The 288358-nt window shown below is 40.3% G+C and overlaps 2 protein-coding genes, 1 long non-coding RNA gene and 2 pseudogenes across 29 annotated transcripts; 2 read left to right on the forward strand and 3 right to left on the reverse strand.

The window, feature by feature from the left end:
* Positions 1 to 19442: 19442 nt before the first annotated feature.
* Positions 19443 to 224988, forward strand: EPB41L2 (erythrocyte membrane protein band 4.1 like 2). 25 transcript variants are annotated; one of them, XM_027601141.2, is made up of 24 exons: positions 40973 to 41133; positions 42337 to 42521; positions 116752 to 117233; positions 117948 to 118157; positions 145867 to 145971; positions 155215 to 155257; positions 160049 to 160124; positions 163328 to 163546; positions 165096 to 165183; positions 169185 to 169337; positions 169891 to 169988; positions 177189 to 177361; positions 182324 to 182496; positions 187190 to 187252; positions 189169 to 189315; positions 190654 to 190755; positions 194439 to 194606; positions 196629 to 196682; positions 196908 to 197468; positions 199314 to 199436; positions 201230 to 201328; positions 202924 to 203004; positions 207508 to 207617; positions 223729 to 224988. In XM_027601141.2, the coding sequence occupies exons 3-23, from the start codon at positions 116766 to 116768 to the stop codon at positions 207610 to 207612; spliced, it is 3309 nt and encodes a 1102-aa protein (XP_027456942.1). In that variant the 5' UTR covers positions 40973 to 41133; positions 42337 to 42521; positions 116752 to 116765; the 3' UTR covers positions 207613 to 207617; positions 223729 to 224988. The 25 variants fall into 25 exon arrangements, with proteins under 25 accessions (XP_027456939.1, XP_027456954.1, XP_027456950.1 ...); XM_027601138.2 differs by lacking the exons at positions 40973 to 41133; positions 42337 to 42521 and adding an exon at positions 19443 to 19567; XM_027601153.2 differs by lacking the exons at positions 40973 to 41133; positions 42337 to 42521 and adding an exon at positions 19443 to 19567 and having other exon boundaries at positions 196908 to 197219.
* On the reverse strand, positions 70443 to 70568 carry LOC113928083 (annotated as a pseudogene).
* LOC113926377 lies at positions 155394 to 156101 on the reverse strand (annotated as a pseudogene). Its single transcript, XR_003521297.1, has 2 exons — positions 155988 to 156101; positions 155394 to 155914 (listed from the first exon to the last, which is right to left on the reverse strand). The product of XR_003521297.1 is annotated as a signal recognition particle 19 kDa protein-like (transcript).
* A 5325-nt stretch (positions 224989 to 230313) lies between the features above and the next one.
* Positions 230314 to 254573, reverse strand: SMLR1 (small leucine rich protein 1). The gene is given in 4 exon segments (XM_027604032.1): positions 230314 to 230931; positions 237875 to 238026; positions 238028 to 238139; positions 254543 to 254573. Coding segments are annotated over 4 exon segments (381 nt in total). The 3' UTR covers positions 230314 to 230845.
* Positions 232620 to 234447, forward strand: LOC113927366. 2 transcript variants are annotated; one of them, XR_003521602.1, is made up of 4 exons: positions 232620 to 232785; positions 232869 to 233059; positions 233142 to 233218; positions 234329 to 234447. It is a non-coding gene; the product is annotated as an uncharacterized LOC113927366 (long non-coding RNA). The 2 variants fall into 2 exon arrangements; XR_003521601.1 differs by lacking the exon at positions 232620 to 232785 and having other exon boundaries at positions 232793 to 233059.
* Positions 254574 to 288358: the final 33785 nt, after the last annotated feature.

Below are 288358 nucleotides of genomic sequence, written 5' to 3' on the forward strand. Positions count from 1 at the left end.
TAAAGAACAGAGACTTGGCCGGGAGCTGACTGTAAGTAGGAGAATGTTGCCTTTTAGCCCCATTTGTCCAGCTTGATTGATGGTCTTGAAGGAGTTCTCCCCAGTTCGGGAAGGCTCCACGGTATTCTGGGGGTTTAAATCATGAGTTACCTGACATCATGCATCCCACACCCTGTTATCTGATATATATACATTTTTTTTAGAGATTTTATTTATTTATTTGACAGAGAGAGAGAGAGACAGCAAGAGAGGGAACACAAGCAGGGGGAGTGGGAGAGGGAGAAGCGAAGCAGGCTTCCCGCTAAGCAGGGAGCCCGATGCAGGGCTCCATCCCAGGAGCTGAAGGCAGTCGCTTAAGGACTGAGCCACCCAGGCGCCCCTGTTCTTTGATATATTTTCAACTTCCTTTCAGTGCATCCTCCACTTACAGCTCAGCCTAAGCTGATTGCGTTTGCCTTGAATTTGGTACATACTGGCCTCAGGCCTTGCTCTGATTCTCAACTATTATTTTCATCAACCTTTCCACGGTTCAGGGAATCAGTGAACAGTTGTTCAGGCAACACTGCTCTTGATTTATTTTTATGCCTTCGGTTTTCCCCTTTCGGTTTTTGTTTTTAAATAGCCCCCTGCTCAGATCTGTCCTGGCCTTCTGCATCCATTTGCTAAGTCAGCGGTTTAAAAACGCCACGTGAATTTTCCTCCTACCACTGGACCAGAATCTACCACCTACCAGAATCTACCAGTTGTCCCTTAGGCACATGTATAAAAGCAAGTGAAGGCATTTTGGAGCAAAAAAACACATGCTTTAGAGTCAGGCCGACCTGAGTAGTAGGATAAAAATGAGCCAGTATTATAAATCTAAGGTATTGTAAGGCTCAGAATAGGGCTCAGTAGAAAACGAGTTTTCTGCCTTTATCCATGACCTACTGTCAAACAAAATACACTCTTACAGCTTTTTTCCTACACTCCTGTCCCTGAAATAAACACATAGTCCTCTCAAGGATTTCCAGTGTTTAAGCAGTTGGTAACAATGGAAAAATATAAAGAATAAGGGAATTTCTAAAAAAACCCTTAGGCACCATCCCCTTAGACCCTGAAGGGAAAAGCCAGTGTCCCATATTGACACCAGTGGTAAAAGGAAGGAGGAAGCAAAATGGAAGGGAAGGGAAAGAAGGGGGAAAAATTTACTGAGCATACTCAATGCTAGGTGCTGTGCTAGGTATTTCCAGGTATTACATTATTTAATCATCTTGTGTTGAAAGGGTATCTCTATGCCATACAGAGGAGAATATCACGGCTCTGAGTTGATAAACCTTGCCTGGGGGCGCCTGGGTGGCTTAGTCATTAAGCGTCTGCCTTTGACTCAGGTCATGATCCCCGGGTCTTGGGATCGAGCCCCGCATTGGGCTCCCCGCTCAGCGGGAAGCCTGCTTCTCCCTCTCCCACTCCCCCTGCTTGTGTTCCCTCTCTCGCTGTGTCCCTCTCTGTCAAATAAATAAAAATCTTAAAACAAAACAAAACAAAACAAACCTTGCCTGAGTTCATGCAACTAGTAAGCGAGGAGCTGGAATTTAAAGCTAATTCTGCTGACTTCTAAGTCTGTAATATTTTAATATTGTTAGCGTGCAAATGTATATAAATGGTATCTTACATTATTGTTAAAGTCAAAATTTATATATATATATCACAGGGTAAGTTCTAAGTCATTGTTCTCCCAAAGAGTAAACTTATATTTCAATCATAATATTTTTAAATGTCTAGGCCTAATTAATATGAGAAATTTGAGTAAAGTGGTAATGGTAACTTAGTTTTATTTTTCACAGACTTACTTTATAAGGAATTTATAATAAAAATACCTTCCTAAATGTAACTATGGCATAACTTCTTCAGTTCTTTAATAGCTTCCAGATGTTTAGATAATTTTGTTTAGAAACTTTGTAAATTATCAAAGTTCTTTGCTGATTAAATAAGACTTATAATAAAGTAAGTCTTCTCTGCCCTGTTAGACCTCATGATGTTGAAAACCTTTTTGAAGTCATAACTTCAAAGTAGTTTACATGGTTATAGTCTCATAATAAATACAGGATTTTAGACTTTTCTGTAAGATTATAAAGGAAATGAAATAGAAATAATGACAAACTGATTTCCCATGTTCCTATCTCTTCCTTTAAATGTTTACCAATTCTCCAGCAAACTTGGTATACTGAAAAGTCTTATTGACATCAAAGGATACTTTCTCTAGTACAAAGGGTCAAGCAGAGTGCTTTGTCAACTCACAGACCACTGGTAACAAGAGTTAGGCAATTTATTGGACTTGAGATAATGTCAAAGGGAATGACAATCTGTGTGGTGGGAAGTAAAAAGTCTAGATTTGCAGATTGGAGACATGAATAGTAAAGAGTTAGCGACAGGTAACAAACTGGGAAAAGGGTGGAGAAATATTCATGAGATGCTCAGATACAGTGGTTACACTCCAAATCCTAAGGAGTCTGAGATTCAGAGAAAGGAATTTGACTTAAAAATAAAAAACAAAAAACAAACCAAAAAGGGTTTAGGACTGTAGGTGAGGGGAAAATTTAATTTTTTTTTTTATTTTTGGGGGGCACCTGGGCGGCACAGTCGGTTAAGCCTCCAACTCTTGGTTTCGGCTCAGGGCAAGATCTCAGGGTCCTGAGATCAAGCCCCATGTCAGACTCCGCACTCAGCATGGAGTCAGCTTAAGACTCTCTCTCCCTCTCCTTCTGCCCCTCCCTTCTGCACTTTTTCTCTCTAAAATAAATAAGTCTTTTTAAAAAGTTTGATTTTTTTTGTTTTAAAGATAGACAATATCAGAAAGCTGCAGAAAATAACAAGAACAAAAAGGAAAACCTGAAATTTAAATGAGTAATAATACAGCAGAAAGCGTCACTTGTAGCCATTGTCTTTTTGCACATACGGTGAACTTGCACTCCTCCCGCACTTTTGGATGGAACTCTATTGGCCCAGCTTGTCTTTACTTTGTTGACCATCACCACCCTTTCCATCTGAATTGGTGGGAGTACAAAAACATGCATTTCTTTTCCAGAAGGACTTAGAAGATAGCACTCAGCCAGTAAGAATGGTTGAGAACTAAGACTTCAATCCTCTTCTAGTAAAACTGGCTTTTAGAATGTAGCTTAAAGAATTTAAAGGAGGCATATATTATTAAATATATAAATATAATCATAGCAGAAGATTCCACCTGCTTAGAACGAACCCCATTAAATTCCAAACAATTGGTTAAACACTTATTTAGAAGTGTTTTTCAGTTCCCTGTTTTACATTGTTTCCTGGGTCTTGTTTCTCATCCTTTCCTCTGGCAATTCTCTTTACTAAAATTGTTCTGGGATCTAAAGAAGGGATCATGCTACCAAACTGGAAAAAAATAACTTGTTCATTTAGCCTATTGTTTTTGGTCTTAATTTGTTTTCTATCCTTTCTTGTTTTTTTTTTTTTCATTTTGGCTTTGGCTTTGGTTTTTTGATGGATAACAAGGACAATAATATCAGGGCAAGCCCTCCTTTAACTAGATAAATTCTCCCACAAGCTATGGATCCCATACCCTATGATTTTTTTTTAAAAACACTTCTCATTTTAGAATCTATATGTGATGAATGATATATTTCTTTAGATGTGCACACGTACACAAACATAATTATGTCACTATCCTAATTTCTTGATTACTCACAAGAATAATCATACCCAATTCATGTTGTTATGTTGCTCCAAAATAAAGAATACAGAGCTTGGGAATCAAGGCCATATAGATAGAAATGCACTTCCACCACACATTTATTTTAAAGTCAGTAATTGATCTTCCTGAATACAAGACAAAAGTGTTGAGAAATATTAAATGTATTTATTCAAATATGAAAATTAAAAGTATCTATAATTTTGAGGGACAAAAGCATATTTAATTTTGACAACCGTGCTCCTTTTAAAAAATTTTTTCAGAAATAAAAATAAAAGCTATTACTTAGCAGTAATTAACAGGTTGGAATTAAGAAGACAAATCAATCCTATTAAACCAAATGTTAAAGGTACAATCTATGCTATTTTTAAACTGGTGTTAATACTTTTAAGACAATTTGAAATAGATTCACAGTGTGAGGAGTTATTTCTTTCTGCTGTGAAGGACTAAGATAAATGCAGAGAGACACCGCCCCTTAGAGATCAAAAGATCTATATTTTTTTCCTTAGCACTTTTTTTAAGATTTTATGTATTTATTTGAGAAGAGAGTGAGTGAGAGATAAAGCATGAGCTAGGGGGGAGAGGCAGAGGGAGAGAGAGAAACAGACTCCCTCCTCAGCAGGGAGCCAGATGTGGGCTCCATCCCAGGATCCCAGGTCATGACCTGAGCCGAAGGCAGATGCTTAACCAACTAAGCCACCCAGGTGCCTGTCAGCATTTGTTTTTTAATTAAACTTTTCTTTTTTTATTGAGGTATAACAGTCATTCAGAAAAGTGCACAAATCATAAGTTTACTACTCAATGGATTTTAGCAAAGTTAACACACCTGTATAACCCCTTCCCATCTCAGGAAATAGATCATTGCCAGCACCCCAGAAACCCCCTCAGTCACTACTTCATTGGCAAAATTAACCATCATCTTTGATTGCTATCACCATAGAGTTATTGCCTGTTTTGAACTCCATATAGATAGAATTGCACGGTATATATTCTTTTGTCTGGCTTTTTTCATTCAGCGTTATATTGTTGAGGTACATCCATGTTTGTTTATTGCCATAATTACTTCGTTTTCATTATTGTACTATCACTAATTATATGGGTATTCTATAATCCTATTGTTTGTGGATATTCTGTTATTTGGACTGTTACAAAAAATGCTGCTATGCGCATTTGCATCTATGTCCTGGTGCGTTTATGTACACATTTCTTTAGAATATATTCTCTGGAGTAGAATTATGGAGCCATAAGATGTGCATATGTTCAGTTTTCATGTATACTGCCAAGTAGTTTTCTAAAGTGGTTTTACCAATTTCTTCTCTCATCATCCTTAACATTCGGTGTATCATTCTTTTCAGTTTTAGCCATTCTGATGGGTATATAGTGGCATAACACTGTAATTTTAACTTGCAATCCTCTGGTGACTAGTGAAGTCAAGCACAATTTCATGTATTTGTTGACCATTTGAGTATTCTGTTTTAATGAAGTTTCTGTGTCTTTTGCCAATTTTTCATTGAGTTTTTGGCTTTTTTTTTTTGTAAGTGATCTTTATGAATTCCAGGTAAGAATACTTTGTCATATGCATGAATTCCAAACATTCACTTCCACCTCAGGTTGCCTTTCACTTTCTCTATGGTATCTTCTGATGAACAAGCATTCTTAATGTTAATGAAGGGCAATTGATTAATTTGCTTTTTTATGGTTAGTGTTGTATGTGTGTGTGTGTACATGCATGTGTTAATTCTAAGATATTGTCATCATGAAGACATTCTTTTATATGATCTCATAGATAGCAGCTTTATTGTTTTACTACTTACACAGGTCAACAATCCAGCTACAACTGATTTTTATGTATGGAAGGAAGTATGGGTCAAGATTCATTTCTTTTCCTGTTTAGTCCCCCAATGGACTCAATATTATTCATTGACAGGACATCTTTTCTCCATTTCTTTGCGGTGGCACATTTCTCATCAATCAAGGGACCAGGAAGGATGTATGGGTTTGTTTTGGGGCAATCTATTCTGTTTCAGTGGTCTATTTGTTTATATTTCTAGCAATATCACATATCCTGGAGCTTTACAGTAAGTCTTGATGTCAAATACTGTAAAACACACCTAGATTTTGAATTAAAAATATTTTTAACTGAATAAAACCAAAAGTATAACATCAAAATGTCTGGAATGTCTTGAGAGAATTTTATAGTCATAAAAGTATATGTTAGATAAGAAGTATTGAAAATCAATTATCTATGTATCTTTTTCAAAATTTTAGAAGAATAACAGCTAATGAAAGAAATAATAAAGATAAGAACAAATACTAATTAGTATACTACTAATTTCTACTAATTAGGTAGAAAACACTTGTATAATGGAGAAAAATCAATAAAGTCAAAGGTTTTTCTTTTTTTTAAGTTTATTATTATTATTTATTTATTATTTATTTGAGAGAGAGAGAGTGCGTACCTACTTGGGGGGTGGTGACAGAGGGAGAGGGAGAGGGAGAGAGAGAGGATCTCAAGCAGACTCCCTGCTGAGCACAGAGCCTGACCCAGGGCTCCATCTCATGACTCAGATCATGACCTGAGCCAAGATCAAAAGAATTGGAGGCTCAACCAACTGAGCCACCCAGGCACCCCTTCTTTAAAATAGCTAATAAGGGGCACCTGGGTGGCTCAGTTGGTTAAGCAACTGCCTTCGGCTCAGGTCATGATCCTGGAGTCCCAGGATCAAGTCCCGCATCGGGGTCCCTGCTGAGCAGGGAGTCTGCTTCTCCCTCTGACCCTCCCCCCTCTCATGCTCTCTCTCTCTCTCTCATTCTCTCTCTCAAATAAATAAATAAAATCTTTGAAAAAAAATTATAAAAAAATAAAATAAAATAGCTAATAAAATTGATAAGTCTCTGGGAAGATGGATCAAGAAAAAAGAGAAAAGGCACAAGGACCTAGGTCAGGAATGAAGTAAGGGACATCGCTACAGATCCTGTTGACATAAAAAAGATAATAACATTATGAACAATTAATGTCTATAAATTTGAAAATTCAAAAATAAAGAATTCCTTGAAAAAATGCAACTTACTGAGACTTTAATAAAAATAAAAATATAAACCCATAATTAAAACTTTCCACAAAGAAAACTATAAGCCCAGATGGCTTTATTAGTGAATGATTTATACACTAAGGAAAAATAACTCCAACCTTACAGAAACTTCCAGAAAATAGAAAATGAGTAAATTTACTAGCTTGTTCTATTAAGGCCAACATAATCTTGATATCAAAACCTGATAAGGATACTATTAAAAAGGAAATGTTATAGTCCATTTACTCTTATGAATGAAAATGCAAAAAACCTAAATACAATACTAGCAAATCTAATATAGCAGTATGTACAAAGATAACGCACCACAATCAAGTTGAATTTATAATAGGAGTGCAAATCTGGGTTAACATTCTAAAATCAATTAATATAATTCACCTCATAACCAGATAAAGGAAATAAATTATATATGATTATATTAATTAAATTCAACACCTATTCTTGATTTAAAAAAAGAAAAAGTAGGGGCACCTGGGTGGCTCAGTCGGTTAAAGGTCCAGCTCTTGATTTCAGCTCAGGTCATGATCTCAGGGTCATGAGATCGAGCCCCTTGCCAGCTCTGTGTGGGGCTTACAGCCAGCTTAGGCTTCTTTCTCTCTCTCTCTCTCTCTCTCTCTCTGCCCCTCCTCTTCCACTAATACATTCTAGTGTGCACACTCTCTCTCTAAAAAAATAAATAAAAAGTAAACTCTTAGCAATTTAGAATAGAAAGGAGTATTGTTACCTTGATGAAGGATATTTACCAAATAAGCCTATCATAACCATCAAACAATGATAAATACATGAAATCTCTTTGAAACGAGGAACAGGATATGGAGACACACCATCATCACTTCTACTCATACCCTGGTGACCCTACCTAGCATACTAAGGCAAGGAATAAAATAATAAAAGGATGGAGAAGAGAGAAATAAAACTATTATTGGCAAATAAAGCATAATAGTGTATATTTTAGTAATCTATTTCTACATAAAAAATTACCCCAAACTTAGCAGCTTAAAGCAACAAGTTTTATTATCTCATGGGTTTTGTGGGCCAGGAACTGAGGAGTGTCTTCACTGGTTGATTTTGGTGTAAGGTAGTGCATGACATCAGGTAGGGTTGCAGTCATCCAAAGGCTCGCCTGGGAGTTTGAGAGCATCCACTTCCAAGATTGCTCCTGCACATGGCTGTTGGCAGAAGCCTTCAGTTTCTTGCTGGCTGTTGACAGGAAGCCTCACTCAGTTCTTTCCACGTGGGTCTTTCCATAGAGTTGTTTGGTGGTCTTCGTGATCTGGCAGCTTGCTTCCCAGAACAAATGATCTAAAAGAGGACAAGATTGAAACCACAACGCCTTTTCTAACTTTGCCTTAGATGTCACACTCTGGCATTTCTATGACATTTTATTTTATGAAAAGCAGGTAACCAAGTACTGTCAACACTCAATGGAAGGGAATTAGGCTCTTCCAAAGAAAGATGTCTCAGAGAATTTATGGGAAGATTTTTTAAAACAACCACAGTGTACATAGAAAATCCAAAAGAATTTACAGAAAAACAGAAAAAAATTTACCCAAAAAATGAGTTTATTAAGATCACTAGATTTGGGTGCCTGGGTGGCTCAGATGGTTAAGCGTCTGCCTTCGGCTCAGGTCATGGTCCCGGGGTCCTGGGATCGAGTCCCACATCGGGCTCCCTGCTCCTTGGGAGCCTGCTTCTCCCTCTGCTTCTCTCTCTCTCTCTCTCTCTCCCCCCTCTCATGAATAAATAAATAAAATCTTTAAAAAAAAAAAAGATCACTGGATTTGAGCAAACATACTAAAACCATTTGCATTTCCATTCAACAATAAAAAATAGTTAGAAAATGAAATACTTTAAGATTATGCCATTTATAATAGCATGAAAAAAAAATCAAATACCTAGGAATAAATCTAACTAAAGTGATGTGAGGCTTCTACATAGAAAACTGTGAAACATTATTTAGAGAAATTTTAGATCCCCACCTAACCGAATGTATAAAATTAAATAATTAACTATTTTTTTTTCCTAAATACTCTCCAATTAAAGATCATCAGTTGCAAAATAAATTGTATCCTCTGCTGAAAGTTTAAGAAAGTTTGACGTGAGAGGAACAGATCCCAATTTTCTCTCTTCAGCCTAAAATATTTAACTCACCACTATACCAACCAGTCAATATCACGAAGTGTTCCGAATCTCCCAAAGTTTTGCTTCTGCCACCACTGTTAAGTCTGGACACAATCAGCTTTCCATTTCCTTGGCCTGTTGCCTAGCTTTGCACAAAATCTTTCCTTATCTTCTCTTCTTTCACTATATTTCCGGCAGATTGGACATTTTAAAAATATAGCTGTAAAAATCAACACACGGATAAATTCAAGACCATAAAAATAAACAAGTTGAGAAAATACAACTTTCCAAATATAAAAAAATCAAAGTTGACTACACACACAGTTCTCTGCTCTTTTTCTGACCCTGCCTAAGAAAATTTCACCTTGAAGTAGTTTTAAGTTGGCACAGTAACTATGCCTGGAATAACCTCATTCCTTCAAAGAATCTGTTTTCTGGTTTTCTCTACATATGTTCTAGGCTATTCAAGACTGGACCTAACTTCCCCTGCACCTAAAATATCATTGAATGATTCAAACACAGTACCTGTGGTATCCAGAGTACCTGCAGAGAAGATGGGTCCCAGGACCTTCCTTGAATAGGGATGTTGTTATTGTCAACCACTCAAACTCACCACCCCCATACACGCACCCCCACATTGCATCTCCAGCCATCCCAAGCACAGTCATTATGATGGTTAATTTTACATATATCAACCTGACTGGGCTAAGGATAGACCAGATTATTCTTGAATGTGTCTGTGAGGATGTTTTAGGAAGAGACTAGCATTTGAATCTATAGATGAGGAAAGAAGATCTGCCTTCACCACTGTGGGCAGACATCATCCAATCCACTGAGGGCCCAAATAGAACAAAAAGCTGATGTAAGGGTGAATTTTATTTCTGTTTTCTTGAGCTGGGACATTCATTTTCTTCTGCCTGTAGATATGAGAGCTCCTAGTTTTGGGGGCTTTTGGACTCTGGGACTTACACTAACAGCCCCCCTTTCCCCTTCTCAGACCTCCAGCCTTCAGACCTGGACTGAATTATACCACCAGCTTTCCTGGTTATCCAATATGCAAGTAGCAAATGGTGGGGCTTCTTCTCCATAACCATATGAGCCAATTCCTATATTAAATCTCCTCTTATATATATTTCTATATATTGTATTGGTTATGTTTCTCTCCAGAACCCTGACTAATACGGTCATCAATTTTTTACCCAGTCAATCCATAGTCTGGCCAGTGACAGGTGAAGTAATTTGCCATGAAAAATACTATCATATGGCAACATATATAAAAATTTTATTTTATTTTTTTTTTAAAAACTTCAGTTTTTTTTTAAAGATTTTATTTATTTATTCATGAGAGACAGAGAGAGAGAGAGAGAAAGAGAGAAGCAGAGGGAGAAGCAGGCTCCCAAGGAGCAGGGAGCCCGATGCGGGACTCGATCCCAGGACCCTGGGATCATGACCTGAGCCGAAGGCAGACGCTTAACCATCTGAGCCACCCAGGCGCCCCATATATAAAAATTTTAAATGCAAATACTCTTTCATCCAATCGCTCCATTTCTAGAAATTAATTCTATATACTTGCACATGTACTTATAGACATATGTAGAAGAAAATTAATTTTATTATAAGCATTACTTGTAGAAGCAAAAAATTTTAACTACATACATGTCCATTGGTAAAGGAACAAGTTAAATACATTATAACCTAACAATTCAGCTATTTTTTTAAAGGATTTTACTTATTTATTTTTGAGAGAGAGAGCATGAGAGCACAAACAGGAATGGGGGAGGGGCAGAGGGAGAAGCCGACTCCCTCCTGAGTGGGGAGTCTGATGCAGGACTTGATCCCAGGATTCTGGGATCATGACCTGAATGAGCTGAAGGCAGATGCTTAACCAATTTGAGCCACCCAGGTGCCCACCAGTTCAGCTATTAAAAAAGAATTACCGAGGCCCCTGGGTGGCTCAGTTTGTTAAACATCTGCCTTCAGCTCAGGTCATGATCCCAGGGTTCTGGGATTGAGCCCCAAATTGGGCTCCCCACTCAGCAGGGAGTCTGCTTCTCTCTCTCCCTCTGCCCTTCCACCACATGGGAGCACTCTCTATCACGCACGCATGCTCTCTCTCTCAAATAAATAAAATCTTTAAAAAAAAAGAATTACATATTACTATGTTTCTTTCACTCTTTCTTATTTGCATGCATGTTATAGATGACTTTTACCCTTGGGGAAGTTTTGAGTTCTATACTGTGGATTTTGTCATCCATCCCCCCCAACCCCAACTAGCTTCTGGACAATATTATTAATTTTTTTTGTGGAATGAGAATTAGACACTACTCTTATATTGGGGAGTCTATCCTTGTCTGTTAGCCTTTTCCAAGACAGACCAAAAAAATTTTTTTATATTAAAGTTATAACTAAAACCAACTGGGAAAGCTATTCTCTGAGGTCAGAGTTTCTGGAGATCTAAACAGGTATTAGTGAGGCAGCAAGGGAAGCTGTCTGACCAGGTAGATAAGATTAATCAGGGCTGAAACTGTGGAAAGAGCCAAGATGTCCAACGACAGACAAATGGATAAAGAAGATGTGGTATATATACACAATGGAATATTATGCAGCCATAAAAAGGAATGAGATCTCACCATTTGCAATGACATGGATGGAACTGGAGGGTGTTATGCTGAGTGAAATAAGTCAATCAGAGAAAGACATGTATCATATGACCTCGCTGATATGAAGAATTTTTAACTTCAGGAAACAAACTGAGGGTTGCTGGAGTGGTGGGGGGTGGGAGGGATGGGGTGGCTGGGTGATAGACATTGGGGAGGGTATGTGCTATGGTGATCGCTGTGAATTGTGCAAGACTGTTGAATCACAGATCTGTACTTCTGAAACAAATAATGCAATATATGTTAAGGAAAAAAAAAAGAAGAAGATAGCAGGAGGGGAAGAATGAAGGGGAGTAAGTCGGAGGGGGAGACGAACCATGAGAGATGATGGACTCTGAAAAACAAACTGAGGTTTCTAGAGGGGAGGGGGGTGGGGGGATGGGTTAGCCTGGTGATGGGTATTAAAGAGGGCACGTTCTGCGTGGAGCACTGGGTGTTATGCACAAACAATGAATCATGGAACACTACATCAAAAACTAATGATGTAATGTATGGTGATTAACATAACAATAAAAAAATTTAAAAAAAGATAAAAAAAGATTAATCAGGGCTGGTGGTTAATTCAGTTGATAGATACCATAATCAGACTATCCTCACATCTTAAACTTTTCTTCTCTGAAAACTCCCATATATCCTGGAATTCTGGCCACTGGTTTCCTCCTCTGGTTGGTGGAATGTTCAGTGTTATTAACTTGGAGAGAGCACAAGCACAGGGAGGGGCAAAGGGAGGGGAGAGAGAGAATCCGAAGCAGACTCCCTGCTGAGCACAGAGCCCATCTCCGGGCTCTATCCTATAACCCCAAGATTACAACCTGAGCCAAAACCAGCAGTCGGATGCTCAACTGACTGAGCTACCCATGCACCCTGGGAACAGACACTTTAGAATATTAGATACTGGGGGTGCCTGGGTAGCTCAGTTGGTTAAGCGTCTGCCTTAGGCTCAGGTCATGATCCCAGGGTCCTGGGATGGAGCCCCGCATCGGGTTCCCTGCTCAGCGGGAAGCCTGCTTGTCCCTCTGCCTGCCGCTCCCCCTGCTCATTCTTTTGCTCTCTCTCACTCTCTCTCAAATAAATAAATAAAAATTTTAAAAAATCTTTAAAAAAAGAATGTTAGATATTAGATACAAGAAACACATTATTCTCTCACAAGAGATACATGAGACTCTCAGATGAAGAGTGCATTGCTTTTTAGATGTAAAAATTTCACTAAGCCACTATTTACTTAGGAGCCAATGAGTTAAACAGTTATAAGCCAAGCACTAATTTTTTTTTAAGATTTTATTTATTTATTTGACAGAGAGAGAGAGAGCAGGAGCAGGGGGAGTGGCAAAGGGAGAAGCAGGCTTCCCACTGAGCAAGGAGCCCGATGCAGGGCTTGATCCCAGGACCCTGGGACCATGACCTGAGCCAAAGGCAGATGCTTAACCAACTGAGCCACACAGGCCCCCAAGCACAATTTTTTTAAAGGGTAAAGTTAGGTGGCTTGCCAGTCTACTTAGTTCATGGTGTATCACAAAGAGTATTTGCTCAATTTATTAAGTTTAGATTTAAGTGAATTGAATTATTGTGCTTTGAGGTTTTTGCTTAACTAAGACTTGATGGGAAGTTTATATTTAATATAATAGATGGATAAGACATTTAATCATACGACGATCTTATGGAAATCTGTACTGAATCCTGATTGCCTATAGAACAAACTCTAAACTCAAGCTCCTCTTTGAAGCCTCCATACCTTTACTCATGTAGTCCCTCTCAAAAACCATCTTCCCATTCTCAAATTTCCATGATACCCTTAATCAGAATTTATCATTCCTTTCTAGGAGTTAATAGTGTCTACGGTTAGGACTTGAACTATTCTGCCTGTTGTTGAGATTGACCTCAAGATTTTCCCTATTGTACTGTTCTTGTTGTGTTTTGATATCACAGAATGACTTGAAATATGTTTCCTCTTTTCTCATTTTTTGGATGGTTTGGTTTAGCATTGCTGTAGTTTCAGGATAGGCCAATAGCTATGGAAAAAAAAAAACCCTTAAAATCTTAATGACTCAACGCTACAAAAGCTTATTTCTTACTTATTTCTTGCTCATAGTCCAGTATGGGTTATAAGTGGGGGTGAGGGAAGACTTTGTTCCTCACAGTCATTCAGGGACCCAGGCTTCTGACATTCTAGAAGCTCTATCATCCCCTAGGACCTCGGAGTTATCCGGGTCCTCCGCACCTGGCAAACAAAGGAAGAGAGAGAGTGAAGGATGATGTAGGAGATTTTTTTAATAGGTACCATGCCTGAAGACCATTTACATCAACTCCACCCATATTCCATTGGCCAGAACCCACTCACATGGCCACATTTAGCTCCAAAGGAGGCTTCAAGATGTGGATAGTTTCGTGCCTCAGAGGAAAAGAAAATATAGTTTGGTGACCACGTAGCCTTGCCTCTGCCATAATCTGTTCTTCTCGTCAGCAAGTATCTGTTTTACCACACAAAGAACATACATACACTGACCCTCCCCAAGGGAAACAACCCAAAGTCCCACCTTGTCAGGGAATCCAGTTCAATATATAGATCTCTGGGTGATGCACGATCTTCTTTTCATAGGTTCTGGCCTCTTACAATTACTTCACCTTTTCTACCAGGTTCAGCCATGTATTTAAAAAATAGTTTAAAAAATATTGTATCCATCATTTTAAGGTATATGCCCTGAGAATTTCCGACTAAACACTAGATCTGTCAAAATGTGGGAAGTAGTGTACCTCATCCATTTTCAATTAGGTTCATGCTTTCATTCCTTCAACAATTTACTGAAGAAGGCCTACATGAGCCACTGTTCTTGAACTGAAATCCAATGGTGCACAAAGCAGACACAGTCCCTGCCCTCATAAAACATATAGTCCAGTGGTTCTTGAGTATTTCTTCCCAGCGACTGTATTCTCCAGGAAGATATTCCTCTGGAGAGCATGGTGTCCCAGGAAGCAATAGGAATAAGAAGCCATACACATAACCTTAACATCCCTATCTTTTTAAGTGTTTTCTAATAAGTAGAGTACATTTGTGTGCCTCAGGGAGCCACACAAAACCAAACTGAAGGACAGTATCTTGCTAAAACCGACCTTCTACCGTACATCTGTTTTGAATAATCTAAGGACCTCTAGGATGGTCCATTTTCCAAGTGGAGGAATATATTTGCTGAGAAACTGTAATATTCCATTTCCAAACCTGCTGTTTCCACTATCTCCAGGGACTCTTCTACACACTATCCAATCAGGTCTGGGCTATGTAGATATCCTAGGCCAAGCCCAATATCATCCAGAAGACTGCTCTTCTGACGTTTTTCTCCCGATGCTTTTACTCAACACTCTCTTCTACTGTTATAACTGTTGATGGGTTTTTACCACTACTTGTGGAGGCCACTTACAAATTACGCTCTACAAGCAGGATTCCTTACAGTGAAGCCAGAGTATTGGGCCACATCAGAAGTTTTCTATGGTATTGTATGGTAGCTCTGCCTGTCTAGCAAAGTCCAGTGATGCTGATTCACTTTGCCTCCCTAATCCCCATAGCTAAGTAAGTGGGTACTGGAATTACAGTATTTCTCTTTCACTTGACCAAGCAAGCCCTCCCTCTAGTCGCTGTCTGGGAGAGTTCAGCAATTGTAGATCTGTTGACCATGGGGCTGTGGGATGAGTCACATGCCAATCCATTTTCATTAAACTTTGATGTCTGTCTCAGACATTTCCCATGGAAGGACATTTGTCTGTTCCCTGCAAAATGGGGAATCCATGCTCATAAGGTTCTTTCCACTGACTCTTCCTTTCCTTATGCTCTAGGTTTATGTCTGTGAATAAGCCTGGAACTTTTACTTCTGGCCTCTCAGCCCCTTCCCACTGGAGATCAGGCACACATGGAAGGCTCTATAACCTTTCTTTACTTGTTACTGAGAATCAAAGTAAAATACAAACTTTTACAAACTTGCTTGGTGTCACTGCCTGAATTGAATTGGTATAAAATGGGACTCAATGATGCATTGATATAAAAAAAAAAAACCAATGTTTCATCTTTGTATTTCATGGATATTCTAAATAAAATGACAGAGAGTCATTGGGCAGAGTAAATGTTGTCTGTGTTAGGTAGTGAGAAAAATTTGAGGGCACAGATAGAAACCAGAATTCCTGATTCCTTTTTACCAGCTTTATTATTTACCCGACTCAACTTCACCACAGCAGAGATGTTGTATTACTCATTTTTGTATGTCCAGAGCATGGCATGAGGCCTGGTACATGATGACACTCAGATTGTTAAGCTGAAATAATACATCTTTGTTTCACTCTTTCCAAATGTAGCTTTTGGGGAGATTTTTTATTGGCCCTATTCTGTTTCTGCTTTCAGTTCTAGGGAGCAATTGACCATGAAATCCCATGGAGAGCAACTGTGGAGATTCTGTTCCAGCCTAAGGAAATCAGCATGTCCAGGCCTCTTTCCTTGTCATTGAGACAAATGAAGCAGGAGTGTGTATGTGGCACAACTCCAACTACAATTGAGGGAATACCTCAGTTTGGCAGGCTTGAGAAATTTATACTTGTTATTAGCAAGAGTTGGGAATGGTCTTTCAAAAAGAGATCACCACCACTCAGTGTGACTTAGATAAAAAAGGGGATTTGTGTTTCTTTTGAGGAAAAACCTGGGGAAAACTTTACTGCAGATGGAAAGGAGAAGGGTAGCTTGAGGGCAGATTCTAATACTAGACTAGAAAAACATGGCTTCTGTGGTGAAATGTTTACCAAGATGGCTGCCCACAATTCTTCTCATCCCTGTACACACATTCCACTCCTATCAAGTGCTGAAGCCTATGATACCACTCTTTGAATTGGGGCTAGCTCTTTGACCAATAGAATGCAGCATAAATGATGCTGTGTGACTTCTGGGCCTAGGTCTTAAAGACCTTGTAAGCTTTTTTTTTTTTTTACCTCTTAGAAGCCAGGTGTCATTTAAAGAAGTCTGGCCTATCCTGCTAAAAGACCACATGGAGAGAGAGCTGTAAAAGGACAGCTTCTGTAGAGGAGAAATTAGGCTCCTCAGTTGACAGGCAGCACCAACTGCCAGACACGTGAGTGAAGCCATCTTGGATCCTTCATCCACAGTTGATCCTCCCAATTGACACCACACAGAGCAGAGATGAACCATCTTGTTGAGCCCTGCTTCAATGTCCAAAGAATCACAGCAATCAAATGGTTGTCATTAATTTTGGGGGTCATGCAGCCACAGATAACTGAAATAGCTCCAAGAATTGGCCAGGTGATAGAGTGACTCCTATTGACATCTACGTGGTGTCTTTATTACTTATGGGAGTGGAACTGGGAATGCATGCATTTCTGAGATTGCCTCTATCAGACAGGACACGAGTGCATTGTCAGGTCTCCCTGCCTGTGGACCATGTTAAGGAAGGGCAGGTTCTCAGTTCAGAGCCAGTCCAGTACTTCCACCTGGTTGGGCTTGGCACCCAGAGGCACAAAGATAAAAGAGCAAATCACCGGTGTAGTGGGATCAAGATTTCTTAGGAGCATGCCTGTGTGAATGAGTTGGTAAGGAAGGGCTTACGGAGATCCTGGGTAAACTTCTAGTTATATTGCCAGACAGGCTTTGCTTGCAGATGGTGCCTAACATTGAGGCTGTGATGCTAAATTTGAATGTGGTGACTCTCAGGTCTGGTATCCAGATCCCTATGCTGTTCTATGTGTCAGTCCCTTGCCTGTTAACTCTATAGTCTGTGTAATGGGCCTTGCTTTTATCAGTCTGTTTTCCTGGAGATTAATATTCTGGCTTGAACTACAGCCTGGTGGTCCTGCCCTATGCTGCTTGCCTGCATCTCTGAGTATCACCTGTTCAGGACTTTGTCCTGCCTGTCTGTGCAAACTTTGTTTCTCTCCCTGTTAAGAACTCCCGGTTTGCCTGGAATACCACCTGTTGTTTGCTGACATCTGTATTGTACCATGTTCCATCTGTTTTCTTCCCTTCCTTATAGCTCCTGGAATTTGATTTTTCTACCTTCATTTCCTCCCAGGTCATCACAGAATCTGCTCCATTCCACTGAAATGTTGTAAGTCTGTATCCAAAACACAAAGTCTAATTCTTCCACACAATAGCCTTTAGATATTTGGTAACAACCTTCCCATGAACTTTGATCATCTCTTTAGCCTAAATCTTGCTGGCTCCCACGTTATCAAGGCTACCCATCAATGGATATAATTTAGCTTCTCAATATCCTTCTTAAAAGGTAGGTTACCGAAGTGATTCACGTGCTTCAGCAGAGGACATAGGAGGGGTATCATTTCCTATGATAAGAGCATTATATTTGATCAATTATGCCTATATTTATGTTATTATTTTGCATGAGCATTTTTAAAGGGTTCCGTCAGGTCTAGACCGGGGTTTTATGGGCTCTAGAGCTTACATAACTTTAGGGACTCTTTTTAATAAAAAAAATTTACAAATATACAGTTAGTTTCAGGCCTGTGAAAATGAGGGATCCTGAAGCTTCAGTTTTGTTAGTTTCTTTGGAAATCTGCCTCAACATTCCTAATGGTATCGTCTCATAAAATTCCTGTTTTTTTTTTCATCAGAGCTGCTATCTTACCAGGTTTCTTCTCCCTCCATATTAGTGCCCATATTAGATTAAGTCTAATGTGGGTACTTAGCACATGCAGGATTAAGTAGGTTCACATACATCAGGGACTTAGAACAACATCTAGTGCATAAAGCATGCAATTGATGTTAGCTATTATTATTTTTATTGCTTACTTGCAGGACCTTAGCAAACTGTTTGTCTTCCCATCTTCATTTTCTCTTTGATGTATTGGAGATAATACTCGCCCTGTCTTTTCCATAAAGTTATTGTATCAAATGGTAAAAAATGTGAAGGGGCTTTGTCAGCTGAAAAGCACCGTGCACACGGAAGATATTGTAACAAAGGTTCCATTCGATGTTGTTCATTCTAGAAAAGGTTATGTTTAGCAAAGAAAAGAAGACTTTGGCCTAGGTAGAGTCACTAAAGCCCTCATTAAAGCAGGGAGGAAGTAAAGAACAAGAGGTGCATTAGTGGCAAATGCCCGAGGCAATGACCTGCGCATCCCTGTTGATATGCCCACGTTCAGAAAAGATGCAATAAGCAGAATCTGAGAAAAAGTCGTGTTATTATATAAAAGCAAAGCCCTGGGAGGTATCGTGTGCGTGCGTGCGTGTGTGTGTGTGTGTGTGTGTGTGCGCGCGCGCGCGCAGCCTCTTCAGCCTTGTCCTGCTCTGCAATCCAGGCTCCCAGGCCGCTGCCTGGAAAATTCCTGCTCAGACTTTGGGTTCAGCTTAAAAGTCCCTCCTCTCTGGGATTTCCCCAATCCCTCCAGCCCTTCCCACAGGAAGAATCAATGGTTCCTTTTCAATGCCTTCGCTGCGAAACCACTTCTTCCAGTCTCAACTGAGGGGGACGCACTTTTCTTATTTCCGTGTTTCCAGGGTCTAGCCTTGTGTCTGCTACCGAAGAGGTGTTCAATAAAGGATTAGTCAGTGAATGCACTTTGAAGAAATAACTTTTAAGAAGTTGGTAAAAAGGACTTAAGGGCGGGATGTGGCGGATAAAAAGGCCTTGCACACGGGCATTAGCAGTCATTAACCAGGGCAGTTCTGACCGCCAGACGCATCTTTCCAGCCCTGGGTACCCGGCGACCGCGACCGCGAATCCCGCGGGAAGGGCTGCCCCAGGGGCGTGGCTTGAGAGCGGGGGGCGTGGTGCGGCCCGCGGGGGTTTCCGCGCCGGAGGCGCAGGAGGGGCTTCCGCCGCGAGGGGGCGGGGCTGGCGCGCCGAGTCCTCCCTCTGACGGCCCCAGCCAGGGAATTTCAATTTGAAACCTAGCGGAGGGAGGAGGCGGGCTCCGCGGCCCGGCTGCTGGGGCTGGAGCGGGACCAGTCCCCGCGGCGAGCGAGCCCCTGGAGGTGCAGTGTCCGGGTAAGGAGGCTTGCGGGCTTGCGGAATGGAGGGCCTGGGTCGGGGGAGCCCGGGCCGAGCGGCCAGTCCCTGCTGAGCTGCCGGAGCGGCTCGGATTTTTCCTCTGGCTGCAGCTGGGAAGCTGATCCCTGGCAGGAAGCGGTGGCGGGACGGTCCCACCGTGGGGGAGGGCGACCGGCTTTGGGATTTTCTGCCGCTCCCTCTCTCCTCTCCTCCCCCTCTCCACCGGACCCCATTCCCGCCCGGAGGTCCGGGTCCTGTTGCTCCAGGCCGGATTCCCGCTTCCCCGCTCCACTGCCGTCCCCCCTATCTCCCTTCCCGGGAGTCGTGGCCACGTCTGGTCCGAGCCGGCAGAGTTGGGGGCATGGTGAGGGCTGCGCCCGCCCTGCCGAGGTGCCCGTGGGCTCGGGTCGCGCGTCCGGGGCCCCGCGGAGAGGCTGGAGGAGGAATCCGGCTCCATCCCGGGCGCGGGCCGCGGCGCGCGAGCCGATCCCAGTGTGGAGCACAACTCGGGGGCTCCCGGGAGGCGGCGGCGGCGGCGGCGGCGGCGGCGGCGTTCGTCAGGAGGATCGTTTGGGGAGAGGAAACGCGGACGAGGACGCCGCACCTCCCCGGGCCGGCAGCGCGCGTGGGCTCTGCAGGGAGCTGGGCTAGGGGGGCGCGTCGGCTCCACGCGCCCCGCCGAGCCGTTCCGCCCGGCGTCCGCCCGCGCGCGCCGGGGTAGCCGTCCGGGAGGACGCCTGCGGCCCGGGCCGCTGCGGAGAGCGGTGCAGTCTTGCGCTCTGTTCCCTACAACTGCGACTCCTAGGCCATCTCTGCCCCGGTGGCTCATTTGCCTCCTCTGGTGCTGGGGACAGAGGGTTGGGAACGGTTTTAGGTGAGCTGCAGGGGGAGAGAAGAGAAGAACGGAACCAAACGAGACGCTGCCCCCCCCCCCCCGCCCCAGCCGCCGGGGTGTCTGCGGGGTCGGTCCTTACACTTCCCAAAATCGCTCACCTCCTCCGAGGTCAGGGTTTTTTGGTGAGATTAGAACAGCTCTCGCCTACAGTCTGTTATTTTTAAGGAGGGTCTCCTGAGAAGCCCTCCCTATTAATTGAGGATGCCTTGAATTGAATTCTGATCACTACAACCGCTGCCGCTGTGATTAAGAGGGAGGGAAGGTGGAACCTAGAGCAGTGGATTTCTTTTTTTTTTGAATCACATCTTTTCCTCAGTTTCTTGAACTTCTTGCCTCCGAAATGTTGTCTTTGGGGTGTCGTGCCAGAGATTTGTTCTTCTTACTGTTATGTAAGCTTTTTTTTTTTTTAAGGATTCTTACAGTTTTGCCATTATTCGTCCATATTCTTCTCTCCTCCCCCCCTTTTTCTTCTCCCACCGGAATGCATTATTTCTATATTCTCTATAATACTGTGTGAGAATTAGCAGTTTAGTTTAGCTTTCTATCACATTTCACCTTGGGTTTATAACACTTGAGGAAACCTGAGTCAATTTCTTGGCCGCAGGAGCTGGGATGTAGGATTTTCAGGCTTTGAATAGTTTTTACTGGGAAACCAATAGTACTTAACTCCTGTTCAGTTTCCGTTTGCAGCCTCATTGCTGTGAGAAATCACTGGACTGCTGTTGCAGTCACTGATGGGGCTGCATTGCCACGCAATCTTGGATTATGATAAGGGCCAAACGACTGCCATACATCAGGCTGACACAATTTTTAAAGAGCCAGCCAGTGTCACCTGTTAGAGCTCGCGTGATCAGTTCTGTAATTCAGTTTGAGAACCACCATCAAACCTCAGATATCTACCCTTTGGAGGTTATTGGAGAACTGTACAAGTGATAATGACTTGGAACAATGGCGTGGATTTAGGGCTCATTTAATCCTCTCCTGTCTTCCTCACTTCTTGGGCAGAATTCCCACTGAAGTCAGTAGTGGTCTTGTGTGCAGAAGGACTGCTGAGAACAAGAGACTGCTCATTTAGAGTAAGGGGAGGGGACAGTTTCTTTCCTTTTAAAACACCCTGCTTTAAGAAAGACCTAGTCATAACAGTTCTTTAATCTTTTACCTCCAGTCCCAGTAGTTAGAGCACTGTGCAAAGACCTTCCAGAGAAAATAGGTGGGTGACTTGAGCCCCCAACTTCAAATTCTTAGTGTCTGAATCAGATGGGGATTGCTTAAAACGATTAAAAGTGATAATTTAACAAAGTTAGAATTTTAGTAAAATTATTACTGACTTCTTTAAAAAATGTAAGCTGTTATGGAATATTTTCAACTGGGTATGTATTATTAAATTGGGTATGTGTGCAACTGGGTATATACGTTAAAATCAGAAATTTAATCCCAAATAGAAGCAAATTTGCAGATTTAGGGGATGAATCTGAAGGGAAAATAACTGCAAAAAATAACTGTGCAAATGTAAAATGAGGAAATTCAGGTAGCTCTTACTGTATTTGGAGAGGTAGCTTTTAGTACACATACAGGCATTACTGACTCTCCGGGCCCGTCATTGTTAGATTTGTGAGCACTCGACGCTTTCGAGATTAGCTTTGTGCTGATCTGAGTTGGTGAGCTTGTTCGGTCCTTTGCCTCTTAACGTAACGTTTCTGTGGCTTACCCTTTCCAAATTACCAGTTATAAAGAATCGAGTTTAGAAGGCCTATCCAGTCACCAGATTTTAAGAACAGATTTTTAAAAATCATAACCATGTCCATGTGTACTACCCAACCATTTGCTTTCAACTAAAAATACTTGCAAAGATGACAAAGCAGTTCTCAACCAAAATATTTATTGGTAAAATTACTCTGTAATTAGTAATATTGTATAGTTATGTTTAACATCAGGTTTTGCTCTGAATCACCACTCTCATATTACTGTGGCTAGAAAACTGTAAGGGTTTTTATCTTTGCCATTTTATTTAGGAATGTGGGGTTTATATTTTATATAGTAGAATGCTAAATATTTTTAAAGATTTGACTTTGTTTCTGTTTCCACAGGAAAGTATGGGCCTTTTGTCTTTGTTTTTTAAACCGAAGTAGTCTTTTTGAAAGCTATGTGTCGCCTTTTTGGAAAAGTATGCCTTGCTAATATTTTTGTAAGGCAATATAGTAGCTTATAGGGATCTATACTGCTAAGAGTCAAATTTTGCATTTCTAAAATCTCTGTTCTTACTTGGAGAAAACAAAGGAAATGTGCCTACCTCCCCCGCCCCACCTTTATTTAGAAACATTTCCAGTGGCCTTGTTTGCTTTCTCAGATTCAGAATTACTGTACCTAACCACTGGGTACCCTTACAGATTTAAAAGCTGTAAGTAAATGTTTATGCTGGCTTCAGTAGTCTAGCAAATACTAGCCAAACCCTAATTTACTGCCCTTTTATAGAATCTTGGAATCTCGGGTCTGGACCTTTAGGAGTCAGCAAATCCACTCTCAGCCCTTGTCCTCTTTCCCCAACACACAAACATTTCCAGACTCTTTGGAAGGCCTGAGTTAATAGAAGATTTGTATATAAATCCCCCACAGATTCCAGACAGAGCATCCTTTGGAAATGCCACGTTTTGGCACAAATCAGCAGCTCAATATTGGTAAGATATCTATCATTCATCTGGGCAGTGCCCCAGACTAAAATCTAACATGGAGTCATGGCTAGTATCATTAGCTATAGGGGAATGGCCTCCCGAGTAAAAATACTATAGTTATATAGAAGTTATAGGTAAGCCAAAAAGGAAAGAGAGGAATCATCTCTAATAGCTAGAAATAACTGATAGTGATAACCAGTGCTTTATAAAGCTTTTCTGTAAAGTGTGTATGGGTGTGCATTTTGTATGAGAGAGGGAATATATTCATGTATATATGTATATATATTTGTTATGTGGAGTATCTATAACATTGTACTTAATATGTTTGACAAATCTATTCATTGAACCTTTGTAGAATATTTTGGAGGTGCTTTTAGTGAAGATTCTTTGAAAGCTGGAGTTGATGTAGAACCTGGTACTATTTCATGTAGAAATGTCATGTAGGCAATATTTCATATAGGGGATTTGCTCTTCTCACTTTGTGGTTGGGTTGAGATCTGTGTGGGTTTCTTAGATGTGTGTTTTTCATGTCTAGAAGTATAACTTCTCTCAATACCCAGTGTTTGGGATAGTATTTATTTTAATGAGAATTTCAGTGGTTTTCTCAATTTTCTCATTTTTAAAAAAAGAGTTTATTTATTTGAGAGAGAGAGAATGAGAGCATGAGTTGGGGAGAGGGAGAAGCAGGCTCCCTGTTGAGCAGGGAGCTGGACGCAGGGTCGATCCCAGGACCTTGAGATTATGACCTGAGCCTAAGGCAGACCTTTAACTGAGTAAGCTGCCCAGGCTCCCCTCAATTTTCTCATTTTTAAAGTGACGTCACTTACCTGTTAGTATAGGAACAATACTACATTTTATACTGCTTCTGGATTTTTTTCCTGAAGGTTGAAATTGTGCTAATTTCATATTCTCAATTACTTATAATATGGAAATATGTTTTCATTTCATGGATATTGCTCTGCCTATTAATATTTTTTCACTTTAGCAAATTAGAGCCATAAAGGTCTAGATGTATGTAGATTGCCTCCTAAATAATCCTTACAGTAATATGGAATATATGTGAGGAATAAGAATTATCTGTTTATTCACTCCAACAAATATCTTCAGTAAGGTTTTGTTTTAGGTAGCCAAGTTAACATTTGGCATATGTTTCTAACTTCAGTGTAATGGGGATGGTGTTTGTTCTTTCTAGGTTAAGAACTAGAGTACATGGAAAGGGCTCCAAAGTGATTTGTCTGTTCATCTGTAGACACCTTATTGTCTAGATCAGGTAGGGAAGTTCATTGTATCTAAACGAAAGCTTGCATTCTGTAACTGAAAAGCCAGTTTCCTCTTGCTTTGCTCTTGTTATGGCCTCACTATTAACCTCTTTGAAAAAAATGTTCAGCTACATAAAGACTTATGTTACCTTCTGATTGCCTCATTCCAAGATAACTGTGATTTTTTTTTTTAAGATTTAATTTATTTTGACAGGGAGAGAGGGGGGAGCAGGGGAAGGGGCAGAGGCAGAAGAAGATAGAGAATCTCAAGCACATTCCACCCTGAGCATGGAGCCTGATAAGGGGCTCCATCTCATGACCCTGCAATCATGACCTGAGCCGAAACCAAGAGTGGGACGCTCAACCAACTGAGCCACCCAGGCACCCCAAGAGAACTGTGATTTTGGAAACTTTTCGTATAGTTCTGATTATCTCCTCTCTAATCATCTTTTCTAAGCCCTGAATTCAGGTTTCTAGATCTGTTGAGGTGGAACCACCACCATGATAACAACAGTGCTGAGTTTAATCATATTTTTGAGTTTCCTATATATTCTACCAGTATAAATACACATCCCACTATCTTAAAGACATTAAATTAGAATGTAATTTACACTTTGCCATAATTCTTAGGTCTTTTTCTTTTCGTCCAGACAGGCTATCCCTTAGGTTCATTCACCTTAGGGGCCAGAAAGGAGCATGGAGAGTATTTAGTTTAGACACACTTGATGTGGAGTGGGGTTAGTGGGGAAGGTACTGGCCAGTGTGGTTTATGAACTGCCTGAGACTTTAGTAAAGTGTGTGTTTATGTGCGCGCGTGTGCATGTTGTGTGTGTGTATGTGTGTCTGAGTGTCAGAGAGAGATTTTTGGGAGTAGTTTTTGAAAGCATTTTGGGAAACAAGATCAAAAACTGCTCTTTTAGTTCAGTTCTTATTTTTGAGATTAGGAAACCTCCATCTTGCTGGACTGGTTTATTTCTGGAGCTACTGTGCAGCTGTATTATGGGAATTCCCTTTGCCTTTCTTACTGGGCTCCCGGGTTACTGGGCTCTATGTCTCTTTCTTAACTCTTACTTTGTATGACTATATCCTCCAGTAGTTTCCAAGAAAGTGCAAGTGGAAAGTGAATTTTTTGAAACCTTGCATCTCTTAAAGCAGCTTTTTTCCACTCTTAAAATGCCTTTTTTTTTTTTTTTTTAAAGTAGGCTCCATGACCACTGTGGGGCTTGAACTCACAACCCTGAGATCAAGAGTCACATGCTCTACTGACTGAGCCATCCAGGTGCCCCTAAAATGCCTGTTTGTACTCTTAAGGTGAATGCTTTTATAGTTTGGCTGGGTATAGAATTCTAAGTTAGTGATTACTTAACCTTTGAATTTTTTCAAAGGTTTTTTTCAACAGGCATTATTCTGTTGTATTCTGGCATACCGGTGCTGTTGAGAAGGAGCGACACAATTCTAATTTCTGCTTCTGTGTTTGTGGCTGGTTTGTTCTCCTTAGAAGTTTTTAGGATTTTCTCTTTGAACTTGGTGTTTTGAAATTTCACGATGGTGTGCTTTGGGTGTGGGAGGTTTTTTGCTCATTGTGCTGGACACTCACTCAGTGGGCTCTTTCAGGTTGGAAACTCTTATCTTTTAGAAATATTCCTCTATGATAATTTCTCCCTCTATGTTCTCTGATCTTTCTGAAACTTCTGTTATTTGGATGTTGAATTTTCTAGATTGACTTTCCAATTTTATTAGTATTTTTTTGTTTTTTTGTTTTTTGTTTCTGTTTTATACCATCTCTTTGTCTTTTTGTTTGGCTGTTGGCTTTCTTCAGTGTTTTCTTCTAACCTCTCTGCTGAGATTTTTTGTTTTCCTATTTTCCAAGCTGCTCCTTGGTCACTGAATTTCCTTTTTGGTAATGTCCTTTTTTCCCCCTGTCTATAGTATCTCCAGTCTAACCCTACTTGATGGCCCTTTGCACTTGTTTTCCCTTTGGAATGTTCTTCCCTCAGATACCTGCATTGCTTACTCCCTTAACTCCTTCAGATCTATGTGTTCTGTGATCATTTATTTGAAACTACAGCTCCACTCCCACACCTAGCCTAGTATGCCTTAAATCTCTTCCTTTCCTTTCTTTCTTCTATAGCATGTATTATTATCATCTGAGTGTAAACTGCAAGAAGGCAAATATTTTGTCTGTTTTGCACTTTGTGAATATGTGTTGACTGAGTCATCAGGCCTCCGTGTTTTCTGTGTGCCCCTCACATCTGCTCTCTGGCTCTGGATTCCAGAGACCTCCTTCAACTGATCTATAGAGTGAACGTCTTGTCTTTTGGCTGCAAAGGCTGGGGGAGAGAGGGAAAGAGGAAGGGGGCTTTCAGTGTTCCACGAGCTGTTTTCAGCTCTTTCTCTCATCTCAGCCCTCAGTGGCATCTGTAATCTCCACTTCCTAGGCTCTCAGGGCCTCTCCCAGCATGCAGATTGCTTCTTGTGGGCCTCCACCAGAATGGGGATTCAGCTTTGGCTTCCTCTGCTTTGCTAAGTCAGTTACTTTGTACATCTGTTTCCCATCTTCTCAAATTCTGTTGATATATCGCATCTGCTGGCCTATCCCCTCCCTTTTTTTGTCCCTCCCCTTTAAAAAAAAATTTCCTTACTGTCATTTTAGTGTGGTTTTGGGAGGGAACAGAAATTAACTCATGTTCAATCCACTGATTTAGGGTTTTAAATTGATAAAAATAAAATTCCCAAGATGACTGTGGTACTCACAGTTTGGTAGGGACTGCAGCCATAATAAAATTGTCCTTTTTTTCATGCCAGATACTGAGTTGAACTTCAGTTATATATTATATATATATAATATACATATGTATATATATTCATATTCATATATATGAAGAGAGAGAGAAAGAGAAAGTCGGATGATTGAGCTAACATCTAGGGTGGATGGGAGTGGATGACTTATATATCTTTGAACAAGGAGGTGCTTCCTAGGAAGACTTCAGCAAATGTATTATTTATTTTTTTTCTTGTGATAATTTCAAGGATTAGTTCAGTACAAATGCTTACAAATCTTACAGTATGTACTTGAATTAGATTTAAAAATACACAGTAGGGACACCTGGGTGGCACAGTCGGTTAAGCATCTGCCTTCAACTTGGGTCATGATCTTGGGGTCCTGGGATCGAGCCCCACTTTGGGCTCCTTGCTTAGCGGGGAGCTTCTCCATCTCCCTCTGCTCCTCCCCACTGCTCATGCTCTCTCTCTCCCTTTTTACACAGTAAAAAGTTTGGCGGATATGTTTCAGAAATAGTAACCTTGGGGTACCTGGGTGACTCAGTCAGTTAAGCATCTGCCTTCGGCTCATCGAGCCCCACAGTAGGCTCCCTGCTCAGCGAGGAGCCTACTTCTCCTCCCTCTGCAGCTCCTTCTGCTTGTGCTCTCTCTCACAAATAAATAAAATCTTTGGAAAAAAAAAAAAGAAATGGCAACCTAATTTTATAGTGTTCTGAATACCTTAGTTTAGACTGTTACATGGTTTGCATACATGTATTTAAATATTCTTTGAATATTGATTCAGGGATTAGAGGAAACTTTGAACTCCTGTGGATTCTGTTAAATACTTTCAGGGCAAAAATTTCATTACTAGGGCATGAAGAGGAAGTGGGAATTACACTCATGTGAAGATACACATATGAGGGATTTTTGTTTATGGAGTTTGGGGCAACAGAAATGGAGTTCTGAATAAGGTAGTGGCTGGAAGGTGTGAGGAAGCCCCGGAAGACCCAAAGACTCATATGTGTGTGTGGTTAGTGTAGGTTAAATTGTTTGGTGGGTTTTACAGATTCATAAATTCAAGTACTCCGTTCCTTCATGTAGAAGGCGTTGCAGACAGTAGATCAGGATAGTATTTCCCCGAAGTGTGTTGGTATGTTAAAATGAGTTAAGTACACAGATGAATCTTTTTCTTTTACTGGTTAAATATATATGTCAGTGTACGTCAGAAAAACAGACAAGTGCTTCAAACCTATGATTTCATTGATATTAACTTAGCATAAGGCTAAATTAAAGTAGGTATTTTTTAAGTAACTTGATTTAAAGATAACTATCTTTATCTTTAAGTGTTTGGATTTGGCAAAAACTATAAAGTTGGTATGTGAGTGAAGTTTGAGAAACATTGGGTGTGTTCAAAATATCATTTTCTTCATCAAGGTCATTGATAGATTTTTTTCTTTCTCCTAATCGGTAACAGCATAAAACTGTATGTGGTGGTCGTGGCAGAGACTTCTAATGGTTTTCTTTTCTTTTCTTTTCTTTTCTTTTCTTTTTTTAAAAATTGTTTTAATTTGTAAAGCTTTTTTTTTTCTTTTCAAAGTGAATCATTAGAACATTTTTCTCACTTGATGCTTTTTTTTTAAAGATTTTATTTATTTATTTGACAGAGAGAGACACAGTGAGAGAGAGAACAGAAGCAGGGGGAGTGGGAGAGGGAGAAGCAGGCTTCCCGCCGAGCAGGGAGCCCGATGCAGGGCTCTGCAGGGCTCGATCCCAGGACCCTGGTATCATGACCCGAGCCAAGGCAGACATTTAATGACTGAGCCACCCAGGCGCCCCTCTCACTTGATTCTTAAAACGATTTCATACTCTGTGTCTGACAGAGAAGAAAAGTGAGTCAGGAAGAGGTTAAACTTACCCAGAGTCATTCAGTTTCATAATGGGGTTTCAGGCACAGCCAAGGCCTCCTTGTGTCCAGAGTTGTTGCCTTTGCTCTGTCCTCTTCTGCTGCTAATGGAGTTGCCAATTGAATTTTTCTTGGAGAACTCAGGAAGCCTGCCAAGTTTTGTAGCTAGAGGTCTGTCCTGTAGCTCTCATCTATTTGTATCTTGAACCCTGAAGGTAGACAGAGCTAGGTCTTCCAAAAATAGTTCAATAAGTGTGTCAACATTTTGAGATACTGTTGAAAAAACAAGGAAGTAGAAGTCCTATGGGATTATTAGAAAATGGTGCCAAAGGTCTTCACTAGGTTTTGAAAAGCAAATTTGGCAGGGTCATATGCTAGACAATGGTGCATATTCACCCTTTGTTTGGGGAGCCCACTCTCACTGTGATAATCTTTCACTTTTCCCCGGGATGCTCTGTTTAATTGCTTTTGGACTCTGCTAGAAAAGCTGCTAAATGAACATCTTCCTTGAAAAATTTTCTTTAAATCTACTTCTCTTAAGGAGAAAAAGGGAAACTCGTTTTTTCTAATAAAATGAATACAGATTGTGTATGGGAAAGGTTAAAGTGTCAAGAATGAGTTGGGTCTGTCTACTGACAAAGGAATCAAGAGTTTATCCATGAGTTTGTAACCAGAACTGTTTTTGGATCTTAGCCATTAAAATCAACATCAGTAAAGCCTGCATCTTAATTTCTTTAATGCCAAGATTGTCTGTTTTAAATTGCACACATATGGGAATATGAATACATTTGTTTCCCCCCCCCACTTCCCCCACCTGCAACAGAAAAATAAAGGTATGTGGAAGATATTCTTAACTTTTGCAGCTCTGCAGTGAAGAGCTGTGGATGTGGGGAGCATGGTAGTGCAGATGTGGCTCGAGCTTTTCTCCTCATTGAGGCCAGTTCACTTTCGTCCCCAGTGCTGCAAGCTTAAATGGGAAGAACTGCGGGTAGGTTTTAGAGCATTCCGTGGATCTGTGATGTATGTGTTTGTTACTTGCTCCGTGCAGCACACATGATAGCAGTGAAGGACAATGTGGCACTTTTCTCACGACCCGTTTGTGGTTGGTGGAATTTTTTAAAGTCGTGTTTTTACTGTATCTGATTATTTATTGACGTGGTTTTTGGCAGAAGGAATGTACCATTGTTTAGTTACAGAAAAGTCTCTTTCTTTTTAAACTTTTTATTATGGAGAGTTTAAGATACATTCAGAAGTAGAGAGAACACTAACATAGTGAACCCCAGGTACCCTCACCCAGCTTTGATAATTACCAGGCCATAGCCAGTCACATCTCATCTATATTTTTCTTTCCACTCTCGATACTACCCTCCTCCCAGGATTATTTTGAAGCAAATTCTAGACATCATATAATTTCATTTGTAGTTAGGTAAGATATTTCCTCCTGCCCCTTCTTCCTGGCATGTGCTTTCTAGTCTCCAAAGTAAAGTTGATGTTCATTATTGCTTTTTTAGAATTATAGAAATTAGTTCCTTTGCAACATGGTCAGTTGCCATGTTTTTGGAATAAATATCTGACTCTTGTTTTGATCAGTGAAAGCAGTTTCATCTAAATGTAGCATTGTGGACATAGGAAATGCTTCAGCCAGTGCTAAAAACCCCAGTACTTTCTAAACCAAATCAGAGCTGATCTTCAAACTCCAGTATATTCTCAAGGTGGTGTTGCTGTTCCATACATTTTTCCCCTTCACGGTTCCTATATTTACACCAGCCTTGAATGATTTTAGATTTTCCTTTTTTCTCCTTTCCTCTCTCCCACGCTCCCTCTCTTTCTCTTTCATTCTTCTTTTGCTTAGCATGGTTTAGTTGGCAATATGTTAGAAGTAGACCAAGTGAAACATTTTTTTTCAGCTGACTGAATTTTAATGGGACTACACAGTTATTGTAAAATCAGATCAACCTGCCATGTGTTGGTCTGGCAGTATAAAGGGAAAGTGCATGATTCAAACATGGATCATATATTAGTTTATACATCCTATTTGTAAATCAAAAGGTTGGCATTATAGCTGAAGCTGACACTTAGTAGTTGAAATGCGTTTCCTAATTAATAAAGGCAGGATTTTTATGTGAGAGGTAGTTTATTTTATATTTTAATTTTTACTTTTAATTAATTAATTAATTTTTTAGAGAGAGAGTGCGTGAGCAGGGAGGGCCAGAGGGGGAGAGAGAGAATCTTAAGCAGGCTCCACGCCCAGCATGGAGCCCAATGTGTGGCTAGATTTCACGACCCTGAGATCATGACCTGAGCTGAAATCGAGAGTCAGACACTTGACTGAGCCATGTGGGCGCCCCTAATTTTTACTTTTAATTAAAATACAGTTTAGTATGTTTCCTTTGTAAAGTCATTACATGCTGAATTATTTTAATATGTACTCCATTGAAATATATTTTAATGTCTAGTTTATTTTCTTTTTAAAGACATTATGTGTTGAATTAGAAGATATTGATAACATTTCTTGAATACTTAATATGTGCCAGATACTGTTTTATGAGCACTTTTGCTTAGTGTTTTTGTTGAATCCTTGCTGTGTAACCCAGGGTAGGTACTGTTGTTCTAGATTTACCTGTAAGAAACCGGAGGCCCCACAAGGTTAAATAACTTGCTCAGGGTCACTCAGCTAATTAATGGCAGAGGAGGGATTAGAACCTGGGTGGTCTGGTTCCAGAGTATGCAGTTGTAACTGCTGTCCTCTATTATCCCTAAGATACATGTAAATTCCTTCTTCATACCCTATTCCTACTTGCATTCTCCTCCCCAGTGGTAACTATTTTGAACCATGGCCAATCCCACACTATTGGATTAGTGTGTAATTTTAATTTGATCACTGGAGGTAGTTTTCATTCAGAAACTGGAAAGCAGTTAATGAGATTCTACTCTTGTTCCTTTACTGTCTATAGTTATAAAGGAGAAAAGGGGAGAGGTAGAAGCATACAGATCCTAGAAAGGTGGTAAGTACTGATGTTTGTCTTACTTTTCCCCCACTGTTTTTTTAAATGGAATGTTGAGTCCAGCTGGAATGTTGACAAGGTCACAAAGGAGGTGCTGAAGTCAGTAGTTCAAAGTACCATTGAACGATCAAAACTTTTGCTTTTACTTGAGTACCTTGAAGTGTCAGGTGTATTGGAACTTCGGCTATCATTGATCTGTCCTGAAAGAGTAGACTTTTGTGGGAGTTTGTCCTGGGTCTTTAGTGACTGGAATTTTAACAAACCAGGTACCTGATATTTTTTTTTCTTCCCTTTTTTCCTGGGAGCAGAGGGTAGAAAGAAAATTGTTCTAGCCCCAAGTCCCAGCTCAACCAGTTACTGAGTGTGATGTTGGGGGAAGTGATGTTGCTTCTTGTGCCTTTCTTTTAAATGGTTCAGGTGCCCTGAATTAAGTCCTAATCCATATAAGATGTATGTGCCTCATTCATTCGTCTCTATGGAGAAAGTCATTTAAAGTGTCCTTCCTTAGAGGAAAAACATAGACATAGGATTTTGGCAAAACATTTGATAAAGCTTTCATGGTATCTTTTTTAAAAAAATATTTATTTAATAGAGAAGAGAGAGGAGAGCATAAATGGAGGGGGGAGGGGCAGATGGAGAGGGAGAAGCAGACTCCCCATTGAGCAGGGAGCCCGATGTGGGACTTGATCCCAGGACCCTGAGATCACAACCTGAGCCAAAGGCAGACTCCTAACTGACTGAGCCACCCAGGCACCCCAATGGTATCTTTATAGCAATTTTGAGAAAATGCTGTTCGGTTGTGGGAAGTCTGTGGCAGTGATTGTTACTGAAATTTTAATCTTGGCTATCTCTTATCTAAAATATTTTTTTTGCCAGTGAGTTTTATGATGACAGACAAGGACTGCCGATCAGATTTACAGATGTCATGGACGTTTGTAGGGAAACCTAATAAGCTGTATGCAGATTGTCTTGTTAGTTGCAACGGTTGAAATAAATAAGATGAATTTTTTTTTGAAATGAACGTTAAGTCTGCTTGATTATAAGCTCCTTCAAAGAGTTCTAAGTGCAGTGTTGGCCTTCTTTTCAATGTGAAGATTTATTGAAAAGTAGTAGATGCCTTTGTATACCTCAATACGAAGCAAGTTGACTTGTGACTTGTGGTCTCACCAGTGTGCTGACATTAATCTAGGTAATAGATGGTCCTGTGGTCAAATCTATTGAATGATTTCTTCCCCTGTGTTATTTTTGACATTCTTGACTTAGCATTGTCTTCGAAATTCTCTTTTGACATGTTGCAATGCTTTGTTCTACTTCTTTTCTTTGGAGATTTCTATTCCTCTCACTATCTCTTCAGCTTTTCCCCGTTTCCTGGAATTCTGTCCGCAGCCTTTGACTCTTAGCTCTTGACTAATTTTGTGTCACCCAAGATTTCACCTGCCATCATAATCTGTTAACAGTCTTTCCAGGCTAAGTCTTTCTCACTTCGAGGAGTCTCTGCCAGTATCTCAAAGGAAGTTTTTAAATGAATATGTGAAATATTTAGGGTGGAATGTGGGCTGTCATTGATTATTCTGTTTTGACTTGGAATATTTTGTTGGTTTTTAGGTACTGCATTTTAAGGGCTATGTAGTATGTACTACATAGTACATGATACTATGTTCTATAAAAACCAGTGGAAGATTAGACTAAAGCCTTGTCCCTGAAGGGGGCCTGGGGTGTTGAGGTTAGGAGAAACCATAGCAACAGGAGGAACTAGCTATTGAGATGACTGAAGGGGCGAGCAACTTGTTGTGGTGTTTTGAGAGCTATCTTTTGAGCACTGGCTTTTTTTTTAAAATTTATTTATTTGAGAGAGAGCGAGCGAGCATGAGTGGGGGGAGGGGCAGAGGGAGAGGGAGAAGAGAGAGAATCTAAAGCAGACTCCTCGCTGAGCACAGCCCGATGCAGGGCTCAATCCCAGGACCCTGAGATCCTGACCTGAGCTGAAACCAAGAATCAGACACTCAACCAACTGAGCCACCCAGGCGCCCATTGAGTGCTGGGTTTCTAACTTTTTTTTTTTTTTTGATAAAACCCACCATAAGACATAGATTTTATATCTTGGCTCTTTATCAGTATGGAAGTCTGTGTGTATATGTGTATAATATGTGTGTGTGTGTGTGTGTGTGTGTGTATCTATGTAAAGAACAGAAACAAGCTTCATAAGTTTGGTCTTAGCTTTACTATGTGCAATTCACTCTGAGATTTTCTTTTCTGCATAATAATAATAATAAAAATAGCAGTCAACAATTTACTAACTTGATTTCACAACTCATGAATGGACTGTGATCTGTGTTTGAAAAACCCTTTTTTTCATGGATAAAACAGATCTGGAGAAAGTTTCCTTTTTGGTGTAAGAGGAGTTTTTTGACAGTTGGAGCAGGCATAGACTGGAGTGGGCTGTCTTGGGAGAAAGTGACTTTCCTAGGGTTTGAAGGACCTCTGCCACAGGCTGGTAATTGCCTGTTGGGAGGTGGGAGGGGGAGTCACTGGGTGGGAGGTGGGACTTTGAGGCCACCAAGTCTTAAGATTTTACCATTCTCGGGCGCCTGGGTGGCTCAGATGGTTAAGCGTCTGCCTTCGGCTCAGGTCATGATCCCGGGGTCCTGGGATCGAGTCCCGCATCGGGCTCCCTGCTCCTTGGGAGCCTGCTTCTCCCTCTGCCTCTGTCTCTCTCTCTCCCTCTCTCTGTCTCTCATAAATAAATAAATAAAATCTTTAAAAAAAAAGATTTTATGATTCTCATTTTCTGACTTGCTAAAATTTTAATAAGGCGATTAAAGTTATTTCAAGATGAAAAATACTAATTCTAAATTATTTGTTAATATTCTACTTTAGGTAAAAAATGTCTCACTGTTCTCTTAGATATTAAAATTTTTTTTAAGTTAAAAAATTCATAAGCTAACTTTGTTATTCCTTTTTTTATTTTTTTAAGATTTTATTTATTTGAGAGAGAGAATGAGATAGAGCACGAGAGGGGGGAGGGTCAGAGGGAGAAGCAGACTCCCCGCTGAGCAGGGAGCCCGATGTGGGACTCGATCCTGGGACTCCAGGATCATGACCTGAGCCCAAGGCAGTCGCTTAACCAACTGAGCCACCCAGGCGCGCCCCGTTATTCCTTTTTTTAATGAAACAGCTTTATTTGGAAAGTTTTAAATATGTACCAAAGGAAATTGAATAGTTTGATGGCTCTCCCCACCCAGTGCATCCCCATCACCCAGCTTTAACGGCGATCAGCTGGTAGCTAGCCTTGCTTTATCTATATCCCTAGTCACTTTACCTGCAACAGGATTATTTTGAAGCAAATCCTAGGCATCTTTTCATTCCATCTACATATATTTCAATATATCTTAATTTTTTTAAAAAAAATTTATTTTAAGTTATCTCTATACCCAGCATGAGTCAAGAGTCAAGAGTCCCATGCTCCTCTGACTGAGCCAACCAGGTGCCCCTCAATATATGTTTCATTTTTTTTTTTAAAGATTTTATTTATTTATTTGACAGAGAGAGAACACAATCAGGGGGAGCAGGAGAGGGAGAAGCAGGCTCCCCTCAGAGCAGAGAGGCTGATGGGGGGCTTGATCTCAGGACCCTGGGATCATGACCTGAGCCAAAGACAGACACTTAACCAACTGAGCCGCACAATATCATTATTACATCTAAAAAAATTAATGGTTAATTTTTAATATCATCAAATATTCACTTTGTTCAGATTTCTAATTTGTTTTTGTTTTCTTTCAGTTTTTTGTTTGAAAGAGGATCCAAATTAGGTGAATACATTGTGGAATAGTGAGTCTCTTTATAGGTTCTGTCTCTTTTTCTCTTTTATATTTTCTTGTAATTTGTTTTTTTCTGAAGAACTTGGATTGTTTGTCCTATGTCATTCCTACAGTTTTTATTTTGCTGATTTTATTCCTTTGGCATAGTTTTAACCTGTTCCTCTGTTTTGTAAATTGATAGTTACATAGACGCTTTTTATCAGCTTCAGGTTCAGTTAATTTTTTTTTTTTTTTGCTATGAGTATGTCTTTGGTTCTGTTACTTCTTAAAACCACTCAAAGAGTATACCAAGACTAATTGTAAAGGCGATTGGATTTCTTAGTTCTTCATTTTCTCAAATCATTCTAAGCCAGATTTCCCATAAAAACAGATGGAACCACTTAGAAATTTTGGAAGATAATAATCCTCTGCAAACACCACATCCAAATACAAATTACACAAGAGTTTCTAGTCCAGCTTCCTTTCCAAAAAAGAAAGGGAGAAAGCAGATGCCTTAGTAATTTCTACAGACCACAAACCAGGTTTTCAGTTAAAGTGAGACATTTTACAGTAAAATCAGTCTTGATTTTTCTAGCACGATATGGAAACATTCAGTTTTGCTAGTGAGAGAGAGACAGATCCAGGGACTCCAGGATCATGACCTGAGCCGAAGGCAGTCGCTTAACCAACTGAGCCACCCAGGTGCCCTGTGGTGATCACTTTTTATCATGAAAAACTTCAGATGTACAAATAGAGAAGATAGTGTAATGTACATCCATATGCCCCCACTTAGTTTCCCCCTCATGTTTAGTACACTTTGTAAAAGTTGAGTATGGGTTCACACTGCTATTCACCAGGCTCTTCCCTTTTTTCATTTGTGGTGAGGCTTGTGGCATAGGCCTTACAAACTTTTTCCTTCTCTTGTCAGTGTTGGTAAATCTTTTGCTAGATTTTATTTTACCTTAGTTGGTATTTATTATGTTAGGTAGTAGGTGAAGAAAATTCTGTGATTAGGTAAAGGTGCTTTGATGAGGCTTCATTCCCTGCTTTCTTTTTTTTTTTTTAAACTTTTTATTATGGAACCTATAAAACATGGAGTAATGAATCTCCATGAACCCATCTTCTAGCTAATTATTAACATATGGTCAATTTTGTCTCATCTACATGCCACCAAACGCCTGTCTCCCTACTCTGGCCTTGCTGGATGGTTTATTTTTATTTTTATTTTTTTAAAAGATTTTTTATTTATTTGAGAGTGAGAGCGAGTGCATGAGCAGCAGGGGGAGGGGCAGAAAGAGAGGGAGAAGCAGACTCCCTGCTCATCAAGGAGCCAAATGTGGGGCTCAATTCCAGGACCCTGAGATCATGACCTGAGCTGAAGGCAGATGCTTGACTGACTGAGCCACCAGGTGCCCCTTGCTGGATAGTTTTAAAGCAAGTCCTAGATATTATATCACTTTACTCATAAATACTTTTTTATATGTCTGTAGTAGATAAGCATTTATAAAAAAAACAAAACCACAAATCCATTGTCACATCTAAAAATTTAACATTTCCTTAATAGTAAATATTTGTGAGTGTTCATGTGTTCCCATTTGTTTCATAAATATTTTTATGGTTGGCTTGTTCAAGTCAGAACCCAAATGAGGTCTACATTTCATTTGGTTGATATGTCTCTTACGTATCTTTATATGTGGTTGTTTTCTCCTCTTTTTCTTTCAGTTTCTTTGCTGAAGAAACTGTGTTGTTTCTTTAGAATTTCCCACATTTTGGATTTTGTTGATTGCATCGCTTTGGTGGTGGTTAATATGTTTCTCTTTTGTGAATATCCTCTTAAATTGGTAGGTAGATCTGGGGCTTAATTGATTCTGATGGTGGTGGTGGTTTGGAGAATTCTTCATACAAATTGTGTTTCTTACTGCATTTCTTCAAGACATGTAGTGTATGGTTGGCTGTCTTCTTGGGGTGAAGGTTGATCAGTGGATTCAGGTATTGTCAGTCAGCTTGATCCGTCCATTGTAAATTTCCCATCAAGCTTTTGCCTGGTGGATTTTTAGCAGCCATTGATGATCATTGCCTAGATATTTTTTTTCATTGCATTGACTTTTTACCATATATATTTTGCTCTGAAGTAATTTAATATAAATTATGGAATGCATTACATTTCACCCTAATTTCTTTATTATGTATTTGTAAAAAGAATATGGACATTTTCCCATTTAACCAGAACACTATTCTTACATATAACAACCGGTTGACAGTAGTTCTCTCATATTATGTAATATCCAGTCTATACTAAAATCTCTTTAATCACCCCTGTGACATCCTATATGGCTTATTTATCAAACCAGGACCCTTTCAAGGAGCCCATCCTACGTTTGGTTATTGGTTTTGTTACTCAAATTGTCCTCTTCCCATCCCTTTTCACTGTCTTTTCAGGACAGTGACCTGTTGGAGAGATATAAGCAGAGGCCCAGTGTTTGGTAGACTATTTCTTTTTGACTCTTTCTTCAGACTCTTTGTCTGATTATTGCCATGTGGTGGTATTCACAGTCGTCTTCCATATTCTTTATTTAACACAAAGTACAGTTTAGAGCTTTAGGCTCAGTTAATTGAGAATAAACATTTTTGGTAAGAGTATTTAATGGTCAAGTTGTATGTTTCATATTATATCTTATCAGGGGCCATATCATGTTTTTTCACTATTATTGTAGCTAAGACTGATTAAGATAAAGATTGATCTCATTATAAAATTATATTTTCCCCTTTGAGATTTTTATATGTTTTATATGTTTTATATTGAGATTTTTATATTTCCCCCATATAATCTGGGAGGAGTGAGATGAGACTTTGGCACCATGCAAACATCGACTTCCTTATCAGTCTTTCATCTAAATAATGTTATTATCCATTGGTGGCTCTCACCCGAATCAGTTATCTCATTGGGGGTGGCAACGTGATCATAAAATGGGATTTAAAGAAGAGTGGTGATCAAATATACATAACATTAAAATTTAACATCTTAACCATTTTCAGGGGTACAGTGACATTGTTGTGCAGCTAATCTCCATAACTCTTCATTTGTAAGAGTGAAACTCTGTACGCTAAAATGGGATTTTTAAGTTTCATCATTCCCTCAACTTGATAAACTTGCAATTTTCTGTGCAAAATAGCTTTCCTTCTTCAATGCACGCTATTTGATTTCTGTGAAATGCAATTTTTGTTTGAAGTGCAGGATAAAATTTTTTCCCTTTACCACATTTCAGAATAAACCATTAGTGTAAGAGTTAGTTCATGTTTTTTGTCTTTCTCTTTTTTGAGTGTCATTATTGGCTTACGGGTTTTTAAATATTCATTGTATTTCAATCAGGTAAAGTCAATTAAATCATTCTTCTATTTTTTTTAAGATTATTTATTTATTTATTTGACAGAGAGAGACACAGCGAGAGAGGGAACACAAGCGGGGGGAGTGGGAGAGGGAGAAGCAGGCTTCCCACCGAGCAGGGATCCTGATGCGGGACTCCATCCCAGGAGCCTGGGATCATGACCTGAGCCGAAGGCAGACGCTTAACGACTGAGCCACCCAGGCGCCCCCAATCATTCTTTTAATGTTGAAATTGTCCCAATTTTGGCCAATGGGGGCCCCTTTGAGTTGGTGCCTAAGTCCTTTTGACATGATCCTATCAGACTCTGAAAGCAAGGAATATGTTTCTTTAAATGTGGTAAAGTTTCCTTTGGAGAGCAGGGTCAAATCTTTATTAGCCGTAGCACAAAAAAAGCATCCGTGTTACAGAAAAGTGCTGTAGAGCAGAATAAAACCTTGCTACCAAAGTCTTAATTCATCAACAGATAGGAAAGCAAGGTGAAGTTAGTGGTCTCGAAAGTCTTTTCTCATTTTATGTTCTGTGATTTTTTTTTTTTTTTTTTTACCATCTATACAGTTGTCTTACTATTTGGTTTTTATTGGAACAGATATGTTTTTTTTAAGTTTAAGTTATCTCTACACCCAGTGTGGGGCTCAAACCAATAACCCTGAGATCAAGAGTTGCATTCTCTTCTGACTAAGCCCTCCAGGTGCCCAAGAACAAAATATTTCAAGAGTGAATGTTGTCAGATTTTGTTTTGAATAACATCTTTATTACTTTCTTCCTATTCTGATGGTCTGCTTCCTGAGCCATGGGTTAAAGGACTGTGAATTTGGAAAAGCAAGGGTTTCAACATATTTCAGAGTTATAAAGTCCATCCTCAGGAAACGAGAAGGGGTTTGTATCTTAACCTTTGCCATTTATTCCAATGTAATGTGGCTAAACATTCCACATGGAGATGGTCAGCCTCGTAATGCTGGATCGATAAGCTGCTGCCTGTTTCCTACAGACACCTTTATTTCCTCTGATTTGGGTAAACAGATGAAGTTTCATCAGAAGCTTAAATGTATAACTGAATTTGTGAAGATCTGTTTTGTACATCATAAGACTTATGTCATGTTTCTAAACCTCTGGGAAGTTACTCTCTGACATTTTAAAAAGCATGTTACTTTTCTAAATTGACTTTTTCCCATACACAGTTTAATGTGGAGAATGTTATCCCATAAGCAATCATTCTTTTTAGTTTAGTAGATTTTCTTTTCCAGAATAGATGTGGCTCAGTTTTATTGTTATGCTCTCAGTAGTCACTATCATGCTTCTTTTGTTAAGTATTAAATACGAGTTGCCAGTTTTTAAATACTTTGAACATTTACTGAATGTTGGGCAGAAGTACAGATAATACAGCTGCGTACTATACTAATAAAAACAAAATATTGTGTGTTGAAAAGCCATTTCTTCTCTGAGAATAGAAAGAAGTACTATGGAATTCTGTATTTATTCATCATTGATTTAAGTCTGGGAGTAAATAAAAGATTATACTGTGTTTTAGTTAGAAGTATTCCTTTTCAGTGTTAGGCATGTTTGGTTTGTAAGATAACCTCATAAGATCATTTTTATATCATATGACCATCAATTTTTTTTTTTACAAAAACCAACACTTTAAAAAATTTGTGAAGTTGGTTTAACTGCAGAAACTATGAATATCATCATGTGTAGTAAATAAAGTTTCTTCTGTAAATTTTCCAGATGGTGACAGCAACTGGAAGAATTTGATTTATTTCTCTCCCATTCATGATATTAATGAATTGTGAATTAGTGCAGTTGAAATCTGTACTGGATTGTCCATATAACACCATACAGGCTTCGCGTCTCTTGTGGGAGAAATACCAGTCTGTGTATTTAGAGAGGTACTTATTTTCTCCATTACTGTAACAAAGGATTTGAGGCATCATCTAGGCAATATGTATGGTAAAATTGCTTGAGTAAAAACAAATGGAGGTCAGGTAAATTAGAAATAAAAAGAAAATATCAAAATGAAGATCTGCCCTCAACACACCTTCGATTCCTGAACATGTAACTGTAGCCTATCATACATTTTTATTGATATCTGTTTTTGTGTATCGTTGTGTATATATTTGTGTGTGTTTTATTTTTACACAAGAAATATTTTTAAGGAAATAGAATGCTTGATAAAGCCATTGCTCTTCTCTGAAATGTCTGTTGGAAATGATTGAAGGGGTGTCTGGGTGGTTCAGTCAGTTAAGCATCCAACTCTTGATTTCAGCTCAAGTCGTGATCTCAGGGTTGTGAGACCGAGCCCCTCGCGGGCTCCATGCTCAGTAGGCTCTGTGCCCAACAGCTTTGTGCTCAGCACGGAAGTCCGCTTGTCCCACTCCCTCCACTCTGCACTCTGCTCCTGCACTCTCTTTCTCTCAAATAAATAAATAAATCTTAAAAAAAATTATTGAAGATTGTTTTCTGTGAATTAAGATCCTTAGGTGTTTTGGCTTTTTTTGTTTTTAAAGATTTTATTTATGTATTTGACAGAGAGACACAGCGAGAGGGAACACAAGCAGGGGGAGTGGGAGAGGGAGAAGCAGGCTTCCCGCCGAGCAGGGAGCCCGATGCGGGTCTCGATCCCAGGACCCTGGGATCATGACCTGAGCCCAAGGCAGACGCTCAATGACTGAGCCACCCAGGCGCCCTGATGTTTTGGCCTTTTAAAGATAGATGACATTTTTGAAGAAAAGAAATTAAAGGCACAGCTCACATGTCAGCTTTTTTTGTAAAGTCTTCTCTGATTTCCACAAGTAGAGTTAATATATCTGTGTTTTCTGTGTCTACCAAGAAATGTGACACTTACCAGGTTGGATTTTAAAATCCTGAAAAGATCAGTTTTTCTTACTATAGAAATTTGTGTGTTCTTACTTCCTCTATATTGTCTGTCTATTCCCAGTGACTGACGGCAAGCAATATACAGATGTTTGTGGGGTGAATGAAAACCAGTCAACGAAATAGAAGTTTTAATAGAGTCAGACTATTAAAATATTTAGCTTGTTTTGAAATAAATGAATATATTGACTGACTTTGATAATCTTTTTATTGTACAGAAATTTCTGAGGTACTGATAGTACTGTGAATTGACTTAATAATTGGTATTTGAAACCGATTCTTGACATGGAGAAGAGGGAGATGACCAGCTGACAACAACTGGTTTTCTACCCAACACTGACTTACCCGTCCTTACCTCCTTCCTGCTCCTCCGTGGGAAAGGTGGCCTCCTTCCAGTCTGGGGGTAAGTCAGCTCCTAGCAGTTGAACCCGAGAATTCTGTCCCCATCACTTTTGGCCTACCCAGAGATGTCCTGTGAAGTAATTGCCACCTGTTCCCTGTCCTCTTTCTCTTCCAGGAGACAATGATTCTCAACCCTGGTTGTACGTTAAAATCATGCAGGGACCTTTGGGGGAAAAAGCCCAGGCCCCAAACCAGATTAGTTGTATCAGAATCTTAGAATCCTAGAATTTTAGAATTGGAAGAAATAAAAATTTGATTCTGTAAGGGAACCTAGAGACGTTAAGGGGCTTTTCTAAAAGCGATGTTTCAAATTAATCTAAAGACTTGGGGCACGAATTTGGGGATTTGTAAGTCTTCTCCATGGCTAGTTCCCATTTGTTTCCCATCCACCACCCCAGAATTCCATCCGTTCGGTGTCCTGATCATTTATCACCACCGTAATCTTCGTATCTCAGTTTATTCTGCTCTCTATGCTGTTTTATCACATCCTTCTTCTTTTGGTTAGATGCTCTTTCATTATGCTACTCTCCTGCTCGGGAACCTCTAGTAGCCCCCTTGTACTGGAAGGCGAGTCAAAATGAGCAGTCTCATCCCCTGGCACCCCGCAGTTGGATCCTATGCTCTAGCAAAAAGATTCTTCCCTGTCTTTTGTACAGCTGTATATTTTTCTGAATTTTTGTAAGCCATTCCATTATCTATATCTAGGATTCTTTCCCTTCACTTTGCCTACCAGGCTCCTACACCAAATCACAGAATGTTGACTCCAGAAGATTTTAGCAGTCATTTAATTCAGCCTTTTTCAAGTTATAGATGAAGAAACCGAGACCCTAAAGTGTTAGATATTCCCCCACTGCCCAGGCCACAAAACAAATTAGCTAGCTTCAGACCCAGGTTATAACTAAGGTCTCTTTGTTCTCTTTCCACAAGACCTTTCTCTTAAGATGCAGCTTGGATGCGAGCATTTCTCTCTCGGACTTGCTCAGTCCCCTCAGTAAGAGAGTCTATTCTGGTCTCCACACTTTGATGCCATTTAATGCATTGTGGCAGCATTTGTGTTTCTGTTGTAATAATAACGAACAAGGATATTGCTGACTTCTGAGTGCTTACTTTGCACTAGTCACTGTGTTAATAAGCATGTTGCTTGTTTCATTTTTACCTCACAGTCACACTACAGGATAGGTATTGTCCGCATCATCCATAAGGTAACTGAGGTGTAGAGAGCTAAAGTCTTAAAAGGTCAAAGCTTAGGTTTGGTCTGATGCCAGAGCCAAGCTCATCTACACGTTTGAAGTTTTTTTTTTTATGTGTAAACATCTTTTATTTTCCACTGGATTATAAGGCTCTTGATAACAGTGAACAGGTCACTAATGACTTTGTAGCTGCGGTAGCATCTTTCACAGAAGAGCTCAGTAAATATTTGGTGACTGCGCTTGGAAGAAGTATCACTTGGTGACCACATTTCGAAGATTAAGGCATTGGTATTGAGTGGGGGTGTGGAAGGTGATATGTGCAGTTTTTCTCAAATTTTTAGGCCCTAGATCTTGGAGGGGGACAGAGGTGTGTGTTCGATTGAAGTTTCTGTGGAATGTGGGCAGGAGAGTTCCGTGACTTTCCTTGTTTAGTGGCTGTAATGAGAGTTTATGTATTTATTTACCTGTGAGAGTTTGCGATAGCATTTTAGTCGCTCATTGTCTTTTCTGGCTTTGCTCGTTGTATTGTGTGTTGCCTTCTTTAAATAGTCCTGAATCTCTTTATAAACTAGAAGATTAGCAAATAACTTCCCATATAAGATTGGTCTTTTTACCCAAGTGAGCTCTTGGACGCTTTTTCTCAAATAGCGTCTTGAATTTTGTCGACTTAACTGAGAGCTTCCAAGCTGGTGGGATGCTTAAGCAGTACAGGTACATTTGATTATGGATGTGGGTGACACCAGTGATTGTCCTTTTGTAGTCAGGCATTTAGGTATGAAGACTCTTTTGTCCCTTCTACCTGTTAGCAAAGTGAAACCCTTAAGCTGTTCGGGTATATTGATTTTCCATTTTTCTAGGATTTGAGTTTAGTCCTTGTTCTTTTGAAATTACCTCCATCGGATATTGTGTCAGCCTATTAATTCTTTAGTGATCCAGGGGTATGAGAATGAGCCCTCCCCACCTCCCCCCGCAAGGGAAGTTGATTCAAGAGTTGTAGGGTGATCTTTGAAATACAGCTTTCAGGACATTTGAATAAGCTTTTTAAAAATGAATGCTGTCTATATCTTGAGAGGGAGGATAAGTAATGTGGGCAGACTAAACTGCATATGGAAAAGCATTGGTTTAGGAGAAAGAAGAGCCCTGAGTTGTTCTAGTCATTATTTTATCATTAACTGATTGTATGGTCGTGGAAAGGTAACTCTGAGCTTCATTTTCTTCATTTCTAACTTCTCATGAGTTGGATTATATCATCTCTGTCTACCATCTCTCTATATCAGGTATGTTGGTCTTAGGTATCAAATTCATAGTTTGTTTCTGGCAGATCTGAAACCATTGGTAATATTCTCACTTGCTTGGGAAAACAGGTCTCTGGTGTCAGTTGGCAACAGTATTAAACCTGATTTATATTAGAAGCCGGCATGCTGACTTTATGGTTCACTGTATTCATTAGGGGATGTTTTAACACTTAGTACTTTCTTTGCTTATGTCTTCAGTTTTTGGCAACTGTAGATTTAGCCCTTGAGTTTTATTTTTATTGTGGTAAAATGTACATAAAAAATTAAAAATGCATTGAACTTACCCTTTTCTCCATTTTGTGATGTACAGATCAGTGGAATTAAGGAAATTCACAATGTTGTACAGCTATCACTACTAATCCCAAACATAGACTCTGTACCCACTAAACAGTAACTCCTCCTTTATTCCTCCTCTCCAGCCCCAGGTAACCTTTATTTTGCTTTGTCTCTGAATTTGCCTATTCTAAGTACTGCGTGTAAAAGGAATCATATAATATTTGTCCTTTTGTGGCTGGCTTATTTCACTAAGCATAGTGTTTTCAAGGTTCATCCGTGGTATAACAAGTGACAATTTCATTCCTTTTTAAGACTGAGTAAAATTCCATTGTATGTGATACCACATTTTGTTTATGGACATTTGTGTTTCTACCTCTTGGCTATTGAGAGTAATACATACTGCTATGAATATTGATGTATGAGTATTTGTTTTGTTCCTCCTTTGAGTTTTTTTAGGTGTATATCTAGGAGAGGAATTTCTGGGTATATAGTAATTCTTAATTTTTTTTTAATATTTTATTTATTTGAGAGAGAGAGTGAGAGTGAGAAGCAGCATGAGAGGGGAGAGGGTCAGAGGGAGAAGCAACCTACCCAATGAGCCAGGAGCCCGATGTGGGACTCGATCCCAGGACCCCAGGATCATGACCTGAGCCGAAGGCAGTCACTTAACCAACTGAGCCACCCAGGCGCCCCAGTAATTCTTAAATTTTTGAGGAATTTCTGGGTCATAGAGTAATTCTTAAATTTTTGAGGATTGCTTGAACTCTCTTCCACAGTGGCTATACCATTTTAAATTCCCACCAGCAATTCCTAAGGGTTCTAATTGCACCACATCTTTGCCTACACTTAATTTCCTTAAAAAAATTGTAATAGCCACCCTAGTAGGTGTGAAGATAGTTTTGATTTGCAGTTCCCTAATGTTGAGCATCTTTTCGGGTGCTTATTGGCTATTTGTATATCCCCCTTTGGAGAAATGTCTATTTAAGACCTTTGCCTGTTTTTGATTTCGGTTGTTTTTTGTTATTATTGAGTTGTTAGCCCCTGATTTTTAAAGGTAACGCAAATGAGGAGGTACCATTATGAGGTAAGTTTACCTTTTTATTATTTTGTTATTATTATTTTGGCAGGGCTGGTGGATAAGAAACATCTTCTTTTGTATAGTTTCTCACAAATATAAGTTTTCTGTGATTTGGGACATTAAGTGGTGTAGTAGATAGAACTTAGGTTTTAAAGTTCAAGACCTGAGACCTTGCCTTGGGCTAGTAAACCTGGCGGGTGGGCCTAACCTATAATATTCTGAGGTGAGGTCATCCTGCCCCATTGTTCTTGAGACTAAAGTATGAATCTGAAAATACTCTATAGAGGGATAGTGCCATTTATGATTTTTTACTTTGGTCTGTTGAGATTCTGTTACCTGTGCAAGCTAGTCTTTGATTTGTGAGAAAAAAAAAAGGTTTATATAAGCAACTTTGTTCAAAGGGACCAAAATTGTTACTTCATTTATTCCCCTTACGTTCTCAGGAGCTGAAAAGAGATAGGAGATAAATGCCACTGTATTTTACGGATGAAAGAAAATGAAGGAAAGATGAAGCCCTTTTTCTGTTCCATAGCTTTCTAAAGTACTCTGCTAAACCTTTATTTATTTATTTTTAAAGATTTTATTTATTTATTTGACAGAGAGAGAGACACAGCAAGAGAGGGAACACAAGCAGGGGGAGTGGGAGAGGGAGAGGCAGGCTTCCCGCTGAGCAGAGAGCCCAATGCGGGGCTCAATCCCAGGACCCTGGGATCATGACCTGAACCGAAGGCAGACGCTTAACGACTGAGCCACCCAGGCGCCTCTTCTCTACCATTCTTTATAAACTTTTGAATTAGTTAGAGCCTTTGGCACCGCTAGGTGAAGGTTGTCATTTAATTTATTAGCAGCTGTTGCTGTATACATATAATTATATTTGACTACAAGTGCATTTTTACAAGATGAGTCTGGTGGAGTCATTATATAAATGATTCAGATTAAGGAAATTATTACTGAGGTAAGTGCTTGAGAAATTGCCTATTTAGAAATGCAGTGCATTTTAAAGAGGTACTATTTGAGGATCTAAAATATACCGGGGAGGCTGCATATTTTACTTTGACCTTATTACCATACAAAGGAAAGCTTACATAAAAATGACTTGTCAGTAACCTTAGGTTTTTTGAAGATATAACAGACAGTTTACAAGTAAGTTCTGGCTATTAGGCAATGGAGAAATACTTTCAGTAGAAGTCTGCTGATGTAGTTCTAGCAATTTATGGAGCACCTGCTGCGATAGAGGCTTATAAATGCTTTAGAACCAAGGATTGGAAGGGCAGTGGTGAGAACAGGAGGTTCGCGCAGCAGGGAGGGTCCGTGAACCCCGCCATGCTGGGAGAGGCAGCATGGCCCAGTGGAAGGCCACAGGCCCTGCAGTCGCTCAGTGCTTGCAGTCCACCTTTGCCCCTTGTTGGCTTTGCTCTTCAGGATATCCCTTCTCCCAGCCTCTAGTCTGGAGCCCCTGATAGTTGAGTCCTTACTCTTCTTAGCCTTCTGAGCTAAGAAAACCTTCAGAAAGCCTTCTGAGCCTTTTGTTAAAGTAGTTGAAGAACTGCCAACAGTGGTTCTGAATAGGGGTGTGTGTGTGTGTGTGTGTGTGTGTGTGTGTGTGTGTGTGTGTGTGAGAGAGAGAGAGAGAGAGAGAGAGAGAGAGAGAGAGAGAGAGAGAGAGAGAGAGAGACTGTGAGCATACATGTGATTGTGGATGGCCGCAATCCACCTGTTATCCTCATTGGGTTGGGGGTTGCTGCATGGATAAAACAAAACAGAACAAATCCTCCCCTGAGGATTTCATTGTTGGGTAAAAGGGCTCAGAACAATCAAATCTTGGTTCAGACTGAGGTAGTGTGACACTAACAGCTGTGTCCTATTAAAGATCAACATTTAGCGGTTTGGTAGCAGTTAAATGTCACTGGAATGTTTGTGCAGTTGGTTTGTAATTTGACAGGCGTCTCAAAGTTTCCAAAGTAAATGTATAAAATCTAAGTCATTCTTCGACATGTGAATCAGGATTCCATGGAGGGAAATGCACTTTTAATTTCTGGAATTAACTTGGCTATTTAAAAATAGAGTTGTGATAGCTCTAATCCTTTCTGCGTGTTTTTAAAAATTTATTTCCATAGCAAGAAATTGTAGAATGTAAATTTAGCTTTTGAAAGGACAGTGATTAATGTACTGTTTACCCAGGTCATTCTTCAGAATTTGACTAGTGGAATGTACTAACAATGTCTTTTCATCAGTGCTCAAGTGGGGAGAAGGGTGGAGTGATACATTCAGATTTTTGCAAAATAACACTAAACTGTTCAGCTTTTCAGTACTAAGCAAATAGAGAAGGCCACAGCATTCACTTGATGCTTTTCCCAAGTATAGCACCCCCAAAGGGGGAAATAAGTCATAAGGAGATAAAGTCTTGTATTTCCTTACCTGAATTTTGGAAAGGAGAGAGAGACACCAGGGAGGAAAATACCCATGTAAATATGGAATGTTTAAGATTTTCTTTTTCCCTCCAATATTCTCTCTCCAGTATTATCACCAATGAGTTATAGTGATGAGAAGGAAGGTTGAATTGTTTGCCCTTTGATAAAAGCAACTGATCAAAACTTGAGAGAGAATTGTGCTGCCTTAAGGGTAGATCCTTTTTTGTTTTATAGCACTCCAGCTGAGTTGAGCAGTCATTCTGGGGTACCCTCAGTAGTATGACCATTCACAAGTGCAACAAGACTTTCTTTCAAAGGACGTGTGGAGTATTGGAGACACAAGGAATAAAGATACGACAAGTTCAGATTATTTCAGAGTGAGAAATGTTGCTTTAAGTAATTATAACATTTGTGTCCCCTGATTACTTAAATATGTTTGGAGAGTAATGAAGAGAAAAATATGTGTATAAATATGTATTTACCTATAGTAGATAATATACTCTGGAGAATGTTCCATGAAACTGGTATAACTTAGTATATGATTTAGATCATCTGGTGTATGATTTAGATGTTACATAACCTTTTCTTCTGATTATGGAGACATAAAAAGTTCTGTTGTCTGAGGAGTACATCGGTGACACATACTTAGTATAGTGTTTTAGTGTTCAAGGTACTGGATCAGATTTAACAATTTCATCATACATTTTTAGTTAACATTTTCTCTTTTAAAATAATAAACCAATTAGAGTCAACTTTTTGTATAGTCTAGTATGTCCCGAGCATCAGACAATGGAATATTTTTATTTCATTCTTTTATTTTCTGGAGAGCAAAATCGTCACACTGAGGAATGATCCAGTCTGTTAGTGACAAACAGCACATGACTAGGCAGTCTCAGAAGGGGAAATGGGTTCTGTACACAGAACAAAAAACCGCTTTGCCTGTGTCATGAAGGACTTGTTTAGCTTATACTTTTCTAAGGGGCCTAATAATTGCTTTTCCCTCTGTGGAAATAGTCTTTCAAATAGGTATTAATTCTTAGACGGCATCCGTAATTCTGATATTCTAGAGTTCTTGGTAATGTGAGTTGGTGATTTGCTATCACCTCTTTGTTTAATAGTAATGGAGGACAAATCTACCTCATGAATTATAACTGCTAACTTTTAAACTTTGATATGTAATTTATAAACACATGTTGAAATACTGATTTTCTGTTACCCGTTACCATTTTTTGGTCAGATCTTTTGAAAATATCTTTGCAGTCATCAAATAATTACACTATATGGGGGATGTTTTGAATTTTGCTTAGGTGCTTATGATAGAAGTTATGGTGCAGAATTTTCACTTTGCCTTCCTTGAAAATATTCCAAGCACTGGCAGTTTGAATAAACTATTTAAAATTGGGTATCAGCAGAAACTTGAATTGACCTTGGAATATTGCAAGACTCTTGGAAACATGAATAAATACTTTCTAGAGCATTCTTTTTAAATTTTTTGGGGGGGAACTCAAACTCATGGTCATTATTAAATCTCTAATTCCTAGCTTAGGAACTCAGTACATTTTTGTTGCATTAATGGATTTTTTGGGGGTGGGAGAGCCTAATAAGTTGAAGTTTTCCCAATTGGGGAACTATCTTCAGGCAGTGCTTTTTTTTTTTTTATAAAGATTTATTTATTTATTTGAGAGAGAGATAGAGTGAGAGAATGAGCAGGAGGTGCAGAGCGAGAATCTCAAGCAGACTCCACGCTGAGCATGGAGCCCGGCTCGGGGCTTGATCTCAGAACCCTGAGATCACGACCTGAACCAAAACAGAGTCAAATGCTTAACCCACTGCACCACCCAGGTGCTCCTACGGAGCACCTGTTTTAAATGCATATTTACCTAGGAAGCTACATGCACACTCAGCTTTGTAAACTATTATAATGAAAAATCATCACAGTTTCTTTACATGCTTTGCTGGTGTGATGCAGAAAGGGTTGATCGTTATAGGGCATGAAAACTGAGGAAAGATTAAAGGTCCCTAGAAATTATCCATTATTTTAAAAAGATGAACAAGCTGCTATCCTTTAGCGAAGCGTTGTCTTGTGATAAACATTGGGATAAGAGCTTAAACCGCACAAGTATTTTCATTTTTGCTGATGTAATGTCCTTATAAACTCTTCGGAGTGATGCCAGTCCCATTGCTGTGACGTTTGGCTCATGGAGGCACTATTAAATAATTATTGGCTATATTCACCATTGACCCTGTATCTTTTTGGCAAACATTTGCGTGTCTGCAGGTTTGTGAGGTAATGGGTAATAACTGTTTGACTTGCTAGGCTGCCGCCTGCCGAGCCCAATCTGCTGTGTCCCAGGGGGAGCGTAACAGTTATGTTGGGGCCTAGCCCTGGGGAAAGGAAGCTTATTTGCTTTATTGTCAGTTTTTGCTGTATTAAAATACATACTTGGATGGGAGTCTCGATTATAGGCCTTGCCGTTTTGATTAAGTGCATTTCAGATTTAAAGGACTCCATTACACCTAATGGTGTGGGCTTGCAGAAAGAAGAGAAAAAAATTTCACACCCAACGCTGATGTAGACAGGAAGTTTAACTTTTTAGTATTTGGTTTTCATTTATTAGGAAAACTTGTATTTTTCCCCGTGTATTTTGTTTAGCCCCATACCCGGCATGTACTTGGAACAAGGGATATAAAAGTGGTAAGTATTGTGGTATTTGAGCTTATGTATAATGTTAGACAATGAGCTGAATAGGTGTAACAGAGACAGAGTAATTTGAAGACCAGTGATGTGTATTATTGAAGTACCTAGAGGACTTTATAGTAAGGGGAGAACTTTGGGAAGAACTGATGGGTTAGATTGGAAGAGCAGGGGGGTGGGGTAGAAGAACGATGGTGGGAGAGCCATCCGTGCTAAGACTGGGGTGACTGCAGAGGGGCCCTCCCTACCAACTAGAGGAGCTGAAATCTGACCTGAAAGACAGACAACAGGGGGCCGTTGTAGCTGCTAAGTGGTGGAAAGATGAAAATAACATTTAAAAAGATAAATAGGCTTTGGCAGAGTTGTGCAGGGTGGTGTGTGGGAGAGACCTGAATTGGTGGTGTACACCAATAGAGACAAGGTCGTGATGCACACTGGCTTCCCTTACCGTGTGACATTTATGTTGTTCAGTGCACTTGAGCCCATAGTGTGAACCTTTCTGCCTTACAGACACAGATTCGATTTGTCAGTCAGTATCCTGTTAATCATGGGGCTTGAGGAAGCCAAGTCATGCCCTTTTTCCTCCCCCACCAAGCAAGAAGACCAAAAGTCAAAAACTCAACTCTCCTAGACAAATAACGAACCTTTAAGAGATACGGGCACGTCTAAATGATTAGGATGCAATTTATTAACTTAGAGTGGGAAATATTATGGGTGAGAGGAATATGCACATCATCCTGTCTAGTTCTGCTTGTTGGCCACATGACCCATTGGCAGGAGGTGAGTTGTGAGGGCAGATTCTGAACTGGAAGGTTGGTTATAATGCTTAAGAGAACGCTTATGAGTAATTCATTGCTATTTTTTGAATCTGTTATCTGCCTGTTCGTGGGCTTGGTGCTTTGTCCTGTTCATATAGCATCAACAAAATGGACCCAGTCCCTGCCCTCTTGCATCCTCACAATAAGGCTGTTCTTGCTACAGGAGACTAGTATGTGGGTCAGTCTGACCGCGTACTCTATCCCTCTGAATTTATCTCCTGTTTCCGCACTGCTGGCCACTCTTCAAATTGACAAACTTTTCTTAAGTCATTTTATTAACTTCAGTCATCGTGCCTCAAATCTTAGTGGCCCCGGGGGCCATCTGGCACCTTTTAGGTGATTTTGCACAGCATTGCTTTGATCTATTTTGTGATGGATAATCTTATATTTAGGTTTCCTTTTGCTTCCATGAACTGTGTACAGTTTGAAATAGACCCAGACTGCTAGCAGGGAGGTAGACCAGGAGGCCAGCTCATGGGTTCAGCTTCTACTTGCAATGATATTCCGGCTCTGAGCTTGCCTTGCTGCTTGTACAGTATTTCCATACCTTAAGGGGCTCGGAGTGGAGGGTTTGCTGTGGAAATAAAGACAAAGGGATGAATCTACCAACCTTTGGAAAGAACAGGTGACAGAGTCTAGTTAAGACAAACATGGGTGAAGGGGAAGATGGAATTAGAGGCAACTCAGAAGTGAAAGCCTAATGGGAAGTTGGTTTTGTGGGGAGATGATTGATTTTTTTTTTCGAAGATTTTATTTATCTATTTGAGAGAGAGAGCGTGCTAGCACACATGAGCAGCAGGGAGGGGCAAAAGGAGAGGGGGAAGCAGAATCCCTGCTCAGCAGGGAGCCTGACGAGGGGCTCGATCCCTGGATCATGGCTGAAGGCAGTTGCTTAGCCAACTGACCCATCTAGGTGCCCCAAGATGATTGATTTTTGATAGAGCCCCCAGTAGACTATCTAAGCGGAGATGAATATGGGCCAGTGATTTGATACTGTGACTCTGGCGATTGATTAAGGCCAGAAATGTACATTTGGATAGACTGTATTAGGATTAATGACTGTCTGATCTTGAACAAGTGTGTTTAAAAGGTAATAATTCATTCCTTAAGGTATTGAAGATGTTGGTTTAATGATTCATAATAAAATAGCTAACACTGTGGTCTTATCCTAAGTACTTTGGTATGTACTATCTCATTTAATCTTCAAAACAAGTTAGGAATTGGATCCCCCTATCCCTATAGGGGAAACAGACTGAGAGCGGCCCCTAAGATCCCATGCTTACCAGGGTTGGAGTTGGGACTTGTGGGCATTTGAGTGCTGAGCTTACACTGTTCACCACTGCATGGCATTGCCTCTCAATTAGATAATTTATAAGCAAGCAATAAAAGGCATATGGCTTAAAAAAACCAAAACGAACTTGAAATAAGCAGAGTAGTAGAATGAGGCCTCCAGTGGGGAAGGAAATGGGCTAGACTGAGTTTTGGGATGATACCCCTAGAGAATGAGGACTATAGGGGAAGCGGATTAGGAAACAGATAAAGAAGGATGGCTTTGACTCCAAATAGAGGCGTGTTAAGGAGGAGGTTTGTTATTGTTAAACATCAGCAGAGAATGTAAGTAGATGATAGGAACTGAGAATCCTACAGGCTGGCTTTTTCCTCTTCCTCAGAGAGGCTCTGAAATTAGTTGGGCTGGGATAGTATAAATTCATGAATATCCCGTGCTAAGTTTGATTTCTAGTGCATAGTAGACCCTTTACATCTACTAAATAAAAGAAGTGTGGCAGGAGTCCTTCGGGATATAAATAAGTCCTGGTCCCGGCCCTCAGAGACTGCTCGTTCTCGTTGGGGAACTCGATTGTTTCAAACATCAGTGAGTTGTCCTGTGCTAGTGAGTAGCTGTCATCATTGCCCTGAGTGCTTGGCTCGTGGTCCTCCTTATTCATCGTCTGTCACATGTCATCTGAGGACAGAAATGGGAACCTCTGGAGAAGGGGAGGTTTCGTAGTGCCTTGGCCTGGATGTGAGACCCTTTGGAGCGCACACCCTCCTTCCTGGCTGCCCTGCCGTTGTTGCAATCGCTACCATAAACCCTCCGCTTCAGTGTTACGAGCTTACCAATTACTCATTCTCCTCGTGAAATGCCGCATTGTTCTATGGCTGGGGCTTATGTTATCTGTTACTCCCTCTGCCTGTTTTTCCTCTTCCTCATCTGTCAAACTTGTACTGACCTTCCAAGTTGAATTGGAAAGGCGGTCATCCTGGTGAGGTTTGCTGGCACTGCCCGCCTGCCTGGAGCAGTTCCTTCCTTCGTCTGTGATTCTGTCCATGCCCTAGATCTTTCGTATTGCTTCACAGTTCTGTGTTGGCATTAAGCGCCAACAGTGACGGGGCGTGCTTCGGGAACGTGGGCCATGTTCTGCCGTCCCTCCTTTCTCAGCTTAGCCCCGTGCCTGAGTCATAGGGAGGCTTCCATAAATAGATCCTGAGGGAGTTAAATAATAATGGCTCCGTGCCACTTATAAACTGGCAGGTTTCTCCAATATTTGTTTTTAAAAAAGTTTATTTATTTGATATGAAAAGGAAGTGAAATACTCCTGTAGACGTAGAGTTCTTTTCAGGAAAGGGAAATTTGTATTTGTAACCACTGAAAACTTTGGCTCACTGAAGATTAGATGGAACTAATTTTAGAGGGACAACAGGAAAAGAAATACATAGTAAAGTTGTTTACATCCTTCAAATGATTTTTGGGTCATTGTGATTGTGTAATAAACTTTTAGGGTAGCAGGTTAAATAATGAACTCTTTCCAGGTGTTTGATTTACTACTCAATAATTATATATGCATATTAAGGTGGCAGTATATCATGTATTAATAGGGAAGGATTGCTTTTGTCATTCTTTCATTTTATGAAACTTTTTGTATAAAGCTTTTTAAAGATTTTATTTATTTGACAGAGAGAAAGAGCACAGGCAAGGGGAGCGGCAGAGAGAGGGAGAAGCAGGCTCCCCGCTGAGCAGGGATCCTGATGCAGGACTCAATCCCAGGACCCTGGGATCGTGACCTGAGCCAAAAGCAGATGATTAACCGACTGAGTCACCCAGACACCCCTGTATAAAACTTTTATCTAATACAGTTTTCTAGGACATGACCTTTTTCATTTCCTTCTAACTTGTTTGAGATTAAGCACTTTTTTACTCATTTATTCAACAAATATGTGTCAGTGCCAAACAACGTTGTAGGTAATGGGAATAGAATGATTTATAAAAAATCCTCTTTTCATGCAAATCATGTTCTAGAGTTGAGTAAGATATGATGTCACAAGAATTTTATCCATAGACATATTTGATTACTTAATTATTATCTGTGACATCCATAAGAGGTTAGCCTTATAGAATCCGATTTTTAACATTTTTTAAAGGCTTATAAATGATGTTATTTATTTATTATTTTTTAAAAAGATTTATTTATTTGTTTTAGAGAGAGCATGAGCAGGAGGGACAGGGGGAGAGGGAGAGAGAATCTCAAGCAGACTCCCCTGCTGAGTGTGGATCCAGATGTGGGGCTCAATCTCATGACCCGAGATTATGACTTGAGCTCGATCTCATGACCCGAGATTATGACTTGAGCCAAAACTAAGCCAAAACTTCTGCGCCACCTGGGTGCCCCTATAGGATATTATTTATAATTGGAAGGAAATACCCCCTAAGAACAATGGCTGAAAATGATGATTACACTATTCTTAAAATGGCAGCTAACGCAGCATGCTCACCGTGTACAGGTATTGTAATACAACTAGAACATTTCTTTAAACGTTTATTTAAACCACACACTCAATTTATGAGATTGGCGCTATCAGTAATTGCCATTTTGAAGCTGAGGAAATGGAGGAAAGGAGATTAAATCACTTGCATGGCAGCTAATTGGTTGAGCCAGGCTTTGAACACAAGCATGTTAGTAATTTATTAAAAACAAAATAAAACAATGAAAAGACTGTTCCCTTTGATGGGAGGCACAAAGATTGGAATATAAAGCAGATGGAGAATTATCTATAGGATTAGTAAAAAGCATGGAGTATTTAGGTGGTATATAGTGTAGTAATTAGGATCACTACTGGAGCCAGAATATCTGGGTTTAGCCGTTGCCTTGCTTTCATCGTCCATGAAACGGGAACCAGAGTAATGCCTATTTTATGGGGTTTTTGTAAGGATTAACTTAGTTAATATATGCAAGAACTCTTAGCAGAATGCATAGGAAGTATTCAGGAAGTGTTAGCTGATGCTCTTACTATTTTTGTTATTATTGCCATTTTTTAAAGATTTTATTTGAGAGAGAGAGGGAGAGAGAGAGCACAAGTAGGGAGAGCAGCAGGCAAAGGGAGAGGGAGAAGCAGACTCCTCGCTGAGCGGAGAGCCCTATGCGGGGCTCGATCCCAGGACCCTGGGATCATGACCTGAGCTGAAGGCAGACACTTAACCGACTGAGCCACCCAGGTGCCCCACCATTTCTTTCTTTCTTTTTTTTAAAGGATTCCCTCTTTCCAGAGGTTTTGCTTGTTTTTTCTTTTTTAGAAAAACATGTTGCCATGTATTTGGGTGTACACCTTCCTTGCTTTCCTAATTGAGTTTTCTGTTTTGTGTCACTTTGGTGTTTTTGGCCAGGGTTTTGCTCAGGAGGGTATCGGAATGTGGTTCTTTGAGTCTATGCAGGGTGTTTAGGTATTTTTCAGTAATTCTTATTAGCTGTAGTTTTTAACAGATAGCCACAACCACCAGCATATTACATAGGAAGTCCTCCACGATCTTGAGATGATGCTTGCTGAAATGATATTCTTCTGGGTGAGTCATTGTGGCAGGATTCCAGCACTCACTAACCCCTGTGAGGCGATGAGAAAGGGAGGTGTAAGAGTGAGCTTAAGAATTTTTCCAGGAGCATGAGCAGCACCGTGAGTGAAGTGCTGAGTGTCATGGGAAAGCCCGTCAGTAAACTGAACAACTTTGATTCTAATCATCAGTGATGGGCTTTCTGATTTGGAGCCTAAATTGTTGATATGCATCTCTCACCAAATACACCATGGATATTTAGCATGGAAAATCAATTCATTGGTCTTGTTACTGTCATTTCATTCAGTTGTGGATAACTCCAGTGTTGGTAGCATTTTGGAATGTGTGTAATAGAAAGGGAGAGGAGACCACTTGGGGTCAAGGAGAATATGGAAGCTAGAACTACAGATTATTTAGAACACAGTAACAACGAGAACACTACATAGCAAAAGTTGAGAGAGGCTGTAGGAACTGTAACCAGACATTCCTAGCTTTATTTTATTTATTTATTTATTTTTTTTTAAAGATTTTATTTATTTGAGAGAGAGAGAATGAGAGATAGAGAGCATGAGAGGGAAGAGGGTCAGAGGGAGAAGCAGACTCCCTGCTGAGCAGGGAGCCTGATGCGGGACTCGATCCCGGGACTCCAGGATCATGACCTGAGCCGAAGGCAGTTGCTTAACCAACTGAGCCACCCAGGCGCCCTTTATTTATTTTTTTAAAGTAAACTCTACCTTCACTGTGGGGCTCTCGAACTCACAACCCTGAGATCAAGAGTACCATGCTCTACCAGTTGAGCCAACCAGGTGCCCTGACATTCATAGCTTTAAATTACTGTCAAATGAAAAAAAAATGTAAATTAACATTACATTTACAACAATAGAGAACCAAGAATAAGCCCCAGTAAATAAGGAAGAGGGAGTCAATGACTTGAACAAAAATTGGAAGAGGAAAAAAAAATGTAAATGATATCTAAGAGCTAATTTTGTGTTGGGAGGAGGAGGGATGGGAAGTCACCTGATAAAGGACAAACCTGTAGCTATTTTAGCTGGGGAAAAAAAATGAGAAAAAATTTTATAGCCTTAGACCAGGAGACATTGTAAAGATACACCTCTGGTAATAATTTAGAAATTAATCAGCGAAATAGAAACATTGCCAGGAAAATATAAATGTTTTCCTTCAAAAGACATAGAAAAGGGGCGCCTGGGTGGCTCAGTCGTTAAGCGTCTGCCTTCAGCTCAGGTCATGATCCCAGGGTCCTTGGATCGAGCCCTGCATCGGGCTCCCTGCTTAGTGGGAAGCCTGCTTTGCTTCTCCCTCCCCCATTCCCCCTGTTTGTGTTTCTTCTCTTGCTGTGTCTCTCTCTGTCAAATAAATAAATAAAATCTTAAAAAAAAAAGACATAGAAAATCTTGGAAGTTAATAATCATAGAAAAGGGGCGGCACCTGGGTGGCTCAGATGGTTAAGCGTCTGCCTTCAGCTCAGGTCATGATCCCAGGGTCCTGGGATGGAGCCCCGCGTCCAGGTCCTTGCTCAGTGGGGAGTCTGCCTTTTTCTCTCCCTCTGCTGCTTCCCCTTGCTTGTGCCTCTCTCTCTCAAGCTCTCTCTCTTGCAAAAATGAATAAATAAAATCTTAAAAAAAATAATCATAGAAAAGATGAAAAAATATGAGTTACTGGGCCTCAATTATAGGAAAGTGTTTTTATACTACCATGGAACAGAATACTCCTTTACTGTTGCAGAATATAGAACTGTATTAAAGCATTCTTTTTAAAATTTGAAGGCCAACATAACCCTGATAACAAATACTGATCAGAATAGTGGGAAAAAAAATAGGCTAATGTCACTTATAAATATATGTTAGGACCCAGTAAACCTGTCTCCCCCCAAAGTCTATTATAACCAAATGGAACTCATTTCAAGAATGTAGGAGTAAGGGGTGCCTGGGTGGCTCAGTCAGTTAAGCGTCTGCCTTCGGCTCAGGTCATGATCCCGGGGTCCTGGGATCGAGTCCCGAGTCCGGCTCCCTGCTCAGCAGGGAGTCTGTTTCTCCCTCTACTCTTCCCCGCCAGCTTGTGCTCTCTCTCTCTCAAATAAATAAATAAAGTTAAGAAAAAAGAATGTAGGAATAATATACCATTTCAGATTCCTTTAATAGATTTTATCATTGCTAGATGAGCAATTTAATGAAAATTTAATATTCATGAAAATGCTAACTAAATTAGGAATGCATATAATTATTTAATATGCTAAATAATGTGTTTTCAAAATAATGTCTAATGTTATACTTAACAGTATGATAATAGCATATCCTTAAAGTCAAGATAAAAAATACTACTTTTTGTCATTTTTATGTGGTTCTTTAAATTTGTTAATACAATCTAACAAGAAATGAACATTAAGTATTGGAAAGGAGGAATGAAAATTATTTTTTCACAAGTTATAGAATATTCTGAGTGCAAAACCCGAGTGAATCATGGGATAGCCAATTAAAAATGCTATGTAAAAATCTTATTTCTAATTCCTGATGGTGTAGAAATTCTGTTTCCTAGGAACAAATCTAATAAGATTGAAATCTTTGTGGATAAATTATGGAACATCGAAAGATGTAAAAGAAGGGCTGAATAAGTGGAGAGCTGTTCATTGTTGGCAATGCTTGATACTGTAAGGATACCAGTTTTCCTCAGATACATCTATAATTTCAGTGAAAATCCACTCAAAATCCAAAGCAGTTTTCATCCTAAAATTCATATGTAAATGAGCATGTGTTCAAGAATATCCAAAATAATTTTGAAGAACAAGTTGGAAAGACTTGCCCTACCACACATATCCAAGTTACTAAAATGTTGTGGCAAGGATAGGTAATTAGACCAGTGAACCTGTTATAAACCAATATAAGCCCAGAAACTGTTATAAACCAAAATAAGGAAACTTGTTATATTATAAAGGTGGTGGTCTAAATCGGTAGGGAAAGGTGAACTATTAAAGAAGTGGGGTCAGTACATCCATTGATTGTCCATATGGGGAAAAAAATGAAATTTCATTCCACACTTCATACTATGTGCAAAAATTCATGATAGATGCATAATAGAGTTAAGGGCAGAAAGCCAGTCTTTAAAATTTTTAAATGAAAATATGAACATTGTTGGGGAGTAGGGAACACAGATAATACAAATGATAAAGAAAAAGATTGAGAAATTTGACTCTTGAACTTCCATACAAGAAAATATACTACATTGGAAAGAAAAGTCTTAGATTGGTGGAAGATGTAAGACATTGTTAGTTGCCTTCCTTTCTTTACAAACACAACCCTATTTTGTGCCCACTTAAGAATGGGTGGCTGTCTCCTTTGATGTCCTTCAGAGGTTGTGTGCAATAAGAGGTAAGCTAAGAATTTCTGGAAAAGCTTTGCTTTCTGAATATGGGGTCTTGTCTTTGTCTTTCCTGTTTCCGCTCTTGCCTGGAATGTGGGTATCAAGTTTAGAGTTGGAACAGCTTTGTTGCAATGAAGAAGTTGAAGCTACATGTTCAAGATGGCAGGGCAGGAGGATAAAAGGCTAGTTCCATGATGATGTTCTTGACTAGATGCATCAGCCATGAATCACCTACTCCCATACTGTAGTCAAACGAGAAAAATGACTTTGGTCTATTCTAGCCATTGTAGGTGGCTTTTCAAGGGAGGATTACTATAGCCCATAAAATATAAGGATTAAAGTCTAGGTTATATGAACAACTATTATAAATCAATAAGAAAGGCAACCTAATAGAAAAATTGAGGATAATTGTAGGCCGTTCACAGAACCGGAAACCCAAATGGCCAGTAAATAAGCATATGACTCTCATTAATAGTTAGGAAATGCAAGTTAAAAGAGACTTTTCCATAACCATCATAATATGAGTGTAAAACTATCAAGCGTTGAGGAAGATGTAGAGAAGTTGTGATTTGTATTCACTTTTGGTGAGAATAGAAATTGTTACAAGCATCTTGCAAGAACATTTTGGCAGTATCAGGTAAAATTGACCATACCTCACTAGCCAGCATTCCACTAGATACGTACTCTAGAGACTCTTATACCTCTGCAAGGAGACATGGAAGCAGTGGTCATTGAGATATCTTAATAGCAAAGTAGTGGAAACGCTCTGTCCCAGTTGGGAAGAAGAAAGTTTATTTTATGATGGAGTACTATATAGGAGTTAAAAAGAATGACCTACATGTATGAACTACATAGAGCTACATATATGAGCATACATAAATCTGAAAAAAATTAATCTTGAACTAAAAATGCAGAAGACTATGAATTTGGGGATTAATACTTATGTAAGATATGAAAGCAACATTGAAACTATGCAAAACAATGTCATCAGCTACAGCCACTGAGAGAGGTACACACCTAAATAAGCAAATATTTCTACTCATCAGTGAATTTTCTGGAATCCTAAAAACTGACTTTTTAAAAATCCGGCTAATGTTAGTTCATTGCCTATTTTATTCCTGACAGTGTCTTATTTACTGGGGATGTTAAAACCAGAGTTGCTCCTTGAGCAAGTGGTATTATGTTAAATTTTTTTTTTAAAGATTTTATTTGTCAGAGAGCACAAGCAGGGGAAACAGCAGGCAGAGGGAGAGGGAGAAGCAGGCTCCCCACTGAGCAGGGAGCCCAATGCGGGACTCGATCCCAGGACCCTGGGATCATGACCTGAGCTGAAGGCAGACACTTAACTGACGCAGCCACCCAGGTGCCCCTATGATGTTAAATTTTTAAAGCACTTTGTAAAAATACTCATGTATAGCTTCATTTAATTATTCTAATTACTTTCTGAGATAATACACGTGCAGGATTTTTATTCTTATTCAAATTAAGTGGCAGTAATTTGACTTAACTTTCTGATTTCTAGTTCTTTTTGTAATGGTTTTATAGTTTTTTTCCAGCAAACAATTTAATGTGTAGGTATACTTCATTTATGCAGTGGAACAAGTTATATTTTAAATAGAATTGCAGTGGCTGTCTAATTGGAGTGATCCAACGGTGAGTCTTTTCTGTTTGTTTTTCAAGTAGACGACTTTCTGATTTATTGCCTTTTTTGGTTTTCAGAGGCGGGGGGGTGGAGAGGATGGGGGGTGTTGAGTGAACACAGTCCTTCATTCTTGGTGTGCACAAGAATCATCCAGTGAATTTACAACAACACACATTCTCTTCTTTCCCCCCGCCCATTATTCTGCCCTTTCTCTTTCTCTTCATTACTAGACTGGTTTATTAAGGGCTGTGAGCTTGTTCATTTTGGTGTTCTCCAGAGTGAACAAGCAGTCTGGTGGTGGTGTGTGTGTATGAAGAGCTTTCTGGAAGTGAATACCTGGACACAATTAGTACTATATTGTGGCTAGAGAAGACTAGGAAGGATTTAATTTAATTCATTTATTTATGTTTTAGGGAAGATTTTAATATTCCACAGTTAGCCGTGTGCTGAATTGGTTTTCCATTAAACTCTCAATAAGCATCATTTTCAAACATTCTTTTCACTAGCCAGATCATTTAAAGACACGATTCTAAAATTCCAGGGAAGGATTTCACTGGAAAAGACGTAGCAGAAAATAAGAGTAAATAGAGAAGAATCTCATTATCTCACACAAGTATGCTAAAACAACTGGGAAGTGAACAGTTTTCCTCATAGAGAAGTTCTTCTCCAGCCCAAGCTACTGGGAATCGTTCGGGCCATTGGCAGCAACACAGAAAACTGCTCTTCTCACCCTTTCCAGCACAGGGATGTAGACGATTTGGAGCTGGAACCTATCCTCCAGCAACTGCTGGCTTGATTGAAGCCACATGTGTAGAGGTTTTCCCATGAATGGCCTTCAGTGCCCTTGCCATCCATAAAGTAAACCACACAGAGATACTTCAAAAACAAAAACACACAAACAAGCAAACAAAACACCCTCGACACATTTATTGTGTAAATACAGATGCAAACATAACCCATTGGGTAACAAATACATCTGAGTCTTGTGCGTTCTTTATCCCTCTCACTGTCAGCCCTGTGCTTTTTTTTAAATACAGTAACTGCACAATAAATACTAATTGAATATGGGGTGGAAGTGGGATGAGAACTGACAGAAATCAGTGCTTCTGTCTCTTCTGCAGGTTATATTTTAAGATGGGTTTTCTAATGTGTGAGCAATTGAAACATGGAACAGTAGTAAAGAGAGTCCTTGGTTGCCTATTTAGCTCAAATCTGAAGTAAATTTTCCCAAGCTGATTTTTTTCTAACATGGGCCAGAAAACCCATGTGTTTGAACTTGAGTGCTTTGAGTTCTCATGCCAGACCTCTGGATAACCTTGGGGTAACTCTTCTTCTGTTGCTGTTTACTTAGTCGAAAGTAAGCCGTGTGAGGATGGGGACAGCTAACTCGGGAAGGGCTTTCTCTGTTCCTTTGGTGATAGTCTCACAGTCTGTTTCATGCTGGTGTTCAGCAGCACACAACACTACCTCCTACCTACACAGTAAGTCTCCAACAAGGAGGCCATTTCTTCCCGATCCTTCCGTAGACACTTTCTCATAAATATTAACAATTCTGTGTCCTTTGAAGATGCTGATAAGCTGAAATCGCTTTGATATTCTGTTTTGCTTGTGGAGATGAAAGATGGTTTGGTTTATTATCAGTTAATGCAAGCAGTGAATGAAAGTGTGCTTGAAATTAGCACTTGCCCCATGTGCCGTTAATCTATTTAAATTGGGAAGATTACCTAAAATAACAAAGCGTGCCTCTTGTACTTAGATACAGGCAAGCCAGGTCTCTACCTACCAGACAGGTAAGAATTTTCCTTTGAATTTTAAATTTGGATTCTTTGGTTGGCCTTTCTGGGTTTTTTCCCTGGTATAATCTATAGGATCTATTTTGCTACAATAATTCAGTGTATCTTTGAAAAGGAGTTCTGAACTTGACCATATTTTAAATTACTGTTAATGTTGGACTCTGAAAAATATTCTTTGGATTATCCTTTATTAAATCAAAGTAATGGTATTTGAATTCAAAGTAATTGAATCCAGGTTCCTTTGCTTATCATTTTGGTCTCCGTGGTTTCTGGACAGTTTCGGATATTGTACCCTTCTGGAGAAGTTGCCTTTGTGTCATACTGGAACTTGTTCCGAGGTTACAAGTCATTTTTGGAGACAGTAACCATTCCCTGGAAAATACTGGGCTGATTTTCTTTTTCAGTCTGTGAATTGTGAGCTTGATTCATCAGATTGCCTTTTGGCATCTGATTTGCCCTGGGCAGGATAGTGTCCAGCTTTATTTGGTGAGTGACTGCAGATGCTTCTTGCCATTCAGGCTTCTTTATTTGTTGTTGTTGTTGTTTTTAATAAATGCCCCGTCTGTGAAATTTTAAACCAAATGGGATAAAAGGAATCCTGGTTTTCAAGGGTTCTTTAATTTTGCATTCAAAGGGCAATTTCAGCTTTACTCTTTCAAATTGAATGTTCCAGTTGTTGAGTAACTTAGCACCTCCTACCCTCACCTCCGCTTACGTATTTGAGGGAGAAAAATATAGATTGATTTGTACGCCCGAATAAAAAGTGGAGAGAAACTTCCACTTCATCTGTGTGGCTTGCCCAGATACCTTTATGCGATCCTTAAGATTATGGAAAAAGCCCAGGTTCAAAGGGAACATTTGAGGTTATTATTTTATTTAAATCGAAAGGCAGATGTACCTTTTTTTACCTACTTACTTGAAACATGGCGAGTTGAGAATAGTGGGAAGCCAAGGACAGTTAAGTGCCGGAAATGGCTTCACGTGTTGCCTATTGCATCCTGGACGAGCTGGATAAAATAGAAACAGCTGGAATGCCAAATGCCCTATAAATTTCAGAGGCCGGTGTAAAGTCTGGTGGAGCACACTTTATGAGCTGATTTCGTGCGGAGCTTTGTCCACAGGTCTTCGGTGACTTGCGCTCAGTTTTCTTCACAAAAATGCAAAATATTTGGGGCCCGTTTGAATTGCTAAATAAAAAATGGCGTGCATTTGGCTCCATCAAGCCAGTAGCCTTGAGAGATGGGCCTGCCTAGAAATTGACTACATTTTTGTGGGAGAACGGGTGAAAAGGGCAGTTTCCTGTGTTGCTGCCAAAAGGTCTGAACAATTTGTAGTAGCTTGTGGCTAGAAAACAACTTCTGTGAGGCAAAAACAGCAACTTCAGACTGGCTCCGGGTATGTGTGAGAAAATGCTCTTTCCCTAGGCTTCGTAGAAAATGTATAGAGTGAAGTTTTAAACTCAGCTGCTTTAAGTGGTGTTATTTTGGTTGATTTGGATAAAACTTGGGGAAATATACTTGGGAGTTAGCACAAGTGGTGCATAATGTGGTACCTAAAAACAAACAACAAACAAACCCCCAGCATTTATATTTTTTATTTACTTTTCTCCTGCCTTAAAAAAGTATTGGTAAATCTTGGCATGTAGGGTGTGCATTTTTACAGGAATTTTTTTTTCCTAGTTGACTTAATAGAAGTGTTTTCTTCATTTTGGCAGTGTGAGAAGTATGTTTATAAGATATGTATATGAAACTATTGGTAATTGCCGTAGAGGTAGTACTTACTTAATTACTTACTGGGCACCGTGCTAATATCCTCATACTGGTTAAGTCGTTTACTTCTCTGGATGAGAGAAATAGCTTAGGCAGGGCTGTCATGTAGCTAGAAAATGGTTGGGGGCTGTTGGATTTGGAGTCTGGTCTGTGTGTTCCTAATTATTTCAAGATAGGTACGGTTTCAGATATCAGATACTCATTTTGTAGATTTAAAGTCTGTTAAAAGTTGTGTTGTTTTTCTTTTTTTCCCTCGTAGAATGGGCTTGGATATGTGGAATGAGGATAGATTTGACTCGTTTTTAATGTTTTCACTCATCTTTTTCCCAACTGCAGCTTCCACCACACCTGTACTAACCGTGGCTTAAATGTTCCAGACTGCTTTACTTTTTTGGCCTTGGTTTTGATCTTTCTCTTCTGTTGGGGATATCTCTTGGCTTTTCATTGAGATGCAGACAATAACTGGTCAAGACCTAACCTTTTTCTTAATATTTTGCCCTGTTTGTTAATCTCATTTTCCTCTTTATTGTATATTTAATAACCTGATGCTCAAAATCTAGCGCACTTGTTTTCAACTGGGGAGGAAGTGGGTGTGTCTGTGTTTTTGTTTTTGTCCCATGAGGGACATTTGGTGCTGTTTGGGGACGACTGTGATGGCCATGACTTGAGGGTGCACTGCTAGCCTCTATTGCCTAGAGACTAGGGTTGCTGCTAAACATCTTACAATACACAGGACAGCGCCTCACAGCAAAGAATTACGGGCCAAAGTGTCCATCGTGCAGAAGTTGAAAACCTTGATGTAGCTATCCTAGGACACGGATCAAATGTAATTAATTAGAAGTGGTTTCTGTCTTCAAGAGATTTTTTTTCATAGCAAAACAACTCCATGGTAACTAGGTGAGTTTTTATTTTCTGTTTGAGAGGTGGAGGAAGAGGCTCTCCATCTGTCTGCTCACCCAGCCCTAAGCCAAATAACACAAGTTGACCTTACCTTGGAGTGTCTTTCTGCTGCTTCCTACTCTACCTTCAGCCCCCATCCTGACTTAGAAGAGATCACAGCTTTGAAGTATTATTTGCCATTATCTTATTACAATAAATGGACTGCCTATTACCAATGGTACATGAACTACCTGGGTTTGGGGTGAGAGGGAAGCAAAAGAATAAAAGGGTTGCCCACCCAAGTTTTGACTGGACTGAAGGTCCGAGTGTGCCTCTCATATTGAGTAGCAGAGTATGCAGTTGTGAATGCTCTGCGTAGGTCCACACATATCTACAGGGTCAAGCATTGATTAGCTTTGTAAACTGAAAACTAAAATACAGTGGATAAGTGGAATTTTTAGGTGAGCTTAAAAAGAAGAAATCTCTAGGTCCAATGTTTAGCAAATAACTACCACGTTAGGGAAATTGACTTTTTTGTATTTGATTACCTTGTGAGTTGTTGGGTCTCATCTTTGTGATTTGGTTTGAATGTTAAAAGTTGAAAGGAACAACTCCTAGTGGTATCTTGATGCTGTGGCAAGTGTGTGGGATTCTCCACCTTTCTTAGCTCCTTGATCTTTCAGAGATGGCTCCACTTTACCTTACTCTGCTCTCTGCTTGTAGGCTTTTTTTTTTTTCTTACCAGCTTGCTTTATGTAGGTATTTCCTACAATGAATTTGTAATCGGTGGCTTTCTCCGTGTGTCACTTACTAGGTTATGATGTCCTAGCACGGTGCTGGGTGCATAGTGACCCTTTATTCCCTAAATGTCGAATGACTGAATGGTGGAGGAAGAGGAGAAGCAAATAATTTAGCAACCTTAAAACCAAAGGAGAAAACCGTAGGTGTTTGAAAGTCAAAGTGTGCTGGGGAAGGAGTGTAAGTAAGGAAGGTAGGAATTGTTACATTAGTTGGACCGTTGTGCACTTTTTCTTTTTCATTCTGCTTGACTGAGGCTGGTAGGCTAGCTCATGGCCTTGGCCGCCTGTGGATGGCAGGTCCGAGTGGGGTTTGTCTCCTCTTCCTGAGGTTCCTTCGAGCTTAATTATCTTCTTGTGTTCTCTGCCTGTGCTGAAATATAATCTGCCGATTTTCTGGCAGTGTGACTTCAGTCTAGATTTCTCAACTGCGTGAGTCGTGTGTGTTCCCTCCCTCCGGGGAAGAACTGTGTTTTAATGTGATAGAAATGACCCTTGGAGTCCTGCGGTGATTTCCCTGTAGCAGTGCTCCTATCTAGTACATTAAATTCTGGGCTTGACCTTTTTAGGGCCTCCTCAGGCACATTATGTTTTCTTAGCTTTCCTTCTCTTGGCCCTTGAATTCAAGAGACGCAGACTCCTTTTACTCTGGGGTTTTTCTTATGTGCATTGGTGTCCCCATTAGTGACCTGGGTTAGAATAAATAGCAACTCTATAATGTATGTGTCTTGTTTTTCTGTTGAATTACGTGAAAGCACTTATTTGACATTTTGATTCAAAATAGAGATAATTATGGGAAAAACTTTCTTTCAGCAAAAGGCCCCCTAGTAGGGCATCCATTCTTATCACTGTGGCCATGCCATTGGACTTGTCCCTTGCAAATTGAACATGCTTGATCTCACAGGTGTTTGCATGGTTGAACAAATTATATTTGGACAATACACTGTTATGCCTGTCTGATTAGAGAGGCAGGGCGGAGTTGCAAAAGGACTACTTGGTAAGAGAATTAAGGAGAATATTGGCAAACATTTTCTAAAAAAAGAAAACAAAAACACTCTGAAAGTAAATATACTTTTTCTTTTGTTCTTTAGTGGCAAAATGCTCTTATTGGAAGTCAGCCTTGTACTGCAAAGTCTTTTTTTTTAATCTAGTACCTTTCATAACTATGAGATCGTTAAGCAATATCTGGTTTTCCTTATTGGAGGACAGCTGTAGTTAGATTGTGGCTGAACCCATAGGAAGATCCAATATCCAGTGGCCTATATTTTTAGTCTATAGTTTTTTTTTTTTTGGTTGTTGTTGTTGTTTTAGCTTTTTGCCTAGATGTGAAATCTGTGTCCAGGAGAGTGGAAGTGTAGGGTGGGTTGATGAGGGAACTGTCCTAGGATTTCTGGAGATCTCTGAGTCCAGTTAAAGTCTGTGGTTGTGATTTTTTTTTTTTTTTTTTTTATTTGACAGAGAGAGATAGCGAGAGCAGGAACACAAGCAGGGGGAGTGGGAGAGGGAGAAGCAGGCTTCCTGCCGAGCAGGGAGCCCAGTGTGGGACTCGATCCTGGTACCCTGGGATAATGACCCGAGCTGAAGGCAGACGCCTAACGACTGAGCCCAGGCGCCCTGTGGTTGTGATTTTTGAGAAAAGTTATTTTAGCTATTTTTGTTTTGCTGCATGGTTGCAAGTAAGGCCAGAGTTAGGTGGAACATTCGAACATGCTGGAGGAGAGAGGAGCTGGGGGTTAAGGCTATCATGGTGGCCCATGGGATCCAAGGTGCTGAAGGAGGGTAACGAAGACCTGGCATTGGGAAGTGGGAGGGACACAGGCTGCTCAGATCAAAGAATTGGGGTTCGAGAGGGATTGAGCTAGAAAGATGGAAGATAATCAAAGGTCGAGATGCAGGAAATTAAGATAATGGTAGGATTATAGGTCTAGGGCAGGATTTTTCAAGAAATCATTTTAAAAAGCTTCTGCACAGCAAAGGAAACAGCCAACAAAACAAAGAGGCAACCCACAGAATGGGAGAAGATATTTGCAAATGACACTACAGATAAAGGGCTAGTATCCAAGATCTATAAAGAACTTCTCAAACTCAACACCCAAAAAACAATCCCGTCAAAAAATGAGCAGAAGACATGAACAGACGCTTCTCCAAAGAAGACCTATGAATGGCTAACAGACACATGAAAAAATGTTCAACATCATTAGCCATGAGGGAAATTCAAATCAAAACAACATTGAGATACCACCTTAAAACCAGTTAGAATGGCAAAAATTAACAAGGCAGAAAACAACAGATGTTGGAGAGGTTGTGGACAAAGGGGAACCCTCTTACACTGTTGGTGGAAATGCAAGTTGGCACAGCCACTTTGGAAGACAGTGTGGAGGTTCCTCAAAAAGTTAAAAATAGGGCTACCCTATGACCCAGCAATTGCACTCCTGGGTATTTACCCCAAAGACCCAGATGTGAAAAGAAGGGCCACATGCACCCCAATGTTCATAGCAGCAATGTCCACAACAGCCAAACTTGGAAAAAGCCGAGGTGCCCTTCAACAGACTAATAGATAAAGAAGTTGTGGTCCAAAATACAATGGAATATTACTCAGCCATCAAAAAGGATGAATGCCCATCATTTGCATCCACACGGATGGCACTGGAGGAGATGATGCTAAGTGAAATAAGTCAAGCAGAGAAAGTCAATTATCATATGGTTTCACTTATTTGTGGAACATAAGGAACAGTACGGAGGACATCAGGAGAAGGAAGGGAAAAATGAAGGGGGGGGAATTGGAGGGGGAGACGAACCATGAGAGACGATGGACTCTGAGAAACAAACTGAGGGTTCTAGAGGGGAGAGGGTGGGGGGATGAGTTAGCCTGGTGATGGGTATTAAAGAGGCACGTACTGAATGGAGCACTGGGTGTTATACGCAAACAATGAATCATGGAACACTACATCAAAAAACTAATGGAAGTACTGTATGATGACCAACATAACATAACAAAATAAATGCAAACAGCCAAAAAAAAAAGGCTAGGACTGGCATTTAGAATATGAGAAAGAATAAACAGCATGGGAGTCAGGGTCTTATCTAGCCTATGCGGAGTTATTACATGAATTAAAAGAAGATTCCCTCTTTGGGAAAAGTTTTCAAGCAGCAATAATCATGCTTTGGATCAGCCTCATGGGCCGTGATCCTGCCCCTGCACAAAGCTTCCCTTTTGGGAGAGGGAAGGAGATGGGCAGTGGGAGGAAAGAGGTGCCCTTTTTTTCTGGCTGAGGAAATCCATTGGCAGAAGGTTTACTGAACCCAGGGCTGGATTTAGCACAGTCTGCCTAAGTTTAGGCATTAGTCTGGATCAGAGTGGATCACACATAGTCTTTTGAAAACTTTGTTTCTGTTAAAACTGGGTGTGTTTACATTGTATTTGCAAACTGGGTTGGAGGGAAGGAAATATTTTACTCTGGGTCACATGTGGAAAAGTTTGAAAGCCAGTGCTTGGGGTATGACCGTGGGAATGGGTAACTAAAATGGTGAGGAGGGCAGGCTCTCTCTCTCTCTCTCTCTCACACACACACACACACACACACGGCCTTATAAAAAGGAGTAGGAGTATGATAATAAAAATGATTTCAATTTGGAATGCATTATTCATGTGAAGGTTTGGGATTCTGCTCCCTTCCTTCCTAGTAACTTGGAACATTGTAAGGTGGTGGAGAGAAATGTGGTTCAGATATAGGGTGAGCTCTGACTCAACCCTGGGTCTCTGCAGCTTCACTGTCCGATTTAGGGAAGTACCAGAGTCTAGGTCATTGCTAAGATCTTTTAAAAGCTAGGCAGTGAGGAGAGGAGACTTTTGGTGTGCTTTGGGTCAGAGGGAGAGAGCTTTCTGCGATTTTCAGTGATGGGTTGACTGTAGAACACATAGTCAGCAATAGATAGTTGAAAATTTTAGAGGATTAGGAGATCAGCTCTATAAAAAATCAAGTAGACGCAGTCTTGGGATTTGTAAGATATAAGTCCTAGCGTCTTCCTCCTGCTATGTTCAGGATTTTTTAAAAAATGAAGAAATATTAGCATTAGCATCCAAGTGTGAATTTTGGCTTTGGCCTTAGAATGCAAGTGAAAACAGACATGCACACTTAGCCTTTCCTCGGCCACTTCCCCGTTGTTAGGAGTAGTAAAATCGTGGTAGTAAGTTGCAAGGCCTGGGTTGCTTTCTAGACTGAACCTGGGAGGTGGAGAGTCTAGTTTCCCTTTATACTGGATCATCTTGGTCAGGCGTTGGCAGTGGGAAAGAAGCAGGAGGCTACGTTCTGTGGCTCTAAAAAGGGAGGGAAAGGTGACCAGGCCATGGTGGGTTGGGGAGTTAGGAGATTGGGTGGAGGTCCAGGTTCCTGTAGCACTTCAGCTCCTGTTACCCCAAGTTCTTACCCCAAGCTCGTGTCAGGTGCCTCATCTCTGGGTGGGCCCCTCGCTAGAGGAGTGGCCAGATAGGGATTCTTCCGTGGGTGTTTTCTATTATGACTAGAGGGTGGCGGAAAGGGTCATCTCCTACCCATTCTTCCTGGGGAGCAAATATGTTGTAGTTAAAACTCCTTGTGTATTTTCCTTAGAAGTGTTAAAGTTTGCCATTAATTTTTCAAGTAATTTGAGCCACATTATAGATTGATTGGATCTTAAATAGACTCGAGGAGTTAGTATTCCCTTTAATGACCGTTACTGTGGGGCAAGAAAATAATAGCTAACATGAACTTAGTGTTTATGTTAAAAACTGTCATTCTACCAACAGTATTTTATTTTTATCTGTATGAATAGCCATGCATTGTATTTTCTTAGCCTCATTTTACAGAATGAGGATTGAGGCTCACCTCTCAATTTTACTTTTTTTTTTTTATGATTACTTACTTACTTAAAAGTAAGTCCTCTGCACCCAAGGTGGGGCTCAAACTCCCAACCCTGAGATTGAATCATGTGCTCCACTCACCGAGCCAGCGAGGTGCCCCAGGATTTCGCTTTTTGACACCTGGCCTCATTTCCCGCTGTGCCCACCCCTTTCGCAACCAAGTCAGTCACTTCGTTTGGAGCTGGGGGTGTATGTGTCGTTCTTCTTTTTTTTTTTTTTTTTTTTCAGTCAGGCCTGTCATGAGTCGGGAGACCCTATATCCTGCCTGTGGACAGGAGTGCAGAGTTAGTCCTTTTCAGGCCTGCCAGATACTAAATACAATTGAGAGCAGCTAAGCGTAGCTCTCCAAAGATGGTCCAGACGGTATTTGATGCTGTGCTCTACAAAATGTTTAAAGCTGAAAAGTTGCAAGTATAGGGCTTCCTGAGCAGAGCAGTCAAGTGTGAGTGAGGTTTTCTAGGGCCAGGAAGGACTGTGTTTTTGTTAGTGTGAGGTGGGCTTGAGGATCCTAGCCACAGCTTGTTTTCTAGAGCCACGGATGGTGATGACATCACCCCCACAGGTGCCACATCCTTTATTCCTAGTAGCCTGCCCTGCCCGCCCCACTCCTCCCTTTTTACAAAGAATACTTAAGGACTACTGTGAGGTTTTGTTGCGAAAATAAGTATGAAATTCAGTTCTGTGTGTGTAGAGGTAGTGAAATGAAAATACAGTACTTTTTGAGAAGCAGACAGTCCCAGAAATTCCAGTTTCAGTTTACTTGCGTTCAATCACTCCCAAGAGATTTTTAAGGGGAAGGGTGGGGACAGAGGAGGGGTTTCAGACTAGATGAGAAAAATAGCTGTGGAAGAACCAAGTTGAGTGTTTACACCCCTCTGCTGCCCCCCCTAATTGAAGACTGGACTGTAGTGTTTCTAAGGGAACTCTGATTTCCGGCCTATTTCATAGAGGCTGAAGAGCTCTGATTCCTAATGGTAAGCTTGGAGTCAAGGGATTGGATCTTTTTAATGATAAACTTAGATGTCTGTTGAATATTGGAATACAGAGAACCATAAATGGTAAAAGCTTGATTCTCACTTTCAAACACAATCACTATTAGTCGTCTGTGTCTCTCCTTGTACCCTACTCCTAGCTTGTAGAATAAAGACTTCGGGGCTCATACTGTATTTTTGGATTTGATGTCCATTTTCATCCAACTTCATTTTGTGTGCAGTCTACCATGCCAAGTATTTTTTTTTAAATGTAGAATTTTAGAACTGTAAGGCACGTTCAGAGAGAATTTGTCTTTCCTCTATTTTCTAGAAGAGGAAATTCAGAAAAGTGGGGTTAAGTGACTTGCTCAAAATTGTTTCGGAGCTGGAATTGGAACTGGTTCCACTGATTCCCATTTACTTCTCACTGTACCATGCTGCCCATTTCACTTTATTTACTGGGGAGAATTTGTGAGGTATTATCCTCTAGGATACATTAGAGATCATTGCCTTACAGCGTTAAATCCATCTAACTTTAACTTTGAGTACGAAAAGAAGTAAAACCTTGAAACTACCCAAACACACCTGTGTAGCTAATTTGTCCCAGGTACTTTGGAGAAGTTTGAAAACCATTGTGATATGGCTGAATTGCTGCTACCTTAGGGTTATTTGAGGTGAACCCGAGAGGAGTGGAAGTTAAAAATGTAGGCTTTACATTTAGAATAAACATCCGTAGATTTGAAGCCTTTCATTTCCTCCATGTTAAAGCCAATAAGTCTCTTAAAACTTTTTAGTGCTTTTGCCAAACTGTTATTTCCTATGCCACATTTCTTCTGCTCTGGAATAGATTTGCTTTCTTCGGTTGCATTCCCATAGGAATACTTAGTGGCATCATTCCTTTGGCATATTGCTTGCTCCCCCCGTCTTATGGCTTGACATTTTGAGTATTTGATGAATGGTAACTTTCCCTGGGGTTGCATGTGTTAGTGTCTAGTTTATCAGCTCCTCGAGGCTGGGGAGGTTGTCCTATCGTTTCCTTTCCTGCCTGCCTCTCTCTTTCCCCTCCTTTTGCTGTGTCTTCACAGTTCTAGCAGAGCACCTCCTAGGTTCGAACTGTTATTACTCTGACTTGTTAAGAAGGTGCTGAGCACAGTTAGGGCAAATTAGGGCACATGGCCTCTTCTTTCACCTCTGGGAGCTGTTAGTCATGCTGGCACTGTCGATCGCAGGATTATCTCTGCAGAAGAAACAAGTCTAGCATGATTTGCACATCTGTTTTGGTCAACAGGTAGTTAGATGTCCTTTTTGAGGCAGTTACGGATTCAGATGATGTACTGGCGCACGCATTCTCAGACTCGCCCTCACCTCTGTTTGACCCTTGGTCAATGGAGAACAAACCAAAACAGCTGAAGTGACTTTAGTGAGCTGGGAAGGATGTCTAAAAACTAGGTGATGGAGAATCCTCCGTTTTTGTTTTTCGTGGAAAAATTCCTCCACAGGAAGTCTCCAGCATATTAAATTCTGCATCTTGAAGACTTAATAATTTTGTACGTCTTGGCTTGCTGCATCTTGAGGGAAGAATTGAAGACAGAACGAAGGGAATGAAGAAATCTAGTGTAGAAAATCTGAGGAGTAGGGAGTGGAGAAGAAAGGAAATAATTACTGGGATATATTTGTAGGTGGGGGTAGGAGGACACCGGAGAAAGAATGGAAAGAGATCAAGAAATAGGATAAACAGCCAAATATTAGGGTGGGGACAGAATCTGAATGTCATTTGGCAAAGTTGATTATACTTTTGGTGCTTTCCCAGAAGTGTTTCCAGTGATTGGGGTGGGTGGGGAACTTGACTAGAGATGACAGCTAGGTGCTGGAGAAATAGGATGGACATAGCCTGAGCAGCTAGAGTAGGAAGACACAGAATTAAAAAAAAAAAAAATTCTTGTTTTCCTGATGGTGCTCTGCGTTTCTTATGATACTGTACTTAATTTATTCTCTAGTGTTGTACCAAAAAGTTTGTTTAATTTAGTATAATATAAAGAATCAAATACTTTTGGATCAGTGGCTTGCTTGTCTCCTGACTTGTTCACTGTAGAAAAGTGTCAGGACACAGAAGATGTGTTGCAAAAGGAGACCAACTTCAGGAGCTGCCCGGGAAAGCAGCCGCATCCCTTTATGGACAGGGGACCCCATGTGCGATGTGTGCTCACGAGCCCATGTCTGCTCTTTTCCCTTAAAAGTGTAGTTGCAACGTACTTGTGCAGACAGTTTCACGTGTTGCTGGAGTGTGAGCTTATTTCTCTTGGAGTCTTTTTTTGTTTGTTATAGTTCGGCAGTGATGGTTCTGCATGCCCTCTAGGCCTTTTGGAATTATTTTCCACCTGTTTGGTTCTGCAAAAGGAGTAAAATAACTTGGGAATTTTATGATTGGAAAAGGAATTCTGCTTCCTGAAAATACTTCTGTTTACTGCTGGGTTCTAGTATCTGTCGAATTATTGCCTGCCCCGGGCTGGGCCCCCTCTGACATAAGCGTTAGGAGCTGAATTGTGTCAGCACTGCGACTTAAGGCGTTTATGCTAATCCAGGTGTCCTTGGACTGTGCGGTGCCACTGAGCCAGGGTGCTACACTGATCGCAGACCTGGGCTGCAGGTGTGAGTTCCGAAGAGCTCTGTGATTACCCAGTGTGAAAGCATTACTGGTAAACGTGAGTTGGTGTTTTTCTTTGGATGCTCTGTTTTGACCACATGAAGGTAGTGGTATTTGTGTTAGTTACAATGCCATTCTCCCAGAACAGAATGAATATCCGTGAATTCTATCTGCTAAGGGTGCTGTCCTGCAGCAGAAGTCGGTAGAGAGAGATGACCAGTGAGAAACCCGCACAGATCTGGTCCAGATTTGGGTGTGCGGTAGGTATTTGGGTTGGCCGGGTTTCCTGAAAGACAGGCTTCCATTGTATTTATATAGCTATGTTCCAAACGTTCTGTAACTGTTACACAATTGTGTGTGTTCCAGAAGCATAAAGTAGTGAATTTCTTGTCTGAGGTCTCAGTTCTGATAGCCACAGCTGCTGCTTTTCTGGACAGGTGCCCCTTCTCTTTTCCAGCCGTTCCTCGTCCAGCTTTCTGCTGTGATTTCTGTACCCACTCGAGCGGTGAAAGATCCTCCGTGCAGGAAGGAGAGATTAGAGTATTGCCCGTGGCTATTGTGTTTTAACTACTACTCGACAATTTCATACTGTTTTTACACCTGTAGAGAACTGGAAGCTCAGCAGTGTGGGGTGCATTGAGAGAAGATACAAGAGGAAAGTGTGTTTGGGAAAAGTAAGCTTTTCAGAAAGTGCTCAGAGGCAAATTCATTCAGAAACGTGAGCTCATCATCTGGTTGATTTAACAGATTAATACAAATGAGAAATGCCTGGCCGATATCCTTTGCCAGGAGGTTAGGTTTCTGCCTCTGCTCAGAACATTCTAAAAAGATCTCTGTCACTTTGGTCCCTTTAAAATTTCTTAGATTCTCGAGTATCTGTGATGTAAAGGATTGGCTAAATTCCTTCAGGTCCCTCTCGTACCTGAAATTATATGGTTCAGGGGGACTGTGTATCCCAGAACACATTGTCGTAGGACTTACTTTGGAACCACTTTTTTTTTTTTTCCCTTGCTTTTCTGGGAATTTAATACCTTTTTGAAGATATTTGAAGCCCTTTAGGTGAGTCTTAATCCATGAGAACCAATCATGCAGACTGAAGGTAGTAAATTCCACACACCTCACACTTCACTAATATGAATCTTAAAAGATGGTCTGAGATTTCTCATTATAAGTGTGCCAAAATAATATTCCATTAGAGTGCTGTTTAATATTAGGCCTTCTTTATTGACTCGTTAAGGTGATTATGTTGGATAATAGAAAAACAAGCTTATGGTGCCTGGAATTGTTTGAAAAAATAGGTGCTTAAGTTTCTTAAAGATGTTTTCTTACAACCTCATTTCTTTCTATGCAAACATACTAAGTATAACTTGGTGCATAGGGGTGTGTTTTTTGCTCTGAAGGGTCCAGAGAGGATTAATAGACGTATTTAGTAGGTGAGATGTGGGCATAGGGCCTGGCCTGTGGACAAGTGCGGAGGGAAGAGGGGGATGGAGGGGTGGCATTGAGCTGGGAGTGGTGGGGAGGTCTTTGGCAAGGTCCTAGCCTGGGAGCTGGACTGGCCCCGTGGTAGGGGAGATGATGGGCATCCTCCAGCCAGCTGACTTTTGAGAAGAGGCCAGCGGAGTGAGCCTGCAGATTGGAGTACATTTCCTTCAACAGTAGAATTCTTCGTGGACAGACCTGAGCAGAGAGGTTGGAAAGAGGAGGGTCCAGCCAGAGCCTGGAGGACTCTGCGTTTTGTGTGGAAGAATTTGGGTTTTCTTTCTGCAGTTACTGAGGTTGTCCAAACACACACACATGCATGGTGTGATCATAACTGGAGTTGAGGAAGATTAGTTGGGTAGAGATTCCAAGTAGGGCTAACAATTGATGAGAAAGAAATCGTTATGGGAAAAATGTCCCCGTTGGTAACATATTTACTGGTTATACTTATTTTAATCAGAGTCTGCTTTTTATCATTAAAACTGTTTTTTCCACAACATAAAAGTCTTCAAATTGTTGTCTAGGATACTATCTACTGCAGATAAAGTACACAGACTTCAAGTAAAAGAGGAACAATCAGTGTAAGGTCCTGATTCTGATCTTTCGTCATCCAGCATGTTCAGATATTCACTTTTTGTAATGAATCCTGGTCCTTGGCATTCTGGCCCCCCGCCCACCCCCCGTCCCTGAAGATGTTTCTTAAACCCTTCTCTTAATAGTGTTTTGAAAATGTTACTTGGTTGATTAAAAGTGGGTATATCCCGATATCCCCACCCCCAGTTTATTAAGCTTCTAGTTCCATTGTAGTATGCTATTTTAGGAAAGTTCTTGGACAGTAGTTTGTCTTTAATCCTTGTGAATATTATTTGACATTGATAGTCCCAAAATTTAAAGTAAAAATGTCTTGGAAAGAAAGTCAAAGTCCTAGCTAATAAGGGAGAGAGTTGGAATTGATTAGATCTGCGTGATACTGAGTCACTTTCCTTATCTGTAAAATGGAGGCATTGATCCTACATTTCTGAGTGGTCATGAGAAATGATCTGTGTAGATTGTTCAGCATAACGATGGCATAGCTTGTTTATAAGCTACCTGTTGTACAACATGAATCATAGAAGCACAGTGTTTATGAACCTAAAAATCTTAGTCGATTTGGTTGCTGAGATAAGTAATTTTATGTTCTCAGTTTTGGAGTTGTAATTTTTCTTTTCAAATTTAATATTAGAAATTGCCCAGTTTTTAAAGAACAGTAAGGACTCTTAGTTTTGTGTGCTCCGAGTGAAACTTGCATCCTCAATACTTTCTTTTAATTCTTCCCTACAGACTGTCATTCTACTGGTTCAGTTCTGTTTTGTGTTAATTTTTATTGCCTTCCCCCCAACCCCCCTTGAAATGCAATAGCCCTGTAGTGTCCTAGTGGAAACATTGTTCTCTTTGTTGGGGCCAAAGAAGTGCCTTTGTCATTCCTTTGAGACATTCTGCAGATGCCATTTTGCGGTTCTGAAAAATATGTCCCTGTCCTCCTTGTGCTGTGTTAAATTGTGCGTGTGTATGGCTTGGTATTTTAATGAAGTTGTAGTGAAAACTTGACAGTGATACTTGTCATATGAGCACAAAACAAAGAAAGGCTCTTTCTTGATCGAATGTAGATATGCGTTCCCCGTCTCTCCATAGTGTTGTGTGGTCCGAAAGTCGATCCCTCCTGCACTCAGGCCCTCAGATGTTTGCTGCTTTTTGACTGACTTTATAGGACACTGTTCATGCAACTAATTCTGAGCCGGAGTTCTAAGCCTTTTGTTGATGTGTATTGCTTCTCAAAGATCTCTTAATTTATATGTTCTTAATAGCATTTTAAGTGGCAAGAATGAGCTCTAATTTGCTAAGTGGCTTTAATCCTTGTATTAAGAAGTGGGGGCAAAAATCTGTTGGGAAATTGCCCTGATAAAATCCAGGAAATTCCTTTCATTCTTTTAAATCCAGTTAAAATCTAACTTTTAAAAAAAGGCTTCTGATGTAACAGTGTCTGAAAGTGTGTGCTTATTAGAGTCCAGTAATTTCTTGTACACAGTGCCAAGCTCAAAGAGGGATAGTATGAATGTACCTCTGTGTTTCAGGTAAATCTATACCACATGGCATGGTACCAGTTTATTATAATTTTACTGGGATTTACTCATCCCGTTTTGCGCTGCCTTTAAAACTGCTAAAGCTGGGAATACAGAACTAACGAGAGAAAACTTCATATACTTTGTTTTAATGGACCTTAATCTATTTAAATTTTTTTCTTAATCATAGTAACCTAGTCAGAGAAGAAAACTCGGTAATATAAAGAAATACAAATAAAGCCAAAAAATTTCTCATTGTCTGCATTTAGGAACAACCACTGTTATCATTTGGACTGAGCATTTCCTGTCTTTTATCTGCGAATATGTACACATGGGTTAAAACAACAGCATTATCCTTTTAAACCTGCTTATTTTCCCTTGGCAAAGTATGGCGAATGTGTCTCTGTAAATTCTTAAGCTGGTAGTACTTAATTTTGGAAAGGTGAATCCATAGGGCACTCATTTCATTTATATGGACTCACTTGGAAGTTCTCCATCAGTAGGAAGCGTGTACATTTATTGCCTGAAGATACATGTGTCAAAAAAGGATAGGCTGATCATTTTGGATGTTTTCCAGGACCATGAAAGCATAACAAGTCTCTATGAGAACTGTTAAGAAGCCTTATGAAACAAGTAAAGATCTGATCACATAAGCCTTGGCTCCTCCTGGACAGCTGGCCCACTGATTTCCAACAAGAGCTGATTCTGCTGTAGCCCAACTCCTGTCATCTGGGGCAGAGGTACACAGGGATCACAGTGTTTGTATATGTCTAGCCATCAGCCGGACTTGTTTTATATAATGATAGCAAGCCCTGTGTCATGCCATTCCATCTGTTTTGTTTTGTTTTGTTTTTTAAAGATAAATACACAACTGGTACAGGACCGGTCCTGTTACAATAAACTCAGTGGCAGAAATAAACTCTTTCTGAGTATGGATATTCCTATAGAGTTTAGGGGTAGAAGTAGAAGGAAACTCTCCCAGGGAATTGGTGGGTACTGGGACCCATTCTTATCCAGGAGAGAAAAACGATCCTCCTCCCCCATTCTCATTACTCTGGGGTTCAATGGGGGAGGATATTTACTTTTGATCTATAGATAATACAGCAGAAACAAATCTTATTATAACCGTGTTGTTTTTCCGGTTCATTGAGTATTTATTGAATTCTGATGTTCCAGTATGGTTAGCAAATGGAATTATAGGGGATAATGAGGTTGAGAAGGAGGATAGGAGATAGCCAAATTATGGCTGAACCCAGATGGTTTGAATAGAACTAGTTAAAGTCCTTAGACTGGGGTTGACGCTGGTGGGAGGAAAAGGTCAGGGAGATGGTGACAAAGGGGAGGTTGAGTGTGAATGCTGAGTGGTTAATAGTGCTGCTACATGGCATCCCTCTTGTCTGTAGATACGTATGTATGTACACACACCTTTCTGTACCTCTGAGGACAAGATAGAAACATGTGTGTGTCCTTTCAGCGTAGCTTCTATAGGCATAATTGCAAATGTCCCTCCCTCACCAAGGGCAGACTGTATGAAGTCCTGTTGATCTACTGCATCTATAGGCAATGTCTTTGTCTCAGAACACAGTCTGCTGATGATTGTTCTGACTCTGGTTCCAATTCCATTCAGCCTGTTTGTCAGTGGTCAGTCCCATTGTTCAGGTGTCCCCCAGGACCATGCTTTGCCCTGTCTTTTCCCTTTGAATAGCTGTAAATCACATTCTATAGGTCATCAGTTGTGTGGATCATGGGGGAGATGATTAGATAAGTTAATAACAGTGACTGCTCTAGGCATAACTTGTCTTTGAAATGTGATTCCTGATCAGATCCTACTGCCCCTGGTTCTGTCCACTGGGAGGATTGCCTCGGTGATCTACCATGTATATGTCAGGGCTGTCTCAGAGGAGGGACCACACTACTCTTCACCCATTTGAGTCTGACTTCACTGTTCTTGGTATCCTGGTTACTCTTGGTGGGTATTGTTGGACTAGTAGAGGGTCCCTGCTGGGTTAGTTTGCCATCTACTGGACTTCTCTTTCATGGCCTTGTGATTGGTGAGTGTGTGTGTGTGTGTGTGTGTGTGTGCACCATAAACTACCAAATAACTTGATTGGGCTCCCCCTGACCCCACATTTTATTCTGTGCATCCTCTGGCTTAAAAATCAGTAGAAGAGTTATTGTTAGGTTTGATCACAAACTGCTTATTTTTAACCTCATACCTGGAAACTTGGGTTGGATTTTTTTTTTTTCTTCCAAGGATAGACACAGGAAGTAGACGGTCTAGACAGAGGAGAGAGTCAGCATTAATGAGGACACGGAAGCATGAAAATTTATTTTGTGTTGAGGAGGCTGGTATGGCTGGAGGTCAGGGGAGGGGAAGCAGAAGACAAGCTGAAGAGCTGGATCGGAGCCAGCAAGTGCTAAACCTAGTAGCTTATACTGAGGCATTTGGTCTTTATTCTCCCTGCAGAGCCACTGGAAGCCTTTAAAAAATTATTATTATTATTATTATTATTATTATTATTATTATTATTTGAAGAAAGAGGCCTAATTACAGATATCTGTGTTTTAGAAATAATACATGCCGGGTTTTATGGAGAATACCTGTTTCCCCTGGGCATCTGTTCTGGTGACTTTTTTTTTTTTTTTAAGATTTTAATTGTTTATTTGACAGAGAAAGATAGAGCAGGAACACAAGCAGGGGGAGTGGGAGAGGGAGAACCAGGCCTCCCGCCGAGCACAGAGCCCGATGCGGGGCTCGATCCCAGGACCCTGGGACCATGACCTGAGCCGAAGGCAGAAGCTTAACGACTGAGCCACCAAGGCGCCCCTGTTCTGGTGACTTTTACTGTTCGTTAAAGGAGCCTGCCCAAGGAAGCCTCATTTTGTATTTCTAGTGCTATGAATTTCCCTTTGTGGGTACTATTTATTATACAGGGGACCACACTTATTTGTAAATATTTAACTTAATTGTGATAGTAAATCTTGTTACCAATTAAGTACATTGTATTTACTATAGAATAATAATCTGAAGCTTGGGAATATGACTTCAGCAGGTATCTTTGGAATTTGTTGCACTTTATTATGAGACAAATTAGAGCCCACTCTTACTGTGTTCTAGGCTGGGGATTCAAAGATGAATAAGCCTGAGCTGCTGATAAGTTCACAGTAAGACCAACTGATACTAAAAATTCAAAAATGATCATTTCAGCCTTAGAAGTACATACAGAAAGAGGACAACTGAGTGAGCTTGGATGAAGAGCGAGGAAAGGATCTGGTGATTCCTGTACTGAGTCTTTTTCAGTGTGTTACTGGGATTTTGTTTGTAGCTGCGTACTAAAGGAATATGATCCGATTACTCATTCATCATCAAATGTTTCTTTGGCTACCTTACTATATGCCAAGTACTGTGTTAAGCTGTGGGGATATGGGTGTAAGATTGCAGTCTTTGCTTCTAAGAATCTGATTGTTTACATGGAGAGGCAACCAGTCAGTAGCAAAGAGAAGGGAGAGACATTTTGGGGACTACGAATGACCTTGCAAAACTGTGGGTAAATAAATTTTTCTTACTGAGCCATTTTGCTAATATTCAGTGGAATCTTATTGTGTATCAAGTGTGTGAGAGGGGGAATAGTTTCATAAATCTTAATAGTTTTTCTAGAACTATTCGTTGAATGAATGAATGTATCTTTTGTGCAAGAATAGGTTTTTGTAGATTAGCATTAATTTAAAAGAAGGTTTGCATTATTTGCTACTGGTTTTCCCTTTACGGAAAGGATACTTTTTCTTTTTTTTTTTCTTTCAATTGAAATTCCAGGAAGTATCACTGTCTCAGGTTTCTGTCCAAGCACTTTTCTGAAGCCAATGGGTGGGTGTATGTTTAGATCCAAGAGAAACAAATTACAACCATGGATGTGAACTTTTCAGTCTTCCCAAAATAAAAGCTCAAAAGAATATTTTTTACGCTTTTCTTTTGCAAAGACCATCTTTTTCTAAAGAGGGATGAAACAAAGATAACGTGCTAAGCATATTGGGTCTTCATCATACTGTTCCCACCTTTCCTAGTAATTAGCACCACTCACAATGTTCGTTGAGAATTTTATTTCAAAGTTTAAAAAATGGTAGAAAGAAGTGCTTATGTGGTAAAGTTCAAACAACCTTTGTTGTGCATCGCTATTTTAAAGAAGGTAGGCATTTTGGGAGTCAAAGAACAAAAATAGCATTAGATTTACAAAGGGAGGCAAAATGGGTATTCAAGAGCTTTCTATTTTATGAGACATAAATTAGACATTTGAAAGAATCTTAGCTTAAATTTATTAAATAGGAGTGCAATGGGGAAGAGGTGGAGAAGGCTTTGTTAATTGTTAAGGCCCTGTAAATGCATACTTCGTGTAGCACACAGATTTCCTAAGGCCCCACCCCCACCATGTGACTGTCATTGTGTTTTGTGTGGGTGTGGAAAAGGACACAGCCATGGAGGTGCACGTGACTAACCTGGTAGAAGAGGAAAGAGGAAATAAGGGTAGGAAAGCAGTATTACAACCATAAAGTTGACATATTTTAGACAGTTTAGTAATTGAAATTTGTGTGATTAGGTTGTAAGAACCTTCAGGACATTTACTTATATACCCTAAGCATTGTATATGGACCACACTTATTTGTAATATTATGAGTTTTTTTCCTAGACTTTTTCCCCCTCACTCTTCCAGTAATCAGAGATCCTCATTTCTGTGGTCTAGGGCCATCTCTTTGCTTTGCTGTTACAATTCTGTATATCACAATTTGCTTTGTCATACCATTTCTCTTGTTCCTAGTCCCAACATTTAAAGTGAATTTCTTATACACAGAACAGAATTGGGTCCTAACTTTTTTCAATCTGATGATCTCTGTCTTTTAATTGATGTGTTTAGATCATTTATATTTAATCTAATTATTGGTGTTTGTGGGACCATATTGCTATTTGTTTTCTATTTGTCTTGCCCTTTTTCCATCTTCCTCTGAATAATATTTTTCTGATTCCATTTTATCTAATGGCTTATTCTGTTCTATATACCTCTTTTTTCTGTTACTCAATTTAAATTGAATTTATTAACTTGTCTCCAAACCTTTTACTCCTCCTTTAACTATTTCAGTGAATGGCTTTGCTATCTAATTAACTGCTCTTTATCTTTGTTTTCTTTCTCTCAACCTTAACTCTAATGTGTCACCAGAGTCTTAACATTGCCTAATTGAATATTTCTTGAATTTATCCACCTCATTTCACTGACACCTTCCGTATTCAGATATGGTAATTTGCATAAAGCTTAGCTCTCTCGTGGTCCATTTTTAACCTTGGTAGCCAAAGAAATGTAAGTCTCAACTTTGACAAAAAGTTGACAAACTATTTATTTTTACTGTGCTCTCTTGAAAAACAAGTGATTTCACAAGAACAGCAAACAAATTCTCTTTATCGGTTTATAAATTTTTCTGATACCTTCTCATCACAGTATAAAGCAGCCTTCAGACTCTTCCTTAAACCAACCTCCTCCCAAACAATAAACACCAACTCTGTCAGTTTTAGCTTGAGTCTCTCCTGTGTTCTTTATGGATCTATTCTTTAGTAACTCAGTAACCATTCCATAATAAATCAGTCAAATTGCTTTCGAAATTGAAATTACAGTGGCAGAATTCACTTTGGAAGAGAGGGAGGCGGTGACTATGCATTTGTTAATATTTTATTTAAAAACAATACAGTTACCATCTCTTGTCTGGATAAATATGTCATGATCTGTCTGGTTTTCCTGCTTTTTTCTGGTTTTTATTTAACCTGTTGTTTAAAACTGCTACCCTGACTACAGTGTAAAGTTTTTTAGTTTTGTGCATAAAATCCTTTTATAAATACCACTTTTCAGAAGACGCCCAAGCTTTTTTTTTTTTTTTATTTGAGAGCACACACATGGGAGGGAGAGGGAGAGAGAATCTAAAGCAGACTCCACGCTGAGCTCAGAGCCCGACGTGGGACTAGAGCCCGACAAGGGACTCAGTCCCATGACTGCGAGATCATGACCTGAACCCAAACCAAGAGTCAGACGCTTAACCCACTGAGCCACCCAGGCACCCGCCCAAACTTTTTAGTGTAGCTTTTACCTTATAAGGTTCGTGCTGTTGTAGATTTCAGCATGCTAATCAGGTTTCCCTGCTCACCTGTCCAGTTTCTCTCCTCTCTAGACTTACGTATGTGTTACCACTCATATTCTACTCTTGGGTCTCAATGTAGATATAATTTCCTATGGGTAGCCATTCTTCTATGGTTCTTTCTTCTACTGGGCCTCGTCCTCCCTGTTTAATGTACCTACTGAATAACCTCTCTTCTCTCCAGTTGACTCTTTATTTGCCTTTCTCCACCATCAGGTTCTAAGCTCCACAAAGGCAGTTATCACATCTGTGTTCACAGTTGTCTGGCATCTAATGGTCTCTCAATAAGTATTTGCTGAATGAACAAATGATTACTGAATGATCTGATATTGGCTTCCTGTCCTTCATCCTTAGCACTTATCTCGTCCTGCAGAGCTAGTTCGCAGCCAATGTTCCTGTGGTGCATTCGCCTGACACTGAGGCTTTACGTAGGTGACTCTGTACCTCTCTGAGTGGGTAGATTCCATCTACCACGTTTTAGTTTTTATAGTACCTGAACTCTGTTCTTGTCATGCAGACTTTTATCTAGTTCTAGCCCCTTTTGATGCCTTGCCAAATAGTCTTTTTTTTTTTTTTAAGATTTTATTTATTTATTTGACAGAGACATAGCGAGAGAGGGAACACAAGCAGGGGGAGTGGGAGAGGGAGAAGCAGGCTTCCCGCTGAGCAGGGAGCCCGATGTGGGGCTCGATCCCAGGACCCTGGGATCATGACCTGAGTTGAAGGCAGATGCTTAACGACTGAGCCACCCAGGTGCCCTCAAATGGTCCTTTAAAAAAATTTTTTTTGAGGAAATTCTGGCTCCTAAGATGCTCTTTTTTTTTTTTTTCTCTCTCTCTCTTATGTTACCTGAACTTTCAAGAATAGTCCCTTCTTGGAAATACAGTAAAAAGTTAATAGTAACAAATGCTAGAATTAGGATAATTTTCTCTCCGTTCTGGTGTGATTCCCTAATCATCATTCCTTTCCTTGATTTCTGTAATCTTCTCCAAGAACTTTGGTATCCTGTCATCACGTCAAACTCTCCGTGTCTGAAAGATCCAAAATCTTGCAGCCTTTCCTAGTCTTCTGGGCTTGAAAGTTTGGTATTATTTTTTAGTTATGCCTCTTCTTTACTATCTATTTAGATATCAACTTCTCTGGATTTTTTTTTCTCTGAAATTTAATATCAGTCCTTTATTTGTCTTTACTATTACTGCTTGCACACCAGCCTATTCTCCTCTCCCCAGCTTTATTGAGGTGCAGTGACAAAATTGTAATATATTTAAAACGTACAGCATGATTTGGTATACAGATATGTTGTGAGAGGATTCTCACAATGAAGATTAAACATCCATCACCTCGCAATTGCTCTTTGTACGGAGGTGGGGGACAGGAGAATGCTTAAGATGTACTCTCAGCCAATTTCAAGCATCCAATACAGTCTTACTAACTTTAATCATCATTCAAGTATACATCAGATCCTCAGAACGTACTCACGACAAAGTTTGTACCATGTGACCAACATCTCCCCCATTTCTCCCACCCACAGGAGCTTTTTGTCCCTTAAAGATTTTACTTATTTTTTGAGCGCGTGCGCCCGTGAGCAGTGGGAGGAGCAGAGGGAGAAGGACCTGCAGACTCTGCCCTGAGCACGAGCCCGATGTGGGGCCGGATTGCCAGACCCTGAGACCAGGGCCTGAGCGGGAATCAAGAGGCCGATGCTTAATCTACAGAGCCACCCCGGTGCCCCCCACAGGAGCCTTTTTATACAGCCTTCCATTTGGACCATCCCTGCTTTTACTGTCTCTCCTTTCCAATTCAGGGTCCTCAAATTTATCTTTTTTTTTTTTTTTTTTTTAAGATTTGATTTATTCATTTGAGAGAGAGCGCACAAGCAGGGGGAGAGGCAGAGGCAGAAGGAGAGGGAGAAGCAGGCTCCTCACTGAGGCAGCCAGGGCCCGACACGGGGCTCGATCCGAGGACCCGGAGATCATGATCTGAGCCGAAGGCAGATGCCTAACCATCTGAGCCACCCAGGCATCTCTCAGATTTATCTTTCTTGAGCAACATTTAGTTGTCATCACCGTGCTTTGCCACAGTCAGATGTTCAGGGGTTTGAAACCTGTGCATGCTGCTGGTGGGAATGTCAAATAGTGCAGCCACTTTGGAGAGCAGTTTGGCAGTTTCCAAAAACTTTAACATAGAACTTGCATTTGTCTGGCTATTCTAAGGTATGCATTGCCCAAGAGAAGTGAAAACCTATGTCCACATGGAAGTGGTGCACAGATGTTCACAGCAGCATTATTTGTAGTAGCCAGGAAGTAGCAACAACACAAATGCCCATCAACTGATGAATGGATAAACAAAACGTGGTCTAGCCATAAGATGTAATATTACTTGGGCATGTGAAGGAATGAAGTACTAATACATGCTACAACATGAATGAACCTTGAAAATAATACGCCAAGTAAAAAACCAGACACTAAAGGCCAGATATGGCAGGATTCCTTTTATGTAAAATGTCCAGAATAGTGAAATCTAGAGAGACAGAAAGTCTCTGGGAGTTTTAGGGAATGATAGCTAAAGGGTTGTTTTTTTTTGTTTTTTTTAATACACTCAGCCTAAAAGTCACCATTTGAAAATATACAGTTCAGTGGTTTTTATTATATTCAAAATGTTCTGCAATGTCCTCATCATCTCAGAATGATTTATTCTCCCCAAAAGAAACCCTGTATACCTTAAGCAGTTACTGCCCATTCCCCCTTCCTCACATCACCTTCTGAACCTGCTGTTCCATTTTACGTTCCTGACAGCAGCAGTGTATGAAGGTTCTGATTTCTCCAATTCCATGCCAACACTTGGCTGTGGGTTTTGTTTTGTTTTTTTCCCCACTACTATTCTTAGTGGATTTGAAGAGGTATCTCCCTGTGGTCTTATTCCCAGTTTCTAATGACTAATGTTGTTGAGCATCTTTCCTGTGATGATTGGCCATTTTTACATCTTCTTTGGAGAAATATATATTCAAGTCCTTTGCCCCTTTTAAAATTGGGTTGTTTGTCATTTTGTTGAAATGTAAGCTTGCTTTATATATTCTGCATTCTAGGTACCCTTATTGGGTGTGCAGGGTACAAGCACTTTCTCCCATTCTATGGGTTGTTTTGTTTCCTTGATGGTGTCCTTTGACTCACAAATGTTCTTAATCTTGGTGAAGTCTAATTCATATGTTCTTTTGTTGCTTGTATTTTACGTGTTCTGTTTTGGAATGTGTTGCCAAACCCAAAGTCAGGAAGATTCATACTCCCTTCCTTCAAAGAATTTTATAGTTTTAGCTATATATTTTAAATCTTTGGTCCATTTTGGGGCGCCTGGGTGGCTCAGTTGGTTGGGCGACTGCCTTCGGCTCAGGTCGTGATCCCGGAGTCCCAGGATCGAGTCCCGCATCGGGCTCCCTGCTCGGCGGGGAGTCTGCTTCTCCCTCTGACCCTATCCCCTCTCATGTGCTCTCTCTCTCTCTCTCAATCTCTCTCTCAAATAAATAAATAAAATCTTTAAAAAAAAATCATTGGTCCATTTTGAGTTGTTTTATATGGTGTGACATAGGGGTTCAGAGTCATTCTTTTGTATGTGGATAGCCAGTTGTCCCAGTACCATTTGTTGAAAAAGTCTTTTCCTTCCCGTGGACATGGCACCTTTGTTGAAATCAATTGGTTATAAATATATGGGCTTGTTTCTGGACTCTCAGGTCTGTTCTGATCTGTATGTCTGTCCTTATGCCAGTACCACTATGTTTTGATTACTCTAGCTTTATAATAAATTTTGAAACCAGGAAGGGTGAATCCTTCCGCTTTGTTCTTCTGTGTCGTGATTAGTTCAGTTATCTGTGGTCCCTTGCAAATCCATATGAATTTTAGGATTAGCCTGTCCATTTCTGCAAAAAAAAAAAAAAAAAAAAAAGGGCAGTTGGAATTTTAATAGGGATTGCTTTGAATCTGTCAATCAATTTGGGGATTATTGCCATCTTAACACTATTAAATCTTTGAATGCATGAACATGGATTTATTTATGTTGTCTTTTTTTTTTTTAGGAACAATGTTTTATATTTTTCAGTATACAAGTCTTGTACTCCCTTGGTTAAATTTATTCCTTTGTATTCTTTTTGATGCTAAGTAGAATTATTTTTTGGATTGTTTACATATAGAAATACAACTGAATATGTATATTGATCTTCCATCCTGCAATTTTACTAAACTTTTTTAGCCTTTAAGATTTTTAATCTAACAATCATGCCATCTGCAAATAGAAATCATTTACTTTTTCCTTACCCTATTTGGATGCTTTTTATTTATTTTTCTTGCTTAATTGCACTGGCTTTAAGTACAGTGTTGAATAGAGGTGGTGAGGGGGGATAGGGGATATCTGTCTTGTTTCTGATCCTACAGGCAAAGCTTTCAGTCTTTTACCATTAAGTGTGAGGTGCATTTTTATAGATGCCCTTTATCACATGGAGAAAGTTCCCTTTTATTCCTAGGTTGTTGAATGTTTTATCATGAAAGGATGTTGGATTTTTGTCAAATGCTTTTTTGATTGAGATACTTATATTTTTCTCTCAAGAACATGATTAATGATTGAATTTTGTGTGTTGAATCACCCTTGTATTCCTGGAACAATTTCCACTTGGTCTTGGTGTAAGTTCCTTTTAATATCTTGCTGAATTTAGCGTACCAGTATTTTGTGGAGGACTTTTGCTTCTATATTCATTAGGGTTATTGGCTTGTAGTTCCCTTTTTTTTGTGATGTCTTTGGTATCTGGCCTCACAGAATAAGTTAGGAAGTTTGGGGTTTCTTTTTGGGTTGATTATGTCCTAAGATTGCTTGTGGTGATGGTTGCACAACTGGCTATACTAAGAGTCACAGAATTGTACACTTAAAGTGGGCGACTTGTATGGAGCTAAATAAAGCTATTAGTAATAGCATTTGTAAACATTCTGCAGAGTGCTTGCTCACAAAATAGGCAGATCTATTGCTATTAGTAAAATATTTTGTTTACTTCAAAACAATGGCGCTAACAAAGGATTTTGAAAGCATGTCTGAAACTTATGCAGAGAAATTTGCTTATCTCCTGGCATCTGAATATTGAATTCTTTACATTTTGGCACAAAGTTTTTAGTGTTTTATTTCTCTAGAATTTAGATAATTTAGATAAATTTCCAAGTAAGTAATTGGTTAGTAATCACTTTCTTTTGCTCTGTTGTTTCTTTTTGTTGTTCAGAATGAGTTATTGTCAGAGTAGTAACAGAATTATACCTTCTTTGTCATTAACTTCCGTGTGTGAAGAATTTGAGAGTATCTGCAGTATCTGCAGTTGGTATATTTAAACCTTAGGTTTTCAAGTTTCTGGAATGAAGTTTAGGAAGGCTGCCTTTTTTTTTTTTTCTTTTTTTTTTAAGTAGGCTCCATGCCCAGCGTGGAGCCCTACGTGGGGCTTGAACTCATGACCCTGAGATCAAGACCTGAGATGAGATCAAGAGTTGGACACTTAATGGACTGAGCCACCCAGGCGCCCTGGAAGGCTGATATTTTTTGTTGGAAACCATAATAGAAATGAATTAGAGAAGTGGTTATTGGTTTTTATCTTGGCTGCAGAAATATTTGTATAAGAGTATTTGTTGGTGTTGCTATAGAAACAATCAAAACTACAGCAGAGAAAGCATAGGAAGTAAACCATTGATTTACTTACCTGAATTGTTGTAGGTTATTCCTAATTGATTTCAGAATGTCTTTGACTTTTTCATTCTTAGCTGTCATAAATAATCCAGATATCATAAGTTCAAAATACATCAGCATTGAGAATACTAATACTAATCATCTGAGTTTTTTTGATCACTAACTTCTTAGAGGGTCAGGGGAAAAAAATCCTGCTAATACATCCAAATTTCCTGTTTGTGATGGTGATGAACTGTAATTTAGAAAATATGTATCTCCATGTATTCTTAGGGTAGTTTTGGTTCACTTGGGGATTTTTCTTAATGAAAACCATAGAGTAGTTACTATTTTCAAGTTTTATTTATAAATTCTTTTACAAATCTATTGTGAAGTTTTACTGTCCATGCTGTCCATTTTAGGTTTTTAATAAAGCTATGGTTTGGATCAGGAGAAAGTAGTTCCACGAAGCAGTTAGTAGGGGAAAATAGCTCTGCTTCTGGCTTTTATAGACTCCCTTGCTCAAAGGAAGGACTGCTATTGAGCCCCTTACAACTTCAGGGGAAGATGTCTTGCAGCTGTGTCTTTTTGGTTTTGCTCCAGAGATAGTATTTGTGTGCACTGTTAGAATGTCTTAAAGGCTCACCCTGGAAAGGATTCAACTCTATAAAAGGAGTTTTGTTTTATAACCGTTCACATATTCTTATGGGGTTCTGGTGGTGACGGTGGTCTTTATTGTCTTGTCTTTTAAACTGGCATTTTATTGAGACACAGGCTTCACAGTGTGAGAATAGGAATTACAGTTACAGTTTTTGTATCCTGTAAAATACATTTAGCCAAATCCTTGGCACACGCTGCAATTAAAACAGCCCTCTCCAAACCTTGTGATTTCAGTGAGTTATTTATCTTCTTTTCTGCTGCTAAACTGACATGAAGATGGCACTTATTTGATTTTTGATTTACAAATCAAGTTAATGTATTAGAAGATTATTCAGGGAATCCCAAACAAAGTTTTTAAAACACCAATAACTTCATATTGAAAATAGTTCCATTGAACCTGTTTTGAATCGTATATTGACATGAATGCTAAAAGAATTCTCATTGAATATATTCTAGGGAATTGACCATATTTTCTCCAAAATTTTCCCTTTCTCCTCAGTTTTTCTTTTCTTCCTTTAAATTCTCCAAAGGCGTCTGGGCGCCCGGATGGCTCAGTCGGTTAAGTATCCCGCTCTTGATCTTGACTCAGGTCTTGATCTCAGGGTCATGAGTTTCTTTCTTTCTTTCTTTTTTTTTTATAAAGATTTTATTTATTTGTCAGAGAGAGAGGGCACAAGCAGGGGGAGCTGCAGGCAGAACAGGCAGAGGGAGAAGCAGGCTCCCTGCTGAGTGAGGGGCCCGACTCAGGACTCGATCCCAGGACCCTGGGATCATGACCTGAGCCGAAGGCAGACACTTAACTGACTGAGCCACCCAGGTATCCCAAGGGTCGTGAGTTTCAAGCCCCACACAGCGCTCCACATTGGGCATGGAGCCTACTTTAAAAAAAAAAAAAAAAAGCTCCAAAGAAGGTATCAAAGCTATTTGGGATGGAGAACAGGGCTTTAGATGTATTCCTATCTCTCTAACTAACTTCCTCAAGCTGCTTCCGCTCTTGGTGTATTTCCAGTTACCTTCCCTGTAGTCCCCGGAGTGGGGGTGTCCCTCCTTCTGTCCAAGATGAATTTGTGTGTGTGTGTGTGTGTATGTATGTATGTGTGCACTTTTTTAAAGTAACCTCTACCCCTGGCCTGGGGCTCAAACTCCTGACCCCGAGATTGAGAGTCACATGCTATACCAACTGAGCCAGCCAGGCACCACTTCTTTTGTGGTTTTGAGCCTTTTTTTCTTCTACTTCTTTTGAACTACCTGCCATCCATTTTCCATTTTCTCCTTCGTGTCTTGAATCTCTCCCTACTTGGTCTCTCCCACCGAAAGCCTGCAGCAAATAGAACTACCCAAATGTCTCCTGTGCATAAATATCTTCCCGCAACCTTGTACTTCCTGTAGTTATTCCTTCCCTATCCATAGCCTCTCCTCCATCGCTAAACTTGCGGTGACTCTACACTTAACTCTTACCCTCCCCTCTCCAGTGCTCCTTAGCCAGTTGGCTTTTTCTACCGCTGTCCATTGAACTCGCTCTTTGAGGTTACCAGCAATCTTCTCACAAAAATTTAAAAACTTCCTTGGTACCTGAAGCAATGTGCCCTTGGCCCTGTTGTGCACTCCTCCCAGCCTGACTCTTCCCTTCTGGCAATATGTTCATGGTTTTCTGTCTTTCTCTTTGGCTGATCTTTCTGGCCTCCCTGATAGCTTCCTTTCTGTCTGCCTGGCTTTATCATGAGCATTTCTTTTACTCTTTTGCCTGGGGTTTCATCTACTTCCATAGCTTCACCTAACACCGAAGGACCAGCGAGTTCCACGTCTTAGCATGGAAACCCAAACTCTTGTTCAGACACACATCTTCAACCATCCTGATTTCCCACCTGGCTGTAAACCGTCCCTTCAGTCCAAATGCATTAAAATGGAAGCTTGGGCTTCTTTCATCCCCATTTCCTACACTTTCTGGAAATCCCGGTCTATGTTAGTGGCACCACACTGTCTGGCCTTTGGCTGCCAGGAACCTGGGAAATTTGTTCTCCATTATTCCCACGATAGGATTCAGTATCAGGTCCTATCCATTTTACCTCCTAAATATGTACTGACGCCCACCCCTTCATCTGCATCTTTGTAGCCTCTGTCTTACTTTAGAAGCTGTTTCCTGGATCACTGGAGCATCATCTTAACCAGTTTCCTTTCATTGTGTCCCTTGTTCTCCCATGACTGCCAAAATATCCTCCAGAAATGCAAAAGTAACATTTTCCATCACCTGCAGGGTAAAGTTAAAGCATCTGAACTTAGCATACCGATCACTCATGACCTGGCAGCTACCTCCCTTGTCCATCTCCTCCGCTCCCACCCCGTGTTCCAGGCGGACGAGGTACTTGCCGTTCTCCTCGGGGCTTTTATCTTTCCTGATTTTGTGCCCTTCACTTACTGTTCCCACAGGGAGGGCTGTGCTTCTACCCGCTTCCAGTCGGCCCAGTCAGCTCCCTCTTATCCTTCAAGGTCAGCTCAGATGTCACTGTGGGAAGCGTTCTTGCCTCATCCAGTCTGTTACTATCGAATCGTTGATGCCTGTGTTCAAGCTCTTCTTCTGTTTGCACTATAGTTCTTTATTTAAATACCCTTCTCTTGCACTGCTGGAGCCAAGTTTTACCCAGGTTTATAACCTCAACAGCTATCCATAAACATAGAGCAATCCTCACCGAATGAATGGATCTTAGCAAAACCCAAGAGTACAGAACTGAAATCAAGATCTCCTAGGCAACGTGTAATTAATGGTGAGTACTCTGGCTTGATGCTGGCTCAGCTTTATTGTTTGGGTGGGCAGGGCCTGTGGACTGTGGACAGAAGACACATTAGCACCTGTGCTTGGGGTTTTCTTTCATCATTCGACCTGGGAGAGTTAAGTCGTGAAGGCGAAGCTCCAGAATGGAGCTACAGTTTCAAATGACAGAACCAAGTTATAAGGTTTTGGAAGTACCCTGGGTGCCCAGACAAGCTCCCAAGCCATGCATAAGGCCTGTGTCAGGCGGAAGGAGGACTGATGCAGGCAATGTGAGGAGAGGCTCGCTCTGGCATTGTACCTCCTCAGGACATAGTCCATAGCTGCACACTGCTTATTCCATACACTGTAACATTTCCCCGGCTTGCCCTGGTAGGAGCCATGTTCGACTGTATACCACAGGATTCTTGGTAGGAGGCTTGTATTGACCTGTTTGCAATTTATATTGTTCTAGTGAGGTCTCTTGGAAATTGTGGTGCCATTTTAAAGGAAAGGAAAGAAAAGAAGGGAAGTTACAGAGGGTGGATTAAGGTGGAGAAACACTTTTCCTTCCACATGTTGAGGGGGAGACATATAGGTAAACGGAATTGGTAAGAGATCACTGTATGTTCATGTTTGATTTTTAAAAATAAATGTAATGATACATTCAGCCATTTTTAGGAGAAAGCCTGGAATTTTTTGACCTTGGCATTCTGTGTTTAATAGTAACTTGCATTCGTTTAGCATTTTGCACTTTACCAGGAGCTGTTGTGATGATTCTCCTGTGATCCTCACGACAGTCCCATTCTATAGGTGGGTGTTCTGCTGGGACCTTTCATTTTACTGATTTAGTTGCCAGCTAAGTGGCAAGATGCCATAGCAACATACATCAGACTCTGAATATGAATGTAATGTTCTTTCAGATTGGGAAGAGGACACAATTTCTTGGCAGTGACCTCTATTTTTTGAAACCTACTTTTTTGGGGAATGGGAGGGTATAGGATTTTTCTTGGGTGCAGGGAGTGGGGGCAGAGCTGGGGAGGATTGAGGTCTACCAGATGCCTTGTCTGGGGGGCTCTTAATTCCTTCTGGCCATTGGAGAGCCAGCCATAAGGGGCCTCTACACCCTGCTTTCTCCATACTAGTATCTCTGCTCTTTCCTTCTCATCCCAGTCAGGGTAACCTGCTACAGGGAAAGACAGTGGGATTATTTATTAGTAAGAATGTGACCTCCAGTCTGGGCTCTGCTGCAGACTTACCGCATAACCTGAACAAGTCGTCTAACTTCTGGGCTTCAGCTTCCCCATCTGTGAAAGGCAAGGGCTAGAAGTACATGGATGCCAAGATCCCTTTTGGCTCTAAATTCTTTATTCTATAAAAACCCCATTTTACTTGGTTGTATGTAGGGTGTTTCACAGGTGCTAGCAAGGTCTTTGTTTCTGCTTTTTCTGTGATGGGCTTTGTGATGGGTGCTTTTATTTTCTTTAACATCTCAGGCCAAGTGGGTGTCGTTGCCACATTATTAACGGTAGTATTTGTTCATTTAAAACGATACAAATGAGCCTAAACACTGTAAGTCTGTAAGGCCTTCCTTGGCCTCAAGAGAGTTGTCCACTTGGCTGTGCCCTTCCTGTCCCTTTGCTTTAGCCCTTATCACCCGTGGTGTAATTATTTACATATCTGGCCTTCCTGCCAGACTGGTGAATTTCTCTGAGGGCTGGAATGGGGAAGAAGCTTTGAGTCCTAAGGCTTTAGTGTCTGATGCAAAGGAGGAACTCAGCAAATGATCCTTAGACATAATTGAGTGAAAATAATACATTTTCAAGTAAATGCTGTGTTACTGTACTTGTGTGAAAGTATAATTCTAATAGTGATGCTTTTGACTTTTGAGTTAAAGCTCTTAACAAATCCTTTTAACACTTTTTAGATGGTTTCAGAGCATTAACTTTTTGATTAGGGATTACCAACCACCACCTCTTTATGATTTGTCTTCCACCATACCTGTTCCTATTCTTTATCTACAAGCCCTTTGTTAAAAAAAAAAAAAAAAAGATCTGGGGCCATATAGCATATTTTTTCTCCCAAAGTCTCATAAATCTATAGTACTTTCTAATGTTACATTTTTAAAAATGTGGTAGGGATAAGACTTTGCAAGTGACTCATACACAGTTGTGGAAATCATTCTGGATTTAGAACCTGACAGAAGCTAGACTGTGGGTGGTATGTGGTCAAAGGAGAACTTATGCATAGAAGCCATGGAACTAGTGCAGTGGGGTTGGTTTGTTTTTCTTTTTGCTGACATTAGATATCAGATAACAGTGATGAAATGTGGGCTGTTAGAACATTTTATAGACCAGTTGAAGCTCATCTAGATAGAAAAGAGTGATAAAACTTTTCTCCATGTTTGTTCAGGAAGTATGGTCTTGCATGCTGAGCGGTAAGTAGGAAGAATGGATTCTCTGTAAAATCAGTAGAATCAAAAATAGTGAGTTTTGGGGAGTACTTCTTAGGTTATTTTAGAGTTATGCCAGAAAAATATTTGCTTTTTTTTTCTGGTGTGACAGATGATGATAATTTATGCTTCTCAGGCAGAAGCTAGATGAATAAAGGTGGGAGGATTGAAAGGAATGGTCTTCATTGTCTTTCTGCAACACTGGTAAGTTTATTTTCTGCATAGAGTTTGTGTCTCTTATGGTTTGGGAGCTATGAGTGACCAGTTAGATTATTGGGTCCTCTACATCCTAATCAATTACATTTTTTGTTTTCATAAAGTAGAAGGTAGGACAGTTTTAAAAGTCAAGAAATTGTGATACTGGATTTAACATAAAATTCTATTTATATACAAACCCACATACACAAATATAGGAAAAATGTCTCATACTCTAACCCCAACCAACTCCGTTGAATACTTAAAAAGTAGCATTCTAAAAGAACAAAAAGTATTCTGAGGATAAACTTCTAATTCTCCACCCCCCCCATGCCTTTTTTAAAGTTTTATTTAAGTAATCTCTACTCTCAAGAGCTGTATGTTCCCCTGACCAAGCCAGCCAAGAGTGTAGGGGGTCCAGGGACGATATGAGAAGCGTGGGATGGATTGTAGAGATCTACCATTTATTCCCTTTAATGGAATAATGAGACTGTGTCAGAACATGACTATTTAGGATCTTCCCAAGAGAGATTTAATAGGTACAAATTTGTGTTAACAGTTTTTTTTTTGGGAAGACATTTGTGGGTGTTCACCTTATGTATTTTGTGTACTTCAGTGTGTTTAAAATCTTACTGGGCATGAATGTTTTAAATGACCCTGGACTTGGTTTGTGTACTTCTCTGCCAGTAACCCACTGAGTAACCTTGTAGAAGTTATTTCACTTCTTTGGGTTCAGTTTACTCATCTGGAAAACAAAGGTGTTAAAATAGCAGTAACACAGTGTTGGTGGAAAAGTCCATTGGCTTTGGGAAGCAGCCGTGCTTACCATTATACTGCCAACACCACTCACATTGGCTTTGAAGACTGATCAAATCAGTGTGAATGCTGACTCTACCACTTACCGGGTGTATGGATTTGGACACTTGTTTATATTTTCTGGGGTCTCTTTTTATCTTCCCAATGAATGGTTTGTTCTATTTCCAAATTATAGTGCCATAAAACTCACTTTCCTAGTTTCTCTTAATCTTTGCTTAAACAGTGAAATTCAGATGTCTTATGAGCAGGATCTTTTATATTGAAGACAGCTGAGGAGTTTGAGCAGTAGCATTGGGCTCCATTATTAAGAAAGTAGGTGCCTTAACCAGCTTGGGCTGCCATAAGACAGCACCACTGAGTGACTTAAACACATCTCCTCGCATTGCTGGAGGCTGGAAGTCCAAGATCAAGGTGCCGGCATGGTCTGTTTCTGGTGAGGGCTCCCTTCTTGGCGTGTAGACGGCTGCCACATAGTGAAGCAAGAGAGAATAGGAGAGAATGAGAGAATGAGCAAACTCTCTGGCATTGTCTCTTATAAGGGCACTAATTCCATCATGGTGGCCGTACCCTTGTGACCTCATCTAAATTGAATTATCTCCGAAAGGTCCCATCTCCAAATATCATCACATTGGGAGTTAGAGCTTCAACATGTGAATTTTGTGGGGACACAATTCAGTCTATAGCAGTAGGAGAGTTAAGAGTGTAGGGGGTCCAGGGGTGATACAAGATGCCTGGGATGGATTGTAGAGATCTACCATTGTCAGCCTCACTGGATGCGGTGCTACATGTCAGGAGTTTGGAGACTTAGGGATTCCATAGAGTAATACGTTTCAGAAAAGGGTTTGGAACCAGTATTTTTTCAAGTATATTGAAGAAAATCCACCATTGCACAGCAGTATTTAATAAACACATTTAGCATTAAAGGAAGAACATAATCTAAATAAAAGATGATGCTTTGAATTGAATAAGATTGGCTCTACTTAAAAGTTCAATCAAAAAAAAAAAAACCCCAAAACTCACCAAATCTCCCTTTTGGATACTAAAGTTTACTTCCATTATATAGAATGGCCTTTTTTTTTTTTTTTTTTTTTTTTTTAAGTTTTGTGCTTATTTTGGCAGAGATCAGTCTCTTCAGAGATGCTACTGGAACATATTTTCACTAAGTTACCATAAAGCACAGCTTACCTTTTTCTACCTGTGGATACAGATGACAACTTGTTTATTTAAATATCTAAAGTGCTTTGTTGTTGTTGTTGTTGTATTTAAAAAGACTTTTAAGACTGTGTAGGTGAAAAAAAAAAAAAAAAAAAAGACTGTGTAGGTGAAGTGAGCGTGTAATACTCTATGACCTAAGAACTGCTTGTTGGAGAGCAATATGGTAGCAGGGTGAGGTTGTAAAAATGCATACTCGGATCCAGAGTCTATCTTGGTCCTGATTTACTAATGTAAATACCTACATTGGAACACACATATACACCGAAATTTAGACTGTGGAAATGTAAAGGGCAGAGGGTTGGGATTGTAGAATTAAGGAAGATTTAGTCATTCCTCAGATCTCTTTTACCTGAATCTTAAAATTAATGCATTTTCCTTTAGTGACTTTAAATGTATTTTGCTTTCCATTATGTATTTGTATTCATATGACCTATGGATATAGGATTACCTTTTGTAGCCATCATTTCTCATTTAGGATTGACAGTAATAAAGCAGGAATTTATCAGCTTTGTAACTGTATGATGGTACCTATAAATCGAAATTAAAACGAGCCTCTATTTTTAAATACAGTGTGAATAAGCAAATTCTTTTACAAATGAATCAAAATAGTCCAGTTTCCAAGACATAAAAATGAAATACCTTTGCGTCTACCCAGTTTTTCTGTATCTGAAAATGATAATGTTTATAGAGAAAGATAGATTATATGTTGTATACATATACTTTTGATGTCTTATTTGTAGGGTGAATTAAAATGACAAATAAAAACAAATTTGGGGGGGAAGAAAAAGTTGGGTGCAAACCCAAGGCAATGCCAAAATGATACAAAAACGGAGGAAAAATTTTTCAGCAATAGTAGAATTATAAAAACTATAATCATAAAATCAGTCGTTATTAAAACCATTCTTTTTGTAACGTGTTCATCTAGTGGGTAGAACAGGCAGCAGGAAGATGACTTTTTCTTTGACCCGTGTGGATTTTCTAGCTGAGGAATTGAAGGAACTTGGAACCAAGCTGGGCTTTTCTACTGAGCATGCCCTCCACCAGCAGGGTCCAGCCTGGGTGGGGCCAGGCTTGCTCATTAAGCTTTTGGAAGCTGGATTTCCATCAGCTCTCCAGTCTTCAAATGACAGGGAACAGAACACGACGGGCTCAGTGTACTTTTTAAAAAGCTGCGTATGTATTTTAAGGGGGAGATTTTGAGGAAATTTCTGTTGTCGCAGTGGCTTTCGTGGTATATGCTTGTTTGTTTTTGCTTTTGAAGAAAGTTTGCTTTTGAGGCTGTCAATATCCAGGGGACTGAAAATTTGGAAAATACTAATGTACAGAGTACATGGAACCTGGGTACGTATACTGTTTGGCAAGGGAACATGTTCTGTTATATTTGGTTCAAGTCCTATGAAAAGTGTATTTTTTGTGGCCAGAGTTTAGTTTTGGCCCACTTGTTTGCATTTTTCTAGGCAGATGTTGAACTTTGTTAGGTTATTTTTAACATAATTGCTTGTTCAGGTTTGACCTATGAGAATAATGAAGCTAGCTGGTTTATTCTACATACTTGTCCTGTTGTTCAGTCGATTTATTCAGTGTACAATATACTATATGAAAGTTAATTACTCCTAAAGGACAATGAGGGCTATGTAAGGTTAATACTGTAGTTAATTTTAAACTGTAGTTAATTTTAAACATGTTAAAGGATGACAGATGTCAGTTTATAAAATGCTTCATTTTCATGTTAACTCATTTAATGAAAAGAAGTTGTACTGTGACTAGCAGAGTTGAATTCATTTTTTAAAAAATTTTTTTAGCATCTGCACATTATTGGCCATTAACAGTGATGGAGAATTGTATGTTGTTTTGATTTTTTTTTTTTTGATGTTGTCACACCCTGAGTTAAATATGAGTTGAATAAAGGATAGGTATTAACCTCTTTTTTACTGAATATTTAATCTCTGGTCACATTGAAGAAATGGGACAACTCCCCATTGTTGCCCAGGTTCTGATGTCCAGACTTAGAAAAAAAATTGTCTTCCTGCTTTTTCTTGATAGAATTTACCAGTCTCACAACCTTCTTTCAAATAGAGCCTTGTTTCCGTGTTACTTTCTAACAAAACAAGCAAAACCACTGTGATTACCAGATGATCTCTGCGCATTTCTTTATCGCCGACACTGTGGGGAACGAATGCTCTTCTACCCGCTGAAGTCATGAGCCGGTATATCTGCGGGAGGGAGGTACATGCGTACTTGGGAAGTAGAAGTTTTCTGTTTTGGGGCCCAACAAAGAATGGTGTCTTAAAACTATTGGCAGCTTGGGTGTGGGAATAAATAACTGCAGGTGATCCTGGTGATCTGGAGAGCCCGCCCGTCGGAGGCGCCCTGCCCCGTGTTTGAGTCCTGTGCCTGGACACGTGCTGGGATACCTTGATGACCTTCAGTTCACCATCACACCTGGATCGCAGAGTTGGAAAGGGAAGTTTTTAAACTTTGACATCGAGCTTGCTTGGATTTTTCTGGGACCCAGAAGGTTGAATGCCTGGCATATTCTCCAGCAGAATCGGGTTTACAAATGTTGAATTCTGAGATTCTTACCGCCAAAGAAAGAAATATATTTAGCCGAAGCAAAACCTTGTCCTAGCCAGCCCCACCTAAGAAGTAGTTGTTTGAAGCTCTTCCTAATAAGTGAAATCATCTTTGAACTAAACTAACGCTCAGAGTAGCAATATTTGTGGGGGGGAAAGGTTTTAGGCATTCCAAATGGCATGTCTCTAACTTCATTGTAGTTACAGCTTTTCCCTCCTGGGGTTGGAGGGTCCATATGCTAACAGTCTACGGCACCTTCTGCTGACCCACCAGACTAGTGTCAACATTGGGATCTGCTTACCTAGGCTAGAAATGACATGCAGTTTAGTCTCCTCTTTTAAGAATAGATGCTGTGCATTGGCATAACTCTTTGGTGGTGCTGTAAATATTTAAAATGGCAGAAGTGCTAAAGATCAAAATTTTAAAAGTGAATGATATTTTTTGGCTAGGTTTAGATATTTATGCCTGTTGACTGCAGTGTTTCAAAGCTTATGGAGAAGAGGATTTGAAAGTGTGAGATCAGTGTAGGCTCCAGCTTGGTGGCCTTGTCATAGTGTGGCGAGTTGATTGATTTTGACAAGACTTTGTCTTATGACCTATTAAAATGCAGCGTCTGCAGCCTGTGCATTTATCCTGTTCAGTTAACCTTGGTGGATTTGTCGTTAGCTTATTTGGGAAAAGCCTACTGAACTAAAGAATTAATTTTTTTAGCTAAAGAATTTGGAGTTTGATTCACACAGAAATAATATTAGGCCGGTTGTAGGTTACCAGTTGATACCAAGTGAGTTTTCTGATGGGGCTGGATAAGGATCCTATTCAGAAGGTAGCTGTGGGATGAGCTTGGAAAAAGCCTACTGCCTGGTGTCTGTTATGATGAGGAGAGATTGCTGGTGTTGGCTTTGCCCTGTTTTGAGCCCGGTTATGGATGACATTGGAAGAAACTGCACATTAGTGTATTTTTCTTTTCTATAAGACGTTATGTGATGGTGGTACAAATGTTTCCCAAATACTAGGAACATCGCAAAAGACACTTATCGAGAAGCCACCAGATTCATAATGCTGCACTAGGACGTGTAGTTACTCATCTGTACAAAAGTTTTACTCTCTTAATGTGAGCTTAGGAGCAGAAGTGGGCAGGGGAGAGGTGTAGACAGGAAACATGACCTTGTGCTTGTCAGGCCAATTTTGTTCATGCTTTTCCCTATAAACGTGGAAGCTGCTGACAGAGATCGAGGATGTTTATGTTTGACCAGCTTAGAAGTTTAATAAGAATCTTCCCATTCTGGTTTATTCCCCTTTAAAAAATTTTTCGACTTTTAGAGAAATCTGTATCCAGGTTCCCTGTTTGTACTCCTCCAGGAGAGAATAGGAATGATTTTTTTGGCCTACCTGCAAATGCACCACTGTTATTGTTAACAAAAGACACCTTTTTGTTTTAACTCTACACCAAAGGGGAAAAGGATAAAAGATGAGCAAGGTTTTCTCAGGAGCCGTGTGTGTGTGTGTGTGTGTGTGTGTGTGTGTGTGTGTGTGTGTGTGTGTATTTTTTTTGCAAAGAAGAATTGATTTACTTAAAAGATGTTGGTCTGCTCTAAAAGCTTAGGTTTTGAGCTTTCCCTGCTGAGGAGAGCAGCCTATATAGGGCAAGGGGCGGGTTTGTGATGCAGACTGAATTGGAGGCTACTGGAAATCCATTTCTTTAGAGGATGTAAAAATGATCTTAAACCTCATATGCCAGAAAATCAGTTTTATTTTAGGCTATCTTCATGCTGCTTTTAAGCTGGAACAGACTGGAAGGCTTTCGCACCCATACAACTCATTTGTGGGTTTTTTTTTTTTTTTTTAAAGATTTTATTTATTTGACAGAGACACAGCGAGAGAGGGAATACAAGCAGGGGGAGTGGGAGAGGGAGAAGCAGGCTTCCCGCGGAGCAGGGAGCCCGATGCGGGGCTCGATCCCAGGAGCCTGGGATCATGACCTGAGCCGAAGGCAGATGCTTGACGACTGAGCCACCCAGGCTCCCCCATACAACTCATTTGTGAGGACAGAGCTAGGTGACGGCGCAAGGTGGCTCCGTAGCTTATGGCAGTTCTGGCATTTGGATTGTCTCCAGGGAAGCAGACCTACCACACTGAGTTCACTTCATGCATTGGATATTGTAATGCAAAATACTGTTCTCTTAATAAAGCTTTTAAGTGCTTCAGTTTGTGCAGACTTTTCACTGAAAAATGTGTCTCCCATATTTATACCTCTATACCTCATCTACCTAATGTCCTCTCACCATTCCCCATAATAATCATTGTCATTTCTCTTTGGTGTCCTTCCCTATTTTTTTTTTGTGCAAATAGATGCAAGTATGTATATGTGTATTCACATATTTATAACCACCACACGCCTGGCTTTCAACCTGTAGGGTTTCATATATCGTGTGTGATCTGAATCTTGCTTTTTGTACTTCACAGTGTAACTCGGAGATATTTCTGTAACTGGGATGACTACCTTCTTTTTATTTCTTTATAGTTGCATGATATTTTGTTGTACTATTGCTTTATAGCTGCATAGTATTCTGTATAATGTCACCTTTTGATGGGCATTGATCTTTTGCTACTGCAATGTTGTTATGAATCATCCAAACATAATTATTTTACATTACATATGTACAGGTGTGTCTATAGGATACATTCCCGCAAGCAGGATAACTGGTTTAGAGTGTATACACATTTGAAATTTTGATAGCTGTTGGCAAATTTCATTGGTTAGTACCCATTTTCTCTTCTGGCAATTATATAAGAATGCCTCTGTTTCCATAGTCTTGTTCAGTGATTACATGATGAAGCTTTTGGATTTTTCCATTCTGAAATTTTAGTTTTCGTTTCTTTTACTATGAGTGCAATGGAACGTCTTTTCATATGTTTGTGTCCTTTGTATTCCTCTTAACTTTGTACTTCTCTAGCCACTTTTTTACCCCCTAGTTGGGGTTGGTCAGCCTTAGCCAGTTCAAAAATCCAAAACAAAGTCGTTTTTTTATGTTGAAGAAATTTATAGCCAGGACTGTTTTATTTGGCTTTTTTATTCAAGTTACTTAAATTTTGCTAGAGAGCAAATAGATCTCCAGCAAACACAACTGAGAATGAGGATTAAGTACTCTTTAAAAAGTGTGATGCATTTTTGTATTTCAAGAGTGTTTTACCAGGAGTTCCCATGTAGGGCCATTGTGTGACTTCCTGAAGATACGACAGTGGTTGTTTCAAAGAAAACTGTTGGCTTCTCAAACTAGTAGTAATTTCTGAGTCTAAATGACCCAAATTTCTGAATCAGTGATGAGTGGTTTGAATATATATTAATGCTAGTCTTGCTACTTTCTGTCCCCCACGAGAGCAGGATTCTTTTCATCTGCTTTGCTGGTATCTGGTACCTATATGTGAAAGGACTCAAGAAACATTCTTTTCGAGAGAAGGGCCTAAAATACACAACCCACATCCTGAAAATAGGTGAAATTTATCAGGGGCTCGGTTAGAATGTATTGCTTAGGACTGTAAACAACAAATGGGTAGTAATAGTTTGATTTTTGCTTTTTCAACAGGTAATGAATTGTCAGGCGTTATGCTAGGTGTTGGTTCTGGGATAGTGAAGCTGTTTGGGATTGGTGTATGGTTTCTGGAGCTGGACAGCCTGGGTCTGAATCCTGGTTCTCCCATGTATTGGTTTATGTAGCTTTGTGGAAATCTTTATCTTGTCTTTCCTCCTTCATCTGTCACATGGAAATAACATTAGTTCCTACTTCAAAGAGTCATGAAGATTAGAGGAATTGCCACAGACAGAGTCACTAGAACAATGCTCAACAAATAGCTAATGTTGTCACTATTATTTCTGTTCTTACTGTTACTATTACTTTTATTTTTAGTGAACAAAGGGACATAGTTCCTTTTTCCCCAGAACCCCTATTTGATGACAGTGGCTCACCATTTATTATGAATTTACGATGTGCCAGGTACTTTAGGTAGAGCGTCTAATTTAATCCTTAGAGCACCCCGGTAAGTATGTATTCTATCCCTGTTTTGCTTACGAGGAAAATGAAATTCAGCAAGGCTAAATAACATCCATGGTTACATGGCTAGTGGGAGACACAGCTGGAATTCTAATTCTGGTCTTTTAGTTCCCAGGCTTGATCTCCAAACCACTATGTTATTTTATCCAAAGATTAGATAGCTTCGCACAGAAAGAATGTAGCTCCAGCTCTGGCTGTTTAAAAAAAAAAAAAAAAAAAATTGGGGCCCCATCTGAAAGAAGGAATTCAATGCAGTTCATCAATAATTTTGACCACACAATGCTTAATTGCTTAATGAAGAGCCAGCAGGGCTCTGGATGTCTCTATCACTTTGATTAGTGTGTGCTGTTGGAGGGTCCAATAATGACAAGGTTTATGTGCATTTTGATGATGAGAATGATGTCCGGTATCGGGATCCTAATGACTTCTGCACAGCATCTGGTTATTGAGCCCCACTCTAGGAAAGGGTACCTATTTTGGGAATAACCCTAGTTGCTTGTGGAGAAGACTTTGCCTGACACATATCTTTCTTGATGTCATGTTTTTAAAAATTTTAATTCTAGTGTAGTTAATATACAGTATTATATTAGTTTCAGGTGTACAAGTATAGTGATTCAACAATTCCATACATCATCCAGTGCTCATCATCTTGATATAATTCTTAATGAGAGCAGCAAGGACTTGGCTTTTAAAAATAAGATTTTTAGCACTTATCTTAGGTGTTACTGAATTGAACGTTATTGAAAATTATGTCTTGATTTTCATTGGGGGGTGGTTCCCCCCAATATATGAAGAAAGGGAATCTTTGAGGAACTCTAAGATTTGTTTCATTCTTATTTACAGTTAGAATAAAGAATCATTTATCTCAGATATTAATTCAGATACTAGGTTTTAAGAATTTGAGCATCAGGGAAAAAATGGAACATCTTGACAACCATGGCTCTTAGGTATGAGGGCCATAAAACCCAGTGGGGCGTAATAATTACCTGAGATAGTTCTGTATGTTTTCTTAGGGCTTGTTTTTTTACCACTTTGTTTTTGTTTTGATTTTGTTTTTTAAAGTAAGCTCCACACCCAACATGGAGCCCAGTGTCGGGCTCGAACTCAAGACCCTGAGATCAAGACCTGAGCTGAAATCAAGAGTCAGATGCTTAACCCACTGAGCCATGCAGGCGCCCCAGAGCTTATTTTTTAATGCTGGCCTCAGACTCTGCAGAGGCTAATAGTGGCTGCAAGTAACTGAAACCCCTGGCTCAGCTGTGTCCCATTGTTCTCTTAGCAGGGACTATGTTCTCTCACAGAAGAGGAAGCTCACATGTAGAACCTGGCTATGTGCAGCGTGCCGGCTCTGCTGTGTGTCACTTTGTCCTCACACGTTCTCCCTTCTTGGATCCTCAAGATGGCAACAGCATTTCTAGGAGTCAGGTGTACAGTGCTCAGAGACAGAAGAGGGGCCTTCTTTACCTTGTGGCTCTTTTTTAGAGGGAGGAATCTTCCCACAAGCCCACTAGCAGACTTTTTCTGCAGTTGTCTTGGCAGGGGGCAGGAGACGACCATGATGGCCTTAGGCCAGTAGATCCTTTTCTTGTGGCCCAGCCTGGAGCCGGCCTCTGCTGCATGCATGTGGAGGAGAGCAAGAAGCCGAGCAAAACTTTAGTTCTGGTAAAAAAGAGGAAATACATGCTCTGAATGTAATCTGATCCTGCCTCGGCTTGAACTAGCCGAGGGCTACAGTTCATATCTTTTATGTATGTGGGTTTAATTTAAGCCAGATGCTAGCTTATATCTTTACAGAAATAGTTCTCTTTTAATAGATTCTTTATTCCTTTAAAAACAAAACAAAACAAAAAGCCATAGAGTGTGTTAAGGTAACTAGGGTGGACAGCATTGGGTTGTTTAAAAATAACTCGTTAATCCTCACCATATAGATAATTTAAATGACAAATCGTCCCTTTGGAATGTAGATATTCGTATTTTAAATATGGAATATAGTATTCTATAGACCTTCTGACACTTAAGAAAAATAAACCTACAAGGGAGAGGAATTACATGCAGTCTGCTCTAATTACATGCGGTTGGCCTGTTTTTGTTGTTCCTTTCCCTCTCCAGATACTTCCTTTTCCTTTTTCTTCCCTTTCCTCTGCCCCCTTTTCCCTTCTCCCCGCTTTTTACTTGTATATATTTGAGAAGCACTACTCTTACTAGTTCCTAAGTAGAGTTCGGTGGCTGTCGAATCATTTCCATATTGGGGTTGCTGTTTCGTTTTTTCCTCACATTCGATGCTTTCAGGGAATGGGGTTGGGTATTAAAAGACCCTTCTCTTGGGCTGTAGGCTGCTGGGGGACATAAACGTAAGCCAGAGATTATAGGTATCAGAAAGTTGCTTTCTGTATATCCTCTGGCCAGTCACATTAGATGAAAACCAGTTTCATCAGACCTAGAAAGTGAGAACGTTGAAATTGTGCACACGTTGCCAGTATTCTAGAAGTTTGATATTTGTTGTGCAGCTTGATTTCTTTCTCTAAGTTCCCAGGAAAGCCTCTCTTGATTCCCTTACCACCATTTTGGAATTTAGAAGTGCGTACTTTTCCCTTTTGTAAATCTGGAGTCCCCTATCTAATGGAATGAGCTTTGTTGGTAGAAATCCAAGAGCTCCTATTGCTCTGATCTCAGCTGAGGATGAGAGTCACTCCGGCAGCAGCACCTGCCCTGTTCACTGGACACAACGAGGGCTCTTAGAGTAGCGCTGGTTCTCTCAAGGTTTTAAGGAAACATCTGGACCCAATCATTAACATGAACCCCTTACTTGAGGTTCTTTGGAGGAGTGTCTAGAGTTGTGTATCTGCTTTGCTTCGCTTGTTGTGGTACTCTGTTTAGGGGCCAGCGTGTTCACTAGCATGATGTTATATGGTAGGTTGTTTAGGTCGGTGATAGAGACGGCACTTTGGAATTTACTTCCCATTTTAAAGGTAAGAAAAAAAGAATGGTTTTGCATAACACAGCTTCTTACCTAACCAGTGCTGATCCACTGTTGATGGTTTTCTGCTTGGTCGCGTGTGAACTGATGCATGCTGTTTCTCATGGAGCCGCTACAATAATGAACACTTCTATCAACCCAGATGGAGTATGCCAACATGGTAATTGTGTCAAAACCACATGCTTGTCTAATGGGCTTGGCTGGTCACAGCAATATTCTTTTTGGTTGCTGATAAGTAGAAAGGTCTTTACTTAGTATGTTATATAACTATATTAATGATGGATTTTAGGTATTTGTAGTTGTATTTGTAATAGGTAATCAGTGGAATGAGCATAGCTGGAGTTTGGGAAACCACAGTACTGAGTTTGGCTTCCCCAGTCTAGCTTTGTGATCTTGGGCAAATCTCCTGTCTTTCTGAGCTTCAGTTCCCTTGTTGATAAGATAAAATGAGTCTATTAGATTAGACGATTTCATAGCACTCTGACTGGTACCTCTACGTGCCAGTCTAGATGCTGGGAACACAGCAGTGAAGAAAAGAAAAATCCCAGCCCTTGTGGGGTTTTCATTTTAGTGGGAGGGCTTGTGTTCCACTGCAGGAGTTTCCATTTTTTAGTGGGTGATGGAGTTTAATGGCTTATCCACATTTGAAACTCTCTGAGAGTCACCGGCATGATAATTACGGTGAATGGATGTGCTATAATCATGTTTTCTTGATGGTGGTAATTTGTTCAAGAAACCATGATGTCAACAAAGAAGGTAGTGTTTAGGTTTGAGCTTTGTTGATCTCTTGAAACTATTTTAAGAATGTACTTATTTACATATAATTATATCCACCCTTATTTTTGAGTATTTACAAAATACAGTTTTATACAATTAGCCAGTTCTATTGTTTATCTTGTTTTTTAAAAAAAAATTTATTTAGGGGGCGCCTGGGTGGCTCAGATGGTTAAGCGTCTGCCTTCAGCTCAGTCCCGCATCGGGCTCCCTGTTCCTTGGGAGCCTGCTTCTTCCTCTGCCCCTCTCTCTCTCTCTCTCTCTCTCTGTCTCTCATGAATAAATAAATAAAATCTTTAAAATAAATTTTATTTAGGGTGCGGTTAACATACGGTGCAGTACTGGTTTCGGGAGTAGAATCAGTGATTCACCACTTGGCATACAACACCCAGTGCTCATCACAGCAAGTGCCCTCTTTAATATCTTTCACGCATGTACCCATCTCCCACCCACCTCCCTCCTGCTTTTTTATCTTGTAGCTTGTATTTGGATGGATGCCACTGATCAGCTCTGAGGTTCTACAACTTAAAAATGTGAATACAGTAGTGATTGAGGAAGACTGCTTTGTGAGGCATAAAGGTGTGGTTGGTATCTGCGCTCCTCGTCTCTGTGTTAGCACCTCGTCTTTAATGTCTGCGCGTCAGCCTGGTTGTGAATGGCCAAGTAGTAACATTCAGACATGATTTTTCTTTGTGATGGGAACTCATGTGTAAATTTCTTGTTGGGGGAGGGCCAGCCCTAATTATAGTGAATCACAGTAGATTCATAATCTGTAGTCATTTTCACAAACTGGTATGGATTTTCTTTGAGGACTGTGCCGAGAGCCCTGGTTGATTCAGTTATTCCAACATTATGAAATACAGGTGAAAACACGTGTACACGGCTGTGTGGACTTCCATTCAGTGGCCTTGGACAAGTCGCTTAACTTTTACTCTCTGTTTATTACGTACAAAATGGGGATAATTCCTCCCCTGTAGGATGCTTTGAAGAGCAGAAATTAATGTGTATGATGTCTGACCCAGTAAGTGATAGCTCTTAAGATTAAAATACAAATATTAATGCTTCTAACATAATAGTGGAAACTTTAGTTTTATATTTCATTGCTTCTAAAATATTTTGACCAAAAGTCAACTTTACTTGATTGGTCTCCAGATTATTTCTCATAGCCAGAGTAATTAGAGAGCTACCAGTTATCTTGATTAGCTTGGACAAGGGTGGGACATTTTTATTTTAATTTTTACCAGGGCACTGGTTCAACTCTCAAAATGTAATTAGAGAGTATATACTAAAAATCAACTTTGGTCATTTCATGATTAATGTAAATAATCTCCACTTAAGTGGTACATGGAAAATGGGAAGGCAAAAGACCTTCTGTGCAATATGGGACCAGTTGAAGAACTCATGTAAAGGTCTTACTGGAATACATGGTTTTGAATTTTAAATACCTAATGGTGATACAGCCGCTAGAGAAAACAGTATGGAGGTTCCTCAGAAAATTAACTACCGTATGATCCAGCAATTCCTTTTCTGGGTATTTATCAGAAGAAAATGAAAGTACGCTAACTCAAAAAGGTATATGCACCCCACATTCACTGTAGCATTATTTACAATAGCCAACATGTGGAAACAACCTAAGTTTCCACTGATGGATGAATGGGTAAAGAAATTGTCACACACACACACACACACACACAGACACACACACACACACACACACACACACACACACACACACACACACGAGTATTACTCATTCATAAACAAGAATGGAATCTTGCCATTTACAATGGCATGGATGGACCTGGAGAGCATTATGCTAAGTGAAATGTCAGAGAAGACCCCTTAAGATCTCTCTTATATGTGGACTTTAAACAACAACAAAAATCAAGCTGATAAAGAGAACGACTGGTTCTCTCATTAAAATTAATTAATTTTAAATAAATTGAGGGTAAAAAATAACTTAGGCTTATGAATAATAACTTCATTCTATTTACCTGAATTTTCATTTCAAATCTTTGGAGAAGAAAGCTCAGTAATAATAGCTTTATAATGATTTAACAAATTATGCCTCTTGTCTTCCTAAATGAAGGGGATGCCTTAATATTTTGCACATTTTAGTTTATGTTGAACTAATATTTTCTACAAAAACTACATAAAACATATAGTTTAATATTGCTCAAATTGCCAGTTTTTGATCTTCAGGAATATTGATGATAAAATTTTTCCACAATATAACAGGCCGAAACTTATGTAGCCCCCCCAGCTTTATTTATGGGGTTTACTTCCCAGTTTGACAAAATACAGTGTTCACGTTTGGTGATCTGATGTCGACACAATAGAAGTTAAACATGTTCCTAACAGACCTACACTTAATACTTTTATACTTTATAGAGATAGTGAACTGATATGTGCAAATATTCAAAGATGGATAGAATTAAAAATAAATGCCTAAGAATGAGAAGTAAGATTGGCCCGTAAATGTTCTAGTTACCTAACGATTCCTCCTTTGTAGCATTGCCCTCAGGGACATCATTTGCACTCAGCTCCTGGTCTCACTGTATATTCCTCCTCTCCCTCATGCCTTTTCTGCCTGACGCTGAAATGTTGGGTGGGGATAAAGTTCTTCTCAGGCCCCTCTAAACTCAAACTACCCTTCTTCTCTAGGCAGTGTCCGTATCATTGCTGCTTTTAGCTGTCCCCATGTGATGGCACCTTGCAAATTTGCATCTCTCGTGCATATCTGGTCTCTGTTCAAGACCCATGTGTCAGGTGGTCAACTTGAGAAACTGGTCAGTTGCAGTCAATTCAAAACCAACTTTGTCTCTGTCAGACCCTTTTTTTGCTTGTGTTCCTTATTCCAGTGGGTGGTTCGGCCATCACCACAGTCTCCCGTGACCTGAGACTTTTCCTCCATGACCTGAGTCCTTTCCTGTCTTTGACTTGCTACATTCATTGTGGGCACCATGTCATGTCGTCTACCTCTTTACCACTGGATTCATTTCTTCTCCTTCACCTCGCTGCTCCGGCCAAAGTGCAGACCATCATCTTCTCATGTGTGGGTTATTGGGACAGCCTTCTGGATGTCTTTCTCTTTCAGGCTCTTCTCTCATCCTGTACTTTCCAGCCAGGTTGGGCTAGCCAAAATGTGGGTCTGATTACATTACTCCTCTCTCTGTAAAATGCTTGTATGACTTTTTATTGCTTTAAATCAACCTCAAGACCTTTCTTAGCATGATACACAAAACCTTTTATGTCCTGGCTTCTGCCTCTTTGTCATTGCTAATTCACCTTCCTTCTTTCTTCCTGTCCCCATAGCAAGCTCCCACTTCACTCGTACAGTGGATTATTGTGCAGTACTTGTGGTTTCCTGTGGGAGGAATATTCTCATGTTGTTACACTTCCCTGTGCTTGGCACATGCCTCCTATCCTGACTCTGTTGACTGAAGGCTCCTCATTTTAAAGCAACTCAGATATCCACTTTTGCAGAAAGGCTTACCTCTTCTCTGAATCTGGGTTAAGTATCTGTCTTGCGCCTTTTAAGCAATGTGCTCTCGACTTAACACCTGTCCACCACCTTTAGCTTCTCAAAGGCGGTCTTTTATTCATGTGCCCAGTATCTGGCACGTTGTAGGGGCCCATTAAATATAGGCAGGCTGACTGAATGTTTTCATGCTCACATATTGGAAATGAATAACATTTTTTTAAAGACTTTGAGAGAGAGTGCAAGCATGAGCAGGGGGAGGAGCAAAGAGAGGGGGATAAGCAGACTCCCCACTGAGCACAGAGCCTGATGGGGCTCTATCTCACGACCCTGAGATCATGACCTGAGCTGAAAGCAAGAGTCGGATGCTTAAAACCCGCTGAGCCACCCAGGCGCCCTGTGAATAGCATTTTAAGTTATTTTTTATTATTGAATTCTCACCCTTTTAAAGTTTATAATTCAGTGGTTTTCAGTGTATTCACAGGGTTGTACAACCATTACCACTGTCTAATTCCAGAACACTTTCATCACCCCCAAAGGAAACCCTGTACCTATTAGCAGTTGCTCCCTATTCTCTCCATCTTCCAGCCCTTTGCAACCACTAATCTACTTTGTCTCTGTGGATTTGCTTATTCTGGAAATTTCATATGAGTGGAATCATTCAGCATGTGACCTTTTGTATTTTTTTTTTAAAGATTTTATTTGTCATAGAGCGCGAGCATAAGCAGGGGGAGCAGCAGACAGAGGGAGAAGCAGGCTCCCTGTTGAGCAATGATCCTGATGTGGGACTCGATCCCAGGACCCTGGGATCATGACCTGAGCCAAAGGCAGCCACTTAACTGACTGAGCCACCCAGGCATCCCAGACCTTTTGTATTTTTTCACTTAGAATAATATCTTCAAGGTTTGTGTGTGGCAGCATATATTGTACTTCAGTCCTTTTTACGACTTAATATTATGGACACACACTTAATATGGACACAACCGTTTTGTTTATGCATTCATCAGTTGGTAGGAATTGGGGTTGTTTCTATTTTTTGACTAGTATGAATAAAGCTGTAATGAACATTTGTTTGCAAGTTTTGCTGGGAACATATGTTTTCATTTCTCTTGGGTGTATACGTAGGAGTGAAATTGCTAGGTCCTATGCTAACTATTTGAGAAACTTTTCCAGAGTGGCTCTACCACCTTACATTCTTGCCATCAAGGTTGAGACTTCTACATTTTCCCCATCCTCATCAGTACTTGTTACTGTCTCTCTCTCTCTCTTTTTTTTAAGATTTTATTTATTTATTCATAAGAGACAGAGGCAGAGGGAGAAGCAGGCTCCCTGCTTGATCCCAGGATGCTGGGATCATGACCTGAGCTGAAGGCGGACACTTAACCATCTGAGCCACCCAGGCGCCCACTGTCTGTCTCTTTGATGATAGTCTTCCTTTAGTGTATATAAAGTGGCATCTCATGGTGGTTTGGGTTCATATCTTCCTAATGACTGATGATGATGAGCGTTGTTTCAAGTGTTTATTGGACATTTGTATATTTTTTTTGGAGAAATGTCTACTCAAAATTCTTTGCCCATAAAAATTTTTTTTTGTCTTTTGATGAGTTATAGGAGTTCTTGATATATTCTAAATACTAGACTTTCATCAGATACATGATTTGCAAAAGATGGTGAAGAATGTTTTAACAAGTTTAATACTGATACATGCTACAACATGGATGAACCTCGAAAGCATTATGCTCAGTGAAAATGCCAAATGTTGCATAATTCCATCTATTTGAAATGTCTAGAATAGGCAAATCCATATGGATTGAAAGTAATTGCCAGGAGCTGGTGGAGGGGAGAATGGAGAATAACTATTAATGGATTACAAAGTTTCTTTTGGGGATGATGAAAATGTTCTAGAATTAGTGGTGATGGTTGCATAATCTTGTGAGTACACTCAAAACCATTAACTATGCAATTAAATGGTGAAGTTTATGGTTTGTGAATTATATCTCGATAAAGGTTTAAAAAAGAACAAGTGTATGTTATGTTGTGAACTATTCAAGATTTGTACCACTTTTGAAGATAGCTGGAAAATTTGCTACTGGCCAGGGTGCCAGGCCTTTTATCATTGTCAAGAGAAGAGAGATTGTACTCTCTCTGCTGTTCTTGTCTCTCTCTCTTTTTTTTTTTTTTTAAAGATTTTATTTATTTATTTGAGAGAGAGAGAGAATGAGAGAGAGCACGAGAGGGAAGAGGGTCAGAGGGAGAAGCAGACTCCCTGCTGAGCAGGGAGCCCGATGCGGGACTCGATCCCGGGACTCCAGGATCATGACCTGAGCCGAAGGCAGTCGCTTAACCAACTGAGCCACCCAGGCGCCCTTGTCTCTCTTTTTTTTTAATGTCATTGGGGGAGCTATACTTTAAAAAGTACCTCTTTGCTTATGCGAAATTGAGACAACCATTTACTTTCAGATTTATTTATTTTTTAAAGATTTATTTTAAAGTATGGGTGGGGGGAGGGGCAGAGGGAGAGAGAGAATCCTCAAGCAGACTCCCCACTGAGCACAGAGCCCACTGTGGGGCTCAATCCCAGAACCCTGAGATCATGACCTGAGCCAAAGTCAAGAGTCGGCTGCTTAACCGACTGGGCCACCCAGGTGCCCCTATTTTCAGATTTAATTTCAGTTTTTTTTCATTAGTTGTGATAGGATCACTTATTAGATGCACTTTTTCCCTACCCCTATAAATGTCTTCATTTGGTTCAGATTAGGGACCCTGAGGTACTTACCTTAAAATCACATCTACAAGGAAAACCATGTTTTAGGTTGAGTGGGATGGAGGGTTAGATTTTTGATTATAGTTTGAGTGGTCTAAGAAGACTAACTGCTGCATTGAAATAATGTTGGTATATTATGGGATTTAAATTGAAAAGAAAAAAAAACAAAAACCTTTTCTCCCCCAGATCTAATTTTCTCACTATTAAGCACTCCACATTTAGAATTCATCTTTATAATGCCTGACCTTTTTTTAATACCTCAGATTTTTGTAGAATTTGATTTCCCTATGTGAAATTGCAGTGAAATGTGTCTCCATACTTTCTAACATTATCAATTAACTTTTTGTATTATAGAATAAAGGATCCTAAGTAGAGAGAAAAGTAACTTTCCTTAAAAAAAATGGGAGTTTTGCGGGGAAAATTACTTATGGCTAGATGAAACGTAATAAATGTAATCACTTTAAGCTGTTAACAGTTTTAAGCTCTACCGGTACAGAATCAGTTAGTTTTATTGTGATGCCACTTCTGGTTCTTTGATTCTGATGGAGAATTCTGAGAGTAGCAATCTCCATTTTGTCTTGTGCTTATGAGCTTTCCTTCTCTACACATTTTCTCCCCATCATGTCTCTGCCCTTTCCCATCCTACCCTTCCTCATCCCCTGTTCCTTACCTCCAAACTAAAACTGAGAGAGTTTGTAAGATAACATTTTGTGATTTTTTTGTTTTGTTTTGTTTACAGCATAAGCTGTAACCATGACCACTGAAGTAGGCTCCGCATCTGAAGTGAGGAAGGAATCTGAGCCATTAGGAGCAGATGCCACCAAGGAGAAACCTAAAGAAGTAGCAGAAAATCAGCAGAATCAGTCCTCCGATCCAGAGGAGGAAAAAGGTTCCCAGTCATCTCCTACAGCTGAAAGCCAAAGTAGTCCACGCCGCCAGAAGAGAGAGAAGGATCCATCTGAGAGCAGGGGCATTTCTCGATTCATACCCCCGTGGCTTAAGAAACAGAAGTCCTATACCTTAGTAGCGGCTAAAGACGGAGGAGATAAAAAAGAGCCCAGTCAAGCTGTTGTGGAAGAGATTTTAGATCAAGAGCAATCTCTTCCTGAAGGAGAAAGGCAGGCCAAGGGCGATGCCGAAGAAACCGCTCAGAGAAAAGAGCCAGAGATGAAAGTTGATGTCAAGGAAGAGAAGCCCTCCGTGATCCGTCCTGAGGCACAGGTATGTTTGAGAAGGAATTGTCTGGAAATGAAAGCTTGGTGTTTGAACCACGTACCAAAAAGGAGTTGTTTCTTTGGAATCCTGTCCAGATTTCTTGTATTCAGATACTACTCTGGCTTACTGTGTCTGGAATATGGGGCCTGGGGTAGTCTGCCACAGCCTTCTCGTTACTCCCTTTTTAAATCTTTGTCAAAATAATAAGGCCAAGAAATTAACTATGCAAACCATAAAAATAAATTCATGTCTCTTCCTTTTAAGGTTAAACAGATACTCTCCGAATCCTACCACCTCTCTTTTTTAAATAGTATGGATTTTTATATCTTTGATTTGATGTAAGTGTTCAGTGAGTAGGAAGAAGTAGATTTGTACGTGTGAACATTTTGGTTTCTTAATGAAGCCTAGGTTTTGCCATGGTGTGAAATTATAATTGGAAATTTTATTATTTGAAATGATATTTAAATTTTAGTTGCCAGGACGTAGTTTCTTTTACTCATGTGATGCTGAAATTACCAAATTGGCAAAATGAGAAAATGGGCGGTGGATTGGGGAAGGGCAATATGGGGAAATACCCTTTTCGGCAAAATCTTGAAGTCTTTAAAAATCTTAGGCTGACAGTGTTTGTAACAATCGCGATTCTTAAAGATTTTCCTTTGAATACTTGGTCTTCTGCAGATTGGTTAGCTTTAGTATGAACTTCCTTTTTTCCGTTAACAGCCCACTGAAAGGGTAAGTAAGGAGAGAGAAGAGAAGGCGAAGGAAATGAAGGAAGACACGTCAGAAGAAGCAGCAAAGAGGGAGACCAAGGAAGTGCAGACCAATGAGCTAAAGGCAGAGAAGGCCTTCCAGAAAGCCAGCAAGAAGACCAAAACGGTCCAGTGCAAAGTGATGCTCCTAGATGGCACCGAGTACAGCTGTGACCTGGAGGTGAGACAGGGCGCCGCTGGAGAGCAGTCCTGATGCATAGAATGCGAGCGGAAGTTGAGGCTGCCCTCCCTGGTGGGGTGGCACAGTTGTGTATATTGTTGTGTTCCTATAAGCTAGCCTGTCAGTTTTGCTTTAAAAAACAAGAAAACCTGGAAGTGGGTCATTTCTATTACAGACAGTATTTCCTGACCGTCCGGGGTGGGTGGTGGGGAAGGGGGGGTTTGGCTAGTTTGCCCGCGTTGTGTGAATTGGCAGGTGTTTGTTCTGAATGGGCATTAAACAGTTGGACTATTACCCTTGTCTGTATGGGATTCACTTGAGGAGAACCAGTAGTGCTTGGTTAATTATTCCAAGAGCCATGCTAATTTCAGCACTTTAACCCTACCTAAGTGTTTTTTTTTTTTTTATCCTGAGTCAGCTACCGACTTAAAATCAAGCTCATTTTTTTAGTTTCATTTAATTAAAAAACACTCATGGTTTACAAGGCATATAATTCATTAGTGTGGATGTGACCAAAACCAATATAATTTTTTAAAGCATCTTGTGCCTTATAATTTTGTCAGTCAGAAGGGCTTGTTGCTTTTCATAGCTAAGTTACTTTATTTACAAGAACATATGCTAATAGTTGATGTTCACTGAAGAACTGTGTCAGCTGCTTCGGATGGATGATTTCACATAACACTTGTGAGACTCTGTATGAGGTAGGTATTTAGGTATGATTGTGGGTATTCCCATTGTTACAGTGGGCAATGTGAGGCTTAGAGAGTTGACGTAACTTGCCCAGACTTTCCCAGCTAGCTAGTGGGTGAGCCAGAATTCCAGACCTTGGCAGTTTGACTCCGGACGTCATGAACCTGACCACCAAACTACCCTGTTTTCATTTGCTACGTGTGAGAGGGACCTCTTTTGTTCACTTAAAATATGGTCTCTAAATAATCTTTTTTGGGGGGAAGGGGGGGGTCTTCTCATCTATTTAAATATTAAAATTACTTTTTCCTCATTCCTTGCATTCTTGCTTATTAAAATTAGAAGTTATACTTTACAATGAAAGCATTCATTCAGCTTGGTGAAATAGACCTATCTAGTTGAACAGTAGTTTATTATGTATTTAAACATGCATTAGAGTACAAGGTTGGAGGGTGCTAAGATGAATGACTCCTAGTCCTTGCCTTTATCTATTTTACTCGTTTTAGTTACAGTTATTCTGATATTTCAGTTATTTTAAGAACAGGAGTGGAGAAAGAGGATTAAAAATCCTTAAAGCTCTGAGAGAGACCAGGAGGGGCGGTGGGGGAGACCGACTGACACTGTGTGTTTGGGGTTGGGGGGACAGCAAGGAAAACAATGGAATGCTGGTCTGAACTTGACTCAGTTACCCTTGACCACATGTCCCGTGTTTCTCCTACCTATCCTAGAAGTTAGGGTGTCTGAATATGAGAACCAGCTTGATGGTAACTTGACCTTGAGCCAGAAGCCAACTTTATCTATAGAATATAAGATTGCTTAGATAATTCAGAAGGTCCCTGTTATCTCTGAATCTCTTTGTATCACCAAACCTCAAGATTCACCAGTGTGCTTTATGGTTTAAATATATTTTTGTGGTCTTTTAAAGTCACAATGTATGTAAAAACTACAAAAATCTAGAAAATAATTGACAGTTGTATATTCACCATAAAAATTTTAATCAGATGTTCCCATGTTGCCATGTGTTTCAGATTTTTTTTTTTTTTTAAAGAACTAAAACCTTCAAGACTTGGCTAAAGTCTCCTTCGCATCCCTCCTCTCTTGCTCTGTATGTCCCTTTTTACAGCGTGCAAATCTACTTTGTTTAGCTGCTGTCTAGCTTACTGTGAATGACTAAACCAGTTTCTCCATTCCTCTCCGGAGGCTCCATTTCTTTATGTAGTGTAACAATCAGTGCTTCAGTGAACATAATCGTACACCTTGTCTTGTTCACTTGTGCAGCAGTTTCTTCAGGGTAGACACTTCATAGTGGGATCTGGACGTTGATAGGATGCAGTTTTACTTCCTCAGATTTCCCTGACACTGCAAAGTGATCCCCAAAGTGGTTGGGCCAATTTAAATTCCAGTGAATAACCAACAAGGTGAATTTTTCCACATTGTCTCTACTTATTCGTGATGATTTGGCATTCATTTTGTTTTTTTTAATCTAGGGTTTTTGCATATCTTACCTTTAATTTTCTTCTATCCACTTTATGAGAGTTCATGACCTATGTTATAAGCCTCATAAAGTTGCATCCCTTTTAATATTCCCTGGAAAATTTGGATAAATGAGGGATTATCTGTTCTTTGGAGATCTGGTAGAACTTGCCTTTAAAACTATCTTGGCCTGGTGGAAAGAGGAGAGTTGGAGAGTAGGTTTTTTGTTGTTGTTGTTGTTTATTTTAAATCACTGATTCAATTTCCTTATACTGACTGTTTTTTCTTGAGTCAGTTTTAGTAATTCAAATTTTTGCTCGTAACTATCCATTTCATCTAATTTGATAAATCTCCTGGCATGAAGTTTTTCAAAGCATTGTCATCTTGTGCATTCAATTTTTATTCCATTTTTTTATTTCTAGTCTTATTTGCCTCCCCCCATCCATTCTTCCTATAGATTTACCATTTTAATTTTTTTTTCAAAGAAACAACTTGGGTTTATTGTTTCTGTATTTTCTTTTCTACTTTGTAGAATTTTTTTTCCCTTTTGCTCTTTATTTTTTCTTTGGGATTACCCTGTTGTTTTTCTAATTTCTTGAGTTGAATATTAAATATACAAGTGCTTGGCTCTAGTCTTCCCTCCAAGTATCTCTTGTTGAAAGCACAAATTTTGAACATAGGGCTTTTCATTGCCACTCAATTCTTAATATTTTTACATCCCGTTATGGGTCTTTTTTTTCTTTTCTTTATTTTTTAAAAATTTAAATTCAATTAATTAACCTATAATGTATTATTAGTTTCAGAGGTAGAGTTCAGTGATTCATCAGTCTTATATAATACCCAGTGCTTATTTCATCATGTGACCTCCTTAATGTCATTTTTGATCACTAAAGTTTTTCTAAATGTGTTTTTAGATTTCTGAAGTATGTGTGTGTGTGAATATATGTGTGTATGTCTTGTGGGAAGAATCTTTTCAGATTTCCTGTTTTATTACAGTTTGGCCTGGTGTTCAGATCTGTCCTCTTGATCAGTCTTATTAATTATGTGGCTCATGTTGTTTATCTCAATTAATTGTTTAACTGCTTAGTTTATCAACTAATATGAGAGGTGTGTTGAGATCTCACCCTATAATTATTGGTTTGATAATTTCTCTTCATATTTCTGTAAGATTATGCTTTATAAAATTTGAGGCTAGATTATTAGATGCCTACATGGACAGATTTTTTTCCCTTTTTACCATCATATAGTACCTTAAAATTTATTTTGACATCAGTATCACTGCTCTGGCTTTATTTTGGTTAGGATTTGCCTGGACTTTTTCAATTTCTTTGGTTTTAGACATTGTGCCCTTGTATTTTGAGGAAACATGTTTTTTTAATTCCCTTTGAGAATTTAGTCTTTTTTTTTTTAAGAATTTATTTGAGAGAGAGAGAGAGCACAAGCAGGGGGAGCAATGGAGGGAGAGAGAGAAGCAGGTTCCCCGCTGAGCAGGGAACCCTATGCACGGCTCAATCCCAGGACCTGAACCCAAATCAGAAGCTTAACTGACTGAGCCACCCAGGCGCCCTGAGAGTTTAGTCTTTTAACTGGTGAGTTTAGGCTAGCTATTTTATATGATAACTGATATGTGGCCATATTCTGCCATCTAATTTTGATTTGTCTGGTATTTTTCTTAGTTTATTGTTACTCTTTCTAGGAATATTTAAGTGTTTGATAGACACAGTTGACTTAGTAAAGTCTGATATTAATCACTGTGCCTGCCCCCTTTTTTCCCATCTGTTTAGTACTCATTTATTAGATGTCGGATCTCATTTTGGAATGGTACAAAATAACATTCTTATCTGTATGACTATTCCCTCTTCTATGACTTTGCTACTCATGGGGAGTGAAGTTGTTGGGTTGCTTGGAGCAGAGTTGAGAAAGAATGCAAAGTTAAACACAGCAGAGTTTGCAATTAACGAAAGTTAAATTCACTGAGACTTAAATTGGTTGTAAAAGCATAGGAATCTTTATTTTTATGATTATATTAATGTACCGTTGTCTTTTCAGTTAAATAATTACTTAAAATATCATTAAAAATGAACTTTTGAGAATGATAAATTTGAAATTAGTGTGTAGCATGTATGTGTTGAGTAAACTTTTTTCTCCTTTTAAGTACAAAGGAAAAACGAAATGGGAGTAGCCTTCAGTGATGTGATCCCACAGCAGATTTCAGGTACCAGCGTTTCACTAGAATTCTAGGCAGTGTGACTTTATATCTGACCATAAGCCATAATTCCTCAGTGTCATAGTAGCTCTTCTAACAATGCACATGTTTTAAGTTGTATTTCCTATTTTGGTTGATTCTCTTTTATCCAGTGCTTCTTCCCATTTTGGTTCTCTGGTTGCTTGCTTAGTATCATTAGTATGAGTCTGATACACATCAGACCTGCTGTTACTTCCTCTTCAGGAGCAGAGCGCAGAGGACAGCCATCACGTGGTTTGAGTGCTCTCGTGTTTCCCGTTCCAGCATTGACCTTAGAGGGTGATGTGCTGATGCTGCTTATCTGTAGTTCTGCAGCTCTACACCGGAAATCAGTGTCTAAGGACTACTTGGGGAAGTATGTTGTGGGAAACCGTAGCTATTGATGAACTTGCAAGTATTCAAGGAAGATGACTACAGTGTGTGAACTAAATACTTTCACTTTATTTGGTTTGGGAGATTAGATTTGTTTCCATCTGTTCATTGTCATTAAAGATTCTATCATGACTTTTTAGATGCTGGTTATTCTTTTCTTTTTGTATGCACATGTATCTCATTTTCATTTAGACCTTTAGATTATAGCATCCCCACTGAAGAGGGCCTGATCGTCTTGACTTCTAGGGCACCTGCAACAGTGGAGGGAAGCATGGTCTGTACAGGAGTCTCAAGGAGTTGGAATGACCTAACTTAGAGACCTTATAGAGTCAGAGGAGGTTCTAGAAGGCATTCAAATGCCAGGATGAGAGGATGCAAGCTGATCTATAGAGCAAAATTTGCTGGGGAGACGGGGAAGAGGTTGTAAAGTCATTGGGACAGAGGATCCAGCAAGGTCAAGAGTGCTGTTTAGATTTTAGATTCTAGAGCACAGTAGGCAGCTGTGTGGCCACAGGAATTGAAGGGGGACTTTTTTTTTTTTTTAAAGATTTTATTTATTTATTTCACAGAGAGACACAGTGAGAGAGGGAACACAAGCAGGGGGAGTGGGAGAGGGAGAAGCAGGCTGTCTGCAGAGCAGGGAGCCCAATGCGGGGCTCAGTCCCAGGACCCTGGGACCATGACCTGAGCCGAAGGCAGATGTTTAACGACTGAGTCACCCAGGCGCCCCAGAAGGGGGACTTTTTTATTCACTACGTTTAAGATGCATATCAGTGGTCTTTATAGATAGGATTTCATCAGTGTGATTCGAGCATTGTGAAAGTTAAGACAGTTTCCTGTTTGTGGTACCTGTCAGTACCTTTAGTCAGCAGAAGTACGCTGTTTAAGGCATTTCATGAAATGTTACTGTACTAACTGAATAATTTTTCAGTTAGTTTTATTATTATTGTTTGGTGTCCTAACATCATCTGTTTCTCCAATTACTTCTTTAAAATAGGTGGCTGAATCTCTATATGTCCATCTGTATCCCTGTATTCCCTGTTTGGTTCATTTTAGGCTTGTTTCCTCATTTTTTTTTCCTGTGGGCCATCTGAGCCTATTCTTTCTTGAACCTCAGGAATTAAATGAATAAGATTGTTCAGGGAACCAAGGCAGCACTATTTCAAAAAGTAATTATCATCTTTCGAGTCTGCATTCTTTTGAGGTAACAGTATATGTTGTTAAGAGTGGATAAAAATGCCTCACAAATACAGTATTTGTGAGCATAAATATTGGATAAGAGGGCATTTTTAGAGAATGATTATAGTTACATGAAAAAACAATATGGAAGTGGCTTGACAGTAATTAATGTTATTTTTGGCTTATGTAACAATAAGCTTATTGCTAAGCCATGCATTAATTTTGACCCAAGGCCTAGTCTGTGTGCATTTGTTCCAAATCTTTGTGTGAAGTATTTTTTCATTGTATTTGGTGAAAATTAAAATTTATATTTTATACTGGTTTATCATCTATTGATAATAAAAGGTCTCAAATATTTTTTTGGAAACTCTTGATGATTATATATATATTTGAAAGATTTTATTTATTTATTTGACAGAGAGAGACACAGCGAGAGAGGGAACACAAGCAGGGGAGAGTGGGAGAGGGAGAAGCTGACTCCTCACTGAGCAAGGAGCCTGATGTGGGGCTCCATCCCAGGACCTTGGGATCATGACCTGAGCCGAAGGCAGACGCTTAACGACTGAGCCACCCAGGCGCCCCTTGAGGATTATATTTTTTAATGAAGAAACTATAATTTCTATTCTTTGATAACATCTGTTTTTATCTTACAGGAATATTTAATGGTATGCAACAAGCTCCTTTAATACTGGAATTTGAATGGAAAGAATTGTAGGGAGTCTCCTGGGCTCTGCATGCCTGTTCCAGAGACTCAGCTATAGGACTCTTGTGATCCTGCTGCTGATCATTTCTGCATTCAGTGTGTTCAAACAGCAGGGCTCTTTCCTCTCAGGAAAAAATACAGTAAGATTTAGTTGAAGCCGTGGATATAAAGTCAGGAGAGCTATGTTTCCTTTACTTTTGACTCTCTGGATGTCTTGGGGGCAGTCACTTCCTCTTTTCTATCCTCAGATTGCAAAGTAAGAATGAAAATACCTGCTTCCTCTGTTTCTATGATTGCGCTGGTTTTACTACAGCTGATAAGTCTATATCTTTTAAGCCTGAAAATAAATGTGAAAGTTCCTACAATACTTTGGGAGCAAAAGTGAATGTGCATTCTGAGCTAGAGTTGCTCACATTTTCCTCTGGCATCTGAAAGTCGTTCCCACGTTTGATTTTAGTCTGAGAATTGAGGGCATTGTTTCTGCCCACACAGGAATGCCAGTACCAGTTTTTCCTTAGCACTGTGAATAAGGCGATCAGAATGTAGGCTCTTCTTGTCAGTGCTCTGATGATAAAAGTATTTATCAGAAAGTAGAATGTGTCAAGGTTGACTTTTCTTGTGTAGAGGACTGGTCTCAGAAGTCCAATTTGAGATCGTTGCTTTTGAGTGGGTGTTATTTATTTACTTGATTGCTTATTCTGCTTTCACTCTCCAAGGTGGTTTTTCAGACCTCTGGCACTGACCCTTACTAGGTTTATTAGTTAAATAGTTTTAACTATCCACATAGTCCTGGAGGATCTAGAAGTTGTCTCACTCTATATACTCCCATAAAATGGTGTTAGATTCAAATATGGATTAGGAACTGGGAACAATTTAATTGGCACATATTATGTGCAATATAAAAGCGCAACAGCATAGGGGCAGGTGGAATGCTGCTGGCTGTCTGTCCAACTATCCCTTTAGCTTAAAAAATTTACGATGATAATTCTGTTCAATAACTTGTATTGACTAAGTGGCAAGAGGCTGCCATACCACGTGAGTGGTTGAATACTTGGTCCAGCTTGAAGAACACTAGGGAGTTAGGACTCTCTCAGGAATGACCTCAGACTGTCTTTTGAACTCTATCACTAGTGGATTTTCCAAGTTTCCCCCTGCCAGCCTAATTGGTCTTCTAATTAGGCACCTCCTCAATTATCTTTACTTCAAGTTTCTGATCAGAACATCTCTGCATTGTGATTGCCTCTCTAGCCACATGATTTCTCTCTGTGGTGTCATGTCCAACTCTGACTTCCTCTGAACTTGTTTGCACCATTAACTTGTTACTCAGTCATTCACTGGCTTCTGAAAGAATCACTTGTATTCTGTTGAAAAACTGGTAAACTCTTATATTGTTGTTTAATTTTTCTCCTGTTATTTCTTCACCTGGATTGTTAGTTCCTTGAGAAAAGGACCTTTCTTCTCTCTCCCCATGGGGCATTAGCACTGGACTTAATACACTACTCATAGAACGTAATTGTTGCTTTATTTTTTTCTCTACTTTCTTGTATACAATTTTCATCCTTCTTATCTAAGCTAAGTGATTACACTTCCTTATTTATGTTCCCAATTTTTCTCTCCACCCTCCAATTAGAAAAGATTTGCTTGTGCGTATGAGTATGTGTATCCTCCCTGCTCCCCGCCACCCCTTATTGCTACTTCTGTCTACCACTGTCCTGCTTTCTAAATACTTAGAAACAGTAGGCTAACGTCTAATAGAAACATTTCAAGGGTTTGAATGAATGAAAACAATTAAGTTCGTGTAAAAGGCTGTGAAACCACTAGGGGAGAGCCGGGCAGAGGCAGGTGAGGTGGGTCTGTAGGAGATCAGGACCTGTCCAGGATGTCACATTGCCAGAGCAGAGGAGCGCTTTCACTTATATGGGAGTGGCCGTGGGACGTTGGCTTGCTGGCCGAGGTAGGCTGGGCTTGGAGGGCATATAATGAATACCTTGTTCCCTGCCTCTCTTTACCAGTGCTGCTCTTAGGCACATGGTTTTCATTTCCAGGCAGGCAAGAATGCTATCACATGCTTTATCCTTTCTTTCTCCCTTACTTTTGGTTTCAAAAGCTGGGGGTTGCCCTTGTGTCAGTGGTATTTTGAAAGCATTAATTGTGACGCTGGAAGGTACCTTCTCACCCTGAGTGACGGTCTTGACATCATTTTGAAGGCAACCTCCTCTTCCTGGCCCTTTCTCACACACGCCGCTGGGCAAAGCTAACTCTTTGGTCATTTACCACTTAATACCAGGTAATACGTTTTCACTCTAACTTGAGGGAGGTGGTAGAACAGGCACGAGGTCATTGAATTATTTTGCTGTTTTGGAAGGAAAATTATTTGAAGGTTTATTAGTAAGATTAGAAATGCTGGGGAAGGTCATTTTCAGAATAAGGTTTGTACTTTAAAATCTGTTCTGATACATTTTTCTCATTCACTAAAATATATGGGCATTAAAAAATTTTAGCTCCTTGGGGCAGCTGGGTGGCTCAGTCAGGTAAGCATCCAATCTTGATTTCGGCTCAGGTCATGATCACAGAGTCGAGAGATTGAACCCCATGTTGGGCTCTGTGCTCAGCAGGAAGTCTACATGAGATCCGCCTCCCCCCCCACCTCCTGACATTCTGTGTCTCTCTCTAAAAAAAAAAAAAAAATTTTTTTTTAGTTCCTTGACAGGATTCATCAAATGAAGAAATGCAATGTTATTTCTCTCACCCAATAAAAAACATAAAATATCTTTTAACGCACTATTCAGAATCCCTCTGTTTTTGTTACTCTTAATTTTAGTCACCTTCCTTTATTCTGAGGAAATTAAAGATGATGTACCGGACTTGTATTTCTCGACTTTAGAAATTTTGCTAAATATTCCCCTCCCTGATCCCATCTCCTTGTTGCCCCTTCCCCTCCAGATTCCTATGGAGGTGTGTGTAGAGCTTGAAGGGGGTCAGGAATTTGGGAATCCCTGTGTTTATTTCACAAATGATGGGGCCATTCATTTCATCTGTCCCTTCTACAGCAGGATGCATACTCTGGTCCAGTAAGAACATGGACAGAATGTATCATTAGTATTAGTATTTACAGTACCATATAATATAGTATACTAACATTTGGATCTTAAAGGGATTGAATTCAACATAACATCATAAAATCTGGTGTGTAGAAAGCACGAGGTTGACTCAGAAAAAATTTCTTCATGCAAGGTAGCTAAATGAGTCAAACATTGATAAAGGATCTGTCAGATTGCTGTTTTTATGATTTGATTCGTTATGTTCTGCAACAGAGTTACACATGGACTCTGACAGAAAAGTTATGAGGAATATTACTTTTAACTTTTTTTTTTTTAACTTTTATTCTCCAGAGGCACCTCCAGACAAAAGCTCTATTCTGCTTATTCACGGCATCTCCCAACTGCATTTCTTTTATGGAATATGCCATTTTAACCTGTTTTGAGGTTGAGTCTGATTTTGTGTATCCCCTAGTTATTTACTTAGGAAAATTCATTCGAATCTTATGATCTGTTTGTCATATTGATCTCTTTTCATATTTCTGTCAGCAGCAATTTAAAGTGAATCAAATAAGAATGCTCTACTAAGCTATTCTTCTGTAGCACAGAAAGCCTATATGAATCAAATGTCAAAATTCATTCTAAGCAAATAGTTTGCAGAGAATGTGCTAGCCTACAGAAGTTGCTGCTTCTGGTTTTTGAAATAAGTCCTAGTGGACATGGTACTGAGCAACATTTAAAAGAAGATACTTAAAAAAATTTTGGTTTGTTCATCTGACTAGAAGTTTGATACCGGCCTCTATTTATCTAACAGTTTTAGTCACTTTTAAAGAGATTATACTTTTTCATAGATTTATGCCAACTCCTGCTGTTCACAGTAAATAATAGAAAAAGTGAGACAAAAAGAAGTTGTATTTTCATTTCTTAGGAATTATTTTAATGCCTGGGTTGCTGATGTCCCTTCATGATGGTATGTCATTTTTAAGAAAAATAGGAAGTTAAGAAAGTCATATTTGCACAGTATTTTGCAAATTTGGTTTTAAAAATCATATTCATTTACATAGATCTTGTGTGTTCAGAAACAATTTTTATCCCCAAATATTGATTTGGTTCCTACTTTTGCTGAGAAGATAAAAATTTAAGATACTATTTTTCCTCTCAAGCTGCTTATGAATTTTACTTTCAAGGATAAACTATACATATGAAGCCAAGAGTATGATATGAACATAATTGATAAAGTACTGTTTAGGGGTTAAATAACAAAGAAGTATCACGTTGTCATGGGCTGAAATTGGCAACTCTTCACTGGGGAGAAAGGAACTCCTCCTAGATTTTGAAGAATGAAATATTTAGGAAAACCCAGCAACACCTAGCCCATTACATTTTTTATTTACAAATGGCTCAATAGTAATATCCAAGCAGAAATAGGGGGTTATAAGGATAGATTTTAATGCCGACTTCCTCCTTGGTCAAGGATAGCTTGATAGTAAACCTTGGTTAGGAGCAAGCCAGTGTTGATAGTTTTGACCCAGGCTTTTCTTGGCTTGGCTCTAACTAGAAATCCTCCTATTTTACAATTCAGTGTATCACTGGGGTCACTTCTGCTAAACATCATGGAAGAGGTGGGCTCCCATCCACAGGAGAGGTTGTGAAGAAAACATGAAACATAAATGCACAGACTTGATCTCCCAGCCTTTTTCAATCTGCTTTCCAAAATTTCACTGGCACAGAATTCTGTTCTTTTTTCCCCCCCTGTCTCAGGGTGGGGAAAAAAATGAATATATGCATGTGTGCTCTTACATCATTTTCTATTCTAACTAGCTTCCAGAGGGAGAAGTACATGGGTTATGTTTAATCTACCGTCTTTAATTGGCGGTCCACTTTCTACTTAGGAAAATTTGAGCAATGAGCACATTTTAACTCTAGGATGAAGTGAGGTAGGCCATCCTCCTCAGTATAGCACATATCCTAGCTGTCAGGAGGCTCTTGGGTTTTCTTGCCATAGAAAGACTTCTACTTGGTTGTGGTAGCTTTAGTAGCATCTGTTTTGATATTTTGTTCATTATTTTCTCACAGATGCCTTTTGTTAGTTTATTTTCTTGTCTCATTATTTCCTGCAGGTGTCTGGATAATCCGTTTTATTCTGCATGTGGAGGTGGGTCATAGGAAATGGAAGGATGGGGAGGCTGTTCTACCAAAAATGTTTTACTGGTTTTTGTAATAGGTGTAATTCATTTCTTAATTCATTTGATTTGGGTCATTATCTGTTACATAAAGTGTATGGTTTTGTTCACCAAACATTTGTGGACCAAGCATTGGTGATCCTGCTGAGGAATAGTGGGTCTCCTGGTTAGAGCCTGTGCAGCAGTGGGTAAAGGCTGCCTACCGGGGTTCAGGCTGGATTTCAGGCTCCTTTCCAATAGTATGAAGCTGTTCTGGATGTGGTGATTTGGGAAAGTATCCAATTTTAACATTTCTATAAAGCTTCCCCCCCCCCCAAGGTTTATTTATTTATTTTAGAGAGGGGAGAGAGGAGCCAAAGGAGAGGGGGAGAGAGAGAATCTCCAGCAGAGTCCCTGCTGAGGGAGGATCCCAAAGCGGGGCTCGATCTCACGATCCTGAGATCAGGATCTGAGCCAAAACCAGGAGTCAGACACTTAACAGACTGAGCCACCCAGGTGCCCCTCTATAAAGCTTTTTAATTTGTGGAATTTTATCTCATTTTCCCCACAGAAATTGATGGAGGGAGGGTGAGGTGTTATAGACCAAGCTCTACGTTGGTACAGTAATTCTCAAATTTAAACTTAAAGTTCACTTCATTTCAACGTTTTGAAATCTGGATATATCTTGCAATATATGTCAAAAGAAACTTAGATTACTGTTTTCCCCCTCCCTTGCTGAAGTCTTTCATCATTTTGTAGAGTTGATAATAGTATTTGAGGTTTGCCGAGTAAGCTCACAGTGTTGACCAGTAGGATGCCGCAGGGGCTGGCGTGCTTCAACAAGACAGGACGTGGGAGATCATTGTGTAGGGTCTGGTTCGGGGCATACATGCACACATTAATTCTTTATTCACTGTGCCCAAGGCAGTCAGGGAGAAGACAGTTGGTCCTTGCTGATCAGTCCTATGAACAGAATCGTTAGAATGTCAGGAAGTGATTTACAGTTAAAGATAGCTGCCAGGAAGAATGAAATGTGTACAGGTGATTGGTCAGCTGATTCTTTTCATCCTTGAATGATGCCAGGTGATAATCCTAAAATATCTTTGTGAGCATGAAATTCAGAGCAAGGGGTATTACATCAGCATGGTAACTGGTGTTTTCAACCCATTTGTAGCTTGATCCAAAGCCACTGTTGGAGGGTGAGTACATCTGCCAAGGTCAAGAATAATTATGCTTTTAGGCCAGGTATCCTTCGTCCAGGTGATACTGATATATTCTCACTTTTTGTTATTCCCACTCCTTCCCCTCCAAGAAGTCCATTTGGGTCTGTAAACTGGGATTACACACACGCACGCACGCACGCACGCGCTTTCCTCTCTCCCTCCTTCCCTCCCTCCCTCCCTCCCTAACATTTTAGACATGCATTCCTGGGTTTCCTGCAGTCAGAACATTCACCCCTCATATGTGTTGATTTTACTTAGCATAACGTTTACTGGGGAACCTATCTCTAAGTTCTGTTGGAAACTGTACCATGGACTTCAGTATTTCTAGCTGGGTGTGTTATTCACCTGATAGGATGGGAGTTCATGTTGGGAAGAATGATTGACCTGAACTTATTTGCCAGGCAAAAATATTATTTCTCTTGGAAAAAATTGTGATTTTCAAATAGATGTCACGTGTCACTTTGCATTTTAGGGAAGAAATAATACAGGACGGCATGGGGTTGACCACTTGGGTATTCAAATACATAGTGCAGAGAGGCACTGTAAAGGAAGTTTCCAGTTTATGAACAGGTTGTCTGGACATGCCATACATCAGCAAACGATTTATTTGGAAAGTGTGCTTTCGTATAGAGACAATGTACAAATGATTACATTTCCAGGTTGATTTGTGAAAGTCCATACCTTATGTTTTTGAACTGAATTCTGGGTGCTCGGAGCAGGTTGGTAAAGACAGGATTTCTACCTCCCTTTTTTAACTCAGGCCAAAAATGTAAACCTCTTTCCCCCCAGATTATTTTCCTATTTCTTGGTACTTTTCTCCCTAAGAATTTCTAATATCATTCTCTGCAAAAGAATGATATTATTCTTTTGCAGTGTGATACAAAAAAATGTTTCCTGCCTACTTTTTCTCCTTATAGAATCTAAATTCCTAATTCCTCAAATGTAGCAGACTTCTCAGCTCAGTAATGAGAAGATTGGTGATTTGAGTGAATGACTTCAATGTGTGAATGATTGATTACCTGTACTGCCTTCTAAGAGATATTTGCATTTTAAAAGAAAGTTCTTCTCTCTAAAGAATCCTAAGTGGTGAAATTTCACTACTGAAGCCAAGGCCTGAGAAAAAATTAAGGCAGTTTGTCTGGGGAGCTAGAAGGCTGGATTTTTGTGGCATCTTTGGGTCAGGTGGACACAGTGGTGGTAAGGTAGCCTTTTTGGGGAAGCATGCCTCAGAGCTGCATTAACCCAAACACTTCCTGACTTTCTTGCTTCTGAATCCCTATGTTTCTCTCTGATAACCTCAGTCTTTCTCCTTATATAGTTGAGTTAATTTATGTGTATGTGTATTTTAAGTCAGGCAAAGTCTTGAAAATTCACCCAGCCCCCCCCCCCCCCCAACTTGGTGAACAAAGACCTTGTTGTCACTTTTTCTTTGGTTTTACTTTAGTTTGTTAGTCACCCATCAGGAATGAAAAACATTTTTTTATTATGTTATGTTAATCACCATACAGTACATCATTAGTTTTTGATGTAGTGTTCCATGATTCATTGTTTGCATATAACACCCAGTGCTCTATGCAGTACGTGCCCTCTTTAATACCCATCACCAGACTAACCCATGTCCCCACTCAGGAATGAAAAACTTTTAATGGGAAAAAATGTCAAGCTGAATGGAAACACTGTTGCCTCAGATCAGTGTTTAAAAACTGTGCTATCTCAAAATGAAACGTATTTTTTTTCTCAGATTGCCCAGAATTGCTTGTCATTGAATTCAAGAATCAGAAATTCAGGTGGTGAGGTATAAAGGAAATTTTTGTTGCTAAGAAACTCAAGACCTCTCTTTTTGCATCAGATCTGTTGCCCTCCGTTTCACAGCTGTCATAAAGTCAATATTTAAGCGATTAAGATTATTCTGCATTATACCTTGATTTCCACTTTGGTCCATTATTAAAAAAAAAAAAAAAAAATACGTTAAGCACTCCTGGCCAGTAGAGGTTAAGAATAGTTTCCTTGGGCCTGGTTTGTGGTGAGATCAGATCTACATATGGTCTGGGGTGAGGTGGGTGTCTTGTGTTTTTCCACCTGGAGATCTTTTTATTTCAAAGGTAGCTTTCAGGTAGAGTTGTCATTAAAGATTGTCAGATAAATTGTATATTACCAGGCTCTCTGAACCAGTCCTTTTTTAAAGGGTTTGAAGTGAAAAGTTGAACAATCGATGCATTATGCTGTGGGTCCTGGCTTTTGTGTCTAAGCCTTTGAAAGAGAGGAAAGGGGGAGTATAGTGCGTTGGATGTTGCCATAAATTGAAAGCTAGTGGTCTTGGGGTGTGAGGCAGACAGTCTTATTCGGGCAGAGGGGATCTCTTGGTGACCTTTGTATCAGCCTTGTCTCATGGTCAAATCCTTGTTTGACCTTTTTACAAAGAGGAGCACAGAGGATTTTTAGGGCAGTGAAATTAGTTTGGATGGTACTGCAATGGCAGAGACATGTCATTATGCATTTGTCCAAATCCATAGAATGCACAACACCAGGAGTGAGCCCTGCTGTTAACCATGGACTTGGGTAATAATGACTATGTGTCAGTGAAGGTTCATCAGTTGTAGCAAATGTACCTGGGGCGGTACAATAATGGGAGAGGGTACACAGGTGTGGGGCTGGAGGATTTATGGGAAATCTCTGTACTTTCTCAATTTCTATGAACCTAAAACTGTTGTAAGAAATAAAATCCTGATACAATCTGATACAAAATTTAAGAAAAAAATTAAAACTACAGATGTCCAGGTGTCACCTTTTGAAGATGCTGATTCAGTGGTTTTGATGCCAGGCTTAAATCTGTGCAGCCCGAGTTAAGAACTGCTTGGAAAGGCTGTACCATCCTGTCTGCCGGGCACTTCGTGCAGAGCATCTGCTCCCCAGGGAGAGGGGCAATTCATAAATTAGCTCTTTGTTGAAATATTATGGCTGGCGAGGTATTTTCGTCTAGTGGCAGGAAAGTGAGTGGAGTAGAGACCCTCCATTGAGACTGCAGGAGGTCTTAAGTGTCTGTCTGGGTTCACTCGATAGCCTTTTCCTCGCTATGATTTGTGGCTGAATTTGTCTGGTTAGGATTTGCTTTGAGCAATGCTCTGCATATAGTAAGGGTTTGATAAGCATTAGCTGCAATTGTTATGTTTTAAAACCCTGCTTGTTTTTTCAGGATCCTACTATTTTTCTTGTTCTTGATGAACATACTAAAATCCCATGCCTTGGATAAATTCCTGATAATATTTTTATATTTTATCAATAATTTAGTGACTTGGAAGGCCCATAAGGGAAATATATACCACTTATATATTCACAATGACTTTGTCATTTAAAGAACTTCCTTAGACTCTAAACTTCAGTTAGTACTTTTACAAGTAAGAAAAAACCCACAAGATTTAAAAAGAATACACTTTATCTTATAATTTTGAATAAACCATTCCCTAGTGTCCAAGGGCTTCTTATTGGAGAGTCAGGAAACATCGTCCATAACCAGTTGGATTAAAAAAAGAGGTCAAAGATGAATTCCTTTGCTTTACCACCAAAATAAACTAGAACTCTAGGAATAGAAATATAGTTGGATTTTGCATAGGAGAAATTGCAGGCTATCTGACAGCTTACTCACTTAGAGCAAATAGAGATTGAGATGATTCTTCCTCATACGCTATAATACCATTTCATTAAACTTCTGTTACAAAAGGAAGGCATTTAAGGGACCATGTTTTATGACCGAATGGCTGAGCAATTGACAGATGTTAGAACTGACAGGAGCGTTTATTATTTTCATCTGGTTAAAGTGAAAAAATAAGTAAAATCCCTTGCATAAAATTTGTGTGCAGATATTTACAGTTCATCAACAAATAGGGTTTGTGTAACAAGCTTCAAGATCCACACCCCCGGGGCTTTTGTGAGGTTTTCTGCATCCCCGTTTCAGGGCGTGGCTTTGGGTTTACCCCCCCCCCCCCCCCCCGCCCACGTGCTGGTGAGAGCAGTGGGCCTGCTCTGCACTGTGGAGGTAGAGATCTTCCGAGGGGGTGCTCTCTGGTCACTGAGCGATTCTTGCATCCTGAAAGCTGATGAAAACCTCTGGGTTGCCGGAAATAAAAACTGCAACCGCCTTAGAGATACAGAATGTGATTGTGGATGAGGGATTAAAGATTCAATGTTTTATCTTCTAAGGCTGAAAATTAAGCATTCATTTGCTTTGGGAGGAAAAAAGGCCAAGTCCATAGACTCGAATTTGTTGTTGATGGTGTGTTTTGTTTGTTTATAATATTGGTAGCAGGATTCTGTTGTTTTTGCTGTTTCCCACACAGTATAAAAATGAATCCTATTTTTCTTTCTCGTCTGTAATCTAAATTTACCTGGTTGCTTATGAGTCGAATTGTATGCTCAGTTAAGAATTCTGAAACGTGCACATGTGCTCTCTCTCAAAAAAAAAAAAAAAAAAAAAAAGGCTGCTACTAAAACAAGAACAAACACTCGGCCAGAATAGGCGGCACAATAGCCTCGAGTAACTACGTCCTGCAGTAATTTCAAAGGAAACCCTAGCCTAGAGGCTCATCTTTTTATTTCTGGCGTCTGAAACTACATTGTTTTACGTTGCTCATGCCCACGTCACGCAGACTTTGCTCTGTGTTTATCCCAATCCCTGAATCCTGTGTAATGGAAAAGAAGCGATTTTTATAGTGGTCTGTGAGAGGTTTTCTTTCTTTCCTTTTGTAGTCTCGTCTTGAAGAAATACTACATAAGAAAAACTTCTTATACTTCATGGTGATTTATAAGAAACCTGCATGCTACGTAATCTTGATAATGCATGTTTCTCTATCTATGGATGTGTGTGTGTGTAGCTTCCCTGTTCACTAATGAAAGAATTGGAAAACTTTTTCATTCTATTCAAAATAAGAAAGATACATATCTGTGTATATAATGTATGTGTATATTTGTACACATTTGATATATACACGCATATAATACACACATCCTTTTGAGTAGTTGGAGAAACTTTTTCAAATTTAATTCTTATTAATTATCAGGGAAACTTAAAAATCTTTTTTTAACTGCAAATGGCTCATTTATTTCTGGAATTTACATTTTCAACACACACACAATAATTGGATATGGTGTCTTCCTTTTTACTGGGGTTTGAATGAACGGACGTGTATCGACAGCTCACTCAGATTGGTAGGAAAAGAGTGATCTGGAAAATGATGGCCTGAGACTATTTGAGAGCTCTCTTTCCTCTTCTGTATGGTTTTCATTGATTAGCCCCCCCCCCATGACAATGTATCAGTTGTTGTGTTTGCTCTTTGCATACCTTTCTTTCCTTGGCCTTTTATATTTGCATAGTGTAGTTTAGAGCTAGTGTACAATACAGAGCTCGAGGGCTGTCATGTATGGATTGCATTGTGCACTTCCCAGCACCGTGTCCTCGGCATACAATAACTACAGTGTGGAGGGGCCTACTCGGAGACAGCGGTGGTGCTTTACACGGTGCCAGTGGGGTGTGCCGGCTGCTGCAATCTGCCGGGTAAGCAGTTGCACAAATTCCTCCAAGTTGAGAGGCCTCCAGAAATGTCATGTTCTGGCCTCCGTAGTGAATGCCACAAATAACAGCACAGGCTTGGGGAACTTTGCTCAGCTTCTTAAATTCCAGCCGGCCTTCCTTCAGCTGGGTCTGCCATAGATTGCTTTGTTTTGTTTTGTTTTGTTTTAAAGGCCCCGAAAGTTAGTCTTCCAACCCTAGAATAATATATTTTAAACCCATCTAAATTGTCTTGTTCTTTTTTCTCTTTCGGATAGCTCTAATATTATTATGCTGTTTTTTAAAGAAGAAAAAAAAACCTGATAACCTGGCAAGTAGACCAAAGGGCTTTTTTTGTTTAACTTTTCAGCCCATTGATTTTCATATTGCTGGTCTGTGCTATAAGTGGGATTAGGGAGAGGCAGATAGGAGAAAAGAGATTGTAAAGCTTGTTGGCATTTAGTGTAGAAAGTAACATTTCTTTTTGAAGTGTACTTGGCAAGTTTTATTAACAGTTGTATGGTTTGGGGGCGCCTGCGTGGCTCAGTTGGTTAAGCGTCTGCCTTTGGCTCAGGTCATGACCTCAGGGTCCTGGGATGGAGTCCCTCATCGGTTGGTCTGGCTCCTTGCTCAGCTGGGAGCCTGCTTCTCCCTCTCCCTCTGCCGCTTCTCCTGCTTGTGTTCTCTCTCTGTCAAATAAATAAGTAAAATCTTAAAAAAGAAAACCGTTGTATGGTTTTAATTGTTTAATTAACTTGGTGCTTTATTAGAGTCGCAATTGACACAGATTGTAGTCTGTAAAGATTCTAGTGTAAGAAGGGATACGAAGCAAAGACATGCTTTCAGTTAGCAAGAGGAAATGACAGTGAAACTGCTGTCTGTCTTAGTGAAGGAATGTAGAGTCTATAAAACCTCACTGTCCCCTTCTGTGTGAAGGTGGGCCATGGCCTGCTCTTAAGAGAAAGGCAGATTCACTTTTCTGCTTTTGTCATTCCTCTAGTTCTCAAGAAGTGTTTGGAAATGTTCTAATTACTAAAGAAGAGTTTAAGTACAATGTGGAATTATGAAGATGAAATGTAGGCCTGTGGCTGTTCTTCTCCCAGAATGTAGTTGGCAGTATGTGTTTGGTTTAGTTCCTTGAATAGCTATGGGTGGTAGTCCATGAGCTAGATCCAGGAGATTGCATAAGACCGCTAGCCAGAGGCTTGAATTCTAGACTCAGCTCTGCCAACTTTTTGGCTGGCATTATGGCACCGAGCCATTCCATCCAATGGATATATTTTGGCCTACCAGTGAGCTAGTTACTCAATGAAATGCTGCCCTAAGAGATGTTAAAGTGAATAAGACATACTTTTTTTGCCTAAAGAATTCAGTCTCCAAACGTAGTATCAAAAAAGGAGTAGAATATAAGTGTAAGTACCATAAATGTGCAATAAAGTGCTTGAAGGAGAAAGATGAATATTGGGAGATTGGAATAATTTTCATAGGGAAGGAGAATTTGGAGATTTGTCTAGAGGTACAGTTTCAACAGTTAGAAATAAATCAAGGTAAAAAAGAAATTTAGAGTATGTCTTGGCCAGTCCACAATCCTCTTTATCTGGGGCAATACCCCAAGGTGCTATGACAACTAGTTGTACTGGTATCTCAGGTGCAGATGGTAAAACAAAATTTCTGTTTTTTGCTTGGTTAACAAATGGTATTTTTAGTCCTTTCATGCAATAGAATCCAAATTGTTGTTTATTTAAAAAGTCAAAACAATGATAATAGGAAAAAATTGCCGGGGTGCCTGGGTGGCTCAGTGGATTGAGCATCTGCCTTCCGCTCAAGTCATGATCTCTCTGTCCTGGAATTGAGCCATGCATTGCCCCCTGTCGGGCTCCCCCTTCAGCAGGGAGTCTGCTTTTCCCTCTGCCTCCCCCCTCCCTTGCTCCTCCTATATGTTCGTTCTCTCTCTCTCTCTCTCTCTCAAATAAATAAATAAAATCTTAAAAAAAAAATTGCCTTCCTGGATAGAAATATAGAGTACTAATATTTATGGATATCACAGATAAGAATTCAGTTCTTCAAAAGAAATTCAGGAAATCAGTCTGAAAAGTAGGTTAAACTCTCTGTAACCTCAGTTTTCTCATTTGTGAAATGAGATTGGATGAAATAAGTGTGAAAGTTCTTTAATCATATTTAAAATCAATTATCTTTAGAGCAACTCAGAAAGGTCCTGTGATTCAGCGGTCTTTTAATGAATCCATATAAGGTGTCAAATATTTTATTAAGCACTTTAAATACACCTCATTTAATTATTGCTATTATACAAGGAGTATTTGTATTTTAAAGAGAAGAAACTGAGGAATGGTGAAGTTAAGTAACTTGCCTCCGGTTACATAACTGTTAAGAAGTAGGGCTGTCATTCAGATCCAGGTCACTGGCATTTTCCTGCAATATCTTTTCTAGTCTGGTTGAGAATCAGTGATTCTCAGGAAAGATGGTACATACAAGAATCTGGAGGGGAGAAGGAATCATTTCAACTGGCATACCCTCACACATCTTTTTATATTACAATTAGGAGTTGTGTGTTGGTTCCTGTCCCCTGAATGATGGGAATTTTCCTTTGTGGAGTGTGTTGTGAACAGAGTGAAGGCAAAGAGAAGTTGTGAGCCCCTGGGTTCATATTGCTGACAGAGCATACTCAGGCAAGTTTGATTGCAGATGAGCACTTATTAAATGTTCCATGTTATTACATTTTATATGTAGTATTTAATATGGGGTAATCTGATATATTTTCTTTATGAGAGAAGAAGAAATGTGCTATTTTGTTTGCCTTTTTGAATTAGCTTCCAAAAGCAGATCAGTTTTGGGTTGCTCAAGAGTAACTTCTCTGGGTTTTCTGTTATAATTTACTTTGGTCAATCCTTATTCTTTAGCTTACATTTCTTTCCCTCTAATCTTAATGGCTTTGCTGTATCGTTTTTAAAAATGTCAAAACCTTTTGAATATTAATGAGTCAGAATAATAAAATAATGAAAGAAAGTGATTGTAGAGTACTGGATTTCATTTTGTGTGGCAAGAGACCCATGGAGTTTCCTTAATTTGAGAGTTGTAGGCATTAATCAGCCATTATCTTTTTAAAAAATTTTTTTAAAGATTTTATTTTTTTTAGAGAGAGTACTCATGTGCACATCAGTGGGGAGGGGCAGAGGGAGGGGGGAGAGAGAGAATCTCAAGCAGACTCCATGCTGAGTGCGGAGCTAGACGTGGGGCTCTATCTCTCGACCCTGAGATTAAGACCTGAGCAGAAATTGAGTCAGATGCTTAACTGACGGAGCCACCCAGGCGCTCCCATTATGTCTTTTAATGTTGCCTCTCACTTATTCTCTGTATTGTTTTCAATTAGAGTTTTTTTTTTAAGATTTTATTTTTAAGTAACCTCTACATCATACGTGGGGCTTAAACCCACAACCCTGAGATCAAGCGTCCCATGCTTCACTGACTGAGCTCCACTGACTGAAGGTGCCCCTTCAGTTAGAATGAGGAGGTCTACATAGACTTCATCAGAATTCTGTCTTCTATGTCTGAAATTCTTTCATATTTTCCATCTTTCTTTGCTGTGTTCTGGGTAGTTTTTTAAGATCCATTTTCCAGGTCACTGGTTTTCTGTCTGTGTCAAACTCTGTCCATTTGGATTACAATTTATTGTTATAGGTTTTACTTATAGATATTCTAGTTGGTTCTTTTCAGAATCTGCTTTTTGATAGTTATTTCTTGATATTATATAATCATTTATTTCTTTAAACAGGTAAAATGTTCTGTACTTGATAATTCCATTATCTACAGTCTCTGAAGATCTAATTTTGATACTGTGTCTAATACTCAATAATAGTAATTGGTTTCCTTGTGTGTGCTTTGATTTTTTGGTTATATTTCTTGGGATTTTATATTTGGGAATCATTTGCTTCAGCCAGATAGCTGGACACATCCAATTCTGAATCAGTTTAAACCAAATTCTCTTTTTGGTATTTTTGAATCGAAAAGATAATGGATAAACTGTGTGTGTGTGTGTGTGTGTGTGTGTGTGTGTGTGTAATACATCATATTAATAAAAAATGTTAATGCCAGTCTCCAAATCTGCTTGCGGGCCAGATCCTGGTAATATTTTTCTCCCTTGTTTCTTGAGATGTGGTCTGTAGAACAGTAATTCTGATGTGGAGTAAGTTAGTAAGCATTGTATTAAAACAAGATAGTGCTTTATTTAGCCAAGTAATTTTGGGAAACATCAGGTTGAATGATGGGAAACAAGTTTTTTTCATCATAGAACTCAGGAGATCTTACATGCAAACAGAAAGTTTGATGCATGGTAGTTAAGCAGAATTTTCCTTTGTCCCACTCTTACTCCCCTTTCGGGGGATGTGGGTATATATATGGAACATCTCATGGGCCTAGCGGTACCAATGGAACATGCTTGCCTACTAGAAGTCGGCCTCCTGATACCCTTGGCTTCTGCTTATTGCCTTCTCACTATCTTCACTGTGTTTATACCACTCTGTGTATGATTGTGTGTGCGTGCGCACGCACACCTTATATTTAAACTTGCTGAGGGAAGATGTGATTGTATGTGGTAACCTTTATTCCCAGAGTAAGATACTGTCTTTGAGTAGAGCTATTGTATGAAGCTATCTCATAGGCCCTTGGTTAGTATTCTTTGGACCAATTGGACCAGGTAGCTAGTTATTTCTAGAGAGGTAGATTCATAGGACTTTGTTTTCCCTTGGGGGACTTCCTTTTTATTTTCTGTCATTTGACTGTAATGTTTCCAGGACTGTCTTTGTCTTATTTATCATTGTTTTCAGGACATCTTAACAGAGGAACTGATACATACTAGATGCTGGATCAGTCTATGTTGAGCCTTTTAGCCTGGCAAGCTCTGGCAGTCATCTGAGAGTGGAACAGTATACTTGGCAGTCATATTGGTTTGACCATTATGGATGGGTTACTTTTTTCATTTTACTATATTCTTCAGTATCTTTTGAAGAGAAATTGGCTCCATCAGATTTTATAAACATCCGAAGTAAAAAAGAAGTTCTTTTGAATATGCTTTTGTCTGCCTTGTGACAAATAATTTCCTTTCAGATTCATTTCAGATGCCACGGTCTTGGTGAAGCTGTGGTTTTTCTCCAACCCCGTTACTCACCTGTTCTTGGTGTTGCCATAGCCCTTGGTACATGCATCTTTCAGTACATGTCCCATGGTTTTTGTGCATTTTTGTCTTCCAGCCAGACTTTGAGTTCGTTGAGGGTGGAGATGCTGAATGGAAGCTTAAGTAATATCTGTGTGCAGTTAAGATCTAATCAAGCATTTAAAATATCTGTTTCCTGGAGAAGGGGAGGAGAGAACAGAGAAGCAATCTGAGCATCTAGAAGATACTTTGGTGTTTGTTAGATGTGGGCTAGTGAAAGAACAGTTGCTAACAGGATTCAGCTGGCTGAGTAAGGCACTTGGTTTGGCACTTTGAATGTATTGTCTCATTGGGTTAATTTGACCCTCACAGTGAGCTGTGAGATACTTGTGATTTCCTTTTACAGTTAAGGAGACTCAGTGGTTTGCTGTCTTCACGCTTGTGTAGTAATAGTAAAGTGCCTACAGGCTGTTGAGTGAAGGAGGGACTGGGTCTGACTCCAGCCCTTGTGTGGCTCCCTGTGTGCTGCCCAGCATACCAAAGTCCAATTGTGGTGGTGAGCTTTTTGCGTGTTTTTCTCTTAATCCTTTAGGGGAGTTCTGTCCATGAGAGCATGTTTCTTTTTTTGAAATGGAAACCAGTGAGAAAGTATGATTTATTAATAAGGTTTTACTCTAAGCCTATGTTGGAATGTTTTCTGTTTGAACTGAGGTATGTGCTCATAGATGTTAGTTGTCTGAAATATCCTTTTTACCCTAATTTCAAATAGTGTTATCACCAAATAGCATGACTCTCCTTTTGATTCTGTTAACATTTCTTCATGATACCTACAGCTAACTGGTTTCAGTAGTTTGCTCATTTGAAAGTAGTTGTCACATAGAGCCAGATGTTTTTAGAAATGATAAGTTTGGGAACTTTATCTGATTAAAGGGCAACTTCTTATATTAGCTTCTGTTGAGTTTTTAGTGTCTCTTTTTTTTAAAATTTTTTTTAAAGATTTTATTTATTTATTTGACAGAGAGAGAGAGTGAGAGCAGGGACACAAGCAGGGGGAGTGGGAGAGGGAGAAGCAGGCTTCCCGCGGAGCCCGGAGCCCGATGTGGGGCTCGATCCCAGGACCCTGGGATCACGACACAAGCCGAAGGCAGACGCTTAACGACTGAGCCACCCAGGCGCCCGAGTTTTTAGTGTCTTTCTAGATAAGAAGATAATCTCTGCTTTATAGTAGATAAAATGTGTCCTGCGAGTCCTTTATAGCTCATTGTAAATGCATAGGGGATGACGTCCGAGTAGATAGATGTGGCAGGAGCTATCGCTGATTGCTCTCTTTGCTCCCTCAGATAAGGAAAGTTCCTAATTACAAAATGGATGCTGAAATTATAGCTCTGGTCAGTCACTAGAAGCCTGAATAGGTTAAATGTCATCTCATTCAAAATAAGGATGTCACATATAGTACACTGTAATGTTTTTTCGGTTGACTCAGTAAGTAGTTTTTGACCACCTATTGTGACGGGCAGTTTTCCACTCACTGGACATTCAGAAGTAAACAATGCTGGAATTAATATCCGAAGATTCACTCATGCTATCTTAAATTATTGATTATCTCTGAAATACTCTTTGGGGCACCTGGGTGGCTTAGTCGTTAGGCGTCCTACTCCTGACCTCCGCTCAGGTCGTGCTCTCAGGGTCGGAGATCGAGCCCTTTGTCGCGTTCCGAGCTGAGTGTGGAGCCTGCTTAAGGCTCTCTCCTTGCCTCTCCCTCTGTACCCTTCCCCCGCCCATGTACACGCACACACTGTCTCTCAAAAAAAATCCTTTGCTATTATTTGCAACTGTCTCTCTTCACATGTACTAAAATCATAGATTTTACTGTACATTAAGGAAAATCAGCTGTCATGCCCTGAGTTCCCTTCTCGTAAGTTAAAGTACCTCTAAACTCAAAGTTTTAATTATATAGGCTAATAATTTCATGCGGATCAAATAATGAAATTTAGAACCATTCATTGTAAATGCTTAAGCCAAAATCTCGTGTAGGCGAAATTAGTCACTTTTCACGTTACAGAACTCTCCAGCTCCTAACATAGGAGCCAATAGTGGTTAAGCACTATGTGCCATACACACTGTTTAAGCTCCCGTATGTATTACAGCTCATTTAGCGCTCAGTACACCCTGTGGTGGCTCCTTTTACCCCATTTCACAGATGGGCAAATTAAGGCAAATAGAAGTAAAGTGTCTTGTCCTTAGTCACATAATTTGCAAATAATGGAAATGTATGTATAACTTTGTCATTTGGAATCCAGAATCCAATACTCTTCCTTACTACTCTATTTTATGTACTTTGAATATGCAGACATATAAACATATCTATTTTAAATGTCCTTAATTTTCTGAATCTCTAGTGATACAGTGAAGGTACAGTGCTGGCTATGTTGAAATAATCTATTGCTTTTTCCTTCTTCCCTCTACTATTTGGTGTAATTCTATTCTTCTTCTTCCTCCTCCTCCTCCTCCTCTTCTTCTTCTTCTTCTTCTTTTTTAAAGAAACATTACTATAAAAGGTTTAATAATGAAAGTCCAGATTCTCCTTTGCACGTCTTTTAGGTATGAGTTTTCCACCTCTGCTTCCTCTTTTCCACAAAGAGGAGGAGGAAGAGATTCGAGGATAGAAACCAGCCCTTGAATTGAGTTTCTCTGAGACTGTCTTTTGCAGTCCCTTATCAGAGTTGTACTTACTTGAAATTGAAATGTCCTTCATATCTTATTGCATTGTTTAAGATACGTCTGTGGGAGACATTAATTTCCACACAGTGGATGAACGAATGAGTGTCCGTTTTTGAGAGTGTAAGGGCATTCATCTGGAGGATGAAAATGTCTGAGGGAGCGTTCAGTTTTCACGTGAGGTCCAGTGGCTGCTTATATCCATGCGGGGGAAGGGAAGGCATATGTCTGACCTGACCTCACAGTTGGGCCTGCCCAGGGTTGTGCATCTTAATTAGGAATGAGTCACCACTTTATGTTTTGCCATTGATTAGACAATGAGCTTTTCTTTTGTAGCTGTTAAAGGCTTTTACATCTCTGTTGATAGCAGTTTCTTAAAGTATTTTTTTTTAAGATTTTATCTATCTGAGAGAGAGCGAGAGCGCAAGAGAGAGCGAGAGCGCGAGCGAGAGCGAGAGCGAGTGAGCGAGGGGGAGCTTAAGCTGAAAGGAGAGGGAGAAGCAGGATCAAAGAGCCTGACGTGGGGCTTGATCCCAGGACCTCAGGACCATGACCAAAGTCAAAGGCTCAACCGACTGAGCCACCCAGGGGCCCCAGCAAAACAAAAACAAAACAAAAAGTATGTAAGGCAAAAGTATGTTACATCTTTGGAGGCAACTCCAATTCCATTACCTTGTATCTTAAAATTTTTTTCTGAAGAGTGAATGTCCCATCATCCTCAAGAAAAAGCTTAGCTTGAATTGAAAACAATTTTTTTTTCCTGTTCTACCGATATCATGGAACAGAAATCAAACCTAAGAACCGATGGGATAAATCATGTTAGGGTACCATGAAGACTTGGGCCAAATGATTTTCCTGGGGGAGTATGCCTTGTAGAAAGGACATAAGCCATCTTGAGGAATTGAGGGAGGCAGTTTGGATATATTTCTGTACTATTTTAAAAATGAACTCCTAGCACCTTACTTTTTGAGTCCATAGCATAGAGCATTTGATCATGCTTTCATTTTAGAATTTATGCTTTGTATATGTGGGGGGAGGGAGGATTCTAAAGTGAAGAAGTTGTTAATCACTCTTGTATTATAAAAGATTGGGAAAGATATATTATGCTAAATAATGTTATCGGATGTGAAGTCCTTTACTTACAGTACTCATGGAATCTTTAGTGCTTGAAAAGTAAAGATACCATTTCTTTTCCCGCAGAAACGTGCGAAGGGACAAGTGTTATTTGACAAAGTGTGTGAACATCTCAATCTCCTGGAGAAGGACTACTTTGGACTTTTATTTCAGGAAAGCCCTGAGCAGAAAGTAAGTGAAATGATTTCAAGTTCATGTGTATCTTCTTAGAGAAATAATGTATTTTTTTTTCTTAAGCAGTATAAAATTTTGCTTTAAAATGATTTATGACATATTTTTATATTAATTGTAGAAATTTGGTAAATATTAAAAACCTGTGCAGAGAGAATCACCTATAACTTTTTTGCCATTGTGTGTACGTTTTTCCACTAATACTGTAAGCAGACAGAATGGAGTGTTCTATTCTGTGTTAATTATTAGAGACTGAAAGAACTGATTTAAACATTTTTTAGGTTGAATTTTTAGTTCTTGAATTCACTTGTATGCTAGGACTTAAGCATGCCTAAAAAGCAGGGAGGGAAGCATATTGGAAGGAATGTCAGGAGGACCAATGCGTACTTACCTGGAGGCTTGGGAGGGCGCCTTTGCCTGGCTGTACACTCCGCGGGGGCTGTGTGGGGTGAATGTGTTCTTTGCCCTGTTGTTGGGTTACGGGGAGGCAAAAAAGGAGGTGGGGCCCAGCCTGACTCAGTTGGTAGATGCAACCAGCCAGGACCCTGGGCAAATCTGCCTGACACCAAGTATGTTGAGATTGTTCGGCTCCAGGAATTTCCCAAGACACTAAGCAGGAGCATCAGAGTACTCTAATGCTTGATACTAAGCATTTGCATTCCAGGGAATGTCAGGGCTTCTCAGTTTCATGTGTAAATTAAAGAGAGAACTATTAATCCAGTCTGGCAATTAAGCAGATAACCTGCAGCCTTCTGTCTTAGTCAACTAGTTTGGGCATTTCTAACAAAGTACCATAGACTGAGTGGTTTATAAACAACACCAGAAGGCTGGGAAGTCCAAGCTCAAGATGCCATCAGGTTCAGTGTCATATAGATAGTGCCTTCTGTGTCATCACAAGTGGAAGGGATGAGGAGCTCTCTGATCCTCTTTTATGAGGGGGCTTACTATTCCCATTCATGAGGGCTCCACCTTCATGATCTTTATCACCTCCCAAAGGCCTCACCTCCAAATATTGTCACATTGGGGAATAGGTTTCAACATATAAATGGCGGGGGGGGGGGGGGCTTCGCACATCCATTCAGTCTCTAGCACTCTCCTCGTTCGTTGTTAAGAAAGGACTGTTCCTCTTCTACTTGACTTTGAGTAATGGGATGTAACTGTGGTGAAGATACTGAGTGTAGGACTGAACGGTAAAGGTTTGGTCCTGTTGCACCCTACAGTGAAGCTCTTTTTAGGTCTGTTTGATTGTGGCTGTGGACAGACTCGCTGAGATGGTGCTGTCTGAGTATGCCATCCCCAGCACTTGGTCACAGGGAAAGAAGTTACTTTCTTCTATCTAACATTTATGTCACAGTCGACAGAACAAAATAGTCAGTAGATGAACATAGGCGGTGAAGTTCATTTGCCCACATGCTGTCATTGTTTATATGTCCTGGTAATGAAATACAGAGTATTAAGGGTGATAATTACATATAAATTAAGTTTTCTCAATTTGCCTAGTCTTAATGCTTTGATACTTAATTGGTGGTTTAATTCCACACTTAAATGAAAGACAATTAAATTGCATGCCTGCCTGCAGAATAGTATGCAAATGTTCTTACTAGAATCCTGTTTAGAATGCTTTTCTCAGAGGTAGTAACATATTAGATATTCGACTAAGTAAACTAGGTGCTCTTTTTAGACCGGAAATTAAAAGGTGGTCTTGATAATATTTCTAACCATGTGTCCTTCTACTGGTCCTCAAAACTGTCAAAGAGAAAGTAATGGGAATTTGGCTATCATTATCCACTTTTTCTGAGATTACATATGGGGAGGGTCATCAGAGCATTTAAGCTTTGTGAAAGAGGGAAACCATCTAGTATGTTGTAAAACATGTAGAAAAACATGTTCTGTTAGTAGAAACAGGATATGCTACATAAAGACACCTGGTATTTCTGCAACCCTAGATTTACATGAGGAAGAGTGGTATTCAGATAGTAGGATTCACTAGTTTTTATCTTTATGACTTCCAATATACATGTCTAATCCGTATCTTCGACTTGAATCTCAGACTCTTAACTGCCTACTGGACACTGTACTCAACTCTCTCAAAGCAAACTGGCATCTTCCCCTTAAACTTCATCTGTCACCTGAAGGGTCGATATTGGTCCCTTCCACTTTTTCCAATTCCTTTCATTGCTTACCAGTCAAAAAGGTCTTTTCTACCCGCTAACACCCCTCTCCCAGTTCTCTGGGTCCACAGTTTGGGCTTTGGTTTACTCCCCTGTCCTTGCTTGCTTTGACTATTTTGTTAGCTTCCTGTGTGGATGAAAGGTCTGGTCCCCGGCCCCTAGGATCATGCTTCACACTGCTGCTAGGCTGAGTTCTCAGGAGTGCCTCTGGGATCCTGTTGGGTTTGAAACCCATGCAGTTTCCACAGTAGGATACTATAGGGTGAAGGAATTTAAGCCGCTTGCTTCATGCCGCATATTCTCTGTGTTTATAGAAGTTTCAGTCACTTATCTCAACATGAATTGAAGGTGAGGTAAAGCCATAGTTATTTGTATGAAAATTTTCCATGGAGAGAAAATCTAAACTTTCCTTTGATTTTAGTGTAGTACTGTGTCTCATGGTTGAGATCTTGAGTTGGAAGCCTTTCAATTTACTCCAAGTATGAAAATCTATCATTATTAGTGTTAGAACTTTTTAATGTCTCTTGAGAAGTTTTATGTAAACTTTACTATGGAAAATGCCGTTAAAAATATGTGGAATCAAGCAACATGTTACTCGTTTATATATGGCATTTCAAGTCCATATAGTTCTTCTATTCCTATCTAACTGGAACCATCATTAAGGGTTTGGGACTCTCTCTAAAGGGAAAAATATTGTCTTGAATTTTTGATGTTAATAGAGTTTGGTGTCTGGCCCAGTGATTATGTTCTTTTGCTTCAAGCCATATTGAAAGAGGAGCTTATTAGAAGTGTAGTTGATATCCACAGCTAACTTTATGAAAATGGATGAAAGTGTTTGTCTGATAGCCTGACCATTTCCCTCCAGAAACTAGAAAAACACAAATATTAGACTCTTTGTCATATATAAACTATTCTTTAATAAAACTCTATATTCAGCCTAGTGGTACCTTCTAATATCATAAGCAGAAGTTTGGATCACGTTCTCCCAAATGCATAGTGAACATTCTGTTGTAACGTAGAAAGCCTGTAACTTTTCTGCTAACGCCAGCACTAGGGTGGTGTTCTGTTAGACCTAATTTAGGCAGAGGTATAATAAAAGGGATCTGCTTCAGTGCTATAAATTCTTAAGGGAAACTGCAGATTTTAGGCAAACTTACTTACACTTTTTTTTTTTTTTAAAGATTTTATTTATTTATTTGAGAGAGCGAATGGGCATGAGAGGGGGTTGGGTCAGAGGGAGAAGCAGACTCCCCGCTGAGCAGGGAGCCTGATGCGGGACTCGATCCGGGGATTCCAGGATCATGACCCGAGCCGAAGGCAGTCGCTTAACCAACTGAGCCACCCAGGCACCCAAACTTACTTATACTTTTAACGTTTGATAATACAGGGTCGGGTGAATTTAATGTCTTTCACCTGGCCAGATTGACAAGCACCAAGCGTGAGTGAGGAAGGCACAGCTAAGCATTTTGAAAAACTTCTAATTCTGGGGTCTTAGCATCCAGCCTGAAAGGGAATCAGGCGAGATGGATGTTCATTGGGGCGGGTTGGGGGGGGCGGGATTTGGATGTAGATGTTGTGAGGGTGTCCTGGGTCCGTATCTAGGTCTGCTCTGCTCAGTGGCCTGCAGCCCACTGAGGACCGCAAATGGGCTGCTGTTGGTTGATGGGCTTGGCTGTTCTTTGTCGGGTGAAAGTGGTTAGCACCTTGGTGGAATAAAGACTGTAGGGCTTGACATTATTTGATACAGCTGTTTAGTGTGATGGGGTGGAGTTCAAAGACACACTTCTATGTAGGAACGTGGAAGGTAGTGTGATGTGCTAGGGCTTTCTGCAGGAGGCTGTCAACAATAGAATATTTAGCCAGTGAAGGCTGGGCATCTACCTGTCAAGCCAGTTAAAGGACTTGAAAAATGTCTCTCTACCTTCGACTTCTGGGAAAAGACATTAAAAGCAATCTGTGGCTATACTGCTGAAAGAGTGATCCAGGGGGCCCCAGCATTGGCACTACCTAGAATTTGTTAGAAAGGAAAATTCCAGGTCCTTACGGTGGACATACTGAGTTGTAATCTGCGTTTTAACCAGATCTTCAGGGGACTCAGATAAACTTTTAAGGTCTGAGAAGCACCGATGTAGGTGATCACTTTGAGGTGACAGAATTGTAGAGGTTTGGAATGTTACAAAAGCCAAGGGAGTAGTGGGCCCTAATAAGCCCAAGTGGCTCATGGTTCCAGAAGTGTGCCAACAGCCATAGCCAATTAGGTAGGCGTTAGGCCATTCCCATTATTCGTGGACATTTAGACCGTGTAGTCTCTGAGGTTTTTCCTAACACCAGCATCCTGTGAATCTAAATATAATGATTTGTAATCAGGGCTTTATCTTTTTGTAGATGTTTTTGTTGTTAGAGGATAATTGAAAATCACCTTTTTTAAACCCTTTTTCTGGTAACAGGTATTAGAAGTGTTGTAGAGAAGACTTGGTTAACCAAGACTGTTTCACCCTCAGATTTGTAGTGATCAGGAGTAGGGTAAAGGAGCTTCTCTAACTGACAGAAGGACTTCAATGTAAAAAGAAATATGTGTATAGGTACTTGCTTTGCTCCTCAGATTTCTGTAACCTTCTAAGGCAGGTTTTTGTTTTGTTTTTAACCTTTTTTGTGTGTCACTTATTCCTTTGGCAGTCTATAGAGTGAATTCTATGACAAAACTATAAAGGTACTGCTGATATTAACCAGGCTTTTTTCTCCTACATTCATAATTGATGGTAATGCTCAATTTCAATTAGAGGTCAGTGAAAGTGAAGACATATCATTTTCCCCCCCAACTGATTCATAGTCTTCCAGTTTCGTGTTCTAAGATGATTCAGTAACACTGGGTTCTAGGACTCCATTTTAATTTTAGTTTACTTCTGTTGGAAGCCTGTGATAGGATTCCTTGTAATTTTTATTTATTCCTTGGTTTACCTGATGTTCATTCAGAAAATAAATATGTATTGAGTTCATACTTTGGGTACAGAGAGGGGGTGAAAAGGGGAAGGAGAGGGATGCCAGACTGAGTAAATGAATGTCCCTGCCCTTAAGTGTAGCTGCCAATATACTTTTATTTCTAAGAAGCCGAGATAAATTTTATTGACATCCGGTGTGGATGTCTTTTTAGTTTTGCATTGTTGCCTGTACCTTAAAGTTTGGGAAACACTGAGAAAAATCCCCCTCTTGCCTGATTATGAATTGCCTGAAACTGTCACTTAAAACAGATTCTCAGGCCCCTTCCCTGGAGAATGTTTCAGGTGGGCCGTGGGTAAATCTGTCTTTTTAACAAATTTACCAGATGGATTCTTATCAGGCAAAACTTAGTAAAGGTTAGCTAGATAATACTTTAACATGTACATAGAAGGCTATGGACTAGTCATACTGGTAATTAGAGAAGGGATTGTGCTGTTTAATGTGCTGCCTTTGTTTCCACGAAGATTCTTCCCTATAGAAGGACAGCTAAAAGGGCTGACATTATCCAGACAGTTTTCTCTAAGGACAAGGGGACTGATTTTTATTTCACCTGGCCCATGAATATAGAGTATCTGATTTATTAATTTTTTAGAAATAATCGTATAACTATTAACTTCTTTAATCTAGGTAACATATCACCTTTGGAAATATAAAACTGTGAAGAAGGGATATCTCTCCAAAGGGGTTAGGTTAATTTATCATTGCAAAAAAGCCCATCTGTTAAAGGCACTGGGTAAAGGACTTTGCGTTTGTACTTAACTCTTCAGGAGGCATTTGAAGGAATGGTTCAAAAGAACTACCCTATGAGGTACATATTGTGATCCTCATCTAGAATTGAGCAAACTGAGGCTTAAGGAAGCCAAAGAATGAGCCCAAGGTCACAGAATTGGTGAAAGCCAGAATTGGACTCCATATAGCTCTCATTCCAGTCTATATATATGGTGGCCAAATCTTTAAAAGAATTGGAATTTTGCACCATAATCTCTCATGGTGGTGTGTGTGTGTGTGTGTGTGTGTGTGTGTGTGTGTGTGTGTGTGTGTGTGTGTGTGTCCGTGCATGCACATTCATATACCCGTGTGCATTTATGCCCTTCTCGGTGTTTTTTTCCCTCCTTCTGTGTCTACTTCTTGATCCATCCAGCACTCTTCAAGTGTCAAAACCAAGAAGTTTATTTTTATTTGTTTTTCTTTGTTATATATTTAGATGTTATATATGTTATTAATTTGTAGTTGATAATGCAGATAATAGACTTGTATTTCTTTTAAAAGTCACATTGTCATTTTTTTTTTGCCTTTTTACTTATGAATTTATGACCCTAGATGACAAAATTCTATCCTACTCAGGATCTTGGTACTCATTGGGGCTAATTATTCAAATAAAAGCAACCCTAAAAAAATACCATAACTTGGGGTTTTTTAAGATGACCCGAGCATGGCAGTGGACAGATTATCAGTCAACAGCTATTAATTTAGTACTTACTGGTTGCCTAAAGCTGCTAAGTACTGTGGAGGATACAAGGAATAGGGTCTACGATTACCCTTACAAAGTTGTGCGAGGGACGGGGAGGCCTCCTTACTCCTCGGTGGGAGCAGAGCTTGCAATGTGGAAGTGAGCGTGGTGAGCAGAGGGAAAACCAGTAGGCGAGTGGCAGGAGTGCCTTCTGCAGCTGCTGTTTGGTCACAGCAGGTAAACTCGGCCCACCTCGTGTGTGGGTAGGGATCTGAAAAAAGGGAAAGAAGCCACTTCAGTCTTTCAATATTCTGGCTGGCCATACGGTGGAAAGTGGCCAGGAGAACGACACCGCGTCTGCATCTGGCTGGCTGGTGGAAGGAAACTTCTCACTCATTCTCCTGGGTCCGTAGAGCTCTTTGACTCTCTCCATGCTGTGCAGAAACCCCGCAGGGAATTTGTGCAAGGTGTTGGGGCTGCAGATGAGAGTGGAAGGTGCTGAGTGACTTGGACACAGGGTTATTTCTTGGGGTCACAGAAGATGATGCTGCTCCCGCCGTTCTCCTCCGCCTTCTTCTGCGGCAGGGCATCTGCAGCAACTGTCACATGGTGAAACCAGAGACCTGGAAGGGTCTGTCTAGTTTAAGACCAGTGAAGTCGTTTCCTTTCTACTCTCTTCTTTCTCTGTGTTCATGTTTTGAGGGGAGCCCCCCCCTTCCAGTTGAGCAGCCGTTGTCTCTGATTCAGTTTCCTTACTGTGGTTGTTGCTTCCCTGGATGAAATGCCATAACACATCCGACCCTCCTTCGCCTCTTCCCCAGCTTCTCCCCTGCCTGGGCTAGAGACTGAATGATGTGTTTTTCTCACTCTTGTGCATGCCTCATAGCTGGCCATTTGTGAGCCAGCTGTTGTGGGGACAGCAGCTGCAGGGCAAGGAAACTGAATGCCAGGCTCTTTCTTAAGGGGAGAATTTGAGCTGCTCCCTAACTTAGCACCGGAGGTACCATTGGAGCATCGCACTGGCCCTCCTCGTCAATGGGGCCATGCAGCTGGGACACCAGTAATATGAAACTCAACCAAGCTCTGGTAGTTCTTTATTGAGACGTTTGAATATCACCAGTGTTAAAACAGAGCATGCACACCTTGGATCCTTGCAGCCCTGAGTGCAAGCTGTGAGCAGTGTAGTAAAACCCAGGGGTCCATGCGGCTTTGTTTCAAAGCCTCCTGTTAACTATTTTTTAGTAGTGGGAGTTAATGTTCTGTTATACTAATTCAATATATTGTTAAGAGAGTGCACTGTTATTTTCTGTCTAACAACAAACGTCTTAATTATTTGCTTTATGTATCTGAAGTGTGTTTAAGCACACATGTTACATTATTTGGGATACTTTTAGAATGAATGAAACTTATTTATTGTAAAGCCAATTACAGTTGACTCTTGAATAACATGGGTTTGAACAGTGTGGGTCCACTTATGCAGAGATTTCTTCCAATAAATACAGGACGGTTCTGTATCTGCTCATGATTTCCTTGACATTTTCTTTTCTCTTGCTTTATTATAAGAATACAGTGTATAATACATATAACATATAAAATATGCATTAATTGACCTGTTTATGTTGTTGGTAAGTCTTCTGGTCAACAGTAGGCTATGGTAGTTAAGTTTTTGGGGAGTCAAAAAAATTATATGTGGATTTTTGACTGTATGTGGGGGTCAGCACCCCTAACCTCCACATTGTTTAAAACTGAACTATTTCAATCAGTATATTGTATCTTAAAAAATGTATTTGTTCTCCTGCATCAATGAAGATAAAGTAGGGTGAACTTTAATTGAAAGGTTTGACTTGAGGAAGGCAGAGGAAGTAAAAAATATATTGACAAAAATATATATATACATAAATTTTTTTGGTTGGGTCTTTTGCTAATAAATGTTTAATGTCCTTAGGTGGTTTGAAACCTAGTAGTTCAAATTTGGTCATTTTTGCTTTAAGATATAGTGGTTTCCTAGAATCTTTTTATATTAACTTTCTCAAAGGGTACAAAGGGGGAAGTGAAAGGGAGTTCCTTATGATTTGATTTCCCACTTGGCGTGAAGTTTAAAAAGGATGTTACATGAAGAGCAGGAAGGACACAATCAGCTGCAATCTGATGGTACTTCTCCATAGCATTGTATAGTTGCAGGGAAAAAGACAGTTTAGAAGTTGGCTTTAGGAGTTGAGATAATTGTGTTGGATTGGGGTGTATATATTTTAAAGAGCCAATTATTGTCCTTGGCTGAGCTGTCATTTCAGTGTCCTCAGGGGCTGATTGCTGGCAGTTCTGTTATAGAATAAAGACTACATGTAGATATATTGTGTCTCATCATTTGGATAGATGTTTGATTTCAGATCCAAGCAAATGAGGCCCAAGAGACCCACCTTAAAAGTGATTTAATGTTTTATTTGTAATACACACACATTTAAAGACAAATCAATCCTTAGCCCACTGGAATGCTAATAGGTGAAAGCTGCTTGAAATAGGAATTTATGTTTACATTTAAATATGTGAACTGTAAACTGTCCCATTTCGGACTCTGGAATATGTTTTATGGCTTAATTAACCTTTTTTTCCCCCCTCCTCCTGTAGAACTGGCTAGATCCTGCAAAAGAAATAAAGAGACAACTGCGAAGTGAGTATTTAAAATAATCATACTTCTTTTTTTTTTTTTTTTGTATTTCAAATCTTTAATTAAACTCATTTATCTGAAACATGTTTACACACAGGACAGATAGAGGATTTCAAGTAACTTATGGTAGAGTCCACTGTCCATTTAAAAATATGCTTCTTTCTTCCACAAAAACTCTGTGTTGAAAGGCAAAAAAAAATTTTCTTTTATACTACATAAAAGCTAGATGCAAACTTCTGATGTATATTTACTTCACTGTCAACTCTGATGCTGAAGCTGGGAGGCAGAGATGTCCATAGTTCGGTTAAATGATGCAAATAATAAGCTTCCATTTCTCTGAGATATAAATTCGAAGCCTTCGCTCACTGTCTATCACAGTAGTACCAGACTTGATTGACTCTCACATCCGATCACTTCTTCTTCTTTCCTTTCCCTTTTTTACTTCCCTCTCCTTGCTGAAGACTTTGGTCACTACCTCCTGTTTTTTGTGTCCTTGTTTTTAGTTTGGGTATCATTTCTGCTATATACAACATTACTGACTTACGTGATGGGAACTGTACGAGACAGAGGCTGCCATCTTCCTGTTTGAGCTGGACCCGGACTCTGCCCCTGTACTGAACATCACGATTCCACTCTCTAGAGTACATTTTATTTTTCTCAAGGAATACATTAAGTCCAACTGCTGAGCACACATCTTGAATCTCAGTAGCTGTAGGATTTTCAACAGCCTTACTTAATGGGGATTCGCCTCCCCTCCGCGATGGTCTTCTTGTTATTTAAATGAGCAGGATAGATACAAATGAACCTGTCCTGATCGGCCGGGGGACGGAGCAGCGGCACAAGCCATCCTCACCCAGGCCCGCACAGAGCCCACCCAAGACCTCCCGGGGAACAACCGGCCGGAATTCAGTTCTGAGATTTTGCGGACGACTCTGGCTTCCGGCCAATAATCATACTTCTAAGTTCATCTTTACATCTATTTCTGTCTTTAATAAAATTCATAGGAATGTAGACTAGAATACTAGTGATAGAGTGCATTTATATCGTAAAGGAAGCTAAGAATACTAACATTATTTTTGTAGAGTCCTGACTTTATTTCATCCATGGCTTAGCGACTCTTCTGGCCAAGAGGTTCTAGACTTCTAGTCCTAGATATTCTGTCACAGTGTCCACCACGAAGAAGGATATCTGACCTTCCCTCTGGGGGAAAGAATGAGGAGCTGCTTTTCTGTAACTTTTGCTGTTGATGTAAGTTTTACTCCAGACAACCAGTTACGATGGCTTTGTCTACTTTGTTTTGGAAGCGTGAAATTGGTTTAATTAATAGGCTTGTCTCTGGCTCCAGAGGCATAGATACACTGCTCCTAGACGTCCTGGAGTGCAGACTAGGGCAGAAGAGCCTGGAGAGCCATCTCTTCAGTCCTCTGTGATGGTCATCTTCCCTCCTCCTTTGTTCCACTGTCCAAGGCCGCTCTGTGTGCTCTTTGCATCTGGGTTTCTAGTCCATTCTACTTCATTTCCCATTTGCTCTCATGGTAGACTCCCGAAGTGACTTGAGCTGTGTCCCCTCACCAGCTACAGCTCCTGCAGTGGTTCTGCCTCTGCAGGTGGCCTTGCCTGTGGCCAGCTTTAGGATATCTGTGCCAGGAAATGTCATCGCCGCAGAAAACCCTCTGCTAGGTTTCTCGATACTTAAGTTACTGTAGGGTGGGTGAATGACCAAAGCAGAAAAAGGAGAGAGCCATGAAGAGCTGAAATTTTTAGACAGGAGAACACAGTTGTCACCAGCCCTTCCAGACTCCCTTCCAGAGCTGTCCAGGGAGAAACCATTGCCCTGAGTGCTGGCCTGCGCAACACCCTTTGTACGGTTGGTTTCATCCCCTACTTGTTTATTATTCCTGACGTCAATGCGCTGGAACGAATCTGTACGCTTCCCTTCTGTCACTTACTGTCTACTTTCTGTCTCGTGTTAGGTTCTCTACGGTTGTTTTCTTCATTTCCTTTTCTTTCTCCCTGAGGTCATTCATGTTTGTGGTAGTTTCCTATCATTTCTTATCTGCTCCCTTTTAAAATTCTGAGCATATACCTTATTTTCCCATTTCTTCTCCTTGTAGACTCTTCTTTTCCTTTTTTAAGAAAATATCTTTGAATAGGATGACCTTCCTGATTCGCCCAGGACAGGGGTTTCTCGGGATGTAGGACTTTTAGTGCTGAAACTCCAGCAATCCCAAGCAGACTGGGATGGTTGGCCACCCTGACTATTATTACCCCTTCTTTCCAGCAGCCCCTCCCCCCCTCCACTTCCCCCCTGCATTTATTATCTTGGTGTTTCATCCATTTATGCTTGGTTCATAATGGGAAAAGGGGAAGAAAAGAAAAGGAGTAATTAGACATGCAAGTGTTATGCTGACATTATGGAAGAAACTGTACAGGAGAGCCTTGGAGTGTTTCCTTTGTCTTTTGTACAGTTGTTCTATGCTCTGCAGAGTATGTGAATTCAAAAAGGTACGGATGCTTGGTTCCTTCACTTTGTCTGAAACCAGACCTGCCAAGTGACCCACACCATAGAGAGAACAGGATAACCTCTGAAACGTGATCGATGTTCCGTTGACTTGTTTCCTATGGTCTTGTTTTGGTGTTTGATTATGTTTGTGTGTCACTCATTTGAGAGTCATGGAGATTCCTAGTTTTTGGAAGTCAAGACTCTTGCGGGTTATGAATCACAGTCTTGTGTTTTGATTATTTGTGAAGTTTTTTTAGAGTTATTTCAAGACTTTTGCCCTTGTGGTTTGGCAAGAGGAACAACAGTAACAAATAGGATTTGGCTTTCTGGACAACTGGAGCTAGTTCTCTAAATGGAGTCCTGTGCTGTCCTGATGGGGAAATTGGCTGAGGAGACGAAGTTTTAGCTATTGCCTTCACCTCTTCCTTTCTGCTCCTGTTAAAATGGACCAAAGAACTGCTAGTTTTATCCTCACCCAGCTACTGCTATACTTTGTTACTTTTCAGTTAATAGGCACTTAGCAAAGGTAAATGTTAATCTTTTTTCAGTTACTTTTGAAAACTGACAGCCTCTTAGTTCCTGTTTAGAATTTGCCTGAAAATCTTCCTCCGATGGACGAGAATGAGACCTGCATGGGATTACTATATAAATGGTCCATAGCTAGATGGACTATTCATATATCGCTAGGAAATTTTGTGATAATATTTAATTCATAGTTAGCATTATTAGTGCTGAAATGTAAGTGTTCTGTTAGAAACTTATCCCTGCATTCCTATCCAGGCAAGCATTTGCTCATGGTAATACCTGGAAAACAGAAAATAAGGATCCATTAAGAACTGATAATCCTGTGTTGACTTTGCTTCATTATGGTCTGGCAGTCACCTTGAAGAGCTCCTCTTCCCACCCAGCATGTGCTATAGGATGAGGAAGTCTTGCTCTTCAGGAAAGTCCTGTGTCCCATTATGGTATTTTAAATGTGACGCAGGACAGAAATGCAGGATTGGCTTTATTAGTGGAATAGTGATGTACCGAACCTAAATGCAATACAAGTGCGTGTGCGTTCCCAGTAGCCATTCAATGAGTATTTGTTGACTTTTGAGTGAGAAAAGTGTTAATGTACTGATGGTGAACAAAGAACAAAATGACACGTTGGAAAAGAGACTGGGATTCAGTAAAATTTTCTTCAAGTCCACAAAGTAAAGCAACCACGAGGCCTTCAAATATGGATGGAATGAAATAACATGCACACATTTTTGTTGATATTTGGAAATACTATAAACTTTGACCACAACCCTAAATTCTGGCCAGTGGAATTATTTGGATTCCTTTAAGAAAATAATACCTGCTCTCTGCCCAGAGTTGTGTTTTTCTTTCTTTTCTTATTTTTAAAGCCATCCAAAGCATGACATATCAACACTAATTAAATGTTAATGTACAGGTAGCAATGTTGTACTTTTTATAATTCGTTTCTGACATGGTTGTTTGCTATATTCATTCTTTTACGGCCAAGCACGTTACATATGATGAGTATACTTATACCCACTCCATAAAAACCTGGGAATAATTCTATTGTCTTAAAGTTTTGTGATGTTTTACTCTTCTTTCCCTTCTTTGGGATTTCTTTTAACACTTTCTTCAGATAGCCCATTAATCATTTCTTGAATGGCTATAGTGATCAATTATTACCTCCCTTCTCCCAACAATGTACAAATCTTAAAATACTTTTTTTTTAAAACAGTAGGGAATATTTGGCATGTAGAGATAATGTGGTTAAAACAAGTCTTAAAACGATTACATGGAAGTTATAGTAGAATTTTTGCATACTATATCACCGTACAAAACATTTGAAGTATTAGTAAATGTTTGTAAAAAAGTGAATATGGGGTCCCTGGGTGGGGCAGTCTGTTAAGCGTCCAACTCTTGATTTCAGCTCAGGTCATGATCTCAGGGTCTTGAGATCCAGCCCCACATCGAGCTCCGCACTCAGTGAGGGGTCTCCTGGAGTCTTTCTCTGTCTTGCCCCCTCCCCGCTCACGTGTGCGCTCTCTCTCTCTCAAATAAATAAATCTTTTAAAAACAAAAGTGAATCTGTTCTCTAATAGTTGGGTCATTTATGTAATTTTTATTTTTCATTGTTTTTGTAAATAGTTTTCTTAAAACTAAAAAATGAAATTCTCCAAACTGATTTACAGTGGGACTAGTGTGTACTGTTTGAACATTAACCTTTAATTTTTATCAAAATAAGTAGTCATTCTGTTGGTTGGATAAATACCCATATTTAATAATTACAGATCTTCCTTGGCTGTTCACCTTTAATGTGAAGTTTTATCCTCCTGATCCTTCTCAATTGACTGAAGATCTCACCAGGTAATTTATACTTATATCTTAAAATACAGCTCTTATATATTTCTGAGCCCTGGGAGAAGAATGGTAATTTCAGGATTAAAACCAAAATATTTTTTCATAAGTTGAGTTCTAGAAGTTTCCTTGGAGATGAGTGTACTTGGAAATACTTGGAAATGTTGCCAGTTTTAAAAATTTTATTCACTTTCCTTTAATATCTCTATTTACAGTTGAATAATGGAACATTAAAAAATATATCGCTGGCACCTTTGTTTCTTATGTTAGACTTTTAAAAATCATTGATATTTAATATTTCAGGTTAATACTAAGATGGTTTTTATTATATCACCCTTGTGTAGCTGTGTACTAGTCTCATATCGATCACAAAAGTGATAGAAGGGTACAAAAAGGAAATTATTTTAAAAAGCCAATTTTGGGGGGTCCCCTACCTCAAAGGGGAAAGAAAACTAATAAGGCAGGCTTTCTTAATAGCTATTTCATTTCCATCTCCTTTGAGATTGTCTGGGCTATACAAACAGATGCTCAAGTTGTAAATAAAAGATTCAGTTGTGGAGCAAGAGAGCATTTACTGATTCTGAAAAGGACTGAGTATTTGAATAGTAACCAAGGAACATTTGAATCCACAAGAGCCTTGACATCTTAGCCCTATTCAGCTTGGTTACCAGCGATAGGACTTATTAGCTTTGGTAAGAATAAGTGCATAGATTACATGGCCAAGGAAAACTGTGTTCAGAATACCCTTTAGAAAACCACAGGGTCTGACTGAAAAAGTCTGCTTTTTTGATTCCTTTGGTTCCTGTGCCCCTGATGCTTTCTGCTAGTTCAGTTTTGTTGTCAGACATCAGGTCCTGTCAGTGCTTAAGAGTGCATGATACCCACGTGAAAGAGGAATAACGGAGATTCCTTTCCAAGACTGGATAAATGACAAGCCTCCCTATCCCCCATTGCTACTTGTTGCTAGATAGGGGTTTTCTGATATTAAGTAAGTTGTGATCGAATTAGCTTCAGCTAGTAAAAAATAAACCATAGCTTTCGTAACTGCACAGTGAGCTGCTTGGGAGCATAAAACTTAACAGGTGGATGTGCTCTGGATACAGAGCCTCACCACAGGAATGCCATTGAGTGCTGCAGTTGGGGCTTTGTGACCCAGCGCCCTCTCTGTACATATACTTCTTGCAGTAATTTGTTTGGGGGATGGTAATCCTCTGGTGATTGCAATTTACAGCATCAGTAAGTGCTTTGGATTTTCTTTGAAATGGGGCTTGAACAGTCTCGCTGTGTGTGGTGAGAGAAATGAGATAGTTTGGTGAGCTACTAACCAAAAGGCTGGGCAGGCAGCCTGAGACCAGCCACCTGCCTGGTAGCCCAAATGTCATGACTGAAATCTTTCCCATGACTTGAGTGAAAATTTAGAAGCTGAGGTGGCTTTTGAGGAGTCTAGGAACACTGTTCAGAATAATGTTTGAAGGATACCAGGTCCTGCTCTGTGAAGAAGAAGCTGGGAGTTTTGGGGCCTTCGATTTCATCTTTGAAAACAGGAAAGGACCAATGTGAAAAGTTGAGACTATTATCTAAAAAGGAGCAACGAGATCTTAGAAATAGATGGAATCTTTGTGTTGAGGTCTTCAAAGTGCCATAAAATATGGAGAACTAACACTGTTCTTGATTAGACTTCGAGAATCGAAGGATACCCTGGAAGCCTAGTTTAAAATTGAGTTTTCTAGAGTTAATGCGGTTGTGCTTGTGGTGTTTCGGGGATCAAGGGAATGTAATCCTCCTTAGAAAGAGAGCTCCTGCATGCAGTGCATAAAAATCCTCAGACTGGAGCGACAGCAAGGGGACTTCCATTCCCTCACAAGACTGTTGAGCACTTGGCAACATGGCAAGTACTTTGCTAACTGCGGCACTAGGCCAACAATATACCAGGTCTCTGTCCCGCCTGACAGCGGACTTGGTGGTAATCTGGGTATAACTGGACTGGCTGGTGGCTGACCGCACGTGCCGGGTTGTGCTGTCCGACCCCACAGCCATGGGGCTGGCCCAGCGGCAGCACTCCAGTTGGAACGTGTGGGACAGAGTGCCGAGTGGTACCGGGCTGTGGACGCCAGCCGGGCAACAAAGGAAGGTGGCCAACGGCTCACAAGAATGACACTCTGTAAAAGACCTTCAAGAACATGGGGCCATTTAGTTTGGAGGGGTCGATGGTAATCTTATTAGCAAGTAGTTAAATTTGAGAGTAGAACTCAGGTTTTAAAATGTCAGCAAAGGAGTTGGTACTGCCCCCCCCCAATCCTCATAGAATGTAAATAACATGGTTCTGTGTGTCATTTAGTGGAAAATAGAATGTTTTATAACTAACTGCATAGTAAAACCACTTGGAACATTAAATAATAACTACTCTTCTAACTTAACATTATTATAAAGATTATTATTATTATGGCTATTAGGTATTGATTCCTAGGTAACATGTGGTGTGTTTTATTTATATTATCTAATTTTTATCCTCACCTTCAAAGGGGGGTAGAATTCTCATTTTGTAGGCGGGGAATTAGCCTCAGGCAAGTGAATGAACTCGCTCCAGGTCGGGCAGCATCAGCTGTGCCTGGCCCTGAAGCTCATGCCTTTTCTATTCTAAACTGAACTAGCTGCCGCTTTAGCTGGAGTAAACGGGCAAGTAAGGGCTTTATAGTAAAGACTGACTTATAATTGTTCAGTTTTCTTTTCCAGGAAAAGAGATTAGTATTAAATGGCTAGGAAGGATAAAGGGTGGGTGACCTTAGCTCTTCAGGCGAATGCTTAAGAACTGCAGGTGTTGTTAAAATTTCCTTAGTCTTTACAACTTTTGAGGGACATGCAAATTTTGATTACAGTTTTAAATCAAAGGAGAACAGTCTAAGTGATTAGAATTTTTACCTTCAGTCACAAAACTCTTTATTATAATAATAATATGCTGTGACCAGAATAGCAGTTCAGATTTCCCCTTCTGTTATGGAACCCATTAGACTCACTTTCTGTAAATAAGCCACAGGTTAGGAGCCCCAGGAGCTGGGTGGACTTCTTATTAGAGAAGACCGTTTTTGCTATGGATGTAAAGAGTTGCCTATATGGTCTGTTTGTTTTCAAAGGAATGTGAAAACTCAAGGATTACTAGTGCTACCGTCCTAACTGATGTTCTTCTCCCCCTTGCTCCTCCTTGCTCCTCACAGATACTTCTTGTGCCTTCAGCTCCGGCAGGACATTGCCTCTGGCCGCCTGCCTTGCTCTTTTGTGACGCACGCCCTCCTGGGATCTTATACCCTGCAGGCTGAGCTTGGGGACTATGATCCAGAAGAACATGGCAATAGTGACCTCAGTGACTTCCAGTTTGCCCCCACACAGACCAAGGAGCTGGAAGAGAAGGTGGCAGAACTGCATAAAACCCACAGGTGTGGTGACTCGCTTCCCGGAGAGAGAATAGCCATGGGAGACTTAACCAGCTTCCCTTCTAACGCTTGCTAGATGTTTGAGCACAGTGTACGGGATTATCCAGTTTTTCCTTCTGGAACCTCACTTAGTACTAATCCAGACAACCTGTAGCCCTTGTGATATCCTTTCATTGTGTTCATGACTCTCCTGTGAAGAACAGTGCTCATGATCCCCAGTGTTTTCATTTATTGGAAAAAGTCACTTCTCCCTTAGGACGTCTCCTTCCACCTCCTCCCAAACCTGTTCCCTAACACACACACACATACCCATGTCCTTGTTTGGCATTTACTATGTATTCTGCCTTTTGTTTTTATTATCCTATTTGCTAAAGCTGGAGAGATAGTGAGCGTTTGGATCAGAAATGTGGGTGGCGATGAACCTGGGAGCAGTAAAATGTTTTCTCTATCCACAAAAGATGACCTTTGCTCTAGCAGCTAGGCTTTACTTACTTACTTAATACCGTAGTAAATATACCGTATTACATTTCAGGAACTTTTATATCTTTGTGAAAACAAATGTGTTTTTTAGCACAAGTTTAAAAAACTCTCACTACAAAATCATAGTTTGTCCCATATTGCAGGGTTGAAATTATGTAAAAATTTGACAAAAATGTTTGGAAAGGAACTTTCAGAGATTAGAAAATTTTTTTTAAAGATTTTATTTATTTATTTGACAGAGAGAGACAGCGAAAGAGGGAACACAAGCAGGGGGAGTGGGAGAGGGAGAAGCAGGCTTCCCGCAGAGCAGGGAGCCCGATGCGGGGCTCGATCCCAGGACCCTAGGATCATGACCTGAGCCGAAGGCACACACTTAACGACTGAGCCATCCAGGCGCCCCCAGAGATTAGAAATTTTTAAACAGACCGCATTCATTGACCTTTCTGTAAAAAAAAAAAGGGGGGGAGCAGTATTTCTTATATTATTAACTTTATTCCAATTCTATTCGATAGGTATTTACTGTATAATTTGAATTTGAAATAGCAGGTCCTGAAATGCCACAGTGAATATGGAGTCCTGCTCTGTGGGAGCTGAAAACTTGTGGAGTTGTGACTAGAGACGGGGATGGAAATAATTTTAGTATGGGCAGGATGTGATCTGTGTTAACTACCGTAGGTGTAAAATCAAATACAAGTACTTGTGGTCTGTATTATGATCAATCCTGGTGAAATAAAATGAAGGAGTAGGAAGCAAGAATTTGCCTTTTTCAGAAAGATGAGATCACTTTTTCACTCTCAGGTAATTCATGTTACACCCATTTCCCCAGTGGGGAAAAAACCTGAAAATAATTTTCTAAGGTAATCTAAATCTCTACCCTTACCCTTTTTATCTTATGAGGAAAAATGCCTAAGGTTCAGAGGTGAGCCTTCTCACCCATTTCCTGCTTGTCTGCAGATTTTGCGGGGTTACCGTCTCCAGCCTGGACGCTCTGAGCTCATATGCTCCTTTCCCGTTTTGGCCACGTTTGCCTTGCACCTGCCAATGAGATAATATTGTTTCTTTTGATTCTCAGGGGCTTATCTCCAGCACAAGCTGATTCTCAGTTCTTAGAAAATGCAAAGAGGCTCTCCATGTATGGTGTTGACCTACATCATGCCAAGGTACTGTCCGTGTCCTGGGAAGTGGCATCTTTCCTAACTGTAACAGAAGTTCTGAGAGGACTCCAGTTTCAGAGTGGCCTAGCTCACTTTTAGGAAAAAGCTCTTCGCCCTCACCCAAGGGTGTCTGTAATATTTCTTCTGTGACTAACGGTGGGGTTTATGCTTGTGGGAAGGACCATTGATTCTCGCCCTACTTCTTTTCTCAGTCTTTTCAATTAATACTCTTTCACACGTACTTACTGTAAGACTCCCCTTGTCAGCCATCTTTACCCCCTGCCCTGGCTTATTCTGCATCCCGCTTTGGCTGTGTCAAGTGCTGCCTCTCTCCCAGCCGCCTCTCCCACCTCAGTCGTGGGAGAAAAGAGCAGTTCCTAGCAACCATGAAAGGGCAAAAGCAGTATGGATGTAACCATTTTTGAAAAAAACTTGGGCCTGTAAAGGAGTCTGAGGGTCGGGTTCTTCTCCGCAGGTCTGTTTTGGTACTTCTTGTAAGATGGAGGAGACTGGCCCGGGCTCCAGGGGATGCAGCACCTGCAGCCTTATTTGAGAGGTGGGGAGAGGATGGAACGATGGGCTAGGTGATAGGAGAAAGGGATTGAGTTGGGAAGATGCCACTAATAAGCATCACGTGCTTCATGACCCTAGTCCAGATGATCACAGAGCTCAGAGAGCCCAGGAGGAGAGCAGGAGGTAAGGTGAAAGGTGAATTTGGTTTTGAAAAATGTGCTTTAAAAGAGCCTGCTAATCCCTACGTGTAGCCTAGGAATCTCTGACTGTGTGATTGGAGAAATCTCTTGGAAAGCCTCCCACCCGAAGATCTCTTCCCTCCCTAGGCCTCAGATTAATCATTCCTGCTCTTGTGTTGATAGTACTTCATGTTTGCAAAGCACTTTTTTTCTCCAGTGGCTTCCTTTATTCTTTAACTGTTTTTCCTGGTTATAAAAGTAAATAGGTGTACATTACAGAAAATAGAAGCAAACAAGGGGAAAAAAAAGAAAAACCACTGAAATCTCTTTATGCAGAAATAAACACTATTGCTATTTTGAAACATTTTCTTGTTTTCTTTAAAAAAACAAAAAACAAAACCATCTCTGAGCACTTGAACTCTGAGGCATTTTTTCAATAGGATCATACTACAGGTATCATTTTGTGAAGGGTTTGTTTTTTGTTGGTTGTTTGTTTTTGCTTGCTCTGTTAAAAGATTTTTTTCCATGTCAGTAAATAGTCTCTGGCATCATCATTTTTAACTGCTAGGTGCTAGATGCCTTTAATTCTTAAAAATCCTTCCACTTACACCACCTCATTTGAGATTTGAGTGTTTTTTTTTCATTTACAACTGCATAAGACAGAGTGCAGAGAATGACTTGCTTAAGCCACATATTGTTAAGCATTCCCATATTTGCCTGATACCTTCTGATAAATTGTAGGAGGTGAAATGGGGCTTCCTACCACTTGTGTGTTTTCCAGCTCCTTTCTCTCTGTGATGGAGACAGGCGGGGTCAGCCGAGAGACCCAGACAGGGGGAGGCAGGAGAGAACAGGTTTGGGACCAAAAAGCCCATGGGTCTCTCTTCTTAAACCCCGTTACTCTGGCCACGTATAAATTTTTTCATTTGTTGATCACTAGTTAAAAACCAGTTCTTAGATGGCAATAACTTGGCAAGATTTCACGATTCTTGTTTTTTAAGGTGTACCTTAGAAAAGCCAAAAAAAGTTGTGGGCTTTTTTTTTTCAGTATAATTTCCATTTTTGCTATGGGGTTGGGACAGATTGCTTTTTTAACAAGTTCAGAGTAACATTCATTTATTCATTCTGTTTGTCATGTGATAGGCTCATAATATTTGATGAGGGAAGATACTTGTAGCTTGTTGAGAAGAAAGTCTGTAGCAATTTAAAAGAACTTTGGGTGGAGTTTGAAGTTTGTGCCTTCATACATCTTTCATTGTCTTGATTATATTTAAATAAAAAAAAATTTTATTAAAAGTTCTTAACGGCACATTCCCATTAGGACAGGCCTGAGAGTGTTGAATGGAAGGACTCTTGACACACAGGTACAGGGAAACCACGAGCCTGGGATACCTCTGGGCTCATGCCAGTAGCCCTCCCAATTCCTCCGAAGGGGTGAGGGCCGAGAGTGGTTGCCAGAACCCAGAAGGAGAGCTGTGTGTGTGGGGAGGACGGTCTTCAGAGGAGCTGCAGTTGTCACAGGGACATGTCCCTGACCTCCCTTCTGTCTGTCCTCTCTCTTATCTGTGAGAACTTTCCATGGGCTGAGCCCATTCAGAGGTCAGAGGGCCTGGGATCCTACTGATATGCATAGGTGACAGCTCCCGGAGGTGTTCCTTTTTTATTAGTTTATTTTTCTGACTTGGTTGCTGAATGATTGGCAGAAGTCAAATATGGAGGACTAAGGCATGCTTTTTTCCCTTTTGCTTGTTACTCTTTTATCTGTAATTCGTATTCACACAAATAGTGATAATTCTGAAGCAGTACATGGAACAACGGAAAATGAACCGATTTACTTGGTTCCAGATTGTGTTTATTCCTAAGTCCGATAAAATAGCTTGTGTCTTGTCTGAAGATTGCTTCAGACTAGAGGTGACTTTGTTCAGTGTTTCAAGTCAGTGTTGCCTCCCTACTTGTGGTGAGAACATGCTGTCTTGGGCAGTCTTCTGGCCTCCTCCCTGTGGCCATGGCCAGTGATGTTTTTGACGAACGCATCATTTGTGGCTGGTGCCAAGTTGCTTGGGCACCTGTGCCTGATCTATCCCAGCTTTTTTCTCTGTTCCTAGAGAGAATTGGGGCTGCCAGATATGGGTGAATAAAGCACCTTATAGATGAGCTTTTTAAACCTGCTTGGATTGTCCAATGTAATTTTATGTGTAAATATGAATTATTCAGGTACGGCAGCAGAGAAAGCAGTTGACTTGCGTTACTTAGTACTGTCCTTTTATTTTTAAAAGAGTAACCTGATTTGTATTAGATGATTCAGTAACAAGGCTGTCAAAATGTTACACTTCCATTGAATTTGAGACTTAGGTTAAATGTGGTGTTTGTTTCAGCAGGCTCAGTAAGAATTTCTGCCATGTTGGAAATGATTTCTGAAAATGTGGATCTCTCTGAATAATAATCTTCAATTTTACATATCTTGAATGAAATCCAGTTCTTCCCTTAAAAGTTAAACAATGACCTGTGTATTTTGAGTGTCGTGCTATTGCATCCTCAATATTACTTGCAATGTGAGGAGACACTATTTCACTTTTATCTGTAAATTTATTTGATTTTTAAAAATCGTTCAGGCTTGTGATTATTCTAGATTGTCATCTATTCCAAGTTAAAATGCTGGGAGTGAAAACCATTTGAATAAATTCAAGACTAGTCTGCAGTCCGTTGAAATATGCCAGCCAAAGCAATGCTATAATGCAGACTGGAGGTCAGCCCTCTGAGTTATTGAGGAGTGGCTCGGAAGAATTAAGAGATTTCAGCAGTTGGCCTCCAAGAGAAATTTTCTCTGAGGGATTGGTGTTTTGCTGAATAGAGGCATAAATTTAACAGCTCTTAGCTAGCATAGTCCATCTGAAATAAATTTGCCTGAAGTAAAATGGCTGACCACACCTGAGGGTGGGCCGACAGACTGTCCCCAAGGGCTGGAATAGCCTCCAGGAAAACCCTGTCTCTTCAGAATGTCTGCATTGAGTTCTCTTTCCCTTCTTCCCCATCAGCTCTTGCAGGCAGGCTTGGGAACATAGAAGTTATGCCTTTTGGAGAATATTGTATCCTGTGGACAGGTGGCTACACCTCTTTGACAAATCAGATTTGATCCCAGAAGATAATAGATTTAAGATGTTCTGTGTCCACTTGTGTACTGTCACTGAGATTTAAATACCAACCTGTAAAGTTGGTGTTCCTGGTCATGGTTTAAGGAGAGGGCGGGATAATGAGCTTCCTGACTTATGTAACTTTGACAGCTTTAACCATGGTCAAATGGCTTATGCTTGGCAGGACTCGGAAGGTGTGGACATCAAGCTGGGTGTGTGCGCTAACGGGCTCCTCATTTACAAAGACAGACTGAGAATCAATCGTTTTGCTTGGCCGAAAATCTTGAAAATTTCCTATAAGCGCAGTAACTTCTACATTAAAGTTAGGCCGGCAGAGGTAAGCAATGTCACGTGCGCCTGGGCATATCTGAACAGCTTTGGTCAGTGTTCTTCTTTATGGCCGTGTGCTAACTGAATTTTTTCCCATTGAGTTTTAATAAAATGAACTATTCTTTATTCTTTCATGGCAAAAAAGGTCAGAGTTCTTAATGATAAACCTGCATGAAATTCCCTGTTGCTAAAAAATAAATAAATAAGCAAGAGCCACCCATACCCTTTAGCAAAAAGGGAAAGTAGTAAGTGCCTGACACATAGTTGGGGGGCCATTATTTTGTTGTTGTCGAAACAACTAAGTGATAGAGATCAATAGGAAGGTGATAGAATGAGTTGTAGTGGACATGGGTTAGAGTCCGTAGTTGTACTTGCTTTTCATAGAAACTAGTATTGCAGTCTACGAAAAATTCATTTTGTGTAATTACACTGGGTATACGAATGTCTCCTTTTTTTGAGAAGAATTAACTTCTTACAGAAACATCTGAATCCATGTTTTTCAGTAGCTTCTAATCAACTTCTAAGGAAATATGCTGATTTAGTTTATTGATTTATTCTAGCTCGAACAATTTGAGAGCACCATTGGATTCAAACTGCCAAACCATCGGGCAGCAAAAAGGCTATGGAAAGTGTGCGTGGAACATCATACTTTCTACAGGTAATTTTAATGCAACAGCTTAAAATTCATTAGAACAGCTATTGGTTACCTGTGTGTATTAAGAGGTGGTCATGGAGAGAAGGACAGATGCAGCCACGCCCTATTTTACGGTTTTTGCCCTCCTCCCTACCAGATCTCCTTGGGCGTGCCTTGTCCTCACTCAGAGCCGACCTGTGTCTACAGTGGTCCCAAACTCCACTGACTACAGCTACCTTTCCTACTGTCACCACTCTCTTCAAACCTGGCTGTCATTTCTCTTGCCACCATCATTCATCACAGGCTTCATTTCGTTGTTCTTACCAGCTCCCTCCTGTTTAACTTCTTTGCCCAACCAGCCCAAACCCTGGGGGTCTGTCCCTTTGCTACTCTGTCAGGATGATCCAACCACGTGCCCTGTGTACACATCAGCCTGCCAGGCTGCTGGTCCTGGGTCAGTCCCGTGTCTCGAACTTACCACTTCTGCATCTGTGTTTGCAGACGCTGCCTTCAGCAGCAGCTCTCCTGGTATACACACTCTGGATTAGTGCTGTTACAGATATGTTATTTCCCGTATCGGCTGGATCCTCAGAGCTACCAGGCAGTCAAACCTTTTACTTCCTTTCCCATTACAATATTCATGATCTTCCTGAGCCCCTAGGAACCTGGCCTCTCTGCTCAGATGCCCCCTTTGCGTGGGTCACAGATTCTAAAAGCTGTGGTCATGAGCATTCTCGGTTTCACATACCCTCTGTTTTCCTTCTTTTGCCCATAATTATGTAGCATTCCCCCCTCTTTTCTATGCATTCTTTCCCTCCATCCTGTCTCAAGGAAAAAACAATCATTCCCTATGGAGTTTTGATTCTTCATTTTATGCCTCACATAGAATCATGCTTTGTACATTATGTACTCTCCAGTGAGTGCCTTTGACTTCTTTGGCCAATAAACACGTCCATGTCTTACTCCTGTAAAAACCAAAATAGACAAATAAGAAAACCGGAAGGTCTCCTTAGACCCTCTAGTTATATTCAGCTTGGGTCCCATCTCTTTTTATCCTTGTCTTCAAGGGCATATTTCTACATTACTCTTCTTACCTGGTCATTTTCCCTATTTCTTCAGTTCATATTACTGGGGTCTATATAGCTGTGTGTCTGGATCCTCCATCTTGAAGCTTTTTGCCTTGGGCTCTTGCTTGCTACTCCTGTCCCACCACACACTGGGTGCGTGACTGTGGGTAAGTTACTCTACCTTTCTGAGTCTCACTTTCTCATCCGTGCGATGGTAATAATAATACCTGCCTTATAGGGTTGCTTTGAAAACTAAGTGAGAAAAAACACAAAACAAATGTAGAACTATTTCTGGTATATGGTATATAATAATGTTTCTTTTCACCATCAGTATCATCATTATTCTTAGTCTGGTACCTCAGTATGCTATTTTTAAGGTGAATTATTAGCTGGTACAGGTGACTCTTTCAAGTTAAATTGACACATAATCTGTTTTCAAGACTGCTCTAATATACTCATTTTAGAGAAATGTAACTCCTAAAATATACTTGAATCCATCTGACATAGTTACACTGAGCAAATAAATCTTTGAAAAGTTTGTAATTTCTCTTGAAGCCATGACAAATTTCTCCTCAAGACAATGTGAGCCTGCCTCAAATAAAGCTAGTAGATAACATTTATGAGTTAAATGACACAGATCAAGGCAGAACAGATAGCAGGCTTTCCTGTCAGGTAATGATAATAGAAACAATAATTATTTTAGAAATGACAGGTGCTACATTTGTTGAGCGTATATTGTTGTCAGAAACATAACCCCTTGCTTTACCTTGCACCGTCTCATTTATTGCTCACCCCCACTGAGCAAGTGGCTCAGAGCTGGGTGCCCATAGAGGGCACAGGGGCCAGGCGCCTGCGCAGAGCTAGGGATCTGGCTCTGTGATTCCAAAGCCCACACTGGTCACCTCTGTGTGGTCCTTCCTCTGGGATTCTTCTAGCAAGCATTTCTGAAATGTCTGTTAGCCCTTCAAAGCCTTAGGTTGTTCCATTTTTGCTGACATGCCACGACTCCCAATTTAAAAGTAGACCAGTTTGCTTCTGCAGACTTGAGATAATGGTTAACAAAAGGATTTTTAGATCTTTAAACCTTGTATAGCTTTTCTTGCAAATGGTAGGAAGCAGTGTATCTAAAGCAAGGCATTCATAATTCATCTGCAGAGTGCTTTGAATCAAATCTGGATTTTGTTCTGTTTCTATCACAAAAGATGCAAAGGATTTCTTCAGAAAATTAAAATGGCTTTCAGATTGAAGCCATTAAAGACACAGATCTTTCTACTGATTGATAGCCACTCAGCCAGACTAATATTAGTGGAACAAGAACATAATAATAAAGCTGTTATTCTTCTTGGAGTGTTTGATAGGGCCTATCACCCTTCTAAGTGCTGTACATGGATCAATTCTTTTAATCTTTACAACATCATTGTAATCTTCACTTTACGTTTGGAAAAACTGCGAAACAGAGAAGTTAAGAGACGTGCCTGTGGTCTTATAGACAGGCATGGGTGGAGATGGAGTTCAGAGCCAGGCCCTGCGGCTCACAGGGCCCACTGTGTACCCGCTGTGCTATACTTCCTGACCTTATTCACAGCGGATGTGCTTTGGTGGTAGTGGTGGTGGCGGCATATAAACAAGATTAACACAAGGTTCCTGTAGGTTGGCATGAAACTGTCATTTAAACTTGGCATTGTAGATCCAGAGTAATTCCAAGTGAATTAGTCTCATCTGCTGCTTCATAGAGAGCTTTATTGTTAAATGTCTGATTGACTTTAGTAACTGAAATGTGGGTTTTTCTTAAAACGTTCCTTTACTTTCCATAGGTAAAAACATTAATATTTTATAAAAATTCTCCCATTATAAATCCTTACTATGCTTCTTAAGCAGTAAAATATGTAAATGTTGATTTCTTTTGTGCTAGTCCTTAGATCATCTTACTCAGAACCATTAAAACTGTAGAGTGATTAGGTCCTTATTTATAGCTTTTAAATTCCCAAAAGTGAAGTGATTGAGGTCTTGTAGTGATTTTGATGTTGTTTTTATGACGGTAGGGTCTCAGTTGGTAAATAAAAGTAACGTCAAGACAAAATAATTGTTCAGTGATCTTGAAACATTTTGTTGCTTAGCCTACATTTTTGTAGGAAATTTATTTGGACTACTGTTGACTTAAGCCACCAAAAATATTCTTTTAGAAAAAACTAATAAATGTCTGTGTTCAGTCCATTTTTGTTTTGGTATTTGCTTCTATTTAATTGCAACTTAATTGAGGATTTCTTTGTTGTCAAAAAATTAATCTGTAAGTTAATATTTTGTGTGTGTGTGTGCACTGGTGCCGTTTGGGCAAGGAAGTATTTTATCTCAAGTTGGAATAAAATAATCCTCTAGTTAATGACTTTCCTAATCTTACATTGTGTTAGATAGATATACGCCTTTAAAATACTTGCCTTCTATTTCTTGGACTTATATTTTTAAAATATCTTTTACAAAATGCGTAAGTGGATAATCTGATATGTATTTCAATGGCAACCAATCGTCTGTTACCTTAAAAACAAATTAGACTAAAGAAGTATGGTTGTATAGAACGCTCCTCACCTGGACTTAGATGTTTAACTGGTTATATACCCTAGTCTATATAAATGAGAGCTTACTTTCATAAGTGGGGGAAAAAATAAAACCAACAACTTCATTTTACAAAGGACTTTTTCTAGCAGTGGGATTGTTTTGTTTACTAAATTAAAGCTGAAATATTCAGCAGTAGTTCTCGCTGTGTATTGGAACTTCTAGAACTTAGAGCCCAACTCCCCTTCTCTAAAATCCCGGCATAAGGGATTTCAAAAGCTGTTCTTCAATGCTGTGACTATGTAATAGTGAGAAAGAGGATTCTGAAGAATGGACAGGTAGACATGTCTTTGGATTTTTCTGGCTACGTAAATTCAAGTGCCCTCTAGGAAAAGGTGACCATGGGATTCTCTCTAGTGATCCAGCCTGTATTTATTGAGCACTTGCTCAATGATAACATATAATAATAACATATGGGACCTAGCACAGATCCATGTGAAGTTATAGAAGATAAGCTAATAACCAGAAAGTCAGAAAGCACTAATGGAGGTTTTCTTAATTTTGTTTAAAATTGTTTTCTGAAGACTGAAGTTTCAGTTTTTTTTTTTTGTGAGTTCAATTAATTTTGTAAAAGAAGGTTAAATCTTTTAAAAGATCTATCCCTTTACCTATGTATCCTTTAAGATTTTTCATAATTCCCACAATCAGGTGTCCTGTTTCTAGTTTAAATTTTTTTTTTAAATTTGAATAGGGTTTCATGAGTAGGATTTGGTAACACCCCTAGGCCTGAAGGGGTGTTGTCACTGCTGGGGGTGGGGAGCAGTTACTAGAACTGGAAATGAGAGCTACCAATAAGTAAATCCTTGTGTGAAGCTGGTCATTCTAGGAGGACCTGGCCTTTGATTGAGAGATGCAGTCAACTGAGGTGACCCTACACATGGATGCCAGATACCCCCAACCTCACTCTTCTCTTTATGTCCCATCTTTTATTTTTGTTTTTGAATAATTACACTTTATTGGGTCAGATAACATGAGATCTATCCTCTTAAACGTCACGTGTATGACATATTGTTGACTGTAGGCGTGTGTCATGCAGTAGATCTCTAGAGCTTATTCATCTTCACTGAAGCTTTATGCCCGGTGACTAATAACTCCCCATTTCCCTCTCCTGCCAGCCCCTGGTACACCATTCCAGTCCTTGAATCTATGAATTTGACTGTTCTAGCTTCCTCATATAAGTGGAATCATGCACTGCCTTTCTGTGTCTGGCTCGTTCCACTCAGCGTGATGTCCTCAAGGTCCATCCATGTTGTCGAGTATTGCAGAATTCTTTTTCTCATAAGGCCGAATAGCACTCTGCCCTGTGCATAGACCACATCATCTTTATCCGTTCCTCTCAGTGAATGTTTATGTTGTTTCCACATCTTAACTATTGCAAATAGTGCTGTAATGAACATAGGAGTGCTACTAATTTCTCTTCAAGATCCCGATTTCAGGGTTTTTTTTTTTTTTTTGATAAATATCCAGAAGTGGGATTTTTTTCGATCATGTGGTAATTCTATGTTTAATGTTTTGAGGAACCTCCATACCGTTTTCCGTAACTTCTGCATCATTGTGCATTCCCACCAATGGTGTGCAAGAGTCCCAATTTCTCCTCATCCTTGCCAACGCTTGTTGTCTTTAGTTTAATAATTTTGGGGGATGGGGTAGTTTCTTTTGGGGTCACCAATGCATATTTTCCCTTTGAGGTATTCTTTAGAAATACTTCTTTTTTCCTCTGGTTGATTTTCCATTAACTATAGAGTATACTTCATGAATAGATGATAAAGATACATGGGATTTAGCTAACTTGTTTTTCAAGAATGAGTATTTCTTGCCTTTTTTTTTTTTTTTTGAAGGGGGGCAAGAGAGATAGAGGGTTAGGAAGGGGAGAGGGAGAGAGAATCTTAAGCAGACTCCACAGCATAGAGTCTGATGTGGGGCTCGACCTCACAACCCTGAAATCACTACCTGAGCTAAAAATCAAGAGTTGGACACTTGACTGAGCCACCCAAGTGCTCCAAGAATGAATATTTCTTTATTATTGCAGTGATGAGCCTGCCAGTGACCCTTTCCTTTCTATAGATCATTGCTCTCTTACAGAGCATTCCTAGATCCTCTTTAACTGGTTGCTAGGTAGGGAAACCTTGTCATTGTCAACGAGAGAGAGAGAGAGAGAGAGAGGGAGAGAAAGGTAATGACCACATTTCTCACCTGCCTCTCTTATTTATGATCAGGATGCTGAGAAAGTTAATCTTTCTGTGCCTTAGTTTCCTCAACTGTTGGAGAAAAATAATTCAGAGCACAAATAAGAGTTCTGTTATGGCCTAAATTTCTAGTATTCCATAATTCTAATTTAAGAATATATAGCTTTTCCCAAAGTACAGTTTGAGGCACTGGCCATCATAAGAGTAGATTTTCTCAGCAGCATCTTCTGTGTCTCCTTTGAAAATCTTTTGCAGATAATGGAAGTTTTCAAGAAAGTCGTCTGCTACCTTACGTGAATAGATTACCACCAAGAGGGCCAGAGAGTATTGGTTCTTCTTTCTTCAGTTTAATCCCAATACATTGTTTTTCTGGGTTAATATCATTGAGAATTGATGGAGGGTTGCCTCTTGTATTATCACCGGTAGATTTACCTCGACTAGAATCTGTTTTTGTTGCTTTTAAGCAGAAGAAGATTTCTAAACAAACAAAAAAAGCTGAGCTGAAAGTCTAAAAATACTTGAAATGGTAACAAACTCTGTAAGAAAGCACTCCTTGGAGAATGAAAGGAAACATTTTGATGAAGCGCATATTCTGGAATTGTCAACTAAAGCTGTCTTGTTTAATAAATGCTGTAAGAGCTCCAAGATTATCTTTTTTTGTTAAGGCGTTTTGCCAACTCGTGATTAGACAATGGAAGTGAGACAATTCCAGTTGTATGCCAGACAAGATTGGCTTTATTTACTAAAAACATAGTTTTGCATAAGTCTGAAAGTATTTGCCATCAAGAAAGTTGGCCTTCATTTATTGTGAGCCCTGGGTGTGAGCAGTGGAGCTGTGCTGGCAGAGAGGATGTTAGTCATCTCTATAGATCTCCTGCGTGCTGTCTCCTCATGGGAAAGCGTCACTTGATGGAATGGAGTCCTGCATTTGGATGTTCTTTCCCAGGAGAAATAGACATAAATATTGAGAATTACTAATGGTAATGGATTGCCACTTGGCACTTAAAATCAGGAGCAAGAATTCAGACATATGTGTTTATATAAATGATTTAAGCTAATACAAATAAATAGCCTTTGATATACGCTGAGAACAGTTGCTCTTTTGCTCAGGTTGAGGGAAACCTATTATTCATGAATTCATGACTGTGGATTTAGTCATCTTATCACTCGCCTAAAGCTCTGTATGTAGGAGGGTTTATAAATAATGTTCTTTTTCATTAGAAAGTTTAGGCAGCCTTTTGCTCTTTAAATTGAGTGATCTTATTAGTAAAGTGGGATATTAAAATACAAAGTTTCAATGTTTTTTTTCTTAAAAAAAATTCATAAAGGCTCCTATTTCGGTTCTTTGTTTCTCCCTACAGGCTTGTGTCTCCAGAGCAGCCACCAAAGGCCAAGTTCCTGACCTTGGGGTCCAAATTCCGCTACAGCGGCCGTACCCAGGCCCAGACCCGTCAGGCAAGCACCCTCATTGACAGGCCCGCACCACACTTTGAGCGTACCTCTAGCAAACGGGTCTCCAGGAGTCTAGATGGAGGTAAACACATTTATGATAGTTTGGATGCCTTTAATCTTTCTCTAATCCAGTGGAATCAGAAAGGGTTGATTATATTATAGTTAATGAGGTCCTCAGAAACATCCTAGAGGGACAGCTATATTTTTCTGCGTAAATGAAATGGTGTTTCTTATACTCACAAGGAAAGTTTTATAGTGTTTTACAGCTGTCATTCTGAGCCTGTTTTCTTTGTACTGTCAGTGTACGCAAATATTGAGAATTCTCGTGGATAAGAGATTGGACAGACATATTGTTACTGATCTGACTTAATTGTGATGTATTTTGTGTGTCTTAATTTCTTGAACTTGTTAATTAATGGCAAAAGTGGAATTCCAAGGGTTTTGGTACGATAAGAATCTTTATTCAAAGGAACTTAAAATGTTCTAATTTTATGAGTTTAAAAACCCTTATTGAAGCTTACCAGACTTTCTAACATATGAGGAACCATCCACAACTTCCAAAGATTAGTTGGAATGAGTGCTTTAACAAAAGGAAAGGAAGGGGCCCCTGGGTGGCTCAGATGGTTAAGTGTCTGCCTTCGGCTCAGGTCATGATCCCAGGGTCCTGGGATCAAGCCCCACATTGGGCTCCTGGCTCAGCGGGGAGCCTGCTTCTCTCTCTCTCTCTCTCTCTCTCTATCTCTGTGTCTCAAATGAATAAATAAAAAAAAAATCAAAAGGAAAGGAAATACAGTGTAATCACTAGTTCTTCAGCCAAGACGGGGTGGGGGGGAGATATGTATAAATTTGTACATAATTTTATTAGAATTAGCTACATAATTGTAGTTTTATATATTTTACGTATGGAAATAAATTGATGTTCTTTCCCTTCATATATGTATCTTATTTTGGGTTAATAGCAGGTTTTCTGTAAAGGAGCCAAAGTTAATTTTATATTACAGTGCTTTATAAGAGACTTCATTTTACTTTCTTCCTGGAAGAAAGTAATTGATGTGGATGACTTTCTCTCAGAAGTAGTTTTCCAACATTTTTTGGTTGATTAATCTCACAACATATACAAAAATAGTAATATTAAATTTAAAAATTTGTTTCACTACTGTTGATCACCGAAAACCTTTCTTGGTTGCTCCTTATTACTGACATTTTTCTGAAATATGAACTAGAATAACTTCTATTTAAGTAGCTGAAACAGATATGCTAATAGGTAAAAATGCACTCATACATACATATATATCTATATACACATATGTGTATATATATGTACATATATAAAAATAAAATTTAAGTTTTTGTGTATAGTTGATGTAACAACGCTACATCAGCTTCAGGTGTACAACATAGTGATTCAACTTCTGTGTAATGCTGTGTTCACCGCATGTGAAGCTACCATCCGTCACCACACAATACGATTACAATGTCATTGACTGTATTTTCTCTTCTGTATCTCTTATCACCATGACTTCTTCATTCTGTAACTGGAAACCTGTATCTCCCATTGCCCTTTGCCCATTTTGCCCATCCCCGGCCCCATTTCTCTCTGCAACCATCAGTTCTCTGTGTTTATAGGTCTGATTCTAAAAATGCTCTCTCATTAATGAAAGATTGACACTCCTCAGCCTTGATCTGTTTTTCCCAGAATAAATTTGGAAAACAGGTCCAGGCAGACACATAGAAATACATCCAGGGATTTGTTGGTGGGCATTTTGTATATATAGTGATTAAATCTTGATTCTGGAGAATCTCCCATATAATTTTGAGATGACGGGTATGCAAGGGGGTCATAAATTATGGTTCAAATAAATGTCCACATTTCCAAAGGTAGTAATTTAAATTTAGTGAATTTTTAATGTATGATAGCTGTCAGTGTATCTTTTAGCTCATCAACTGAGCACTTTTTTCAAGTAAATGTGAAAAATGTATCCACTCATGTAAATATTTCACAAGCCTTGCCCCTTACCACAGAGAATTTATATAAGTGCTGCATAACTGCAGTCGGTGTTGGTTAATGCCCTGAGACGAGTCATTCCTGTTGCTGGAATACTATCTGTTTCAGCCTTTGTTTTAAACTGTGAGGCTTTATAACTCTTATATTGCAAATTCTAGAGTTTAGAAAGAGCAGTAAACCACTGTTTTGACATAGATAAAACACTGCTCAAGGAAACCCACCATCTTGTATGAATGGTGAGTGTAGAGGGTTATAGCAGGTCTGTATCTGGTAACAATGATTTTTACAAGTAAAAGCAACAAGCATAGCACAGTGATCCATTATTTTTCCTTTTGTGTTTTGGACACTGTAATTCATCAGATGGGCAAGTCATCAAAAGGATTATTGTGTTATTGTGAAAAATAGAAGGCTTTTCATGCCAATACATGACCAGACAGCCAGTGAACTATTTGATTAGGGATTCCAGGCTTTTTCCCTCCCAAAGCAAAGTGAGGCTGTAACCTGGTACTAAACTTTATTTTCACCACCACTCCCCATCAATATACTTTTTTTGTTGTTGTTGACGACATGTGATGTATTTTCTTGTCCCAGTTTAGTTTTTAAGTTAGACCAGACTAATTTAGATTCATAAATATTCCTTCCTTTAAGCTTTGACAAATGAAAAGAAATCTTCCAGTGCTTGCATGCAACCTAAAAATGAATGCGGTATCTAAGATGAAGCATTAAAATAAAAATTAGTCTAGAACGGCTTTTTTAGAACAGTGGGATTCCGAGACTGGAAAATCAAACCAAAAAGGACATAAGGCAGTCGCTTAAGAGAACAACCAAGACGCATTGAGAGTGGGGGAGACAGCGATTTCCTGAAAATGGAGAATATAATAAGCAGGGACCTGAGATTGGGTCATGGGAGAAGGAAGGCCCATCTGGGGAAGAACGATTTTGGTTGAGACTTGAAGGATGAGGAGGAGCTAATCATGAGTAGAGCAGGAGATAAAGCATTCCAGGTGGCAGGAGCAGCAGGTCTGAAGGTTATAAGATGAGGGAGAGCTTGATACAGTCCAGGAACAGAACGAAGACTAGTTAGAGCTTTGTAATTGATGGGAAGAGGTAGGCTGGGGGCAGGTCATGCAAGGCCTTGCAGGCCATGTGGAAGAATGTGGTTTTTATTCTAGTGCTATTGAAGTGTGTGTGTGTTGCACATGTGTGCACACTTACACAAGCATGTAAGCGCATAGTATTACCTTTTTAAAAAAAATTACTTGGTGCAATGTTCAGAATGATTGATAGGACAAGACAGGAAGCAGGCAGAATGGTTAAGAATACTCCAGGTGAGAGGAATGGGGGTCTTGCCTTGAATGATTGTAGCCAGTTAGCCATTTGGCACCATAAGCTCAGTGCCTGGGGCCTACAGGCTTCTCAGGGTCCTACAAGTGCTTAAGACCTAAAAAAGGTTATTTGTTTCACAATGCAAAACAAAACAAACAGCCTGCCCCCCTGCACACTGAAATTAATAAGTGTGTAAAGGCATGCAAAATAAATATTTTGTCAACTTCATTATATAACTTTAAATTTGATATTCATTAACATTTTGATATCCTTACATCTAAAACCATTTCTAGGTCAGAGTTTTCCATTTTGCAATAATTTGAGTATGCGTAATGGGTGCTTAGAAATCATAATCATAAATTAAAAGAGTTACTCATAGTCGTAGATTTTCCAAGGGAAAATTACTAACATCCTCTCAAAAGTTAAAAATCCTGGAAAATAATTGTACTTCATGTAAGATGTGAGTTCATTTTGTGATTTTGGTGTGGGTTTTCAAAAGTGGGGGTACTTACGGACTTTCAAAGTCTTAAAATGGCCTGGGGTGGTAAAAATAGAGGAGGAAGAACTGGCCACATTTAGGTTCAGTTGGATTTGATGGTGTTGAGGGATGAAGGCCAGAGGCATCAAGGTTTCTGGCTTGGGTAACTGGTGTAAGTATTAGTGTGGGTGGTATCTGGTGGAAAAGGCAAGGCTGGGGAAGAAGGAAGGTTTGGTCAGGGTACGTGAAGGGTGTGGGCCAAGAGCTTTCTTGTAATACACATATTAGAGGTGCTTGATGCCTCCGCAGTTCAATATGGTGGATCACACACATCCCTGCCCTCCAGGAGCTTGCCGCCTAGAAGCCTTTGTGTTTCCTGCGCTTCTGTGGGGGTGTAGAACCAATGTCAGTCACCCTGTCAGTCAAGCGCTTTTTATACAGGTGAAATAACCTCAGTGATTGGGGGTTTGGGGGAGAAGCTACAGAGGGACAGAGGCTCTGTCGCTGCTTCTCACTTGCATTTGTTGAAATGTGACGCCGTCTTAGGTTGATCTGCTGTATGACCGAAATTTCAACACAATATACGTTTCTGTTCATCTGCAGGAGGGATGAAGGAAATACATGAGGGCCAGGTTTGCTGGGTCGGGAGGGTGTCTCTGTATTAGATTTACTGTAGGTCAAGTTGAGGCATTCAGAGGGGAAGTTAGAAAAATGAAAAATATTAAACAGAATTCTATAATGTCGACCTTGATTGACTGTCTTGTCACAATTTTGAATGGTATTCAAATGAAAGGTTCCTTTATGGAAGAATCCTAAAGACTTATTGAAGCAAGTCATTTTAATCTCTAGATAATTATTTGTGGCAGTAAATAGATTCAGAAATAAGTTCAGGCACGATTAAAGAGACCCTAGAGAACTCAAATATTGCTCATGTTGGGATTCTGACATTATGCCCCATGTCTGTTTCAGCTGGTCTTAGAGCTCCTCCTACTGGCCAGTTCCTTGATCAGACTCAAAACCTTCAAAAATTGGATTTGAGAGCCTGGTGTAGTTTAATGGGTTAAAATTCAGAATATATTTAGAATTTGGTAAAAGTTTAAAAATGGGTTTGATGTGTTCGTATCTTCAGAGCTCAAGCAGTGTTCCTGCTAAATGTCTGCATGCTGCCTGTTTATCTGTGTAAGTTTGACCATTGAAGTGTCTTGAAGTAATCCCAAGTGACCCTTCTTTCCTAGCTCCAGTTGGTGTTGTCGATCAAAGTCTTATGAAGGATTTTCCTGGTCCTGCTGGGGAGGTTTCGGCCTACGGCCCCGGAGTTGTCAGCCCTGCCATGGTACAAGATGGGGATGGCAGAAGGGAGCTCAGAAGCCCAACTAAAGCCCCACATGTGCAATTCATTGAAGGAAAGGTATGGTAAATTAGAAGAAAATGTGATTTTAAATGTGTACTTAGACTACAGGCTGTTACATTTGTTGTTTCAGAACTCAGGTATCATTTAAAATTAGTCAATGTTCTGTGTTGATATAAGTTCCCAATATGTAGGCTCCTACTGGTTTGAACAGGGTCTCTAACCTTTTTCTGATTGTTCAAGGCAAAATATTTCCATGTAAATTATATTAATGCAAGCAAGTAGTTTAGTGGCCTAAAATTTTTGACTGTCTGCAAAATCATCCTTTTTAGTTAAATCCCTATATTATAAGAGCTATGGTGACTTGAAATTTATATTTGTTTGTTACAAGTAAATTTTAAAGTATAGCCTCTCTTGAGTATTTAATTATGTTGACTTGAATTTTTTTTTGAAATGAACAAAGATGATCTTTATGAAGAATGTTATTTTTCATTAACCTCTAACCGATGAAGAAATCCTTAAGCAAAGCGTGGTTGGTTTGTGAATAGTGAACAAGAAGATGGTGTGTTGCTTATCTCCTTACTTGGGGCATACACCCCACTGAATGGAGAAGTAACTTATACTGTGTTTTCAGATTTCACTATTGTTTTATGATGGCTTTTTACCTTGGGCAAGTAAAGTCACTTGGAGGTGGATTTGAAGAGGCTTTGAGTTCATTGGATCTCTCTTCTGTGTCTGCACAAAGCACTTTTTTTATAGATAACATTGGAAGTAAACACAAGAAGGAAATGAAATTCCGCTATAGATTTATAATGTTCTCTAAATGTTAACTTTTGAAAAATGTAAAGACTTGCAACATGAATTTATAAAGAACCTACTAGATGAAGGAGTTGCCAGTGGCTCAGGAATTCCTGCCCTGACAACCTGTCAGCATAGAGGAGAGCTCAGGGACCCTTACACCCCAAGGGCTTGGCCATCACATCCTCCAAATACCTTTGTTAAAGAATTTGTGACTATCACACCAAAAAGAATTATTTGGTTGAAAATCATTCAGTTAAAAATAACAGAAATCGTGGCCAACAAGATATCCTTCAACTATTGAAGAGTCGGAATCTTTTATGATTATGCTAATGAGGCCCCCAGGAGGATGGCTGCTTACATCTGAAACATAGCAGCTCAGCCTCTCAGAGTCTCCCTACCATTTTGCCTAGTTAATTTATTATTAAACTAATAAATAATAACTAGCAGTTATTTTTAAAAAGTTAACCTTAAATTCCAAAGGAAATTCTGCTTATCTTTAGCAAATGACTAGGTGTGCTGGTCATTCTGCTAAAGCTTTGAATGCTTGTCAGCAGCCGGGTTTAAAAGGAAGGATGTTATTTTACGTTTCATTGGATCTATTTGCGACTAGTCAGAAAATAATTAAATCAGTCTATTTTACGTGATAAAAGTAGTCCAGTTTTTCTCTTTAAAAGTGGGTCATTTAATTCATGTTCTAACTGTGCTGTGTTAATAACAATCCCTACTTGCAAGTACAAGTTTTCACTAACTGCCCATTTCTTCTCTTTCTCTCTTGCCTTTGTTTCTCCTTTGAATGTATCTGTTGTGCGATTTCACATTCAATCATGGGTTTGCTTCCGAGAGTAGCTTGTTTCCATGTGCCCACCTTCACCCCTCATTCGCTGTGTTTCATCTCTTTCCCCAAACCTTTTGCCAGTCCCTGAAATGGACTTGCTTTCAGACATTTCGGAGGAAGACCCCTTTGGGGAGGCCGACCAGATCACGCTAGACAGCTTAGAACTCCCTTCCACCGGTGAGCCGTCAGAGCTGGGGGACTGCCAGGTCCCCATCCTTGATTCTCTCTCGGGTCCTGTTGCAGCCCCTCCCCAGCCTGACAGTCCTTCCACCCAGGAGAAGCCTCTAAAAGAGGCTGACCACAAGGATTCTGAATTTGGGTACTTTTCCTTCCGTTTCTGCAGATGCTTCCCACCTAGCTTCCCCTCCCTTCTCGATGAAGATGGGTATCTCGCTTTCCCCAGCCTCCCCAAGGTCTGGGTCTCCTTCCTCCCCGCAGACATCCAGCACTACCTTCCTGTCACCTCCCCTTCATTCCTGCCTTCCCTCGTCCTCGTCTTCGGACTGCTTCTCTCTGCTTCTCAGTCAGTGCCTTTTTCTCTCACCTTTGCCCTTCCTCTGGCTCTATCCCTCTGCTATCTGGAGGCTAAAGCTGCCTCCTTCAGCATTTCTTATGACTGGGACTCGAATGACAAAACCGAGGAAGAGGAAGCAGCCGACACTCCTCCATAAGCTTTAATTTGTGGGCTCAACAAATGTAGAGTGTAAACATGTGCATAAATTTCACCACGAATTACCCTCAAAATAGTAGGATCCGCACATTTTCGCATACATGGTGTTTTAGTGCATGAGAAATACATGTAAATAAGTACTTTCCCTTCATTGATTTCCATGGACCAGGTCCACACATTCGAAGTTGAGAGCGAAGTTATGGATTATTTTGTAAATACCTAGACCATACTAGGTCTTCAGAACAAAACAAAACAAAAAGATAACAGGAAACCTGTGTTGCCCTTAACAATCCGTATTGGGTCTGTTTGTTTTGCAGACAAGTATCAGTGCTATCGATGCCGTTCCTTTAGGACGGAAACTTGTTCCAATATAGAACTTAGGATGCAGTGGATATAACCGTAATTGATGTGTATTAGTAGAATTCCTTAGTATTGTTATTTCTCGTTAGAAAGCCAAGCTCGTTCTTGTAGTTATGAGGATGCATCTGTAACCTTTACTCCTGACATTTATGGGTCTAATCTCCGAAATTCCTTGTCTCCCTGTTACTGTAGCATTTGGGAACCAAATGAATTTCAGGTAGTTTTTTTTTTTTTTTTTTTTAAACCCTAAATCATGTAGTTTTAGGAAGAGTCACTGTCAGGTATTTGTAAGGAAGATACTACTCTTATCTTTAAGAAATACATTTAGAAAAATGAAACATGGCTTTTTGAAAATTTAACACTATTCACCCTAAGGTTGGGCTACTTAGTGTCCTTTTATTTAAGATTAGGTGTCCGGTTTGAGGATTTTTACCCCTGGATAGGGCTACCTCTGCACTACTAGGTTGGTGCTAACATGAGCAGGATGTTTTTGTTTTGCTACATGTGGTCTGGTGACTTAGTGTCTCATATCCTGTGGGTACTGGCCATACATAAGGAAAAGTCACAATTTAGAGCAAACATAAAGAAAAATGTAAAGATGATGCTATGATTAGGCATACTGGGAGAAACCACTATTCCTAAAGGTTAACTGAAGAATGCCAAAGATTGGCATTTTAGAGAATTAAGTATTGACCAAGGAATTGGCACGTGATCCTTAATAGATTTGGATAGCTCTTATTTTCCCTTCTGATAAAAAGATACTCTGAGCTCCCTGCTCACCTCAAAAATACTTGGTTTAAGGAAAAACAAAAAGGCATTTTGAACTCTCAGATTTAACACTATCATTCCAGTAAAGACGAAAAGGAGTATGTATGATCCTGCTATAAATTAACACATGAAGGTTACACTATTGTCTTTTGGTCTCAATCATTATTTTTCTTTCTTGTTCTTCCTTTCCTTGAGTCAGTAGTTATCAGGATTTATGCTTTTTTTTAATTTATTGAAGTATAATTGACATACAGTGTTACATTAGTTTCAGGTGTATAACATAACGATTCGACAATTCTATAATCTATCACCATATGATGTTATTAGAATATTATTGACTATATACCCTATGCTGGGCTTTTCATCTCCATGAGTTAGTTTTAAATTTACAGGTCTTTTTTCTTTTGGGTCGTTAGATACTGAGAATTATCCATCTATGAAAAACTATTCTTATTTAAAGAATTTTATGAAAGAAAAGTGGCTATAAAATATGAGTACTTTTAAATATAATTTTAACACGCAGGTAGCAAAATAAACCAATTTTCCTCCCAAGGAAAGAAATCTATGGTAAAAAACTGAATGAGAGGGTGAATATTTGTCCCTGGTATAAAATTTGGTTTTCACTCCACATCATTCTACTTTGCCCTCATCCCTAGATTGATTTAGACCTTACACATTAGGACACATGGAATTATGCCATTGTTACACTCTCCTATTTCCATTTCTGAGCAAAAACATTCAAAAACAGCACATAATCTAGGGACTGAGAAAGAGTGAAGCTTCCATTCTCCATTCCACCTTTGCAAAGGATTCCTTCCACCATTTGTGCAACACCGTAGGTGAAGAAAAACCAAAGTGGCTTTATGTTCGGCATCTTCTGAGGGCCAAACAGTAAAGGTTGGTAATTCTAGTTCACCATTTCAGTTCAAATACATCTTTGCACCCATGGGTAGAGTTTCTACTACTACTCCCCTTCTTTCTGGCCATTTGCTGTATGACTTTCAGGTGAAAATGGAAGAAGAGAAGACACAGCTGGAGGAGGTGGATATTTATTCCCCCCCCCCCAAATTAAATACCCAGTGACTGCTGCCTGTCATAACTATTGTGTGTGTGCACGTGCGTGCGGGGTGGGGGGGTAATGCGCTTTCGGGGTTGATATGTGAGTTTTGCTTCTTATGGCTTTTAGGTTCTTAAGATTTTTATTCCTCTTGTATTTTAATGTCTTGGACTATCCAACTCGGGGTTGTTTCTGGTGCTTGCTGATTGATACACTTATGTTTATTTGCCTTTTCCCCCCTGTGTGTGATTTAATTTCACAGAAAAATTCCTTGAGAGTAGAAGGGGATAATATTTATGTCAGACATAGCAATTTAATGTTGGAGGTTTGTATACTTTAAGAAAACAACTCTGTCCTCATGGCTGCCAGGCTGCTGTGGACGGGAGGTCACGCGCAGGCTGGCTGGCCGGCAACTTCCCGCAAGCACATTGCATGAACTGCATGGGGGACAGTTCGACTTGGAGTGCATGTTAGCTCCGACTTTGTTCTTTTAAAGTGGCTTCGGTAGGAATAGATCTACTAGAAGTTCTCAAAGTGACAACTGGGAAAAAAAAAAAATTCTGTTCAATCGAATGAGTAAAATTTTTATCTATTACTCTTAAAGTTCTACAGGTAAATCTGTTCTCTCCTAAGGGGCCATCTCCGTGGTATAGAATCTGAAGTAACATCCCATCCTTAATATATATTCACCCAGAACAGATATTTGTTGGTTTGGCATGAAATGGCTTTAGATCCGTGTTCACAATTATGGGGGAAAGTTGCTTAAATCCATGCAATTAGGAATGTGGTTCACTTAAAGTAATTACCTTTGAGAAAATGTTGATTAATGGGATCGTTTGGATTAAAAAGAAAGTGAAGAAAGAAAGGAAAAAAAAAAAACCTAACCAACCAATCAGGTGTGTAAAATATATTCCCCGTGTCACACGAGAACATTTTTTGTTTGTTTTTGTTTTTCCCCTTCTTCTTTTATGGTAGTAAAATGGTGATGTATTCAGTGGAGAATTGCAATGCTCAGTAATCTGACTAATCTGGTTGCTTTTGGCAGCTTTGATAACTATTGGAAATGTATTTTGCATAACTTACTAAAATGCTCTACAGTGTAATATGTAACCTTGCTTTGAACAAATGCAAGAAATGTGCCTGATCTCAAGCCACAGTCATTTTTCCATGCCATGCAAAGAGTTTTAGATTATCATGAGTTTTTGCAAATGGCTAGAGAAGCTCCTAGAGGAGCTACTATGCTTGTGCATGAATGTGGAAGATCTAATTTTACCAGATGCATGACCTGTTCCTCTGGGAGTGGGATGAAAGCTATGATCCACAGGTGGCCCTATGATTTTGAAGTGTAAGAAAAGATTTAAAATTCACTTAAAAGTGTTTCCTGAACATTAATTACCTTTTATTCCCACAAAGACAGGGCCAATCTAAAAATTCCCACAAATACCATTTGTCAGGGCCTAGTCCAGTGAAAACTGACCTGATAGTTTTTCTTGTATCTTTGTCTTGTATAAGGATCATTCGTTATGTGGGGGTGGCTGGGCCTCACAGTTGTGCTTGGCAAGTACATGAAACCAGTCTAGGAGGTCCCCTCTTTTATAGAGAGGCCAAACAGAAGGAGCCTCTGGAAGCCAGTATTTTGATTCCTTAAGGATTAAAAGCCATTGCTGGAATTTCCTGGAAAAAGTTAACCCTTGGTTTTCTCTCTCTCTCTCTCTCTCTCTCTCTCATGATCTTGGTCTGGCTTTCCCATCAAGCCAAATGTGCTTCTGATTACCTTTCTCTATTTTTACTTCATTTACTGCATTCACAGAATGCAGCTGTAGTAATAGCCTGAATGAGAAAGGTAAATTTGCAGGAGCGAAGTCCTAGGCTGCATTTTAAATCCAGCTACTAGAAAGAAGGTGATTAGCCATTTCGAGTACTAGTGATTCCATGGCTTCCTTCAAATAATATAAGTAACTATTTCTTTACAAAAAATTCTAAACAGAAGAAACCAGAACTTATTAAAATGGGAATCATTAAAAAAATATATACATTGGCTCTATTTTCAAATTTTGATGAACTACTTCTATTCATAGGTGATAACATGGCTTTTGAGACTTGGCATTTTTCTTGCTTTACTATGTTTTTTTTAATCATAAGTTTGCTTTGTCTTATTTTTTGGTTTTTTATTTTTGTCCTGCTGGGATTTTTTTTTTTTCCTTTTGGATTTCCGCCCTTTGTTACGTTACATATTGCTAGGACCTCGATAAGGCCCAGGAGGACATACTGAGACATCAGGCTAGCATTAGTGAACTCAAGCGCAATTTTATGGAATCCACACCTGAGCCGCGCCCTAATGAATGGGAAAAACGACGTATCACACCTCTGTCCCTACAGACACAAGGGGTATGTCAATAGCTGTTTGTTGGCTGTATGTCTCGCTCCAACTCTTCGGTAAAACTCAGGTCGCTGATCTATGATGTTGATTCTCAGGGTTAGACAATGTTCCCCTCTTTTTAATGTAATTGCTAACAATGTTTTAAATACTAAATATTAACAATGTAATACTTATTGACATAGTTCTTAGTAAATTGTGTGAGTTTCAAAATATTTTCAAAACTTGCAGAATAATTTCACTATTTTACTCAAGTAAATGAGTAGTAATGCAATGTTCTACAGGGTGGCTTAGAAACAGATATTGTGTTGTATTTAATAAGGTTTTCAGTTATGGACTACTGAAGTAATAGAGTTTACTTGATAAATAATTAATAATTAAAGGGATGTAGGAATATAGATCGTATTTATCGTGGTTTAAGGTAATTACTGTGAGGATAAAGAGTTAACCTTAGCTTTGAAAACTAATGAGCCCTGTTGAAAATTTGCAGAATGTTGTACAACTTAAAACTGAAACTTCTTAGTAATGAAATGTAGACTACTGTTTTAAAAGGATTTTCAACCATAACATCTCTCCAAACTCATTCTTTTTCTTTCCATGGTTTATTTCTTCCCGCTACCAATGTAAGTGTTGCCTTTTGAGGATATTCTCAATCTATTTCTCCATTCATTCTCATCTGCATCTCTTCTTTTCTGATGCTCCAAAATCTGTTATCAACCAAGAGCTTTCATGGACTCATTTACCATACTTGAGGAGATAATGATCATACTCTATTATAATGTGCTGTTTTAAAAAGCGGATGAAGGTTTTACCCAACAATTTCGTGTTTCCCCTTTTCCTTACAGCCCTCTCTTCCCCTGAAGCTCATCATCTCTCTCGTCTGGCTCGAATGTTACCAAATGTGTACGCACTTGAGTTAGTCTCATGCTATTTTTATTCACTTTTTCTGAAAAAGGCAAAGCTGTTAGTTGCTTTAAATTTGTAAGTTTGTGACAGTGAAAGGAAAATAGCTCTTTGAGAACAGATGCAAAAATAATTGCTGAACCGAGAAAACCACGGATGACAACATTAAGATCGAAAACACCAGGGTCTTACGAAGTTGTATACAGCTTACATTCTTATTTTCAGATGTTCTGAAGATATTAATGCCCCTATGTCAGCAGTCAGCTCTAGAGGGTTGCGTTTTCTGGAGAAACCATGTCTAATGATGTGCTAAGATCTTGTCCTCCTTTATGTGCTGCTTTATCTGGTCCGTTCTACTGACCCACACAGTTGTTTTATGTTTGTGTTGCTATAGATGTAATGTACTTGTCTTATTTGTTGATTATGTCTATTGTTTGAAACAATAGAGAAAAGGAGATCATCTTTTCAAGGATATTTTATCCGTGAAGGAGAAGCATCAGATGGCAGCAACACGGACAGTTGAAGGAAAAGTCCAGGAGACAGACAAGGTGTTCACCTTGCATTCTTGGATCTACTCTTGCTTTTCCCCCTTTCCTTTTATTTTGGTCCACAGCCATAAGATACTCCTTTTTTTCTTATGTAGTCACCTAAAATTTTGTTGAAATAATCTTTTGAGCATTTAAAAAATGAAATTTCCTTATATGGAAACATAGGATCATTAGTGAGAATACCCCATATTGCAGGAGGACTGCATTTGAAAATCCACAATTTGAAATGCAGACATGTCAACCAATTTAGGTGATCAATAACCCCGAATTTTGATGAATGTGGCTGACAGTTGGGAGACCATGATCTCATGGGAAAATGCACCATTAGTACAACGCTCTTGTGCAGACTGTGGCGGTGTTAAAATCACAAATGATGTGTGATGCAGGTAGCTATTTTTCTAATTCCATTTGGAAACCTTATGAATTTTCATTTTTAAGATTTTTAGTGGGAGAAAAGATTTGGTGTGTGTCACAGTAGCCACTCAGATCTCTGTGCTCCCCACATATATGAAATATCTGATATTACTAGGGAAGTTAGCTTTCCATTGCTTTTACATACCTCTGTTCTTCTTCTCTTTCTACTAATTTTGCTTAGCCAGCTGACTGGCCTGTCATTTGCTGGGACTAGAGTGCTTAGAGTCCAGTGGGGGAGATAGCAGACATGTTGATTAGTAATTAGAAAATGTAGGGTACTAAGGAATAAGGGTTAAGAAGATGAAATACAGTGTCCTGTTAAGAGGGTGATTGGGAAGGCGGCTTTCCTGCTGTGCTCAGGAAAGAGATAGCATTGGAGTTGAGACCTTGATATTAAGAGAAGGAGAGAGACATGTGAAGATTCTTCCATGTGTAAAGAAGAGGAAGTGCCACAGCCCCAAGACAGGAGCTAGTTCAAGGAACTGAAAGTCCAGATAACAAGGGCTTAGGAAAAGTCCAAGAAGTCAGAAGGTCCACTCTGGATCTTAAAGACCAGACTAACAGCTTGGAATTCTATCGTAGGAGTGATGGGAAGCCATTGGAGAGTTTTAAGCTGAGTAATGACCTAATCCCACATGTCGGACAGAGGTCCCTCTGGTGCTGGATGAGGAATGGGTCCTAGGGGGGATGTGAATGAGAGCAGAAATCAGTGATAAGGAAAAAATGTATCCGGTCCCCAAATTTTGGTCTTGTTAATCCATAGACAGTCGCATTCATCAGAAGATACAGTGGGGTGGGCGAGGAGGCAGGATAACTGGAAGATGAAGCCTTGCCCTAAAGGAATTGGAGGTGTGGCTGAGATGAAATATTTCCAGAGGACTGCAAATGAGAAAGATAATGTCATAAAGCTAAACCAAGTGGCATATTTATATACTTTAAAGGTTAGCCTGAAATCCAAAGCCTGTCAGACTGTGTGTAAAATGACTTTAATATCATATGCTTTGAAATATTACGTAGTTTTGAAAATTTATCCTCCAGAAGCAAGGCGCATGGCAGCGTTTGATCAATTTAAAATGATGTCTTTGTACTTTTTGCAATAGGAGACCTGGGAATTTTGGTGAAGATGTTGAAAATTACCGTCTTTCCAGGCTGTCATGGTTTAGAATCGTCCAGTAGAAACCATATACAATAGAAATCATTCATTCACTCATTGTCGTAGAAGTTACATTAAGATCCTGTTATGTGGAATCTAAATCTGGAATTGACCTCCTGTTACGCTCCTGAATGGTTTCTCTATACTTGAAGTGGCTGCTTTTTTGTTGTTTTCCTCTCCAGTATCTGCAGGAAAATATATTCTTATTTGGCATGTATGTGGATTGTTGTAACTGCGGTCATGCCTCCGTTCACCCATTCACCCAACATTTATGGACCACTTACATGGTAACCCCCGCCTCCCTGCCAATAACCTTTCACTACTATTAGTTGAAAGTGTGTGAGCAGTTAAGTCTACCAGAGTGTTTGGCTTTTAACAGAATATCTTTAAAATTTGTCTTTGCCACATCTTCATTTTGCTACTGATTTTGTAGGGTTTCTTTAAATTGTAATCCTTAATGAAAGTAAAATAAAAAGTTATGCATGAGAGTAGTCTAACTTGACCAAAGTTTCTAGATTTCTATAATATGGGTTTCATAGATCAAAATAAAAACAGTAGTTCTTTTTTCTTTCTTTTTTTCTTTTTCTTTTTTTAAGTAATCTTTACACCGAATGCGGGTCTCAAACTCACAACCCCAAGATCAGGAGTCCCGTCCTCCTCCAACTGAGCCAACCAGGCTCCCTCAAAGAGTAGTAGTTCTTGTTTAAATACCCTGAACTTTCAGAATGGCTTCAGTTTGAATATGATTTTGAGAGAAAATTGGAAACCAAATTATTTAGTAGAATACATTTACATTTAGTAAATAACTATTGTATATCCTCTTTTGTAAGAATTATGACATACTTGTATTCTCATGAGTCTAGTAGAGATTACATGGACTGTGGTTGTAAGGTACTTTTGAAGATGTTTTATTGAATAATTAAATGCATGGCACTTGAGCTCCCCAGTGGTCTCTGACCAGGAAGGACACTCTTTCCACCCACCCAACCCGGAGGGATGGTGTAATTATGGAGACTATAATTAAGCTGAATTAACCCAGAAGATGTTTTTTTCTCTCCTGAATATTGCAAGTGCTTCTGCACCTCACCCATCTCCTCTCATTGTCCCTACTCCTCACCACCCCCCTAGTGCCCTGTTCCAAAGGGCATCTCGGAAATGCCATTCATTTATTCATTCATCCTTAAGCTCTCTGAACACTAGGGTTTTTTAGGAAGTATTCTTACACAATTTTGACATTCGCTTTATGGCGACTCTTTGCTGTTGGCATTACAGGTACCTGGGACAGTCCCTGGCTTTCCCGTCGTGCCCTCAGGCGGGTTAGGGACTGTTGTTTCAGGGCCAGAAATGGCAACATGAACTTGGCCTTCACGGTTTCTCAGGGACAGATGGTTTTCACATTGCTCACTTGAGTTTTCACCTCTGAGTTTGTCTTCCTACTGAGAATTGTTTTCTTTACCTGTCTCTTCATCCCGTGACCTATTTAGCATGTCCGAGGGAATGTCTGTGGGTTGCTGTCAGAGCGCTCATCGTACAGACCGTTCAAGTGGTATGGAGAAGGGAGGAGGCTAGAGGAGCTGGAATGGATAGGGAGGCCCATTACAAAATAGGGACTATTAAGTGGACCTCAGAGAGGTGACAAAATCGGCAAGGCCCAGTGTGCCTCGGGAAGGGCATTGGAGGCAGGAGGGTGGGGTCACTCAAGCTCTTACACAGGAACAAGCGTGGCCAAGAGTAGGGGCCCCTGAGGAGACCATTCTGGGCAGAAAGAGGCTGAAGGCGAGCAGCCCCTTCAGGAATATATAAAATAGTGTTCACTGTGTGGGTAGATCAGTTGTTCTCAGTTTGGAAATAAAGTTTCAGGGATAAACTAAGGCTTTTTTTTATTAAGCTGGTTCCCAGAGGTGAGAGCTCTCAGATTCTCAAGCAGAGTGGAAAGCTAGCATTTAGGCAAAACGCCACAGACACCTGCTAGAATCTTTCCAACTCCTCGCCTATCCCTCAGTTTATGCTGTTCTGTGATTCTCTCTTGTGTAACCTTTCCTTTCTCTCAGTAGGTCACTGCTGTCTGTTCTGACTCCTTGTTAATTCTTTGCTCTTCCTTTTCTGACTTCTCCAGAGCCTAGAAGAGGAAATAACGTCCATTTTGTTGAGTGAAAAGGGCTTTGCTGATAGCTTGCGAGCCCCCTTCACCTCAGCCACCACTCGGACAGCAGAGGGCGCTGTTGTGAACTGTAGTGCGCCTCCCGAAACGCTTTCTTCCTCGCCCTTCTCACGCTTGCCTGAGGTGCATTTTACTTTGTTTCCCGTTTTCAAAAGCCACATATGATTTTTTTTTCCCCGAATATTTAGGAACCCCTCTCTCCAGTGCTTTCATTGGTTAAAATTAACTCTTCCTGGGAGAATCATTCAGGAAACAATAAGTGAATTTGGACATGAGGGAAAACCACAGATTGGTTGTTTCTCCTGCCGCCTTTGGTCCCCTGTTGGCCCACAAAATCTGCCTAAATTCAGAGACTCATCTAAAGCAGTAAGGCCCAGAGTCTGAGTTGTTGTGGGAAAGGAAGCCCTCACTCTAAGGGAAGCGAAGTGTGTTTGGCAGAAAAGTTTTTAAAGTTGAAACACCTTTCAGGCCTCTCCTGATGGCTCCTTATTTTTAAAATTCTGTTCATGTGTAAAAATACAAAGTGCCTGCCATGCCCAGTGAAATAATTATTTTCATTTCTTGGACTGACCCTTAGGGATTCCCTGAACTTGGTCAAGAGCCCATCTGGCCATTTGGGGTTAAGTAATAATTTACTGACCTGGAATAATAATGATGGGATGTCTGCTTTAGAAATGTTCTGACCACTGGATGTCTTTATATAAAGAAGTTTATAGTTAAGTGTTACTCATCAAAAAAGCTTCAGAGTTTTCCAGTTCAATCTGAAACCTCTGGGTTTTCAGTAAAAACTGGAAGGATCTTTCTCTTGTACCGACATACACGCTACTGATTTCGAGCCATGGAAACGTGGCCTTACCACGCAACTAAGAATAACAGCACAGATCCGAGAGAGAGAGAGAGAACATGTTGACGGGTGCTGTCAGAAGTGTGCCCTTTTAGGGCCTTTTGCTCACGGTTGCCCACGTCACAGGTACAGATAAATGGGGGATGCTGCTGTCTGATCCAGGACCCAGCTCCTGTCCATGCAGTCTTGGCGGCTTCGCCAAGCCGCAGGCTTCGTTTCTGGCCACAGGGTTCAGAGGCGCACTGCCCCGCTCCACGCGGCATGGAGATACCTTCTTGAAGAAGTAGGGCTACTACCTCTAGCAGAACTATTTCCCAGTGAGATCACAGGCTCTAATGTCACCCGAATGTTAAAAAGTTAGCGAGGCTTCATTTTTATCAGTGTAAATAGCCCCTCCCCTCCTTTCAAAACAAGTTTAAGGAAAAGTGTAAGCTTTCAAAACCCCTTTGCAAGAAAATTTCTACACTGGTTATCAATAGCAAAGCATAATTATTTATATTGCTAATGTATTTAGTCAACAGGTATTTATTAAACATTTAGGTAGTGTACTACTTAGAGTAGATTTACTCCCAAGAAGTAGATGTCTGCGGGGGGGTCGGGAGGGGGGTAGGAATAAACATCTCGGATAATAAATTTGGTTCGTTTCAGTTTCCAAAGATGCTAGTTGGAGGAGCTAAATTCTAGAAGAAGGCACTTGGAGCTATCATTGCTATCCACCCTAGTGTTAAAATATCTCTTTTGCCAATCTATAATATAGTTTGGGAGGTTAATAACCATTTCCGAAACAACATTTTTGTTTTAATAGCTATCTGAGACCAAGTCGAATTTTGCCAATTACAGCTGTTTTTTTAAATGAGCCAGCAGAAAATAAAGGTGCCATCTCATTAATGCTATATATTCACTTAGGAATCAGGGTTTCAGGCCAGGCTTTATAGTCTGCTTAAAATCAAAACCGTTTATTGAATAGGTTTTTAAAAGTTTTGCAATTTCAACTTCAGTCAGGCAGCTTTGGTATAATTCCATTTTTTTTTCTCCCCTTTCAACTAAATAAGGAGAGCTGATAGTTATAACTACAATAAAAGCATTTTATGTCTTTGGGAGGATGCTATTTTGTGTTTTTGTTTCCTTTCGTAAGCTTTTTGCATTTTTGTCTGGATTGTCCTCCATGTGACCTTGAGCAAAGATTTTTGTGGACGTGGATTCTTGCTGTTCTGTCTTTGCAGTGTCAGATGTTTGTTTTGGTGGGTGTTGAGGTGTAAAACTATATTGATTCGTGTCCTCGGTTGCTTTTTGTTTCGCAGAAACGCGCTCCCGAGTCCGAAGGGCCTTGCACCGGAGCCAGTGATGCTGTTAAGGTTCTCCCCTTTTCCATGTTAACGCCATCGCCTGATGTTTCTGACCCCCTCATGTTCTCCCCGCTTCCCTTTCAGTCAGCCATCATAATCATCTGTGTTTTTCTCCATGACATGAACCTACCATCATTGGTTAACTTTGGTTTCCGTCGTTTTTGTTTTTGTTTTGTTTTGTTTTTATTTATTCATGTATTTTTGTTCTCCCTCATCCATTTCTTTTTTGTGCAGAGTTCACATGAGACTCTGAATGTAGTGGAGGAGAAGAAACAGGCAGAGGTTGGGAAAGACGAAAGAGTAATCACAGAAGAAATGAACGGTAAAGAGCTATCACCTGGGAGTGGTCCTGGGGAGATGCGTAAGGTGGAGCCTCTGACCCAGAAAGACTCCACCTCCCTGTCTTCTGAGAGCAGCCACGGCAGCGAGAGCGAGGAGGAAGACGGGGGCGAGTACCGGCCCCACCACCCTGTGACCGCGGGCGCCATACGGGAAGAGCGGGAGGAGGACGAAGAGGTGGAGGAAGAAGCCGGCCGAGCAGCCCAGGTAGTAGAGAGGGAGGAAGCGGTACCAGAAGCCAGCCCAGTCAGACAAGCAGGTGCCAGTGTAAGCGCAGTAGAAACAGTGATCCGGGAGAATGTAGTTGCCCCACAGATACCTGCAGAGAAGAGTGTAAACGAAGGCGCTATTAAGCAAGACATGAGCGAAGAAACAGAGGACGAGCAGCACACAGTTAACGGAGAGGTGTCTCATGTTGACATTGATGTTTTGCCACAAATTATTTGTTGTTCAGAGGTAAATGGGAGACCCGAGCGGGAGCTAAACTCTAGAGCTGTTTCTCAGGTGGAGAACACCTGCCTTCCTTCTGCTGTCCTCCCGATCCTCCTCCAGCTTTTTCTACGAGATTCTGGTCTTTGTCTCTCCTGGGAAGAGGGGGGAAAAGCACTGCTCTCTAGGTTCTCTGCCAGCTCTGTTCACGGTTTCTGGCTTCTTTACTGCACCTGGATCCACCTGACAGAGTAAACTTGCCTTCAGCAGCCACACCATTTTTTTTTTCTCTTCTCGTTTCACACTTAAAATTTTTCTTTGCACGTTTTGGATGTTTTCAACTGTTTGTCTTTAGTTGCACTGCTTCCTTGTGCTAAATGCCTTTTTTGTTGGTTTAATGAGAAAAACTGTATCTGTAGTGTTGACAAACGGTCAGTGTGAGTGTGTGCGTGTGGCTGTTACCATGATTGGACTTGACTTTTTGGCTGATTCTCCCTTCAGCTTTAGATGTTTAGAAGTGGCAGCTGGTTCTGATTACCGTGGTGCTCGGAGTCCCGCATCCGGCAGTGATGAAAACATATTTCTCGAATACCACTGTGATTGCTGTTTTTAGATTCCAGAGAGCGTACGGATTGCTTTAAGAGCATTTTCTTTTCTTGTGCGCAGCCAGAGGCTAGCCTGTTTTATAGGAGGACACTCTTCTCATTCTGTCCTCCCTCAATTCTGGATGATTTGCAAGTTGATCATCTGTTTTGTGCATTATCTAAATTGGATAGGAGTCTTTAACTTTTTCTCTTCAAGAAAGAGAACTCTCCACACTCCTGGTAAATTAAGTCTCGGTCATGAGGTGCGGGTGTCTCTGAATTAGGAATCATGAGACTTTCTTGATTCTGAAATTAAATGCCCACGATGTAGGCTCTCTTCGATGGGCTGGAAAATCTTGAAGTGACTTTGTCTTGAGATAATTAAATGGATTTTTACTATATTTTAAACTTCCTGCTTCACTTCAGAGAAGACATTTCAAGAGCCTTTGAACGCTCTGAACTCTTATTTTCTGCGTTTAACATATGGTTGTTCCTCTTTAAATAATTACACTTGGGAATTTTCTCTCAAAGTACTGTAGTATTTTGGTAGTAGTATGGTCTGGTGTTGTATTAAACCTACATGCTCAGCAGACTACAAAGCTAGCAGGCCGTGACCCTGACCCTGTTGTTTAATGTTTTCATTGTTCAAAGCCTTAATGCAATGTTGGTGGAATAACTCTAGATGTAATATTTTAACTTTTGTAACACAAAAGCACTGCAAGTTTTAGACAATTATAATTGAAAAGATCATACTTGAAGATATTCTTAAAGTAGAATCTCTTTGTCGGTAGGGTAGAAGAGACTTTTTGGGGGAAGAGCTTAGTCTCCCTACCTGACGTGCCAATTAAAGACAATGAGCCTTCACACAAACCACGTGGTTCTTTAAACTGCAGTAAAAATTGAGACAGGTCACTTCACATAGTTCATTCCGTTTTTTCTTCTCCATTTTGTTATAGCTTGCCCCAAAGCTAAAGTTTATATATCACTGTGCACACCACGTTTGACATGTAGTTGGGACCATGGTAATTTGAAGTGTACCATAATTTAGGGAGCCATTATGTTAGCTTATTCTTCATACATATATGTGTGTGTCTGTGTACATGCATACATACACACATACATATGATATTTGAAGGAAAGTGTTTCTCTTTTGTGTCTTTCATTTACCTTTACTCTTGTGCATGAGTGTGTGTTTGGATATATTTTTTACAATTATTTTTGAAGGCTCCATTAAACACTTTCACTTCGTGACCTCTAGAATTTATTTTTCCCTTCCTTTCCACCTCAGCCACCAGTGGTAAAAACAGAGATGGTAACAATTTCTGATGCCTCACAAAGGACAGAAATCTCCACCAAGGAAGTCCCTATTGTCCAAACTGAGACCAAAACCATCACATATGAGTCTCCACAGGTACAAAAACTCTAGATTTGGACTACTTCAGTTCTTTACTTTGTGTCTGTTTTTGTCTTCTAGTTTACGTGTTTCTGACCTTGATGTAGCCTTCCATATCTCAGTGTCATAATCGCAATCGAACCTGCTGTATTGTTTCTTAGATTACGACAGAGCTGCAGTCAAATTGGCGGCCCAGCAATTCGGGGTGGGGGGTGGGGGAGAGGGCATACACAGGATTATTTAGGAGAGGCAGTAGCAATCTTGTCCGTGTTATAAGTTGTTCTGGGCATGTTGATATACACTTGGGAATCAGGTCACTTACAAAGCTTATTGGATCTGATGTAATTTGTGGATTCGTAAGATTTAGGCTCTTCCCCCCCCAACACCCCAAACTCCGTGCAGATAAGATCGAGTCAACTCATTCTTGCTTGCCAAGTGTACGCACACACACACTTCTGTGCTTCTCTTTCACGTGGGATTATTTTCTGAAGATGTGTTGTCGATCTTACGTAAACATGATACTGTGTGTCAAAATAATTATCAGATTTGTGGGTTTAATTTTAGACATTGATTTAGACATTATTCAGACATTGATTCTGTAAAGATTTGAAATATGCATTAAGATGTTTAGCCTTAAGGGTAGTAAAAAAGGGGAAAGCGTTCATTATGTCAAAATGGAACTGTTTAGAAATTTATACAACTATTTTCTCGTCTGAGAAATTTAGTGTTCTACAGTAGGATTGTACCATGGTGGAGGGTGGCAGATTATTGACCTCTCTCAGAATCTTTTTTAAAAGGTTTAACGTGGGTATGTTTAAATACTCCTCAAAATTATTTTAGACATATTATCCATGTATGTGCATAGATCCACATAAACCAAAACGGGTTTCTTATGAATGGGTGTGGTGGGAGAGCATGTACTCGTGTGTCTGTAGTATAGTAAGTGCCTAGTAAAGAAATACAGGTACATGACTCAAATTTAGAGAAATTTCCCCGTAACTTGGTCCAAAAGGCTCTGGGCTTTCTGGTTATTTCCCTGTGATAATGTCAGGAAATGGGAGACAAGTATGTTTGGTGATCTTCACATGTACTCTTAGGCTATTAATTTGTTTCCTATTTCCCCTGGTAAACTCTAGAACTTTTTACCTTTTTTAGTATCAAAGCAAACAAGTCAAAACCTAGTTAGATATATGCCTGGGATTTATATATGACCCATGCAGAGAGAGCACATGCATATTAAAATCCATGTACCCATATATATGCTCATAACAAACTATTATAGGAATAATGTTATTTTAAAAAATCTACTAGAGATAAGCAAATTACCAAATCACATAGGTTTAGTCTATCCTAGTCAGGTTCTGTGGCTTTGTAAATGAGAAAATGTTTATCTGTTTTTACCACCTGTGCTAAAAAAAAAAAAAAAACAACTCAGCACTTCTGGTCACTGTGGAAACTTCCCTGTCTGGTTCTCTAGTTTCTTTTTCTAGCTTCTGCAAAAGGCCTTCGGTCAAACTGTCTCATGACCCTTGTAGCTCTCAGTCCCATTTTCTACTTGATTCTTCCTTTTTTTTCTCCCTCCCAGGAGGTTTGCTTCTCCACATGCATTTAGGCTTTGCCTTTAGTCTGTTTAAAGGCCAGCCAACCTCCTGCTCAGTAAATCACCGCTACAAACATGCAAAGGATGGGCAGATAACGTCTTCTGCCGACCTCGAAGATTTCACAAGATGCATATTCGACGGGGAGGGGTCTTTTTGACAACATAATGGAAATTAAGCATTACTTTGTATTTTTCCTCCAACTATCCAAAGATTGACGGCGGGGCCGGTGGTGACTCGGGGACATTACTGACAGCACAAACCATCACATCTGAGTCTGTGTCGACAACGACAACAACACATATCACCAAGGTAAAGCAATCCAGGGTGAGACCTTGCAAACAGGACCTTTTCTGAGTTGTTTCTTTGTTCCTCTACAAGCTTCAAAGTAATAGACCGTGCCAGTGGAATAAAAATGCCCGGACTTAAAGTATCCAAGAAATTGGGCTCCATTGACAAATGTATTTTTGTAAAGTACAAGGGGATAAAAATAGGTCATGAATAACTATATGTCAGCCAGCTACAGGAGAGAGAAAGTATAATAGAAGCGGAAGCCTAAGTTTGGTAAGTATAAATGAACCCTCCCAACTGAAGCAAGTGAATGTTTTAAGACCATCATTCAGAATTTTCAAAGTAATATAATTTTCCCTTCATTGATTCAAGATGCTCATATATTGGATATGGGGTATTTTTCCAGATCATTCTCTCATCCTCTAAAGTTTTAACACCAGATGACCAATGATTCTCAGATTATGGTCCCCGGACTAGCAGTAGCAGTCTTTCCTGGGACTTGTTCGAAGTGTGAGTCCCGTGGCCCCACTCCAGATCTACTGAAACCCTGGGAGTGGTTGTAGGAGCCCTCCAGGTGATCCTGATGCATGCTGCTGTCATCAGGTTTACTCCTATCTCTCACATTTTGTTAGTGCTTGAAGGATTTAAATGTATCCTTTATACCCTCCTCACCCTGTATTTCAGCCAGAAACTTTGTGAATTAAAAAAATGCCATGTAAATGCAAGGTGGTATTGGTGCTCATTTTAAGGGCTACCCAGTTATCCAGGCTTGCGATAAACCTGGTCTCTTACAATAAAGTGCTATCACTTGGGAACATAGTGTATATCAGGGCTGTGCTTTCTCAGGACTGTGTGTTATTTGCTCGTAGTTCAGCGTCACAGCCGTATGATCCTGTCAACCTCAGTCATGTCCCAGGCTCTGCCAGCTTGCTCCGAGCCAGTGACTCTGGGTGGTGGTTTGTGCCAGAGCTCCTGCCCCCAGTTGGCTCACGCGGTCTTTGTTAGCAGGCACAGCGACATACAGAAGTTATCACTGACCACAAATCTTTATATCGCCCTCATGTATCTTCTGAATCTTAAGCCAAATCCAAGTCTTCTTTTATCTTATTGCACTAAGCCAAATGAACAAAATTACCCGTGGATTTGTCTGAGAATCAGTCAGTCAAAACTATGACATCAGTTCCCACACCTAAACCAGGGACCTAAATTGTTAGAATTCCTTGTAACTCTACATAAACCAGAGAATTATTTCTTCTTTCCTCTTTTAGCAAATTGGCCAATTGGGAGTAAAGAAACTCCGGGAAATTGTAATGGAATGTCCCAACAGAACTATTTGGATTAAATGGCATCTGTCTCATCTTAATTTCCCTTGAATCTCAATAAATTAGTTTTAAAGTTGCTTTCAGTTGAGGAGGGCTTATGGGTGCTACAACTTTATCAATAGGAATCTCTGCTGAGCTTAAACACAGTTTCTGGAATGTCCGCCTTCTCCACTCATTGTGCGTTGCCTTAATGACCAGAAGGTCTAGATGTGCTCCCTTCTATTCCCTCTCATTATGTATACACATGCGTCAGTGATTGCTGTCTCCCCCCTTTCGTTTCTTTATAACCTTTAGACTGTGAAAGGTGGAATATCTGAAACAAGAATTGAGAAACGCATCGTGATCACGGGAGATGCAGACATCGATCATGACCAGGTAAAGACCTGAAGTTCTGCTTCTGAGAGTGACCACGTCTCTAAGTTGGGCATGTGTTGTCATGTCAGATCCCTGGGTCAGACCCCTTCTCCCAGTGCCTCCTGGATGAATCCACCTCCTAAGCATGACACAAAGACACTTCCCAACCTAGACACAGCCTGTCCTTTCAGGCTTCCTAATGCCAAACCAGCATAAAACATGGATTGCTGTTTATTTCCCACTGGTTCACGTGCACTTTTTAATCCAAATAATCGAGAGGATTGCTGGCAACCATTAGTTATTCATGTGGGCCTGGCTTAAAGGCAAGTCATAGATTAAAAAATGAATGGCAGTTTAATGACACTAGCTTCCAAAAACTAAGAAAAGTCACTAAGTTTGACTTATGCCTACTTTTAGGAACTTGTATTTTTTTAATAACATTAGAAAAATTGGGCCCTTTACCCTTAGGTATTTTCCCCTAATTATTACTATTATTGAGGAGTGGGAGAAGGAAATCTGAAGTCTCTTACAAAGTAGAGAATTTACATGGATTCAGAAACATGTTTAAAAGAATTGTGCTGGGCGCCTGGGTGGCTCAGATGGTTAAGCGTCTGCCTTCGGCTCAGGTCATAATCCCAGGGTCCTGGGATCGAGTCCCTCATCGGGCTCCCTGCTCCTTGGGAGCCTGCTTCTCCCTCTGCCTCTCTCTCTCTCTCTGTGTCTCATGAATAAATAAATAAAATCTTTAAAATAAAATAAAATAAAAGAATTGTGCTTCCATTTTAATGTTAACTTGAGACGGCTGCATGACTTTAACAACCACGTGATGAGTGGAACTCATCTGGTGACTGAGGGTAGCTTTAATTTAATTTAATTTTTTTTAAAGATTATTTATTTGAGAGAGTGAGTGAGCACGTGTGCTCACAAGCAGGAGGAGGGGCAGAGGAAGAGGGAGAAGCAGGGAGCTTGATGCAGGGCTCATTCCCAGGACCTTGGGATCATGACCTGAGCCAAAGGCAGACCCTTAACTGAGCCACCTACGTACCCCGAGGGTAGCTTTCATTTTAGGCTACAGTCCCAAGTGATGTGAATTTTTTATTTTGTCATTTTCTGAGTGATTTTTAACTCCGCTTTAAAGGAAACCAAGCTATTTTCTTTTATAACAACTTGAAGGAAAGGAAATATTCAATTGACCATCTCGGCTGGGGAGTCAGAACAGATGAGAGTTATCCAGCTTTCAACACAACATCGAACTCAGGAAAGAGAATTTTAGAGAACAGAACTTCTCATTTAAAAGCTCACTCCGTGTGACCAAAGAGAAATAGTTTTTCTTCTCTGCCTAAAAAGAAAACAACATTTTGTAAACCCCTATAATGTGATTTTCCTTATGTCTTTCCTGATGTATTTTTTTCATTCCTTGAGAGCTATCAGAGGTTAAAGGGTTGCCCTGACTCTGAATTTTGACTTTGTAGTAGAGATTCCTAGTAGTTGACCAGTACCTTTGTCTGTTTGCCATGGGAAAATGAATGATCCCGTGGAAACGAAGCCTCCAGCTCCCCCGTAGAGAGGATTTCTTCTCTGCTGGGACAGTTTTGAGCTCCTCTGACCTAAGTTGGAGCAAACTCTGTTCTTCTTTTCCCCACTGGGAACTCTAGCTCAGCCAGCATTTATTGAATTCCTATGGTGTGAGAGGCGGGAGCCCACATTCTTTGGCATGATGGAAAGTGAAAATCGGGGTCTTCTCCCAGCCTCCACTGAACCTTTGCACTTTCTGGCTTTCTGATGCCATGTTTTCCTTCCGAGGATTATTCTCAGGTTTTATGTGCATATTCTTGTCTTTGGGCCTGTTGTAACAGTACTGCCTCTGAATAGCAAATAATGAAAACACACTTTGAAATGTAAGTAACAAAATAACACATTCCTCACTCTTAAATTAGAAAAAAAACCCCGCAGCTTTACCTGTGACTGCAGGGACAGGGCCTTGTTTGTGCGATGTGGTGCTTCAACCTGCTTTAAAACCGAGGGCAGATACCCAAATGAGAGAAGAGATATTTGATGTTTTCATAACTTTTTCATGTTTAAGTATGAGATGCATCAACTTTTTTGAGTATGTTTAATTGTGGCCTCTGGTATGCTTGTACTGGAAGCTCAGGAAGCTCCCTCTCTCCTTACTGCCTGTAATGAGACCGTGAATGTATTTAAAATTAGAAGGAAATCACTTCCCTGCCAAAAACAGAAGCCGATCGCGTAGTGACTTGAATATCATTGACCCCCTTTTCAGTTCCTTGCCCTATATTAAAAGAATTTTAATAGTGGAAAGAAACCCTTCCTCTGAGGGCGCCTGGATGGCTCAGTCGTTAAGCGTCTGCCTTCGGCTCAGGTCATGATCCCAGGATGCTGGGATTGAGTCCCACATCGGGCTCCCTGCTCAGCGGGAAGCCTGCTTCTCCCTCTCCCACTCCCCCTGCTTGTGTTCCTGCTCTTGCCATGTCTCTCTCTGTCAAATAAATAAATAAAATCTTAAAAAAAAAAAAAAAAACCCTTCCTCTGAGCAAGACTGGAAAAAAGGAATCGTGCATTTAGAGACCCTTGCTTTGCAGGCAGTTCACCCTGTGTACATCCCAGCTCCGCACCAGGTACGTAGGACGCTGCGGTTACTCCTCAGAGTGTCTGTTTCTTTCTAGTAAAATAACTTCTCAATTTGGCAGGAGGATGTGATAGTTTTCTCAAGTCTTTACTCTTGCCATCGTAAATTAACGTTTTGCAGTATTTAATTTCATGTACTGATATTACAGAACGAATGGAACTAATGGTACACGGATTTCAAATGTGTTTGAAGATGATTAAGCAGTTTTTGGTTTTCCCTACTTTTCTGCTAATGAAAACATGTTTCACATGTGTTCCCTTCCCTTAGGCATCATTTGTATTTCCCCTTTAACATTTGTACTGGTTTAATGTAGGCAGATCTTTGTAATGAACGTGAATTAAAAAGTATCTGACAAGGCGTCTGTAGCTACATTTGGCTCCTATCGGAGCTGTCCCTTTCCCAAACTGGATTCCCAGAACCGAAGTGGAGTAGTCCGTTTTGACCGTTCCGATCTCTCACTTCCCTCTGGACACACGCAGATGTGAAGCCACTCTGCTACAGTCTGGCTCCCATCCGCATCCCCACCAAACACACCTGGAAACACTTTCCGACACCCTCTGGGATCAGACGCTGCCCTTCTCCGTACCCCACTCTCACCCTCCAGCCCGCCTGCTCCCACCACGGTTGTGCTGCTCGAATGCGAGAGTCCCCTGCTTGAGTTCACTCTGGTCCTGACGCTGGTGGATCACCAGAGTTTGTTCCCTAGTGGAAATTTAAGCACCCTCAAGTGTGTTCCAAGCTTCTGTGTAAAAATTTTGGGTGTAAAACCTCTTTTTCTGTAGTTTTACCTTTGTGTGTGTGTGGACTCGGGCCCGGGTTTTGTTCAGTAACCTTTCAGCGGACAGAAGTGCAGTTGTCCCCTCCCGCAGATGGCGGAGGCACAGGGAAACCTGTGCTGCTGCTTTCAAAGGCGTGGTTTCCTCGAAAACTTTCCTTTTTGTCTTAGACAGCTTTCCTAGACTTTGCGTGATGTTCCATGGTGTTTTACTTTCTCCTCAAGACATCTTTAAACTTGTTTCCCCTCAGAAAAATAGGCTCTTTCCACTTTGTCACAACACTTGTACGTAGAAACTTTGCCAGCCTCCTCATCGCCCGGTCTGGGAAGAGCCTATGCGGCAGCGGAGGGCACCCTGAGTCCTGCTCCTGCCCACAGCCTAGCGGCAGCTTGGCCTTGAGCACTGCTTGTTGACCTTTGCACCTCCAGTGGTTTTTGCCTGTAAAATACAGACCTGCACTTGCTCAAGAGTCGTCTCTCTTCTTTCCCTTTGCTGATCGTATGTCACCATTGCTGCGGCTGTTCTTACTGTTCTGTGCCCTCAAAGTTTGGAGATCTTTCTCCAGCAGCATAACAGTTCAGCCAACATTTTGCCTCGGTCAGTTAGTGAGAGCCCACGGGGATCGGGATGAGCAAGGCCTGCTCCTGCGTCTGGGTGTTTGAGGCCATGGGTGACAGCAAGTGCCCCGTGAGTGTATAGGACAGGCGCTGGGCTGGATGCTTTACATCCTCCCTCCAGGCTGTACAGCGAACCTTAAAATGATCCTCACAGCCTTAGCATTAGTCTCGGGTTACAGGTGAGAATATGAAGGTCAGAGAAGATCTGTTTCCTCCAAGTTTCACAGCGGGTACAAGGCTGGGGTTCAGAGTCTGCGCATTTCTTCTGCATGCACTATTATTTGAAAAGACTGGAAAATGGGAATTGGGGGAAATAAACGTTCTCTAAAATGAACTGTGAGCCCATTTCAAATCCCTGCTTCCTCAAAGCAATCAAACCATCTTTGCTGGAGATGGAATCCCAGTTGAGCAGCATACGTGTGTTTTGCCATCCTGAGAAGCAGCCTGTTCCCCCGCTCATGGCGCGCTCTTCTGACCTTGGCAGGCGCTGGCCCAGGCCATCCGGGAAGCCCGAGAGCAGCACCCGGACATGTCGGTCACCAGAGTGGTGGTGCACAAAGAAACAGAGTTGGAGGAAGGGGAAGACTAAGTAAGGTAAGAGAATCCGTATCGTCCGGGGCCTCTGTCCTGGCAGTTCGAGCTCCTCACCCTGCCGGCGGACGTGAAATGTACTTCTCCATCACAGTGTCTGTCTCTTATGGTCCACTTGAGTCTTCGGACTTCATTATCCCAAGCACCGCTGCTCACATTCCCTGCATAAAATTATGAACTCTCTTGACCGATGGGCATGTGATGTTAATAACCGCCATGTATTGAGAACTGCTAATAATTGACATTTGTGTTGTTTTACTATGAACAAGTACATCAGTGTAAGCTCTCTTAATGTTTACAGTGACCCTTTGAGGAAGGTGCCATTGCCTTCATTTAGATGAGGCATTTTTGTTGTAGGGGGCACAAAGGGGAGAGGAGTTGATTCCCTTAAAATATACATGAAGAATTGTGTATCAGCGAATGAACCATAAAGGAAAAGATTGCTTTGGCTATATAAAAATTTAAAACTTAAAATAAAGGATAAAATGACAAAGTTCAATATACCTGGCAGAGAAGGAGTCAATATCGTGAATCTGTCACTAACTCTTCTGTCTCATCAAAAAATTCAAGCACTTAAGTAGAGAAATGGGCAAAGGATTAATCCAGTAAACCACAGAGAAGCTAGGTGAATGGGCAAAGGATTAATCCAGCAAACCACAGAGAAGCTAGGTGAACAATAAAAAATGTTCAGCCTCATTGCTTAAATCAATACAAGTTAAAAATTCAGTGTGTAAGTTTTTACTTATAAATCTGGCAAAGTTTGTTTTTAGCTAGCGTTGGGTAGCTTGTGAGAGGGAAAATGATACTCCTCTGCTGCTTTATAAACTAGTAACATTTCCTGGAGGACAGTTTGGCAAAACCCACATTAAGTGTGCCTAACATTTAAACCACTTTAAGAATTTATTTTAAATAATCAGAGATGTATACAAAGAATTACCTACAAGAGTATTTCTCACATTGTTTCAAATTTTTTGCTAGTATGTATAAAAATCTAAATGGCCCACAGTAGGGATTGGTTTTGCCTTAATGCTGCTTCCCTGTGATCACTAAAATATAGCCATTAAAAGTTGTGCTAAAGAATTCTTAGTGGAATGAGAAATGTTCAGAATTATGTATGTATTTAAAAAGTAGATTTTATTGCATAGCACATATACCAAGATTGTTTTTTGTTTTTTTGTTTTGTTTTGTTTTTGTTTTGTTTTTAAAATCATCTGTACACTGATTGGTTAATCGCCCACAGGCATGGCTGGTCACAGAATACACATCTTCCAGCTTGTGATAAGGCCCAGGGCTTTTCCATCACAGGAAGTGAGGACTCCCACCATTGCACCGTCTCCCCTCTGACTTTTTAATTTATGCCCAACTGATTGATATGAAATTACATCTGATTTTCTTGTTCTTACTGATCCTGATAGATTCTGCATACTAGTCCTTTGTTAATTTTTATGTGTTGCAAATATCTTCAGGTTTGTGGTTTGTCTTTTGTTCTCGATATAGGTCAATATAGTTGTTGGTATATTGAATGTAGTTATTAATGGAAGCTAATGTAGTTTACTTATCATGCTTTCCTTTATGGCTTATGCTCTTCCCATACCCTAAGGTGTTAGGGATACTATTGATCCAGGTATTTGAATGTTGCTTTTCATAGATCAATTCTTTATCCATAAGAAATTGGTTTTTCTGTGTGGTGAAAAAAATCACTGATCTTTACTTTTGTTTCCTTGAAAAGTAGCCAGTGGTTGAAGAACCCATCCTCTCCCCTCTGATCTGCAGGTCCTATATCCAGTTTCTTGTATGTGGGGGGGGCGTTTCTGGGCACTTTGGTTTCCATTAGTCCATGTGTCTGTCCCTGATCTAATGCCAGACTGTCTAAACTATAGCTTTAAAATGAGTCTTGGTAACTGGTAGGAGGTGTCTCCCCAACTGTGTGTTTTTCTTCAGGAGTATCTTGTCTATTCTGGGCTCTTTCTGTTCCATATAAATTTCAGAATCAGATTGTTGGGTTCTAAGATAACCTTGTGGTATTTTAATTGGAACTGCATCTAGTTTGTAGCTTGAATGGTAAGAATTTCATATTTATGATATTAAGTATTCTTTCCCACAAACATAAAATATCTCTCTCCATTTATAGAGGTGTTTTTTAATGTCTTCCAATAAAGTTGTGTAATTTTTTACCCAGAAGAGGTCTTACAAGTCTTTTCTAGCTGTGGCTGGTATAGGAAGATACAACTGGCTTTTCAGTACTCACCTCATGTCTAGCAACCTTACTCTTTATATGTTAGATGCTGTTTTCAACACAGGGTGTACAAAAGGCCTACAAGCAGAAATCATCTAAAGCTTGAGCATAAGCAGAATATCCATTTAACTGAATAAATGTGCTGTTATGTGCAAGGCTGAGCACTTTCTTGGCTATCCATCAGAATATCAAGGGCTCTATTTTAATCTTGCTAGATCTCAAACTATGTGACATTGGGCAAGTCAGGACTGGTACAATCTACCTTTCCTAATTCGTAGGCTTTATTATAAGAATATAATAATACATACATAATGAATGAGAAGATTTAGTGTTACACAAGTACAAAAATATTGGGTATTTCTCCTGAATTATGTTACTTAATCAGGAACATAAGACAAAAATTAGTGACCAGTGTGAGCATTACCAATACCCCACTTTCATTTGTGGCATTTTATTAGGTTTTAAAGTGAATTAGTTATATCCATTATCCCCAGCACCTATACTCATCTTTGCAGTGGGCATGCATGTACACACACGCGCATTGCCTTTGAAGTTTGCCTGTCTCAAAGGACACCTTTTATAGGCAGCCTTGTTAAACAGATTTAGGCAGTTAAAATGTAAATTCACATGTAAGGTGAGCAAACTAGATAAATTTGGAAAGATTCATTCATCCATTCAAAAAATATGAGAACCAAAGTGTGCTAGGGTAGAGCGAGGCGCTGAGGATTCAAATGGTCAAACTGGTAAACCAAACAGAGTCCCCTTTCTCGGGAAAGGATCCGCGCTGGGAGGGGAGGTATAAATATTAAGAAACAAAATGTAATTGCAAATGTGATAATTGCTCTGAAGGAAATAATGGGATAGGAGAGAACCAAATAGACTTACGCTGCTGTAAATTTAAGCTTTCCCTTGAGACACCGAGTTTGAGTTGAGATCTGAAGGACGAATAGGAGTTACCTCGGCATCTCCAGTCATTGCAGCACCCCCACCTCCTGCTGGCTCAGCTTGTTCTGGAAGACGTTCCCTCGCCGGTGCCTGTCAGGGCTGGGAGGACGAGTGCGCGTGTACCCCTTCAGCTACCCACTGGCTGCCCCGCCAGGGTCCCACAGAGGCAGCAGGTGGGCCGAGGCAAAGAGCAGGCCAGTCGCTGAACGCCAGAAAAAGAAGAATAAATAACTCTTGGTGAGGTATCTGCCCCATCTCCCTTTCTCGGACATGAGAAGCTCTCGTCCTGATCTGACCTGACCTCTTCCTTTGGAGGAGCTCTGAGCTTCTGATGAAGCATTGAGAGTAGGGCGAGGGGAGCACGCGGGAAGATGGTGCCAGAAGAGCATGCAGAGGGCCGAGCCTCCCAAGGCCTCCGCGCTCCGCTGGGTGCTGGCCGCTGCGAGGCCGAGAGGAGCCGCACACAGACTCCGTGAAGAAGGAAACACGCTTCAGAGGAGTCCTTGACTAAATCTTTGTAACTGATTTTTTTTTTCCCCTGTGTTCTGTGAAGGACTCCTCCCTCCCCGGTTCATCCTAAATGCATGTTTACGAGCCCATGTTAGCGGCCTTTTCGCCGCTGGAATGGTGTCCCCCTAATAGTCCCCACGAAGAAGAGTCCTGCCTGCTGGTTTGGTCTGGGCGGCCTCAGAAAGGAGGACGAGCCCCAGGACGGGGAGCTGGCGACTTGGCTTCAGTTGGCACCGTCCCCTCTCTGAAGCCAGACTTCAGACAAGTCCCTGTGACTCCTGGAGTCGTCACTGGTGTGTAGGATAAAAAGCAGGGCGCCTGGGTGGCTCAGATGGTTAAGCGTCTGCCTTCAGCTCAGGTCATGATCCCAGGGTCTTGGGATCGGGTCCCGCATCGGGCTCCCTGCTCCTTGGGAGTCTGCTTCTCCCTCTGCCCCTCTCCCTCTCCCTCTCCCTCTCCCTCTCTCTCTCTCTCTCTCTCTCTCTCTCTGTCTCTCATGAATAAATTAATAAAATCTAAAAAAAAATCCATATGAAATCAAATTAAAAAAAAAAAAAAGCAAATGACACCTCCTTTTCAGCTGAAAGCAGTGAGCAGCCAAAGGAGGGAGTGATGGAGGAGCAGCCTCTCTCATCCGCTCACTCGTTTTACTCTTGTTGTTGTTGCTTATTACAGCAATATATGCAGAATGCCCATTGCGTGTCCTCTGTGTACCATGAAGGTTCAGCTCAAACAAGGTCTGCACTCACACTAAATCACGGCAGCAGAATAGAGTCTCTGGTTTGAGGAAGTGTTCTGGGCTGCGTTTGGTAGGAGCCAAAGGGCAAGATCTCTACATTAGAATGGGGTGTCAGATGGCTTCTCACTTGAGCTCCCAGGGGAGTAGGAATAGCTCAGGGAAGAAAGGCACGGAAGGGGGCATTCCAGGCAAGAGCTGGTACTGTGAACCTCACACTCTGAGAATGGAGCAGAATCAGGCGTGGCCAGGCTGCAGGACACGTGCACGGGGAGAGCGACGGGAAGTGAGGGGGCCAGAGAGACAGAGGCCTGACCATAAAGAGTGTCACAAGCCAGGCTAAAGCGGTTAAGCTCTATTTGGAAAAGTGAAGGGGAGGGTATGCCTCATGTATTTGAGAGATGATAAGGGGGCAGAGGTTTGTGACTCTGGTGACTGTTTGCTTCGGGATATGGAAGTTAGTGACTTGGGAAGATGGCAGAGCAGGGGAGAATCCCAGGCTTCTGGCATGAGCAAATGAGTTGATGGTGGTACCTGTAATTTCAGTCTTGGGATACAGATGTTATTTTTCCACAAGCCACGCACAATATGGCCAGTCTTCCCAGCTCAGCTGTCTTGAAGCAGAGGTGTATTTTTTGTTCTTGGTACCACAGGGGAGCGTACCTGCCATAAGCATTATGGGGGAAGCTTGGAAGTGAATCTGTAAGGCCCTGTCTTACACACACGCACACGGCATGGTTATTTGGAAATTTACCAGATAGTCTGAGTGTTAAGAGGAAATGCAGCATCGCAGATCTGCTGGATTCAAATCTGTTTCATAGGTATGTGACCTGTGCAAGTTCTTCCACGTTTCTGTTCTTCGGTTCTGCCATCTGTGACCTGAGGATGATAGTAGAATTTATAGAGGAGTTTGTTTCCAAGGCACGTTGTAAGAGCTTTTTGTAGCATATCAAGTCAGCTGTAGGAACCCTTTTTGCTCCTAAGAATAAAAGAAACATTGGAATATCCTTCCCCGGAGATTCTGAGTTGAGATGCATGTGAAATGTCTACATGGAGAGGTCCAGGAGGTAGCCAAGAGCTTTGAGAGAAATCACAACAGGCTCAGGGGCCAAAGGTAGAGGTTTGAAGGTCATCTGAATGTGTCTTCTCGTGAGGAAGCCTTTGGTTTGAGTGATGTTACCCTGGGCCAGGTCAGAGGAGATGCAGGAGGGGGAATGGGAAAGTAGGAAGAAAACGGGGAGGAAAGGATGTCACAAAAGTTGCAAAAGACGAGAACTCCAAGAAGGAGAGAGTAATTAAGTATTGAATATTAAATCAAGTGAACATGACCTCTGGAATTGTTGGTATAGAATCAGCCTGGGTCTTGGTCAAAGCTGCGTCAGCCAGGTGGTGGGATGGAGCCCTGTCACAGGTTGAGGACATGGGGATTTTACATGGAGAGTGCTTTCAAGAAGCTTTCTGTGTTATTGCACATCCATGAACACCAATTTCTAAATAAGATAATATTGTCTTCAAGCTAACATTTCCGAGTCAGGGTGATATTCAGAGTTTCAAGATGAACTCAAGAGCCAAACAGGAAATTAACATTTGCTATCTAACTGACTTGAAGGAGAAAAGAGCCACGTTGGCTGAACTGAGTTCTCGCTCATCACGAGCTGCTTGTTTACGTGTGGGCCCTGATGAGCATCACTTTGTCTTTGAAGGAGAAGCCCAAGCCTATTGACTTCCAGATGACCATTTCCAGTTCAGGAGCCAGGAGTTTTTCAGGCATAGCACATGTGTTTCATTTTAATTTTATTCAATTTGCCTAGTTATACTAGTCTCGTACCTAAAATTAGCATTAGTTTTCAGTGTAGATTAATCAAACCTAAAATGCAGATTTATACACAGACATGAAAAGCCATTTCGGATTCAGTGGCTTTCAGACACAGCCAGTTTTCACTTTGGAATGCTGTGGAATGTTCTGCTTCACGTTTATAAATCTGGCAGGTGCTATCAGTGAGTCAGTTCCAATATATTTGAACTACCCAACAAAAGCACTGGACGCCACTGCTGTTGTGCATTCGTTAGCACGAGAGTCACTAATTCCCCAGGGTCTGCTCTCGGACAAAATTATTATTGACTGTTGTTTTTGCAAATGGAACTATTGTTATTGTTTTTTTTTTTTCTGGTAATAACAGAGGTGATTATAGTTTTTAAAAAGGGAGAGAGAGCAGAAAATGTAAATGATCCATAACTCCTCTGCTCCTAGAGATAGATACTCCCTTTTCACAGTGTGTATGTGAGTGAACACACACACACACACACACTCTCTCTCTCTCTCTCTCTCTCTCTCTCTCTCTCTCTCTCTCTCTCTCTCTCTCTCTCTCTCTCTCTCTCCTGCCTCTGTAGATGTGGGCTAGTACTGTTGATTCTGTTCTATAGCCTGTCTTATCCCCCTAACAGTATGTTGGAGATAATCTTCCTTGGCAGTATCTCCTCATTTTTCATCAGCCATCGAACAGACACGTGAGGATTTACGTGACACCTGTTAACGGGCATTTAGGTTATTCCTCAGTTCTCACAATTCAACACGCAGCTGCAAAGATCATATTCATGTGTACATTTGGGGGGCACCAAATTCATCGTTTTCTAGGGCAAATATTTCCTCCTGAAAGGTTTGAACAAGTTAGACTCCTACTTGCAGTTTATGAGCATCCCTGTGGCCCCACACCTTTGCTGACACCAAAGATTGTAAAACATTTAAAAAATCTTTGCCTGTCTGGTGAGGAAAGAGCATTTGTTCCTGGCCCCTGAGGGGGTGGGCATGGTGATCATGACTTTATTATACCCTAGATGAGGGCATATTGAGTATGAAAATGAAAAGAATATTTTATTATAAACAGTTTAAAATTAGAGCCTCTCCTTTCCTCCCAACCCTTTTTAATGAGGAAGTAGAATCCTAGAGAATAAAGTAATTTGCATCAGTCACTTATACTCAGGACTCATAAATGCCATCCATGTGCAGAGCTAAGGATAGTTTCATCTGTCTGAAGAACCTCAAATGTTGGTCATCCCAGATAACTATTTTCTAAACATGTAAATTTGTGGGTGGCATTAGGAAGGAATTTTGCTATGGTAACCAAGTAGTGTGTGTGTTTAAGATATTCCTGACCCCAGGAGGATTACATTTGAGGACATGTTGGCCCTATGTTTATTTAACTCTCATGCATCAAAATAATTTTGTTAGCCTTAGAGCAAGTATGTATCTAAACTTGCCCAGTATAATACCAGTCCTCACCTTTGGCTATTTGAAATGTGGCTCTTCCCAAATTGAGATGTGCTATAAGTATGTTATTCATACTGGATTTGAAGACGTTAGAATAAAAGTATAAACTAATAATAAGCTAGAGAGTTGGGTCTAGAGATGAATTCTTTTGATTCCCACTAAGCTTCCTATTGAAGGAAAACACAAGACAAATATTTAGTGAGTTCATATATGGTTTCAAGGTTTTTTTTTTTCCTAAAAGATAACGGTTTTGATGCTGTTTTTTTAAGCATAACTTTTATTTGATGCTACAGAGAAATGTTTTCTTCATCTCCCTGTCTTATGAACCTAAGATTGATACAAGTTTATTAGCCAGAATACAGTATACTGAATGTAACCTTATTCTAGTCCATTTGTTACTAAAAAGAAGCTTTAAGATTTTGTAAAATGCTTTCATATCAAGTTCCCACAAGATTTAAACCTAGCAGAATGAACCAGAAGACCTTATGCTAGCTTTAAGGCCAAATATTAACTACACATAGAAATCTTTGTCAGAGCTTTCAGAGATTTGGGAAAGCCATTTTTAAAAAGAAGGCAGAGTCCTTCCAGGATATTATAGATGTAGTTATTTAACAAAAGAACAGAAAAATGAAACCACAAACTTTCCACTTAAATCAGCAGGTGAACGTAATGGAAAAGACAGGCAGTAGTGCTTTCTTCCTAGAAATGAAGTCCAATTTTGTTTTTTCCCCTCCCAAGCCCCTGTTCATAGTTCTTGCCTTTGCACCTCAGTCCCTATTACATTCATTCATAGATCCATCAATGTATACTATTGTGAAAATACCACATTTGAAGCACTTTGATGATTGTGAGAAAGAGGTAAGCCCGTAAGAACATGAATGCAAATAACATATAGAGTAAAAAGTAGTGTTTTAGGAGAACCCTTGATAAAGGGCTATGGAAGGTGACAGAAGAAAGTTTCTGATTGGCAGATCTGAGACTTCCCCAGAAAGGTGGGGGTGGGGGGCGGCGGACAGGATTTGCACATACAGAGGTGAGCAGAGAGGAAGGAGCATGTGGAGAAGCAACGGGTTGGTTATCAGGAAGAGCAGCTCCTACGTGTAGCTGTGTGTTGAGTTCCCAGCAGAGCTGGAAGGACTTGTCAAAGGCATATTGATGAGGGTATGACGTTCCATGTCAGTACCTTAGTTTAGACTTTGCTCTGTAGGTCATCTCTGTAGGGTCTTTGAGTAGGGGAAGGGCCTTTTCAGCAGTGGCCTTCAGGAAGATTAATTCATCAGTAGACGGTAGGATTGATTGAAAGCGTGCTAGATTAGATGAAGTACCTGTAAGGAAACCGTTATACTGGTTCGGGCAATTTTTAATGGGGAAACCGACACCTGTATCTTTAAGAGTAGAACTGAACTTAATTTGGAAGCAAACTGAGCAAAATTTGAAATATCGTAAGTGAAAATCTATAAAAATATTATCTAACACTCACTGAATGCCTACTCTGTGCCCAGTTTTGAGAACTTTGCCATTTATAATTTTAGTTAGTTCTTACCGTCACCCAAGGTGTAGATGAGGACACAGGGGCCTAGAGAGGGCAAGTCTCTCACCCGAGTCACACAGTGGGTGAGTGGCGGAGCTGGATTGACCCATAGTCAGCCCGCATCCACACTACACACTGCTTTGCAGAAGGCTTCATGACAGGAATCTTTGAAATAACAACTCCCACCAATGTAGTTGAAACACAACTCATTTTAGAAAAATTAATTTTGTACAAAATGTCTTTGAAGTTGCAGCTATGATATAAAGCTAAGTGAACAAGTAAAACCATAATACAAAATAATCATATTTAAAAATGAGGTAAAATTGATGTTTTCGTTTGACAGGATAGTCTGCAATTGCTGTGTGGTAGTAATTCTTTAAGTAAAGGGACTTAAATGTGCCAAGTATAAAGATTCTAATAGAAAAATTACTATTAGCTTTAAAGAAAACCCAGTTAATTGGCCCGGTGGTGACACTGACGGCTCACCCTCTCCTCAAAGGTAAGGGAGTGTAATTGGCTTAAAAGCTAAAAGAGAGCTTTTACCATTACAGGGGGAGGGAAGGGAGATGTTCTTCCTCACACCTCCTCTGGAAGGGAAAGAACTACAGTTGTGTGAAAGGTAGACAGTTTTGTTTTTTAACACATGGAAATTTGGGGAAAACATCTCAAACTGACTCTTGAAAGCAAAAGTACTTAACTAAATTGATGTGATTCTAGCAAACTCTGAACTGAACTTCTGTCTTTGAAGTGAAGTTGTGTTAGTGTGTATGTTATCGAGCACAATATAGTTGGCACTCAGAGGAGACTGAGATGGGGGAGGGGACAGGGGAACCTAGTCTAAGACCTAAATGTGAGATGGGAGTCTCTAGGGGCCCACATGAAAGCCTCTTGAGACCAGAGGGGCACCATGACATCAGGCAAACCAGGCGAAGAAAAATTATTTCCCTGGACTATTTGTTGAACAGGTGTTTGTCTTTCATTTGGCCAAAAAGGAAGAAAACACTAGATTTAATGTTTCCCTCTGAGTTCAGCAGACGCACAAATCTTTGTGAGAGAAGGAAAGGAGGGTGCTAGGTTAGGGATAGCAGATTCTCAACAAGCAGTTCCCAGGCTTCCTGATCTCAGGAACACTTTACACTCTAAAATTTACTGAAGGGCCCACAGAGCTTTTGTTGCTGTGAATTATACATATCAAAAGTTATCATAGTGTAAATCAAAATTACCATATTATAAATGAAACAAAACAAATTAAAAATATTTATTAAAATAGTTCAAAATAATCAGTGAAAGAAACCTGTCAGAAAAGGCTACATGTACTGTGTGGTTACAATGATATGAAATCCTGGAAGAGGCAAAGTGATTGAGGCAGATTACTGGTTGCCACTGAGCTCCTAGGAAGAGTCTTTAAATATTGGGAAGCTACTAGGGCACCTGGGTGGCTCAGTCGGTTAAGCGACTGCCTTCGGCTCAGATCACGATCCTGGAGTCCCGGGATCGAGTCCCGCATTGGGCTCCCTGCTCAGCGGGAAGTCTGCTTCTCCCTCTGACCCTCTTCCCTCTCCTGCTCTCTACCTCTCATTCTCTCTCTCTCTCTAATAAATAAATAAAATCTTTAAAAAAAAATAAATATTGGGAAGCTACTAGGGCGCCTGGGTTGCTCATTTAAGCGTCCGACTCTTGATTTTGGCTCAGGTCATGATCTTGGGGTCATGGAATCGAGCCCTGCATTGGTCTCTGTGGTCAGCGGGGAGTCTGCTTGAGGATTCTCTCTCCTCTCTCCCTCTGCCCCTCCCCTAGCTCGCTCTTGCACGCACATCGTGAGCATTCTCTCAAAATCTTAAAAAAATAAGAATGATAATATTGGGAAGCTATCAAGCTCATGGTGGCCAGAATACAATCTTCCAAAATTCCAGTTTTCACCTGAAAGCTTGAATTTTATCACTGGCCACAAGTATATTGTCAGTTGTTTTCCTTGAAATGACAGGCTCACCTCATTTTCAAGAAATTCCTGCCAAATAGAGTAACAGTTTGTCCGTCAGTAATTCTCAAATAAAAAAGGTGTTTGTGAAAAGGCAGCTGCTTCAATTCACAATTCAAGCATTCTTTTTTTTTCTCTGGACATCCATTGTACTTCTGTATGCAGCAGGAGTAATCTGTGCCCATTTTCCATTTCATTACACAGAATGTTAAAAAGACACGAACTCAGCGGTTGAGATGTAAGACAGTAATTTTCTGTGTTTCATCCAGGACATCCTTAAGTGAGGCTGGCTTGCCTTCTTTGTTTCTTATTTCACTGAGAGCGTGTGGTGGTAATGAGTCCAGTGACTTCTGGTACAATTTGGTGCCACTGCCGTGACGTGCGGCAAGATGCCAACGGTTGTACTCCCCCTTGTCGCACTCTTGGTGAAAATGTCCACCCCCTGAAAAGGGCGGTTAACGTCTTCATGTGATTATGAAATCGCCTTTTTTTTTTTTAATACCTTTGACTTTGCAACCCCTTGAAAAGAGTCTAAGTGACCCTCAGGGTTGGCAGAACTCACTGAGAACTGGTGGATCTATACTGTAGTGGTGCTCCGAACACTAAGAATGGACTTTCCTGGGTTAACCAAATCGAAATTATTTTTAAAGATTTTATATATTTGAGAGCGTGCGTGCGTGCATGAGCAGGGGGAGGGGCAGAGGGAGAAGCAGGCTCCCCACTGAGCATGGAAGCCAGATGTAGGGCTTGATCCCAGGACCCCAGGATCATGACCTGATCAGAAGGCAGACACTTAACCGACTGAGCTACCCAGGCGCCCCCCAAATAGAGATTTATCCTACTTGCATTTTTGGCTCTAGGACTCCTATCTTACAGTGGAAATTATTTAAAAAATGAAAATCAAATATGCAAATTGGAGACCCAAGGAAGAAAGTTTAGCATTAGGAATAACTGACGTCCATAACCATCAACTATTATATTTAAAACTGAACAGTTGAGTGCATGGACCTCATTTTTATTTAGGAAAGAGTTGGATTGGATTCTCTCACATGAATATTTTATTCATATTTTCAAGATCTCTGGCTATACTGCTGCCCTACAGTAATTGAATCTTACTTAATCCAAGGACAAATGTTATGGTTTCTTGCATTAGTTTAATTACTTTTCGATAAAAACCACATTTTTGCATTTTTATTGAGATCCCTCTGGATAAGTGCTTTCCCACTTACAGGCAGTATTTCTAGTGGTTTGGGTCAAATGCTTTTTTATGAGTGCACGTTTGCATTTTACTGAATCAGTTTCTGGAGAAGAGCACGCTCAAGTTTGAGCCCCACACTACAAGCCCCTGTCTCTGGAAACTCTGAAGCTGTGTTTTTCAAAGTCATAGAACCTCTGTCCTTGAATGTGACTGATTGCCCGCTGCTCCTTGGGCACACTAAGATAAATTTGAGTGTTCTGGAACCCTCTGTGAGGACTTAAGGCAAAGTAGGCAAGGGCACAGGCACACGTCCTTGAGGAATTTAGATCTAGAGTTAGAGCAGGCATTGGACGATACCACCACACGGGCCTATTCCCACATTGGCCAAAAGAGGGGGACAGAGGCTAAGGAATGGAGCCATAGGAGTTACAAATGTTTACTGACATTGTATAGTCTAGGGGAGGGAGACTGGAGCATGGAAACAGTGGTTTGGGTTTCTGTTATTGTTTACTTGACCAAAATTCTAATATCTAACGTATAATCCATATACTTCACAGCTGTGATCTTATCCAAACTCAAGGTGAACATTATGTGAACATTATGATGTCGCCCAAAGGAAAAAGCCAGTAGTAAATAATAATGCCTGCCCGTTTGTAATGACAAAATAAAATGTCCAGACTATAGTGAATATGAGGTAGAATTCAGGCTTTAAAAAAAAAAAAAAAAAAACTTGCATGAAGGTCTTACATGAAGAACCAGTGCATAGTCTTCAGTTTGATTGGAATGGGTGATAAATCATTTAGACCCAAAATGTAATCTGTTTTAAAAAAAAAAAAAAGCCATGGGGCACCTGGGGGGCTCAGTCATGAAGCGTCTGCCTTCGGCTCAGGTCATGATCCCAGGGTCCTGGGATGGAGCCCCGCATCAGGCGCTCTGTTCAGCGGGAAGCCTGCTTCTCCCTCTGCCACTCCCCCTGCTTGTGTTCCCTCTGTCTCTGTGTCTCTCTCTGTCAAATAAAACCTTTATAAAAAAAAAAAGCCAAATATGAAGGTTTTGGGTTGTTTTTGTTTTCCTCACAGATAAATGCCAGAACAGGAAAAATATAAATGTCTGATGGTTGTGTACCAGTGGAATTGGTGGTTCCGTTCTTCTCTTTTCTCCTTCCCGGCTCAAAAGCTTAGATGTTCACTACTTGCAGGAATATATTTCTGTATGTGTTTTAGTACAGAAAGCAGTCAGAAGAGAGGTGGATGTGTCAATTACAAACTTCCTACAATAAATTATTCCCTATTCATCCAGAACATGAGGAATTGGGATGTTCTGAAATACTGAATATCTAATTAGCTCAGAGTTACACTTGATTTACTGCTTCTTAAAGAACGAGGAAAAAATGCACTTGAATGAGGGGGGGGAAATGCACTTAACATTAAAATTACAATAAATGTAATTTTCTTTCTCTCTGAAAACTGTTTGGAATTCTAAGAGTGTGTTAAGATTGTCATCTGTAATACTTATTACCAGGAAAGGAAATTGGTTTCTTTCTTTCTAGTGGTTTGATTGCGAATAAATGAAAGTAAATGACATTTGAGTTTACATGGGTAACTGTCTTTTCTCCACATATATTTCAATAAATGTTGAAGCTCTTTGAAATCAAGCTCTCTCATTCAGTTCCTACACACTCCTAATTCCTGTTTACTTGTCTGCTAATGACTTGGAAACAAGTTTAATTTTAGCTTTCCTTTCTAAATTGAAATTTTTATTTTTGGTGAAAGCAGATTCAGTGAAATAACACGACATGGAGTCTAGAGGAAATGAAGGATCCTCAACCTCATCCTTTCTCTGGGTTTCCAGGCACTGGTAGCATGAGAGGTTCCTTTTCTATAACAGAAGCTGGGCGGAAGTGATAGCTCTGTTCAACAAATGATGCATATTCCCTGAGTAAAGAGAACAGAGAACCAGCTCCCAAAGAGCAAGAGTAGATCCCGTGACTGAGGTCGCAGCCAACTCCCAAATCCAGTTTGATTGGTAGTTTGATCCATTCCCGATCACCATCCCCCAAGTTTCTGTTCATAATTACTAGCCTAAAAAAAAAAAGAGGATTTTGTGTTTTCTCCATTGATTCCCCCCTCCCACTTCTAGAATCAAGCAGAAGTCCTAATGAGTAATGAAATAGCCTAAAGCAGACAACAGGTGGGAGACAGTGAATTTGATTAATCAATCTGTCCTGTATAATGAAGAGGCTAAAATAATACCTGTGATAAATCTCAACGGTGGAGAGTTTTTCTATGAAAACAAGACTTAATTTTATCTAACCAAAAGAATGTGTATTCTGATTGACTTTGGGGCCAGTGTCTCTTAGAAAGGACCTTAATTACCACTCTCCATTATCCTCTGGAATCACCTACCATTTGCCAAAACTTCAACTAAAAAGTGAAAAATTACCTTCTCAAAACCCTTTTCTCTGCCAGGAATAATGCACCATCCTTATTTTTTTCTCTGCCTCCCTGTCCACTCCCATTTTAGTCCTCTCCCCCCGCTCCTTCCCTCCAATGGTGGGCTTCCCCGGGGCTCACATCTCTCATTTTTCCTTATACCCACAAAGACTAGCTGTGAGTTTCACTTGCCCTCGGCGCCAGCCTGCAAATCCACGTCCCTGGTCCTAAGACCTCACCTGGGCTTTACGCCTGTCCTCGGGTCCCAGACTTCAAACCTGGTCGTGCTCCCTGGTACTTTGGTGCTCGCCCCCGCCCTCTGACTGCTCCCCTACAGGGCGCCTCTCCGCCCACCCTTCCACCTGCTTTCACTCCAGTCTGAGTCCTCTCCACCTGGCCGTCCTACCCGGCCTTCCTGTCTCTCTGCTCCCCACCCTTAGCCTCTTCATCAGACTCAAGCTGCAGTGATGTTTTCAGAACATAAACCAGGCCATGTCAAGCCTTCCTCAAAGCCAGCCTCCCCCTCTCCTGGGCTTGTCATGCGCTATGTGGACTCACCCCCTGGGCTCTCTGACCTGTCTCCTGCCCCTTGCACTCTGCTTCTGGATCATAGCAGTAAACTGACAGCTGGTCTTTTGTCTGAATGCTCTTTCTGACTTCAGTCCCTTTTTTGTCTGTTCGATCGAGTTTGTACTCCTCAGTCTGGTATGAAAGAGTACCCGACCTTCCATTCCTCACCCTCTTATTCTCTCCAGGAATGTCGATTTCCTCACTATGCTGTTCCTCACTCATTCTTGCTGCCTGTCCCCCGCACTCTGCATACGCCCACTAACGCCATCCGCCGTCTCACTTCCTGGCCTCTTGCCGCATTCTCTTCTCCTCACCTGCAGCCCCTTTTCCATTCATTTCAAAGAAGTCAGAATGGACTTTGTTTTTGCACCTTCCTTGAATCTAATGTTAAAGCCTACATTGGTTTCTCTGTTTTGGATTGTTAATGAATGAGTTACCTCTGTTTTATAATTAACTCTTTTTGTGTGTGTGTCTATTCTTATTTGCCAGTTGTTTCTGTGTGCTTGTCAGTTCGCCACGTATCGTGAGGCCCCCGGGGGTGGAATAGACTTTCGTGCTTGTCTTCTGGTCAACATGCTATTTACCGTAGAGCTAGGCAAATTGTAACTGTTGGTTATTTGATTTGGAATTGGATGGCACATTACTTAACATGGTTTTTCAAGCCTCTGTCTTTGGAATATTTAAGTCTTTTCTCTCTTTTTTCTTCCTAGAAATTCCATTTTTTAAACAACACTCAACTTTGTGAACCTGAAGAATTTTGACCATTCCAAGTCTTAATGCCACACCACTACTCCAGCAAATTTATACTACGACTGGTAACAATGACCAGAAGCCTGAAGAATTAAAATGCCAACAACCAAACCTTACCTTAACAGCTCTGGTCTATACCGTTCCCTTGCATTTTAATACATTATTTTGTTTTATAACCACTTCTAAATATTCTTGACTCTTTCTTTTTTTTTTTTTTAATTAGGGAGTTTTGTTTTTGTTTCCTGTTTACTTTGTGTACAACTACCTGCTTTTTATCACTCATTTTGATCAAATGATAGTGAACAAAGCCAGCCCCACGCTGGTAAGGTGCTGTTCACTTGAACAGGTGCTGTTGTGCGGAAAGGAAACTCTGTGACTAATTTCCGATCGTGGCTTTCCTGTCTTCCAGATCCTTCCCATTGAATCCTTACAGTAAATATTTACGGAGTTTTCAGATTGCAGTAAATATACTGTATGAGAAAATATTAATACAGATCAAAAGCATTTCTTACATCCTGAAAATTTTCTAATGTTTGAGAATTTCATCGGGGCTGTTTTTTATATTGGACCCTTTTTGACTTTCCAGTCCTCTGACTTTTCACTGAAAGTCAGAGATGCTCCAGACTGGAGAATTACAAAGAAGCTCACTGACCACGCACTGTGTTTCGAGACCCTGTCACGCCACAGTGCCAATGCTTCTCAGACACATGCTCTTCGGCAGCATTCCAGAACCAGGAGGGAGGAAAAAGAGAAACTACTGTTTCTTCCCTTCTACTAAAAATTCAGGCAGCTTAAAACCTTAGTGCTTTCTTTCTTAACATGTCCAAATTTCAAGACTTTCCATTATTTGAACACTTTGTGTAGAACACTTGCTTTGTATTAAACCTCCCTGTCTACTTGTAAAACTGACCTTTTGTTATTGAGCAGGTATATCTCTTTCAGATAGTTGGATGATTCACACAGGTTTGAGGACACTGGGGAGAAGAGCAGGGGCTGTGGTGGGTTTTTTTTTTTGATGGTTGTAAGGAAGCGATACCATTTACAGCTGACACCAGAGACCTGATAGGGACCTATTAACGGTATTGAACATGTTTTCCTTTGCTTTTGACCCTATGTATAGTTATGATGCCAGATTAGATTTATAGCAGCTTCAAGTTGTATTAAATGATATTTTGCTTTCTGTAATACTGTTATAAAATAAAGTGTGTTTATTCTCTAAACTTCTTGCTTCTCTTTTTTATAAAGGTTTAAAAAACAAATGATATTTTCAGGCAAAAGTCTTACTACGTGGTGAAATGCAGCATTTTTTAGAATCTGTTATTCCAATCTTTTATAATTTGCTGCTGCTGCCTGCATCACCAATGCGAAATGGCTAAGGCAGCATTGAAGGTTTGGAAATCCATTGCTTAGAATGCCAGATTCCTCCAGCCTGCGTACACAGCCCACCGGCGCCTTACAGATTCTCCAACGGAAAATTCCACTTGTTTTCTTTGTGTATTTTTTGTTTTGTTTTCGGAAAATATTTTAGTTCCACCATCCCACCAACCCTCCTCTGCTTCATGTTTTGCTCTACTGTCCGGTGGGCCTTAACAATAAGCAGAATGGGTTCTGCCAACGGGCCGCGTCCGTGTCTAATTGCAGTGGTACATTATGAAGCTTTTGCCAAGACACATCGGATTAAGTGCTCCATTTTCTTCTACACATTGAAAACATTACGCGGCAAATGACCAACAGGGTCTATTCCGTTTTAAAATGTTATGTAGAATTTCTCTAGTCCTTTCGAGTGAGCATGTTAAATACAATTTACATGACTGTCTTCTTTGGGATCTGTTCCCACTGAATTATCTCTCACCTTGTGAGAGGTCTTTCTCACTTCCTGCAGAATTATTACAGAAACCACTCCTCTTTGGAGAAGCCGATCTCCGCAAGCCAAGCCTTAGTGACATTAGGGGGCCAAATTTGGTTCTGTGAATCTATTTCTCATCCGAAAGCTTGTATGGATAGCATTCATATTTAAAGCAGAGGTTGGGTTTACTAAGAGTTCTTTGAGAACCAGATCCGTCCATCCTTTGATAATTGCCATGATAGGAAGTGTCCTCGGCAGCTCCCAGTGAATAGGAAATGCTGTGTTTGAGTAGGGCTCAGTTTCATTCAGCTGAGATAGCAAGACAGACAGGTGTTGAGGTCCTGGAGACACCTAGAGCATCTGTGGGGCTTAGGACCCAAAGAGCAGCTGGGAACAGTGCTGATAAGTCATGCCATGTGTAGCTGGAGCAGCAAGGCTGCTGTTCCGAATATTTTGTAGTTCTTAGAAAATATTTCCCAGGGTATTAGCTTGTTCTGTAAACTGAGCTTTCAAAACCCCAAATGATAGAATAAGAAATAGGTCAACAGTGTTCACTGAGGTGAGAGATGTCTGGGTATAATTGTTTATCTTAAAAGCCATATAATTTCGGGGTGATAAGCAATAATTCCTTGCAATAATTCCTTTTAGTCGCATGGGGTTTTACAGGTAACATTATACATAAGCCTTATAAGCAATCCTGTGTGGAATGCAGGAAATAGCAGTGCGTTTTCCACAGGCCACAGCTGGATAAAAAAATGAGGTTATTTTTAAAATATGTAGAGTTGGTAGATGTTTGGTATTTCACTGTCATGAGCTTCTGTTTTATGATACATTGTACATTGCATTATTCATTGCATAGACCCACAGTTCGTGGAATGACTATTACCAGGACTCCAGCAATGAAGCAGAGTGTAGCCATAACCACTGCCCAACATGGACTTCATTAAGTATTCCCCCTTATTTATGCACAAAATTATTTGATATCTGAAAACATAATTGAGATTCAATTATAGGCAGGGAGGAGTGAGTTGTGGTTCAGATGAAATAAGATTGGCTGTTAGTGGGTAATTGCTAAAGCCAAGTGATGGTAAATGAGGGTTTATTATATCATCCTGTTAAAATATTCCTAGATAAAAGGCTAAAAAGGGCGCCTGGGTGGCTCGGTCGTTAAGCGTCTGCCTTCGGCTCAGGTCATGATCCCAGGGTCCTGGGATCGAGCCCCGCATTGGGCTCCCTGCTCCATGGGAAGCCTGCTTCTTCCTCATCCACTCCCCCTGCTTGTGTTCCCTCTCTGGCTGTCACTCTGTCAAATAAATAAAATCTTTAAAAAATAAAAGGCTAAAAAAATACCTTAAGCCCCATAATTTTTTTTTTTTTTTTTTTAAAGCCCTTCCTCCATGTATTGTTAGAGAAGAATACATCGTTTTTCTTTGCATGGCGCTCTGGTCAGTTTCCACCTGTCTTCCCTGCTTGCACAAGAAACTGGGACACTTGAATGTTACTGCTGAGACAGTAACAGGAGGGAATATACCTTGATTAGTTTCACAGAAGCCAGCCTGGACTTGGATGGATTCTTGCATGCACCCATTCATGTATTTGCTGGGATCCGGCTGTGGTGTAGCACCAGCTCCAGAAGAAAACATGGTCAGCTGGCAAATCCTAGGTGCTGCGCTCCTGACCCTTGGCCACAGGGTCAGACACCGACCCTGTGTATAGTTATGGTGCTAGCTTAGATTTATAGCAGCCCCAGTTGTATAAAATGATACTTTGCTTCGAATACAAAGGTCTCAGAACCCTGCAGATGGACCTTTGAATCCCCCCACTCTGAGTAACTGAACCATGTGACTTTAATGAAAGCATTTAAAGTGAAGGTACTTCTACATCTCAGTGCAGGGATATTCTGGTAAAAAATGTGTACAGTGCCTAGCAGAGCTCCTAGCACAGTAATAACCCTCCAAACATGGCAGGCATCATGAGTAATAACAGCACTGTGCGTGAGGTGATCCACCACTGGCAAATTTATGGAAGATCATGCCATTCTGAGCTGTGCTGAGGGCTTTCCCTAGTAGAATTCTGTGCTATTCTAGGGTTACTTGGGAAGTCTGTTGAACAGGTTTTGGCTTTGGAGGTACGTGGACCTCACTTCCCTGAGAACCCCACAACATCAGGGACCTCTTACGGTCTACACATCGTCCACCATGTGGAGGCAGCACAAATACTCGGAGACTCTAGCTGCAGGCTTCCTAACCACAGACTCCTGGACGGATTTCAAGGGTCTGAACTTTCCCCAAATATATGCAAAATTGTGGGTGTATGCATGTTTCTTAGGAATAAATTCCTGGCTTTCATTAAATTCTCAAAAGGCTTCTTTATTCTCTAAATAAAAGTTAGGAACTTCTGCTCTTAATAATCTGGGTTTGGGAATGTGGGTTTGAATACTGAAAAAAACAACAGTGGAAGGCATTTTTAAATTTCCAATATGTTTGGTGGTAATTTTAAATAAAATGTTTTGAATGCATGTTTTCTGTCACTCATTTGCCAGGGTAAATACCATTGTGTAAATTCTGATAAACTCAGAGGTCTCTTCTGATTAGCACACTAATTATAAAGTCAGAAAGCAAAAATCTCAAGAGTATTTGTTCTAAAAATTCTGTTTCTAAACAAGTCAGAAAATTAATTTCCAGAATGTGTTTTAATAGCTATGAATTCTGATTTCTGAGACACAACGTTGCCAAGGAGCTTAAGATTCCAAGGAAAAGTTGTTTTTGGTGTATGGGAGTGTTTATTTGTTCTTGATTTTCTAATTGCTACTAAATTCTAGAAAATACTAGAGGCTATTACCTGGTCGAATTAATTATAAGTAAGTTTACTCTTTAAGTGTTGGGAATAACATTTCGGGGAACATAACGTGTGTCCTTCCTTGCCCCATTTTCCGTTTGGCCAACTTGTATATAGGTCATGGATTGCAGTTTCCCAGCACTGTTAACAAGAGAGGTGGGAAGTTAGTATTAACGGCTTTATTTAGCTCTGTAAAAAAGAAGGAAAAAAAATTCTTTGGTGAATTTTCACTGAATACCTGGCAACATAACAAGAGCATTATTTTGTCGAAGGTCTTGGGTTGGGGAAACAGGTGGGAATTCTTTCAGGTACTAGAACATTAGAAATAAGATTAGGAGCCCTTGTGAGACCCTGTGGGGTTGTGTGTGCATTTGGGGCACCTGGTGAGAGGCTTTGGAGCACAGAGTGGAGCAGAGTAGAGGATAATGTAAGGAGGCTGCCGCCTGGTCTAGGAGCCATGCAGACGAGCCAAAGCAACCCAAGCCGGAAGAAGATCTTAAACTGGGCTGTGAACATCTGAAGAGCAAGTGTAGCTGACTGACTGGGGGCGCTCTGGGAAGGACTTGACAATTTGAGTAGCCGTGCCTTCAAGCAGATTGTAGCAAAACCCTTGGGACTTGGTCTTTCCATGGGAAAACATGCTTCTGTTTCTCTTTACACATAAAAACCACAAATCTGCTCAGGACTTCACTGGAAATTATTCTCAACAGCAACAAAAGAAATGGGTCTTGCTTTAAACTCCATGGTTATGCCTATCGCTGAAAATACGTGTTGGGAGCTCATCCGTTATCACAGTAGCTGGGATGCATTTTCCCTGGGCAGGAAGAGATGGTGGGCTTGCCTCCACCAGAACCAAAAGCCAGGTTCCCGTCTTTCCAGAAGAAGGTGGAGCCAACCCTGGTGGCCAAACCACAGATTTGGCTGGCAGCTGGGAATACGATGCATCCTTTCACGCCTTCTGTTAAAGAAAGCATTTTTACATAAGCTGATTTCCATCGGGGGCTAAAAAGAGATCCCTCCTAGAACTGATAGAATATTATTATTCCTTCCATATGGCACCAATGCTGTTATTTTAAATTACCTCCGTCTGAAAGCCCCAGCAGACAGTTCCATTGTAATCAAATGCAATAAAACAGAATGAGTGTCTTCAAACACTGAGTTTTACATTATCAACAGGGGCAAATGGAGACTAATGTCTCTGGACTTATGTGAAGAATTTGAAGTGGGGCGAGGGGTAGCCAAGAAAATACCCAGCACCAGTGGTCCGTCCTTGCTTTTGGTCATTCACACCATCTTTCATAAGATTGTATGTCACTACAAAAGTTGGTGCATTTCTTACAGGTGACCAAACTCAGTACGTTTTATAAAGTTAATCACTCTAATAGCTTGTTAGCTTCACATGCAAAGATTGGAATATAACCAGACTCCCACTTAGGACATGGGAAGCATCTTTTGTTGGTCTTAACTAGAAAACTGTGGCAACCACAAGAGTACTCAATCTACTTTAATGACCACTTTGGATTAAGTGTTTCTTTTTGGTTATCTATGTTGACTCCTTGGGGCTCCCACTGAGAAAAGAATTCTGCTAGTGAAATGTTGACTTCTTTCCGTATTGAGAAATAGCTCCCTGATGTTTTGGTTTTAGAGGCAAACGCTTGAACTATTCTCCATCTGAGTTACATGAATGCCCTCTTCTTCCCTTTGCCCACCAGCAAATTGCCAGTATTCCCAAGCCATTGCTTGCATGAAAGCTGCCTTCATGGGTGATCCATATCTAGTATGGAGAGACTCCACTTGTTCTGTGGGTCATCGCAAGGGTGGTGTGATTTGTGAAGGTAGCTGGGAAAGGGAGAGAAGCAAACTCAGGGCCGGAAGTGATGCCTGGAAGGGCGTCATTTTAGAGTTGCCGTGGGGCAGGCGGAGGAAGTGGGAATGCTCTCGCAGAGGGAATCCACAGTGCTCTCAAGGCACTTGTCTTTTGCTATCTGTTTGCTCTCTACCCGAATTTATTCATCTATAAAATCAGAATGATGTACACTTCCATGGGATTATGTAATAAGGATACTTAAGAATTTTACTTAAAAAAATAGTGTCCTTCAGAGTAGACAGAGTCCTATAAAAGTTAAAAAGTTGCCAAGCGTCCAGTCCATAGTACACATCCAAGAGAATCTTATATTCTTGGTACTCTCCAACGAACTGCTATTTAACTGAGTCTCATAGATGTACCCCTGGGTCATAGCTGCCACTTTGCAAAGTGGTTCAGAACAAGCTTTTCAGTATTCCATTTGTGCTGTTGTTTGAATTTATGAACTTATTTCATTAGCTAAGCCATTGACCGTTGCTCTCTGACCAGTAGAAATTCGCTGCGCTTTAGCCATGGATCAGTCCCCAAGTCATGTTCTTTTTGTCCACTGGTACAGGTAAGAGCCAGCCTTGCGTTTCTGCTGGTGATGGGGGCTCTGCGACAGTTCTTCGTTAACTGAAAGGAAAATTATCAGTTAGTACTTTGGAAGCAGCTAAGTGCCTGCCATTGGTCATGTACAACTCATGCGTGGGTGTTGGCCAGCATTTCTGCAAGTTACTCAAGGCCAGGTCCCCAGAGCAAGGCCGTTGCAGGGTCTCCCCTCACCTCCCCAACCACTTCCAACAGAAATGAAATGCTTATTTTGAAAGAATGGACCCAATTGTAGTGGACAAACTACCACTGTAATAATTGTTACATGCTAAGTGTAGCTAAGTATACTTAATATTTAGCAGATTAAGTGTTGATTAAATGTATTAAGACTCCCTCATTCAATAAGCATTGATAAAGCAATGTCTGTAGGCCAGGGGCGGGGATGTAGAAATGAATAAGATAGAGTTTCTGTCTCTGACCCTCCCTGCCCCCAAAAATGTGTTGGGCATTTAGTCCTTAGATATGTCAAATTAGTCTTCTCTCTTTTACATTTTGACATCCTTTACTGAAAACTGACAGTTTCAACTTTTTACCACCTGCACATTCCCTAACCCCTTAAAATATGACCTCAGTTAAAGCTACTCTACTGAACTATTAAAGCTCATCAATGATATCTTATTTGTGAAATCTAGTGGCATTTTTCGACCCCCAGCTTCCTTCCCTGGAACATCTGACACAAGCCCCATCACGATCCAGTTATTTTCCTCCCTTTGGCTTTTATTATATACCATCATTCTGTGTCCTCTTCTCTGCTCCTGTAGGTTCAACTATTACCTTGCTGGCAATAACACATCTGATCTTTAGCCCTGAGATTTCCCTTGAGATCCCAACAAGTATCCTTTGGGATCTGGGATCTTCCTGGTACATCAAAAAAATACATCTCTCTTCCTAACCACCACCAACACACACCACTGAATCTGTTTTTACTCTTAAAATTTTATTTTCAGAATTATAATTATTCATATCATCTAAAACCAGAGATCAGAAGCTTATAATCTTATGGGAGGTAGTACACGTTTAGAGACTTGAGCCTGGAAATCTTCCCTTTGGCTGCTATATCAAATCCAAGCAATTTACCCCTTGCCACGCACTTTATATGCGATGTACCCCAGGACACATGCGCTCTCCTTGACCTGAGTTCTAGGCCTCCACAACGGCTTGCCATCATAGTCAGCAGGTGTTACATACGCACTGGATGGTGACAAGCCATGGGCTACATGAGCCTCAAGATTTAATAGCTAATATTTATTGAGTACTTGTTATGTGCCAACCACTGTGTAACTCCCTTTGCATGTCTTATCACATTTAATTCTTGCAATGGCGTTATGCTGTAGTCATCCTTGTTAGTCTTACTTTACAGATGAGCAAACTGAGGCAGGGAGAAATCAAGAGGAAGCAATTTGCCTACGATCCCAGAAATGGATGGATTCAGGATTCCGTCCCAGGCAGTCTGATTCCAGAGCCCACACTCTCAACCACTCGGTTACATTGCCTGTCCATTAGGTGATTGCTAGTTCAAAGGTGTTGCTTGAGATGGCCCCTGGCTTAGATAATAAACTCATTGAAATGTGAGTAATTTCTTCCCTTTTAGTCTTCATTAACGAAGACTAACTACACGACGATTGCTTTGAATGAGGAACCAGAACGCAAATTGTAGAACTGAAAATTGGTGACCTGAGTAATGGGATTGAAGGGAGAGAACTCTAGGAGGAGTGGAGAAGCAGAACAGAGACCAAGAGGAAGCTCCTCAGTCCACAGGGAGTTAGCTCTCCAGTACATGGTGTCTGGTGCAAGGTCCGGAGAACAACAGTGATAATTCACCTTCCTCCTGAAGGAGCTTGCACCTGGCTATCGCTTTACTTCATTCGGCCTATTAAGGTGCGTGCTGAGAGGTACTAGACAGGTGAGACTGGCAGGTGGCCTTGAAAACACCTGAGTTTGGTATTGTGGACATTCTGCAGGCCATGAAGTTCTCCTCTTGGGCCACAGGTGAAGAAATGCAGCCTCTTTGACTCAGGGTGACGTCTTCATGCTAAGGAATCGCCGTCAGAAATACTTACTCCTGTTACATGAAGAGATGAAAGCCTCTCAAAGCTTTCATGAAATCCTTGCCTTGTTTAAAATTCTCCCACAGTTGCCTTCCTTGTTTGTGGTAAGTTTGTTTGCCTGGGCCAAAAGGATTCATCCATTCAACAGATATCTATTGAATATGTCGTCTGTGTTCAATACTCCAGGAGTTGTGTGCTGGCTGAGAAGGCTAGCTCTGGAGCTGGCTGGCCAGGGTTCAGTTCCTGTCTCTACCACTTTCCAGGTGAGTGATTTGGGCAATTTACTTAATTGTTACAAGGTAATTTTAATAATAGCTATTATTATAATGACAAAACACGGCTTCTTGGAATTTATAAGTTAGCAGGGATAATAACAACTAATAGTTTTTGGAATAGGCATTGTTAAGAACCTTGTATGTATCACCTCATTTAATCCCCATACCAACCTTATAGCTATTTCCTGCTATTATTCTATTTTACAGATGAAGAAAACTGATCTTCAAGAGGTTGAGTAGCCATTGTGACACTGGGAATTCAAACCCCATTTGGTTTGAATCTGTAGTCTGAGCTCTTAACAATTTTACTCTAATAATGCTTAAATTATTCTGATTTTTTCCAAATACTTATCTTCTTCCCTTTTGATTGCTGACTACTAAAGCATATATATGAAGTTCAGTGAAAGATGTCTAGCCATCTGCTACTTGAGATGTTTGTTTTAGAATGTTAAGTTGCTGAAGGCCAGAATGTGATCACTTACCAGACCTTATTTTGGATCTAACTCCATACAAAAACTTTCAGGCATTCAATAGACATTTTTTTTTAGCATAATGATTATTTGGGCAGTGTTGGTTATTCAGAGAGCAATTTGTCCTTGATCAGGGTGATGGTATTTGGGGGGCAAGGAGTAATACTGGAAGTAGAGGTTTAGGAATCTCAGGAGTTGGGGAGGTAAGATAATCAAAACTTGTACTCAGAAGGTATGAAATGTCCATGGGAGTAGTTGATGAAGGGTTTTGCTGATGGAAAGTTCAAGATTCAGACATCCACCTCAAGAGCTACTCCTCGAGGTAATTGACAGAGATTGAAGTGTGCAGGATGCTAGAGAATTTTCTTTCTTCCTTTGTGAGAAAATTGATGTTGTCTACATACTAATTAAATTTACATGCACCATTACCTCCCAAGGCTTCAAGTGTAGGGATTAATGCTGAGTGATTACAGTACCTCCACATGCTTTCCATCACATCTTAAAATGCCTCTCTAGGCTGATGAACTAGGATGTATGGAGAAGGCAAGCTGATGTTCTGTTTCAGAATGTAGGACTCTGGGGTTCTGTGAACACACCAGTTAATCTGTCAATGTCCCTTTCTTTACAGGAACAAAATTGGAATGATTACACTTGCCATAACCCCGGTTGGAAGATTAATGACATGACATTTGACCATCTGGTTACAGTTTTTAAGTGGGAACTGCTAAATAAAGATACAAACTGGTGATATTTTATTTGGGGTCAAGTGATCTCAATTGCCCTCAAACTATAGAAAAGATATAACTACTTACACTTAGGAAAACAGCCACAGAAAGAACTATCCTTTAAAAGTGTTCTTAAAGTTTTTTTAAAGGAAAATTTGGAAAATAAAGGGAACAGATCTACATAAAAAATGAAAATACGTTTAGGCTAAGGTTGTCTGCTAACACTGGAAAACGTAATCAGGAATTATTCCAAGAAAGGATGCACAGTTCCCATTGGGGAGAAGAGGGAAAGATAAGCAAAGCACAGTTGGAATAGAAAATTCTTGAGAGAGTAATAGTACAGGGTGCCCCTCACCTGCTATCCTGGCCAGGTACCTACAAGGAATAGTGCCCAGGGCCCTCATTGTCTTACCCCACCACACTTGGGACCCAGTCTCAACTGAATGAAAGCTGACAACAGAGAAGCCTGCTTTGGTCCAGTCAGCAGGGCAGTCCTCCCTTGGTATCCTGCAGATGGTTCCTTGGCAAGCTGCTGGCAACAGCGTGCTAATAGTCATTAGTATTCTCTCCAACAATAAGCCTCAGATGGGACCCCTACTGCATTAAGTGACTGATGCAGAGAGTTTCACTGCCTCCTTCCACCTCCTCACTCACTCCGCCTGTGCTCCTTTACCTATAGCCCAGAAGCTCCAGGCACACTTGAGTGAGAGCCAACAAAAGGGAACCATGGAGAAGAACCACAGAAAGTGGAGGCTTATTACATCATTGTGGGGGCCCCTTAGCTGTTTGGAGGGTTCTGCTTCCAGTGGGAGTGCTCTGCTCTAATGTTGGGATAAGACTTAGGGAGAAGGGCAGGTCATTCTTCAGGCCATTGACCAGACCTGTAAATGAGGCCAGAGCCAGAAACAGAGAGACTTGCGATGTCTCTCCTCCAACTTCTAACAATTTTGCCAAATGCCTTTTGTGGTTTTCTAGACCTAGGATTGTTCTCTCAGTTCTGAAAGCCCATAGTAAAAATCTGTTCCAGAATCTCGGACAATCCCTCGTATGTGGTATCTTCTCAAATATGTGTTGAATGAATGCATGAGAACTCTTCCTACCCAAAAGTATGGTGCACATTTGGAACAAGCCTCAAAGTTGGTGAAAGGACTCTACCCGGGGGGCCTTGGCCTTTGTTGTATAGGGCTGACCTTCTCGCTTTCCTTTGGGTTATATGCTGTGTTGCAAAACATGGAGGCTTTGATCTCTAGACAACTTACATTGTCTAGGGCAAGGATGAAGGGGTCACCGTGCAATGATCCTGGTACTCACGTTAAGCATGTCCTTGGGGCCTGGTACTGTGTGTACACATTGCCTGCATTTTGTCCTGCATCAGCCCCCTGTGATGCCCGGCCACGCTTTCAAGGGCAGGCTGCCTTCTCCAGGACCTTCTGAAGGAATGTGATTGATATGTCTATACCTCATAATTATCTACATTATCTAAATAAGCAAAATACTGTAGACCCATTTAATTTTAATTTTTGCAGATTACAGATGTTTTCCCCCCAAAGTCACCGAGGGATAAGTAAGGCTATAAAACCAAGATTCATCCTTTTTTGAAGAAGAGTCTGTCCCAAATACCAGGTGTCCTGCTGAATGATCTGGCCTATAATAACTTAAATAGAGGCCAGTAAGAGACTTTGGAATCCATGAGGCTATCTTGGTCTGTTGCTTGCCTCATTTAAGGCTTGATGCATTTTTGAGGTACTTAACATTTATCTCCCCAAAAAGGCAGCCAGAGATGAAACTTGGGAGTGACATGAATGATTCAAGTCTCTGTGACATCAGCATCCTGTTACTGCTCCACAGGGTGCTCAGTGTCACTGGGGGCCTGGCATGCCTGTGAATGACAATGGCCATTGCAACAGCTTTAAAAGACTTTCAAAATAGAAATGTTTGCAATGGCTTGGCATTCAACCAATTTGGAAGGCTAAAATCCCATAGTTAGGATCCTGGAGATTTCTAATTTTCTCTTCCTTTTTCAGAGGCTCTTTTCCAGGACTCAGTCAGTGTTAATGAATGGCTAGGTGGCAGAACATCTGGTAGACTGGTCTTGAGGCCATGGAGGATAAACTAACTTAATAAAAGGGTTTATCACATGAGTTCTGTAGAGCAAGGCAATACAGCTGGGTCATTCAACAAGAGAGCTGGTCATAAAAATGAGGAAAAAAATGAAAGGCTAAGGGATATTTGAGTATGTTATGATTGGAAACTTATGATTCTATAATGTGCTCCCTGTCCTCTAGAATTTGTGTTCTAAATCTCATCTTAGAAGTATCCCACTTAGAAGTGGCTCAGTCAGTTAAGCATCTGACTCTAGATTTCGGTTCAGGTCATGATCTCAGGGTTGTGAGATCGAGCCCCGCATCAAGCTTTACACGGGGCGTGGAGCCTACATAAGATTTTCTCTCCCTCTCCCTTAACCCCCCCATTAAAAAAAAAAAAAGGACTATCCCCCGTTGTACTTCTGTTTGATTTTAGGTCATATATGATGGCAGTCTGCATTCGAGATTCCGAATATCTGTTTATAGAATGACATCCATAAAGGCATTGCCTGGACTTGGCAAGTTTTTGTGGGAGAGGAATGATTTTCAAATTTGTTTTTATAGTGCTTTAATATGACACCATCCAACTTAGATATTACTGGTTTCTGTTGCTATTGCTAAAATAACTATTAACCTCTATAATATTAATCTAATATTTGCTGGGCACATTATTAACATTTAGTCTGTGAAGTCACATTTCAGTTTCATTAATTTAACTACAGCAGGATAAACACTCTCAATCCAGGACCCCACTGCCTATGTCCAAATCACTTTGAGCTCCTGAGTTGTTTTGTTTTGTTTTTCCTTAAGACTATAAGACTCATGAAAAGCTTACACCAAGCCCTCAACTATCTATTAAGGCTTGACATTTGCCAAACACTGTGATAGCATAGTGTTTGTTTGGCACATTTTCTTAATAGAAGTTCCGTGGGTGAGAAAGTAGTGTGTGTGTGCACACACTCATGTCAGATGCACATAGGTGTCTGTCAGGTAGAGAAGGCAGACCATGATACGTGTTTTAACATTTGTGGAATATATTGCCCTGTGAGAGAGAGAGAAGCAATCACAGGTCAAAATGGCTGATTCGCAGTTCGGCTCTCTGGGGCGGGGTGGGGGGAGGGTCTGCAGTTAAGGGGTCCTCACCGCAGGCCTGCAGAGCCTCAGGATCCACGCTGCTGAAAGGATCGCACTGCCTGTTCACCAATGAAGGTATCTGGAGAGAGTGCTTAGTGAGAAGTACCTACAGATCACAACCATGTATTGCCCCAGACACCCCCCAGAAACACTGACCGTGCATTGGCTAGTTGCAAAGGTGTGCCATGGGAAAGGACTTCAAGCCACTACCTGGTGTGGCTTCACACTTACCCTCCATCAGTTTGATCCTGAAGTAGGCGATGAGAAGAAGCAGCAGCAAGGTCACAGGTAGGAAGACCCCAGCAAGCAGGAACAAGCCGGGGAGCTCCCTCATGAATGCTGACATCACAGGGCTCATTGCCAATCACCCAGACCCCAGGGGCCAGCGAGCTCACGCTCAGGATGAGGGCAGCTTTGCTCAGAGTCTACACTTGTTTTCTTCTGGGGCTCCGGCCTTTGCTCAGCACATCTCGGTGGAAATCTTGTGGACTTTGCTCTATTTCAACAGCCCCGTGAATTCTGAGAGGATTGCTAGCAGGTTACTCTGTAACTCAGCTACAAAGTGTCGAGGAATTTGAATGTGATTCCTCCAAGCCATTCCAGAGAGGAGCATTTATCTGGCCAGGGTTGGGAATGACACCAGGAGGCCTAGATTTCTTTGTATTCAGTTTCTCTGGAGTGAAAAGTACCTGATTCCAAGCAAAACTCAGTGTTATAGATATTTTACTTATATATTCCCAGACATGGGAAGAATTTTTCCTACATTTTCTAAATTTCAGTGTTGAAAATTACTTAGTAGCCATGTTCATGTACCTATGAACCTGTGTCTAGAAAAAGTGAATTTTCCTTCATATGTAGTTGATATAACTAATATCAAGGAAGGAGGAGCAATATTCTTTCCATATGTAAAAACTCTTCCTAGTATGTCCTCCTCTGAATACTTTTCTGAGAGGTGCACTGGTATATTTATTTATTCAACAAATATTTAATCCTACTAGAACCCAACCTCTTGGCTAGATGCTGGCTGTACAAAGAGTAGTAAGTCTTGGTCCCTGCTTTCTGAGAGTGGAAACAGACACAGAAAGAGGTAATTGCCACAAGTGCTATAGTGATGGAATGGATAGTAATATAGCCCCTTTTCCTTCTCCCCTTGATGCATCAGTGTTTGCTCACTGCTTTAGTAGTTTGTACTCTTAGTTATCTTTTGCTTACATATTTCTGTGGTCCACCATTAGCAGTAGAAGGTGGGACCTGAATGCTAGTGTTGTGGTTTGTGTGGTAACTACAGAGTTTCTGGGAAAAGAAAGGGCAGTAAATCCTTTTGACACTGATGTATTGACTAAGTTGAGTTGCCACTGACTGCTTTAGTGAAAAAAGTTCAAAGATACTGGTCTACTAAACTAAAAGCAATGGAAAGAATCATTTCCATAATGAAAGAATCTCCTGGAGAATCTGGGAAATTTGGAGGGGAAATTGACAGCCACCTTCTTGGGTTCATGTTCTAACCTCTTTTCATGTTCTAACCCTATCCCTGTCCCCACTTGGGAGCTGCCTGGGTGAGTGGCTGGCAGATTCTCTCAAGCACATGCTGTTGTGAGTGCCTCTTGAATTCTTTTCACCAGGGATTTTGCATGGCCATGCAGAGTCTTAGTCCCCCTTGTAAAGCAGCACCCTAATTTATAAAATAAGAAGAATAGAGAGCATCTCTGGGATGCTTGACTGGCATGCCTAAGCAATGAACAGTAAACAGCTTCCTCTCAGAAGAGAGACATCTTAATTGCAGAAAGAGCCATTTAGAATAGCCAAGATTAAGTCAGCATCTGTCGTACCTTATTTGCTTCTCTTCTCCCCCTCCACACTCCTTGAGTGGTGTTGTTGCTATTTCTCTTGAGTGCTTTCCAATGAGATGGCTCTCTGGTGCTCTTTCAGCTTGAACAGGATGCTAATTTGTAAAGTGTCAGTCTACAGAGAAACTCCATGAGCAGGTGACATTACCAGGGAGATGTTAGGCAGCTTTTAGGCAGACTGTCATGTTCTTTCTTTCCATTTTATTCCATTCAGCATTCAGGCCTTCACTGAATGCCTAGCAAAGGTAAGTAAGAGTAACAGGCAAATATATAAATGACAATAATGTAAGTAATTTGACCTATAAAGTGCAATGTAAGCACTGAGGAGAGACTGACTGATTCCAGTTAGGGAATTGGGCCAAGTTCATTAAAAGGATAGCATTTGAGCTAAGCCTGGGGATGGGGAGCTGTGGAATGACCTCCTTAGACAAATACATGACAGTAGGTCAGGGCAGGGTTTATGGAGGACAGGGAAGAAATAAAAGTACCCCAATGATGTGGGGTTCAGACCAGAGATATGAAGGTGGAAAAATGGGGTAGCATCAAGGCATAGACTCTTGAAAGCCCTGCTAAGGACTGCACTGTTTGGACAAGGGGGACCAATGGAAGGTCTTTGATCATGGAAGTTCATGAGCTGACCTGGGTTCATTTAGGTAGCCTTTGACAGAATGGACTGAAGAGAAGATCAGAGTAGGCTGTCTCAACATAGTATCAAGATGCAATGAGTCTGAGATGGGGGCAGCTGAGGGAAGGGAAAGAGGAGGACAAGGGGCGGCAGGAACCACATGAACAGTCCTTGGTGAATAATTAGAGAGAGGTAAATGTCACCCATGATACTACTAATCACTGAGCACTTACTCTGTATTGGGCACCTCATAAATACTCTATGTGTATCTTATTTAATCTCCAGAGTAAGGGAAGAGACTCATTAGACAAATGAAGAAATGAGGCACAGAGAGGTTAAATAACTCTCCCAAGATGCATATGTAAATAAGTGACAGATCCGGGACCATACTCCTGAACCTGTGCTCTCATCCACTGCGCTGTGCTGGGCGTGGGTGGCTGGGGAGATGGTAGTGCTGGAAGGGGAGACCTGAACACAGGCTGGGCAGCAGGTTTGGATGGGGGAACATTTATAGTTTTGCACTCATTAAATTGGAGGTAATGAAAGGGGAAGCTTGTGGAAATCTGGAGGTCAGGAGAGAGGACAAGTCTTGCAGTGCAGATTGGGAGTTCTTAGAGTACAGATGGTGGCTGGGGCCGAGCAGGTGGAGAGATTGCTCAGGAAGGAGTGCACATGAGAATAAAAGAGAGACCAGCTGTGGACCCTAAAGAACGTTCTCGCTTAAGACATGGGAGGAAGGATAAGAACCAGGGAAGAAAACCAAAAGGCTCTATGGGGTAGGAGAGGAGCCCACAGGATGCAAAGTTAGGAAATGGTTGCAAAAGAAAGTTCCAAGAAGGAGAGGGTGAGAAGTAGTATCAGTGACTGGTTCTGAGCTAATTCTGACCCACGTGGAGAATTCTAAGAGGTGCAATCTGTGAAGTGGACTTAAAGGTTTACTCTCTTCTTAAAAAGGCTCTTTTGGGATATAATTGACATAATAAACTATACGACTTTATAAGTTTTGACCTATGTGTATATGCCTGTGAGCTCATTGTCACAATCAAATGAAGAACCTATCCATCACCCCAAAAGTTTTCTCTGTTCCTTTCCCATCCCAGTCTCCCACCCGTCCTGCTCCCCCAAGCGGCAGTCAACCCCTGATCTATTATCTGTTACTATGTGTTTGCATTTTTTAGAATTTTATACACATGGAATCATACAGTATGTCTCCTTTTTGTCTAGCTTCTTTCATTTGGCATAATTATTTTGAAATTCATCCATGTTGTTGTGTGTATCAATACACAGCTTTGTATTGCCAACTAGCTTTTCATTGTGTGGATATCCATTTTTTACCCATTAACCTGTTAGAGCTGCTATGAACATTCCTATATAATTCTTTTTATGGCCATGTGCTCTCATTTCTCTTGGGTAGATACCTAGGGATCAAATGGTTGGATCATATGGTAAGTGTATGTTTAACTTTTTAAGAAATTGTCAACCCGTTTTCCAAACTGGTTATATCATTTTATATCTCTGCCAGCAGTGTTATAAGAATTCTAGTTTCTTCACACGCTCACCAACACTTGGTATGGTCAGGTTTTTGGCTATTCCAATGATAGGTAGTGGAATCTCACTGTGGTTTTATTATGCGTTTCCCTAATGATGTTGAACATCTTTTCAGGTACCTGTTTGCCATTTTATGTATCTTATTTCATAAAGTGTCTGTTCAATACTTTTGCATGTTTTAAAAAAATTAGATTATTTCTTCCTGAGTTTTGAGAGTTCTTTATATACTCTGGATACAAGTCAATTATCATATATATGATTTGCAAGGATTTTTTCCCCCACTCTAGCTTTTTTCATTCACTTACCAATGTCTTTGAAAACACAGAAGGTTTAAATTTTGAGTCCAGTTAACCAATTTATTTTTCTATGGATTGTGCTTTTCATGGCATGTCTAAGAAGATAAAGATAAGAAATCTTTGACTAGCTCAAGGTCACATAGACTTTCTCCTGTGTTTTCCTCTGTTTGGTAGTTTTAGCTTTTATATTTAGGATTATGATCTATTGTGAGTTAATTTTTATATATGATGAGAGAGATGGGTTAGAGTACTTTCTTTTTTCATACAGATCTTCAATTGTTCCAGCACTATTTGTTGACAAAGCAGTTCTTGCTCCTGAATTGCCTTTGAACCTTCGTCAAAAATCAGAAGTCCAATTATTTCTGCATTCCGTATTCTGCTCCATTGATCCAGTTGTTAATCTTTACGCCAGTGCCATTCTGTTTTGATGACTGTAGCCTTAAAATAGGTCTTGAAATCAGGTACTCTTAGCTCTCCAACTTTGTTCTTTTTCCAAGTTGTTTTGGCTAGTACAGGTCATTTTCATTTCCATATAAATTTTAGGATTACCGTGCCAATTTTTATAAAAAGTCCTGTTGGGATTTTCATTGAGATAGCATTGCATCTGTAAATGAGCAAAGAATCACTATGAGGAGATAATTGATATTTTAACAACAGTGAGTCTTCTGACCCATGAACACCACATGTGTTTCCCTCTTCTTTGGATCTTCTTTAGCTTTTTACAGCAGTGTTTTGTAGTTTTCAGTGTGCTAGTCTTGAACATTTTTTGGCAGATTTATGCTTAAGTGTTTCATATTTTTTATGCTGTTGCAAAGGGTGTTGCTTTTTAGATTTTGATTTGTGATGACTGCTAGTATTAAAGGTTTTCTTAAATTATGAAAAATGCCACAGGACTGGGAACTTCTAGAAGATAAAATATTAGAATTGATTAAAACATCCTTCAGAGCTTGGGAACTTTTATTTATAAAGGCTCTTATCCCAATCCAAACTGGCTGCTTGGAGTTATATTTAGTAGGCATAGCAGCTATAGAAGGATGGGGACGGTGGACACACTCGTAATCTATTTGATTTACTGGAATTCAGGGTGGGATTCCATAGGCAATGTGCAATTTCCTACCACAACTATTCCTACCACAACTAATTCTTTACCTGGCTCTTTACCATGTAGTACGAAAAATCATTAATATTATTGGAAAATATACGTCTGTGAAAATTGAGGGACATAACACGTTGGGGATTATACTCTCCTATTGATTTCCTTAATAGCAAATCCTCCCATTGTTGATTTTACATGATTATTTAAGAAACAAGTGGTTGCAGATTTTGATATTTGGGAATAAAAAGCCTAGGGACTACTTGTATATCACCTAGTATACTCTTAGTGAGAGCTGGACAAAAGTCTTCCTTAGATAATTGTGACCTATTGCAGGTAATACCAACCCCACCAAGCCTCTGCTTTGGATTCTGCATTAGTCTGCCTGAACCATAAAGAATGACTCATTCTAATGACATGGGCAAAATCCTTCCTCAGGTAATTGTGACCTATTATAGATAATATCAAACCCACCAGGGCCCTGATTTGGAGTCTGCATCAGTCTGCCTGAGCCATAAAGAATGACTCATTCCACTGACATGGCGTAGGCCAATGAAAGTTCTGAAGTCCATCAGTGGAAGGTGCTAAAGTTCCATTGACTGATACCTGGGCTATCAGATTATGTACAGCTACAAAACCAATACAAAAAATTTAGTACAAACAAAACTAGTGAATTTCAAATAAAGTGTTTTGATTTAATTATGTGCATGACATTTTGCCGAAATGAAGTCTCACCCACAGGGTAAATGTAGTACTGACGGCCCTTTTGAGTAGGAAAGCCTATCTGCTTTGGCCCTTTATTAACTGTCCCTCCTAGCTTGGCTCATAACTAAGTACTATTACCTGGCACCAGTACTACAGTCAACACAAAAATGAGTGCTCTGAAATCATGTGACAGCAATGGGTTATAAGGTGCTCATTCAATAAAAAAGATGATTACAGACGAGATAATACAGAATCTACATTCTTTGTGAACTTTGTGAGAACATCCACCGGCTTTTATTTATTTATATTTGCAGGCAAAAAATATTTATTAAGGGCTTAACATGTGCCCTGGAGGCACTGATCTGGGGACTATGAACATATCTCTGGATAAGATCAATTCCCTGTCCTTACAGAACTTACATTCCGGTGGAGTAAACAGACAGTAAGTGATAGTAGGTACCAGTTTTGGAATGCGGGTACTGTTCTAGGCAGTGGTCTAATCATTGCCTGTGCTGTGTCTCATTACAGTCTTACATGAATGCCTTTGAAGTAAGGGCCGTTTTTCTCATCACTATTCTACCGACAGAAAAGCTCCTGGAGTTTTCATGACTCATCAAGGATTACACCACTAGAAAGTGGCAGAACTAGGATTTGTACCCAGAGCCCAAACACTTATCCACTGTACTCTACTCTTCTGCTTCTCAACCTCCTAGAGACAGGAGTCTGGAGGCTAGAAATCCAAGATAAAGATGTTGGCAGAGTTTGTTTCTGTTGAGACCCTTCTCCTTGGCTTGTAGGTGGCTGCCTTCTTGCTGTGTCCTCACTTGGCCTCCTCTCTGTGCACAGGCACTCCTGGTGTCTCCCTCTTCTTAGAGGTGTACCAGTTGTATTGGATTAGAATCCCACCTTTATGACCTATTATACCTTAATTGCTTCCTTAAAGGCCCTAGTCACATTGGGGGTTAGGGCTTCAACATATGAATTCTGGGAGGGGACACAATTCAGAGGTTTCTCTGAAAAGTTGACTTTTGAGCAGAGACTTGAATGAAGTGAAAGAAGGAGTCATGTGCACATTTGGAGGAACAGAGTTCTAGGCAGAAGGACTAGGAGTACTAAATTTCTGAAATGGAAATGTTTCTGGCATGATCAAAGATATGTAATGAGACCTATGGTGGCTGGAGCACACTGAGAAAGAGGGCAAGTAATAGAAATTACACTTTTGAGAAATACTGATCTAGAAACTTGACAGCACTGACAATAGGCCAAGAAAATGTGCCCATCTCTGTGTCTAATCTCTGAAGCTCAGATTCTACCACAATGCATTGAACATTGCTTGAAAAATGGTTAAATATAGAGAATCCTGGGGTAAGCAGGTTTCTTTACTGCAAGGTTTTGTAGAGCCTTTAATTTGGTAGGGTGCATCATGAATCCCCAAAAGGAATACTGCATGAGCCTTTTCCAAACTTACTGGACCATCAGGTCTTTTTTGTCCGGAGGCTCTTGGGAGATTAAGGTCTACATACAGACCGTGCTTTTGGGTATGGGCCACTGGGTAAGAAGATTTGTCCTGGTGCTCTGAACATAAAGCTTGTCCCTAAGTATCAACATATAGGTTGGAGATTCTTAGGTAGGGAACAATGGATAAGGAACAAATTATGAAAAATTATGATGGTGGTTTTTTTTGTTTTTATTTTTGTTTGCTTTTGTTTTTGTAAATTGTACTAGCACACACTGGCCCCCGCAATTCAAGAAGCATCAACATTGTCTCACTCATGAAATGTTTCCAATTGTCAGCTCATTCCACTTTGCAAGGTTATTTTGTTCATTGGAAAATGATTTTTAGAACATGCCCACCTGAACACAGATTCCTTGTAATCCCATCCCATCTAGGGTGGCCTTGGACTTCAGGTATTTCTGGTCATTAGCAATAAGCTGTAACAGAAGTGGGTGGCTCTCTGGGGTTTGTATGAAAGTGAATGTTTGCCCTTCTGAGTGGCAGGGAAATGAGGGCATTTTGACACCAAAAAGTTGTATGTTGCTTGAACAGATTTGGAATCTCAGAGATGGAAGTCCTGCCAATTCAGGCTTTTTCTCCCTTCACCCATTCTGTTTTAATCAATCAATATGTTTATGAAATAAGAGATCAGAACAGAGACTGATTTATGCTAATTTAAGTTAATCACGTTTCAGTGCCAGCACCCCTCATTTGCATAGGCTCTTCCAGACCCAGGGAAAGGTACTGAACATACAAATACTTGGGCATAGTTTTTGTAAAGTTTGCAAAAGAAAAATATATTGACTGCAATTGATTAAGACTCATTGTCTTTGTACCTCAACTTCCCTTCTGCCATGCTCCTTGTGTCATGTCCTGTTGGGAGCAGCCATAGACATATTTGGGGCAGGTGTTGGGGAAGATGAGTTGGGGACACATTTAATTGAGTTAGTAGTAGAATGTATATGTGGGTTTGCAGTCATTTCTGTATATAGTTAAGTTGTGTCTAACTGTGGTGTGTGAAAGGCTTCGGGAATACTCCTACCATCCACTGTGCAGTAACTCTTAGTGGGTGACCTAAAGGTTCAGGGGCAAAAGGTCATACCTCAGTTTGAACATGTCCTTTGGTACTCAACTTCAGAATATGGGAAGTGGAAGAGAAATAGGTTTGAAATATATGGAGCCAGAGCGACTCTGGAAAATTTTCCAAATATCATGCATGTAAAATTATAACTGGAAGATTTGATTCTCATTCGTGCTCAGTCAAAATGAAAGTTCTCTCCTACAGCGTATATACAATTACAAACAAAGTATACATTTTGGAGTTAATTGGGTAAAATAGAATTTTTCAGTACTGTGTCTGAGGACGACAACGGTTAGCAACAGTCCTACAAACAGTAATTGTATCTTTGTGCAATTTTACAGATCCCCAAGTATTGGATTACATTTTAGTGTGTATGATGGATCTTGTCTTGACTAAGAGGGGCAGTTCTGGACAAAAGAGCACACAGAACTGCCACCTGGAAGAGCAGGTACATGAAGAAACCTGTGTTCTAATACCAAAGTATACATATTTATGAAAGTTCAATGTATGTAATATAAATTTTATTATATGGTTATATAGCACAATGTAATATAATGACAATTTTAAAAAACATTTAATTCCTCTTGGAATGCCTTTATTTCAGATTAGTTTTGTGTTCTTCAAAATTATTGATTATACCAAAACTCAAATATGAAAAGAAGGAAATTCCTAGTGGAGGCCAAAATCAAAAACTGAAAGATCGACAAAACCTCCAGAATGTTTAAAAAAAAAAAAAAAGCTGTTAGCTTTTTAAAATATGTATCTTGTTATTTTTTTCTCATTCTATGTGAATATTCATTTTCATACAGAATTTTGTCTACAACTTTGTATTTTTTTCTCTGAAATAGAGAACCCCCCCGCCCCTGACAAAATATAAAGCTTCAGACCTGCAAAACCGGAATCTGCTGCTGAAGAACAGAAATTTTCCAGAGAAGAAAAGCCTGAGAGAAGTACCAGACAGCCTTGCAGTCCACTTTGTGATTTCTAAATGCTCTAATTTGGGCTTCTTGCCATAATTTCAGAAGGATAATGACCCTTCTCATTGGTATTTCTGGCTATTTGCAGGCCCTGGAATGCACTTCTGACTTAATGGGCTCTCACCAAAGATGGTCATGTTCAGTATTAAAGGGCAGGGGGGTTGGGAGGTGGTGGGGGTGGGGGGTGGTTTGAAGTGATGCCACAGACTCTATGCAGTAAAGTCAGAGAGGAGGTTTTCTTTCTGCTTTAGAAGAGTTACATTTTATTTATTTATTTACTTATTTATTTACTTAGAGTGTGTGAGCGGGGCCAGGGTGAGGGACAGAGGGAGAGGGAGAGAGGGAATCTCAAGTAGGCTTCACACCCAGCTCAGAGCCTGACTCGGGGCTCGATCTCATGACCCCAAGACCATGACCTGAACCAAAATCAAGAGTCAGTTGTTTAGCCGACTGAGCCACCCAAGCACCCCTATAATTATCCTTTTAAATCGAATTCTCCCCTAGCATAACGGGTGCTCAGTACAGAAGAGCTTCCATTATTATTGTGGCAATCTCCGCCACCCAATGTCTGCTCCAAGGATTACATTTTATATAAAAGATAACACACATTTGCACAAATATAACATTTATGTTTTACAACATGTTTTTAAACATGTACCATGTGTTAGGTCATGAAATGAATTTAGCAAGTCTCAACCAGAATTTTATAAAAAATGAAATAAAAGAGAAAAATATTTGACTGTATTTCATGTGGTAAGAGACAGAACTGTTTTATGAAACTTGTTTTAGTGTTGGGAACAGGGTGTGTGGGGGGGGTGTGTTTGTATGTGTGAATTGTATTTCTTACCATTAGTTGCCTTTGAAAGTTTGAAAGTCATTGTTACAAGGCTTATACTTCTAATGAAAGTAATGAAAACATAGGTATTCACGTCAGAGCAGAACGTTAAACAGAAATGAAATCTAACCCAGATATCATTGATTGATTTTATGGCTTTTTTTTTTAAGATTTTATTTATTTATTTGTCAGAGAGAGAGAGAGCACAAGCAGGGGGAGCGGCAGAGGGAGAGGGAGAAGCTGACTCCCTGCTGAGCAAGGAGCCTGATGTGGGACTCGATCCCAGGACCCTGAGATCATGACCTTGAGCCAAAGGCAGATGTTTAATCCACTGAGCCACCCAGGCATCCCTAAGCCTTTTTTTTCCTTTTTTTTTTTTAAATTGGGAGGCAACCTTTTCCTGCTAAGTAGTACTATTCCTAAATGTATGTCACAGAGAAGATAATCTAACACAATGCTGTTACACAGATTTATAGCTGATCTTTGAAATACAAGTCAGAATGCTCCTTTTAGAAAAAACATAATTTTATTTCTATTTCCCTTTAGAAAAAAGTCCTTATGACTTCTGCGGTATCCAAACCGTTCATCCACAGCGCCATTTATCTTTTCATTTTAAAGATTTATTTATTTATTTGAGAGAGCGAGAGAGTACATGAGATGGGGAAGGGTTAGAGGGAGAAGCAGGCTCCTCGCTGAGCAGGAAGCCCAATGCGGGACTCGATCCCAGGACTCCAGGATCATGACCTGAGCCGAAGGCAGTCGCTTAACCAACTGAGCCACCCAGGCGCCCCACAGTGCCATTTAAACCTGTGTTTGCAGATGACCGACAAATCTGCCTTTCCTTGCACAGCCCAGCTTTCTGTTAAGACACTGCACTTTAAAAACTCGTCCCTGCAGTGAAGACTAAGTTCTTCCACGAGCAGAGTGCGTATAATGCGCAAGTCTGTATTAATCACTAGAGGTAAGCTACCAGGCCATTACTAGAACTTTCCGCCAAGGTAGTAACAGGAAAATAACAGCTGTTTGTATAAGGAAACTAGGAGCTCATTTGCACAGCTGCTGGAGGCGATAGGGAGATTAATGCGTGTTGTCAGTGCTACAAGTTTAATTTAACTTGTGCTAAAATAGCATCAATACACATTGCCCCTTGCCATTCATTTCCCCTGAATGCTGATTAATTTACTCTCATTTCACCCTGAATGCTGCCAGGCAGGCAGTAATGAGTTGTAGCCATCTGGCCGTATTTTATCTTCCCCACTGCCCCTAAAAAGAAACAGAGATGGGGACATTCTTTTCATGGGCATCCATCCCACTGCTCAGAGTTCCCAGTCCTCCTTTTGGGGAACACAGGGCAGATAGCTGTCCAGACAGTGGATTCCTGAGCTGGGACACGGTTTTTGTGTTGGAGCTGGAAAGCGAAAGCCTAATTTCAGAATTGGTTGGGGGGGTGGGGGGATGGGGGTTGGGAGGGGATGGATCACAGAACCTATATACAGAGTTAACAGTTAAGCTTCCTAAAAAGAGATTTGTAAAGTATAGCTACTGTTACAGAGTAGTATTTTGTAGATACATCATAATACGAAGTACACAGAGATAAGCCTCTTTATAGACATATAAAGCAATATTGTTAATATTGTCTTAACTCCTAGAAGAACGGGAAACCATCTGGTCTCAGTAATTGCTTCTAAATATAATTTATTATCTTTTCATGATATTTTCAGAATAATCAGACATATTACCTCATCATGGGTAAAAGAATAATAAGTTAGACTGACATAAAATTTGATTCTATTTCAAGGATACTACTTTTTAAAAAATCAACTTCATTGAGGTATAGTTCACATATAATAAATTCTGCCCATATAAGTCTATATCTCACTGTGTTTTGACACATTTATATACTCATACAATCACCACCACAGTCAAGGTATAGAATAGTTCTATCAGCCCCCAAAATTGTCCTTGTGCCCCTTCCCAGTCGATTCTTCCCGCCCCAGCACCAGGTAACCTCTGACATTCTGTCAGCGTAGATTAAATTGACTTTTTCTAGAGTTTCATAGAAATGGAATCTTAACGGTATATATAGTTTTTAAAAAGATTTTATTTATTTATTTTAGAGAGAGGGCACACACAAGCTGGGGGAGGGAGAGGGACAAGCAGACTCCATGCTGAGCCCAAGAAAGGGCTCGTTCTCACGACCCTGAGATCATGACTTAAGCTGAAATCAAGAGTCAGATGCTCAACCAACTGAGCCACCCAGGCGCCCCCGGGTATGTATACTTTGGCGTCCTACTTTTTTGCTTAGCATAATTCATCCATGCTGTTGCATTTTTCAGTTGCTGAGTACTATTTCACTTTCACTCCATATCCTTCCATATCACTATGGGTGTGCCATAATTTGTTTATCCATTCATCTGTGGATAATGGACATTCGATTTCTAGTTTTTACCTATTATGAAAAAATTTGTGTACAAGTCTTTGTGTGGACATATATTTTAATTTCTCTTGAGTAAAAACTTAAGAATAGAATTGCCAGGTCTTACGGTAAATGTATGTTTAACTTTGTAAGAAACTATCAAACAGCCTTCCAAAATGATGATAGCATTTCACAATCTTACCAGCAATGGATGAGGAGGATTCCAGATGTTCCACATCCTCACCAACACTTGGTCTTGTTATCTTTTAAACATTGTATCATGTCAGTGGGTATATAGTGGCACTTCACTGAGCATCTAATTTGAATTTCCCTGTGTTTTAAAATACAGGTTTTATTGTTATTTAGGTATGGCAAGGCCAACAGATCAAGGGATGACTGCCATTAGAGTCAGCAAGGACCCAAGTATTAAGACATCAAAAACATAGAATAAAAAGGCATGATGAATATACCTGATGACTAATGATGTTGAATATCTTTTCATGTGTGTGTTGGCCATTCATATGGCTTCCTTTATAAAGTGTTCAATTTTTTTGCCTTTTTTAAAGAAAAATTGTATTGCCTTCTTACTGAGTTCTAACTAATTAATATGAATTTTTGATCTAAGTTCTTTATCAGATACTCATATTGCAAATATTTTCTCTCAATCCATGGGAGAGAATTTCATTTTCTTTTGATTTTCTCAAAAATGTTTTTCAAGGAGCTTAAGTTTTAAATTTTGATGACATTGTCAGTTTTTTCTTTTATGGTTCATGCCTTTTGTGTTTTATCGAAATCTTGGCCTACCCCAAGATCATGAAGATATTTTTCTGTTTTTTCCTAGAAGTTTAAATATTAGTTTTAAATATTACATTTAGATCTGTAGTCCATTTTGAGTTAAATTTCTGTATTGCTTTAAGTAAGGGTCAAGGTTCATTTTCCTTCCCCAACATTTGTTCAAAAGACTTTCTTTTCCCCATTGAATTAAATTGGCATATTAATTTTTATTGAAAATCAACTGGCCACCTGTGTGTGGGTCTATTTCTGAATTCTCTATTCTGTTGCATTGATTTGTAGGTCTGTCCTTCAATGCCTGTATGATATTCTTTTGATTGTTGTAGCTTTATAGGAAATCTTGAAATAAGAAACTGTGTCATCCAACTTTGAATTGTTTGGCTATTTTAAGTCCTTTTCTTTTCCAAGTAATTTTAGAATCAGATTTATTAAAAAAAAAAAAAAAAACCTGTTGGGATTTTGTTGAATCTATGACTCAATTTGGAGAGAATGAGAATCTTAATAGCATTGAGTCTTCTAATTCATAAATATGGTCTACGTATCCATTTACTTAGTCCTTTGTCATGTTCTCTCAGGAATCTTTTGTAGTTTTTTGAATACAGGTTTGCACATATTTTGTTTAATTTACTTCTAAGTGTTTCATATTTGGCATGCTATTATAAACGGAATTTAAAAATTTTTCATTTTCAATTGTTTCTAGTATATAGAAATACAGTTAATTTTTGTATATTGATTCTGTATTTTGAGAACTTTCTGAGCTTGCTTATAAGTTGTAAGGACTTTTTTGGGTAAATTCCTTAGGGGTTTTTATGTGTCATGTGTACATAAGGAGTTTTACTTCTTTCTTTACAATCTGCAAGCTTGTTATTTCTTTTTATTGTCTAATTGCACTGTTTAGAACCTTTAGTACAGTGTTGAACAAGTAAAAGAGTGGGCAATTGTTCTTTTTTTGGAAGTTATTCTGCCTAGCTTCTGGGGATTTCAATCTTGCATGCACAGATTCGTATTTGGCAAAAAACTCATGGGATCCCTATGCAGATTTTTAGAATTGTTTTTCTGCTTAGCTTCCTCCTGTTGGGGACTCTGCCCTACAAATTCTAGCTGCTTTGTCCTCCCCAATTTCCTGCCTCTGAATCCTAAACTCAGCAAGATTCTCAAGCTCTACTTGTATTCCCCTTTTCTGTCCTGCAGTCTAGAGATTGTCAGAAATCCTGGGTGATGGCAGGAACCACCTGATTTTTTACCCTATTCTAAAGGATCACAGTCCTCTACTGCCTAGTGCCTGAAAATAGTTGTTTCTGTGTTTTATCTAGTTTTCTAGTTGTTTACAATGGAAGGGTAATTCTGGAGCTCGTTACTCCTTTGTGCTTAGAAATAGATACCATCTGGGGTGCCTGGGTGGCTCAATTGGTTGGGCGTCTGCCTTCAGCTCAGGTCATGATCCCGGGGTCCTGGGATCGAGTCCCGCATTGGGCTCCCTGCTCAGCGGAGAGCCTGCTTCTCCCTCCGCCTCTCTCTCTCTCGTCTCTTTTGAGATAAATAAATAAAATCTTAAAAAATAAAAATAAAAAAACAAAACAGCTGCTCCCCCAGAAATTTTGATTTAAATGGCATCGATTTTTTTTAAAGCTCTCAGGTGATTATAATGTGTCACAGAGGCTGAGAATTACCAATTTACTCTCAAAACTCTACAGAACTTGTCAATAAGTGTTCCATGACATCCTGGTGTGGCCAAGATGGTTTACAGATGTACTGAGTTACAGATCTCTTCATTCCTGGGGGCAGCCTATCTTAGCCAGGTCCCTTGCTCCAGCAGGAGTCAGCACCCTCAGTTTACCACAGCGTGCCATACAGACACTATCCTTTCCTGAGTGGGCTGTGACTGCAGGCCACTGAGCTTTAGAAGTTAATCCTCCTTTAGATTCTCTCATCTTCGTATCTCAGCTCAAATGTCACCAAACCTTTTCCTGACCCTTCAGGGTCAGCCTTTTTCCTTTCTGCCCATTCCCATTGCAGCACACGTACACCCCTATGATAGTCATGTTAGAGTTTTAAGTCTGTTTCTACTTAAGATTTTAATCCCTGGAAGGTAGGGGGGTTGGTTTCTTTAATCATCTCTTCCTATTATTAAGCAGAGTGTTTTGTGCCTCAAATTTATTATATTTGGGTAGGCCATTCTGGAGTTTAATGTTGGGAAGTGTTCTGTGGCCAAAAATATCTTCTGTTTTATTGAAAATCTTTTCTGTTAGTAATGAGTATGTTTTCGGGGCACCTGGGTGCTGCAGTGGGTTAAGCATCCAACTCTTGGTTTCAGCTCAGGTTGTGATTTCAGGGTCATGAGATCGAGCCCCCTGTCATGCTCTGCACTCATGTGGAGTCTGCCTAAGACTGTCTCTCTCCCAGGCGCCTGGGTGGCTCATTTGGTTAAGTGTCTGCCTTCTGCTCAGGTCATGATCCCAGGACCCTGGGATCCAGTCTGCATCGGGAATCCTTGCTCAGCAGGGAGCCTGCTTCTCCCTCTGCCTGCCGCTCCCCCTGCTTGTGCACGCTCTCTCAAATAAATAAAATCTTAAAAAAAAAAAGAGTGTCCCTCTCCTTCTGGCCCTCCCCACCACACCTTCACTCTCTAAAATAAATAAATAGATCTTTTAAAAAAAAGTATGTTTTCAGATTCTCCATAAGTCAGTTGGGTGGGAGAGGAATTTTGTATTTTGTATTACATTATAGTGGGGCTTGAATTCATTTCAGGTCTCTAATCTTTTTTTGCACTTAATTAATTTTGTCCTTTAGGGAGAAGAATTTGATGGTGCCTTTCTACCTTTAGGCATTTGTACTTCAGAAATGAAATTCTTTAATTTTGATGAATTTTGCTATTTATACCATTTCAGCTTTTAAATCCAGAAATCTTTATTAGGTTAGATTATTGTTTTCAAATTAAGCAATAAATAAATTGGATGGAAAATGAATTTCCATAGGGATAATGTGGAAGAAAATGCAAACGTAAATTGCTATCTATTTGGCTACATAACACCAAGCTTCATATGTTTACTTAATTCTTCTTTTATATTAATGTTGCCATGAGAAGAGTCACTCTGTCTGATACAGTGCTTTTGCATACATTAGGAAAATGCACCTCTTCTGGGCATTGCTTAGCAAACAGAACAAGGGCTAGATTGTAACCCCACTTACCTCCTGAGTCAGGAAGCCTCAGATAGGGCATGATTTGTACAACCTGACACAGTGGCTCTATGATGACCTCTTTACTTTTTAGGACAGTTGTTTGTTTCTACACAATTTGGCATATTTCCAGGAGGTAAAAACAGATTTGATATCCTCCACTGTGTATAAGACACGTGAGTATGAATTGTGAAAATGTGTTGGAGAGAAGTTAAAGAGGATTCACTAGAGTCATCTAAATCTCAGTTGTGTGATTGCTCCTCTGGGGGGGGGGAAAAAAAAGAAAGCTCAAAGGAAATTAAAGGTAGAAAATAAGGGAAATGAGGTTCCCCTCCCATGATCCACATAGTAAGGCAGAAGTAAAGGGATAAGAGCCAGGACACTGAAAATCTTCAGCTGATGTCTTCCATTAATGGCATGTTTGGGTTGGCTAAGACACAAAGGAAACACCACATTTGCCAAGTGGGTGGACATACACCCGCTAACCTCTGGCCACAAAGAGAAAGGTAAAGGCTGTCTGCTGTCGGTGAGGGACAGCCAAGGACATTGCCAGGTAGTGCGAGTAATAGTAGGAAAGGACCACACATGGAGTCCCTTTGTGGCCTTCTTACTCTGAAATCTTGCATTTCTCACCAGCCAAGAAATTTAATTTTGGTGGGATAAATGTATCCCTTATCCATTGACCACGTACTGGACAACTTTGGAGCCTTTCCCAAATTGCATGCAGGGGAGGAAATGGAACACTAACATTTACTGAATAGCCCCATTTGCTCTTCAGTATGTTAGATGCTTTCACATACATTGTCTCACTTACAACAATCCTAAGTGGTTCCATTTGACCGAAAGAGGAGGGTGTTGAAACTGGCAGAAAGGAGGAGTTGACTGTTTTTTATTATAGATTTTGTTCAATGGCAGTAGTGAATTTCACTTAGTGTTGACTGTGTTTTCTGGTTGCCAATCACAGGGAGTGAAAGTTGGTCTTAAATGAATGACCTCAATCATTAGCACATGCGTTTCTTTTTTTCCATGTACTGGTCCTGGTTCTGTTTTCTCTCCCCTTGCTAACTTTCTTGATCTGTTTTGCCCCATCCTTCCTTACTTTTGGTTAACATCGTGTATCGGGAACCTGCTATTTCCCCTATTCCTCAGGCCTCATTTATTGTATATTGCTCTCCTCTAATCAGGCCCTTATCAGAGGCACACACTGCTCTCTGGGGTTCTTACTGAATGGGCTACAATCAAGGACATTAAGAGAGATGTATTCTGCAATTACTTTGCATATTTTCCCATTTTGTTTCTTAAAGGGGAAATATCTTCACAGAAAAATAGGAGTCTCTGTCTCATTCTGTCTCCTGGTTTATTATTCTTGTGAAAATCAAGTGTGGGCTAAAGGATGTTCATTTGCGGGATTGAGTGAATGATTTAAGGGAAGAATACTATTTGCTGTCATGATTGACTTAATCCATATTGAAGAAATAGTATAAATATAAGGTGCTGCTCAGCTCATACAGATGATGGAGGACCCAGTCTGTAGGCCCAAAGGCACTGAAATCTTAAGGACTGCTTATTTGGGCCTGGCTGGAGCTGCTCATACCTGCACTGGACCGCCAATGGATGGCTGACTCTATAGACTTTATATATAAATACTCCCAGTGCAGTCATCAATTTCAACTTTGTGATCTTGAAAACTCTGGGAAATTCAACATTAAGAGATTATTTAAAATACTCATCTCTGGTTCTCTATCAAGGATGACCTGCCTTCATTTTTTTTTCTTGTTTAATTTTAGATCTTTGTGTATCCAAGTTCCAAAGGTGAGATCTCTGATCTTGAGGAACAAACAATTTGAGTACAAAATGTTACAAAGGTATCACACAAAGTACACCAGGGAGGGGCCTATTAATCAAGCCTTTTTATTTTCCATAATTCTGATGCTTTGACATCTTGAGGCTTTGCTGACTCCAAGAAGACTACACTTCCCAGAGCTAGCCAATTCCTAGAGATAGTAAACAACTTGCCCACCAGGGAGCATACCTTTCACAAGCAAACTAACTGATCCAGAACCGACCCACCCCACCACCTCCTCTGTGGGGCAGTTGCCCTCAAGGGCTAGTTTTCCTCTGCCCTAATCACTCCAGGGCCAGACTCCAGACAACCAAAGACAGCCCCTGCACCCCAGCCCCTGTTGAAATTGTTCAAACTCGCCAATCCTAAACTGGCTTGCCTTGTCTTGGCTTGCCTTTCCTGCAGAAACCAAAATACGAGGCTTTAACCCACATTTTCTCCTTACTCCCTCTGCCTCCTGACCGTGATGCTTCCCCAGGTGGCCCTGTGTGGTACTGCCTGCCTCCTCCCCTGGGGAAATGTGAATAACAAATGATCTTTTCAATGGCAATCATCTCCTTGTCTGAATAATAATAAACCTGCATTTTGGAACAAGGGGTTACATGGGCCTAGAAGTTTGGAGAAAGCATCCCCAAGGCAATCCAGGATTTGAAGGAAACTTGAGTGTCAGGTGGCTGTCATGTGGTCATGGAGGTGTGGGGGAGGGGAAAGGGGGATTCCAGGCAGTGGGAATGGCCCATCTGAAAGGAAGAGGGTGGTGTGTTTAGGGAATGGGGACTACCCTGGGTGGGATGAGGGCAGGGGTAAGAGATGGAGATGGAAAGATTGGTTGTGTTAGATTACCAAGGGCCTTGTAAGGCCTGCTCAGGAGCTGGATTCCATCCTATCTATTGGAAGAGCAAGTTCAATGATACTTGTGAACATAGGGATCAATGAAAGCTAAAGATCAGACAGGGCATTAGGAATAGAATTGGGAATAGTATTTAAATCTCCATATTCTTTCCTCTGTTGTCTGGTGCCCCGTTATATGTTCTGGCTTCAGAAAAAGGCTTTCCCCCAAAGAGTAAGTAGATTAAAAGTGCCCGTAAGACTACTGTAGCACAGTACTTGAGTGCCTTCTGATTTTTCCTTTACTTGTCTTCAGTTGAATTTGGAAATTCATCACAACCATTTACATGAGTAAAGTGAATTAGAAAGATGGATTTAAAAAGTGTTTACATCTTGATAACTTTAACTCTTGCATAAGACACTGTATTTTTCCTTTCTTTTTCCTCTTCTATTTCTCATTTCCCTTTTTTCTCCTGGTCCCTCACCCTGAAAATATTTATTTTACTCCCATATTCATTTGCTTTAGAGAAAGTTGTGTTTCTTTTCAGGTAAAAACCATCTTAGCTGTATATATTTGATGAGCTTAATAATACCTTCTTCAAAGCCAAAAACATTTCACAGCCAACAGGAAAAGGTTTTGATTGTCTTCATGACAAATATTTAGGTCTGTCTGCTCTGTATTACAAGTATAGCCATCAGGTGCTATGGCCAGAAAAAGAAAGAAGATCTATGAATAATGATCATGGTTTACCAATAGGAGGGGAGAGTAAACAACAGAATAATTTAATTCTCACTATCAACTTGTCTTATTCAAAGCTTTCCTGGCTGAGGAAGGAAGGGCCTATCACGGTCTTTGTTACAGTGCAGATAAAATGACATACTGGATTATTCACACCAGTGCCGAAAATTGATTTTATTTCTCCTACTTATTGAACTCCAAACTAATGAGATTTGACTGTTACACAATGATAACTATTGTCATGTAGCTGTATGATTACCAAAGCTAGACTCTTTTATAAAAAAAAACCAAGTGGTATACTGTTCTTTAATATTTGACACATTTTTCTTTCTCTGCTCACTTTTTTTTACCCTCCCCCAATTATGTTCTGTCTTCATCAATAGTATGCCAAATCAGTAAGAAGAATTTTCCCCATAAGATTAAAAAAAAAAAGTGAAGCATTAAATGTTGATGTTACAAATGTGAGAAGACCAATACTTTCCTTCTGAAAGATTAGTGAGGATTAATCACATTCTGTTTTAGATTGAATTAGGCTAATATAGCACAAGCCCCCTGTCTCTACGGATATTCTGTTTAAGTGTAAAAATTCACAATTGCTGGCGTAGTGACTAACAGTGACCTAGACATTTTTGCCCTAAGCAAAAGTTTCTTTGAGGCATTTTAGTCTTTTGTTAATTGCAGAATCATCAGCTCTCTGGCTTGATTGCCAATTTCTCTCTGTCTCGTTCCAACTCAGTTCTCAACAGCAGTGGTACATTTTCTCTTTGCAGACCACAGCTATGAGGATCACTTACTTTTGTCATGCGTAGCTTGCTGACTTTCTGCAGGGCTGAGGTTTGACTAAATAAAGAATTCTGCACAATATCATAAAGTCGTCGAAGGCCAGGACTTGTTTTGAGTTTCTTCAGATACACATACCCTGTCTAGTACACAGGTCAGTAATGTGTAGTGAAGATGGGCGTCATGGTTGATAATCCTGGTAGATTAGGGGACCTTGCAGAGGGTTTTGATTGTCTTCATGACAAATATGCTCTATGGTCCTCCGTGATTTGAGGGTTAATCTTGGGTTTGTTGGACTCTTAAACCTTACAGGGCTACTCCAAGGTAATTAGGTATTTGACAAAAAAAGGTTTTTAAAATTTTTTTTTAATTCCAATATAGTTAATATACACTGTTATATTAGTTTCCAAGTGTGAAATATAGTAATTCAACAATTCTGTATATCAGTGCTCATCATGATAAGTGTACTCTTAATCCCCATCACCCTATTTCACCCATCCCCCACCCACCTCCCTTCTGGTCACCATCAATTTGTTCTCTACAGTTAAGAGTCTGTTTCTTGGTTTTTCTCTCTCTCCTTTTTTTTTTCTTTGCTTGTTTCTTAAATTCCACATATGAGTGAAATCATATGGTATTTTTCTTTCTCTTACTGGCTTATTTCACCCTGCATTATATTCTTTAACCCCATGTTGTTGCATAATGGCAAGATTTCATTCTTCTTTACGGTTGAATAATATTCCACTACACACACACACACACACACACACACACACACACACACACACACATACACATATACATATTACATCTTCTTTGTCCATTCATCTTTTGATGGACACTTGGGCTGCTTCCATAATTTGGCTATTATAATAATGCTGCAATAAACATAGGGGTGTGTATATGCTTTTGAATTAGTGTTTTTGTGTTTCTTGCATAACTACCCAGTAGTGCAATTACTGGATCATAGAATAGTTCTATTTTTTTATTTTTTTTTTTTTGAGAAATCTCCATACTGTTTTCCACAGTGGCTGCACCAGTTTGCACTCCCATGAACAGTGCATGAGGGTTCCTGTCTGCCCACATCTTCTCCAACACTTGTTGTTTCTTGTGTTTTTGATTTTAGCCATTCTGACAGGTGTGAGTGATATCTCATTGTGGTTTTGATTTGTATTTCCCTGATGATGAGTGATGTTGAGTATCTTTTCATGTGTCTGTTGACCATCTGGATGTCTTCTTTGCAGAAATGTCTGTTTATGTCTTCTGCCCATTTTTTAAATTGGATTATTTGTTTTTTGGATGTTGAGTTGTGTCAGTTCTTTATATATTTTGGATACTAACCCTTTATCAGATATGTCATTTGAAAATATCTTCTCCTATTCTGTATGTTGCCTTTTAGTTTTGTTGATTGTTTCCTTCACTGTACAGAAGCTTTTTATTTTGATCAAATCCCAATAGTTGATTTTTGCTTTTGTTTACCTTACTTCAGGAGACATTTCTAGAAAAAAGTGGCTAAGTCTAATGTCAGAGAAATTATTGCTTGTGGTTTTTTCTAGGATTTTGATAGTTTTAGGTCTCAAATTTAGGTCTTTAATCCATTTTGAGTTTATATTTGTGTATGGTGTAAGAAAGTGGTCTAGTATCTTTCTTTTGCATGTAGCTGTCCACTTCTGCCAACACCATTTGTTGAAGAGACTGTCACAAAACTCTTGAAGCAAACTTTCAAAATCATCTAGTTCAACCCCATTATAGTGAAGATGAAGTTATTAAGAGCTAGGGTGCCTGCTTTCTTGGTGTTACTTAGGCCAATAATTCAATCTTTCTTTCTCTTTGTATCTTTCTTGTTCTTTCATCAATTCATTCACTCCATAAATATTTTTTGAATGCCTGTTCTGTGTTGATCACTAATGTATTAAAGAAATGAAGAAGATCGGGACCCCTGGGTGGCTCAGTCAGTTATCTGCCTTCCATTCAGGTCATGATCCCAGGGTCCTGGGATCAAGTCCTGCATCAGGCTCCTTGCTCAGCAGGGAGCCTGCTTCTCCCTCTCCCTCTGCCTGGTCTCCCCCTGCTTGGGCTCTCTCTCTCTCTCTCTCTCTGTCAAATAAATAACTAAAATCTTAAAAAAAAAAAAGAAATGAAGGGGCACCTGGGTGGCTCAGTCATTAAGCATCTGCCTTCAGCTCAGGTCATGATCCCAGGGTCCTGGGAACGAGCCCCGCATCGGGCTCCCTGCTTGGCGGGAAGCCTGCTTCTCCCTCTGCAGCTCCCCCTGCTTGTGTTCCCTCTCTCGCTGTGTCTCTCTCTGTTAAATAAATAAACAAAATCTTTAAAAAAAAAAGAAATGAAGAAGAAGGATAATTTTTCTACCATACCAAGAATCTAAAAAAGGGGGAATTAGAGAGCAACAATTTAGTTATTATAATTTTATAGTGCTTTAAAATTTTCTAAATATTTTTGGGGTGCCTGGGTGGCTCAGTAGTTAAGTGTCTTACTCTCGATTTCAGCTCAAGTCATGACCTCAGGGTTATGGGATTGAGCCCCACATTGGGCTCCGCACTCAGTGCAGAGTCTTGCCCTTCTCCCTCTGCTCCTCCCACGACTCACGGGTATGCTCTCTCACTCTCTCTCAAATAAATAAATAAATAAAATATTTTTAAAAATTTTTCTAAGTGTTTTTGCATAGCTTATTCAATTTAACCATCAGAAACAAGTTTTGGTTGTGAGCACTAGACTTTTACTATTTCTTTAGAGACTTCTCTGAATGACAGATCCATGTCAGTAAGCATCCTTCTGTGTAAGAATGACCTAAGAACAATCATTGATCTGGCTCACCAAATAACATTTGAAACCATGTAAGATCAATAGAATGGAGTACATGTTCTTTTCTTGTACCAACCAGACTTGTAAATACTGAGGCAGTGTGAGCTAATCCTCCCTAAATCAGTTGAGCATGGATGACTGAAATACTTTAATTGTCAGGGATTTATTTTTAAGGGTGGTCTTTCTGTCTCCAAGGCATTTACCGCAATGCAAATCACCCAAAGAGACAAACAATGGCTGATCACACCTGTAAGTAAGGCCAGCTTTACTCCTGGGTACTTTAAATATTAAAAAAAATTAATTAATTAAAATAAATAAGTATTCAGTCTACTCACTGCCCAAAATGAATTCTCTGCCTGGCCTTGGAATCTCAGGACTGAAGCTTTTAGGGTGTCAGGGAGTGAATCATGATATGCAACTCATTGCCCATAAACAGTGATTAGATGATATAATTATAACGTACTTGGAGATGTCCTATGGCAGTGACTACAGCCAATGGTGAATGTTATCTGAGGATTAACTTCCCAATTACTTGGGCAGAGGAACCTGACCAGGAGTAGGGGCTAAAGGTACAATGTGTTTGCTGATGTCCCAGATTCCTTTTACTGTGGTTTGAAGGAGCTTACAATTTAGTAGGGAGACAAGTTACTTTAATGTATGGAGTGTTTTTGCTAAAGGAGGGTCACTTTTCATAGCTGATGGGTTGAGAAGATGATTGAAACTTTCTGAAGCATCAGATCTGATCTTAGTCCCAAAGGATGCATGAGAGTTGGCCAGGTGAAAAATGAGGGCAAGGGCATTCTAAGCAGAGGAAACAATGGGAGCAAAATCATGGAGGCACAAAATGGGAAGGTGGTTGTAGGGGACTATAATTTGGAGTTAATAAAGTGGGAAATACAAAGCAAGGAGTACTAGATGAAGCTAGAGAGGCAATATATTATCACGAAGAACCCATAGCAATAGACCTAGCTAATGATGGCCTGAATTGCGATTGTGGAAATAAGAATAGAGATCACTTCTGCCTATGGAGACCATGATCTCTTATTCACAGTGGTTGTCAGAAGTTCAGCTGGGAAAAAATGTAGGAGATCAGAACATGCCACCCCCAATTATGCCACTTTGGCGTAAGATTATTTTGAGCTAAAGACAATTGAGAAACAGCAGATGCCAAGAAAGCTCTCTGCCCTGCCTATCCATTTGCCTAAAAGCAGAAACTTAATTTCCATTTGTAATGGGGTCTCCCACTCCCATACCAGGAAAGGAAAGGCAACTCTTAGATTCCTAATCACCAGAGACAACTGTAGACTCAGTAGCCAGAGAAGCGCTGAGAGGCCTCTACATAACAAACGGGAAAATAATCCTACCTTCCATTAGTTTCCCACATACATTTACCTTCCCACAGTCTGCTGCTCCTAAAAGCCTAAACCCTTTTTCCTTTGTCTTGTCACTTCTCTACAAATTTATTGGTCTTTGTTAAGATGCATCTAAGCCTCAAGATCTAACTACCCCTTTGAGCTACTCATCATCAAGATTCTCCCACATTCATGAGCACTGCATATGTGAAAAACTATTTTTCTCTTGTTAATCTGTCTTTGGTCAGTTAACTTCCAGTTCCCCAGCCAGAGAACCTAGGAGAGCGTAGAGGAGGGTTTGTTTGTTTGTTTTTTCCTTTACAAAGGCAATGTCTTCCGAATAGCTCTTCTTATTTGTTTAAACTTCAAATTTAACCAACTTCAGAAAGAACAAAGCCAGAGCAGTTCATTTGAAAATCTACAGTGGAAATCAGTGCATCCTTTTTACCTAACCCAACACGAACAGCTAAAGGAATATTCATGATGGGCCATTGAGTCTTCCTGCCCAGACTCTGTGTGGCACACGTCTGGAAGGAAGGCTCTAATGTGAATGGTGCTTCCTGCAGCTGTAATGCACCTGCCCCTCTTTGGAACCGAATTGACTTGGACATGAGAAGAAACAAATGTAAGCACAGAGTTTGTAGAAATTGGACTTCCTTCAAGGCTTCAAAATTCACCCCTTAAAAACACTAACCAGTGGGTAGAGACATGAAATTATTTTATATACTCTATCTAGTGAGCTCAATTTCCTCAGTAAAATGATGCTATTGTCTAAGATAATCTCCAGAACCTTTTGTTTAGAAGAATCTGTACTGACGGGGATTGATGTGTTTCCTATTGTTCGCAGTCATAAGAGTTATCATTCAAATGAAAGTAGAGCACAACTGACCCTTCTCCACTTCCCCACCCCAAAAAGGTTTCAACCTTTTTATAGAGAATTTCTTTAAAAATACAAAAGATGGTATATATATTTTTAATTGAGATATAATTGATATATAACATTATATTAGTTTCAGATGTACAACATAATGATATGGTATTTGTATACATTGTGAAATGACCACCACAATAAGTCTAGTTAACATTTATTGCCATACAGTTACAATTTTTTGTGTGTGATGAGAACTTCTAAGATTTACTCTGTTAGCAAATTTTTTAAATTAAATATTTTCTTTATTAGATTTTATTTTCCTGGGGCACCTGGTGGCTCAGTCGTTAAGCGTCTGCCTTGGGCTCAGGTCATGATCCCAGGGTCCTGGGATCGAGCCCCGCATCGGGCTCCCTGCTCTGCGGGAAGCCTGCTTCTCCCTCTCCCTCTGCCCCTGCTTATGTTCCCTCTCTCACTGTGTCTCTCTCTGTCAAATAAATAAATAAAATCTTTAAAAAAAAAAAGATTTCATTTTCCAGCTGTTTTAACTTAATAGAATTTTTTTTCCCTTAATTTCAGACTATATCATGCCTTTTGGCTAAATGATGATTATCTTTCCAGCCCAATGGCCTTTTTCTGTCAATGGCAACTAAATCCACAAAGGCGATTTGCTTTCTAACTATTTGAGATTCTTGTTTTCCCATTGCACATCAGAAATTTTGCTCAAGTCCACCAAATTTTGTTAGGAAAATTTTATTCGGTAAGCAGGATCCAAAATCCCCAAATTAAAATGCAAACATCTTAGGGGCATGCCAGCTACAAGGTGTTTTATTGTGTAATTACTGTAGGGCTTTATACATATTGAAAAGCTAAAAACCAGATCTTTTGGTCTGTTCTGTTTTGTTTTCTTAAAGTGTATTTTTTGGGTTCATGTCTCTTTTTGTTCTGATGTGTGACTACATAATTTTTTATGGGATTTTATTTTATTTTATTTTTTTGTGTTTCAAGTTTTTATTCAAATTCTAGTTAATATGTAGTGTAATATTAGTTTCAGGAGTAGAATTTAGTGATTCATCACTTCCATATAACACCCAGTGCTCATCACAAGTGCCCTCCTTAATACCCATCACCCATTTAACCCTTACCCCCACTCAGCTCCCCTCCAGCAACCCTCAGTTTGTTCTCTATAGTTAAGAGTCTCTTTTATGGTTTCCCTTTCCCTCTCTCTCCCCCGCCCCATTTTCATGTTTTGTTTCTTAAATTCCACATATGAGTGAAATCATATGGTATATCTTTCTCTGACTAACTTATTTCGCTTAGCATAATACACTCTAGCTCCATCCACATCATTGCAAATGACAGGATTTCATTCTTTCTGCTGGCTGAGTAATATTCCCCGATCAAGGAGCCTCATGCGGGGGCTTGATCCCAGGACCCTGGGATCATGACCTGAGCCGAAGGCAGATGCTTAATCGACTGGAGCCACGCCGGTGCCCCTTCTTCCCATTTCTTAACTGGTTTATTTGGCTTTTGGGTGTTAAGTTTGATAAGTTCTTTATATATTTTGGATACTAACCCTTTATCAGATACGTCATTTACAAAAATGTCTTCCCATTCTGTAGGCTGCCTTTTAGTTTTGTTGATTGTTTCCTTCACTGTGCAGAAGCTTTTTATCTTGATAAGGTCCCAGTAGTTCACTTTTGCTTTTGTTTCCCTTGCCTCCAGTGACAGGTCTAGTAAGTTGCTACAGCTGAGGTCAAAGAGGTTGCTGCTGTGTTCTCCTCTAGGATTTTGATGGTTTCCTGTCCCACATTTAGGTCTTTCATCCATTTTGAATTTATTTTTGGGTATGATGTAAGAAAGTGGTCCAGTTTCATTCTTCTGCACGTTGCAATCCAGTTTTCCCAACACCATTTGTTGAAGAGACTATCTTTTTTCTATTGAATATTCTTTCCTGCTTTGTCGAAGATTAGTTGGCCATTGTTAGCAAATTTCATATATGCAGTGCAGTACTAGTGATAGTCACCATGTTGTACATTACATCCCAGGACTTACTTATTTTATAACTGGAAGCAAAATGTTATCTTAAGACCATTGCACCTGCTTTGAAAATGCAGCTGTAGGCTATGTAGCCGTGAAGGAAATACCATGTGAAAGGTACCTGAATCGGCCGTTCTAGGTGTAAGAGGCTGACTCGCCTGAGACCTACGGCTGTAAATCTTGTTCTGGCTTCAAGGGTTTTCTGCTTACAATTATGTTGTTTAGAGACTAGAGATCTGTATTAATTTGAAGTAGAAAACTGCATGAAGCGTTTCTGTTTAAGGTGGGCATTTTGTATAGAGTTCGACCTTGCTGTACAATATTACTCTTCCCCTTATTCCCCAGCTGATGGCTCTCCTTTGGATGAGGAGGGCAGTCCTGTCTCTCTCAGAACTATTGTCTGAAGAGCAGCATCAAAGACTGGCTGTCTTCTGGGTCATTTTGGTTTCTTGTCAAGTCATGCCTTTGAATGATTTCTTCAAACAAGGAGAAATTCTCCTCTTAATGTTCCATTTCAATTTTTTCTCATTGTCCTCTTCAAAGTGACAAATGTTCCTTTGGCTCAGTTTTACTTTATACTGCTGACAGGATGAACAACACATGGGCATTTGACTTGGTGCTCAGGCGGCTCCCCACCCCCTGTCAATCCGAGGGCCATTCATCTTTGCTCCCACTACTTCCCGGAGTGATAGTGGGCTAGGTGACATTTTAAAATTAGCTCACTTTGATTTATGAATGGGCTTTATTCTTTCATCTCTAATAAATGCATTAATGCCATTTTCCTGTCACAGTTCTGGCAAGCCCTTCTATTCATTGGTATGCAATTTTCCTAGATTGTGTGTGGGTAACAGTGGGAGAAGGGAGGAGGGTATATGTGGTTATTATGTGGAAATAAAATGATAAGGCTTCTGTAGGCAATAGCAAATATCTGCAATCATTAAGTTAAGAATCACATTAAAGTTGAGCCATGGAGTAACTCTGAGACTATATGAAGATAAAGAAAGAGCAATTTTCATTATGGCTCTCCATTCATTACGAGATAAGTAAATTTCTCAGTAGCTTAGGAGGCCCTAAAGGATCCTGTCCCATGTTACACTGTCTCCTATTCCTGTCTTCTTTTTCCCTTCACTCCAGCCACACTGGCCTTGCGTCTCCTTGGACATGTCAGGTACACTCTGCCTTAGGGCCTGTGCATTGGCTGTTCCTACTGCTGGAGTTTTCTTTGCTCACATATCTGTCTGCCTAACTTTGTCATTTCCTTCAGATCTTTGCTCAAATGTCCCCTTCTCATTGACATCCTCCCTGCCTACCCTATCCAAATGGCCAGCCTCTCTCCTACCGCTCATTTCCAATATTTACTCTGCTCTACTTTTTTCTTTTCTCATAGCACTTGTCTCTTGTGAAATATTAAATAATTCATTTATTGGCTATTTTTGCCTGTCTCTCCTGGGAATGGGTGAGAGGGGGAGAAACAGGGTTCTTGGCCTGTTTTATTCACTGATATATCCCAGGTGACTCAAACAGTGCCGGGGATATAGTAGGCCCTCAGTAAGTATTTGTTGAATAAAGGAACCATAGGAGCCTGGGATGTCTTTCCTGTCAGCAGTCCCTGTGTGGCCTCCCGCGTCTTACCCTATATTTGTTCTGGTTTAACTTGAAATGACTTATTTAATGTCAACATTTCCATATAGATGACAGACTCCCTTAGCACAGGACCCTATCTCTTTCATTTTATTTCTTTGTATCCCCAACATTTGCATAATACCATGAAAACCATACATACTTAACTATATGAAAAAAATATAACATGGATGATGATGAATTGTGATGACATTTGTTATCTATTTCCTCGATAAGTGATTTTTTTTAAAACTTTAGTCTTAAGTTAAATGTTATGACCACAACTCAGGGTAATTTCCACTGTCCTTCCCAGGTCATTAGATATATATTAATGTGCCCTAGACCAGATATCTAGAAAAGCTAGCACTTCACTTACACCTTAAAATGACCCAAAGAAAATAATCTTTAATGTGTAAATGGAAAACTGTTTAACAATGTTATATGCATAACAATGCATGTAATACATTTTTTCCAGATAAAATTTCCCAGGAAATACTGAAAGAGATTAAATCGAGTCTTACCTTCTACTCTAAAGTAGCTCTTGGTGACACTCTGGCACATTGCCCTGTTTTGTTTCCTTAAGGCACTTGCCTCTCACTATGTTACACTTTCTTGTTAGTTTGTCTCTTCACTGTAATGGTAAGCTTCATAGAGGATGTATTCATTTTCTAGGGCTGCGGAAGTAAGTGATCACAAACATGGTGGCTTAAAACAACAGAAATGTATTATCTTGCAGGACTGGAGGCCAGAGTCTGAAATCAAGGTGTTGGCAGTGCCGAGTTCCCCCTGAAAGCTCTGGGGGACAGTCCTTCCTTGCCTCTTCCAGTGTCTGGAATGATATAAGAAAAAAAAGGGGCATAAAATGCAGTGGACCCTTAGACTTCCTGGCAGATATGAAATAAAATGACAGTTTGTTTGTTCAGATCCTATAGGAACAGGGAGAAGATACTTTTGAGTGTATCAAAGGGCAAAGTCCTTTAGAGCAAAGCCAACTCGGGCTTTGAAATTTGAACCCCTTAACTCACCTCTCATCTCCCTGTTGCTTTCATTCTCAAGGAGGAGAACCACCAGGAAAAGGAAAAGATGATCAGGTGCCAGTGGTGGACTTGTACTGGGAGGGAGTTCATAATTGCATGTATTAAATGGCGTACCAAGAGAAAAGGGGGAGAGGCATCCATAGGGCATCGGGTTCTGGGTTGCCCTTTCTGTAGCTGCCACTCCGTCTCAGCTTTGATCAGGCACAGTTAAGTCCGCTGGACGCGCTGGACGCGGAATGTGGTTTCATTCCCAGGGGACCTCCCCTCTAGTTATAAGTCCAACATAAGTGAAAGAACATCGAATGCTGTTCTTATGCGTCGTCATATGCGCTGCATTGTGTGGCAGAGCCTGAGGGCAGAATTGAGAGAAAAGATTAGAAGAGGGCAGTAACTTCAGAAAACGTAGCGCTTTAGCTGGATCTAAAAAAAATGGTTCCAGCATAGCTATGTGGAGGCTTTCCTGAGGAGGGGAGGCGGTGAGAAAAGAGGAGGGGGCTGGGGTGTGCCCGGGGCACGGATGATGTGCACGGCTCACGTGTGGTCTGCGGGGAGACAGGTGAGTCCAGCCACGGCGGGAGTTGGCGCATGTCATGGGCAATCAGTGGAGCTATGTGAGGTGAAGAGAAAGGATAGCAGCTTCATTTTAAAAAATCGGCTTTCTTTCTCATTGAAGATGATTAGAACTCATTTTGGCCTCTGCTCATTCCTTTACCTCCTAACGTGGTCTCTCTGACAGTGGGCGGTTGAGAAAAAAAAGAAACGTCTTCACTTATCCTAACCAGAGGAGTTCTACTATTTTGCTGTTTTTTTTTTTTTAAGCCATGATCTTTGAGCAATCTTTATCTGTGAACTTTTCAGCATTTTGCCCTCTAAATAGTAGCATAGGTCACAGTCTGCTTTTTATCTTATGAATTTTTCCATTTCTCTTGTGATTTTTTTTCCTCTCTTAAATGTCCATTTTATTAAATGCAGTCATGTAGCAATTCCTGTTTCTTGTCATAGTAGATTTAGTTCGTTAAAACGATTTGGCCACAACCTATTCCAGTTCTGGAAGTTTTTCTAAGGCATTAATGTTCTCGAGGATAGAGTTCACTGTTGCCTGTTGCCCACCCTGTAGCATTACACTTGAAATGAATGACAACTCTTTACATATTTCCAGATCCTCAGACATCATTGGCATGAGTTCCATGGCAATTCTCTTCATATAGTGCCTTGGAAGCTGAGGTTTTCAACGCTCTATTAATTATTTAAGCACTGGAGCTGAAGAATCATTCAAATGGATACTCAAAACAAGTGCTGAATCTTCGGATTCATTTGTTATTTTAGCCTCCTTACACTTTCAAAACAATCTGAAGTGCAAATGCTCTAAGAATCACGAAAATCAGGGTAAAAGTACAAGGGCCAATTAAGAAATTAATGGGAGATGATTGCATCTGGAATTTAGACTAAGATTCATGTTAACATTGAGTGCAAAATAGCAAGCCAAACCAAAATATGACAAAATAAAAAATAGAGCTCTCATCTGATAAAAGGAAAAACAGACCAAAAAAAAAAATCTCTTTAATCAAGAGAGATGGATTTTTGTTCCGGCACTAATTTATTGTCTGAGTCAAGGAATATTGACCATTTTGGATGATATATCAATGGTTTCTTAAAAGATGCAGAAATACTCTTCATTTGATCATTTATTATGTTACAGATCAAGAAAAACCAAGGATATGATATTAAATTCCATGTTGAATGTTTTTTAATTAAAAGAGAAGGGGACTAACATTTAATAAGAGTTATGGCAGACAGTGTTAATTACCTTTCAAATGTCAATTCTCCCTTTTCTTGTAAAAGAATCAAGTGCATTGTGACCAGTGGAGAACTAGGTTTTTCCTGCCTCCTTAGTGTCAGGTATGGTCTTGTGACTCAGTTCTGGCCAATGAGATGAAAGTGAAAGTTCCTTCCGGGAAGGTTCCCCAGAAGAGAGGGGTGAATTCTTCCTTCATTGTGCCCAGCGGCAATCTTGACCAGGAGGTAACTTTGAAGTTTGAAAATAGGAGGCGTCTGGACCCCTGAAGACTTCTGGAGGTGTCAAAGCAGCCCTGGACCGCCTACCCTGGGACTTCGTTTCTGTAGGAGAATGAACCTTGTGTGCTTAGCACACTAGAGTTGGGTCACTTTTGCTAGTAGCCAAATTAAATTACTCACTGATATGCACAGCCATGTAGTGTCTGTTGCTTCTCCAGTGGTATGTCCACATTTTCTCAACTCTTCTCTGAGTCATATATTACTGACTTATAGCGTTTGTGGACCTGGCTAAGGTCCTAAGACTATTTAGGGGACTTAGAATTTGAACTCCATTCTTGTCTGCATGCATTCAAGCACTGATGTTTCCAATACAGTTGTGATGGATCTGAAGGCTTGCTACAGGGGCTGAGCTTAGGAGAGCTGGTGTCTCTCTCAAGCTTTCCTTTTGAATCTCTAAGAGGAAGCTTTCCTTTTTGAATCTCTAAGAGGAAGCATGGAAAGAGCTTTGCCCATGTATAATAAAGGTAGACTTCAGATCCTCTGGAACCCATGTGTTGGGAGTATGACAATCAAAAGAGAAACTCTCCAAAGAAAGAGGAAATGGAGGAGTCCAAGCATTAGCACCTGCTCTTAAGCTCTACAATAGGCCCTGGAGATTCTATATTTTATTTTGCTAAGTGAGGTGGTAGTGCTTATCTCTGCCCTTCTTACCTCTAAGAAAATTGTATCACCTGGCAGACTGATTTGTAGAAAGACATGAGGAAAGAAGAGGGATGGTGGCTAAAAAGCTAACTGAGAACAGCTGTCTAAAGTGCATGGCACACAAGAATCATGGTCAATATCCTTCTTCCCACCCGCCCTCATTCCCCCGTGGTTTCCTGACCACAGGCCTCAGCAGCACTTGCCAACCTACTGCAAAATCGTCTAACTGGCCTCCCTCTGCTGGCCTCTGGCCCACTCCAGGCATTTGTGGGCACCTGCACGGGAGTCCCTTTTCCAACATAAATAGGAATCTGTTGTTCCCTTTCCTTACAAATTTCTGATAAATCCCATTGCCTTCAGGGTGGAGCCCAAACTCCTTGGCCTGTCATCTCGCCCCTTCATTCTCCAGTTTTGTCTTCCATCACTTCATCCCTACATTCTAATGTTCACCCCCGACCCCCCACAGGTCACATTGAGCTTCCCCTTTTGCAACATTGTCTTTTACACCCAGCCAGTTTCAGGCAAACCAGTTCTGACAATATCCCATTAGGACCAGGCTATTTTTGAATTTAACTTACATGGCTCATTTATCATGTGTCTGAGTCCCACATCCCAAAGGTCTTACCTTTGCTATAAAGGTGCCAGTGTTACCTTTATTGCCCCCTTTTCTCCCGTTTTCTCTAGTGATTGTAACAGAGGGCTGTAGCTTCTCATAGTGGCAGTTTATTTCTCTTGACATTGGGTAATATTTGCAATATAAGGGTGCCCCTGAACAACCTTGAGGCGCTGCTCCCTGTTCATTTTTTTCCCAGCTGAGTTGGCGGTATTGCTTTTTTGTTATTCTCCAAAGAATTTGTTTCCTCGGTTTATAGACAACATACATTTGTCTCTTTTTTTCCCCAGCATTTCAACTTCATTATTTATTACCGCCCCCCCCCAAAAAAATGATTCATTAACTCTCTAATCCTAGCAATGCCAGCAACTGAAGACTGCTCTAAGTTTAACCTGTTTGTTGGACAGAGAGGAAGTATCAATTTTGAGGGCATTCTGGTGCCCTATAGTCCACCCATGCCCTCTAATTTAGGAGAGCTTAATCTATTTCCTCTTAGATGTCACAGCTCTCTGGGGTTATTTTAAATATTTGTTGAAAGAGAGTGAGTACTCAGAGTACTCATCTCCACTTGATGCTTCTCTAATGCTCCTCCATGCTGATAATTTCCAAATCTGTCTCCCTGACATCAGTATCAAGCTGCAGATGCCTATCTTACAATCTGTTGGGCACTTCCACCAAGATACCCTGCTGGGACTTAAAATTTAATGTCTAAAAACAAGCTCTCAACATCCCATATAACAAATGACCTATCCTCCAGAGGGATGTAGACCCATCAATGGTGCCATCTTGGTCATAATTATCCAGGCAATTTCATCAGCCTCTTTCCTGTTCAAAAACTACTTACAGAGTGGACATTAAAACTCATAAACTTCACATTCAAAGCACTCTTCAGATTAACCCTGATATCTTTCCAACTTCACGCCCCACTATCTCCCCCTATGAATCCTTCACTGTGGTCAGGCATGTATTTACTACTACAGAGAATATGTCTTCACCGTATTTGTTTAAGTACTACTTCTGCAGAAATGTCCTCCTTACTCTAATCGGAATGAAGTCGGGGAAGGTTTTGCCCCTTCCACCACAGAATTATCCTGACTCCCTGAATGATTTTGTCTTGACTCCTTTATATTTTGAGTGTGTACCATTTCTTTAGTACGTATTATATATATTACAGAGGATTTAATGTGACTTCGAAAAGTTAACACAATGTAAGACTAATGATGAGAATGGAACTCTATTATAAAGAGCAGGAAGAGATGTTAACAGATAATCTGAGATGAAATATTTGCTATAATGGGTCACAAATGTGGCTGACTTCCCAAGCAGCTGAGCCAAACTGCAAGCACATTGAGTTATATCATCCTTCTTTCATGGCTTAATTTTAGAAAAAGGAAGCACATGAAAAAGTTCCATAGAAAGCAACATTTTTCAGGAACGAAACCTCACGATACACTTACAGTGTGAGTCTTTTTTTTCATAGGTAAATCTGGTTCGCAGTGAAAAAGAGACAAAGGTGCTTCCTCATGATATCCTCCACTATCAACCCTTTATAAAGAAGATAGTGTGAAATTGAAGAGCTGAGATAGTGTGGTTTTGGAACTGCACTTTCTGTTGATAGAGAGCTTGGGGAACCTAAAAGAATGGGTAGTTTACTTGTCCACTTGACTCTGGCATATTGGATATAAGGGAGCTTTTGGACTGCAATTGATTTCTCTGACAAGTGCTTATTCTGCATGAAGTCTATGTTGCTGATAAAAGTGCGAACCATATGCTTAGGGACCAGATGTACAGAAGGCACAGTTGTCATTCTGTTGTGAAAATTTAGAAGAGAGTTGTCTTCCACCCAGACAGTCAGCCTACTTCATCTCAGATGACCAGAAATGGAGCCAGCTTTCCTTCCCCTTCAAATAAAAAACAAAAAACCTGTATTAGGACATGAGATCGTACCTATAAAACTGTTACAATAATTTTACATATAAGTGAGTCTATGGAAAAAGTCTAGAAACAAAAAATTAATTTTTTAAAATTAAGTTTTATTAAAATGGTAGAGTTCTGGGGTCAATGATTTCTGGTCTTAAAATTTGCTCAGTTGTTAAAAAACAGACTCTTAGCTCTAGAGAACAAATGGATGGTTACCAGAGGGGAAGTGGCTGGAGGGATGGGTGAAATAGGTGAAGGAGATTAAGAGGACATTTATCATGAAGAGCACTGAATAAGTATAGAATTGTTGACTCACTATATTGTACACCTGAAACTAATATAACACTGTATGTTTACTGGAATTAAAATTTTTAAAAAGACAAAAAAAATTGCTTGGTTAAGATAAAGCTTGCAATGAATAAAAATGTGAAAAAAGCTTTCCAAAAAAAAAAAAAAAAGAAAAAAGAAGATGAAAAGAGAAAAGCTTTCCATCTTCTCCAGCTAAGTTAGTTAGATGAGACCCAGAGTCAGCTTTAATGTGTTTAACAAAAAATGTTTCTAGCAACAGCTTATATTTGACACTCACATCTCTCTGCCTCCAGTGGAAAGACTAACCCAAGGCAAATGAAATGAACCGAGTTTGTTCTCTTCCCTCCTGGTCCTCTAAATAACGTCCTTTCCCTAATACTCTTGAAGGATCTAATGCTAGTTCCCGGAGGATCTTTCTTCTCTCTACCCAGGGCTCACAGGGGCATAGACAATGTTTTCTGGCATTATTTAATTAGCAACAACAATATTTAATCCCCTAATACTTTTATTTGATGTCTTAGAATTTACCTCTGTGCTTTCTTCTTTTTCCCTCTGGAGATAATACGATGTTGGACAGGACATGACAGGGCAGAGGAAACAACAGTGATACAGCATGTCCTACAATTTGTTGCAAAGTTGGTGAATATCCATTACTGAGGAGTTAAGATAAGGTGATTCTGAGGCTTTGCTTTCTGGTGATTTAACAATTCTAGGAGAGATCTATGAGAACGTAAAAGATTGGATACTTCGTTATTTTGCTCATACAACTTTTGTCTTTGTTTTGGTTGGGTATTAACTCCACGTTATTGGGAAAGGATCTTGTAGATCTCTCAGTTCTCTCCCCTTCCTCTGGCTACCCTGACTCTCTCTGTTTGGGGGAGAGTCTAGTCATTACTGTGTCTTATGGTTTCCTCTGGAACATTCTACCCCTGGGTACCCTCACAGCCATGAAGGTTTTCTTTCACCTTCTAAGTGCCAGTGATAACATCACCTCAGAGATACTTTCTATAGTAATCTAATATAAAATACCCTTTACTTTTGTATGCCCTATCCAATTACCCTGTTTTATTTTCTCCATATCTAAGAACATGGATTATTGCTTGCTTCCCAGTGTCTTTCTCCAATCTCCCACTAGAATGGACGATTTTCTATCTTGTTCATTGCTGATTTCCAGCTCTTATAACAGTGCCTAGTACACAGAAGGTGCTCAATACATACTTATTGAGTGACTGACTGCATGAATATAGGAGACTCACCTTAGTGGGGGCAGCTCTCTGATAAGGGAAGTCTTGAACTGGCAGACAATGGAACAGTGCATTTTCATCTCACTGGAAAAGGTTCGCAAACTTAGAACACTAGTATTGTAGACAAAGATAAAGAATAAAGAGGTAACTGGGGTAGAGTGCAGGGACCCCTGAACAGGTGCTTTCTGAGCATATGAATAAATGTAGAAGAAGAGAGAGATAATTTTATTTAGAATGTGATATAACTTACAGAATAAAAATGAGACTACCAACCTACCTGGTCTTATAGATATCTTTTGAAAAATTTCTCTTTTAGTCTTGTCCAGGCCCTTCCATAAATATTCCTTGAATGAATAAATTAACAAAAGAAATGTAAGAGGCACAAAGCATAGACTTTGGCACTTTTTTTTTTTTTAAGATTTTATTTATTTGACAGAGAGAGAGAGTGAGAGAGGGAACACAAGCAGGGGGAGTGGGAGAGGGAGAAGCAGGCTTCCCGTGGAGCAGGGAGCCTGATGTGGGGCTCGATCCCAGGACCCTGGGATCATGACCCGAGCCGAAGGCAGACACCCAATGACTGAGCCACCCAGGTACCCATCTGATCCTTTTTTGAACACTTTTCTCTATTCAACAGCTTAAGACCTGTTTGAGCCAATGTGGAGATCAACTTTTTGGGAGGGTGGGACGTGTAATTGTTAGCATTTCTTGAATCATACTGTCAAGAACTGCGAATGGTCTAAGTGTTTAGCTAAGCTTAAAAACAATACCTACTTATCCTACTTGCCTATTTCTGTTTCCTGGCTAAATTCTGCCAGAGTAGAAGATATGAGACTCCTGGATTAGAGATAAAAAAAAACTTTATCTCTCACAGCAAAAGCAGGAGCCAGAGACTGGTGCCCCAGAGTTGCACAAGGGGGTGGCCCAAGTGGACCTAGATGGAAGCTTTGGCCCTGCGGTGGGCTGCATTATAGGAAAGGAACATTGAACTTGGGGAATCTGCCACTTTCAGAGTAAGTGGAAGCAAGCCTGCTCTTTGTCTTGGGTAGTTGTCACTTCTCTTACAGTTGCAAACTCAACCCTGAAAAAATGGCTTGGATAAACAGTGGTCAGAGCCTTGCATTCTTGGGCCATCCAGCAAGGAATTACGGGGGAGTTCAGGGCCAATAGCGGATTGCTTCTCCCAACAAGTACTACATGAGATGTGAAGAGAGGTGAGTTTTGATAGACACACATGGCAAAGAGAAGATGGAATGGTTGATTAAGTAACACAGTAAAGGCTGATAAATGTTTAAAATTCTTTCTTAACACCCGAGAAGGAAGATACTTGAACATTTGGAACCTTGTAATTCTAAATGGTATATTCTATACTCAGATTCATAGTGAGAAAATTTTCCTTTAGCAGAATTTCAAAAACTATGATTCCTGAAAATATGATTCCTAAGTTCAGATCATGGCATTTTCCTCCTTCCCTCACCCCTAGCCTCTGGCAATCACTAATCTTTTTACTGTTTCCACAGTTTTGCTTTTTCCAGATGTCATCTAGTTGTAATTATACAGTATGTAGCCTTTTCAGATTGGCTTCTTTCACTTAGTAATATATATTTAAGTTTCTTCCATGTCCTTTCAAGGCTTGATAACTTTTTTTTTTTTTAAAGCACTGAATAGTATTCCATTGTCTGGCTGTACCATCATTTATTTTTCCACACATCTACTGAAAGACATCTTGGTTGCTTCCAGTTTTTGGCAATAATGAATCAAGCTGCTATAAACATCCATAGGCAGGTTTTTATATGGGCATGTTTTCAATTAATTTGAGTAAATACCAAAAAACATGATTACTGGATTGAATGGTAAGAGTATGTTAGTTTTGTAAGAAACTGCCAAAATGTCTTCCCAAGTGGCTGCACCATTTTGCACTTCCACAGCCAATGAATGAGTTCCAGTTGCTCCACATCCTCACCAGCACTTCCTGTTCCAGACTGTGGCCGTTTTAATAGGTATGTGGTGGTATCTCACTGGTTTTTAAATTTGCATTTCCCTGATGAAATACAAGGTGGAATGTGGTTTCATATGCTTATTTACTATGTATTGTCTTTGGTGAAGTGTCTGTTTGGCCTTTTTGCCCAATTGTGAATTGGGTTGTTAGTTTTCTTATTGTTGAGTTTTAAGAGTTCCTTGTATATTTTGGACAACAGTCCTTTATCAGAGGCTTTTTATTTAAAAAATATTTGCTTTATTATTAATCTTTTCTTCTGTGTTGTGTATTCTATTGGTTAATTATGATTGAACAACCACAACTCAACAATGTCAGCTGCAATGTAAAAGCTGAGTTTGCCAAATTTAGAAATTTGCATGAGAGGGTGTAGGTGTGGCAGAAAAGTAGGGTGACACAGGGAGGATGAAACAACACAGCCTTTTAAAAAATGTCATGTTAAAATAAAATTGCCTCTCTAATGAAGCAAATGACACAGTCTTTGTGTGTGTGTATAATGTTGGAAAACCACAATTTTCTGTCCTGATTTAGATTGGGATCTTTTTAAAATCTTACTAAGGTATTCCCAAAACTCTTTAACAAGGGAATTTTTGCGAAGCAGTTTTTTGATCAATTTGCAAGATTAGTTTTGCCTGAGCTTAACTAGGTCATGCTTTCTAATCTCTTCTATCTCAGCAGAAACAAATTTTATCAAAGGCCAGACAGACCAAATGTGAGATGTGCTTTTTAAAAAAAAAGTGGGTTTGGAATGTTAACAAATTAGTTTTATCATTTTAAATAGTTTCAAATTTAAATACCAAAGCGCTTGAGTAATTGGGCTCTCACTGAGATCACTAGTCCATTGTGATTTATCTTTCTTCTGAACACCTGAACATGTGAAGGTCTGTAGCGTAGATTTGACAGTTGCAATTTAATGATTTATTTTGGCAACGTTGTGTTGTCTTGGGCTGTCGTTTAATTTTCCAAATTTTCCTCTCCACTACAGAAAGAAAAACCCTTGTGTATTAGGGCTTTTCAGAGAGACAGAACTAATAGGTTTATGTCTATACAAACAGGACAGATTTATTTTAAGGAGTTGGCTTATGGAACTGTGGGGGTTGGCAAGTCCGAAATCTGTAGGGCAGGCTGGAAATTCAGGTAAGAGTTGAGGTAGTCTTGAGTCTGAAATCTGAAGGGCAAGCCAATAGCCTGGAAACGCAGATGGAATTTCTGTGCTGCAGTCTCAAAGCTAACTTCCTTCTTCCAGAAAGTTCAATCTGTTCTGGAAGCCTTCAGCTGATTGTAAGAGGCCCATTCACATTCTGGAAGATGATCTGCATTATGTAAGGTCAATTAATTGTAAATGTCGATCACATCTAAAAAACGCTTTCAGAGCAACATCTAAACTAGCATACTATGGGTGTTGCCTATGGTGCCCATACCCGTGGGCACCATAAGCCAACCTTATGGTTAATTTATGCTGACACATAAATTAACCATCACACCTTGAGAACAGGAGTTATAGATTCTACTTCTTTGTGGTTTGCCACAGTATTTATTGTTTGTTGGATAAATATATCCTGGGTAAGTACACAATGGCTAAATGAATATTAGTTTGTCTTCTGAAAATTACATGTATTACTTCATAAATGAAAATGCCAGGGCGCCTGGGTGGCTCAGTTGGTTAAGCAACTGCCTTCGGCTCAGGTCATGATCCTGGAGTCCCGGGATCGAGTCCCATATCGGGCTCCCTGCTCAGCGGGGAGTCTGCTTCTCCCTCTGACCCTCTTCCCTCTTGTGCTCTCTGTCTCTCATTGTCTCTCTCTCAAATAAATAAATAAAATCTTAAGAAAAAAAAAGAAAATGCCAGTGGTATCTGATGTAGGAAAGATGTTAGGGTTTGAAGCCGACAGCCAAGAAAGAATTCTTGAGACATCTTTGGTGCAAAAAAGGTATTTTATTAAAGCACGGGGACGGGACCCGTGCGCAGAAAGAGCGGCTCAAGGGTCATGGGAGTGGCCCATTATATACTTTCAATTTGGGAGGGGGTTAGGGATAGCGTTAAGTCTCTAAGAATTTTGGAAGCAAGGTTTCCAGGACCTTGAGGGGGCTGGCTATTCTTGGGAAAAGGTCATTTAATTACTGTCTAATAAAACCTTAGTCATGAGACCCTTCAGATGTATATCAGTGGATCATTTGCTTGTGGGATGATTGCCAACATGTATCTTGGGAGGTAGAGATAAAGGAAGTTTCCAAAGGAATTTTTATATGTTAAAGTAGACTTACAGGACCGTGGGTTTGGGCTAAGATTGCCTTTTGCCCTTAGTGAAGAATTAACACTGAGGCAGTTGAGTCCCTCGAGGAATGTCACTGTGCCTATTTCAAGGACTTGTCAATGTGCTGTAGATAGTAAGGAAATATAGTAATTTTTCTTCTGTGTTTGTTTCCCACATCAGTATCCAGATATAATTTTTAAAGATTTTATTTATTTATTTATTTATTTATTTGAGAGAGGGAGAGAGAGAGTGTGCAAGAGCTGGGGAGAGGAGCAGAGGGAGAGGGACATGGAGCCCAACCCGGGGCTCGATCCCAGGACCCCAAGATCATGATCTGAGCCCAGATCAAGAGTCAGATGTTTAACTGACTGAACCACTTGGGCACCCCCAGATATAATTTTTAAATATTACATGTACAGGTAGGCAATACCAGTATTTATTCTTTAAAAATTAGCCTCAAATAAGTTCACTGGGAAGAAATAGCATTTTAGGAAATGGGAACAACATGCACGATTGAAGGCGTGAAAGAGACCTTGCAGGCTCGGGGGGTCGGGTCTGGGAGTGCTCCCAACAGACTGTGTGGAAGGTCATGATGCTGTAGAGGCTGCTGGGAATCAAAGGGAGAGCTTTTCACTGGAATACAGGGTGGCCACTAAAGGATCTTGAGCAGGAGAGTGATACAATGACAGTGGTTTTTTAAGAATCTGCATCTGATGACAGTATATGGACCCAGAGACAATGAGGCCGACCAGGTCAGTTCAGGTCCTCCGAGAAGCAGTGGCTCACACTGGGGGTTTTGGAGGAGAGTCGCTGTGAAAGATAAAGGAAAGATAAAGGGGAAGGTAGGAAGAGCCTTGGGACCTGCACTGGCTGACAGGATGGCCACTAGCCACACGGGACTAGTGAACATTCGCAACGTGGCTAGGTTGAACTGAGATGTATAAAACACTGCCTGGAGTTCTAAAATTTACCACCTAAACAGAAAAACAAAAAACCCACCACACATATGAGAATGTCAAGTACCTCCTTAATGACTCTGAAAATTTAACACTATGTTGAAATAATATTTTGGGATAAATAAAAGATATCATTCTTTTTAAAAATTTTTAAGATTTTATTTATTTATTTGACAGAGAGAGAGCACATAAGCAAGGGGAGCGGCAGGCAGAGGCAGAGGGAGAAGCAGGCTCCCCACTGAGCAGAGAGACTGATGCGGGGATCGATCCCAGGACCCTTGCATTTTGTACACGAGCCCATTTGCACTCTCTTTGAGGACAGAACCATTTCTCATTAGATCTTAACTCCCAACACGAGACTGGCTTATCAATTTTAAAGGCCATATACATTTTGTAGAAATAATCTTCTCTTGAATGGAGAACTCAGAATGGAAATCCTTGGAGTTCTACAGTGTTCTCAGCTTACTGGGTGCTTTTTTTAGAGAACACAGACTAAGCAAGAACTTTGCAAGTCACAGCCTCAATTTTGGCGGAGTAATGGCTCTAGAAGAGCAGCAAGTTTTAGTGTCATGGAGGGAGGCATTCAAAGGCAAATACATTAATCTATCCCAGAGTCTCCTTGACTTCTTTCCTGTCATTGAGTCTTAGAAAGTGAACAAGTTTAGAAGATTTTGAGCTCCAGAGGATTGGTCTCATCCAGAGCTCAGTGTTGGAAACTCTCCACACAAATGGGGCTAAAAAGTCATAGCCACAGGACAAACAGCAGTCGCACATAAACCGGATATAGCTGCCTCAATTACCATGACAAGGACTGGTTTATGAGGAGCCATGAAGACGCAGGACTCACATCTACTTCCAAAGAATCTGCTGAGGGACGATAGTTGACTGCCTCCAGCTGATACCCCTGTGGACACCCCACTGCCTTCCCACCCAGGCCACATTTCCCCCAGGATGGCCCCAGCCAATGACTGAGTATGATGGGGGTGCTGGTGCTAACCCAATCCTGCACAACATAGGACATTCCCAAAGGCCAGCCCTTGCTCAAGGACTCCCCATCAGCCTGACTCCAACTTTCTTAGACCAGCAGCCTGCCTTCCTGCCCCATCCTCCTTCCTCTCTCCTATCACAAGTGTGACAGCAGAACTGACCAGAAGAAAGATAAAGTGAGTGAGCCACATACGTAATCTCAAATTTTCAAGGAATCACATTACAAAAGGAAAAAGAAACAGATGGAATAAATTGCAATTATAAATATATATATAGAATATCTTTGGGGCGCCTGGGTGGCTCAGTAGTTAAGCGTCTGCCTTTCGCTCAGGTCATGATCCCAGGGTCCTGGGATGGAGTCCCACATCAGGCTCCCTGCTCGGCGGGGAGCCTGCTTCTCCCTCTCCCGCTCCCCCTGCTTGTGTTCCATCTCTTGCTGTGTCTCTCTGTGTCAAGTAAATAAATAAAATCTCAAAACAAAAACAAAAACAAACAAAATGCAAGGGATATAGCTTTCTCCAAGTATGGTTTTTTTGTGAAGCAGAGTGATTGCAAAGAGGAGACATTTAGATGCTATGGTTTTGGATGAAGTCATCAGTCCTGTTAGGAAGGAGATACAACAGTTAAAAAAAAAAAAAGATACTTTAAAATGTAATTGGAACTATATCCTTACCTTGCCCTGAATTGTCATTCTTTCTCTCTGTTGACATTAAATCTTGAAAGAAGGGGGAAAAAGTTTATGTCACAGGTAAGAAGCCCCAGTAAGTGAATTCCCCTCCATGAAGTAAAGAATTATTCTGTAAGAGTAACAATCATTAAATCATCATTAAATAATAATGAACATGGTAGTTTATGAATATTATTGGGTATAGAGGAGAAAAAACTCTTGTGTATATTTTCCACAAATTTTAGACCTGTCAACATTGACTTTAATCCATAAATAAGGCAGTAGAGTTTAGTGAATAATTAAGGGTTTAGACTTTGAAAATCCATCAGGCTCCCTCACTTAACATCTGGCCATGTGGACTTGAGCAAGTTACTTAGCCTTTCTGAGCCTCTGTTGATTCAGCTGTACATTGGAATGTTTATGGTACCCAGCCCATATGATTGTTGTGAGAATTGATTGACATACAACACATACAAAATGCTCAGGAAATAGTTGTTAATATTATCTGAAGAGACAGGAACTGCTCCAAACCATCAGCTATTCAAGCAAATGTCATCTTTCTTGTCTTTCTAACTTGACGGCAAGTTTCCACCTGCCAAGGTTAGCAAGAAGTCCAATGTAAATCAAATGTCAGGCTCCTGTCCTTGCCCTCTATTGCATAAGAACCTCCAGAGCTCATGCGATGCAGGAAGAGGTGGATAGTTCCTGGTTGTACACCAGGGGGCTGCCATCACCTTATTGCATTTGAAAACACACAGCTTTGATTGAATCTCCCTTCTGTCTGTGACCAGGCTCTTAAGACGAGGGTAACCACTGGCCCTTGTTTGCCCAGGATTCTCTCAGTTTTACATCGAAAGTTCTGACTCCTGGGAACTCCCCAAGAGCAAACAGGGTCAGTGTGGTCACCCTTAGGCAAGAACCCAGGTCTACTCATTTTTGGCCAGCTGGGAGTGGCTGACCCTAAAATGGGAATGATTGTATGAGGCCTGAAAGCCTGGGTCCTGGCACCTACCCTGGAAACCAACAAGGTCACTATAACTGGGCCACACCCCTCTTCCATTTATTCCCTCCCCTTTCTGATGGTCCTGTTCAATGCCTGATAGACCTGGGATCTGAAAACAACAGTTGATTTAAGAGTTGCCTTCCTGGGTGCCTGGGTGGCTCAGTTGGTTAAGCGACTGCCTTCGGCTCAGGTCATGATCCTGGAGTCCCGGGATCAAGTCCCACATCGGGCTCCCTGCTCAGCAGGGAGTCTGCTTCTCCCTCTGACCCTCTTCCCTCTCATGCTCTCTCTATCTCATTCTCTCTCTCAAATAAATAAATAAAATCTTAAAAAAAAAAAAAAAGAGAGTTGCCTTCCTGGCAGAGTACCTCTCCTGACAATTCTCGATTACGTTCCGCAGCTCCACAAAGGGATGGTCATGTTCTCCATGTCAAGGACTCAAAGGACTGACTCCACTGTAAAATGTGGGCATGTGGGAATGGGGAGCAGTAATGCTAGAGTTGAACACAAGATAGATAATTTCTCATTAGACGAACTTTCACCCTGTTGCACCACTGCCACCAGCATTCTCAAAATTGGCCTTGCCTGTATATGTCAGGCTGGCTCATTAACCCAAATCTCGCCCAGTACTTTCTGTGGGCTTTTGCTGCTCTTTGACTTTATAATAAAAACTCTAGTTTTGTTTGCTGCAAACACCCTAAGTTTCTTCCAGAATGACTTCCTGTCAAAACCCAAGAAGGGAATGGGATGGGAGGGACTATTGGCAGTCCTGACTTGTTTCCTTGCCTCTGGCTCTTCCTTCTCTAACCCGTGCTGCAGGAATGTCAGATTAAGCTTCTGTTTTGAAACACGGCTGTAACCAAGGCTGTGAGTCTGATCCCCTTTTTATCTTTTAAGTTTATGCTTAGGTTAAATTTCGCATCTTAGCTTGGCAACTAAGGGCCTACAAATGCTTGACGTAGCCTTCCATTCAATCCTTCTCTCTCATAATCCTCATGATGAAACTTCCAGAAAGACAAGGCAAGTCCTGCTGGCCTGGCCTTGCTCATCCTCATCTCAGTGGTTAGACCAGCTGTATCTTTTCCTTCTTATGCAGAATGACCCATCCTTCAAAGATGAGCTAAGGCTGCCCCCTCCCTGAAGGCATCACGGACCTTTCTGTTTCTCAGGTCCCTCCCTCTCCTAGAGCTGGAGAGAAGAAGCTGGGCTCCTAACCTGGAAAATGGAGTAAGTCTGGAGAGGAGGAGAAGATGTCAGATGGAGTTGAACTAGCTCTTTGGGGAAGTTTCCTGGTGTAGATGGTAGGACTTGATACTTCAAATATTCAGGAAAGCTGAAAACCTCCATTCTTTGACACATGCATTTCAGACTCAAATCAGAGGAAACTTTGTGTTGGTCCCATGTTGTCATACCCATGGATTGCTGATCATCTGCACTGTGTGACACCAATGCTACCTAACGACTTCAACACTTGTCATCCTTTGGCTTTTCAATATCTAACTTCGCTTTCCTGATAGCACCCCAACTACCATTTGGGGAAACTCCCATTATGTAGTCTTGGTGGCAGTTAGTTCCCAGAAGCATGTGACATAGGTTTAGCTTAATGAGTGCTTTGCAACTTCAGTCTTGACAGAAGGACCTAGAGCTGGTTGGGGTCTGTCTTTTGCAGGAGCAGTAGCGGTGTGTGCTGCCCTGTCCGTCCTTTGACTATGGTGGCCTAGCCCTCAGGCCCTCTCCTGTCTCTTCACGCTTCTCAGGGCCGATCCTCCACTTCCCATCCTTTCTGTGATGCCAGATATTCCAGTAATTTCTCTTGTTTTGCTCGAGATGTCCAGATGTGGACATCTTTCTTTTATTTACGTACAAGAATTTTGGCTTGGGTATTAAAGAGGGCACGTACTGCATGGAGCACTGGGTGTTATATGCAAACAATGAATTATGGAACACTACATCAAAAACTAATGATGTAAGGTATGGTGATTAACATAATAAAATAAAATTAAAAAAAGAATTTTGGCTGATAATAAATATAATTGTAATATTAATCACCATTATTTTTATAATGTTAAGCTAACAATTACTGAGCCCATTCACAATGCCAAGCACCGTTCTTAGCCTTTGTATGTCTTAAGTCCCTCATCCTCATAAGGGCCATTGAGGTAGGTGCTATTGTCCTGGTTTCCAGAGGACAGTTGAATGCAGAGAGCTTGCTCAAACTGCCTAATTTGAGCCAGGATTTGAATCCACCCAGTCTTTTAACCAGACTATTCAGAAATTTGTATCAGAAAGTGGAGTTTTAAGTAATAGACCTGTAAGGAAATGTGGGGAATTGGAGACAATCTCAATCTGAGATAGTATAGAGGGAACTGAATGTCCTCTTATTTTTCTGGGGTGGTAATCCAGTAGCCCATAGCTTACAATGATAAGATAGTGAATGAAATGATTGCCTGTGGACATCTGTGTTCCAGGATCCACTGGAGGAGAAGGTTCTGGCAGGCCATGTTGTCACCACCATAAAAACAGTATGAGAGATATGAAAAAATTGATGGGTAGTTGCTTCTAATAACGTTGGATGGCTTAAAGCCAGAGAGTGATAAACTCAAATCTCTAAATTCTCAGTTTAAGCCATGGAAAGAAATTTAGGGATGTTCTGTAACCACGATGAAAGAATTTATTATCTTGCAGCTTTTATAAAGCTGTAATAGCCAAAATTCAGAAGCAGATTTTTGATCCTGAAAGATGCCAAATGACATCAATTCAATAAATGTTCCGCTGTGTATGTCATTTCCATCCATCAAAGAAGAGGCAGGCCTTGGACAGTAGAGTGGGGTCCATTGAGAGGACTCGCATCTGAAGCACCCAAATCCTCACCCTATACTGTATGGAGTTTCTGTTTCCCAAGGGCACAATTTCCGCTTCCTGCTGTGATGAGATTGTTCTTCTCTTGTTTCAAGACTATTCTTTTGTCTGAGGGAGGAGTTCTTGAAGGAAGATACCTATTCTCTAAATTCCCTATCTGCCTTGGGCACCTGGGTGGCTCAGTTGGTTAAGCAACTGCCTTTGGCTCAGGTCATGATCCTAGAGTCCCGGGATCGAGTCCCACATCGGGCTCCCCGCTCAGCGAGGAACCTGCTTCTCCCTCTGGCCCTCACCCCTCTCGTATACTCTCTCTCTCATTCTCGCTCTCTCAATAAATCTTTAAAAATAAAAATAAAAAAAATAAATTCCCTACCTGCCTTAACACTTCGCTTTGCAGAGAAATAATAGGAGTTAAATCCCAACATGACTGAGCGCAAATTACAAAATCACTCCTTTGATGAGAGGATTTATATACCATAAGAATTCCAGGGCTTTGCTAATGTTATGGGAAAATAATCTGTAGAGTATGTGGGGGGATGGGGGGTGGTGCTTGACACATCAGTGGTAATATAATTATATATCTGACTGAATTTTTAAAGATGGATGCGCTTACCAGGTATTTTTGCATTCAGAGCAAGCCTGAGTAGACATATGTGGTTCCAGTAATTTGTTTGGCTCATTAACCCAAACCTGGTTTCAACTCTAGCCCACAAAATATTGGGCCTGATGAAAACATTTCTTGACATAGAATAAAAGAATGTGTTATTTTATACATGGGGTGTGTGGAGTGATCCCTTGGGAGCATCTTACCCAAATACATCATAAATTGTCTTAAGAATCTACTACCTTCAACAAGGTCTTCAGATATACATTGGTAAAGGAAACACCATTTCTGGAATGGGCTCTTTTCTGAAGACTGGAGATTCTGGTAGGAGACCACACAGTAGAAATGGGCTACCTAATTTCACGGTCAACTGGGGGATCCAGAGGTGGCAGAGACCATGTAACTACACTTAACTATCAGAGACAAAATGGGCATTATTTCCAAAATGGTCAGTAGGGTCAGCATCATAGTATAAATGGTCTGACCCAAAGAGATTTTTTTATATAGATTATCGATACTAGGGTCTGTGAACTAAAGGATAATTACTCCTAATAATCTGCTTGCAATTTTTTAACTTCTTATCCCTGCATGCTGGGTTTAGCCGATTCAAATGCTTTAGCCTAAAGGTAGGAATGCTTCCAACTTGGATACAACAATGATGTTAGTGAATTGGGTGCCACACTGTCCTGTGCCCTTGGACTTTCCATGCCCTAGGACTGTCCATGTCCATCAGGCCCTAAGACTATCAGGATCAAAAGGGATTACCGTGTTGTAGAATTGAGAAAGAGGCCTTGGCTATCAAAGAAAAATACAGTTTTATTCTTAATGGTGCCAGGGAAGAGCATGAATCAAACCCATGTGGTCTCTAGGAGCCTCCTCCTAATGCAACCTCCTACATACAGTACCTCCAGGGGCTCAGCTCCTCAGGTAATAAGTTGTGGGTAACTCAAGAAAGCCAAGAAGTGGGCACCTGGGTGGCTCAGTCGGTTAAGTGACTGCCTTCGGCTCAGGTCATGATCCTGGAGTCCCGGGATCGAGTCCGGCATCGGGTTCCCCGCTCGGTGGGGAGTCTGCTTCTCCCTCCGACCCTCCCCCCTCTCATGTGCTCTCTCTCTTATTCTCATTCTCTCAAATAAATAAATAAAAATCTTAAAAAAAAAAAAAAGAAAGCCAAGAAGTGCAACCACCTATGCTGACTGAAGCAAAGGGAACATGGAAAGTGCCAAAGAGAAGGAAAGCCAAAAATCGATGGGTAGCTGCTTCTGATAACATTGACTGTGGAATATCAGCAATAACTTTGATTATTTACAGAAATTAGGGCTAGAAACTCAACTAAATTTGACTTTCTATTCTATCATGTGTACATACTTAACAGGTAACTCTTCTTTCTCCTCTCTCTTTTGCCTACTTTCTAGGATGAATTCTTTTTTTAAGTCACATGTTGCAAATGTGGGAAACATACATCATCTGGAGATCCTGGATTAAGAGCTGGGAAGCAGTAACTACTTAATTTAGACATTTCCCTTTGGGAAGTAGTGAGGGTGTTCTCTATTACGTTTGTGTTAGGCAGGAAAAAATTTGTGGGCCCACACGGGGAAACTCTAATGAACACTTGTGATTTTTTCACTGTTCAATCTTTAATACTCCTTCCTGTTTGCACCCTACTCTCCATTTTGGGAGGACTCCCATCGTATGTAGTCTAGCTGGAGACTACCTTCCCTTTTGGAAGCAAAAGGAATCAGGTCCTTGCCTGTCCCTGCATCTTACTACTGC

Source organism: Zalophus californianus, chromosome 7, assembly GCF_009762305.2.
Source record: "Zalophus californianus isolate mZalCal1 chromosome 7, mZalCal1.pri.v2, whole genome shotgun sequence".
Lineage (NCBI taxonomy): Eukaryota > Metazoa > Chordata > Mammalia > Carnivora > Otariidae > Zalophus > Zalophus californianus.

Excerpts from the sequence above, each read along its gene's own strand:
- EPB41L2 (XM_027601138.2), top strand. The coding sequence starts at position 116,766 with ATGACCACTGAAGTAGGCTCCGCATCTGAAGTGAGGAAGGAATCTGAG. Across the intron at positions 160,125-163,327 it reads TTGACTGAAGATCTCACCAG|ATACTTCTTGTGCCTTCAGC; the intron begins GTAATTTATACT and ends TGCTCCTCACAG. Across the intron at positions 189,316-190,653 it reads TGTCCCTACAGACACAAGGG|AGAAAAGGAGATCATCTTTT; the intron begins GTATGTCAATAG and ends TTGAAACAATAG.